Source organism: Chiloscyllium punctatum, chromosome 3 (genome assembly GCF_047496795.1).
Source record: "Chiloscyllium punctatum isolate Juve2018m chromosome 3, sChiPun1.3, whole genome shotgun sequence".
In the NCBI taxonomy this organism is placed as follows: Eukaryota; Metazoa; Chordata; class Chondrichthyes; order Orectolobiformes; family Hemiscylliidae; genus Chiloscyllium; species Chiloscyllium punctatum.
In genome coordinates, this window is record NC_092741.1 from 153,151,246 (window position 1) to 153,439,603 (window position 288,358).

Genomic DNA, 288,358 nt, shown 5'->3' on the forward strand with positions numbered 1-288,358 from the left:
CCAGGCAGTATATTCCAGATTCCCACTACCTAATGAGTTAAATTTTCTTTCTCAAATCCCTGCTCTTACCCTAAAACTCTGCCCTCTCATGATTGACCCCTCAACCAAGGGGAACAGCTGCTCTCTACTCACCCTGTCCATACTCCTCATTCACCACCTCAACCTTCGCTGCTCTAAATAAAACAATCCAAGCGTATCAAGTATCTGCTTTTATACCTCAGTTTCTCCATCCCAGGCAACATCCTGGTGAACCTTCTCTGTACCTCCTCCAATACTATCATATCCTTCCTGTAGTGACGCAATCAGAACTGCACGCAGTACTCTAGTTGTGGCCTAACTAATGCTCCGTACAACTCCAACATTACCTCCTTGCTTTTATACTCTGTCCCACGATTGATGAAAGCAAATGTCCAATTTTCCACCTTAACTATCCTGTTCATGTGCTCTGCTGGCTTCAGGGATTGAACAATTACCCTAAGGTGTCTCCTCTTCGAAGCTACTCGGTATCCCGCCATCATTTAAATACTCCCTCATTTTGTTTCTTCTTCCAAAGTGCATCACCTTGTGCTTATCAGGGTTTAAATGCAATCTGTCCACCTGACAAACCTACTGCCTTCCTGTAACCTACAATGATCTTCACTAATAGACTACCAGTTTTGGTGGTGTCAGCAAATTTGCTTAACATTTCCCCCACATTTTCATCTATCCTGTTTATATACATGACAAATAATGGGTTCCGAGTACCAATCCTTATGGTGCACCGCAGGACAGCAGCCTCCATCACTTAAAGAAGCCTTCTACCACTACTGTGTCCTATTATTAAGCCAGTTTCTGATCCATCTCACCAAGTTTGTCACTTCCGTGGGCTTTAACCTTCTCAATCTGTCTTCCATTTAGAACCTTGTCAAAAGCTTCATTAAAAGTCACATTAACTACATCAACTGAATTTCCCTCATACACTTGATCACATTTTTCAAAACATTGTAGCAAATTTGTTTGGCCTGACGTCCGTCTGACAAAGCCATATTGACTATCCCTACTTAATATCCATTTGGAAAGGCATAGGTTAATTCATTCCTTCAGAATTTTCTCCACTGACATGAGTCTCACCAGTCAGAAATTCTGTGCTCATTTTTACCACCTTTAAAAAGTGAAACAGCACTTGCCATCCTGCAGTCCTCAGACACTTATCTCACAGCCAGAAGGGAATTAAAATGTGTCAGAACCCCTGCAATTTCCTGCCACTCCTCCCACAGCAGGCTGGGATGTAATACATCCAGGCCAAGGGATTTCTGTTTTAAGCCTGATAGAGCCTCCAATATTTCCCCATTTCCTTTGATAAACTGCAAGTTCCTCATAGTCCCTTTTCCTGAATTCTGTATCTACAGTCTCCTTTTCCACAGTGAAGACTGAAGAGAAGTATTCATTCAACGCCCTTACAAAGTTCTGCAGCTTTACACACAAATTGTCCCACTGGGCCCTATTCTTTCCCTAGTTAACCTCTTTCTTTTAATGTATTTATAAAATATCTTGGGATTTTTCCCTAAAGGACTAACTAAAAGGTTTATCATGCCCCTTTTTGCTCTTCAAATTGCTTTCTTAACTTAGCTATGCTGAGCTGTGTTTTCACTTATTAACAAAAATAGCCTTAAATTTATTTCCAGAATTTTTAGCCATTAGGGGTAGTATTCCCATAAATGTTTCTACAAATCTGACTGATTTAAAATAGAATGGATGGAAAATCATACAGTTCTGTTGGTCACCAACATTTTTTAAGTTCTACAAGTTGGCCAGTATTTATTGTCCATCCTGAATTGCAGTTGAGTTGTACATATTGTTATTGTATCATATTGTGTGTAGGCCAGATGAGGTAGGAACTGCAGATTTCCTTCCTTTAAAATACTTTAGGCATTTTACTGAATTCAATAATTTCACTATCTGCCCTAGTGGAATTCAAATCCAAGTCCCCAGAACGTTTTTCTGAGATTCTAGATTGCTAGTTGTTCTTTGGACAGCTGATCAAACACTTAATGAGAATTTCTTTCCTAGATTTTGAGGTCTAAGCAACTAATAATGAAGCAGAGAAATTGTTGAAGGCAAAAAAAAAGCCAGAATTGGAGTGGGGATTTCAGCAGGCTATATCCCTGGAGGAGGTAGCATAGGCCAGCATTGAAAACGTGGAGGGGTTTAAATTGGAGTGTTGGTAAATAAGTGTGAAATAAGAAATCTGTAGTTTTAACTCCAGTCTGAATAGATGGACGATCTTCTAGGCAACATTGCCACAGTTTCAAGGCTGTACAGGCAGGTACAATGGAGTTCAGAGAATAATATTGAACATTTGTGATCAGTAAAATGTTTGCTTCGATGGGAAATAATTCAATTATGGTTGTATAGGACATTCTACAATAGAATGAGGGTTGACTTTCATGTGTTAAGATTAATATTACTGATAAAACTTTAGTGTCAAACAACTTTTGGAGTGTGCAGGACACAATGTAGTCTGGGTGGGGTATTTTCTATGTCCATAACATCGTGACTTAATAACATTGCTGTTGACTGAATGGCTCAATCCTGAAAGGCATTGCTCTTGGACTGTGTGTTGACCAAGTCTTTAACCAATCTTGAAAAATGTGGTGCTGGAAAAACACAGCAGGCCAGGCAGCATCTGAAAAACAGGAGAATCGACGTTTTGGGCATAACCCCTTCTTCAGGAAAATGTTTGCTTCGATGGGAAATAATTCCATTATGGATTCCTGAAGAAGGGCTTATGCCCGAAACGTTGATTCTCCTGCCCCTCGGATGCTGCCTGGCCTGCTGTGTTTTTCCAGCACCACATTTTTCAACTCTGGTCTCCAGCATCTGCAGTCCTCACTTTCTCAGAGTTGATCTTTAACCAATCTACCCATCACAGAACATGTATCAGTGGCCATATTTGTGAGGATGACTATTGTACAGTCATCTGTCCATTGTGCTAAATTTGCCAAGTCTAGCGTTTCAAAGCTGACCATTCATGAGATGATATGACCCATCAGCAGCAGAATTAGATTTGACAACAATCTGTAACCTCAAGGCAGTACGTTCCACGTTACAATAAAGCTGGGAGATCAATGCTGGCTCAAAGAAGAGTGCAAAAGGCCTTGCTAGGAGCAGAACTAAAAATTGAACCCAGTGAAGCTACAGTTAGCATTACAATTTGGACTAGCATCATGCAATCATTACAACTAAGTCATCCTGCAAACAAGGAACAGCCATGAGCTCTGCAATGCCACCACATCTGGGCATTAATGGTGGTGGGCAATTAAACAGGAAAAACTTAGAAAGTACGAAGAAGAACCAACCATTTGGCACATTGAACCTCTTCTGCGATTCAGTGTGATCAAATCTGATCATCAGTGCCATAGTTGTGCTGTTTCTTCTAGTCTTTAATGTCTTTAGTATCTAGAAATCTATATTTCTTGAATATATTCAGTGACTCAGCCTCCACCGCTTTGTGGCAGAGGATTCCACAGCACCCTTCCCTTTGAAGTGAAGAAATGTTTCGTTTACCTGTACCCCAAGTCTGTGACCCCATTGTTTTGGAACCTCTCCCCTTCACAAAGTGGGGAGCATCATCCCTGTCTTTCTATAGAAAGTATATCTTTCTTTATGTAAGAACACTAAAACTGTACCCAATGCTCCAAGTATGGTCTTGTCATGGTCCAGCACAGCTGCAGTAAGATGTTATTATAGAGTCATAGAGGCGTACAGCACGGAAACAGACACTTCGGTCCAGCTCGTCCATGCTGACCAGATATTCCAACCCAATGGAGTCCCACCTGCTAGAACCTGGCCCATATACCCACACAGATGCCTCTTAAATATTGCAATTGTACTAGCCTCCACCACTTCCTCTATCAGCTCATTCCATACATGTACCACACTCTGCGTGAAAAAGTTGCCCCTTAGGTCTCTTTTATATCTTTTCCCTCTCACCCTAAACCTATGCCTTCTAGTTCTGGAATCCTCCACCCCAGGAAAAATACTTTGTCTATTTACCCTATCCATGCCCCTCATGATTTTGTAAACCTCTATAAGGTCACCCCTCAGCCTCCAACACTCCAGGGAAAACAGCCCTAGCCTATTCAACCTCTCCCTATAGGTCAAATCCTCCAACCCTAGCAACATTCTTGTAAATCTTTTCTGAACCATTTCAGGTTTCACAACATCTTTCCGATAGGAAGGAGACCAGAATTGCGCACAATATTCCAACAGTGGCCTAACCAATGTCCTGTACAGCTGCAACATGACCTCCCAACTCCTGTACTCAATACTCTGACCAATAAAAGAAAGCATACCAAACGCCTTCTTCACTAACCTATCTACCTGCGACTCCATTTTCAAGGAGCTATGAACCTGCACTCCAAGGTCTCTAGGACCTTACCATTAAGTGTATAAGTCACTCAAATCCAATCCCCTTCCAATGAAGGCAGCATACAATCTAGTTGCTTTCCTAACTGCATGTTGTACTTCCCTGTTTGTTTTCAGTGATCAGTGTACACTGGCACCCAGATCCCTACTCTGCCATTCTGCTTTTCCTACTGAAGTGGATAACATCACACTTATCCACATTATACTGCATCTGGCATGTATTTACCCACTTATTCACTTTGTCTCTTCCTCACCATTCCCAATTCCTTCTAGTTTTATCGTCAGCAAGCCTGAAAATAATACATTTAATCCCTTCATCCAAATTCACAGGAATTCTGAATACAGGGCAATCTCGATGGGCGGGGACTATTTTGTTCAGATAATCGATGTTCGGATAATGGAGGTTGTACTGTATCTGGTACCAAGCATTGATGATACCCCAGTGATTACTGCCTACCCACTCCAAAATAGATCCATTTATTTCTGCTCTGTTTCCTGTCTGCTACCAAATTTTCAATCCAATAAAAGCAACATACTGTGAATTTTGGAAATGGACACTGGATTTACAATCCATGCCAGTAAATTGCCCCTCTTGCAATCCCATGTGTTTTGATTTTGCAGGCTAATCTTTGTGTGAATTTACGAAAAATTTTCTGAAATCACAATACACCACATCTAGTGGTTCTCCCTCATCTATACAACTAGTTGTATCTTCAAAATAACTCCAGGTTTGTCAAACATGACTGATAAATCCATGTCAGCTATGGCTAATCTCATTAATATTTTCCAGTGTCTTATTATCACATCTGTTGTAAAAGGCTATAACATTTCACCTACTACTAATGTTTTACTGACCAATCAGCTATGGCTAATCTCATGAATATTTTCACACATCTTATATCTCATGCTTTGTAATAGGCTATAATATTTTACGTACTTCTAATGTTTTACTAACCAGTCTATAATTCTCTTTTTTCTTCCTGTTTTTACATGCTTCTAAACTGCCAGGACTCTTTCAGAATATGCGTAATTTTAGAAGATGGAAGCTTTTCAAATATCCCTATTCTCAACAATGGGGATCCCAGTATATCAGTGTAAAAATACATGGCTGAGGCATTTGCATCAATCTAAATCTACCCCCTAAATCTGCTTAGTTTGGGTTTTTGCCATAGCCACTTAAGTGCTGACCTCATTGCAGCTTTGATTCAAACGTGACAGAAGAGCTGAACTCCAGAGGTGAGGTGAAGTGACACTACCCTTAACATCAAAGCAGCTTTTCACCAGTTACGGTAGCAGGGAGCCCTAGCTCAATTGGACTCAATGGGAATTAAGAATCAGAAGGAGGGTGACTCAAAGAAACTCCAATGGCTGCAGTCATACCTGGTGCAAATAAGATGGTTGTGGTTGTTGTAGGTCAATCCATCTCACCTGCAGGACCTCTCTGCAGAAGTTGCTCAGAGATGTTTCCTAAGCTCAACCATCTTCAGCTCCTTCATCAATCATTTTCCTCCCATTATAAGGTCAGAAGTGGGGATGTTCACTGATGATTATGCAATTTTTGGCATCACGCTCAATTTCTCACATACTGAAGTTGGCCGTGTTCATATTCAGCAAGGTCTGGACAATATCTAGGCTCGAATCGAAAAGTGGCAAGTAACATTTGTGCCACTTAAGTGCCAAACAATTACCATCTCCAACAAGAGAGCGTCTAACCATCGCATCTTGACATTTAATGGCATTACCATTGCTGAATTTCCCCATGAGCATCCTTATCCAAAAGCTGAACAAAAGGAACAGGACAGAGGCAGGTGGTTCTGTGGCAAGTAGCTTATCTCCTGCCCCGCAATTTTTGTCTATCATCTTCAAAGCACTGGTCAAGAGTGTAATGGAATACTCTCTGCTTTGCTGGATGAGTTCAGCTGTACCACCCAAGAAGTATGACACCATCCAGGACAAAATAGCCAGCTTGTTTGGCATGCCATCTTCTACCTTCAACATTCATTTCCTGTACCACCAAGCAGTGTGTGTCATCTACAGGATGCAGTGTAGCCACTCATTAAACCTCCTTCGACACACCTTCCCAGACCACAATGTTCATCACCTAAAAGGACAAGGACAGTAGACAACATGGGAAATCACAGCTTACAAGTTCCCCTCCAGGCCACTCACCAGATCTGTGATGGGGTAGGATGAAGGTGTGATTAAACGTCAGAAGGATGATCATACAGAAAGTGAAGAATTGAACTGAATTGAATTAGCTTTATTGCCACATGTGCTCAAATGATTACAGTGAAAGGTTTAAGTCACCACTTGCAGTGCCATCTTAGATATAAAGATACCTCGGTATAGCTTCTTCGGTCAGAGATTACTTACAGCGTAAGAAAGTCAACAACACATTTTAGGCACACTGTACCTTGGTATAATCCTTAGTTACAGAATAGAGAAATGAAGAAAAGTAAATTACATTACAGCTATAGACAGTATAACTGAAGACTAGAAAAACTAGAAAGAATGTTAAAACAGCAAACATCGCAAGGGCTCTCTGAAGCAGACCAGCACATGGAGCCTCCATGTGGTCTGACTGTTGGCTGCTACTGTACCCTCACACTGAGCCGCTGTGGATCAGTAAATAGCAGCAGCAGAATTAGTACAGGCATTGCCACCCAAAGTGATCATAATCTGAAGGTCCCAAGTCTGTAGGGTGCTAACTGAAAAATGAGATGCTATTCCTCGAACTTTCTTAAAGCTGAAGTTCGTTAATAATAACTGAATGGGGGAGGGTTGTAGACAGGATTAGTGGTGCTGGAAGAGCACAGCAGTTCAGGCAGCATCCAAGGAGCTTCAAAATCGACGTTTCGGGCAAAAGCCCTTCATCAGGAATAAAGGCAGTGAGCCTGAAGCGTGGAGAAATAAGCTAGAGGAAGGTGGGGATGGGGAGAGAGTAGCATAGAGTACAATGGGTGAGTGGAGGAGGGGATGAAGGTGATAGGTCAGGGAGGAGAGGGTGGAGTGGATAGGTGGAAAAGGAGATAGGCAGGTAGGACAAGTCCGGACAAGTCATGGGGACAGTGCTGAGCTGGAAGTTTGGAACTAGGGTGGGGTGGGGGAAGGGGAAATGAGGAAACTGTTGAAGTCCACATTGATGCCCTGGGGTTAAAGTGTTCTGAGGCGGAAGATGAGGCATTCTTCCTCCAGGCGTCTGGTGGTGAGGGAGCGGCGGTGAAGGAGGCCCAGGACCTCCATGTCCTCGGCAGAGTGGGAGGGGGAGTTGGAATTTTGGGCCACGGGGCGGTGTGGTTGATTGGTGCGGGTGTCCCGGAGACAGTGTGACAGGTGGTGGATAACCTTTACAGTATAATAAAGAGACTTTAAAATCAGTTATAAATGGAACAGAACTAATAAAATACAGGTTGCAAAATTGTCTCTGAGTGTATTATGACGAATTCTAGGTCAGATCAAGTTCATGCCAGTGATTTGGTATCATCTATGAACAATGAGAGACTAGGGACCACATAAATTTAAATATTGTGCAGTCAGTACCAGTAAGGATAAGAGAATGCAAATTTAGAAGCTGAACTTCAAAGCAATAATAAATATATTAGATGGATATATAATAAATATATTCAACAGGGAAATATTGCTGAATAATGTGAAACAGATACAAGAATCTATAATTGAAACATAGGAATAGATAGGTTGGCACCTCTAGTTCTGCCACAATTCAATGAAATTATAGCTGACCAGGGAGCCAACTCCACATAACCCCTGATACCATTAGATAATAAGTAATTAGCATCAATTGCTCTTTGCAAAGATGATTTCCAAATTTCTGCCACTTTGTGCATGTGGATGTGTTTCCTAATTCCACTCCAGAAAGTTTTTCTCCAATGTTTATGCCAAGCCTAGACTCTGCAATCAATGAAAATTGTTTCACCATATCTGCCTGATCTGTTTCCAAAATGCCTTCAAACATTTGATCACATGTATGTTGTGAAGACGAAGTATGGAAGTTGCAGATGGATATAGATAGGTTGAGTGATTGGGTAAATAAAACCGGTAGATGGAGGATAATGTGCAAAAATGTGAAGTAGTCACTTCAGCAGGAAGAATGAAGATGCAGCATATTACTTAAACGGAGAATGAATGCACAATTTTGAGGCGCAGTGGGGTCGAGGAGTTCTGTTGCATGTGTTACAATGCAGGAATAGCATTAAGCAAGAAGGCTAATGGAATACAATCCTTTATTACAAGAGCAATTGAACATAAAATTAAGGATGTTATGCTTCAGTTATAAAGGACATTAGTGAGACCACATCTCAAATATTTTGTGCAGTTTTGGTCTACTTATATATAGAGGATACTGATGCATTGGAGGCAATTCAGAAGAAGATTACTAGATTGATGTTTGGAATGATCAGGTTGTCTTATGAGGAAAGATTGAGCAGGTTGGGCTCACTTCTACTAGAATTTAGAAGACTGAGAAGTGACTTGATTGAGGTGTATAAGGTCCTGCCGAACCTAGAAAGGATATTTGTTTTTGTGGGTCAGTCTAGAAGTGGATTACACTGTTTTAAAATTAGGGCTCATCCTTTCAGTCAGAGGTGGATATTTTCCTGTGAGGGAGGGGAATTCTGAATTATCGGGGGAGATAGCAAGTAGATTTGAAAAGCAAGCAGATTAACCACAATATTATTGAATAGTGGCAAAGACTGAGGAGGACAATTGGTCCAACTCTTCTGTATATTCTGTATATTCATGTGCACACACAAAGTCTAACTTAGAGTTTATTACTTGGCCTTTTATTCTGAATCAATCTGCTGCCTTAATATCCTCTGATCTATTATCAGTCCCAAAATTATTTAACTTTGGTATCACTTTGTAGAATTACATCCTAGTTCCCACACTTACCAACTCAGTTCAAATCCTATTAAATAGGACTAGTACATTTGCCTGTGGGAAAATTAATCCTGGTTCTGTTTATTTGAAACTGGTCTGGTCTGTGCAGGTTCCATTTTCCCCTGATCCCAATGTTCCAGTTATCTAAAGCCTTTTCTTCTGCACTATTTTTCCAATATTCATCAGCTATATCTTCTTATTTTTATACTCAGTTGCATGTGATACTGGACGTAATCACAAGATTACTACTTTCGGAGTTCTACTTGCTAATTTTTTGCTTAGTTCTTTAAATTTTGATTGCAGGACACCTGAATCTCTCTATACCCGCCATTGGTATCAATGTGAACCACAGCTGCCAGCTAGTAACCTGTTCCATTCAGAGTGCTCTCCTGTCACTCATGCCATCCTCAATCAATGTTTGCAGGCACAGGTTTTTTTCATTATTCATAGGATGTGAGTGTCTCTGGCTAAACCAATGTTTATTGCTCATCCCTAACTGTGGAGCAGATATTTCAGAGTCAACCATATTGCAGTGAGTCAGGAGTCACATGTAAGCCAGACTAGTAAAGGACAGCAGTTTCCTTCCCGAAATTGCTGAACCAGATGGGTTTTTTCAACATTAGCAATGGTTTCATGATTGTTGAATTCAATATCTATCATCAACCATGGTGAGATTCAAACAGTGTTCCTCAGAACATTACCTGGGTCTCTGGAATAATAGTCTGGCAATAATGCCACAAGGCCATCGCCTTCCCACATATGTCTATCTGTTACATGTGAATCGACTATCACTGTCACTCTTCTGATCTTCATTGTGCTAAGCTGCCTATAGTACCATCGACTTAGCTCTGGCTGTAGTCTCCAAATGAACATCACCTTCAACAGTATTCAAAACTAAATACTGGTCACAGAGTAAGATACTGGGTTAGTGGTGCTGGAAGAGTACAGCAGTTCAGGCAGCGTCCAACGAGCAGCGGAATCGATGTTGCGGGCAAAAGTCCTTCATCAAGAATAAAGGCAGTGAGCCTGAAGTGTGGAGAGATAAGCTAGAGGAGGGTGGGGGTGGGGAGAGAGTAGCATAGAGAAGATATTGTCAGGGTCTCCTGCACTATCTTCTTGAATGTCTGGTGTTCACCTCTTTCCCTGCGTACCATGAGGTGACCGTCAGCAAAAATGTGTTATCCAGAGAGTTCTCAACTTCACACGTGTTCGGTGACAACCAATGCTGCTTTAAGCTCCAAAACCTGAAACCTGAGCTGTTTAAATGATTAGACGTCCACATTTAATGATTATCCAGGACACAGGAAGTGTCCTGAAATTCTCACATGTACCCATTGTAATTCAAGGGTTAGAGAGGTCCTACCAAACATCCTTTTAATAGATAATAACATCATCCACACAAAAATAATATTCACTAATCACTCACTTCTCTTCTGCAGTCATGTAAATATGGGAAGGTGAATTGAAACACTTTATTTGATCTTCATGTATGTGATAGATATTTACTAACACGAGTGAAATTCACGGAAAATAATGGTTTTTGTTCTCAACATGTGTGAACATTGAGGGTGAATTTCCTCTGTTTATCTTGTTCATCTGCCACAATGTTGATGGAAAAGCCACTGGAAGATCATAGTCTGGAGTTTTCTTAAAATTCACTTCTGACATTTACTCTGGATGGAGGTGGATCAGAATTAAATAATGAATCAGAACATCTGAATGATGCTGTGGAGATCTAGATATTTTTAATATCATGAAATATTTATTTTTGAATTTCCTCTACTAAAGACACTCATTATTTTGCTCAAACACCAATTCTTCATATGTGATATTAGTTAGAAAGTGTTGGTTAGTTGTTATCCATTGAAAGGAATCATACTTAAACCCAAATTCTCTTGTATATGCTTTCCAGCTGAAAACAGTACACACTCCCAGACTTGAGGCTGAATTTTCTCATTGGTAAACTACTTCTTTCGAGTGAGAATTTATCCAACATGGCCTATGTTGACATTTCTCACCCAATTTTCTGCTTTTTAACCCATTGGTTATGCTGCTGGCCTGTCTGATGGAATTTTGTATTGGGAGAGGACAGTCGGGCTGTGAGCGAATCAGCCCTGACTGGCTGTGGTGGCATTTCGTGACTTATTGTCATCACACTTGACCCCATCACAGAGTCTTTCCTGTGGACTTTTTGACATGGTCATTAGGTTGAAGCACATGTGGTGTGTTTGTAGTGCAAGCTGTTGGCACATGTTGTAGCTATGGCACTGTACCATACAATGACATATCCATCCCTTTGACTGTTCAGTACTTTAACCCATGACAAGCTGCCTGCCTCTACCACTGTATTGCAGAACATGGAGCTGATAGGCTGTAACTTAACACTAGGGAGCCAATGAGTTGAAAAGCCATGTAAGCTCATAAAGGCTGGCAGACTCTAAGGTGATGTGAAGTGACTAAGCACCGATAAAGTAAACTAGAAAGCATAAAATGCACCTTGCATAGATGCATGAGGTGTATGTGTATCTCTGTGAATAAAGAGGCCTGACAGAAGTATGTAAGTCAGAAGTGTCCCTAACCTCCAAAGCAAAATCCCGAAGAACTGAAATCTTGTTTGAGTTAACCTGACACCAGGCATGATTATGCGCTAAGGCTGGTGATTTCGTAAAGCCCACTTAGAAGGGTAAAGGGTGGAAGAGGATGCTGTCCATGGACTATGCAGGAATATTGTAATGAACGCAGAGTTTTCCAAAGTCCTCAGAGAAATGAACAATGAGTTGCCACTGCTAGGAAATCGCTTGGACCTTCATGTCAGGAACTGACGCCATCTGGTGTCTCAGATGGATAATAGATCCTGCATAGGGATGAGACATGTGTGGCTTGTTATGAGCAGTAACTGGTTGGAAATAAGGTAGATCCCACACATTAATAAGATTCAGAACTCAACATCGACAATTTGAGTTTTCCATTTTTGTTGTATTTTCCCAACTTCCTTACCATTATCCATGGTACTCAAGGGAGTAGAAACTTCCACCCTGGGCATCAAACCTGGATCTGTCATGTCTCAAATACTCAATCACACATGAATAAACCAAATAAGCTAACAAGAATATCTGATTAACATAAGCTTCCTCTTCGGGAACTGAATGAATGAGGTTAAGCCCTTGATAATGTTTCACTCTATAGTACAGATGGCACAGTGGTTAGCCCAGCTGCCTCACAATGCCAGAGTCCCAGGTTTGATTCCCGCTTCGGGTGACTGTGTGGAGTTTGCACGTTCTCCCCGTGCCTGTGTGGGTTTCCTCCCACAGTCCAAAGATGTGCATGTCAGGTGAATTGGCCATGTTAAGTTGCCCATAGTATTAGGTACATTAGTCAGAGGGAGGTGGGTTACTCTTCGGAGGGTCAGTGTGGACTGGTTGGGCCAAAGTACCTGTTTCCACACTGTAAGAAATCTAATCTATATTAAAACTGTTTTGGAATATATCAGCAAAATACCAAGATGCTGCATTTCTTGCTATGATTTGCCAGCCAGCAATTTGGATATTTTTCTTTCCCTGTTGACAGTAACGATTACTTTGTTAGAACAAATCTCAAAACTACTAACCATTAAAAAACTCTTCTTGTTTCACAGGAAAACAAAGTCCATTCTTGCTCCAATGAAGCCAATAGATGGTGGGATCTCCTATGCAGTTTCATTGAGCCTTGAGGTAGTCTTGGATTTTGGTCTTCAGCATCCTTCCTCCAGTCTCTTTGAAGTCTCTTCTATTTCTGGCGCTTTAGGAGGAAGAATGCATTAAATAGACCTTTTTTTCACAATTGATTTGTCATCTTTTAATCTCTGAAATCATTTAATCCACAGATCTGTTTTTTCAATAAGAGCATACTGAGGGATTAAAATCTTTCCTCAAGGTTTAATTATTTAAAACCTGGAATGACCTTTGCTTTGGAGAAATTACTGGAGCTTTTGTTTTGCACATATAAAGGCAAACAATTGCAGATGCTGGACATCTGAAATAAAAACAAAAAGTACTGGATAAACTCAGCAGTTATTTCTCGTTTCTCTCTCCACATGTACTACCACACCTGCTGAGTTTCTCCAGATTTGTTTGCCTCAAATTAGTTTTTTCTTCCCCCGTCTGCGATCTGTTTGGTGGGAGGGAGGCATCTTGCAGCAGGGATAGGCAAATGTGGTTGGATAAGGGTCAGCCAGGGCACATGCGAGACTTATTTCTGGATCATTGAGTATTTGTGTATGTGGAACATGGATAGCTTGACATGACTGCATTATTTTTTCTCCAAGCAAGGGTGGCTTCATTGGTCAGTGCATTGAGTATAGGACTTGGGAGGTCATTTTGTGGCTGTATAGGACATTGATTAGGCCACTTTTAGTGTACAGCATTCAATTCTGGTCTCCCTGCTATAGGAAAGATGTTGTGAAACTTGAAAGGGCTCAGAAAAGATTTACAAGGATGTTGCCAAGGTTGGAAGGTTTGAGCTATAGGGAGAGGCTGAACAGGTTGGGGCTGTTTTCCCTGGACCATCAGAGGCTGAAGGGTGACCTTATAGAGGTGTATAAAATCATGAGGAGCATGGATAGGTTAAATAGACAAGGTCTTTTTCCTAGCATAGAGGAGTCCAAAACGAGAGTGCATAGGTTTAAGATTAGAAGGGAAAGATTCAAAAGAGACCTCAAGGGCAACCTTTTCACGTAGAAGGCAGTTTGTGTATGACACGAGCTGCCAGAGGAGGTGGTGGAGGCTGCTATAATTACAGCAGGAAAAGTTTAGAGTGATATGGGCCAGATGCTGGCAAATGGGACTAGATCAGTTTAGGATATCTGTTCAGTATGGACAAGTTGGACCAAAAGGTCTATTTCCATGGTGTAAAACTCTAAGTTTGATGACTAAGGCTGACCAACGTTCATCAGTGCTTCTTAATATCAGATTTACTATGGGAAGGATCTCAGCTACAAACCCATCTGTGTTACTGTGTTCACCACTTCCTTTATCTTTGGTGCAGGGACCAAATGAAACCAAAGCTTTTATGAGGATCACTTCATGTGTCTTTCAGAATGCTAATGGGTAATCTAGGTCTTAAAATCATGAAAGTATTTGGTAGTGTAGATAAAGTTAAAGTGTAGGAGGTCATGAACATAAGCTGGTCACAGATAAATCCAATATAGAATTCAGGAGAAACAGAAGAGTGATTGGAATGCAGATTTAACTACCACAAGGGGTAGGCGATAGTGAGTACTGCAGATGCTGGAGATCAGGAATCCTCCAGATGAAGGGTTTAGGCCCAAAATGTCGATTCTCCTGCTTCTCGGATGCTGCCTGACCTGCTGTGTTTTTCCAGCACCACACTCTTTACCACAAGAGGTAGCTGAGTAAATACAGGTATTTCAAAAGAAAGATAGATAAGTACACAAGGGAGAAATAGAAGGATATACAGATATGTTGAGGTGAAGTAGGATAGGAGGAGACTGATACAGTATGCTGGGTTGAAATTCACTGCTGTAATTTTTATTTTATTAGGCAAATACTCAATGGAGTGAATTGTATTAAAAAAACTTTGCATTTCTTCAGTATCTCCAACAACTTCTGTTCTTGCCCATTACGATCGTCATGTCCGTGCATTCAACCAAAAGACCATTAGAGAAACTTATTGGCATTTTGAACCTTTCAAACACGTATCTAGATTAGTCAGAGGCCATGTTATAAGTAAAGCTGTGCCAGGGATTTAATTATGCATTGCAAGCTTTATAACATCACAACCTAGAGAGAGATGTGAATGTAGTCATGTTAGAGCAGAAAGCCAGCATAGGCTCTCAATCCAATGTAATAGGTGGCTATTTCAGTATCACCTGCTCACATCATCATGTAAAGTTAAAATTCCACCAACCCCCTACCCTCTGCCTATGGCCCCTTGTGAACTGATTTGTCCTCCAAGTTGAGAGGTGCCAGTAAGAGGTTGGAAATTCCATGAGTAAACAAGATTCATTGGATTTTTTAGGAGTATTTTTGAACCATGACCTTTTGAGATATCCATGTCTCAAAGAGTGTCGGTAATATTTTGAGAATTTGATATGAGTGTTTATAGTCGGTACAAACTAAATTGAGGAATTCTGCTGCCTTCAGGTAGTCACTATTGATCACACGCCTACGTTTTCAAAACAGGAGTCATTTTTTACGTCAGTTGATCAAATCCTGCACTTTAATATCAGAGGTCTCTGTCTCCAGCCTTACAGCTAACCCAGTGGACTGAAGATTTAACAGAGAAATTAGACCTGCTTTTATAATGGATGTGGCAAACGTTATACAAAATATTCTCCTTCCAAATCAATAAGTGTTGAATAACATGCTTGGAACCGATTTGGAATCTGTTCTGCTCTGGTAGGTATCAAATCCACAATGTCCACACTTACCACAATTATGGTAAAAAGTTCAGCTCCTGGATATTTTTGAATGTCATTGTTCCTGTTACATTTCTGGTTGTTTTGCTGCCTTTCTACAAAAAGCTGCATCCTTAGACTACTCTCTTAGGTCAATCATAGCTCCCTAATGTCTGGAGGGTATCGCAGACTGATTTCAGGTAAGTTTTAAATCATGTACTCAAGATGCTTAGAGAAAAATCTTTCAGTTCACAGTTTACAGTTCACAATACTGGATCAATATTGTGAGTTCACAGGCATGTTCTTCCTTTCAAAAACTGTACAGCGTCAATACATCACACCTGGTTTTAATTTGTTAAACTATAGAGCAAACGTATTGATCAAAAGGTGAACATAAACTGTGAAAGTTTCAATAGAATGGACACATAATCGATATACTAACCCATTGGGTTCTTAACTGAGAGCTTGTACCTTCCTAGGGGTCTGTGAGAAACTTTCCACAGTTTTGCCTAAAACCACTTTTAGAGGAAAAAAAAACTATCTAAAAAAAGACAAAGCAAAAGCAGGTAAAAATGTGATCGATCAAGGCAAACAGGCTCATCCAGCTTTATTTCCCAACCCCTGAATTCTGTGTGATGGTGGTGGCTGTCACTGGTCCCAGAGTGCAAACCCTCAGGATTCAGCTCTCTGTTCTGCCTCCCATTTCCCCCAGTCTCCCCAGATGCTTTGCTGTAGTCATCGAGTCATACAGCATGGAAACAGACCCTTTGGTCCAACCAAACCAGGCCGGATGTAATCCCACCTAAACTAGTCCCACCTGCCTGTTCCTCGCCCATATCCTTCCAAACCTCCCTGATTCATGTACTTACCCAAATGTCTTTTAAACATAGTAACTGTGCCCGCATCCACCACTTCCCCAGGATGTTCATTCCGCATGTGAGCCACCCACTGTGTTAAAAACCTTGCCCCTCATGTCAGTTTTAAATCTCTCTCCTTTCATCTCAAACATATGCTCAAAGTCTTGAAATCCCCCACTCTCGGGAAAAGATGCTTACCATTAGCCCTATCTGTACCTTTCATGATTTTATAAACCTCTATAATGCCATTTTAGTTGTATTATTGTCCTCCCCTCCTTCGGTCTCATCTATGCAATTACACTTCTCCTGTCACCTGGTGGATTGAAGATTTAACAGAGAAATTAGACCTGCTTTTATAATGGATGTGGTTATTCTGTGATTCCTCCCATTATTGTGTGTCACCAGCACGAACTGCACTGAGGCAGTTCAAATGTCCTGTGACTTTTCAGATGGCACGTCAATCTCATGTTCCAATTCAAATTTTACAACCTAAGTTAATTTGGGTCCACAGGGGAAAGGATGCTTTTACAATTAATCTGTAAAAATGGACTGAGGAAGTAGAACATAGAACATAGAACATAGAACATAGAACAATACAGCACAGAACAGGCCCTTCGGCCCACGATGTTGTGCCGAACATTTGTCCTAGCTTAAGCACCCATCCATGTACCTATCCAATTGCCGCTTAAAGGTCGCCAATGATTCTGACTCTGCCACTCCCACAGGCAGCGCATTCCATGCCCCCACCACTCTCTGGGTAAAGAACCTACCCCTGACATCTCCCCCATACCTTCCACCCTTCACCTTAAATTTATGTCCCCTTTTAACACTCTGTTGTACCCGGGGGAAAAGTCTATGACTGTCTACTCTATCTATTCCCTTGATCATCTTAAAAACCTCTATCAAGTCACCCCTCATCCTTTGCCTTCCAATGAGAAAAGGCCTAGCACTCTCAACCTATCCTCGTACAACCTATTCTCCATTCCAGGCAACATCCTGGTAAATCTTCTCTGCACCCTCTCCAAAGCTTCCACATCTTTCCTAAAGTGAGGCGACCAGAACTGCACACAGTACTTCAAATGTGGCCTAACCAAGGTCCTGTACAGCTGCAACATCACTTCACGACTCTTGAATTCAATCCCTCTGCTAATGAACGCTAATACACCATAGGCCTTCTTACAAGCTCTATCCACCTGAGTGGCAATTTTCAAAGATCTACGAACATAGACCCCAAGATCCCTCTGCTCCTCCACCTGACTAAGAACCCTACCGTTAAGCCTGTATTCCGCATTCTTATTTGTCCTTCCAAATTGGATAACCTCACACTTGATAGGGTTGAACTCCATCTGCCACTCCTCAGCCCAGCTCTGCATCATGTCTAAGTCCCTTTGCAGCCGACAACAGCCCTCCTCACTATCCACAACTCCACCAATCTTCATATCATCTGCAAAGTGATTGAATAAAGTGATTGAATAAAGAAAGGGAACTAGTTCATTCCAAATCAGAAACACGTGTTAATTATGCCCCATCAAATTCATAAAGCTAATCAAAATAATTAAATTTTACTTCTACATTTTTGACTAATTAACCATCCTTCTTCTTAAATAAAAACAGAAATTGCTGGGAAAACTCAGGTGGTCTGGCAGCATCTGTGGAGAGAAAGCAGAGTTAATATTTTGGGTCCAGTGATCCTTCTTAGGTGGTCGCTTGAGTACTTGCGCCCACACTGATTCAATTTGAGGTTTCTCTTTAACTTATTCCATGCTTTACATTCCCCTCCATGCCTTTCCTATAGTGTTGATACTAGTTTCTGAAGAACTGAACCATTGACTCTGCTTTCTCTTCACAGATCCTGCCAGACCTGCTGAGTTTCTCCAGCAAATTTCATTTTTGATTCAGATTTCCAGCTTTCATGGTTCTTTGTTTTATTTTACTGTTGATACTGATGTTGTGCTGCACAATGATCTGATGTAAGTAATGGAGCTACATCCTTCTGAAGACAAACAAAGCTTTGGAAGAATGTTGGAAATGCAGGACCAATCTGAAACGAGAATTAGGAGGGATGAAAGGGGTCATGACATATCATTAGCGAGCAGTGTTAAGGAAAACCCAAAAGCCTTTCATTCAGATATAAGGAGCAAGAGGGTAACTTGGAAAAGGGTTGGCCCACACAAGGACAAAGAAGGAAAGTTATGCGTGGAATCAGAAAAATATGGGTGAGATTCTCAATGAGTACTTTGCATCGATATTCACCAAAAAGAGGGACATGGCGGATGTTGAGGTTAGCGGTAGATCTTTAATTACTTGAGGTCAAGTTGGCATAAGGAGGGAGGAAGTGTTGTGTATTCTAAAAGGTGAACAAGTCCCCAGGTCCAGATGGGATCTATCCCAGGTTACTGGGAGAAGTGAGAGAGGAAATAGCTAGGGCTATAACAGATATCTTTGCAGTATCCTTGAAAATAGGGGGGGCGGGGGTCCTGGAGGACTGGAGAATTGCTCATGTTGTCCCTTTATTTAAGAAGGGTAGCAGGGATAATTCAGGTAATTACAGATCTGTGTGACACAATGATTGGTGGAGGAACAGATAGTGAAGGGGACTGTCAGAGAATACAGCAGAATGTAGATAGATTGGAGAGTTGGGCAGTGAAATGGCAGATGGAGGTCAATCTGGACAAATGCAAGGGAGTACATTTTGGAAGATGTAATTGTAGAGCGATCTACATAATAAATGGAAAAGCCCTGGGGAAAATTGATGTACAGAGAGATCTGGGCGTTCAGGTTCATTGTTCCCTGAAGGTTGCAATGCAGGTCAGTAGACTGGTCCAGAAGGCTTACAGCATGCTTTTCTTCACCAGTCGGGGTATTGAGTACAAGAGTTGGACAGGTCACGTTACAGTTGTATAAGACTTCGGTTCGGCCACATTTGACATACTGCGTACAGTTCTGGTCACCACATTACCAAAAGGATGTGGATGCTTTGGAGAGGGTGCAGAGAAGGATCACCAGGATGTTGTCTGGTAAGAAGGGTGCTAGCTACGAAGAGAGGTTGAGTAGATTAGGATTATTTTCATTAGAAAGAAGGAGATTGGGGGGGACCTGATTGAGGCCTACAAAATCATGAGAGGTGTGGACAGGGTGGATAGCAAGAAACGTTTCCCAGACTGGGGGGACTCAATACTAGGGGCTACGAGTTCAAAATGAGAGGGGAAAGGTTTACAGGGGATATGTGTGGAAAGTTCTTCATGCAGAGGGTGGTGGGTACCTGGAACATGTTGCCAGTGGAGGTGGTAGGGGCAGGCACGATAGTGTCATTTAAGATACATCTAGACAGATACATGAATGGGCAGGGCACAGAGGGATACAAGCCTTGAGAAAATAGGTGACAGGTTTAGATAGAGGACCTGGATCGGTGCAGCCTTTGAGGGCCGAAGGGCCTGCTCCTGTGCTGTAATTGTTCTTTGTTCTCTTTGTTCCACAAGTGCTGCCTAAGAACAATATAGCTTCCAGCACTACCTTCTAAAAGAGCCTTGAATAAACCCTTTATTGCAAACTCAGAAAACAATTAGTTTATTTCTGTGAACGATGTGGAACTGAACTTACATTGTGTGTCATTTTGCTCTGTTCCTTTCTCAAGTATCTGTTTTTTTCATGAATGTAATGTTTTTTGCCGAATACCTTTAATTCAGCCAGCTCCCCAATCTCTGCTCTGCGTTATCCATTATTTATTTCCTTGTGGAAAAATACATCTAGACTTCAGAATTCCAGGATTTGTAAACTGTGGATAAACTGGCGCACTTGATTTAAACAAATTTCGACTTGTCTGTCAATAGCGCAACTGGTTGGTATAATTCCTCACCAGTTAATTATCATCCAGTTAGAATTAACTTCAGTAAAAAAAAACACAGGAGAGAAATGTATTGTGTGTTTATATCTGTCCCTGTTACTGGTGTATATCTGCACACGAATACACGCCTTGTGGTGCAGTTTCTGTTAAATGCTCGTCAATGGAACAAACACATCGTTCACAGAAGTCGCTTCCTCCACTGGGGGGAATGGTCGGTTTTAAAATGCATTCCAATCCACCAGCACGAAGTCATTTGGAGAGAGAAAAAAAACGGTTCACACCAATGCAAATGATTTAAAATTAATTTGTATCTGTACCCCGCGCATTTTACGCTCAAGTACAACTTCCAAACTGGACTTAGATGCAGATGTCTCGTCACGAAAGCACGCGAAAAGTATCCCAGTGTCTCCCGCCCACCCAGACAGTGAGTGTCCCAGTCTCTAACCCCCCCAGACAGTGAGTATCCCAGTCTCTAACCCACCCCCCAGACAGTGAGAATCCCAGTCTCTAACCCCACCCCCCCAGACAGTGAGAATCCCAGTCTCTATCCCTCCCAGGACAGTGAGTATCCCAGTGTCTAACCCCCCAGACAGTGAGTATCCCAGTCTCTAACCCCCAAGACAATGGGTATCCCAGTTTATATCCCCCCGAGACAGTGAGTATCCCAGTCTCTAACCCCACCCCACCCAGACAGTGAGTATCCCAGTCTCTAACCCCCCAGACAGTGAGTATTCCAGTCTCTATCCCTCCCAGGACAGTGAGTATCCCAGTCTCTAACCCCCCAGACAGTGAGTATCCCAGTCTCTATCCCTCCCAGGACAGTGAGTATCCCAGTCTCTAACCCCCCAGACAGTGAGAGTACCAGTCTCTATCCCACTCCCAGACAGTGAGTATCCCAGTCTCTAACCTCCCCCCCCCCCACCCCCGCCATGGACAGTGAGTATCACAGTCTCTAACCCCCCCCCCCCAAGACAGTGAGTATCCCAGTCTCTAACCCACCCCCCAGACAGTGAGTATCCCAGTCTCTAACCCCCCCCCCCCACCCCCCATGGACAGTGAGTATCGCAGTCTCTAACCCCCCCTCAGACAGTCAGTATCCCAGTCTCTAACCCCCCCACCCCCCATGGACAGTGAGTATCCCAGTCTCTAACCCCCTAGACAGAGAGTATCCCAGTCTCTAACACCGCCCCCCCCACCCCCCCACCATGGACAGTGAGTATCGCAGTCTCTAACACCCCCAGACCGTGGGTATCCCAGTCTTGATCCCCCGCAGACAGTGAGTATCCCAGTTTCGAACCCTCCCCCAGACAGTGAGTACCCCGGCCTCTATCCCACCACCAGACAGTGAGTCTCCCAGTCTCTATCCTACCCCCAGACAGTGAGTGTCCCAGTCTCTAACCCCCCCAGACAGTGAGTCTCCCAGTCTCGATCCCCCGCAGACAGTGAGTCTCCCAGTCTCTATACTCACCCCACACAGTGAGTATCCCAGTCTCTAACCCCCCCAGACAGTGAGTATCCCAGTCTCTAACCCCCCCAGACAGTGAGTATCCCAGTCTCTAACCCCCCCAGACAGTGAGTATCCCAGTCTCTAACCCCCCCAGACAGTGAGTATCCCAGTCTCTAACCCCCCCAGATAGTGAGTATACCAGTCTCTATCCCACCCCCAGACATTGAGTGTCCCAGTCTCTAACCCCCAAGACAGTGAGTATCCCAGTCTCTATCCCCCCCCACCCCCGCCCAGACAGTGAGTGTCCCAGTCTCTAACCCCCCCAGACAGTGAGTATCCCAGTCTCTAACCCCCCCAGACAGTGAGTATCCCAGTCTCTAACCCCCCCAGATAGTGAGTATACCAGTCTCTATCCCACCCCCAGACATTGAGTGTCCCAGTCTCTAACCCCCAAGACAGTGAGTATCCCAGTCTCAATCTCTCACCAGACAGTGAGCATCCCAATCTGTATTCCCACCCCAGAGAGTGAGTATCCCAGTCTCTATTCCCCACCCACAGACAGTGAATATCCCAGTCTCTAAACCACCCCCAGATAGTGAGTATCCCAGTCTCTATCACACCCGACAGTGAGTATCCTAGTCCCTATCCCTCCCACAGACAGTGTATCCCGTCTCTATCCCCCAAGACAGTGAGTATCCCAGTCTCTATCCCACCCCCAGACAGTGAGTATCCTAGTCTCTATCCCTCCCACAGACAGTGTATCCCAGTCTCTATCCCACCCGCAAACAGTGAGTGTCCCAGTCTCTAACCCCCAAGACAGTGAGTATCCCAGTCTCTATCCCCCCCCACCCCCGCCCAGACAGTGAGTGTCCCAGTCTCTAACCCCCAAGACAGTGAGTATCCCAGTCTCTATCCCCCCCCCACCCCCGCCCAGACAGTGAGTGTCCCAGTCTCTAACCTCTTGGACAGTGAGTATTGCAGTCTCTAGCTTCCCCAGACAGTGTGTATCCCAGTCTCTATCCCACCCCGACAGTGAGTGTCCCAGTCTCTACGCCCCCCAAACAGGGAGTATCTCAGTCTCTATCCCACCCCCAGACAGTGAGTATCCCAGTCTCTATCCTAACCCCAGATAGTGAGTATCCCAGTCTCTATCTCCCCCCAGACAGTGAGTATCCCAGTTTCTATACCCCCCAGATAATGAGTATCCCAGTCTCTAACCCCCCAGACAGTGGGTATCCCAGTTTATATCCCCCCGGGACAGTGAGTGTCCCAGTCTCTATCCCACCCCCAGACAGTGAGTATCCCAGTCTCTATCACACACTACACCCAGACCGTGGGTATCACAGTCTCGCTCCCCCACAGTGAGTTTCCCAGTTTCTATCCCTCCCCCAGACAGTAAGCATCCCAGTCTCTATCCCACCACCAGACAGTGAGTGTCCCAGTCTCTATCCCACCCAGACAGTGAGTATCCCAGTCTCTATCCCAACCCAGACTGTGTGTATCCCAGTCTCTATCCCCCCCCAGACAGTGAGTGTCCCAGGCTCTAACCCCTCGGACAGTGAGTATCCCAGTCTCTATCTCCCCCCCAGACAGTGAGTATCCCAGTCTCTATCCCCTCCAGACAGTGAGTATTACAGTCTCTATCCCACCCCAGACAGTGAGAGTACCAGTCTCTATCCCACCCAGATAGAGGTTTGGATACTCACTATCTGGCGTGGGATAGAGACTGGGACACTCACTGTCTGGTGGTGGGATAGAGACTGGGACACTCACTGTCTGGTGGTGGGATAGAGACTGGGAAACTCACTGTCTGGGGGAGGGATAGAAACTGGGAAATTCACTGTGGGGGAGCGAGACTGGGATACCCACAGTCTGGGTGTAGTGTGTGATAGAGACTGGGATACTCACTGTCTGGGGGTGGGATAGTATCCCAGTCTCTATCCCACACTACCCCCAGACCGTGGGTATCCCAGTCTCGATCCCCCGCAGACAGTGAGTTTCCCAGTTTATATCCCTCCCCCAGACAGTGAGCATCCCAGTCTCTATTCCACCACCAGACAGTGAGTATCCCAGTCTCTATCCCCTCCAGACAGTGAGTATTCCAGTCTCTATCCCACCCCAGACAGTGAGAGTACCAGTCTCTATTCCACCCAGACAGTGAGTATCCCAGTCTCTATCCCACCCCCAGACAGTGAGTATCCCAGTCTCTATCCCACACTACCCCCAGACCGTGGGTATCCCAGTATCTATCCGCCCCCCACCACCCCCCCCCCCCCAGATAGTGAGTATCCCAGTCTCTATTCCTCCCCCCCACAGACAGAGTATCCCAGTCTCTATCCCACCCCCAGATAGTGAGTATCCCAGTCTCAATCACACCCGACAGTGAGTATCCCAATCTCTATCCCACCCCGACAGTGAGTGTCCCAGTCTCTATCTCCCCCCAGACAGTGAGTGTCCCAGTTTCTATCCCCCCCAGATAATGAGTATCCCAGTCTCTAACCCCCCAGACAGTGAGTATCCCAGTTTATATCCCCCCCCAGACAGTGAGTGTCCCAGTCTCTATCCCACCCCCAGACAGTGAGTATCCCAGTCTCTATCACACACTACCCCCAGACAGTGAGTATCCAAATCTCTATCCCCCCCACCCCCGCCGAGACAGTGAGTGTCCCAGTCTCTAACCCCTCGGACAGTGAGTATCGCAGTCTCTAGCTTCCCCCGACAGTGAGTATCCCAGTCTCTATCCCACCCCGACAGTGAGTATCCCAGTCTCTATCTCCCCCCAACCAGTGAGTATCTCAGTCTCTATCCCACCCCCAGACAGTGAGTATCCCAGTCTCTATACTAACCCCAGATAGTGAGTATCCCAGTCTCTATCCCCACCCCAGACAGTGAGTATCCCAGTTTCTATCCCCCCCAGATAATGGGTATCCCAGTCTCTAATCCTCCAGACAGTGAGTATCCCAGTTTATATCCCCCCGGGACAGTGAGTGTCCCAGTCTCTATCCCAACCCAGACAGTGTGTATCCCAGTCTCTATCCCCCCCCAGACAGTGAGTGTCCCAGTCTCTATCCCACCCCCAGACAGTGAGTATCCCAGTCTCTATCACACACTACCCCCAGACCGTGGGTATCCAAGTCTCGATCCCCCACAGACAGTGAGTTTCCCAATTTCTATCCCAACCCAGACAGTGAGTATCCCAGTCTCTATCCCCTCCAGACAGTGAGTATTCCAGTCTCTATCGCACCCCAAACAGTGAGAGTACCAGTCTCTATCCCACCCAGACAGTGAGTATCCCAGTCTCTATCCCACCCCCAGACAGTGAGTATCCCAGTCTCTATCCCACACTATCCCCAGACCGTGGGTATCCCAGTCTCTATCCCCCCCCCCTCACATAGTGAGTATCCCAGTCTCTATTCCTTCCCCCCCCACAGACAGAGTATCCCAGTCTCTATCCCACCCCCAGATAGTGAGTATCCCAGTCTCTATCCCCCAAGACAGTGAGTATCCCAGTTTCTATCTCCCCCCAGTGAGTATCCCAGTCTCTCTCCAACCCAGACAGTGAGTATCCCAGCGTCTATCCCACTCCCAGACAGTGAGTGTCCAAGTCTCTAACCTCCAAGACAGTGTATCCCAGTCTGTATCCCCCCCAGACAGTGAGTATCCCAATCTCTATCCCACCCCCAGACAGTGAGTATCCCAGTCTCTATCCCACCCCCAGACAGTGTGCATACCAGTCTCTATCCCACCCCCAGACAGTGAGTATCCCAGTCTCTATCCCACCCCCAGATAGTGAGTATCCCAGTCTCAATCACACCCGACAGTGAGTATCCCAGTCTCTATCCCACCCGACAGTGAGTGTCCCAGTCTCTATCCCACCCGACAGTGAGTGTCCCAGTCTCTATCTCCCCCCAGACAGTGAGTATCCCAGTTTCTATCCCCCCAGATAATGAGTATCCCAGTCTCTAACCCCCCAGACAGTGAGTATCCCAGTTTATATCCCCCCCCCAGACAGTGAGTGTCCCAGTCTCTATCCCACCCCCAGACAGTGAGTATCCCAGTCTCTATCACACACTACCTCCAGACAGTGAGTAACCAAATCTCTATCCCCCCCACCCCCGCCGAGACAGTGAGTGTCCCAGTCTCTAACCCCTCGGACAGTGAGTATCGCAGTCTCTAGCTTCCCCAGACAGTGAGTATCCCAGTCTCTATCCCACCCCAACAGTGTGTATCCCAGTCTCTATCTCCCCCCAAACAGTGAGTATCCCAGTCTCTACACCCCCAAACAGTGAGTATCTCAGTCTCTATCCCACCCCCAGACAGTGAGTATCCCAGTCTCTATACTAACCCCAGATAGTGAGTATCCCAGTCTCTATCCCCACCCCAGACAGTGAGTATCCCAGTTTCTATCCCCCCCAGATAATGAGTATCCCAGTCTCTAATCCTCCAGACAGTGTATCCCAGTTTATATCCCCCCGGGACAGTGAGTGTCCCAGTCTCTATCCCAACCCAGACAGTGTGTATCCCAGTCTCTATCCCCCCCCAGACAGTGAGTGTCCCAGTCTCTATCCCACCCCCAGACAGTGAGTATCCCAGTCTCTACCGCACACTACCCCCAGACCGTAGGTATCCCAGTCTCGATCCCCCGCAGACAGTGAGTTTCGCAATTTCTATCCCCCCCAGACAGTGAGTATCCCAGTCTCTATCCCCTCCAGACAGTGAGTATTCCAGTCTCTATCGCACCCCAGACAGTGAGAGTACCAGTCTCTATCCCACCCAGACAGTGAGTATCCCAGTCTCTATCCCACCCCCAGACAGTGTGTATCCCAGTCTCTATCCCCTCCAGACAGTGAGTATTCCAGTCTCTATCCCACCCCAGACAGTGAGAGTACCAGTCTCTATTCCACCCAGACAGTGAGTATCCCAGTCTCTATCCCACCCCCAGACAGTGTGTATACCAGTCTCTATCCCACCCCCAGACAGTGAGTATCCCAGTCTCTATCCCACACTACCCCCAGACCGTGGGTATCCCAGTACCTATCCGCCCCCCCCCCCCCGCCCCAGATAGTGAGTATCCCAGTCTCTATTCCTCCCCCCCACAGAGTATCCCAGTCTCTATCCCACCCCCAGATAGTGAGTATCCCAGTCTCAATCACACCCGACAGTGAGTATCCCAGTCTCTATCCCACCTGACAGTGAGTGTCCCAGTCTCTATCTCCCCCCAGACACTGAGTATCCCAGTTTCTATCCCCCCAGATAATGAGTATCCCAGTCTCTAACCCCCCAGACAGTGAGTATCCCAGTTTATATCCCCCCCCAGACAGCGAGTGTCCCAGTCTCTATCCCACCCCCAGACAGTGAGTATCCCAGTCTCTATCACACACTACCCCCAGACAGTGGGTATCCAAATCTCTATCCCCCCCACCCCCGCCGAGACAGTGAGTGTCCCAGTCTCTAACCCCTCGGACAGTGAGTATCGCAGTCTCTAGCTTCCCCAGACAGTGAGTATCCCAGTCTCTATCCCACCCCGACAGTGAGTATCCCAGTCTCTATCTCCCCCCCAGACAGTGAGTATCCCAGTCTCTATCCCCTCCAGACAGTGAGTATTCCAGTCTCTATCCCACCCCAGACAGTGAGAGTACCAGTCTCTATTCCACCCAGACAGTGTGTATACCAGTCTCTATCCCACCCCCAGACAGTGAGTATCCCAGTCTCTATCCCACACTACCCCCAGACCGTGGGTATCCCAGTACCTATCCGCCCCCCCCCCCGCCCCAGATAGTGAGTATCCCAGTCTCTATTCCTCCCCCCCACAGACAGAGTATCCCAGTCTCTATCCCACCCCCCAGATAGTGAGTATCCCAGTCTCAATCACACCCGACAGTGAGTATCCCAGTCTCTATCCCACCCGACAGTGAGTATCCCAGTCTCTATCCCCTCCAGACAGTGAGTATTCCAGTCTCTATCCCACCCCAGACAGTGAGAGTACCAGTCTCTATTCCACCCAGACAGTGTGTATACCAGTCTCTATCCCACCCCCAGACAGTGAGTATCCTAGTCTCTATCCCACACTACCCCCAGACCGTGGGTATCCCAGTACCTATCCGCCCCCCCCCCCCGCCCCAGATAGTGAGTATCCCAGTCTCTATTCCTCCCCCCCCACAGACAGAGTATCCCAGTCTCTATCCCACCCCCAGATAGTGAGTATCCCAGTCTCAATCACACCCGACAGTGAGTATCCCAGTCTCTATCCCACCCGACAGTGAGTGTCCCAGTCTCTATCCCACCCGACAGTGAGTGTCCCAGTCTCTATCTCCCCCCAGACAGTGAGTATCCCAGTTTCTATCCCCCCAGATAATGAGTATCCCAGTCTCTAACCCCCCAGACAGTGAGTATCCCAGTTTATATCCCCCCCCCAGACAGTGAGTGTCCCAGTCTCTATCCCACCCCCAGACAGTGAGTATCCCAGTCTCTATCACACACTACCTCCAGACAGTGAGTAACCAAATCTCTATCCCCCCCACCCCCGCCGAGACAGTGAGTGTCCCAGTCTCTAACCCCTCGGACAGTGAGTATCGCAGTCTCTAGCTTCCCCAGACAGTGAGTATCCCAGTCTCTATCCCACCCCGACAGTGAGTATCCCAGTCTCTATCTCCCCCCAAACAGTGAGTATCCCAGTCTCTACCCCCCCAAACAGTGAGTATCTCAGTCTCTATCCCACCCCCAGACAGTGAGTATCCCAGTCTCTATCCTAACCCCAGATAGTGAGTATCCCAGTCTCTATCCCCACCCCAGACAGTGAGTATCCCAGTTTCTATCCCCCCCAGATAATGAGTATCCCAGTCTCTAATCCTCCAGACAGTGAGTATCCCAGTTTATATCCCCCCGGGACAGTGAGTGTCCCAGTCTCTATCCCAACCCAGACAGTGTGTATCCCAGTCTCTATCCCCCCCCGGGACAGTGAGTGTCCCAGTCTCTATCCCACACTACCCCCAGACCGTGGGTATCCAAGTCTCGATCCCCCGCAGACAGTGAGTTTCCCAATTTCTATCCCCCCCAGACAGTGAGTATCCCAGTCTCTATCCCCTCCAGACAGTGAGTATTCCAGTCTCTATCCCACCCCCAGACAGTGAGTATCCCAGTCTCTATCCCCTCCAGACCGTGGGTATCCCAGTCTCTATCGCCCCCCCCCCCCCCTCACATAGTGAGTATCCCAGTGTCTATTCCTCCCCCCCCCACAGACAGAGTATCCCAGTTTCTATCTCCCCCCAGTGAGTATCCCAGTCTCTATCCCACCCAGACAGTGAGTATCCCAGTTTCTATCTCCCCCCAGTGAGTATCCCAGTCTCTATCCCACCCAGACAGTGAGTATCCCAGTTTCTATCTCCTCCCAGACATTGAGTATCCCAGTCTCTATCCCACCCCCCAGACAGTGAGTATCTCAGTCTCTCTCCAACCCAGACAGTGAGTATCCCAGTCTCTATCCCCCCCAACAGTGAGTATCCCAGTCTTATCACCCCCGACAGTGAGTATCCCAGTCTCTATCCCACTCAGACAGTGAGTACCCCGGTCTCTATCTCCCCCCAGTGAGTATCCCAGTCTCTCTCCAACCCAGACAGTGAGTATCCCAGTGTCTATCCCACTCCCAGACAGTGAGTGTCCAAGTCTCTAACCCCCAAGACAGTGTATCCCAGTCTCTATCCCCCCCCCCAGACAGTGAGTATCCCAGTCACTATCCCACCCCAAACAGTGAGTGCCCCAGCCTCTAACCCCCAAGACAGTGACTATCCCAGTCTCTATCCCACACTACCACAGATCATGGGTATCCCAGTCTCTATCCCCCCCAGACAGTGAGTATCCCAGTCTCTATCCCACCCCCAGATAGTGAGTATCCCAGTCTCTATCCCTCCCACAGTGTATCCAAGTCTCTATCCCCCCAGACAGTGAGTATCCCAATTTCTATCCCCCCCAGACAGTGAGTGTCCCAGTCTCTATCCCACCCCAGACAGTGAGTATCCCAGTCTCTATCCCCCCAAGACAGTGAGTGTCCCAGTTTCTATCTCCCCCCGATAATGAGTATCCCGGTCTCTAATCCCCCAGACAGTGAGTATCCCAGTTTATATCCCCCCAGGGACAGTGAGTGTCCCAGTCTCTATCCCACCCCCAGACCGTGGGTATCCCAGTCTCTATCCCCCCCCCCCAGATAGTGAGTATCCCAGTCTCTATTCCTCCCCCTCACAGACAGAGTATCCCAGTAACTATCCCACCCCAGATAGTGAGTATCCCAGTCTCTATCCCCCCCGACAGTGAGTATCCCAGTTTCTATCTCCCCCCAGTGAGTATCCCAGCCTCTATCCCACCCAGACAGTGAGTATTCCAGTTTCTATCTCCTCCCAGACATTAAGTATCCCAGTCTCTATCCCACCCCCAGACAGTGAGTATCCCAGTCACTATCCCACCCAGACAGTGAGTATCCCAGTCTCTATCCCACCCCCAGACAGTGAGTATCCCAGTCTCTATCCCCCCCTGACAGTGAGTATCCCAGTCTCTATCTCCCCCCAGTGAGTATCCCTGTCTCTATCCCACCCAGACAGTGAGTATCCCAGTCTCTATCCCATCCAGACAGTGAGTATCCCAGTCTCTATCCCCCCTGACAGCGAGTATCCCAGTCTCTATCTCCCCCCAGTGAGTATCCCAGTCTCTATCCCACCCAGACAGTGAGTATCCCAGTCTCTATCTCCCCCCAGTGAGTATCCCAGTCTCTCTCCAACCCAGACAGTGAGTATCCCAGTGTCTATCCCACTCCCAGACAGTGAGTATCCCAGTCTCTATCACACACTACCCCCAGACAGTGGGTATCCAAATCTCTATCCCCCCCACCCCCGCCGAGACAGTGAGTGTCCCAGTCTCTAACCCCTCGGACAGTGAGTATCGCAGTCTCTAGCTTCCCCAGACAGTGAGTATCCCAGTCTCTATCCCACCCCGACAGTGAGTATCCCAGTCTCTATCTCCCCCCCAGATAGTGAGTATCCCAGTCTCTATTCCTCCCCCCCCACAGACAGAGTATCCCAGTCTCTATCCCACCCCCAGATAGTGAGTATCCCAGTCTCAATCACACCCGACAGTGAGTATCCCAGTCTCTATCCCACCCGACAGTGAGTATCCCAGTCTCTATCCCCTCCAGACAGTGAGTATTCCAGTCTCTATCCCACCCCAGACAGTGAGAGTACCAGTCTCTATTCCACCCAGACAGTGTGTATACCAGTCTCTATCCCACCCCCAGACAGTGAGTATCCTAGTCTCTATCCCACACTACCCCCAGACCGTGGGTATCCCAGTACCTATCCGCCCCCCCCCCGCCCCAGATAGTGAGTATCCCAGTCTCTATTCCTCCCCCCCACAGACAGAGTATCCCAGTCTCTATCCCACCCCCCAGATAGTGAGTATCCCAGTCTCAATCACACCCGACAGTGAGTATCCCAGTCTCTATCCCACCCGACAGTGAGTGTCCCAGTCTCTATCCCACCCGACAGTGAGTGTCCCAGTCTCTATCTCCCCCCAGACAGTGAGTATCCCAGTTTCTATCCCCCCAGATAATGAGTATCCCAGTCTCTAACCCCCCAGACAGTGAGTATCCCAGTTTATATCCCCCCCCCAGACAGTGAGTGTCCCAGTCTCTATCCCACCCCCAGACAGTGAGTATCCCAGTCTCTATCACACACTACCTCCAGACAGTGAGTAACCAAATCTCTATCCCCCCCACCCCCGCCGAGACAGTGAGTGTCCCAGTCTCTAACCCCTCGGACAGTGAGTATCGCAGTCTCTAGCTTCCCCAGACAGTGAGTATCCCAGTCTCTATCCCACCCCGACAGTGAGTATCCCAGTCTCTATCTCCCCCCAAACAGTGAGTATCCCAGTCTCTACCCCCCCAAACAGTGAGTATCTCAGTCTCTATCCCACCCCCAGACAGTGAGTATCCCAGTCTCTATCCTAACCCCAGACAGTGAGTATCCCAGTTTCTATCCCCCCCAGATAATGAGTATCCCAGTCTCTAATCCTCCAGACAGTGAGTATCCCAGTTTATATCCCCCCGGGACAGTGAGTGTCCCAGTCTCTATCCCACCCCGACAGTGAGTATCCCAGTCTCTACCCCCCCAAACAGTGAGTATCTCAGTCTCTATCCCACCCCCAGACAGTGAGTATCCCAGTCTCTATCCTAACCCCAGATAGTGAGTATCCCAGTCTCTATCCCCACCCCAGACAGTGAGTATCCCAGTTTCTATCCCCCCCAGATAATGAGTATCCCAGTCTCTAATCCTCCAGACAGTGAGTATCCCAGTTTATATCCCCCCGGGACAGTGAGTGTCCCAGTCTCTATCCCAACCCAGACAGTGTGTATCCCAGTCTCTAGCCCCCCCCGGGACAGTGAGTGTCCCAGTCTCTATCCCACACTACCCCCAGACCGTGGGTATCCAAGTCTCGATCCCCCGCAGACAGTGAGTTTCCCAATTTCTATCCCCCCCAGACAGTGAGTATCCCAGTCTCTATCCCCTCCAGACAGTGAGTATTCCAGTCTCTATCCCACCCCCAGACAGTGAGTATCCCAGTCTCTATCCCCTCCAGACCGTGGGTATCCCAGTCTCTATCGCCCCCCCCCCCTCACATAGTGAGTATCCCAGTGTCTATTCCTCCCCCCCCCACAGACAGAGTATCCCAGTTTCTATCTCCCCCCAGTGAGTATCCCAGTCTCTATCCCACCCAGACAGTGAGTATCCCAGTTTCTATCTCCCCCCAGTGAGTATCCCAGTCTCTATCCCACCCAGACAGTGAGTATCCCAGTTTCTATCTCCTCCCAGACACTGAGTATCCCAGTCTCTATCCCACCCCCAGACAGTGAGTATCTCAGTCTCTCTCCAACCCAGACAGTGAGTATCCCAGTCTCTATCCCCCCCAACAGTGAGTATCCCAGTCTTATCACCCCCGACAGTGAGTATCCCAGTCTCTATCCCACCCAGACAGTGAGTATCCCAGTCTCTATCTCCCCCCAGTGAGTATCCCAGTCTCTCTCCAACCCAGACAGTGAGTATCCCAGTGTCTATCCCACTCCCAGACAGTGAGTATCCCAGTCTCTATCACACACTACCCCCAGACAGTGGGTATCCAAATCTCTATCCCCCCCACCCCCGCCGAGACAGTGAGTGTCCCAGTCTCTAACCCCTCGGACAGTGAGTATCGCAGTCGCTAGCTTCCCCAGACAGTGAGTATCCCAGTCTCTATCCCACCCCGACAGTGAGTATCCCAGTCTCTATCTCCCCCCCAGACAGTAAGTATCCCAGTCTCTATCCCCTCCAGACAGTGAGTATTCCAGTCTCTATCCCACCCCAGACAGTGAGAGTACCAGTCTCTATTCCACCCAGACAGTGTGTATACCAGTCTCTATCCCACCCCCAGACAGTGAGTATCCCAGTCTCTATCCCACACTACCCCCAGACCGTGGGTATCCCAGTACCTATCCGCACCCCCCCCCCCGCCCCAGATAGTGAGTATCCCAGTCTCTATTCCTCCCCCCCACAGACAGAGTATCCCAGTCTCTATCCCACCCCCAAATAGTGAGTATCCCAGTCTCAATCACACCCGACAGTGAGTATCCCAGTCTCTATCCCACCCGACAGTGAGTATCCCAGTCTCTATCCCCTCCAGACAGTGAGTATTCCAGTCTCTATCCCACCCCAGACAGTGAGAGTACCAGTCTCTATTCCACCCAGACAGTGTGTATACCAGTCTCTATCCCACCCCCAGACAGTGAGTATCCTAGTCTCTATCCCACACTACCCCCAGACCGTGGGTATCCCAGTACCTATCCGCCCCCCCCCGCCCCAGATAGTGAGTATCCCAGTCTCTATTCCTCCCCCCCACAGACAGAGTATCCCAGTCTCTATCCCACCCCCAGATAGTGAGTATCCCAGTCTCAATCACACCCGACAGTGAGTGTCCCAGTCTCTATCCCACCCGACAGTGAGTGTCCCAGTCTCTATCCCACCCGACAGTGAGTGTCCCAGTCTCTATCTCCCCCCAGACAGTGAGTATCCCAGTTTCTATCCCCCCAGATAATGAGTATCCCAGTCTCTAACCCCCCAGACAGTGAGTATCCCAGTTTATATCCCCCCCCCAGACAGTGAGTGTCCCAGTCTCTATCCCACCCCCAGACAGTGAGTATCCCAGTCTCTATCACACACTACCTCCAGACAGTGAGTAACCAAATCTCTATCCCCCCCACCCCCGCCGAGACAGTGAGTGTCCCAGTCTCTAACCCCTCGGACAGTGAGTATCGCAGTCTCTAGCTTCCCCAGACAGTGAGTATCCCAGTCTCTATCCCACCCCGACAGTGAGTATCCCAGTCTCTATCTCCCCCCAAACAGTGAGTATCCCAGTCTCTACCCCCCCAAACAGTGAGTATCTCAGTCTCTATCCCACCCCCAGACAGTGAGTATCCCAGTCTCTATCCTAACCCCAGATAGTGAGTATCCCAGTCTCTATCCCCACCCCAGACAGTGAGTATCCCAGTTTCTATCCCCCCCAGATAATGAGTATCCCAGTCTCTAATCCTCCAGACAGTGAGTATCCCAGTTTATATCCCCCCGGGACAGTGAGTGTCCCAGTCTCTATCCCAACCCAGACAGTGTGTATCCCAGTCTCTAGCCCCCCCCGGGACAGTGAGTGTCCCAGTCTCTATCCCACACTACCCCCAGACCGTGGGTATCCAAGTCTCGATCCCCCGCAGACAGTGAGTTTCCCAATTTCTATCCCCCCCAGACAGTGAGTATCCCAGTCTCTATCCCCTCCAGACAGTGAGTATTCCAGTCTCTATCCCACCCCCAGACAGTGAGTATCCCAGTCTCTATCCCCTCCAGACCGTGGGTATCCCAGTCTCTATCGCCCCCCCCCCCCCTCACATAGTGAGTATCCCAGTCTCTATTCCTCCCCCCCCCCACAGACAGAGTATCCCAGTTTCTATCTCCCCCCAGTGAGTATCCCAGTCTCTATCCCACCCAGACAGTGAGTATCCCAGTTTCTATCTCCCCCCAGTGAGTATCCCAGTCTCTATCCCACCCAGACAGTGAGTATCCCAGTTTCTATCTCCTCCCAGACACTGAGTATCCCAGTCTCTATCCCACCCCCAGACAGTGAGTATCTCAGTCTCTCTCCAACCCAGACAGTGAGTATCCCAGTCTCTATCCCCCCCAACAGTGAGTATCCCAGTCTTATCACCCCCGACAGTGAGTATCCCAGTCTCTATCCCACTCAGACAGTGAGTACCCCGGTCTCTATCTCCCCCCAGTGAGTATCCCAGTCTCTCTCCAACCCAGACAGTGAGTATCCCAGTGTCTATCCCACTCCCAGACAGTGAGTGTCCAAGTCTCTAACCCCCAAGACAGTGTATCCCAGTCTCTATCCCCCCCCCCAGACAGTGAGTATCCCAGTCACTATCCCACCCCAAACAGTGAGTGCCCCAGCCTCTAACCCCCAAGACAGTGACTATCCCAGTCTCTATCCCACACTACCACAGATCATGGGTATCCCAGTCTCTATCCCCCCCAGACAGTGAGTATCCCAGTCTCTATCCCACCCCCAGATAGTGAGTATCCCAGTCTCTATCCCTCCCACAGTGTATCCAAGTCTCTATCCCCCCAGACAGTGAGTATCCCAATTTCTATCCCCCCCAGACAGTGAGTGTCCCAGTCTCTATCCCACCCCAGACAGTGAGTATCCCAGTCTCTATCCCCCCAAGACAGTGAGTGTCCCAGTTTCTATCTCCCCCCGATAATGAGTATCCCGGTCTCTAATCCCCCAGACAGTGAGTATCCCAGTTTATATCCCCCCAGGGACAGTGAGTGTCCCAGTCTCTATCCCACCCCCAGACCGTGGGTATCCCAGTCTCTATCCCCCCCCCCCAGATAGTGAGTATCCCAGTCTCTATTCCTCCCCCCCACAGACAGAGTATCCCAGTAACTATCCCACCCCAGATAGTGAGTATCCCAGTCTCTATCCCCCCCGACAGTGAGTATCCCAGTTTCTATCTCCCCCCAGTGAGTATCCCAGCCTCTATCCCACCCAGACAGTGAGTATTCCAGTTTCTATCTCCTCCCAGACATTAAGTATCCCAGTCTCTATCCCACCCCCAGACAGTGAGTATCCCAGTCACTATCCCACCCAGACAGTGAGTATCCCAGTCTCTATCCCACCCCCAGACAGTGAGTATCCCAGTCTCTATCCCCCCTGACAGTGAGTATCCCAGTCTCTATCTCCCCCCAGTGAGTATCCCAGTCTCTATCCCACCCAGACAGTGAGTATCCCAGTCTCTATCCCATCCAGACAGTGAGTATCCCAGTCTCTATCCCCCCTGACAGCGAGTATCCCAGTCTCTATCTCCCCCCAGTGAGTATCCCAGTCTCTATCCCACCCAGACAGTGAGTATCCCAGTCTCTATCTCCCCCCAGTGAGTATCCCAGTCTCTCTCCAACCCAGACAGTGAGTATCCCAGGGTCTATCCCACTCCCAGACAGTGAGTGTCCAAGTCTCTAACCCCCAAGACAGTATATCCCAGTCTCTATCCCCCCCCCAGACAGTGAGTATCCCAGTGTCTATCCCACTCCCAGACAGTGAGTGTCCAAGTCTCTAACCCCCAAGACAGTGTATCCCAGTCTCTATCCCACCCCCAGACAGTGACTATCCCAGTCTCTATCACACCCGACAGTGAGTATCCTAGTCTCTATCCCTCCCACAGTGTATCCAAGTCTCTATCCCCCCAGATAGTGAGTATCCCAGTCTCTATTCCCCCCAGACAGTGAGTGTCCCAGTCTCTATCCCACCCCCAGACAGTGAGTATCCCAGTCTCTATCCCACACTACCCCCAGACCGTGGGTATCCCAGTCTCTATCCCCCCCCAGATAGTGAGTATCCCACTCTCTATTCCTCCCCCCCACAGATAGAGTATCCCAGTCTCTATCCCACCCCCAGATAGTGAGTATCCCAGTCTCTATCTCCCCCCAGTGAGTATCCCAGTCTCTCTCCAACCCAGACAGTGAGTATCCCAGTGTCTATCCCACTCCCAGACAGTGAGTGTCCAAGTCTCTAACCCCCAAGACAGTGTATCCCAGTCTCTATCCCATCCCCAGACAGTGACTATCCCAGTCTCTATCACACCCGACAGTGAGTATCCTAGTCTCTATCCCTCCCACAGTGTATCCAAGTCTCTATCCCCCCAGATAGTGAGTATCCCAGTCTCTATTCCCCCCAGACAGTGAGTGTCCCCGTCTCTATCCCACCCCCAGACAGTGAGTATCCCAGTCTCTATCCCACACTACCCCCAGACCGTGGGTATCCCAGTCTCTATCCCCCACCCAGATAGTGAGTATCCCACTCTCTAGTCTTCCCCCCCACAGAAAGAGTATCCCAGTCTCTATCCCACCCCCAGATGAGTATCCCAGTCTCAATCACATCCGACAGTGAGTATCCTAGTCTCTATCCCTCCCACAGACAGTGTGTCCCAGTCTCTATCCCCGAAGACAGTGAGTATCCCAGTCTCTATCCCCCCCGACAGTGAGTATCCCAGTTTCTATCTCCCCCCAGTGAGTATCCCAGTCTCTATCCCCCCCGACAGTGAGTATCCCAGTCTCTATCTCCCCCCAGTGAGTATCCCAGTCTCTCTCCAACCCAGACAGTGAGTATCCCAGTGTCTATCCCACTCCCAGACAGTGAGTGTCCAAGTCTCTAACCCCCAAGACAGTGTATCCCAGTCTCTATCCCCCCCAGACAGTGAGTATCCCAGTCTCTAACCCCCCCCCCCACCCCAGACAGTGACTATCCCAGTCACTGTCCCACCCCGAGACAGTGACTATCCCAGTCTCTATCCCACACTACCCCAGACCGTGGGTATCCCAGTCTGTATCCCCCCCAGACAGTGAGTATCCCAGTCTCTATCCCACCCCCAGATAGTGAATATCCCAGTCTCTATCCCACCCCCAGACAGTGTGTATCCCAGTCTCTATCCCCCCCCCCCAGACAGTGAGTATCCCAGTCTCTATCACACACTACCCCCAGACCGTGGGTATCCCAGTCTCGATCCCCCGCAGACAGTGAGTTTCCCAGTTTCTAACGCCCCCAGACAGTGAGTATCCCAGTCTCTATCCCACACCAGACAGTGAGTATCCCAGTCTCTCTCCCCCCAAGACAGTAAGTGTCCCAGTTTCTATCCCCCCCAGATAATGAGTATCCCAGTCTCTAATCCCTCAGACAGTGAGTATCCCAGTTTATATCCCCCCGGGACAGTGAGTGTCCCAGTCTCTATCCCACCCCCAGACAGTGAGTATCCCAGTCTCTATCCCACACTACCCCCAGATAGTGAGTATCCCAGTCTCTATCCCCCAAGACAGTGAGTATCCCAGTTTCTATCTCCCCCCAGTGAGTATCCCAGTCTCTATCCCACCCAGACAGTGAGTATCCCAGTTTCTATCTCCTCCCAGTGAGTATCCCAGTCTCTCTCCAACCCAGACAGTGAGTATCCCAGCGTCTATCCCACCCAGACAGTGAGTATCCCAATCTCTAACCCCCCCGACAGTGAGTATCCCAGTCTCTATCTCCCTCCAGTGAGTATCCCAGTCTCTATCCCACCCAGACAGTGAGTATCCCAGTTTCTATCTCCTCCCAGTGAGTATCCCAGTCTCTCTCCAACCCAGACAGTGAGTATCCCAGCGTCTATCCCACCCAGACAGTGAGTATCCCAATCTCTAACCCCCCCGACAGTGAGTATCCCAGTCTCTATCTCCCTCCAGTGAGTATCCCAATCTCTATCCCACCAAGACAGTGAGTATCCCAGTCTCTATCTCCCCCCAGTGAGTATCCCAGTCTATCTCCAACCCAGACAGTGAGTATCTCAGTGTCTATCCCACTCCCAGACAGTGAGTGTCCAAGTCTCTAACCTCCAAGACAGTGTATCCCAGTCTCTATCCCCCCCAGACAGTGAGTATCCCAGTGTCTATCCCACTCCCAGACAGTGAGTATCCCAGTCTCTAACCCCCCCCCAGACAGTGACTATCCCAGTCTCTATCCCCCCTGAGACAGTGAGTATCCCAGTCACTATCCCACCCCGAGACAGTGACTATCCCAGTCTCTATCCCACACTACCCCACACAGTGAGTATCCCAGTCTCTATCCCCCCCAGACAGTGAGTATCCCAGTCTCTATCCCACCCCCAGATAGTGAATATCCCAGTCTCTATCCCACCCCCAGATAGTGAATATCCCAGTCTCTATCCCACCCCCAGATAGTGAGTATCCCAGTCTCTATCACACCCGACAGTGAGTATCCCAGTCTCTATCCCTCCCACAGTGTATCCAAGTCTCTATCCCCCCTAGACAGTGAGTGTCCCAGTCTCTATCCCCCGCATCAGACAGTGAGTATCTCAGTCTCTATCCCTCCCACAGTGTATACAAGTCTCTATCCCCCCTAGACAGTGAGTGTCCCAGTCTCTATCCCCTCCAGACAGTGAGTATCGCGGTCTGTATCTCCCCCAGACAGTGAGTATCCCAGTTTCTATCCCTCCCACAGACAGTGTATCACAGTCTCTATCCCACCCCCAGACAGTGAGTATCCCAGTCTCTATCCCCCCCAGACAGTGAGTATCACGGTCTCTATTTCCCCCAGACAGTGTGCATCCCGGTCTCTATCCCCCACAGACAGTGAGTGTCCCAGTCTCTATCACCCCACAGACAGAGAGTATCCCGGTCTCTATCCCACCCCTAGACAGTGAGTATCCCAGTCTCTATCCCCTCAGACAGTGAATATCCGAGTCTGTATCCCACCCAGACTGAGTGTATCCCAGTCTCTATCCCCCCCCCCCAGACAGTGAGTATCCCAGTCTCTATCCCCCCCCCCCCCCCCAGACAGTGAGTATCCCAGTCTCTATCCCCCAGAGTGTCCCTGTCTCTATCCCCCCAGACAGAGTGTCCCAGTCTCTATCCCACCCTCACCCCCGACCGTGAGAAACCTTTGGTTTTAGTGGTGCATTACCTGATGTCTCAGTTGAGAGAGTGATGCTGGAAAAGCACAGCAGGTCAGACAGCATCCGAGGAGCAGGAGAATTGACGTTTCGGGCAAGACCCTTCATCGGGAATGATGCTGGGAGCCTCGCGGGTGGGGTGATAAATGGGAGGGGGGGTGTGTGGGGCTGGGGTAAGGCAGCTGGAGCTGGGGGTAATGGTGATAGGTCGAAGAGGAGTGTGACTCAGTACCAGCTCAGCTTCAACCCCACTGACCCCGACCGTGCTCCCTGTCTCTGTAAGATTTCTTGGCGATTGGTTCAGTATTTCCCACGTGGCTAAGGCTGGGATTTTATTCAGGAGACTGCTGGGTGAGCTGTAAAACACAGGGGCAGGAGGCAGTGTGTGTGTGAGAGAGAGAGAGAGACAGAGAAGGACGGCGGAAGCTGTAGACACCATGAAGGAGACCTGGAGTGGAGTTCTCTGCTGTTTCCTTGTGTTCATCGCCCAAGTTCAGGGACTCAAGTATCGCTCTCACAGAGTCCGGACCCAGAGAGCACGGCTCCCAGCGACGGTTCGATACACCCAGGCAGCACTCCCACAGCGCAGTAATGTTATACAAGGTACAGAAAACTTCGCTCTGTCACCAAAGCCTGATCTTATTAACCATGTCCTTGACTTAGGGGAGAGAGAACAGGCAGCTAGGGTCTTATTGCGATGCTTATCATTCGAATCACAAGTAATTTAAAGTGAGTAGTTTAAACATTTAGAATCAGAATTATACAGTGCAGCAGCACTGCCCCTTGTAAAATATTTTTCAGATGTATCTACAGAGAACGGTGAGCGGCTGTTTGAAAATAAACGGACAACGAGGTAATATTTTCCTGAAATACTCTTAAATTAACGAACCCCTAGAGTTGATTTTAATCAAAGGAAGGTGTAAGTTGTTTAATTTCCCTTAGCTAAAAACAAGGACTGCAGATGCTGGAAACCAGTGTAGATTAGAGTGGTGCTGGAAAAGCACAGCAGGTCAGGCAGATTTTCCTGCTCCTCGGATGCTGCCTGAACTACTATTTAATTTCTCTTGTTTGGTCGCAAACAGCACTTTCCCTGGAAATCTGAGTTCAGCCCCACACTGAGACAGGTTCGTTAGAATGATTGTGAATTTCACTCGATAGTTCCTAAGTTTTAAAACTGTCATTCAACACAATCGGCTTCCATTTGCATGATATCGTGGGTTATAACTGTATTAGCTATTGCTGACAGGACCCACCAGGGTACAGAGACCGGGGTGGAGTGCTGAGTTGGTGCAATTTGATGGACATTTGTGTCATTAAACACTGGAGGCGAAAATGTCTGAGTGCAACATTGTCCAGTCCGGTTTCTGCTTCTCTCTGCTGTTTCCTTCGCCCGGATTCATTATTAGCATTCCCACCTTCTAAGATGTCCTTTGTGCCACATCATTTTTGGATTCGTTTCCGTCAAAGTCTGCCCTTAAGTAAGCGAGAATTGAATCAAAGAATTGCAGTGTGTTGGAAAGCTGACTGTAAAAGCAGAAATTGCTGGAGAAATTCCGCAGTTCCAGCAGCACCTCTGGGGAGAAACCGCTAATCTTTCGGGTCTCGTGAGTGTCCTTCAGAACCAGTTCACAGTCCAGCTTTGTCTCCACACCAGGCGAGAGTTGTTCGTTATAGTTAGAGATCTGAAAGTTCTCCAGGTTTTGCTGATTGGTTCTTGATTTCTAAACCCAGCCTTTTCCCTAATTCGATTGATTAAATCGGTGAGCTTAATTTTTAAAGTTTAATGTTTTAACCATTGGGTGATCCCCCATGTGGAGAGATGATTTTATGAACAAAGTCTGAACCGGTTGGGACTCTCCCCACTGGAGTTTAGAAGATTGGGGGTGGTTGGGGAGGGAGGATCTGACTGAAACATGTCGGAGTTGTAAGGGTTATGACAGGGTGAATGCTGAGAGGCTGTTTCTCGCCATGGAGAGATGGGGATCAGAGGGCACAGTCTCAGAGTAAAGGGGCACTGATTGAAGACTGAGGTGAGGGGGGATTTCTTTCTCGGAGGGTTGTGAGTCTTTGGAACTCCTTGCCACAGAGACAGCTGTGTATATTTAAAACGGAGATAGATTCTTGATCAGTCAGGGAATTGAGGTTACGAAGAAATGCAGGAAAGTGGACGTAAAGAATGTTGAACGGTGGAGCAGGCTCAATGGGCCGAACAGCCTCCTCCTGTTCCTGTTTCTTATGGCCTATGGCTAATGTTACTTTTGCTAAGTTATTTCTTACATGACGATATAGATACGTTAATACAGTAATCCTTGCAAATTTCTGATGTCAATGTGAGTAATTATTCTTCCCAAAACCTGCAGCTACAGGCTGGAGAGACAGCGAGTGTGAATTGCAGGAAGGCTGTCGCTTCCCCAACAGCCAAAGTGGTCCAAGTTCGAGAGCATGTTTTGGTGGCTGTGCACTGCAGCAGTGGGAAGCTGTTTCCAATTGTTGGGGAACCTGCAACCCTCTTGTTTGGAAGGCAGTGCAACCAAACAACTGCTCCACTGTCACTACCTTCAGTTTTAAACGTGGTTTACAAAGGATTATGCTTTGTCTAAACTTTGGCTGGAAAACAGAAATAAATGCCAACACCCCGCACTTGTTCAGCACCTGTGGAGAGAGAGAACAGAAAGACCATGGCCAAGTGACGGAAAATGGGATTGGAATACTTAGGTGGATGTTTCTGACCGGCGCAGACTCAGTGAAGAGCCTTTTTATTCTGTGCTGTAGTCCTCTATGACTGTAAACATAGAAACGTAACAGTCTCAAGTCAGTACAAGAGGAAAGAACAGCAACAAACACGAAGGGAAATTATGATAGGGTGGAGGGCAGGAGATATTATCTTGGAGAAGTTGTAATGGGTAAGGTAAATAAAGTCAAGATCACCCGAGACGTGATTGGTTATAGCAACCACCCGAGTGCAACATGAAGGGTTAGGAAAGTAAGAAGCCAACAGCAAAAAAAAGGCAGATTTTATATTCTAAAGATTTGCATCTGTGATCCAGGTTCCACTGCTCCGTCTTAATTCTGATTATCCAAACACTGTGTGCTCTCCTTATTCATGAAGTCTATAATTTTTTAAATTGACCATTTTGGCATGGCCATAGTTGTAGGCAAATTGATGCTAATTCCGGGGATGACTCTGGGCGTTACTGACAGAAAAGAGGCAACATTTCACCACGTGGCTGGCGGGCAGTAAGAGCTTGAATGGCCAAAAGTAAAGGTTTTGCAACTCAACCGACTCGTACCTTGCCCCAAAGACTAAACATTTCATTTCTACTTTCCTCTGTAAGCCACAGTGTCGAGGTAGAGTGGAAACAAATGACCTATTACAGGCGGTTCTACTATAACGCGATTGAGTGAGTGGGCAACAGCTGTCAGAGTGTGTTGTCTATAACGCGATTGGTTATAACGCGATCAGATGCTAAACACTAAATGTCTGTATTGCGCGATTTTGCGGGTCTCATAGGAACTCAGTTATCACGTTCTGGAAGAACTGCTAACATTTAGGACAAATTCTAAGGCTTATTAAAATCAACAAGGAACTGTGTGGAGTGAATAATAATATTTTCTTTTCTTGATTTGTGTATCACTAGTTTTTCCGATGTCTTTGGTTGCTTTGCTTTGTGTGACAGCTAACTTGCTTCCTTTCGCTCAATGAGAACATTTTTCTGTCAACACCATTCCACCAGATCCTTTGATTGGCTCAGTTGGCTGGGTGGTCATCTGTGATGCACAATGATCTCAACAGTGTGGGTTTAATTCCTGCACCAGCTGAGGGACTCTCTCCTTTCACCTGAGGTGGGGATACACTTAGGTTAAACCACCACCAGCCTCTCTCTGATGAGAGAGCAACAATGTCAGACAATGGTGACTTTACTTTGACATTTGAGAACCTTTTTTATTTCTCTTCTTATCGTTCTGACTGCTCCTACTTTTCCTCTTGATTCGACAACCCATGACAGGAGGTCAGCACTGAAGTACAAGGAAAAATGCTGTGAAGCTAAATTTTGTATTTTTCATTTCAAACTTTTCATTCAAAACAAAATGGAAAAGATATCAGCCATCAATTTGTTAAAAAAAACTCCCTCATTAACACTGAACCAATGGAACCCTGCTAAATGAACATAGACACCTTTGACCTGCCAAAGAGTAGGAGCTATCATAAGGAAGGAAATTCGCCATTTACAAAAAAGCACCAGTGGTTGTACTAGAGCTGCCGATTTTTGGCAAAAGTCTGTGGATTCCAATTGAGATGAGCCCTCCCTGTGTGTGGAATTCTGCGGTTATTCTTTAGTTTGAGCTCTGTACCCTCAAACCAAATAGGCCAGTAAAATGATGCATGAACTTTTGGTGGATCTGATTTTTTTCTGTTAGCTGGAAAAGAAGGGTCCTCAACATTGGAGGAAAATAAGGTATTTTTCCCAAGGTGGGGGAGTCTAAAACTAGAGAGCATAAGTTCAAGGTGAGAGGGGAAAGATGTAAAAGGGACCTAAGAGCCGAGTTTTTCACACAGAGGGTGATGTGTGTATGGAATGAGCTGCCAGAGGAAGTGGTGGAGGCTGGTACAATTACAATATTTAAAAGACACCTGGAAGGGTATATGAATAGGAAGAGTTTAAAAGGAGATGGGTCAAATGCTGGAAAATGAGACTAGATTGGGTTAGGATATCTGGTCAGCATGGATGCGTTGGACGATGCTGTAGATCTCTATGAGTTTCAGTGGTAACATTTGCAAATTATGTACATACTCCCGTTTTCTCTATCTCCAGCAACATCCCCTCACACTCTCTCAGAGTTGTCCTACACACCACAACCCCATTTCCCCACCCCAGATCCAATTCATTCTTTGGATCATTCTTAAGAAATCTTTTCCCTTCCTGTCAGACATTGTGAATGATGATTGGTTATCACTTGCTGTCTACAATGAACAACACAGTAAAACACAGTTGAAAGCTTCAACCTTCACCACAATCTGGTACCAATTTGAATCGTTTAAAAATAAAAGGGTATAGCTGTAAGAGAGTCCATCTTCAGTCTCTGCCAGTAGTTCTGAGCCCTGACTTAGTTCACCAAAAACAATTGTGCCACTGCCCCTCTGCTGCTGGAGGTGCCACCTTCTTATCACTGGGCCCACATCACCAATGAGTCGCCAATGCCAGATCCCATGCTAGACCCACACTCGTCCAGTAACCAGGAAAATCCAGCTCTGCTGTTGCCGCTGCCTTGCTGATTACCAGGAGTCCATGGTTCTGGGCCCACCACAACCAGGAGTCCCTGTCTCCACTGCCAGGCTAGGCCATCATCTCACCAAGAGTCCTGCTCCGGTTGCACACCTCCACGATGCCATCTGCTCCCCCACCAACAGGAAGAAGATGAAGATGAAGAAAAAGAAAGCAGACAAAGAGGGTAAGGAAAGAAGGGAGGAAATGGCAGATCTGGAGCAGATGGGCCCAGGAACCTAAATGCTGCCTACCTTGCTGATGCCACCGTCTTGAAGCGCCATCCTTAAGAAACACAAGATGCAATAACTCAGAGGTACCCATACCCCTCTGGAACCTTCCCTCTGACTCAAACACTTCCGCGCCCCACCTTCTTGCCAACTATTTCCCATGTCCATGCTGAACATCTGTACTCAGCAAAGGATTTAGCTTTATCCCTTTATGCCCCACCTCAACAAAGTTTGGAAATGGCATGATGTCAAACACTTCTTACCTCGCCTCCATCTCTTTAGAAAAGAATCCTCCCCCCGTCCCACAGACCCCCTCAACTCCAACGCTCTTCCTTCACCTGGACCCCTCCCTCCAGCCATTTATCTGGACTCAGTCTATTCATCACAAACTGTCAACGTTTCATTGGTCACCTTGATTTTTCTGCTCCCCTCACCCATTCCAACCTATCTCCCTGACTGCACTCCATGCTCTCAGATTCAACCCTGCCTTTGTCATCAAGCCTGCCTACAAGGCCGGTGCTATTGTCATCTGGCATACTGACCTCTACGTTGCAGAGGTTCAACTGTCTGCATCCTCCACCACTCTCCTTGGCCTGGCTGAGCTCATCCTCACTTTGAACAACTTCACCTTTAACTCCTCTGACTTTCTTCAGATCAAAGGTGTGGCTATGGATACCTGCATGGGCCCCAGTGATACCTCTCTGTTTATGGTAGGACATGGAGCATTGCTTGTCCCAGTCCTATTCTAGCCCCACACACAACTCTTTCTCCAGTGCTTTGGTGACATCTTTGGTGCTGCTTCCCTCTCTTGTCCAGAATTGGAAAAAAATGACCTATTTCACTTCCAATTTCCACCCAGCTCTCATCTTCACTTGGTCCATCTCTGACTTCTCTCAGTCCCTTCCTCAGCATCTCTGTTTCCATTTCTGGGGATAGGTTGGACACCAATGTCCACTACAAGCCCACTGACTCCCACAGTTAACTTGACCATACATCCTCTCACCCTGCTTCCTGTAAACACTCTATTCCATGGTTCTAGTTCCTTCATCTCTATCACATCTGTGCTAATGATGCCAACCTCCACAGGGGGAGGGGGGGGGGGGGGGGGGGGGGAGGGCTCAGAAATGCCCAACTTTTTCTTTTACCAAGGATTCCCCAGCACCATGGTTGACAGGGCCCTTAGCTGTGTTTGACCCATCTCTTGCGTTTCAGTCCTCACTCCTTCCTCTTCCCTCCCACAGCAGTGATAGGGTCCCCTAGTCCTCACCTACCATCCCACCAGCATCCACATCCACAGGATCAATAGCCACTATCTCCATCACTTCAAGCGGGATGCCACTGCCAGACACATATTCCCCCTCCCTTCTCTTGTTGGTTTTCAGCAAGAATCATTCCCTCTGGGATGCCTACTCCACTCCTCCTTCACTCCCAATAACTTCCCCAAGTCTCCACTGTACCTTCCCCTGCAACTGCAGAGAGTATAACTCCTGCTCATTTATCTCCTCTCTCCTCACTATTCAAGGATCTACACATACCTTTGAGGTAAGGCACTGATTTGCCTACACTTCATTCAATCTAGTCTATTGTGTTGGCTGGTCATAATGTGGTCTCCCCTACACTGAGAAGAGAAAAGCACATTATGTGACCATTTTGTAGAGCACCTATGCCCTGACCGTAATAATAATTCCTTGCTTCCAGTTCCCCTCCGCTTCAACACATCCCTATGTTTCCTGACCAGCATTCCTGTCTCAGGCTTGCTGCAGTGCTCCAGAAAGGATCAACACAAGCTGAAGAACAACACCCCATTGTCCACCTGGGTACCTTTCAGTCTTCAGGATGCTGCATTAAGTTTAACAACTTCTGCACATGAACACCCTCCTCCTTGTTTGTTCCTTACCCCCATGCCACTGGTGGCTGTTTTGTATGGGTTGTTTCCAGCACAGCTAATCAATTTTCAATCACTTACACTTCTCATTAGCACCCCACCCAGCATTTATCCCTCTCGGCTATGATCAGCAACCCCTTTGTTTGTCTATCCTTTATTTTCTCTTTCTCTATCTCTCTAGACACTGTCTCCATGTACTGTATTCAGATTCTGGAGAAGCAGATGATCATTGACTCCAATGTTTGAACTTCCATTCATATAACTCTAGATTTTGCTATCAGATTTCGCCAGCAATGAAACTCTCAGTGAGATTATTTCAGCAAGATCCAGGCGACAAATCAGATTGGAAATATATGTAAAAATCATAATAAAAATTTTGAAATATGAGGGGAAGAGAGAGCAGTGACATACACAGAAACATGTAATACATTATTTCGTACTTTCAGTGTCAAATTCCAAACTGTCCCTACCTTGTATTCAGTTCTACAGCATGTCCCTGTCCATCACCCTGGCTTTACCAACTTTTACAACTATCTATTGAAGCATTCTGATATACAAACCTTCTTCTGTATTTACCATATCTATTCCTTTTCCCTTCTATGGTTTCTTTCCTTATTGACCATCTCTCAATGGATTTATGAAAAAAAATTGGTCCTCTTATTTGAGGAAAGACGTAGTGACATTGGAGGCAGTTCAGAGGAGCTTCACTAGATTGATCCCATAGATGAGGGGTTTGTTGTGTGAAGAGAGATTGAACAGTCTATACTCCGGAATTTAGAAGACTAAGGGGAGATCAAATTGAGGTATTTAAGTTGATAAAAGGTGTGGATAAAATAGACATGGAGCAGATGTTTCCTCTTGTGGGGCATTCTAGGATGAGAGGTCGTGGTCTTAGAGTAAGTGGCAGCAAATTTAAAACAGAGTTGAGAAACTACTTCTCCCAAAGGGTTGTGAATCTGTGGAATTTGTGACCTCAATGTGCAGTGGATGTTGGGACAGTGAGTAAATTTAAGGAGGAGTTAGACAGATTTTTAACTGGTAATGGGTTGAAGGGTTATGGAGAGACAGCAGAAAAATGGGGGCGAGGAGCATATCAGCCATGATCAAATGGTGGAACAGACTCAATGGGCTGAATGGCCTAAATCTGCTCCTATATCTTGTGAACTTACGACTTCTAATAAACTTATTAAAAGTTCTGTTTGAGCACAGTGCTTAAAAGTTACTCACAAAAGCAAAAACATTTATAGAGCAAACTATGTACAATTACCAGGAACAATAAGCAATTTGTTATCTCACTATCGGACTGTGGCATGTTATAAATTTGCAATTTGATTTCCTTTTATTTTAAGAAACTGTCTGGTTCTTGATGTCATCATTGCCATAAAAGTTGGGAGATGATGGGATAGATCAAGAAGGAGCTATGTGGTGATAGTAAGTTTGGATGCCTGTACAGTCAAAGAAAATGAATTAGAAAGAATGACTGATATGGCTCAAAAGGGATCTGGGTTTGATTCCAGCCTCGGGCAACTGTGTAGAGTTTGCACATTATGTGTATTTCCTCCCACAATGCAAAGGTGTGCAGGTTAGATGCCTTGGTCAGGGGGGAATGAGTCTGGTTGGGTTACTCTTTGGAGGGTCGGTGTGGACTTGTTGCAGCTATGGCCCTGTTTCCACACTGTAGGGAATCGAAAAGTCATTAGATTAGATTACTTACAGTGTGGAAACAGGCCCTTCGGCCCAACAAGTCCACACAGACCCGCCGAAGCGCAACCCACCCAGACCCATTCCCCTACATTTACCCCTTCACCTAACACTACGGGCAATTTAGCATGGCCAATTCACCTGACCTGCACATCTTTGGACTGTGGGAGGAAACCGGAGCACCCGGAGGAAACCCACGCAGACACGGGGAGAATGTGCAAACTCCACACAGTCAGTCGCCCGAGTCGGGAATTGAATCCGGGTCTCCGGCGCTGCGAGGCTGCAGTGCTAACCACTGTGATACCGTGCTGCCCATAAAATTAATTGGGCACTTTTGCCCAAGTCATGAAATGCGGGCTCTTTGGTTTTCAAAATTTGCTTCTGGAATGTGCTCCAAGTCTTACTTCGTGCCACTAAGATTTTTGTTAACTTCTCTGTCAATGTTTACCACTGCGAGATGTTACTAATTTTATTTTTGGTGTTCAATGTGATTTGGACGAATATATCAATGTAGTTGCAGATTCTGGCCAGGAGGTGGTCTTGATGAGTGAGGTTCTAAAGTCTCTCACAAACTTTTTACCACCTTGTACATCAAAAGAATTAAAGGAACAACATACTAGTTTGAAGTAAGTATATTTTATTTCAACAAATGTATGTATTTTTTAAAAAAAACATTTGTTCCTTTCACAGAAGCACAATGTAAAAGTCAGCCGCAAGATTTGGTTTTTATCATCGATAGCTCCCGCAGTGTTCGACCCCAGGAGTTTGAAAAGGTGAGAGTCTTTCTGGCTAAGATGATTGACACATTGGATGTTGGACCTGATAGGACCCGAGTGGCTATTATCAACTATGCAAGCAGTGTGAAGGAGGAGTTCATGTTCAAAACCTACAACAACAAGAAAGACATGAAGAAAGCAGTTTATCAAATCGAACCCCTTTCAACCGGTACTATGACAGGTTTGGCCATTGACAGTGCAATGAGGAAGACATTTACGAAACCTGCAGGAGCAAGATCAGAGGAACTTGGTATCGCTAAAGTAGCCATCATTGTGACGGATGGCAGGCCACAGGACCAAGTGGCAGAAATATCTGCAAGTGCTCGAGCTTCCGGTATTGAAATCTATGCTGTTGGTGTAGACAGGGCTGACATGCAGTCACTGAGACTAATGGCCAGTGAACCATTGGATGACCATGTCTTCTATGTGGAAACATATGGTGTGATAGAGATGCTGACTTCTAAGTTCATGGAGACTCTTTGTGGTAAGCTGTTTCTGAAACCACTATAATATGGATTTTCATGTTACATGAACAAAATTGCAAGTTAATACTGTATTGTGCAAATTTCGGACCCCATGAATTTCCATGGTAGTTAGAAATGTTTGCTGTCTACAATATGTGGATCAAGTAGGTTGAACAAAAGAAAGGGTTGAAGTCTGGTTTCAAAGAAAATGAGTTCTTCAGAAATATAATGAATAATTTGAAAATCCTGGTGCAGAGGAAGATGGTTGTGTTTGTTGGAGTTCAGTTGTCTCAGCTCCAGGACATCTCTGTGAGAGTTCATCAGAGGAGTACCATCTTCAGCTGCCTCATTCAGCAGAACTTCACTGCATCACAAGGTCAGATGTGGAGATTGCACAGCGTTCAGTCCCATTTGCAACTCCTCAGACACTGAAGCAGTCCATGTTAAAATACACTAAGACCTGGACAATATCAGGTTTGGGCTGACAAGTGGCATATATAATTTAGGCTACTCAACTGCCAGCCAATGACAATTTTCAACAAGAGAGAATTTAACCATCATACCTTGACATTCAATAACGTTCCCACCACTGAATCTCCCATTATCAAACTGGGGGTTACAATTGACCAGAAACTCAACTGGATTGGCTATAAAAATGCAATGGGTACAGGAGCAGGTCAGAAACTAAGAATTCTGCAGCAAATAGCTCACCTCCTGACTCCCCATAGCTTGCCCACCATCTGCGAGTCACAAGTCAGGAGTGTGATGGAATATTCCCCACTTGCCTGGATGGGTGTAGCTGTAACAAAACTCAAGAAGCTCGACACCATCCAGGAAAAACCAGTTGCTTTATTGGCATCACATCCACAGACATTCGCTTCCTCCACCACTCTGACTCAGTAGCAGCAGTGTGTACCATCTACAAGGTGCACTGCAGAAATTCACCAAGGCACCTGAGTCAACCCCACGACCACAATCATCTCAAAGTATAAGGTCCAACAAATACATGGGAACACGGCCACTTGCAGGTTTCCCCTGTGAAGTACTCACCATCCTGACTTAGAAATCCTGGAATTCCTTCCCTAAAGGCAAATGGATTACATCGGTCCAAGAAAGTAACTCACCACCACCTTGTCTTGTACAACTAGAGATAGTAGCCCAACCATCGATGCCCACATCCCATGAATGAATAATAAAAAAACAGGAGGGTTGATGGAGCAAATAGGGAGAAAACTTTCATTTGGGAAATGGATTAGTAACCAGAGGACATAGATTGAATATACTTGATGAAAATAACTAACAGTGAAATTGAGGTAAATATCTTCACAATAAGGGTTGTTGAGATTTGGCAAGCTCTATGCAAAAGGACAGTGGAAGCAAATTTAGTGGGAACGTTCAAAAGGCAAAATTGCAGGAGCCTCAGTCTTTGCAATGATCCAACAGGTTTGAGATTATTTCAGTTTGTCTGGATGAGAGTGAAGGCTCATGGGAGATGAGGTAAGTGACCATGGCACAGCAGTACAGGAATTACTCAGGAAGTGTGAGTGAGAATGCAGGTTGCAGTAGTAGGGGAGAGTATAGTAAGGGGATTGTTACTTTCCCCTGCACCAAACAACATGAGCCCAGGTGGCTGTATTGTCTGCCAGGTGCCAGGGCTCAGGACATCTGCACAGGGTTAGGCGGGAACATAAGAATGGAAGGGCAAGGATCCAATCATCATGTCCAAGTGGGTACCAGTGATATGGGCAGGACAATTAAGGAAGTTCTGCATTGTCAGTTTGAGGAATCAGGCATTAAATTAAGGAGCAGACCCTCAACAGTCATACTTTCTGCATTATTACCCAAACCACTTGCAAATATTTGGAAAGCTAGTGTGCTTCCAATTAAACCTGTTGGACTATAACCTGGTGTTGTGTGATTTTTAACACTTGCAAATGTTATAGTATAGGGCAAATCAGATTAGAGAGATGAATGTGTAGCTCAAATATTGGAGTGGGAGAAGTGGGGTTCTGGTTTGTGGGGCAATCAGACAAGAATTGATGAAGGTGGGATCTGGGCCGGTGCCGGTAGCTCAGTGACTAGCACTGCTGCCTCACAGCGCCAGGGACCTGGGTTCAATTCCAGCTTTGAGCAACTGTCTGTGTGGAGTTGCATATTCTCCCCGTGTCTGCATGGGTTTCCTCTGGGTGCTCCAGTTTCCTCCCACAATCTAAAGACGCGCAGGTTAGGTGAATTGGCCAGGCTAAATTGCCCGTAGTGTCCAGGGATGTGTAGGTTAGGTGCATGAGTCAGGGGTAAATGTCGGGGAATGGGTCTGGGTGGGATACTCTTCGGAGGGTCAGTGTGGAATCGTTGGGCTGAAGGACCTGTTTCCATACTGTAGGGAATCTAATCTAAATCTAAAACCTACATGACTATGGAAGTAGAGAGGATTTTAAACTGAATAATGGGGACAAGGGATCAAATTTGGGAAGAACAAATCAAAGCCTGGTCTTGGATAGAGGAAATGTATTAGTGTAGGAAATGATATACTGACCATAACAGGAAGTGATAAGAGTATGAATCTAAGAGTCAACCAATAGATAGGAATAGAATTTACAAATAGTGAAAAAGGATTCAGCTAAAACCTCGCTGTGTGACTGCAGGTAGTGAGAATGCAAATAGAAATGAATAAGGATGAGCTGGTAGTTATTCCAAAGGCATAGCTGTAGGATGATGTGAATTAGGGCCTGAATCTTGAAGGGTAAAGGACATTTAGGAAAGTAGAAAAGCTGGCTAGACGACTTTGCTCGTTAATTAGTTAATAGCACAAAAGAGTGGGATGACAAAAGTTTAGGAAACCATGCTGTGGTCGAAAGGAGAAATGATAAAGGCAAAAAGTCACTTTTGGGAGTGGTGTACAGTCTCCCAACAATAACCACGTAATAGGGGGAGGTGTACAGTCGCCCTAACAGTAACCACACAATAGGGTGAGGTGTACAGTCGCCCTAACAGTAACCACACAATAGGGGGAGGTGTACAGTCACCCTAACAGTAACCACACAATAGGGTGAGGTGTACAGTCGCCCTAACAGTAACCACACAATAGGGTGAGGTGTACAGTTGCCCTAACAGTAACCATGCAATAAGGTGAGGTGTATAGTTGCCCTAACAGTAACCACGCAATAGAGTGAGGTGTATAGGCTCCTTAATAGTAACCATAAGGTAGAGTGAGGTGTTAAGGAAGAAATAATGAGAACTAATCAGAAAGGTATGGTGATAACCATTCAAGATTTTAACGGGATGAATTAAATATATATGTTTCATTAGTCTGCACAATGCATGAGCCAAGTAATATTCCAGGACAATAATAAATCAGGAGGTGGAAGGGAAGGAGGATCTCAATAAAATCGCAATCAGCAGAGACATGGTACTGAGTTAATTATTGGAGCTGTAAACTAACAGGCGCCTTGGTTCAGATGGACTTCATTCTAAGGTTTTAAAAGAATTGACGCAACAGTTTTGCTTTTCTAAAACTCCCTTAATTTGGGACCGTCCCATTAGATTCAAATACATTAACTAAATTACAGGTCAGTTAGCTTAATGTCTGTCATAGGGAGAAGCTATTGTTAAAGACATCATAGTAGGGCTGAGGTAAATTCAAGAAAGTCAGGCAGAGTCAACATGGTTTGTGAAAGGGAAATTATGTTTAACCAATCTATTGGGGTTCTTTGAAGAATTAACTTGTGTTGTAGATAAAGGGAAACCAATGATGTAAAGTACTTGGGTCTCCAGAAGGCATTTGATAAGGTGCCACATCAAACTTTATTGTAGAAAATAAAAGCTGATGGCCTAGGTGGGTAGTATATCCTAGCGGAAGGATAATACACTGGCGTGCAAATAGGAAGCAGAGAACATGTGTAAGTGGGTCTTTGTCAAGTGGGCAAGATGTAACTAGTGGTGTGTCACAAGGATCAATGTTGGGACTTGAACTAAATAAAGCCCAAAAGAACTGCGAATGCTGTAAATCAGAAACAAAAACAGAAATTGCGGGAAAAGCTTAACAGATCGGGCAGCATCTGTGGAGAGAAATGAGACCCTTCTAAAGGATCACTCCACCCGAAATGTTGAACTCTGCTTTCTCTCCACAGATGCTGCCAGACCCGTTGAGATTTTCCAGCAACTTCTATTTTTGTTTGGGTCTTGTTTACTATCCAAATAAATGATTAGATGAAGGGATGGAAGGTACGGTTACCAAATTTGCTGATGACACAAAAAAAGGTAGGAAGCCAAGTTAGGACACAAAGGAGGTTATGAAAATATATTGACAATTTAAGTGAGTGGGCCAAGATGCTACAAATGGAGCATAATATGGGGAAATGTGAACTTGCCCATTTTAAAAGGAAGGATAAAAAAGGAGCATCTTCCCTAAAAGGTAAGAGATTGCAATGCTGTGAGCTACTGAGAGATCAGGATGTCCCAGTGCACCAAACACAATAGGGAGTTAGATGGACGTACGGCAAGGAATTATTAAAGTCAAGAGTGGAAAAGCACAGCAGGTCAGGCAGCATCCGAGGAGCAGGAGAGTAGATGTTTTGGGCAAAAGCCCTTCATCAGGAATGAGGCTGTGAGCTGAGGGGGTGGAAAGATAAAGGTGATAGGTTGGAGGGGAGGTTGGAGTGGATAGGTGCCAGGGGTTGCAGGGTCCGGAGGTGGAAGATGAGGCGTTCCTCTCCAGCTGTCGGATGGTGAGGGAGTGGCAGTGGAGGAGGCCCAGGACCTGCATGTCCTTGGTGGAATGGAAGGTGGAGTTGAAGCGTTTGGCCACGGGGCGGTGGGGTTAGTTGGTGCGCAAGTCCCAGAGATGTTGGGACTAGTAAACAATCCGTAAGTAGGCCTCCTGTCTCCCCAATATAGACGAGACTGCATCGGGAACAACGGATACAGTAAATAACGTGTTGAAGTGCAGGTGAAAGTTTGATGGATGTGGAAGGCTCCTTTGGGGCCTTGAATGGAGGTGAGGGAGGAGGTGTGGGCGCAGGTTTTGCAATTCCTGCGGTGGCAGGGGAAGGTGCTGGGAGGGGAGGGTGGGTTGGTAGGGGGCATGGACCTGACGAGGGAGTTGCGGAGGGAACGGTCTTTATGGAAAACAGATAGAGGTGGGGAGGGAAATATATCTTTGTCCATTTGTAGATAATGGAAATGGTGGAGGATGATGCGATGTATACAGAGCTTGGTAGGGTGTAAGATGAGGACCAGGGGGTTTCTGTCCTTGTTGCGGTTAGAGGGGGGGGCGGTCTGAGGGCGGAGGTGGAGGAAGTGGATGAGATGTGTTGGAAAGCATCATCAACCACATGGGAAGGGAAATTGCGGTCTTTAAAGAAGGAGGCCATCTGGTGTGTTCTGTGCTGGAACTGGTCCTCCTGGGTGCAGATATGGTGGAGGCAGAAGAATTTAAGATAATAGAATGTTATCATTTACTGAGGGGAATTGAATAAAATGTGAAGGAGGGGGTTATGCTTCAATTATATAGTGACACTGTATCTGTAAGTACGAAACACAGTATTGTAGTTAAGGAAAGATGTAAGCAAGTGGTGGGTGGCAGATTGGGGGAAGTTTCCCAGAATAATACCGAGAATGAGCTGGCTGTCCTATAAGGAAAGATTGGGCAGACTAGGCTTGTACCTGCGGGGATTTAGAAGAGTAAGGCACAACTTATTGAAACAGTATAAAAACTTGAGGAGTGTTGAAAAGGCAGAAGGGGAGAGGATGTTTCCCCTGATTGTAAAAAGGTGAAAACAATAACTGCAGATGCTGGAAACCAGATTCTGGATGAGTGGTGCTGGAAGAGCACAGCAGTTCAGGCAGCATCCAAGTAGCTTTGAAATTGACGTTTCGGGCAAAAGCCCTTCATCAGGAATAAAGGCAGTGAGCCTGAAGCGTGGAGAGATAAACTAGAGGAGGGTGGGGGTGGGGAGAGAGTAGCATAGAGTACAATGAGTGAGTGGGGGAAGGGATGAAGGTGATAGGTCAAGGAGGAGAGGGTGGAGTGGATAGGTGGAAAAGAAGGTAGGCAGGTAGGACAAGTCCGGACAAGTCATGGGGACAATTACTGAGCTGGAAGTTTGGAACTAGGGTGAGGTGGGGGAAGGGGAAATGAGGAAACTGTTGAAGTCCACATTGATGCCCTGGGGTTAAAGTGTTCCGAGGTGGAAGATGAGGCGTTCTTCCTCCAGGCATCTGGTGGTGAGGGAGCGGCGATGAAGGAGGCCCAGGACCTCCATGTCCTCGGCAGAGTGGGAGGGGGAGTTGAAATGTTGGGCCACGGGGCGGTGTGGTTGATTGGTGCGGGTGTCCCGGAGATGTTCCCTAAAGCGCTCTGCTAGGAGGCGCCCAGTGTCCCCAATGTAGAGGAGACCGCATCGGGAGCAACGGATACAATAAATGATATTAGTGGATGTGCAAGTAAAACTTTGATGGATGTGGAAGGCTCCTTTAGGGCCTTGGATAGAGGTGAGGGAGGAGGTGTGGGTGCAGGTTTTACAGTTCCTGCAGTGGCAGGGCCAAGTGCCAGGATTGGAGAGTGGGTTGTTTGGGGGCGTGGACCTGACCAGGTAGTCATGGAGGGAACGGTCTTTGCGGAAGGCGGAAAGGGGTGGGGAGGGAAATATATCCCTGGTAGTGGGGTCTGTTTGGAGTTGGCGGAAATGTCGGCGGATGATTTGGTTTATGCTTCCCCTGATTGGCAAATCTAGAACGAGGGTCATTTTCTTTAAGATCTGGGGTCACCATTTCAAACTAGATTAGGCCAACTAGATTGAGAGAGTCGAGAGCCTTTGAAATATAAACTTAGAAGCATAGGAAGGGGAATTCTCTTCCTGAAAAGATGGTGGAAGCAGAGTTCTTAGAGAGTTGACAGGTTGTCAGGGGGATGTGGGAGTGTGGATTTGAAGTCAGAGTAAGATGGCAGACTGGGAGGCTAAGTGTCCTACACATGCTCCTCATTCATTTGTACATAGCTGTATTTGAAGAGGTCTAACTTGCAGGTTGGTGGGCAGTAAACTGGGGGATGCAATTGGACTGCTTTTTCAAAGAATCAGCACAAACTAGATAGACAGATTGTCTCCTATTGCTGGAGGATGTATGATTTTACTATCGGAAATTAAACTACAATGAGATTTGTGTTACACTTCCACTGGCAGCTTTTCCAAGGGATTTTGAGGCCATAACATATTTTAAAGTGGATTTTCATTGGGCCTACATTATTAAAATGCTAAATATTATGTAATAATGGCAATATCATAGATCTTTAAAAGGTTTATGTGAAGCAATTTTACCTTTGTGGTGGAGATAGGGGAATGTAAATTGTGTGTAAATGCTCAAGTTGACTTTAAGAAATAAGAGCTCCTTTCTTTCACTTCTCTTTACTCTGATGTCAAGTTGATCAATCACCAGATTTAAATGCCAGATTTCAAATACTAATACATTTCATACTAAATTTGCAAATGCCTACTCAAAAATAAAAATTTAAAAAGGACGGCATGGTGGTTAGCACTGCTGCCTGACAGCTCCAGGGACCCGGTTCAATTCCAGCCTTGGGTGACTGTCTGTGTGGAGTTTGCATGTTCTCCCTGTGTCTGTGTGGGTTTCCTCCGGGTGCTCTGGTTTCCTCCCACAGTCCAAATATGTGCAGGTCAGGTAAATTAGCCATGGGAAATGGGTTACTGGAATAGAGTAGGGAACTGGGTCTGGGTGGGATGCTATTTGGAGGGTCAGTCCAGACTCGATGGGCCGACTGTTCTCTTTCTGCACTGTGAGGATTCTATGATTCTATTTCATTCCATGTCAGTACCATATAGTTAGCTCCAAGTATTCTAACTTCCAAAGAAGATCATTTGTAATGACATTGATCCAGCAAGTTAATTACGCTGGTAATCATAGGAATGGACAAGGAGCTCACCATAACGCCCATCGGTAGCTGATGACCCACAGTACACATATTCACAAAGAAACAGATCAAGTCTCCCTGCACTAGAAACAAGGGACAAAAGACATCCCTTAAGGGAAGTGAAATCAATGTCAGAATATGGACAATCCCTTAAAATATGGGATGGTTGGTCACATGATCAGAAAAAGTAGCTAAATCACTTTTGCAATCCACAAAATGGAGCAGAATGGCAGAGTGTTAGGGCTTCATCACATTGCAGACTTCTTAGGACTCAAGTTGTCTATGATTTCAGTCATGTTGGCTGTAATCCTGTATCTACCCTGTGGCAGGTTTGATGTTGGGAAGCCTGCCACCTTCTACCTCCAGCAATTAGGGCTGGGCAACCAATGTTGGCCACGCATGTGATATTCACACGCCACATACAAGTAAAAGACAATAAAAGGAGAAAGAACAAAGGTTGTTAAATTATAATCATTAAATGTAAATTCCAAATAATCTTGCAAAATATTGAATGGGCAATGTAAATAAGTGAAAACTGATATTTGCCATTATAGCATTTTTAAAAATACTGTTCCCACTAAGTGTCCATAAAAATATTGAAAAGTTATGACACAGAGAGAGGCAATTCAGTGCATCATGTCTATGACATCTGTATCACTTTCTGCTAAATTATTGTTGAGTGGTTTGTCCAAATAAGGACGAAGTGATGAGATTACATTATCGCTTATTTATTTATGGCAACCCCAAATGAAGGGGCTTGCAGGAATAATAATTCAAGTACACAGCGGTTAATACAACTTATTGCTGTAAGGGTCCTGGTTAAAACACTTAAGATTAAGATTCATTAGAATAGGTTACTTAACACCTGGTTTCATAAGTTTCATTGCTTGTTGATATGCCAATGAAAAATTATGTTATGCCATTTTTGTTCTTAATAAATGTTCCATTTCCATCTAAAGTAACTATCATGGCCTTTTTTAAAAAAAGAACGTGTTTCAGGTTCAGATTTCTGTGCCCTGGGAAACCACGACTGCCAGCAAATATGTGTGAGTACAGCGAGATCACATTACTGCAGGTGTCATCCAGGCTTTACATTGAACGAAGATCGGAAAACCTGCTCACGTAAGTTATCAACTATCAGAAGTTTGCCTGTTAGAAAGGACAGGGTGATTCTGTGAGTTTGGACCTGGCTGAAGGTGGTAGGAAATGGCCTTAGCCCTTAAGATGTGGAAAATAATGATAAAACATTCTTCCACAGTTCTTGCAAGGTTTTTGAACTTCCTTGTTCTTGCACTATGAGTGTAGATACTGGTAATAGATTAATCTTCTGAGAGGTTACACATTAAAAAGATATTGAATGGATTGCCCAAGGAAGGAAAATGGTCTGAACTTTCCATGCCCATTGATGACAGCCTGGTTGATGGCATGGCTGGCAAAGCAATAGCGATAGTATCAGGAGGAGGGAACAACATCTTCTTGCTGATGTGCCATATTGCCAGAAAATTGGTGACTAAGAGGCTAATTGAACTATATCAGAGGCTCATTAAGGGTCCCTCCTGCTCTGCGGTGATTTCCAGATAAATCATGGTGACTCCCAGAGTTTATAAATGGGACACTATCAGTATTACACATCTTTAATCGGCACATTATACTTCATAGAGGTACCTCCTCTGGCACCAATGGCTGTCTGCACTGCAGTGATACCACCTCAGCTTAATGAGCACTCCAACGGCTTTCCCCATTAGGTCTCACCTTTCTCCAAACAGACATACTTATCTTTGATGGCAACATTACCATCTCCTTGGTTAGGCTGCCTCAGCAGGGGTCATCAGCCCAGCCCGATCGGGGTCATCAGCTCAGCCCGATCGGGGTCAACAGCCCAGCCCGATCGGGGTCATCAGCCCAGCCCGATCGGGGTCAACAGCCCAGCCCGATCGGGGTCATCAGCCCAGCCCGATCGGGGTCATCAGCTCAGCCCGATCGGGGTCAACAGCCCAGCCCGATCGGGGTCATCAGCCCAGCCCGATCGGGGTCAGCCCCCACTTTCAGTTCAATGGTAGGACTTCAGCATCACTGATACAAGTCAGACCAGTGTATTTTTAGATCGATCCTTTAAGTTAATTAATGCTCCAAAATAGGGATGAAGTCACAAGATATGAAACATAAGATTTGCTTTCATGCTAATGTAAATGTAACAGATTCCACTTTTCTACTCAGGCTCCTTGAATGGTTTCTTTGCTGTTTGGTTATTCTAGTGTTGTTCAATAATATTCAAAAAGTTTATCACCATTTTCACAGTGCTCCATGTTTGATCACATTATCCCTTTAAAATATTTTTAATAAAACAGTAAGCTGTTTATTTATTATTATTGCCATCATTAGGGTACATGAATGAATGTTAAATTGTTTATGAATAAGATACATTAACTTTAATGAAATATTTCAGGTGCGAATATATGTGCCACTGGAAACCATGACTGTGAGCAAATCTGTGTAAACACCCCAATGGGCTATCACTGCAAGTGTCATCCAGGTTTTATATTGAATGAGGACCAGAAAACCTGCTCACGTAAGTCCCAAAACAGTCCTGAAACTCGTGGGGTTTGCTATATTCTGATGGACATGGTTTACCTGTAAGAACATAGTTGGTTGTAGGTGGCATGAGCCAAAATATTCAGTTTTCGGGTGAAGAATGTATTCATATAGTGCTACTTCTAGCACTGCTAGATAGGCCTTTCCTGTTTCGCTCGGGACAGCTAGTGCCTTGGTTTGCTAGCTATAGATTGCACTTCAATGGTTTGGTTTCAGGTTGCTGCATTTACCATTACATGGCCCAACCTGCTCATGTGAGATTAGATATCCCAACTTTGGACAAGTCAGGTTCTGGTAACATCTGCATTGTCCAGTCCTGAAAGAAGATGCAAGAAACAGCAAAATAATTGAGAGTCAGGCACCCTGGTTGGAGGTGAGCTAAATATTTGGACATTCTTTCCATGAGAATTTATCTGGAAGTACTCTGGACTGTTTGGGGAATTTTACTATATTTTGCACACTATTGGATATCAGAGGAACAGGCAATCTGTCCACACAGGGCCTCCAACAGGTACTTAGACAACCTCTGAGTCTTCAGCCTAACACAGAGCTGGCTCAGAGGCTGTAGAGAGGGCAGGTTTTACACCATGCTCTCTACCATATTGGAGCAGGTCTGCTTCATGCCTCTTCGCAGGCTACACAATGTATCCAACATCTGGATGTGCATGTTCTCCAGCAATATCCTGTATTGCAGCCTCATTGACTCCCTCATCTGATGTCTCTCTTACCCTCTGGTGAATGGGTAAACAAGCAAATGTTTCATAAAAGCAAAATACTGTGGATGATGGAGATCTGAAAGAAAAACAGGAAGTCCTGGAGAAACTTAGCAGATCCAACAATCTCCATGGACGGAGAGAAGAAGAGTTCTGTTTCAAGTGCAATATGAGCTGACATTTCATTCCGCCCTGGTTGTAGCCCACTCGTGCCATGACCTGCCATGAGCTTATCCCTCTCACATCCAATGTAAGTGCAGTACCATAGGCTGATGCAGCAATGGAGGAAGTGACTGGACCTCTGCATTACTGCTGTGTTATTGCTCTGTCTCCTTCCTCTGGGTGTACTATGTTTGGGCAGATGACCATTCTTTGGCATCTGAAAGTATGAATTCAAAAGAGGAAGATGGACTGGTTTAGGGGTGAGAAGCAAGTGTCACACTGTCAGCAGTTTGCCTATTTTACTGGAAAGCAGGACGAGGATGTGCTGGCAGTTAAAAAGAACATAATGCTTGCAAGATGCAATCATTATGCTCATAGTTCTCAGTGACATTAGATGCTGTGAGCACCATCACAACAGGTTCGACAATGCTGGGAGTCATCTGTGTTTAAGAGATGCAAATGTCCTTGCCCTCCACTTGCTCTGCTCCGGCTCCCTTTTATTGCCTTATCCTGCAAGAGAAAGGGTAGAATGACCTTGTATTTGGATGGTATGGCCACCAAGAGCTGGAACCATGTGGCTGCCGTAAGAGGTGGTGTGAAGCTAGCAATGTTATTACGTTTCTGAGAATATCGGGATATTAGGCCTGAGAATTGAGTTCCAGGGACTGGTGACAGGGACGTGGTGCACTGAGCAGCATGAGAGACTGTAGTTAATAAGTAACATGTAACCTGACTAATTCACATGAGAGCATTAGACCTAGAATCCTAACAGTGTGGAAGCAGGCAGTTCAGCCTATCACATCCACACTGACCCACGAAGGGCATCCCAACCAGCTATCCTGTCCATATAACCCTGCATTTCCTATGGCTAACCCACCTAGCTTGCACACGACAGACAATTTAACATGGCCAATCCACCTAACCTGCACATCTTTGGACTGTGGGAGGAAACCAGAGCACCTGGAGGTAACCCATGCAGAGAGAGTGTACAAACTCCACACAGACAGTCACCCAAGGTGGAATCACACCTAGGTCCCTAGTGTTGTGAGGCAGCAGTGCTAACCACTAAGCCATCATGATGTTTATCTAACTTCCAGATCCTTAGCTCCAACCTCCTGTAGTTAACATTCCTGGCTAACTGCTGTCACTCCTCTCTAAGAACATCCCTGTGGGTTGCTGAGTTTCTGAGATGGGCTCTTCTCCTGCCCACTTATGGCACCAGCACTGTACCTGCCCTTGTGTTAAATCCACAAGAATTTTAATTGCTGCAATCATTTTTTTTCCCAGCTTAATTGCAGACTAAGGCCTTAGATTAGATTCCCTACGGTCTAGAAACAGGCCCTTTAGGGCAACAAGTCCACACTGACCCTCTGAAAAGTAAACCACCCAGACCTATTGCCCTATTCTATATTTATCCCTGACTAATGCACCTAATACTATGGGCAATTCAGCATGGACAATTCACCTGACCTACACATCTTTGGACTGTGGGAGGAAACCAGAGCAAACCCATACAGACACAGAGAGAATGTGCAAACTCCACATAGACAGTCATCTGAGATGGGAATCGAACCTGAGTCCCTGTGCTGTGAGGCAACAGTGCTAACCACTGAGCCACTGTGCCTTCTTTAAGAGGAGCAGGTTGCCTGTTGCACCTTGTGTGTAGCAATATGCCTGTATTTCCTGTCACTGGCAGCAGCTTGGTGACATGGGAACCATGCAGAAATTGTTTCGATGAGGTGGGAAGACAAATATTGATTCTTATCCACATCAATTAGAATTAATATGGTCACAAATCACATACACCTTGCCCTAAAATATGGACAAGTGGCCTGCTTCCATGCTGTAGGGATTCTCTTCTATGAAATAGTGACTCAATTGGAAGAGATCAGTTCTAGGTATCATTATGAGGTTCACATGCTCAGCATAGTACTCATACATAGCCACAACCTATATTTCCATAGCCACTGTAACATTATAAAATGTCATAACATACTTCACATGAGCATTAACAAAGTTTACCAAGCTACATGAGGGGATATTTTGCATAGTCGATCAGAAACTAGATTGTACAACTTTTGGAGGAGAAGAGAGTGATATGGAACTTCAGTTAAATCAGGTTAACAACTACATGTAACTACCCTCTGAAACAGCAAAGCGAGTAGCTCAGTTTTACAGCTAATCTCTTATGAAGATCCGTCATCACTTTCTCAGGAAAATAACTGTAGCCTTGCTCATATCACCCACGTGAAATATTACTTACAGGACATTTTCTTCTCCTGGGCAATGTTTACATTGACGTTGCCAGTTTATTTTCCTGTAAAAAATGTTAGGTTGTTTTCTTTTCACTAATTTTTATGGATAAGATATTTTATTGAAATATTTCAGTTGAGGATATGTGTGCCGATGGAGACCATGACTGTGAGCACATGTGTGTGAGCACAGCAACATCGTATTACTGCCGGTGTCGTCCAGGGTTTACATTGAATGAGGATCAGAAAACCTGCTCACGTAAGTAATATATCATTAATGTGTTCCTTCCAATCTTTCAAAGGTATCTCACTTGAACACACCCACAAATACTAACAAGTCCATGTGCAGAATCTAATAGGTAGACAGCTGATTGATGTGAGTAACAGGTGGTAGATTCAGGCACCAATGCCCCTATCACCTTTGGGACAGATTCATGCCATCGTTTACGCACATCATATGTGGCATGGCTAGATCCTCGCTAGTCTGCAATGAGTTGCTAATTGATGGGGATCATTGCTTGTTAAATGTCTTGTTAACACGCCAATTTACCTCATTAATATTCAGCTTCCCATCTTACCAAACTTGTCAAACAAATCCACTGTTGAGGAAAACACGACAAGGAAATCGGAGCAGCTTCCTGGCTGCTTCAGCTGGCTGCTTGCTGTAAATTACCTCCATGTTGGAAACTAGGCACCAACATCTCAGCACACCTTCCATGGTCTCCAGGCACATGCACCTCATGTCCATAGAGATGTGCCAACCTCTCAGAACCCTCACGGCCCCTCTCTAATCAACTTACGAGATGCTCTCTACTATAACACTGCACCTTGAGCTGCCAGAACAACTCACATTGTAATGTTGCCATAATGACAGTGTGAATTCAGAGATACACACCCAGCCCAGATTGTATCTCGGGGATTTTTGCCTCCGATCAGAGAGCACAATGACTCTGAACTTACCGGCGTGCTCTCAATACCCCTGAGTCATTGGCCTTCCCTTGCTTTTTCCACATTGTCCCCTTAGCCAAACTTTCTAGACTTAAATTATTGCTGCCTTGTCGATTCACATAGTGCAGACTCAAAAACTGGGAAGCTTGTCATCGTTCTGAAGACAGATCATCGGACCTGGAACAGTTTCTTTCTGCACAGATGCTGCCAGATCTGCTGAGTTTCTCCAGCAATTTCTGTTTTTGTTTTGAATTTCCAGCACCTGCAATTTATTGCTTCTTTTGTTTTGTTCAGCTTGTCACAGTCGTCAGTAATCTTCAATTAAGTCAAGGACGATAGCCTCCATTCAGGGTTTCCTAGCACAGTAAATCGGGGTAACCTTTGATATCAGCCCTAGGCCCAGCTCAGAAGATGGGTCACTCAATCTGTAACATCAACTCTGTTTCTCTGCACAGATGCTGACAGACCTGCTGAGCTTCTCCAGCAATTTCTATTTTTGTCTCTGATGTGTGGCATCTACAGTTCTTCTGTTTTTAATTTGGTCAGAGTTAGGATCTTCATAAAGGGGCGAGGAGCTGGAAGATGGGCAGACTACCATCATCTTGACTGTTTTGGCCCTAATGTTGCTGCTTTTCTCCTGCAATGAGAGAGAGAGAGAGAGAGAGAGAGAGAGAGACGGGCTGTATTACAGCAGATGAAAGTGGGAGGCATTGGGAAAGTGGGGGAAAGTTGGTTCAGTTGGGGTGATGTCCTGAATGAGTGAGAAGGCAGTGCTGAGGCCAATGTGTTGGCTGGGTGAGAGTGAATGGGAACGGTGTTGCAGGCATTAGTGAGAGTGGTAGAACTTGAACCTTGATGGCAAGTGAGTACAGTGGCAGAGTTAGAGGGAATGTGGAATATCAGAAAGAAGATGGTGGAACTTACCCTAGCAGAGTTGTGATGGAGACTGACCTTCTTCCTACAATGCTGTAGGAGACTGCTTTAACCCAGATCGCAACATTGGACCAGGCTGGCATGGTCTGACGTTGTGAGTTCCACAGCTGGTCCTGGTGGAGGAGGAAGTCCCATGTCATTACCAACCTGTCCCCCAGGACTTCCAGGACCCTGCCCACAAACTAGGGCAGTCATTTCCCCCTGAGTGCAATGTCCAGGGCAAATGTCAGGAGCCAAGCAGGGTAGCATTGGCCTAACCGTTAGTCTGGGGTGCAAGATGGTTTGGTGAACGGGATGTCGGTGAATTCAGGATAGCCACTGAGAAAAGAGGTGTGGTAAGATGGGATGGGAAATCAAATGTTAGAGACACCAAAGATTTGTGGTAGGTCATTATTGAAGCACGTTTGGTCAGATACAACCAGAGACATTGCTGGGCCTTGCAATGACAAAACTCTGAATAAAAACACAATGCAATTCAAGCTTAGCCAAAAAAGAAGGTAAGGTTCAGCCCTGTGTGTTCTGAATGGCTGCATTACTCTGGATATTGGAATCAACTAATTCAGAGATTCAAACTAATGTCAGAACCACTATTCTCAATTTTAATTAAAAAGGTGCTTCTATTTATGGATTAACTTAATTATGGATGTTAGTCAGAAGTTTCAGAACCTATTTTCTCTGATAGTTTGCTGTCCAGGTAACTTATGTTCAAGCTCATTATTTTATTAACTTTTACTTAAATATTGAATATCAAAACAGATAATAAATCACACATGGGTACACAAGTCCAATGAAGGGTGTTCTCTTTCAATATTATTTCAGTGAAAATCACAATTGTCTTTTAGTCCAAAACTGGAAACAATGATACAAATCCTTCAACATAAAAATAAACATTTTAAGATGATATTAGAGGAAGTTAACAGGTCTAGCATGTTATCCATTTTTATTAATAGCAAGCTGCATTTATATTAATTAAATGGGAGCATTGTCAAACTAACTTGTTATTGAGACAAAAGAGAATGTGTGGTTGGTGATTAAAAACTTGGTCAAAAAGTTATGAATAAAGGAGGAGACCAAGATAGAGCTGTAATACATTCTAATCTAACAGTACATGGTTGATTATAAAAATGTAATTAACAATCTACATTGCTAGCTCTGGTTTCCCCCACTGCTTCCAGCTCATTTATACAAATAGCCCTAATGATACCCACCTAGATGTCAGCACATTAACTGTAGATTTTCTCAGGAAAACTACAATAATTATTTGTAATAGTTTTACATGAAAAATCTTGATTGTGATTATTGCTACTATCAAAATACAGCAATTAATTTTATATTTATATCCCTCACCAATTTTTGTGGACAAGATATATTAAATTTAATGAAATATTTCAGGTGAGGATATGTGCGCAGTTGGAAACCATGACTGTCAGCACATCTGTGTGAGCACAGCAACATCGTATTACTGCCGGTGTCGTCCAGGGTTTACATTGAATGAGGATCAGAAAACCTGCTCACGTAAGTAATATATCATTAATGTGTTCCTTCCAATCTTTCAAAGGTATCTCACTTGAACACACCCACAAATACTAACAAGGCCATGTGCAGAATCTAATAGGTAGGTAGCTGATTGGTGTGAGTAACAGGTGGTAGACTCAGGCACCAATGTCCCTATCACCTTTGGGACAGATTCATGCCATCGTATACGCACATCATATGTGGCATGGCTAGATCCTCGCTAGGCAGCAATGAGTTGCTAATTGATGAGGATCATTGCTTGTTAAATGTCTTGTTAACACGCCAATTTACCTCATTAATATTCAGCTTCCCATCTTACCAAACTTGTCAAACAAGTCCACCGTTGAGGAAAACACGACAAGGAAATCGGAGCAGCTTCCTGGCTGCTTCAGCTAGCTGCTTGCTGTAAATTACCTCCATGTTGGAAACTAGGCACCAGCATCTCAGCACACCTTCCATGGTCTCCAGGCACATGCACCTCATGTCCATAGAAATGTGCCAACCTCTCAGAACCCTCACGGCCCCTCTCTAATTAATTTACGAGATGCTCTCTAATATAACACTGCACCTTGAGCTGCCAGAACAACTCACATTGTAATGTTGCAGCAATGACAGTGTGAATTCAGAGATACACACCCAGCTCAGGGATTAGCCCAGATTGTATCTCAGGGCTTTTTGCCTCCAATCATAGAGCACAATGACTCTGAACTTACCGGCGTGCTCTCAGTACACCTGAGTCATTGGCCTTCCCTTGCTTTTTCCACATTGTCCCCTTAGCCAAACTTTCTAGACTTAAATTATTGCTGCCTTGTCGATTCACATAGTGCAGACTCAAAAACTGGGAAGCTTGTCATCGTTCTGAAGACAGATCATCGGACCTGGAACAGTTTCTTTCTGCACAGATGCTGCCAGATCTGCTGAGTTTCTCCAGTAATTTCTGTTTTTGTTTTGGATTTCCAGCACCTGCAATTTATTGCTTCTTTTGTTTTGTTCAGCTTGTCACAGTCGTCAGTAATCTCCAATTAAGTCAAGGACGATAGCCTCCATTCAGGGTTTCCTAGCACAGTAAATCGGGGTAACCTTTGATATCAGCCCTAGGCCCAGCTCAGAAGATGGGTCACTCAATCTGTAACATCAACTCTGTTTCTCTGCACAGATGCTGACAGACCTGCTGAGCTTCTCCAGCAATTTCTATTTTTGTCTCTGATGTGTGGCATCTACAGTTCTTCTGTTTTTAATTTGGTCAGAGTTAGGATCTTCATAAAGGGGCGAGGAGCTGGAAGATGGGCAGACTACCATCATCTTGACTGTTTTGGCCCTAATGTTGCTGCTTTTCTCCTGCAATGAGAGAGAGAGAGAGAGAGAGAGAGAGAGACGGGCTGTATTACAGCAGATGAAAGTGGGAGGCATTGGGAAAGTGGGGGAAAGTTGGTTCAGTTGGGGTGATGTCCTGAATGAGTGAGAAGGCAGTGCTGAGGCCAATGTGTTGGCTGGGTGAGAGTGAATGGGAACGGTGTTGCAGGCATTAGTGAGAGTGGTAGAACTTGAACCTTGATGGCAAGTGAGTACAGTGGCAGAGTTAGAGGGAATGTGGAATATCAGAAAGAAGATGGTGGAACTTACCCTAGCAGAGTTGTGATGGAGACTGACCTTCTTCCTACAATGCTGTAGGAGACTGCTTTAACCCAGATCGCAACATTGGACCAGGCTGGCATGGTCTGACGTTGTGAGTTCCACAGCTGGTCCTGGTGGAGGAGGAAGTCCCATGTCATTACCAACCTGTCCCCCAGGACTTCCAGGACCCTGCCCACAAACTAGGACAGCCATTTCCCCCTGAGTGCAATGTCCAGGGCAAATGTCAGGAGCCAAGCAGGGTAGCATTGGCCTAACCGTTAGTCTGGGGTGCAAGATGGTTTGGTGAACGGGATGTCGGTGAATTCAGGATAGCCACTGAGAAAAGAGGTGTGGTAAGATGGGATGGGAAATCAAATGTTAGAGACACCAAAGAGTTGTGGTAGGTCATTATTGAAGCACGTTTGGTCAGATACAACCAGAGACATTGCTGGGCCTTGCAATGACAAAACTCTGAATAAAAACACAATGCAATTCAAGCTTAGCCAAAAAAGAAGGTAAGGTTCAGCCCTGTGTGTTCTGAATGGCTGCATTACTCTGGATATTGGAATCAACTAATTCAGAGATTCAAACTAATGTCAGAACCACTATTCTCAATTTTAATTAAAAAGGTGCTTCTATTTATGGATTAACTTAATTATGGATGTTAGTCAGAAGTTTCAGAACCTATTTTCTCTGATAGTTTGCTGTCCAGGTAACTTATGTTCAAGCTCATTATTTTATTAACTTTTACTTAAATATTGAATATCAAAACAGATAATAAATCACACATGGGTACACAAGTCCAATGAAGGGTGTTCTCTTTCAATATTATTTCAGTGAAAATCACAATTGTCTTTTAGTCCAAAACTGGAAACAATGATACAAATCCTTCAACATAAAAATAAACATTTTAAGATGATATTAGAGGAAGTTAACAGGTCTAGCATGTTATCCATTTTTATTAATAGCAAGCTGCATTTATATTAATTAGATGGGAGCATTGTCAAACTAACTTGTTATTGAGACAAAAGAGAATGTGTGGTTGGTGATTAAAAACTTGGTCAAAAAGTTATGAATAAAGGAGGAGACCAAGATAGAGCTGTAATACATTCTAATCTAACAGTACATGGTTGATTATAAAAATGTAATTAACAATCTACATTGCTAGCTCTGGTTTCCCCCACTGCTTCCAGCTCATTTATACAAATAGCCCTAATGATACCCACCTAGATGTCAGCACATTAACTGTAGATTTTCTCAGGAAAACTACAATAATTATTTGTAATAGTTTTACATGAAAAATCTTGATTGTGATTATTGCTACTATCAAAATACAGCAATTAATTTTATATTTATATCCCTCACCAATTTTTGTGGACAAGATATATTAAATTTAATGAAATATTTCAGGTGAGGATATGTGCGCAGTTGGAAACCATGACTGTCAGCACATCTGTGTGAGCACAGCAACATCGTATTACTGCCGGTGTCATCCAGGTTTTACATTGAATGACGATCAGAAAACCTGCTCACGTAAGTCTCCCACCATTAGCCTGTTTTTACCCACACTGTTCGTGTTGTAAACAAATGAAATTAATTCATAGAATTGTTCATAAATCTCTCATGGGTAGGTAATGCCATAACTATGGTATTTAATTCAGTAAGATGAGGTCTGGTAATGCAACTGGTCCATCTGAAAGTGTATGTTACGACAGAAACTCAGACATCCTGAATGATCAGTAGAGTCATAGAGTCTTAGAGATGTACAGCATGGAAAGAGATCCTTCAGTCCAACCTATCCATGCCGACCAGATATCTCAACCCAATCTAGTCCCACCTGCCAGCACCCAGCCCATATCCCTCCAAAGCCTTCTTATTCATATACCCATCCAAATGTCTCTTAAATGTTGCAATTGTACCAGCCTCCACCACTTTCTCTGGCAGCTCATTCCATACCCATACCATCTCTGTATGAAAAAGTTGCCCCTTAGGTCTCTTTTATATCTTTCCACTCTCACCCTAAACCTATGCCCTCTAGTTCTGGACTCCACAACCCTAGGGAAAAGACTTTGCCTATTTACCCTATCCATGTCTCTCAAAATTTTGTAAACCTCTATAAGGTCACCCTTCAGCCTCTGACGTTCCAGGGAAAACAGCCCCAGCCTGTTGAGCCTCTTCCTATAGCTCAACATCCTTGTAAATAGTTTCTGAACCCTTTCAAGTTTCACAATATCTTTCCGTTGGGAAGGAGACCAGAATTGCAAGCAGTATTCCAACAATGGCCTAACCAATGTCCTGTACAGCCGCAACATGACCTCCCAAATCCTGTACTCAATACTCTGACCAATAAAAGAAAGCATACCAAACGCCTTCTTCATTATCCTATCTACCTGCGACTCCACTTTCAAGGAACTATGAACCTGCACTCCAAGGTCTCTTTGATCAGCAACACTCCCTAGGACCTTACCATTAAGTGTATAAGTCCTGCTAAGATTTGCTTTCCCAAAATGCAGCACGTCATATTTATCTGAATTAATCTCCATCTGCCACTTCTCAGTCCATTGGCCTTCTGGTCAAGATCCTGCTGTCCACTGCACCTCCAATTTGGTGTCATCTGTAAACTTACTAACTGTACCTCTTATGCTCGCATCCAAATCATTTATGTAAATGACAAAAAGTAGAGGACCCAGCACCGATCCTTGTGGCACTCCACTGGTCACAGGCCTCCAGTCTGAAAAACAACCCTCCACCACAATCCTCTGGCTTCTACCTTTGAGCTAATTCTGTATCCACATGGTTCTCCCTGTATTCCATGAGATCTAACCTTGCTAATCAGTCTCCCATGGGGAACCTTGTCGACCACAAACACCATTTCACCCAGATATCTCGATGACAGTCTGCTAATGTCACTTCGGTGCTTGGCAGGAAATCAGATGCATGTTGGGTTGCAAATGTCCTCTAATACAGTCTGACAGGCAGTCAGCCATACCAATGATTTCTGACAAGCCCCATACCACTTTTTTTGATTAATAATTGTACATTTGCTTATGTATTTGACATAAATAAAATGTTTTTGTGGGCAATGTTTTAGTTTATGATATTTGCTCCTGTTAAAACACAACAATGAATACTAAGGTGTTTTTCTTCATTAAAAACTTTTGTGGTTAAGATAAAATTAATGTAATGAAATATTTCAGGTGAGGATATGTGTGCTATTGGAAACCATGACTGTGAGCACATCTGTGTGAGCACAGCAACATCGTATCACTGCCGATGTCGTCCAGGTTTTACATTGAATGAGGATCAGAAAACCTGCTCACGTAAGTGACTTAGCAATATCATGTTGTTTATCTAAACTTCCACAGATCACTCAATAATCCCAGCAAATATTAATATTAACATGTTTTGCTCAAAGTTTTATTGTTAATGTTGAAAATGAACTAAGATGATTTCTAAAAATGTTAATCTATCACTCCAAAGTACATACGTGCATATTAGGGTAAGTATTTCATTAGGAGTTCTCATTATAAGTCTTAACTGCACTAAGTATGAGAGGAAATCATTAAAACCATGCATCAAGTTGGGAAAGAGGTATTTCTGAGTGATATTATGAAGTTCATCTATCGAGCTTAAGACCTACATTGAACCATAACAGCAACTGGCATTAATATAGCACATGTTACACACTAATATAATCCAAGGCACTTCTCAGGAGCATTGTCAAACAAAATGTCTCATTGAGTCATGTGAGGACAGGTAAGAAACTGATGAGTTAAAAAGGAACAGCTTGATGGAGGAGACAAAGGTGGACAGCTTAATTTAACTCTGTCTGAACACTGCCTGATTCGTTCTGATATCCTCTGATGTGTCCTCACAAGCAACTCGATCCACAAATAATCTCCAAGATCACCTATCAGCAAGACAAATCGTAGGTTTTCTTACATTCCTCACTGAAATACTTCTAATAACACATTTATATTTACAATATTAATGTTTTGATTTTGGCTACAATTAAGTTGTAACAATGAATGCCAGATTGTATCCTTCATCAATTTTTGTAGATGCAATCCAATTATTTAACGGATTATTTCAGGTGAGGATATGTGTGCTATTGGAAACCATGACTGTGAGCACATCTGTGTGAGCACAGCAACATCATATTACTGCCGATGTCGTCCAGGTTTTACATTGAATGAAGATCAGAAAACCTGCTCACGTAAGTGACTTAGTAATATCACGTTGTTTATCTAAACTTCCACTCAATAATCCCAGCAAATATTAATATTAATATGTTCCATTCTATGGTTCTTTTTAATGTTGAATATCAACTGAAGTGATTTCTAAAAATGTAAATCTATCACCCCAAGTTACAGCATGCATATCAGGATAATTATTTCATGAGGAGTTCTCATTATAAGTCTTAACTGCACTAAGTATGAGAGGAAATCATTAAAAAACAGGCATCCAGGTGGAAAGAGGTATTTCTGAGGGATATTATGAAGTTCATGTATCCAGCTCAAGACTCACATTGAACCATAACAGCAACTTGCATTAATAAAACACCTGTTCCACACTAATATAATCCAGGGCACTTCTCATAGAGTCATAGAGATGTACAGCATGGAAACAGACCCTTCGGTCCAACCTCTCCATGCCGACCAGATATCCCAACCCAATCTAGTCCCACCTGCCAGCACCCGGCCCATATCCCTCCAAACCCTTCCTATTCATAAACCCATCCAAATGCCTCTTAAATGTTGCAGTTGTACCAGCCTCCACCACTTCCTCTGGCAGCTCATTCCATACACTTACCACCCTTTGCGTGAAAATGTTGTCCCTCAGGTCTCTTTTATATCTTTCCCCTCTCACCCTAAAGCTATGCCCTCTAGTTCTGGACTCCCTGACCCCAGGGAAAAGACTTTGTCTATTTATCCTATCCATGCCCCTCATAATTTTGTAAACCTCTATAAGGTCACCCCTCAGCCTCCGACGCTACAGGGAAAACAACCCCAGCCTGTTCAGCCTCACCCTGTAGCTCAGATCCTCCAACCCTGGCAACATCCTTGTAAATCTTTTCTGAACCCGTTCAAGTTTCACAACATCTTTCCGATATGAAGGAGACCAGAATTGCACGCAATATTCCAACGTGTCCTAACCAATGTCCTGTACAGCCGCAATATGTCCTCCCAAATCCTGTACTCAATACTCTGACCAATAAAGGAAAGCATACCAAATGCCTTCTTCACTATCCTATCTACCTGCGACTCCACTTTCAAGGAGCTATGAACCTGCACTCCAACGTCTCTTTGTTCAGCAACACTCCCTAGGGCCTTACCATTAAGTGTATAAGTCCTGCTAAGATTTGCTTTCCCAAAATGCAGCACCTCACATTTATCTAAATTAAACTCCACATTGTCAAACAAAATGTGCCATTGAGTCATGTGAGGACAGGTAAACAACAGATGATTCGAAAAGTAACAGTTGGATGGAGGAGACAAAAGTGAACAGTTTAATTTAACTCAAGCTGAACATTGTCTGATTGGTTCAGATATCTTCTGTGTCCTAGCAAGCAACTCAATCCATAAATAATCTCCAAGATCACCTATCAGCAATTTTTTGGAGCACCAGTTGTAGGTTTTCTTACCTGAAATACTTCTAATAACATATTTACATTTGCAATATTAATATTTTTAAATTTTACTACAATTAGGATGCAATGATGAATGCCAGATTGTATCCTTCATAATTTTTGTAGATGTAATTGAATTATTTAATGCATTATTTCAGGTGAGGATATGTGTGCAGCTGGAAACCATGATTGTGAGCACATCTGTGTGAGCACAGCAACATCATATTACTGCAGGTGTCGTCCAGGTTTTACGTTGAATGAAGATCAGAAAACCTGCTCACGTAAGTGACTTAGCAATATCATGTTGTTTATCTAAACTTCCACAGATCACTCAATAATCCCAGCAAATATTACTTTTCAAGTGTTTCACTCTATGTTTCATTGTTAATGTTGAAAATCAACGGAAGTATTTCATAAAAATGTTCATCTATCACTCCAAGGTACATACGTCCATATAGGCTATTTGTTTCAGTAGGAGTTCTCTTTATAAGTCCTAATAGCATGAATTTATGAGGGGAAATCATTAAAACCATGCATCAAGGTGGAAAGAGGTATTGCTGAGTGATATTGTGAAGTTCATATATCTAGCTCAAGACCCACATTGAACCATAACAGCAACGTGCATTAATATAGCACCTGTGACGCAAACCAAGGCACTTCTCAGGAGCATTGTCAAACAAACTGTGTCATTGAATCATGTGAGGACAGGTAAGCAACAGATGGGTCAAAAAGGAACATCTTGGAGGAGAAGATGAAGGTGTACAGCTTCATTTAACTCTGGCCGAGCATTGCCTGATTGGTTCAGATATCTTCTGATGTGTCCGAGCAAACAACTCAACCAAAGATAATCGCCAAGATCACCTATTAGCAATTTTGTAGCGCACCAATTGTAGGTTTTCTTGCATTCCACACCTGAAATACTTCTAATAGCACATTTCTATGTGCAATGTTAATATTTTTGTTTTGATTTTTGCTGTAATTGTAGTACAACAATGAATGCTAGATGGTATCCTTCATTAGTTTTTATAGTTTAAAGATGAGAGGAGAAGATTTAAAAGGAACCTAAGGGTCAACATTTCCACACAGAGGGTGGTACATGTATGGAATGAGTCGCTAGAGTGGTATACACTGGTATAATTACAACATTTAAAGGGAATCTAGATGTGTATATGAATAGGAAGGGTTTAGAGGGATATGGGCCAAATGCTCGTAAATGGGCCTAGATTAATCTAGGATAACCGTTCGTCATGGACGAGTTGGACCGGAGGGTCTATTTCCATGCGGTACAGCTCTATGACTCTGTGACTCCAAATATTTCAGGTGAGGATATGTGCGCAGTTGGAAACCATGACTGTGAGCACATCTGTGTGAGCACAGCAACATCGTATCACTGCCGGTGTCGTCCAGGTTTTATATTGAACGAGGATCAGAAAACCTGCTCACGTGAGTCTCTCACTGCTAACATGTTGTTCAACCACACTTGTAGTGTTGTAAAAGAAACTAAATTAATTCATAAATCTCTCATCCATAACTGTATTATTTAATTCAGTAAGATGAGATGTAGTAATGTAGCTGGTACATCTGACAGTGTAGGTTATGACACAAACTCAGACATCCTGAATGATCAGTAATACACAAACACCACTTCACCCAGATATCTCGATGACAGTCTGCTAATGTCACTTCGGTGCTTGGCAGGAAATCAGATGCATGTTGGGTTGCAAACGTCCTCTAATACAGTCTGACAGGCAGTCAGCCATACCAATGATTTCTGACAAGCCCCATACCACTTTTTTTGATTAATAATTGTACATTTGCTTATATATCTGACATAAACTAAAACATTGCCCATAAAAAATGTTTTATTTATGATATTTGCTCCTGTTAAAACACAACAATGAATACTAAGGTGTTTTTCTTCATTAAAAACTTTTGTGGTTAAGATAAAATTAATGTAATGAAATATTTCAGGTGAGGATATGTGTGCTATTGGAAACCATGACTGTGAGCACATCTGTGTGAGCACAGCAACATCGTATCACTGCCGGTGTCGTCCAGGTTTTACATTGAATGAGGATCAGAAAACCTGCTCACGTAAGTGACTTAGCAATATCATGTTTTTTTATCTAAACTTCCACAGATCACTCAATAATGCCAGCAAATATTAAGTGTTTTACTCTTTGCTGTGGTTGAAAATCAACTAGATTGGTTCATAAAAATTGAATGGACTAAATGCCTTAAATCAGAAACACAAACAGAAATGGTTGGAAAGGCTCAGCAGGTCTGGCAGCATCTGTGAAGAGAAATCAGAATTTAAGTTTTACATCTAGTGAGTCTGAGGAAGGGACACTGCACCTGAAATGTTACCTCTGATTTCTTTTCACTGGTGCCGCCATACCTGCTGAGCTTTTTCAGTAATTTTGTGTTTTGGTTCATCAAAATGTTGGTCTATCAAAAAAGGTACATACTTCAATATTAAGATATTTATCTCTATAGGAGTTGTGGTTGTAAGTCCTAATTACACTTGTGTATGGGAGGAAATCATTGAAACAATAGACCAAGGTGGAAATAGGTATATCTGAGTGATATTAGAAAGTTCACATATCCAGCACAGGAACCACATATACCCATAGCAACAATTTGTATTAATGTTGCACCTCTGATGCGTTAATACATTCAAGGTACTTCTCAGGAGCACTGCCAAACAAACTTTGTCACTAAGTTATGCGATGACAGGTAAGCAATAGCTGAGTCAAAAAGGGACATCTTGAATGATGAGACAAAATTAAAATGCAACAATGAATGCCAAGGTTTCTTCCTTCATCAATTTTTAGAGAAATTACTCATTTATTTAATGAAATATTTCAGGTGAGGATATGTGTGCAGTTGGAAACCATGACTGTGAGCATATCTGTGTGAGCACAGCAACATCATATTACTGCCGGTGTCATCCAGGTTTTACACTGAATGAGGATCAGAAAACCTGCTCACGTAAGTCTCTACTCAATGAGTTTATCCTGTGATGATGGCCGTGGATTATTCTGTGTGGTTATATCTTGTTGTATGAGCCTAAACATTACCTTTGTCCTTGTGATAACACAGAAGTGACCACCGCAGATTCTTTGACACATAAGCAGAGTAGAAATTTCCCATTTTCTGTTGAAGTATTATGTCGAGTGAGTTTAATGGCACTCAGTCTGCCATCATTTGGAGCAATTTTTCTCATGTAAACTTCCACTCTTCATCACATCAACTTTGGAATTGAGCTCTTTCATGCTCATCTCATGCAATCTCAGGAGGAGCAGAAGAGCTCACCATTGCTGGGATGTTCTGGCCTATTTCTGCTCATTGAAACCCAGCTACACACCACCATATGTGCTGTAACTGTCCCTCACATTATTACACAGACATAGTGCAGAGAGAAAATCTCATTCCCCTTTGCACAAAGGGACCTTGAGGTGCTCCCGATGTAGAGGAAGGCCATCTTTCTCCTAGATGGTCAAATGAAGTCACATCACCAGACACAACCAGCCTGGGCACAGACAGTGGCCTGCAACAGTCCTGTGTCTCAGAGAATGCCCAGCAGCACAGGAGAAAGGTTAAAAATCATCTCTGTTCCATAAGGGCAAGTGCCAACCACCTTCTCTCTGCTATCCCATGCTCACAAGACTGTCACTCTCTGAACACACATCTCACCAAGGCTCAAGGACTACAACTGTCCCTACTGCATGCATCATACCCCCACAACTGATCTCACACAGCTCATCATTCCAAACCACCAACCCTTCCTGCCCTTTGAATGTCCTAGATGCTTACCAAAGACACCTCACCATTTCTCCTGCTCCTACCAACACTAGCTGTCCTTCTGTCCACATTAATTTTACTCAACTCTGCCCTTTGTCTCATTGCAGAGAAAAAAAAACTATCCCACAACTAGGCGAGGAGGGCAAAGACCTTTTGAGGTGGGGGTGGGAGGCATCAGGATCCTCACTCCTTTCAAGGAGAAAATACTTGATTTGACTAGAGAGGAACAGAATTGCTCATAAGTGGTTGGAGAGACATTAGTGATGTAGCAATCGAGTAACCTTTGGGATGTTTGTTGTGCAAGAGCTTTTAGGAATCTGAAGCAACCTGATGATGTTGTCATGGAACTGTTTTCTACATGGTGTAAATAGCACAATGTAGGAGGAGTCAACTCTATTTGACTTGTATCCTCTTCAACAAGTGTCTAAAACCAAACTCTCAGGCATGGCGCTAAAACCCATGCAACAAATGAAGGTGGCAGTGACAGGGTCCACAGCCTAGAAAATTGTGGCAGACATGAAAGTCAAGAAACAGACCTGAAATCTACTGGAGAAGAGAAGAACTCAAAACGTCATTTTTCCAAAACACAATTGTTGGTTAAGCTTTAAGTCCAGTTAGCAACCAGATGAGACTCAAAGCAGAACAGCTGTTGTGACAGATAATCTCTGAACATTAAAATTCCGTAGATAAGTTCTCAAGACAACTGTAAATCAATGAGTGCTCTGTACATCCAGTAGTAGGGGATACAAAAGGATCTAAAGCGGGAAAAATAACAGAGCGCAATAACACTCTGTTTGTAACGAAGGAAATACATACAGATTCAACATCCATTAAAGCAGGCTGGTTACCAGAATTGATCAGTTGGGGAGAAAACATAAGGAAACTAGGTTGGAAAAAGAAAAACTAAGAATTTTGACAGTTATGCACAGCTTAAAAAGATTTTAAGCTTAAAAAGCAGATTAAAAAGATTTTTAAGTAACAATATTAAGGTACATTGATAAATTGGGAAAAAAAATGGTATGTGGCTTAATTAGTGAATCTATATCTACTACCTGAACTACACAAGTTACAACAAAAACTCATCTGTGGAAGAATCATTTTTGATCTCATAGATAAATCAGTTAACAAACTGCAAGACTGAACTCAGATAGGTGAATTAACGCAAGAATAATTATTGCAAATGCCCCAAGCAGAGTCTCAAATTCCAAATGTTCGACTCTGACCCTGAAGATAAAAAAGCAGTAACTTACTCCATTCACTTTACACCTAGTATTAGTCATTTTATGCAGATCCAAGCTGGTAAGGTTCCAGGTTTGCATTCTTGCTAGTTCCAGGCCACACCAGAGATGCAAGGAAATACATACAGATTCAACATCCATTAAAGCAGGCTGATTACCAGAATTGATCAGTTGGGGAGAAAACATAAGGAAACTAGGTTGGAAAAAGAAAAATTAAGAATTTTGACAGAATCCTCACATTCCCCTTTACATTGCTGTTTCTGTGGCCCCTATAATCTTTCAGCCATCCCTCATTTCTGTTGAGCCCTTTTAGATAACAAATAATGTCCCACTTCACCTTCTTTACAAATTTCAATGCCTTGCTTGCTTTACACCTTCCCAAGCTGGAGAGCAACTTAATAGTCTGCCCACACTTGGAAATGTTGAAGAGTTATTAATGATGAAAAATTTAAAAGGAGATCCTCAGGATTCAGTTTAATTTGCGATCTGTCATGAGAGACTTCATGACATAGAAGTTGGATATGAGTGTTTAGTGTAGATATTGATAATTATTCCATTTTCTGCTTGATTATAGTGTGCTGAACTGATAGCCACTTGAAGGAAATTTTATTTTTAGGTATATGCTGTAAGATATTTGTTGCCCTACTGTAAGCATCTGCCAGTCAGGGTAAACTATTAAGTTTGTTTTCACACCAATGCACAAAATTCAGCAGATTCCAATTCTCTGTTCAGGCCAATAGAAAGTGTTTATTTTTGTTTTATGAGTTTGGAGTTAACAGGGAATATAAAAATGATTTGAATATGTCCTTTACATGGATTCAAAGGAGAAGGTGAGTGAGGTAGATTAAATTTTACTTCTTCACATTTCGATCTTCCTGTGATAACATTCCATCACTATGGGTATAACCTTTTTTGGTTAATTTTGTCCAGATTTTATTTTTCTAACTCATTTGCTGTTTACATCTACAAACCACTCCAATTAACACGGCCACCAAAGATTAACAATGTCACCAAACCCATGTTCTCTGAATTCCTGAAAACTCCAGATTTACAAATTATAAGTGAATATTGTCTGGGGATCATCATTTCTGATAAATTAATGATTCCCCTTTATAAATCAATACAGCGTTCCTGATGAAGGCTTATGCCTGAAACGTTAATTCTCCTGCTCCTCAGATGCTGCCTGACCTACTGTGCTTTTCCAACACCACACTTTTCAACAGCATTCCTAATAAATGAAGATTGTAATGAAGTTTGAAATATTTTTGTAAACAGGCAACTCTACATATTCTTTTCAGATGCCTAAATTTATTCTTGAATTGATCTTTGCTCTTGCTGTCATGGTAAATGTTGAAAATGCATAATTTGAATTCATAGAACCTTTTAATGGATAATGTCATATTAAATCTAATGAAATATTTCAGAGTTGGATGCATGTGCTATTGGAAACCATGACTGTGAGCAAATCTGTGTGAGCACAGCAACATCCTATTACTGCAGATGTCGTCCAGGTTTTACATTGAATCAGGATCTGAAAACATGTTCACGTAAGTCATTAACTATTGGGTGTATGCCACATTATGATAGATGTGTACTAATTTGTGTGCTTATGATTGGTTGTGGTGTGAGCTTAAATGCTGCCTATATCCTTATGATATCAATAAATGATTATCATAGATTCTTTGACTTATGCACAGTTCTTTGGAAGAATTCTTTCAATTGATAATGTTGATAATTCATAATAATTATTAATACATTTGTTAATAAATAACTCTTAGATACTTTTATGTCATCTGCAGAGAAAGAAAATAAAATCAAGAGATTCAAACTTGTAGTTACTCGTTTACAAAAATGACAAGATTTTACATTTTAAAACTTTTATTGTAATAAATAATTTAATAACACTATTGACTAAACACTATCTTCTGTTTTGTAGCCAACTTATATTTTAAACTATAGAAAGGAACGTGCCCCTTTTGTATTTGTCATATAACATTTTTCACGGAATTACAGTCCTTATAGCAAATAGGCTGCAGGTTATGTTTATCAACATTTTGCTGAGTTAGTAATATTGAATCACCATTTCCAAGGTTTTGGAGAGTTTCTCAAATCACTGCCAGCGGTGAAGCCAGGCTATCCCAGGACAGATCGCCAGGGATCCTGAGGGTGCTGTAGAATTTGTGTCTTTGAATAGAGACTGTCTTCTTTACACATCGGGCTTTGTTGCTTGCAGAGTCAAGCAGCCTTCTCTGTCTGTGAAGCATACAGAACTGTGACAGTCTGTGATGGTCACTGACTTGAAAGGAAGCCTGCAACTGGATCTCACGATTGGTTTTCCCTGCCCCTCTTCCACAGCAGCATTAAAAACATGAACACATTCAGGTAGAAGTGCTGGTTATCTACTTTTGATGCCAACTCTCTTTCATTTTGAAAAATGAACAGTTTGCTGCACAACTGTTAGAATCCAATGCCTAGAACACCTTTCTGGGCTATTTGTAGCCATTCCCTCAGTGACCTAGCCCAATTAATCCCCACCCCAGTCTTGAGCTTTCCACTTCCTCCCGCACCTTATGGACTGGCTTCTGATAAACTCCCTGAATTTTAATACCATTGTCCTCAGGATTAACCTTGGCCCAGCACCTGGACTGCCTTAGCAGGACAGCCTGACTGAATGTAACCCAGCCCCTGGGCTAATGGCTCCACCACAATCTGACTGATCTATCTGAAATTCCCAGACTGGTTGCATTTGACCTGCAGGACTAACTGTGGCCCAATCTCCATCTGCAAGGGCACAGATCTCTGGGATCTGACAGGACCAAATGCATAACTGACCATTGCCATCCCCCTGGACTGTGTTGTGGTACCCCTTGACTGACTGCAGACCCCATGAAGGACTGGTCCCTTTTGCTTTTCAGACAGAGTCATTTACTTTAAATATAGACGGTGTGCTTGCCATATTAACTGCTAGCACATGCTGTAGGTGTGACATTGACATAGCATCATGTCTGTCCGCCTAACTGTTCAGCACTCTGAACTGTGACACCACTCTGACAAGAAAAATCCATTGACTAAAGCACAGCTTATCTTTGGTGTGAACAATGAAATAGATCATTTATTTCTTTCGACGTCCTGTATCAAACCTCTTCTATTTACCACATTCTCTAGAGAGAAATGCACATCTTTTGTTAATAGCAAACTTTGAGCCAACCCCCTCTCCCTGAGTCTATCTCTCTGGTGGTTCCTTTATTAAGCAAGAATGAAATCTTGAATCAATCTCAAATAAAAAGTTTCCTTAATCTTTTACAGTCCAATTTGCAACCATTCTAATTACATTGGATGGCCTCACTTTGTCAAAAACTTCATTCAATGGTGTGGAATTCTCTGGAGAAACTTCAGCGGACCCTTAAAAGTTGCTCTCTTGGATTTTACCTTCCAGCAGCTGGCTTCCACATTCTCTACTTTACAGCAAAAATGCCACTTTTCTTCAATCATTTTTATGTCCCAATTTCATTGAAAGTGCTAATTGAAGCCTCTGCCGTTTTAATTTGACCAGCCTTTCAGTAAAATTTGTATCCTGATTATTAACAATTCATTTTTCTCTCCAACTTCTGTGTGATTAGATTAGATTACTTACAGTGTGGAAGCAGGCCCTTCGGCCCAACAAGTCCACTCCGACCCGCCGAAGCACATTCCCATTCCCCTACGTTTATCCCTGCACCTAACGCTACGGACAATTTAGCATGGCCAATTCACCTAACCTGCACATTTTTGGACTGTGGGAGGAAACCAGAGCACCTGGAGGAAACCCATGCAGACACGGGGAGAACGTGCAAACTCCACACAGTCAGTGTGGGTTTGCAAATGATGATTTGCTGCCTCCTGTGTGCTTTGTGGGATGAATTGTAGCTATCGGCTAAAATGGCCACCTCCCTTATAGTAGAAACGTTACAGCTGTCTAGGTACGATTTGACTCCTCGAGCAGTTTTTAAATTCCTTCATTAAAACACTGCTGAAGATTTCAAAATCATGCTTGAGCTTCATGCACTAACACCAGTTCTTTTTTCTACCATATTCCAAAGGTGTCTAGTTGTATCAGTTCTTTAGTTTGTAAATGTTTGTGCATAAGCTTCCGGAACAAGTTCATTTGCATTAAGCGCAGTCTTACCTGTATCATAATGTGTGGACTGTTCATCGGAGGAGGTTAAATAAACCTTCAAAGCACTTGGTAAGAAGATTTCAAAATGTCTTGTCACTGTAATTTCATAGCAATTTTCTCAAAGAGCATAAAATATATTTCACCTCCTTCCTCACAGACACTGAATTTAGGCAATAGGCAAACATTTCTTGCCAAATCAAAACTAGGAATGAAATCTGATCCCTCATCAACATGTCTGTTACTCTTTGTTCTTGAAATCAAAGATTTTCTCTGTCCAGGTCAAATTTTCATGCTTCCCTTTTTTTGATTCTCTTTTTCTTCCTAATTTAGATTTTTGCATTTTTCCTTATTTGGAATCATAGAATCCCTACATAATGGAAGCAGGCCATTCAGCCCATCAAATCCACATCAACCCAATCACTGTAACCCTGCAAATCCCATGGCCAATCCACCTAACCTGCTTTGGGAGGAAACGAGAGCACTCAGAGGAGGTCCACACAGACAAGGGGAGAACGTGCAAACATCACATAGACAGTCGCCCAAAGGTGGAATTGAACCTGGGTCTCGAGAGCTAAGAGGCAGCAGTGCTAACCACTGAATCACCATGTTATTTCTCAAACTCAAATCTTTGCTTTTTTTTCTATTTGTTTTGAGATCAAGTATTTTTCATTTCTGTTTTATTTTCCCTGCCTTTCAAGTTCATTAATAACCTAAATCCTCACCAACTCAGTCTGGGTGGTATCTGGATTAACATTTTTCATTCTCAAGGTGCATAGGTTGAGCCAATTATTTCTTACGTCCCAATACCTACTTTCAAATCATTTTCTAAGGTTTTTGCCATCACTTTTTAATTACCTTTTTCAAGTGTAACAAATTCTCTCTTTCACAAAAGGGAAACATTTTTCAGCATCCAATACAGCAAACATCACTGTGGCATCTTGTTCTTCTAAACTTTAGCAAATCAGAGAGCACTCATTTCAGGATTTAAATAAAAAGCTGCCAATTTTGTTATGAGCTCTGTGGAGACTGATAACTTGAAAAGAGATGCAAAATCCCACTTACTAATTCAAAGAATGACGTAATGTGATTTCATGGGCTTCCCAACTGTAAAACTGTTGAAGGCAGATCTTTAAAGTTGGCACATTACCAAGTTCCTAGGGTAACAATTATAGATTTGCTCATTTACCCACAGTCTATATTATAGCAAAACATTTTACACTGAGATGTTAATGTTTGTGTGCAATTACTATTATAACTAAATACAATAATGGATGGGGTATATTAAATGTAATCTTTGATTTCAGGTTTGAATATGTGTACTGCTGGAAACCATGACTGTGAGCAAATATGTGTAAACACTACAACAGGGTATAACTGCAGATGTCGTCCAGGTTTCATATTGAATGAGGACCAGAAAACCTGCTCACGTAAGTCACCTTCCACCCAGGATTTGTAAAGTTACAATATTCCTGTGCTGCTCTGGAAAATCACATTTGATGTAACTGATATAAGCCTGATGATAATAATTGTGTATTCTTCCAGTCTCACACAGTTCTTGTAAAGTTTAGGGCTGCGCTTTGCCATCCTAAATTGGGCCAGAAGGGATACCAGCAGGAGAAAATGACAGCTGATGACTTGTGTTCCCTCTACAAATGGCTTTCATGGCATGGACGTTGAGAATGAAATCACAACATTCCTAAGGGCAAAGTAAAAGACATTTTTTTCAGACTGTCTGAGACTTTGCAGGGGTAGGCTTTGAAGCCCTTGGTGAACAGACTTGGTAAGTGCAGGTAAGTAGCAGGTCAGCAAGAACATTTTCTTTTAGTGGCAGGCCAACTAACATGGAAAAGTGCTCATTCCCTGAAATGAATAATAGGAGAAGCACATTGATGTACAGTGAAAGAAACAGAACATTATCACTTAATTGTTTGTCATCTACCTGGCATCACTTGGGCAATGGATGACTGATCAAGGCTGTCAAGTCTTCATCAAGCCAACATGGAAGGATGCAGACTGAAATGGGCACAGGACTCAGAAATAGGATCAAATGAAGCTGCAGAGTAGAAGTGTACAGATGACTGAAGGTGCCCTGGGCATCAGAAGGCCAGAAGAGAAGAGCAGTCACCAAGAAGGAGATACTACCCTCAGCTACTTGGACAGTTGGAAATTCATTGCTGAAGGAGAATGCAATACTCCAGGCAAATGCATCCTCAGTGAAGAGCTCACTCCTTAATCCACTGACAGCCGTGCCTTGCCAGTCACGGTAATCAGACCCATGAAATTCTTCTTTAGATCCTGCCAAGGCCCAGCCTTTGGATCTCTGTGGAATTTCAGAGTTGAGTGCTCATCACCAGAACATCCAGGTGACACATCCCATTTTTCCAAGGCTGGAAACTCAATCAGATTTCCACTGATGGAGCTTTGTCAGCTTACAGAGCACTGGGCCTCACTGCCGTTTTCTATTGCTCCAAACTGCAGACAATAATTCATTGTCATATTGCCATCAAGGCACCCACTAGCCACCCAGAAATGTTCACTAATAGGATGGATTGGCTCTTCCTGAATCTGCAGCTCATCTGCGACCACAAGGAGTTCTTCCTCCATACGTATCTATGGTAACTGTGAGACATTATTCTTCATCAGCCAGGCGTTCCTAGCTATTCGATCTCACTTCCCAAGCCCATGGATAGATTTTTGGGGAGTTATTCTCTGGGAAGGTAGTTCCTCATCATTCTATAACAATAATGACTCGAGCCCATCTGCTCACTAGAACCTTCACAGGTTAAGATGTTAAAGATGTACTTTTGCAGTCTACTATTTGAGTGGTGTCCCACAATACACCATGTTCAAAGGTTTCTTAAATGGTTGCAGTTTGCTCTGTCCTTCATAAAATCACAAGGATGCGGAAACAATTGAAGGACTGAGCTCATCTGTGAAACAGAAGCAGCATCAGGTGAAGGAAAGTCTGTAACACCAGATTATGGTCCAAAGGTTTTATTTAAAATCACAAGCTTTCAGAGCGCTGCTCATTTGTCAGGTGAAGTAATTTCTGGACTGTAGCCTGGTGTTGTGTGACTTCTGACCTTGTCCGCCCCAGTCCAACACTGGCACCTCCACATCATGAGAGAAAGTAGGACAGGAGACGATAGGGGGACTGACTGCTGAGCGAGCTGGTCCAGTTGAACTTGAAGGTGTTCGGACCAGGGTTTTAGAACAAGATCTTTGTGGAAAGCACAATTTTGAAGGATTATCTGATCCAGGGAAAGCTCATCTAATATAATTCAAGGTCGTGGGACTGATACATGTGTATGAATTCTTTAAGCCCATGCTTTGACAAGGAAGGACAATTATTCCTTAGGACTGTGACATCCTATCTTCATGGAGGCTTGAATTATTGCCTGGAGTCTTCACTGTTACCAGTGAGAAGCTACTATTTTGTTTACACATTATTATTCCTGTTTTGTACTATTTTTCGCAACGTTGCACATCGCGTTGCAAAGGGGTTTTCTTTGAAATCTTGATCCGTCAAGGCAGACTTTCGAATGTGTTTTAAATAAAGGCAATAAAGAGACAGCAGAACAATTTTTAATCACATTCCACACACTTGCCAACAATTCAAGCAGAACATGAAGCAGCAGTCACAACAAAGTCTAGCGAAATGAGCCTTTTATGAATCCATTCTGGGGTGAGCCCACCTCCAATGCTGGCTCCTGTCTGCTTCCTCAGGTTGCAGCTCCACCAATAAAGTCAGGATGGAACAAACATCTCTCTGAGTGATAGTATGAAGTTCCCATATCCAGCAAATTACCCATATTCAACAACAACATACATTTATCAAGCATCTTAATTTAGTAATATATCAGAAGGCACTGGACAGGAAAATCACCAAATACAATGTTCGTACAGGTGACCAAAGCTTCAGTAGTGTTTTGAAAGAGAGAGAGTAGGAGAGTTTTGTTTAACTTTAGTCAAACACTACAGGGTTGAATTTGAATATCCCATGATGTGGCTCAACTCTGTTGTATGAGTAATTTTAAGGAGGTCCACTCCTCAGGGTACAGAACTTTGCTTATATTTCCTGTGCACATATTTTTGTGGAACATGTTAACTTTCTGCTTTTGATTATTGCAGCATTGAATTTAGGTTGAATTTCAGCTCTTTTTTTTCCTGGATTAGAGGCACTAAATTGAATTAAAACTTTCAGGTGTGGATTTGTGCGCCATTGGAAACCATGACTGTGAACAAATATGTGTAAGCACAACAACGGGCTATCACTGCAAGTGCCGTACAGGTTTTATATTGAATGTGGACCAAAAAACCTGTGCAAGTAAGCTACTTACCTCTAACAAAATTTGACACTTTAGAACACTTTTCCAAAAATTTAATACCGTTATTTAATAAATTAACAAGCAATTGATTCTGATATCCTGAGGCCTAACTCAATTTATTGCTGGCAATACATCTCATGCTAATTTATTTACAATAATTAAAGTTAATCTTGAGGTGGAATCCTCTGGATATTTGACCTACTTTTTTGAATTACCTTTCCTGACACTTGCCTGTTTTTCTTTGAAAACATTATTATCAAAGCATTTTTTTTTAACTGGAATGAGATATTATTTCAATAAAAGACATTTAATCTGGCATTTTTGCATGGGTGGTTTTCATTTTAAAAAAACATTGAACTATTTTCTGTGCCATTTTACAAATGCAGTTAAATTATTAGTCTGTCATTACAAACAAAATCTGCACAGTAACCATGTCTGTAATCACAGAATAGAATTTTACTTTGCAGAAGAAGCTCAGAGAAAAATCACTATTGAAGATCCCTGCAAGTGTGAAGCTTTGCTTGATTTTCAAAGGGACGTCCAGTCCAATTTCCAAGCACTGGCTAGTAAAAATATCCTTTTTAATAATTAGTTTTGAATCTCCATCCAGATGTCTTTTGTTCCAGGTTGCATAATGAATTTTGTAACGAGACTACTATGCTTCTATAGATCTAAATGAAGTTAAAACAGTTGTTGAAGCAACAATATAATAAGGTGAATGAAAAATGTCTTTTTACTGGTACTTCTGGTCATTTGTAACTGTACAAACATTACATTTTGAGCTTCCTGATATATAGCAGATACACTTACAAGTGTGGTCAGGGTCATATTTAGCAAGCAGATATTACTAACATTTGGCTGGCAACAGTGAAGAAGTTTAGCTAGTATTATTACACGTTAACAGAAAGGTTCAGCACAGATTCATATCCTTCCATTATATCGATGACACAGATTGATGAAGGGCTTTTGCTCGAAACATCAATTTTCCTGTTTCTGACCTGCTGTGCTTTTCCAGCACCACTCTAATCTTGACTCTAATCTCCAGCATCTGCAGTACCCACTTCTGCCACAGATAAATATAGATTGATTACATCGATTACCTTGACATCATGCCTGTAGGAAAGGATTAAACAGGTCATGAAAATTAGAATTGATTGAAAGGAATAAAATGAAGTGTGATTTTCATAGCCTTTTCATTGCGAATGATAATGCTTGATTTGGTCAGTAATATACAGTTTATAACTATTGTAAGGTCATATTTACCAACCTTATGTAGTAATCCTTAACTATTTCATACTAAATCAAGTAACCAAAAAAATACGAGCATTTGAAAACCAGCTGCATCGATTCTGAACATTATGTGAGCACTCTGTTTGAAGAGTACATCTTATTTGTCATTTCTTTTTGGCTAACTGACCATTTTATTGAGCACAGTTCTTTGCAAGCTTCCATTATAATCTTGATCAGACTAGTTACTTTTATTGCTGTGCTGCAGCTATAGATTTAAAAACAAAGCAGAGAATAATAAGAGATGCCATGAAGAAAACTGAAGCCATTCATTCAGGAGTTACTATATATTGGCTCAGTTGTTGAAAGTATTGATTTTACTACTGTGACATATTGCATAAGTGATATATATCAATATTAGTCTTAACTGTATACACTTTACAAAAGAAATTAGGAGTAAAGGAATGCTTAAATATATCATGTACAAAATATACTACCTGATTGATCTGTTTTGTTGTCATAAATACCATGTTTTGAACGTAAATAACCATTAATTCTTGTCACTATGGATGCTGTGGACAAGAATACGCATAATGTATATTTGAATTCAACTCTAATGTATTCTATTTTCATACCCAGTAAAATGTATATTTGACAGTAAAGAAGTTAAATAAATCGCTTGGTTTTCTGATGTTTGTGTTCGTAATTCAACTATTATTGTAGCTTATATAAATGAATGGAAGATTGTGAAAATGCACCAAATGGCTAGTTTTCTATTCATTCAATCCCATCAACATGCATTAGAATTTATCTTTGATTTAATTAAACTTTGTTTATTTTCAATTACTTTACCTTTGTATATTAACATACACCATCTCTTGATCCGATACTTATATTTACTTGAAGGTATTAAACAAAACATTACTCCAATGCCCTTAAAGATTTGGGGGCACAGTGGTTATCACTACACACTCACAGTGCCAGAGACCCAGGTTCAATTCCCGCCTCAGGTGACTGTGCGGAGTTTGCACATTCTCCCTATGTCTGCGTGGGTTTCCTCCCACAGTCCAAAAATGTGCAGGTTAGGTGAACTGGCATGGTAAATTGCCTGTAGTGTTAGGTGTAGGGGAATGGTTCTGGGTGGGTTGCTCTTCAGAGGGTCGGTGTGGACTTGTTGGGCTGAAGGGCCTGTTTCCACACTGTAAGTAATCTAATCATAATTAAAAATCAAAGTCCAATTATTTGAGACATTTTGTTACAAAAAAAAAGTAAACTCTGACAAAATCTGCTGCTTTTCCTAACTGATTTTTCCTGTCATATATCTCTGTGTACCAGCTAGCATCATCACATTGAGGATAATTCTTCTTGCAGAAGGCTGGGTTTAAATATCAGCGTTGCATATGAGTTCATAGATGTCTTATGAAACTCGTCTTAGTCTAATAGCTTCTCCCATAATGAGGATATCATTTTATGGCAAACAGAGGTGGCAATCGACTTTTGGCTTGAACAGCTGCCTTTGCTTTGTGTCTCAATCTTCACTCTCAGGTGTGACACTTGTTTATTACAAGATCTTGACCCTAATTTTAATAATAACTTGCTATTTTGATTGTGATTGGGCATCTACTTCCGACAATTTCATGTTAATTGCATGGATGTTCATGGAGGTTTTGATTCTTTCAAACATTTCCTTTCTATTCTCTCCTCATGTAATTGTTGAGTTTCCTTTGAAAGATATTCAAACTATTTGCCTATGGTAACAAAGTTCCATACTGTAATCACTGTTTGAGTAAACAAAATTCTACTTATTTCCCAATTGGATTTACCAGGAATACCTAATTTTTAATGACTCCTTGTTTAGACCCTGTGTAAGTCAACTCTGTCCACTCCATTCATAATTTTAAAGACTTCTATCAGGTATTTTCAGAGTCTTCTCCTACCTAAAGGAAAGAATTTCAATCAGTTGAAGCTTTCCCGATGACTCAGACATAGAGTCTCTAAGTTCCAGTGTCCTTTTTGTCTATCATTTCCTCACTTTAAAAAAATATAGAAAGTAGAACTGTATATACGTGTGGCTTGGCCACGATCTTCTACAAGTTTAACATAACTTCATTATTTTTAAATGTTATACCCCTAGAAATAGGTCCCTGTAGTTTTTTAAAAGCATTTTTAAAATTACTTTGTTTACCTGCCAAGTTGATTTTAATTTACCTCTCTCCCCAAGTTGCTATGAACGTCATCAACACTAAATTTTACATTTTCTTGCTGGCAATGATACATGTTTTTCCCCCCGTAAATGTATATCACTTCATTTTTAACTATGTTACATTTGTAACTTTTAGCTGCCCAGTTTGAAATCTTTTCATAAAAACCAAAGCTGGAAATCAGAAACTAATAGAAATTGCCAGAAAATCTCCACCGGCATTTGTATAGATAAAGCTAAATTAATATTCGGGTCCAGTAACCCTTCTTCAGAACTGGAAAATTTTCCACTGTCTTTTCATATTACGTCATGTTGTTCCTTAGTCTTAGTTCAATATGCACTATCCTTCACAAGTTCATTTATTCCTAGGTCTGAATCATGAATCCAAACGATGAATAATTGTAGTCCCAGGATGGTTTTTCCTTCTTCATTCACAAGACGTAAACGTCATTGATCAGGCCAGTATTTATTGCCCATCCCTAATTGCCCAGAGGGCAGTTACTAGTCAACCACATTGCCGTGAGTCTGAAATCACATGCAGACAAGACCGGGTAAGGACAGCAAATTTCCTTCCCTAATGGACATTAGTTAAGCCGATGCGTTTTTCCAACAATCGTCAATGGTTGATTCTTGTGCTAGTCTTTCTACTTTCCTCCAATTATGTTTTACCCCCCCAACATGCCTGCAGCTCCTTTGCGTGCTTGTGCATGTATATGAATTTCCTGATTGCTGACACCATAGGAACCTCTCCTGTCTGTGGCTAAACAGATACCCAGTCGTCAGCAATCCCGTGACTGGCAGCAACTTGGGATGCTTCTTCCTTGGTCTTCAGGTGCTTTCAAATCTAATCTAGCCAATATATCCACTGAAATGGTATTGGTGGGGCGGGGGGAGGGGAGAATGGTAGTGACAGTAGTGATGGTGGTGGAGGCAGCCTTCCGGTATTATCCCTGAGGCATCCGAGTACTTTCTTCCTCGGAGGTCTGGAGGGGACGTTTTGCCAGTGATACCCTCTTGCCTGAGGGGATTGTGGACCTGACTGTACTATCTGCAAGACATAAATAAAGGACTGAAGGTATCGCACACAGGGCGATTTGTGGTAGGTGGAAATTATAATGGCAGTTGCATTACAAGGAATCAGTGTGTGCATTGCATTACAAGGAATCTTGCTGCTTCCTCAATTAACAGGACATGGATATTTCAACATTACTGCAGGAGCTGTTCTGGACCTCTCTGGCCTATGCCAGTATCCTGTATTTGTAGGGGATGAGCAAGCAGATGACCTTGTTGTCTGTCCTGGCTTTTTTGGTCCCATTAAGTGCTGTTTTCTTCTGCATAGAGAGAGGGGGGTTGAGTGTAGAACATGGCTGCCCAGCTGTTAATGTTGGTGCATATCAAGGCTGTAGTGACCAGAGAGAATGGGTAGGAACTGGAGAAGCTATGCAGGGTTAGTAGGTGGTGCTGTTGGGCGAGAGCGAGTGAGAAATGTGACAAGTAATACCGAGAGTGGTAAAGATGAGTGTTGGTGGGAGGTAGGTGCTGTAGCAGAGATAGTGAAAATGAAGTAGCTATGGGAGGATGTTGGCACTTAGCCTGGCAGGGCAGAGAAATTCACTAACCTTCATGCAACATTGCAGGGCTTCTCACCAGATGGTTGAGAATGCACTGAGCAGGTAAGCATATTCAGTGCAGCCTGGCAGGGTCTGGTGTTGTGGCCTCTACTAGTGTTCCCAGGGTGAGAAGCTGGCCCTCCTCTCTAATACCTTGCTCATCAGGATGTTAAGGTCACATCAGCCAATCACACCATGCCCTCTGAGTGTGTGCAGTTGTGCAGGGCAGCTTCAGAACAGTGTTTTTCCTGTGTGCAACACTGTTTTAAAGATAGTGCCGGTTCCAGGGATGCTATCTATTCTAGGATATGAGAGTTGTGCGTTCTTTTGGCTGAATAAAGTGTTGAATCCAGCTGCTAGTGAACGAAAAGGCTACCATAGAGGTAAGATAGGTAATAGTTCCTGAGGTGTGTTTGGGATGATATTTTCAGAAAACCTCAATGAAACTTGATGAAAGTGCTCCTTTGTCGAAATATGGCAAGATTCAGTCTAGAGAATCTGGCGTTTTGTAACATCATTGTTTATAGGAATTCATTGTATGCAAATTGAATGCTGCATTTCCTACATGATAAAATGACTGCAATTCGAAGATATTTCACTGATTAAAAACACTTTGAGATATCTCGTGGTTATGAAAGGCAGTATTGAAGTAAATATTAGAGAGGAGACAGTATTAATTTGAGAAGGGATGGCAGAGAATTAAATCTTTTAGTGTGATGACATTCCTTTAAAATTGGAAATAATGTCTTGGAAATTATAATTTGGAGATGCCAGTGTTGGACTGAGATGTACAAAGTTAAAAATCACACAAAACCAGGTTATAGTCCAACAGGTTTAATTGGAAGCACTAGCTTTCAGAGCGCACTCCAAAAGCTAGTGCTTCCAATTAAACCTGTTGGACTATAACCTGGTGTTGTGTGATTGTTAACTTTGGAAACTATAGGTTTCGTAACTTGATATTTCCAATGGGAAAATCCTTGCGGCTTGTTATAACGGAAATAGTCTACAGACATCTAGGAAAATCAAAGGCAATAAATCCAAGTCAATATAAGATATTAAAGGCAGGTATTATTTACTGGATTTTTGCAAAAAATTCCAGATACCACATTTTAAGATGTCACTTTAAGCAGTCTGCAGTTGAAGTACGTAACAAATAGAAGGCTCAATTCAAACGCTGCCAACACAGTTTGCATGCCAATCAAAATTTTTTTAGTTGTTAAATATTCTTGACCATATTGATGTGATGTATGTGAGAACACTGAACATAATTCACTTGAATAAGAAGGATATCCTTTCTGTTTCAAATAAATGGTTTAAAAATGTTCCACTGTCTGCCTGGACTGGGCAGTACATCTACACTTTACATTCCCTACTGATTGAGTCAGTTGTATATGGGAATTTCTGAGAATGAAGAACCTTTTTAGTTTAGGACAGGAGATGTTGTTGAATGAAATTTCATATACCATTTTGTTCCCTTCATTTAATGTCTTAGCTACTTTTCCATAAACTACCTGGTTCATTAGGGTCAAGAAATAAAAGTGATTTAAAAAACTAAAGAAATTAGAGAAGTTTATAAAATCTTGAGGGGTATGGATAGGATGAATAATCAAGGTCTTTTCACCAGGGTAGTGGAGTCCAAACCTAGAGGGCACAGGTTTAACGTGAGAGGTGAAAGATTTAAAAGGGACTTAAGGGGCAACTTTTTCATACAGAGGGTGGTGCTTAGATGGAATGAGCCGCCAGAGGAGGTAGAGGAGGTGGGTAGAATTAAAATGTTTAAAAAGCAACTGGATGGGTATATGAATAGGAAAGGTTTAGAGGGATATGGGCCGAATGGGACTAGATTAATTTAGGATATCTGGTTGGCATGGATGAGTTTGACTAAAAGATCTGTTTCCGTGCTGTACAACTCTATGACTGTATGACTGTGGATGCTGGAAACTGGAAACGAAAACATAAATTGCTGGAAAAACTCAGGTCTGGCATGAATATTGATTAAAATTTCAGAAATGTTTTAGACAAAGGATTTGCAGAGATATTGATGTACAAGACCAGATTACAACCATATGCGTTTTGAATTAGTTAAAATCTCACTCATAGAATAGAATCATCAAAAGACTCAGCAGAAGGAGATCATTTGGCCTATCATACCTCTGCCACCATTTTGAAAGACTGATTCAATTTATTTTACTGTTTAATTCTTTCATCATAATCAGGCACATTGTTTCTTTTCAATTACATATGCTATTTTGAAAGTAATTGTTGAATCTGCTTCTTCCATTCTGTCAAACAATGCATTCAAATCAATAATAAATCACCACATTAAAAAGTTTCACCTTATTACCTCTGGTTTCTTTTATCAGTTCCCCTTCAAGCCATTCACTATCCTGACTTGGAAATATGTCATCATTCCTTCACTGTTGTTGGAACAAAAGACTGGAAATCCCCTCCTTACAGCATAAATTGCACTTAATCATGGCAACCACCACCATCACCAATACACTTCCCTCCCAGCTTCTCAAGGACAATTAAGAATTGGCATTACATGCTGCCCTAACTAGCAACACCCATACCCTATAAACACAAAGAAAGTGCTTAGATCTCTGTCCTCTGCTTACAGACCTTTCTGCAATTGAGAAGTTTGTCCTTATTTACACTGTCGAAGGGCTTCAGGATTTTGAAGACTTCTACCAGATTTTCTAATCTTCATTTATGTGCTATGCTCAGAGAAAAGTAATCCCACTTTTTCCAGAGATCCCATATAACTGAAGTGTTTCATAACTAGTACCATTCTGGCAAATTCATCTGCGCCATAAGGTCTTATTTTTCTGGAGTTGCTGTACAGAATTGGCCACAATACTCTAACTGCAGCCTAGACAACATTTCATAAGGATTAACATAAACTCTATGCTCTTATCAAAAAAGTCATGGGACATGTCTTTCTTTTTGATATTTGCAATATTTGTTATTTCTGCCAAGACTCTGAAAGAGTAAGGTAATTGAGTGAATGAAAAAGGATGCTTGCCTATGCTTCTGCAATTGGGAGGGTCCTGTATATGGATTGTTATTTCCCACTTCCAAGTACTGTAAATTGCCATCTAACTCCTTCATGTATTGCACGAATAAATTCTAGATTGTTGGTTTGATTTTGATAGTTTGTTGAAGAAAGCAAATGGAGTCCAAAGATGTGGAGCTTAGGTGAACTAGCCATGCTAAATTCCCCATGGTGTCCAGGGATATGCAGGTTGGGTGAATAAGCCATGTGAAATGTGGGTTGCAGGGATGTGGTGGGTGAGATGCGGTGGGTGAGATGCATCTGGTTGGGGTGCTCTATGGAGACTCAATGGGCTGAATGGCCTGCTTCCACAGTGTAGGGATTCAATGATTATATATGATCTATGAATCAGACAGTGAGTGCAAAAGATGACTTTCAATGGCACTCTGAAAGGTGATATAGTCCCAAGTCCATAGCATTTTGTTGTTTATTCTCATGGGAAGATGTTTACAAGATAACATGATAATGACAATTGTATCCAAACTTAGCTGGAAAATAAAGTGAGTGAGTGATAAAGTGTAATTTAGCGAAATAAGACAATAAATATCTTTGTGCCACCGATACATTACACTGGAAGACACTGGATGGAACTTTCCGAAGCACTAAATAATGTGAGAATCAGTGAGAAATTTGGGAAACTAGGGGGAGACGGCCAGTGAGGGGCTTCGTAATGTTGACAATAAAAAGTTACATTTTCCAATCAAGTGTTGACAGACCTATTTGGATGTAGTAGCATGTATTAACATTAATACCTAATCATTAAGATCATATGAACAGGAGTAGACCATTCTGCCCATCAAACCTGCTGCATTATTTAATACAATCATGGCTGATCAAACAGTTCAATGCCTTTTACCCATACTATCCCCATAACCCCTTATGCCATCAATAATCAAAAATTTATCAACTTCTACTTCAAAGATAACCAAATACTATAGAGCTTTGAGGTAGAGAATTCCAAGGATTTACCACTGTAACAATTTCTTCTCAGCTCAGACCGAAATAGGATCCCTAGTTTTAAATTGTGCCTCCTGATTCCAGACTCAACTAATGGAAGCATTTTACCTTCATCCACCCTGCAAATCCCATTAAACGTTTTGAAGGTATCAATGAAATCACCTCTCATTCTTTGCAAGTCCGGAGAATACTGCCTAATTCAACAGTTCCATTATTTTGGGAACAAGTCTGGTGAACCTTCTTGTACTCCCTCTATAGTAACAATATTTTACCTCCGAAAGCTAGTGTGCTTCCAATTAAACCTGTTGGACTATAACCTGGTGTTATGATTTTTAATATTTTACCTGATATTACAATATATTCTTGATATGTAGTTCCCATTCTCCTACCACCAGATTAAAACTAGATGGAGACAATTCCTGACAATGAAAACAAGAGCAGTTACTTTACTCCAGCCCCTTACTTGCTCCTCCAGCTCGCCACCTTGGATTCCAGTCACCTAAGTTTTAGGGCATACTCCATAGGTAGTGACTACAAGCACTCCCATCCATGGACCTTGTTATCTGACATGTGCCTGTGTACCAGTCTCACCACACCCTCATGGCACATCCCCGGTAATTTACAAGATGAGTCTACACTTCCAACACTTCACTCTGGAGTGCACTGGCCCCTCTCTTTGCAATGTTACTGCAAGGACACTTGTTGCATCAGCAACAATCTCATGCAGCTCAGGGCTCTGAACTTACTCCCTTAACACTTACTCAGATGCCCACTTGGGTGTTTACAGCATCCCTAACTTGCTCTGCCTTGTCTTTTTGTACTTCCCCACACTAGCCAAAGCTTAAATGATTCACAGTACTTCTGCCTTATCTTGCCTTTTAGCGCAGATACAAAGCCAGTTGCACTCTCATAATTGCCAGCAGTGATCAGTCAAGGAGATAGATATATTGTTGTACCTCATTGTACAATGTCATTTCTCACACATGCAGCTTGTGTCAGCTATGTGACAACACATGTTGCATATGCATCAACCTAATGGCTATGACTCACAGTCTAAGGGGAGTAGTCCTCAGTCAGGTCAAGGGAGACAGACTTTAGTTGGGGGTTCCATCACAGCAAGTCAAGGTAGCTCTGATATTAGTCCAAGGGCTAATGGGGCTAATAACTGCTCTTGTTTTCAAGAGCTAATAGGGCTAATAACTGCTCTTGTTTTCATAGTCCAAGGGCTAGACCACTGTGAGCTTGCAGTGGTCAGGGATAGGAGTCTGTATCTCTACAGTCCAGTGTGCATGTCACAATCAGCTCTGTGGTTCCAGTGCAACCAGTAAGTTGTTCAAGGAGCTGCACACAAATCAGTCAGGGCTGTCCAACCAAGTGAGTGGTCCATAGTCAGTTCTGGGGTCTATCCACTATAGGTGAAGGACAGTTGCTGTGAATGAGAAGCTGGGGAACTTAATTATTGAAATTGGAGGTAACATGTTGGGATGCAGAGGGGATAACAAATGCAAAAGGGCAACTCAACATATAATAGTGGGAATCTACTGAGAACAAGATGCAAAATCTTGACATCCCAAAAACTTTTAAATTGTATAATATCTTGATTTAATCTCAATAACAGAATGAATTCAGTAATTGTTATCTTCCAAATTCCTTCCATTTTGCAAAGGTCCCGGTGGATTGGAAAACTGAAAACGTTACACATGCATTCTGAAGCCTCTCGCTCAAGAGCAATAGATAACAGGTTTATTTCTACTTTTACTTTTGAAATGTAAAGAAATTTTTATTTCAAAAAATAATCCAAAATATCCAGAGTATCAAGTAAAACAATACTTCTAAAAGATGTATCGCTCTTTTTTTCTCCTTCAGTTGCCTCTCCACCTGATGAAGGAGCGTCGCTCCGAAAGCTAGTGCTACCAAATAAACCTGTTGGACTATAACCTGGTGTTGCATGATTTTTAACTTTGTTCTTCCATAAAGGCAGGTCCCACTGAAAGAAGACATATCAACTTGAAATCTTGACAGTTAACAATTTCAGTTCTTGTTGGATGCTCACTCTTGAGGTTATTCATGAATGTTGTAACATACCAAGATACAAAATTTAGAGATTTCTTCTTGTTTGTTTTTAGAAGCTGGAGATCTTGGTAAATGTGATTCCCAAGACAAAAAAACTGGGACAGACTATTTTTATGGCAGGGTTTCCAGCTTGTTCCATTTGGAGTGAATCAAGGGTATCTGAAGGAGGCCTGCACAGTAAAAGATGCTGCTATTGCTGCACACAGCAGATTAACACCTTCATGCATTTTAATTAAAGCAAAATGCTGTAGATGCTGGAAATCTGAAATGTAAACAGGGAGTGCTGAAGGAACTCAAGTCTGGAAGGAACTGTGGAGAGATCTTTAGAAAATAGGCAGCAGGTTTTGAAAGAGGATCTGGATTGGTGCAGGCATGGAAGGCTGAAGGGCCTATGCCTGTGCTGTAATTTTCTTTGTTCTAAGAGGACCAGAGCTACATTTTGAATTCAAAGTGACCTTGGAACTGAAGGGAGAGGTGGAAAAGTGACAGGTATCATGCTGTAGAAAAAAAAAAGAATGGTGAAAAGTAAGTGGAAATGAAGTTAGGTCAGGGGAAGTTTAGAGCATGAGCAAGATTAGAAATCACTAGTATCATGGAATAAAAAAACCAAATGATTGTAGAAAAAAAAAGATCCAGAGCAGATATTAATAGTAGGTGTCAATGGCAGAACATATGTCAATTCTGCTGAAAGTGAAACCAAGAATATCAGATACTGGAGCAGCAGGGAAGACTAAATAGGAGAACAGAGTTTGTGCTGAGATGTTTTTTAACTCAACATTGAGTCCAAAAGGCTAAGTGCCTAAAGATAAGGAGATTCCGTTCCTCCATCTTCCATTGGACTTCACGGGAAAACCTTAGCAGAACAAAGACAAGAATTTGAGCCATGAGTGCAAGATGGTGTATTAAATTAATTAGCAACTGGAAGGTTAAGGTCTTGATTGTTGACTGAACAGAGGCATTCTGCAAGGTAGTCACTCAAACTCTATTATTTGGTCTTCCCATTATCTCAGCAACTGTATTGAGAGCAGTGAATACAGTCGATTTGATAGAAAGAATTCCAGGACAGCTGGAGAAAAGGATTTCTGTGAGGCAGAAGGATGTAAAAAGGAAGGTGTTACATTTGATGAAATTTCACAGGCAAGTGTCATAGGTGGGGAATGAGCTGTTGGGGGTGATAGAGTCATGGAGTCAGAGAGCACAGAAATAGGCCCTTGGGCCCAACTCGTCTATACTGATCAGCTTTCCTAAACTGAACTGTCCAGTTTGCCTCTTTGCACCCCATATTCCTTGAAACCGTTCTTATCCATGTACATGTCCAAATGTCTTTAGATGTTATAATTGTACCCACCTCTGGCAGCTTGTTCCACATACACACCACACTCTGTGAAATCATCATCCCCAGGTCCCTTTCAAATCTTCTCCCATTCTCCTTAAACCTATGCCCTCTAGTTTTGGGCTCCCCTACCCTGGGAAAAGACTATGGCTATTTGCACAATTCATGCCCTCATGATATAATAAACCTCTCTAGGGTCACTCCTCAGCCTCATATTTTCCAAGGGAGAAAGAAAGTCCCAGTCTACCTTTATAACTCAAACTCGCCAGTCCCGGTAACATCCTTCATTTTTTTTGCAGTCTTTCCAGTTTAATATCTTGTAATGTTATTATACATTTCTGGACTTAAACCTGAGTCTGCTGGCTCAGAGGGAGGGACACTACCATTACATCACTACATTCCTATGTAACTTCTTACACATAGCTCTCTAATTCTTTGTCAAAGACCGCCTCCAACTCTTCAGATGGTGAGGGAAAGGGAGTATTTTTCTTCCCTTAAGTTTAAATTGCACATGATCCTATTTGATCTTTCTACCTTCCTATAGCAGGAAGACGGGTCACCAGAGCCTGAAATATTAACCCCGATTTCTCTCCATACATAGAAACATATGCAATGTTTGTAGCTCAGGTTGAGGTTTAGGGTGTAGGTTTGCTCACTGAGCTGTAGGTTTGATATCCAGACATTTCATTACCTGGCTAGGTAACATCATCAGTGGCAACCTCCAAGTGAAGTGAAGTTGTTGTCTCCTGCTTTCTATTTATACCTTTCGGCTGGATGGGGTTCCTGGGGTTTGTGACCTCACCACCTACTTCACCTTCAACAACATAAATCTACAAAACAAACCAACGGCACAATCATGGGATCTCCGCTATCAGGATTCATAGCAGAAGCGGTAATGCAAAGAATAGAACAAACAGCCCTACCAACCATCAAACCAAAAATCTGGATCCGCTATGTAGATGACACCTTTGTCATCACAAAACGAAACAAGATACAAGAGACATTTATCATCATCAACAACACCCTCACAGGCATAAAGTTCACCAAGGAGGAAGAAACCAACAACTAACTCGCATTCCTGGACGTCACAGTCGAAAGAAAGGACAACGGAGAACTACAAACCTGCGTATACAGAAAACCGACAAAAACTGATTAAATACTTAACTACACCAGCAACCATCCCAACACACACAAACGAAGCTGTATCAGAAGACTATTCCAACGAGCCACCACACACTGCAGCGCAGACGAACTTCGGATAACAGAGTTGAACCACCTATACAACATATTCAAGAACAGATACTCACAAAACACAGTCTGCAGATTCCTCAAGAACAAACCATGACAAGCAGACCAAACACAGCCAGAAGCCCTAACCACCTTACCATACATCAAAGAAGTTTCAGAAATGACAGCCAGACTACTCAGGTCCCTCGGAATCCTAGTAGCACACAAACCCACCAACACTCAAACAAAAACTTACAAACGTAAGACCCAGTACAACCCATGGACAAAACCAATATCATCTACAAAATTCCATGCAAGGACTGCCACAAACACTACGTAGGACAAACAAGAAGAAAGTTAGCCACCAGGATACACAAACACCAGCTAGCCACAAAAAGACATGATACTCTCTCCCTTGTAGCCCTACACACGGATGAAAAAAACCCCACCAATTTGACTGGGACAACACATATATCCTGGGACAGGCTAAGCAAAGACATGCCAGAGAATTCCTAGAGGCCTGGCACTCCAACCACAATGCCATAAGCAAACACATAGATCTAGATACCATTTATCAACCCCTCAGAAAACAAACAGGAAATGACATCACCACAAACCTCAAGAACCCCATCCAGGGCAAACATAAATAGAAAGCAGGAGACAACAGCTTTGCTTCACTTGGAGGTTGCCACTGACAATGTTACCTAGCCAGGTAATGAAACGTCTGGATATCAAACCTACAGCTCAGTGAGCAAACCTACACCCTATAGAAACAGACTCTTTGGTCCAACTCATCCATGCCAAGCAGATATCCTAAACTAATCTAGTCCCATTTGCCAGCACATGGTCTATATCCCTCTAAACCCTTCCTGTTCATGCACTCATCCTGATGCCTTTTAAACATTGTAATCGTACCAGCCTTCACCAATTCTTCTGACAGCTCATTTCATGCACACACCACCCTTTGCATAGAAATGTTGCCTCCTTAGATCCCTTTTAAACAGTTCCCCTCTCACCATAAACCCATGCTCTCTACTTCTGGACTCCCCCACCCCCAGAAACAGACCTTGTCTATTCACCCTAAGCACACTTTATAAAAGGTCACCCTCAGCCTCTGACACTCCAGGGAAAACAGCACCAGTCTATTCAGCCTCTGCCTAGAGCTCAAACCCTCCAAGGAGAAAGCAAGGACTGCAGATGCGGGAGAGCAGAGTTAAATAGTGTGGTACTGGATAAAGCACAGCAGGTCAGGCAGCATTCCGAGGAGCAGGAGAATGAACATTTCAGGTAGAAGCCCATCATCAGGGATTCTCAAAACATAGGCTCTCCTGCTCCTCAGATGCTGCCTTACCCTCTGTACATTCCCAGTGCCACATTTATCAATCCTCCAATACCTTGTAAGTCTTTACTGAACCATTTCATGTTATACAACATCCTTCCTATAGCAGGGAGTCTAGAATTACACACACTGCTCCAGAGGCGGCCTAACCAGTGCTGCCAGGCCTGCTGAGGTTTACCCAATCACTCCCACACTCTGTTACCTCTAGTCTCCACGTCCACCTGCTGAAGCTGGTGACCCCGGACCGCCGCGGGCTATTGGCTGAAACCCCAGCCCCCCCCACAATGCAGCGCTCCGCCACTCCCACTCGCCGATTGGCTGAGGCCCGCCGGTCCGACCTCTCCACCCGGATTGGCTGAACCGACGGGTTAGCCGATTGGTTGAGTAGGGGGGGCCTCGCACCCCCGCGGTCAGTGATTGGTGGGAGGTCCGCTGTTGGCGGGGTGGGGCCTGGTTGCCTTGGAGACGCGGCCTGGTTGCGGCTGCGGGATCGTAAACGTTTGTTTATCCCAGTCCCCATCCTCCCTCCCTGCCTCCCCGCCGCTGGCCGTGCGGTCAACCATGTTCATCTATTTGAGCAAGAAGGTGAGACGGCGGTTGGGCCCGCCCGGATGTTTTTCTTTTCAAATAGCAGCGGCCGTTGCTGTGCTCTCGCGCTGTCCCCTGGGTCACAGGGTCCTGTCTGCAGGAGCTGCACCTTGTCGTTCAAGAGGTTGGGGCTGGGGGCTGGGGGCTGGGGGCTGGGGGCTGGGCCTGGGGGCTGGGGGCTGGGGGCTGGGCCTGGGGGCTGGGGGCTGGGCCTGGGGGCTGGGGCTGGGGCTGGGGCCTGGGGCTGGGGCTGGGGCTGGGGCTGGGGCTGGGGGGTGCTTCTGGTGCAAAATAAATCCCACTCCAATATCTTGGTTTGTTTGTGTTATGGCCTTACTTGCACCAGGCCGTTCCACGCCTGGGACAGGTCTCTCCTTCTCCCAACATATATAATCCCTACGGTGTGGAAACAGGCCATTCGGCCCATCAAGTCCACACCGACCCTCCGAAGAGTAACCCACCCACACCCATTCCCCTACCCTATTACTCTACATTTACCCCTGACTAATGCACCCAATCTGCATAACCCTGAAGACCACAGGCACGGCCAATTCATCTAACCAACACGTCTTTGGACTTGTGGTAGGCAACCAGTGCAAACCCACACAGACACTGGGAGAATGTAGGCGAAAGTGAGGACTGCAGATGCTGGAGATCAGAGTCTAGGTCAGAGTGGCGCTGGAAAAAGCACAGCAGGTCAGGCAGCATCCAAGGAGCAGGAAAATTCATCAGGAATCAGGATTTTCCTGCTCCTCGGATGCTGCCAGACCTGCTGTGCTTTTGCAGCACCATTATAATCTATTGGCAGTCACCCGAGGCTGGAATCGAATCCGGGTCCCTGGTGCTGTGAGGCAGCAGTGCTAACCACCGAGCCACTGTGCCACCCTATCCTTTGGGGACTTGTCAATGAAAAGCTTCCACCTTTTAATCTGAGAGAGTTTTGTCCATTTTTTTGCCAAGCCAAAGAGATTCAAGTGATGTGAGCCAAAAGGTATATGGAAAATCAAAAACCCACAGATGCTGGAAGTCAGAAGTACAAACAGAAATTGCTGGAAAAACTCAATACAAGTCACTTCTATAATGCGACGGCTGCCCTTCTTGGTGCAACCCTCAAATGTTTTAGAAATAGCATTTAAAGTGTTGGCTAGAGACAAAAACAAACTTCAGCTGCTGGAATCCCAAGTAGACAAACAGGAGGCTGGAAGAACATAGCAAGTCAGGCAGCATCAGGAGGTGGTGAAGTCAATGTTTTGGGTATAAACCCTTAGAACAATTTTAGACTTTAAAGGGTTAACATCCAAAACATTGACTTCTCCATCTTCTGATGCTAACTGGCTTGCTGTGTTCTTTAGGCCTCCTGTTTGTCTACTTTAAAGTTTTGGCAATGTAATCACCAGCACACCTTTTCAAATATTTGCACTTTAGAAACTGTGTCCCCAATTCATCAATCGCGTTACAGTGAATTCACATTAATGAAACGTGCAATATAGCAGAACGACCTGTAGGCTTGGTAACATCTGTGGAGAGAAATCAGAGTTTAACTTTTTGTGTCCAGTGCCCTTTCTTCAGAAATGATCCTGCTTTCTCTCTCCACAGATGCAGACAGACCTGCTGAGTTTTTTTTCCAGCAATTTCTACTTTTGGCCACAAATCAGCCATGATTTCAGTGAATAATCAAACAGGCTCAAGGGGGTTGAATGACCTACTCTTCATGTTTTTAAACTTTTTAATATGCTATTAGATATCTCTGGACTTGAACCTGGGTCTGCTGGCTCAGAGGTAGGGACATTACTATTACGTTCCTATGTAACTTACCCAAAACTCTCTAACTCTCTGTCAAAACAGATCCCAGCTCTTCAGGTGGAGAGGGGAGGGGAGTGTTTTTCTTCCTTGAAGTTGAAATGTGCATGATCTTACTTGATCCAGCAGATATTTTGCCAACAGAATAATCCAGTACAGCTCAGTGCTGAATGGATGATAAACAGATTAAACAGTGATCAACGGACTAAAGAACTAAGCAAGCAAATGTGGTCTGTGGAGTGGAGAAAGTGTTGGATGAGAAGTGGGGGAAGCATGGTTATAGTTCTGATAGGATCTATGAAATTAATTCATCCTATTGAATTTAATCTCAGAATTGATAGAGCACAGAAGGTGACCACATGCCCATTGCACTTCATTGTCATTTCCTCCTTTCTGTAACCCTGCACTTCCTTCTTTTCAGGTAATAGTTCAATTCCCACCTGAGTGCCTTGATTAAACGTGCCTCCACTACTCATTCAGGCAGTACATTGCAGATTTTAACCACTCGCTGTGTGAAAATGTTTCTTCTCAAGTCTGTTGCTACGTTTGCCAATTATTTTAAAATTGTCCTCCTGTAATATTTTCAAAAGGAATGTACAAACTTGAAGCAAATACATGGTAAAAATCTGTTTACAAATATTTGTACTTTGTGTTTGTTCTGCCAATTTCAGAATCAGCAACAGTTTGCATTTATATTTTACATTTGGGGAAATAAAGGAAACTGATGCTTAACTTTTCAGATGATTTAGAGGAAAGTGAAAGTTTACTTGAAAAGAGATTTCAGAATGTTTTTCAAGGTGTTGAGGGAAAGTTGAGTGATGGTGGCATTTACTGTTCAAGAGGACTTAGATATTTGAAGGTACTGCTACTGATGATATGGAATTGGAGTGCTAATGTCTGCAAATCTGGACATGACAACAACTTATTTGCAAATTTAACTGTATGAAATGCTCTCAAATCATCTCACAGCAGTATTTTAATGTAAAATATAAAATCAAACCACATTTGGAGTAAGTAAGGCAGATGACCGCATGGTGGCTCAGTGGTTAGCACTGCTGCCTCACAGCAACAGGGCCACAGGTTCGATTCCAGCTTTGGGCAACTGTCTTTGTGGAGTTTACACATTCTCCCCGTGTCTGTGTGGGTTTCCTCCGGGAGCTCTAGTTTCCTCCCACAGTCCAAAGATGTGCAGGTGTGCAGGTCAGGTGAATTGGCCACGCTATATTGTCCATAGTGATAGATGCATTAGTCTGAGGGTCTAGGTGTGTTACTCCTCGGAGGGTCGGTGTGGACTTGTTGGGTCGAAGGGCCTGTTTTCACACTGTAGGGGACCTAATCTAATCTAAAAGCTTGATCAAGAGCTTTTAAGACGTGCCTTAGGAGAAAAATAAGTTAAGAGCCAGAGGTTTCTAGAAAAGATAATTCAGAGACATAACATCTGATACCACCTCCAGCCATGGTGAATTGATTAAAACTAGAGGTGCTGAAGAGGCTAGAATTATTGAAGCTTAAATATCTCTAAAGGTTGTGAAGCTGGGAGAGGCTACTGGAATAGGCAGCATCTAGGCCATGTAAAAATTTAAAATCAGCTTCCGAAATGAAGATGATGCTTAACCAATGCCAGTGTAAGGTGAGCACACACAGAGTGTGGAATCTGGAGTTGGTGCAAGTTAAGATGCAGGCAATAAGCTTAGAGGGTATAAATGTAGGAGAGCAGCCAAGAGTGCACTGGTATAGACAGGTCTAATGGCAACAAAAGCATTGCCACAAAGGGTGTATAGTTTGTATCTATAACAGTTTGTTTTTAACTGCAACCCAGGATTTACCCCTAAGAAAATATATAAAAGTTTATTTTTAATGCTATATAAAAAATACATTTATTTGGTCTTCCACTCACCAACTGTCAGTGTAACACCTGTGACTGCACATTGTCAGCCAGTGCCTTGAAATTTAGGCTGCTTGTCATGTACAGTCCATCACATAGTTTTGAGAGGCAGTTGGACACAATTATCTTCATTTGTGAGTACGCTGCTTCACAATGGTATGTAAGAGCATGTAGGTGGCACTGCGTTCATTGAGCAAGCATTTAAACCAGCTGTGCTGAAGGACAATTGCTCTAATAGTGTTTACAATCTTCACAACTTTCATTACATGGGACAAGTCTATAAATTTACTTGCTAATGCTTTTTGTGGATGATACATGGGTAAAAGAAGAGAAATTGGGATCAATTATGCAAAATGCAATGAAGCCTGCATTTGCATCAACCGTGGTTGGTGCACCAACAGTTGTGATAAGCACGTAAGAACAATGAGTGTAATAGGCAACTCAGCTCCTCAAACCTGCTTTGCCAGTCTGTATGATCAAGACTGATCTCACATTGGCTTCAACTCCACTTTCCTGCCCCGTCTCCATAACCCTTCAATCAGTTACTAATCTTGTCTATCTCCCCCTTAAATTGACTCAACGTCCCAGCATCCATCACACTCTGGGGTAATAAGTTCTACAGATTCACAATTTTTTGAGAGAAGTAACTTCTCCTCATCGCTGTTTTAATCTGCTCCCCTTATCCTAAAACTGTGATCTCTCATTTTAGATGACCCCACAAGAGAAAACATCATTATCTTTGTCAATCTCCTTTCGCAACCTATAAACCTTAATTATATCTCCTGCATTCTTCTAAACTCTAGACAGTATAGGCCTAAACTGCTTGATCTCTTTTCATAACACAGACCCAATATCTCTGGAATCAATCTTGAGAATCTCCTCATTTCTGCCTCCAGTGCAACTACATCCCTCCTAAAATGAGGGGACCAAGACTGTCCACAGTACTTCAGGTGGGGGTCACTAATGCCTTGTACAGTTGCAGCTACACTTCCCTTATTTCATACTCCATTTAGCAATAAATGTCAAAATTCAATTTGCCTTCCTTCCTACAAAGTAGTTTTCTGTGATTCAAGCATGAGGAAACCCACATCTCCCTTCACCAAAGTACTCTGAAGTTTCTCTCCATCTAGATGGGTTGTTTTTCTATTCTTAATTACCAAAATGACTAACCTCACACTTATCCATGTTAAATTCCATTTGGCAAATTTTGGCCCATTTGCCTAAGCTATTTCTATCTGTTTGAAATTTCTTATTTCTTTGTTGCAACTTACTTTCCCACTTACTTTAATGTCATTTGAAAATTTGGCTATCATATCTTCTATCCCTGCATCCAAGTCATTAATAAAGTTTGTAAATAGTTGGAGGCCAAGATCCGAACTCTATGCCATCCCACTAGTTAAATCTTGCCAAGCAGAAAAAGACCAGTTTATTCCGATCCTCTGCTTTTTGTTGGTTAGCCAATCTTCTTTCCAAGCGAATAAATTACCTTGACCCAACGTGATCTTACCCTAAGTACAGCACCTTATCAAATTATTTCCGAAAGTCCACATGTGCTACATCTACTAGTTTCCAGGAAATCAGTTTCATGATTGAAATGTTTTTCTCAAGTACATAAGTTTTGAATTTGTTGTTAATATCCTCAACCCTTCTCTCTTTAAGGGGCAAAAAGGTGAGAAGATAATCTTCAGTTGTTATGGCCTTAAAAGCCATGCGCATAAAATCAGTCATGTTGATGGATTCATGGAACTTTAGTGAGAAGTTTTCAGCCCTTCAAATCCTGTTGTAATTGCTGAAAAAAGTCTTCAGATGAAGATTTCCGTCATCTTATTAGTATGGAAGCACCATGTACTCTTGCCATTGTTACTGTTTCTTCATTCTTAAAGTCTTTAACTAAAGGGTCAGTGGCCACGGTCAATGTTTCTTTAATTTCTTCGCCATCTGTGAAGGATTTTTTTGTGTTCTTCCAGAAGATGGCAAATGCAAAATGATTCTTCAGTAAAAGCATCAGTAAAACCACCACAAAAAGTGGTTTATTGATTCAAAACACTGAATATGTTCAAGAAGGTGTTTGCTATGGTTCTTAGAGCTAAAGGAATTAAAGGGTAGAGAAAGGAGGAACAGGGTACTGAGTTAAATGGTCAGCCATGATCATATTTGCAGCAGACTTGAAGGACCAAATAGCCTACTCCTGATTCTATTTTAAATGTACATAAAATGTACATCTTGCTGATGGTTTAGAAAAAAATTAAAATGTTGAACTTTCAAAATTTTCTTCAGCCTGATAACTTCTTTGATCGAAACATGATGTTCAAGGGATAGCTATCCTTGAATTCACTGTGTTGCTGCTGTTGTAGCAAATTCACCTTTTAACTCATCAATACACTTCAGTGACATATAAAGCAAATGCTGTTATTTTGCACAGTTGTGAACAGAAATTCATTTTCCCATTCTGCATGGAAGTCTGATGGAAGACATGAGCTTAGAGGAGATGGTAATGAAATTAGAGAAAGATGGAAGTTCAGTATTAGGATGGGGAAGCGCTAGAGGAAGTTTGACTGGGTAAGCTGATATATGCCAGTGACATAGATGAAGCAGTTGTTCAGTGGTCTCAATCTTTGTGACAAGGAAGTTGAGGAGCTCGTCACTGGAATAAGTGGCAGAAAGTGGTTGTTGTGTAACATTTTGGTGTTCCATTTTGTTTTGTAATTGACTTGACTGCCTCTCTCTATTCAGTTTACTGTTCTTGATTAGTTACAAATCCAATTTTAGGTGCAAGTATGTTTTCACAAGTTTCACAGTTAATTAAGTTGATCATAGCAAATAAAAAAAAATGATGGTTAGGAAGTGGGCTCAGCTGATTCACAGATATTTGATTTACAGTGAATACAGGCTCACAACTTTCAACAGACTGAGGTGCTGTCTCTTCCTATATTCTATTGACTGGCGTTCTCTTTCAGTGTTCTACACACTGTACCATTGAGAACCAGGATTTGTTGATCCTTAGTAGCCATTAATCCCTGGGCATGATCAGAGACATCCTGAACTCTAATTGGCTTGTAAGTGCATGAACAGTACATAAATAGTTTCTAGTTAATTTCCAATTGCCAGTTTCTAATTGATTTCTTTAAAAATAATACTCATCTAATTTACATCACTTCTCACTTTTTGCTAATTGTTTCAGTAAGACGTCAAGTTTTTATGATTCTGTCCTCCTCATGGTATGTGTTTTTTTTTATTTTTCACTAAGATAGTATGACTTCCACAATACTTTCTTTACTCATTAGTACAAGTTAGGAGGATGCACGTTGTCTCGTTCTTATGATTGATGCCATGAGAACCTTGTTGTAACGTTACTTAATTGCTGAGAGTTCCCCTATACTATACATCTTTAGAGGCCATCTGCTCGGATATATGTTTTTACTAGTGGCTGTTGAAGAGTTATCTTGTTCTGAACAAATGTAAAATTGCATATACTATTTAAAAAAAAATAAATTTAAAACAGAAGATTACAAATGCAATAGTACTTAAAAACTAGCCTGTGTGCATCAAATCTAAGAAGTTGGTTCTGCTATAACATGTGTTTCTTCAATGCAAACTGGCTTTAATGTGATTGAAGAATTTGACCGTTATTTGCAGAATATGAACTTGCTTTACATATTGACTATAAGGCGATTCTGGCCCCATTCGTTTAAATGGCTCGAGTATTGTGTGGTTATAACACGAAATCGCACAAGAGCCAAGCTATCGCATTGTATCTGAACTGACTGTAGAGCATCATTGTTTATATTTAGTTGGTACATTGTTTATATTCAGTTGATAACTAATGAAAGTCAATAAAGGATTATGTATTTACAGAACTAATCATGCACTATTACAGGAGTTAATTCAAATTCAAGTAATATATTTAGCAATGTGATTGCTTCCTTATCAAACAATATAAGTTAAAACCAACTCAAAGCAGAACACATCTATTATTTTGAAGTTTCTTCTCTTTGCACACAAAGTCTTTTTAACTTTTCTCTGATAATTACAATATGAGATATTTGATAAGAATTTAATGTTGTGAAAGGATGTAAGTTTGTCTGTGCAAACTTAAGAGCGCAAGTTGTCATTTGAAAATAATGTAGCAAGGGGCCACTATTTGAAGGAAGATTGGGTTATAAACTAAGCCAATGAAATGGGGTATAAATAATTGACTTCAGTACAACAGAATTTACTTTTACTTCCTTTCTAGTTTAGTAAAGTCTAAATTATTAATTGTTGAAAATTAACTCAACCCTACAGTGATAGAAATATGAGGATGAGGACAAGTGCATTATGGTGGGAAACAGCCTTTATTTGAAACTCCACCTTCAAGTTAAACAAAAACAAACCTTCCACTTAACCATTTCTTTTCCTGGTATATGATTCTTCCAATAGAAGATTATGTAGCTATTAACAGTGGGTGATCATATGTTCTTTTCTGGAATGTAAAGAAGGTTCTTCAATAAATTTGGAATCACTAAATTATGATACACACTATTTAGTTGTTGTACTGGTTTGAAGTTGCAGTGTTACTTTTTGATACATGTTTTCATTACTTATATATTTACAAGTTATGGTGCATGTTTCTTAACCGAATTTTAGTTTGTATTTATGCACAATATTTTATTTTGAATTTCATTTCAGATTGCTATTCCTAATAATAATCAATTGAGATGTGTTTCGTGGAATAAAGACCAAGGATTTATTGCGTGTGGAGGGGAAGACGGCCTTTTAAAAGTGCTGAAACTTGAAACACAAACAGGTAAGGAAAAATAGCCATAATGTATTGTTCAATTTCCAAAATACATGTGGCAGATTCACAGTTTCATTGTCAAAATGACCCTGTAGATAGTGAACTGTTCTCTTTTCTGTGAGATGGTGGGGTAAAGAAATTGTATATGTATGGAAGCGAGCAGCCAGTCTACTTAGAGTGATAGCTATAAAGCTATAAAGACTTGACTGTTCAATCTTGAAAAGAAAAAAAGGCTTATATACTGGCATGCCAAATGTTATAGAAGTATGTGCAATAGTTAATGAGAGCTTCCCAAACTATCTCCAACAGTGATCCGACTTTAAGGCTTACCAAATTACCAACTTTAAAATTGTCATCTCCTTTATGGAGAACTACGAGTGCTGGGGTGGGAGTGGCTATTGAGAGCATGGGGTGGGATGGGGGTTGGGGAGTGAGGGATGAACAGTGTGGAATGCGGAGTGAGATCCTGTGAGAGCATGAGGCCTGTAGTGCCAGAACATAGCTGCTGTAACTCAGTTGAAGCTCCATGGTGGCCATTGCTACTTGGAACTTGTGACCCCAGAACTTTAGCCTGCAATCTCATTTGGAGTTCTGACTGCTCACTTTGAGGATGATCTGGGTTAGAGGAAGTATATATTTCTCCAGAGGAATGTATTGGTCAAGTAAGAAGGCCAGGTCACACAAGGAAAATAATTGGGGATTTATATCAGATTGGATTGGCTTAAGAAGTAGCAAAATGTTGTCCTGTTGTGAAAGCAAAATATGGCAGATCCTGGAAATTTGAAACAAACACTGAGATTGCTGGAGATACTCAGCATTCTAGCAGCAGCTGTGGCTAGAGAAACAGTTAACATTTCAAGTCTGATATGGTTCTTCTTCAGAATCAGCATGGAGATCGGGGTGAAGAGAGCTGTGGAGAGCACAAATGGAGACGAAGGGGGCGAGGGTTTCCTATATCCTGCTCCCCCCTTGCGCCTCCCCACCAGGGTCTGAGTGCTCCTTGTCAACTCCAATTCTGACTTTTTGACCTACTTCCCTTCTCACTCTGTGGATTTCGTGCCTGGCCACTGGCATCCCTTATCCCTCTCCCCACCACTGAAGTCCAGTTCAAAATCGGGTATGTTTCCCTGCATTTGTGCAGGAGTGAATTTCCACATGGTGTCACACGTAAAATCTATGTTTGGTACCATGCATTCCCCAATGAACAATGAACTGCGTGCGTTGGTGCCCGCAGTTGTTGTTATTAGCAAATGTTGCTAAAGTGAAAAGGAAGTCTGTTTTCCCCTAAGATTTCAACGGTTAGATGAAAATCTTGGTAGTAAGTGGCAAGGGCCCTAATTGCATGCATTAACAACTCAATGTTCACTAATCCCACCTCATTTACATGCAGACTGCTATTCTTCCAGATGCTGATGAGAAAGTAGACGGCACCAATTCCTGAATTGAAAGTCAGAGCAGCTACTTAGTTTCTTGAGCTTGCCATCATCTTCTCCCAACTTCTGTGTTGACCATTGTTTCCCACCATCTTAGGGTATTCTCATGGACAGTGACCAACTCCGTCCATAGAATTCAGCATTGGCAAAACACCAGCATCATGGCCCATCCTGGAGTGACATAGACAGTTCAGCACTTCACTACCACACTTTGGAGCTCACCTGCACCTGATACTGCATACTTCTACCAGACACTCTGCATGTAGACTCATTTACTTTGCATTTACTTGGATGTGCGCAGAATCCCTGTCTTGCCTTGTCTTTTAGCAGACTGAAAGCCAAGCAGCTTGTCATGCTTGCCAGCACTGAATATCAAGGGATTGGACATGTTGCTCTTTGTTAACATGCTGTGTCTGTGTCATGCCCATAGCATGTGCCAGCAATCTATGTGACAAACACATTGAATGTGCTTCAGTTCGATGGTCATGATTGAAAATCGAAGAGTGCAGTCCTTAGTTGAGTCAAGAGGGACTCTGGTCAGTCAGGAGATAGTGCCATATTCAGTTAAGGGAATTACCTAATTCCAGTGTGGGGGTTTGGCCATGGTTATTCAGGTGTTTAGATTGATTACAGTCTTCCTTGTGAGCTCAAGGATTCTCTTCTGTAGGAGCTTTGAATGTGAGCCACCCCGCCAACCATCTTGGCCCTTTCATCCCTATTGTGGGCTGTTTTTTTCTGTGCTGAGGCAAAAGAAGGATTGAGTGAGATGAAATTGACTAACAGCTATTAGTGATGGTATAGGAGGAGAAAAGGTGTCCCACGTAAGTGAATGGGAAGCACAGAGAGCAGGAAGGCTTAGTTATGTGGGAATTTAGGTTGGTGAGAGTCATTGAGGGAAGATGCTGCATGCATTACTGGGAGTGGTATGAGCTGTGGTTGGAGGTGTGTGCAGTAGCAAAATTAGCATGTTGCACTTACCATTGAACTTGTATCATTGTGACATATTACTTGAAACTGCAGACACTGCATCCGGATGGCTACCTCAGACCAGTCTAATGTTATAGTCTCCATTGGTGATCCTGAGGAAAGAGGATGGCCCTTCACTCCACCAACCCGTCCACCAAGATCCCCTGGTCCCTATCAGTGAACTGGGTTGCCAGCTTCCCTTGGTGAGCCATCTTCTTTGGATTAGTAATGGAGCAACACAGCATTCAGAACATTTCCTGGCTTGCATTGTTCGAGCTAATGTGCAACTGAGATTTTGATATGGCACCCGTGTGAACATCAACAAATCCTGCATATAAACACTTACCTCTGCTAATGCAATACATTAGTAATGAGATGAATCGTGGAGACTTGTGTGAGAAAAGTCATCAGCATTCATGGAGGGAAACTCTCTGTGGAACTCTCTGAAATTGACACTTGCCAAAAATGTGTGGGAACATTCCACCCAATGTCCCTAATACAGCATTGATTCTGTCTGAGAAGAGAGTGCTGATTGGTTTGCGAATAGACTCTGGTTGGTCAAGATTAAAGTGATGCTGGAAAAGCACAGTGGGTCAGGCAGTATCAGAGGAGCAGGAAAATCAATGTTTCGGGCAAAAGCCCTTCATTGGGAATGAGGCTGGGAGACTCAGGGGTGGAGAGATAATTGGGAGAGGGGGTGAGGCTGAGGAGAAGGTAGCTGAGAGTGCAATAGGTGGATGGAGGCGGGGGTGAAGGTGATAGGTTTGAGAGGAGGGTGGAGTGGGTAGATGGGAAAGAAGATTGACAGGTGGGACAGGTCATGAGGAAGGTGCTGAGCTGGAAGGTTGGAACTGGGCTAAGATGGGGTGGGGGGTGGTGGGGGGGAGCAGGGAAATGAGGAAACTGGTGAAGTCCACAATGATGCCATGGCGTTGAAGGCTCCCAAGGTGGAAGATGAGGCATTCTTTCTCCAGCCGTCAGGTGGTGAGGGAGTGGCGATGGAGGAGACCCAGGACCTGCATGTTATCGTCAGAGTGGAAGGGGGAGTTGAAATGTTTGGCCACGGGGCAGTGGTGTAGATTGGTCAAATCAATCCCCTGAGAAATGAACCTGAGAATGTCTGTCATCTGTTTGTTGAGTTGAAGCAGATGTAGGTTTTCTTTCTATCTGAAAAGAATGGAGACCAGTATATTCGTACTTTAGTTAATAATATTGTAGTTAAATGGATTGAATTGTTTCTTTTCATTATGATGATGAAATATGTGGTGAGATTTTCCTTAGCTTTTTATAATTTCCACTGATTTCCATAATTTTATTTTTGACACATCAAATGCTGTTCCCCATGAATTGTTTGTCTTGTTACCACCAGAATGAACCCTAAAATAAGTGTATTTTCAGGTAGAATTTCCAGTCTGCTCCCATTGACAGAATTAATTATAGACCACTGTTTTTAAGAGAAGAGGATGTTAGTTTAGAAAACAATACTGGCACATTTGGTTTTTTTGGGGTCTTTAAGATTTTTTTCATACCTGATAGCTACTTTTGGTTTCATTCATTTTTTTCAAATTTGTATCTGTATTTAAAGCGTCAATAGATACTATCATGACATAGTATTTTATCTTAAGTTCTAATTAGTCATTGTGGATTTCTGTAGATGATACGAGATTAAAGGGACTGGCTGCACCCAGTAACCTTTCCATGAATCAAACACTGGAAGGACACAGCGGTAAGTTTTTTTACTTTTATTCTTTCTTTGTGTTTAACTATGAATGCTCTGTGCAGCTACTCTAGGTGTTAGCTGTTGGATGCAAATTAAAATGACTGATCCCTTTGCTATGGTTGCTAAATTGTTCAGATAGCAGATTAAATATATAACCAGAATTTATTGATCTGCCTAAACTGAAGTAAATTTTAACCAGTTCCTTTTGATGTAATAGACTCAGCTCCTTGATTGGATTGATAGGCATTCTGTGTAAAGATGCAGCATGTCATTGTGATTGCAGGGGTGAGGGGGTGTGATTGTTAATAAATTCAAAGCAAAATCGTTAAACTTTTAAGATTTTTATCTAATAAATCATCTTATTAGTTACCACCCAAAATTTCATGGAGATAAATTATATGCCAAAAGTTTATAGGAAACAATCTGAGATGCTGACCAAAATTTACTTGCGATGTTGTTGATTGAGTACAAAAACAGAAGTTGCTGGGAAAGCTCAGCAGGTCTGGCAGCATCTGTGGAGAGAAATCAGAGTTAACGTTTTGGTTCCGGTTCTGATTTTGCTTCACCGATGCCCAAGACTGCTGAGCTTTCCTAGTAACTTCTGTTTTTGTTTCTGATTTACAGCATCTGCAATTCTTTTGGTTTTTATTGAGTTTTCACCTGTAAGAAATTAATGAGTCTCATAAGCTCCTCCAGATGAGTTTTTTTTACGCTTTTTAAAAATAATTATTGTTTTGTTATCTCAGCAGGATTAGTGGGCTTTCTGATTCTTACTATAGCAGCTATGAACCCACCTGCTAGGAGATGTACAACATGTAGCCTGGGAAACGTTTCCCCCAACTGTGCTTTTATGAAAGGTTTTCTTTCATTAACTGGTTAATTCCTCTTCCCTGCCTCACCTAAGAAAATATATCAGTCCAATTATTCCTGACAAATGAGTGTGGTAACCACCCTGTTTGGTGGATTTGTCTGTTTAAGAAACTATGGGTGTTTTTATTCAACCTGTTCAGACATGTTATGACACTGCTCTGGAACAGGTGAGCCTTGAATCTGTGACTTCTAGCCTAGAGGTAGGGACAGTACTACTCTAGCACAAGAACTGTCATTATGAAGTATATATTTGGCATGTGATCACGTGACTGCTATAGCTAGTATATTAACCTATGTACTAGTTTGTCAATCTTAATCACCCAAAGTAGCAAGGTAACTGCTTGAGTTGACTTAACTTTTCTGCCTGATTTTAATTTTTGGAATTTGTTTTCCCAAATTGGAAAGAAAATCTATAATATAGAGTGTACACTTTTAAATAATATTAATGTACAGCCATATGTGTCCCCATATATATGCAGTTAATATGATAAAGTACCCATCAAATTCTACTACACATGACTCTTCGTCTTCCTAATAACCTGATGAAGAAGTGGAAAAAAACAGGTGATCTGTTCAATCCCTGGTTATAATATTATTACCTGCATTACCATTCACTGCCAAACTATTACTTTTTTGCTTAAGATTCTTTCGTTGATTATAATTAATGCTTAATTATTCCATGAATTATAATTTTTTCAAAATGCAATAATTCCCTTTTCTCTTGCCTGTATATCTTTATCATTCCTGTGGTAATGTATAATTATTAATGGGTGCAATGTTTGCAAAAGTTTAATGTGATACAAGTTATAAATTACTTATGGCATGAATAATACAGAGACTAGGTTAAAAATGATTTTCTGTTGTACAGTTATCTTCATTAATCTGTTTGTCCAGGTGCTGTACAAGTGGTGACTTGGAATGAGCAGTACCAGAAGTTGACAACTAGTGACCAGAATGGTCTCATTATTGTGTGGATGTTGTACAAAGGTCAGTTAACACTTTTTGTGGTATATAACAAAATTGATTATGATGTGAACAATATGCTTATTGTGAAATGACTTATTAGACACTTACATTACATAGATGCATCGCATCAAAAATGTAACACAGAAATAGACCATTCGACTCAACCAGTGTTTGCTGGTATTTATATTTCGTTCAAATCACTTCCCATTTTTTTTCTTGGTCAAAAACCTTGTCCAACCAGTTCCAACACCAGCACCTCCACATTTTTTTCTCAGCTAAATCTACCATCACATCCATCTGTTTTTGTTATTCATTTGTGGGAAATGGGATCCCTGGTTGGCCAACATTTATTGCCTATCCTAAGCTGCCCATTGCAATTGAGAGTCAACCACATTGCTGTGGGTTTGGAGTCACATATTGGTCAGACCTGGTGAGGATGGCAGCTTTCTTCCCTAAAGGGTATTAGTGACCTCAGTGGGTTTTTCCTACAATTGGCATTGATTTCATGGTTATTAGTTGGCTCTTAATTCCAGATTATTTATTGAACTCACATTCTGCCATCTGCCATGGTGGGATTTGAACCACGGACCCCAGAACATTAGCTGGAGTTCAGAAGAACGAAGGTAATCTCTTTGAGATGTGTAAGATGTTAAAGGATCGATAAGGTGAACATTGAACAGGTCTTCCCCCTTGAGGGACGGTCATAGATATAGAGTGAAAGGAGGTAGGTTCAAAATTGTGATGAGGAGAAACTACTTCTATCAGAGGGTTAGGAATCTATGGAACTCATTGCCACAGAGTGCTTTGGAGGCAGAATTAATCAACAGATTCAAGAAAGAAATAGGTATGTTTCTGATGAAAAGAGGGATAAAGGGATGTGGGAGTAGGCAGGGGAGTGGTGTTGATCAGCCATAATCATGTTAAATGGCGGAGCAGGCTGGAAGGGCTGAATTGCCCACTCCTGCTCCTAGTTACCTGTGTTTCTGGATTATTAGTCCAGTGATAATACCATTTGATCATCACCTCCTTTTTCCCTTAAATGTTTGTCTGTCTTCCCTTTAACTGCCTCTACACTATTCACTTTAAACATTCCTGTGGTTAGCCAACTCTGAATGTCCTTATCACGCTGTGTAAAGAAACTTCTGAATTCCTGTTTGAATTTCTTGGTGACTATCTTATATGGATTTGCGATGCATAGTAATACCAACGACATAAATTTGATTCCTGCACCAATTAAGTGCATGAAGAGCCTGCATTCTCAATCTCACTCCTTGCCTGAAGCTTGGTGACCTTTGCAATAAACTCACCACCACTTTTCTCTCTCATGAGAGAGCAGCCCTCTGACTCTCTGGTGACTTTACCTTAAACAACTTATCTTTACTTAATATCCTTTCTTATTTTGGACAGCACTATTTAAAAATAGAAGATGTTTATACTGCAATTAAGATAAGTAAATCTGACCTGATATGCATATTAATACACATCTTTCACTTCTACATATATCATAAGAATAGGGCATGGAAATTGATGAGAGAGAGCCTATCAGGTTGAGTAGTTGGAGGCACAGTCTTATTACAGTTATAGCTGAAAGAAACATTAATAAATTGAAAAACTTCAAGGGAAAGATGAAAAGCAAAAATTACATTGGGAGTAAAATTAGAGCAAGTGGTAAATTATAAGATCATTTATTCTTGGAATTTTTGTGTGTTTAGGGAATACAAATTTAACAGAAAATACAACTGTGAAGATGTTATAGTTATGCACTTGTGGGGCTATTGTATCAATGCATTAGAAATTATTTAGGAAAAATAACAAAATATAATATTCCCATGCATTATAATTGAAGATGCTCACTGTAGCAGTTTTCTAGTTCCTCTTTGAACAAGATTGGAACAGCTACTTAATAGCTTTTGATTTTTTAAAATTAAACACAATGTTTGTGAATTGATTACAGGGTCTTGGTATGAGGAAATGATTAATAACAGAAACAAATCTGTGGTTCGCAGTATGAGCTGGAATGCTGATGGCCAGAAAATCTGTATTGTGTATGAAGATGGTGCTGTCATTGTGGGTTCAGTGGATGGTAATGTATTTCAGACTGAAAAGTTTTAACATGAATTAAGTTCTGGCATTCAGAGATCTGGATGTAAGTTTGCTGACTGAGCTGGAAGGTTCATTTTCAGACATTTCGTCACCAGTCAATACATCCAGAACCTCAACCTGACCTACAAATCTTCTCAAAACTCACTAGAACTTACATGGATTATTCAGTTTAATAAAATTCCTTGTCACTTCCAAAAAAAAATGCTCTAAACATTTATGACATCATTGTCCATTGAAATTAATTTCATAGCTATACTGCTGTTTAGTAACGAATGATCTATTTTAATCTAATTATGTATGTTAACATTTTTGAAAAAAATGTGTTTCTACTTTAAAACCTGTAACTGCCAATTAATATTAACTTCTTGATGGTTAACATTTTCTTTAATTGTCTCATGTTTTCTGTATTTTATCAGGTAATCGTATTTGGGGTAAGGAATTGAAGGGCCTCCAATTAACTCAAGTTGCATGGTCACCAGACAGCAAGATTCTTATATTTGGCATGGCAAATGGAGAAATACACATATATGATAGCCAAGGAAATTTTATTGTAAGCTTATAGTTTTTTCATTATGTTTTTTGCTGTTCTTATGGAACTTTTACATTAACTTGCAAATTTATCAAGGCTCCTTTTAAAACATATCCTAAGTATACTATTAAAAAGAATGCCAGTAATTTTTAAAAAATGCAACGTTTGAGACAATTCAGTGTTGGCTGAGATTTGAAGGATTGATACTGTTGTATTCAGTTTGAATGAAGTGAAAGTGTATACTTATGAAAATTATCTATTGTGAAAGCCTCTTGAGAAAAAATTAATATTAAAATTGTAATTCCCTTACTTCATCTACTGAAACAATGATCTTATTAGACTAAATTAATTGGTAGCAACTTTGAAAACAGAATTGTGTACAAAGTGCACAATTTTTAATGTCATTTTAATACTGTAGTAACAATTTAACAGCTGTTTGACACATAACAAGGGGAGGCAGTGGTCATGTGATGATCTCAATGGACAAGTAAATCAGAGCTCCAGGCTAATTTTCTGGAGATATGGATTCAAATCCCACCATGGCAAATGGTGAAACTTGATTTCATCAAAAATCTGGAATTAAAAATCAAATTTATTGTCATTAAAATTCCACCTGGTTTACTAATGCCCTTTGCGTAAGGAGATACTGTCTGATCTGGCCTCCATTTGAATGTAGACTCACAGCAATGTGGTTAACTTTTGACAGCCTCTGCATATTAGAGATGGACAATAAATACTGGCATATTGAATAAATGTAATAAAAGGGCATATCTGTCATTTAACTGAAATATGTATTCAGTATGTCTTTGTATTTTCTTTAGGTAAAGCTGGTGCTGCAGTGTCTTGCCAATGTGACTGGTGCAGTCAGCATTGTTGGTATCCATTGGTACTCAGGAACTGAGGGATATGTTGAACCAGACTGTCCCTGCTTAGCTATCTGCTTAGACAATGGTCGATGTCAAATAATGCGTCATGAGCATGATGAAAGTGAGCATTATCATTGTGTAAATTGGCCATAGAATATTTTTGAGGAATTTTGTTATCTTTTTTAGTTTATTCACGATTGCATACCCATATCTGAAACTAGTGCAATATTTTACAAATGTTGTATGAATATTGTCAGTATTAGTGTCAGCAGTAGCTTAGTTACTAGTACTCAAACTTCATTCTGACACCATCAGAATAGTGCTGGAGGGATGAGATACAGATGGAAGTGTTACCTTTTGGATGAGACTTTAAACCAAGGCCTTGTTTGATCCCTCAGGTGCAACCTTCTTAATTTCTCTTAACAGATGCTGTCTTGATTGATACTGGTATAAATGTGGTTGGCATTCAGTGGAACTACTGTGGTAGTGTATTGGCTGTTGCTGGTTCCCAAGTATCAGTTGGACAGGACAAGCAGATCAATGTTGTGCAATTCTACACTCCATTTGGTGAGGTGAGTTTTTTCTGCTTTTGATAGGTCGAATTTTAAGTTAATTATGTAGCCTATTTCATAAAGCCTCAGTTTTTTTTAAGAAAAGGGTTATGCTTGTTTGAATTACAGAGCTTCAATAATTGAGATAATATTCTAAACATCTGAATTAAGTAATCTAGTAGCATTGCAAAGCAAACTAAATTGTTTCTATAATCAGGTTGTCTGCCATGGTTGCTGACAAAACATGACCATGCCTCAAAGTAATTGGCTGTGTAATGATTTAGGATGTTCTCAGGAAATAAATTATTCTATCCAAATGCAAATTTTTTTTTTGTTTCTTTATCAAAAGTGTTTGAAGAATTATAATTGTACTTAGTGTAAAGGTTTTAAGTCAGAATATTCAAGCTGAAATATCTAAAATTATCTGGAGCAACATCAATTTGAGACAGAAGATGCAATTGCTAAATTTGAAGTACATTGCGATGTTGTATATTACACTTTTGGTATTTTGAGAGTCACGATATGTGTTTTCTCCACTATGCTAATTTCTCAAGCATTTGCGCACATTAAAAGTGTCTGGCAAGCAGATGTATGCAGTGTCATGGGAAGGAGGAGGGCTGAGAATTGCACTTGCTGTTGATTCTTTTATTTATTTTGCCAACATCAGACCGGATTACAAGGTAAAACCAGTGGCATCCCTAAATATTTTTGCATGTTCTAAAGTTATACAGTTATGCATTTCTTCACATAAAGCGTTTACATTTGTAGTTAAGAATTATATGACGTACTTAACAGAAAAACCTATATGTTTATTATTTTTGAAGATAATTCCTAAAATCCAAGTACTGAAGAAATATCTCAGCTCACATAATCAACCATGATAATGAGTGTATTTTAATGCCCCTCAACACCTTTCCCACCAAAACCTCTCATCGACAACTTTAATTCAAGGCTTGACTATTCCAACACGTTCCTGGCCTTCTATCCTGCACCATCTATAATTTAGTCTGGTCTAAAATTTTGCTTCCTTTTTCATAATTTGTATCAATTCCTGTTTACCCTTCTCTTTCGAGCTTGCAGATATACATTGGCTCCCAGCCTGGCAACAGCATAGTTTCAAAATTCTTATAACTGTTTTCCAATCTCTCTGTAATCTTGCCTCTCTACATCACTGAAACCTCCTTCAGGTCTGTAAGTCATGTCTGTGTTCCCTAGTCCTGACGTCATCTCTGATTGCTATCACAATATTGCAAATTAATGCTATACTTTGAACTTTAATAGATCTAAGCTCTGCAATTCCTTCTCTAAACCTCTCTCTGTCTATCTTTAGTACACTACTTAAAATGCGTTTGTGCTTTTGGTCAACAGTCGCAAATGATGGCAGGACTCCTCAGTCATTCCCCTAATTTTGGGTTCACTCATGAGAGGAACCATCCACTCAGCATCTACCCTTTCATTTTGCCTCAGGATCCTTCTCTTTTTCTATAACATCACCTCTCATTTTTCTGTAGTCCCATCTTTTTCTCACAGGAAATTTCTTCAACACAGAAGTCAGTCAAACGAATGCTCTGTGAATTATCTCCAATGTAAATCGATAATCCTTTTAATAAGGAGATGAAAATGAGATTCATTTCTCCAGATGTGGTCTCAGTAACACTTTAAACATTTTTAGTAAGACCTCTCTATACTCTACCTTTCCCTTGCTAATGATTTACTGTAATTGCATGCTAACGCAATATGGTCTGTCATTTTAGTGACTTGTGGGATAAAGAACCTTTTTTTAAATGAAACAATAACTATTTTTTTCCACTGAGCAAACATGCTGATCTAATTTTTAACCTTTTGGCAGTGGGGTTATTGCTCTAACACAGTAGTGTATGCATATACCAGACCAGATCGACTGGAATACTGTGTAGTCTTTTGGGACACCAAGAACAATGAAAAGTATGTAAAGTACGTAAGGAGTCTGATTTCAATAACGACATGTGGAGACTTTTGCATTTTAGCAACCAAAGCTGATGACAGTTCTCCGCAGGTAAGAGATTATTTCCACAATTTACTAAATTTCACAATAATATTGTAACTGAAATATTTAGTTATTCAGCATTTATCGCAAAATTGATATGAATAAAATGCTTGCAAGAATGGGATCAACTTATCTTTGCTCTGTAATTGATATACAACAATGACAAATAGTTGACTTGAAGTTCAAACACAGATCAAATGCCTTGAAGTTTAAGCATAGATTGGGCATGATGTAATTGAATGGTAGTGCAGGCTTGAGAGTTTCAATGGTGTACTTTTCAGTCTAACTTTGCCCTAATCTACTATCAAGGAAACATACAGTGAGATATAGAGAAGAGCAAAAGTGTAATTTTTTTTTAGATTACTTACAGTGTGGAAACAAGCCCTTCGGCCCAACAAATCCACACCGTCCCGCCGAAGCGCAACCCACCCAGACCCATTCCCCTACGCTTACCCCTTCACCTAACACTATGGGCAATTTAGCATGGCCAATTCACCTAATCTGCATATTTTTGGATTGTGGGAAGAAACCGGAGCACCCTGAGGAAACCCATGCAGACACAGGAAGAATGTGCGAACTCCACACAGTCAGTCGCCTGAGGTGGGAATTGAACCCAGGTCTCTGGTGCTTTGAGGCAGCAGTGCTAACCACTGTGCCACCGTGCCATCCAAGGATAAGAAAGCACAGTTGCCAAAAAATGGTCACAAATAATAAAATATTTGCAACCAAAGCACACTGCTCCAGTTCAAGGCCCCAGATCATTAGAATTTCCTGTCCTAAATTTTAACTGCATATTAGACCTCAGACATCAGACATCTTTTGCTATTGATGAAAATGGATAACCAGAAAATTTAAACTCCATTTAATCCTGTGGAGATGAGTGGGTGGTATGTATTCCTGCAATTTAATAAGAGCTTTATTTCAATTACTTGGCTTGACTTTATAATTCCCATGGATATCCTGCAGGACTGAGAAGCTATTCAGAGCAACATGTTCTCTGGATTTTCCTGCACCCAAGCAGCCAGTCAGTGAATGATCTGGAAATGGAGGTGGGGTGGTGAGAACATCTAACTTTCATTCCTTGTTTTAGATCTTCACTCCTTTTATCTGACCTCCCTGTTTGGAGAGGAAAGAATCTGGAAAATTGGCCCAGATTCCTCCTTTTCTCATCAACTATTTCCTACTTCTGTAATTCACCAATAATATTTGTTTGTTACTTTCCTCCCTAATTTTAGTATTCTTCCCAATTACATTCCTTTAAAATCGTAATCCAGCAAGTCAAAATTTTGGAAGATTCCAATGTTAATTTCCTCCATTATAAAACATAAAATTAATGTTTTTTTTAAATTGCAAAGAAAATCCAAGAGGTTAATCATGAATAAGCTATTCCCCTATTCACAAGTAGCAATTGTCCCTGTTTTGAATTTGATTTGATTGAGCTGGTTTTGGACTGTGGTGGACAAAGTTAAAAATCAAAGAACGTCAGGTTACAGTCCAACAGGTTTATTTGGAAGCACTAGCTTTCGAAGTGATGCTTCTTCATAAGGTGGTTGTGAAGCAGGATCATAAGATGCAGAATTTATAGCAAAAGATTAAGTGATAAAATGATACATTGAATAAACCTAGATCGTTAAGTGTGTAAAAGATGAAAGACTTAATAATCATATCCAAATGTCTTTAAATGTTGTAATTGTACCAGCCTCCACCGCTTACTTTGGCACCTCATTCCATACAATCAACACCCTTTGTGTGAAAAACTTAGATCTTCAGATCCTTTTTAAATCTATCCCTTCTCACCTTAAGCCTGCGCCTTCCAGTTTTGGACATCTCTACCCTAGGAGAAAAATAATCCTTGGCTATTCACCCTATCCATGCCCCTCATGATTTTACAAACCTCTGTAAGGTCACCCCTCAGCCTTCATGACTCCAGGAAAAGAAGCCTCAGCCTATTCAGCCTGTCCCTATAATTTAAACCACCACCCCCCAAAAATATAGTCCTGGCAACATCCTTCCTAGGGCATGTACTTACATTTGCGGATGGGGAGGGTTTAATTTAAAATGGAAAATGGGTGGGACTCTCAAGGGAGATTATGAAATAAGGACTAAAACAAAAGACTGTGTGTTCTGTGTTAGGTATGTCCTTACATAAAAAGCAAGACAAATCTAATTCTGCCAATTACTGCCCCATTAGCCTAGTCTTGATTATCACTAAAGTGATGGAAGGTGTGATCAACAGTGTTGTAAAGCAGCACTTGCTCAGCAATAACCTGCTTAGTGATGCCCAGTTTGGGTTTCACCAGGGCCACTCAGCTCCTGACCTCATTACAGACTTGGACAAGCATGGACAAAAGAGCTGAGCACTGGAAGTGAACAGTGACAGCTCTTGACATAAAGGCTGCATTCGCTCAATTGTTGCATCAAGGAGTCCTAGCAAAATTGAAATCGATGTGTATCAGTAGACAAACTCCGCTGATTAGAGGCATATTTGATACCTAGAAAGATGGTTGTGGATGTTGGGCGTCAGTCATTTTAGCTCCAGGACACCTCTGTAGGAGTTCCTCAGGATCGTGTCCTAGGCCCACCATCTCCAGTTGCTTCATCAATCAGCTTCCCTTCACCATAAGGTCAGAAGTGGAGATGTTTGCTGATGATTGCACAATGTTCAGCACCATTTACAACTCCTCAGATACTGAAGGAATCCGTGTTCAAATGCAAGAAGATCTGAACAATATCCAGGTTTAAACTAACAAGCTGCAAGTAACATTTGCTCTACACAAATGCCAAGCTATGACCATCACCGATAGGAGACAATCTGATCGCCATCCCTTGACATTCAATGGTGTTACCATCACTAAATACCCTAATATCAACATCCTGGGGGTTATCATTGACCAGAAACTCAACTGGATTTGCCACATAAACATAGTAGCTGCAAGACCTGGTCAGAGGCTAGGAAATACTGTAGTGAATAACTCATCTCCTGACTCCCCAGAGCCTGTCCATTATCTATAAGGTACAAATCAGGAGTGAGATGCAATACTCACCATGTGACAGGCTGAGTGCAGCTCCAAGTAACACTCAAGAAACTTGACACCATCCAGGACAAAGCAGCCACTTGATTGGCATTACATCCACAAGCATCCACTCTCTCCACCACTGATGCACAGTAGCAGCTGCGTGTACTACCTACAAGATGCACAGCTGAAATTCAGCGAAGATTCCAGACAGCACCTTCCAAACCTACAACCACTTCCATGTAAAAGGACAAGGGCAGCAGATACATGAGAACACCACCACCTTCAAGTTCCCCTCCAAGCCACTCACCATCCTGACTTGGAAATATATCAGCTTTCTTTTACTGTTGCTGTGTCAAAATCCTGGAATTCCCTACCTAATGGCATTGTGGGTCAAACCACAGCAGGTGGACTGCAGTGGTTCAAGAAGGCACCACCTTCTTAGGGGCAACTAGGGCTGGGCAATAAATGCTGGGCCCAGCCAGCGACGCCCACATCCCCCAAATGAATTTTAAAAAAGGGAGGCGGGAGAAAACAGTGAATTGTAGACTTAATGTTGGTAATGGGAAAAATGATAAAGTTCATTATAAAAAAATGTAACAGCAGAGCACTTGAAAGATAGTATAAGATTCGACAGACAGAGCTTAGATTTGCAAAGGGGAAGTCATGCATGACAAATCTCTTGGTTTTTTTAATGGATGTAACTAGTACAGGGGATAAAGGAAAGCAGTAGATGTGTTTTACTTGGATTTTCAGAAGGTTTTCAATGAAGCCCCAATTAAGAAATTAGTATGCAAAATTAAAGTGTATGGGATTAGAAGGTGTGTACTGAAGTGGATTGAGAACTAGTTGGCAGACAGGAAACAGACTAAGAATAAAAAGATATGTTTCCGAGTGGCAGGGTACTAATTGCAGGGATTAGGGCTTGGACCCTAGCTATTCACAATATATATTAATGATCTGGATGAGGAAACTATGTTCCATATGTCTAAGCTGGATGGGAGGGTTTACTTTGAGGTGGGTGCACTGAAGTTTCAGTGTGATTTGGACAAGTTAAGTGTGCAAATTCATGGTAGATGCTGTATAACATTGACATAAGGCTATTCACTTTTATAGCAAAACAGGCAGACAGGGTATTATCTGAATAGCAATAGATTGGGGAAGGTAACAAGACCTGGGTGTCATTGTACACTAGTCCCTGAAAGTAAGCATTGTAGTGCAGCAGGTGGTGAAGAAAGCAAATGACACGTTGACCTTCATAGCAAAACAATTCGAGTACAGGAGCTGGAACATCTTGCTGCAACTTTATAGGGCCATACCTGGAGTATTGGGTGTAGTTTTGTTCTCCTTTTCTGAGGAAGGGTGTTCTGGCTACTGAGGGAGTGCAAAGAAGTTTACCAGTCTGATTCCTGGTATGACTGGACTGGACTGACATACCAGGAGAGATTGCATCAGTTAGGACTGCATTCATTAGAGTTGAGAAATTTGGGGGTCAGGGAGAGGTGAGATGGTCTTCTAGAAACCTAATTCTAACAAGATTAGAAATATATATGCAGGAAGGATGTTCTTGATGAACAGGGCTTGTGTAGGCAGAGGTCACAATCAAAGGATGAAGGGTAGGCCTTTTAGGACAGAGATGAAGATAAATTTTTCAGCCAGAGAGTGGTGAGCCTGTGGAATTTTCTGCCACAGAAAGTGGTTGAGACCAAAACATTGTGTTTTCAAGTAAGAGATACAAATATTTCTTCGGGCTAAATGGATCAAAGAATATGGGAAGAAAGTAGAATCAGGATACTACATGAATGATCAGCAATGATCATATTGAATGGCAGAGCAGGCTTGAAGGGCCAATTGGCTTACTCCTGTTCATATGTTTCTATGTTTCCATGCTTCCCTCAATGCACATCCTTCAACAAAATCATTTTGCAATTATCATATATGTGTCCAGAACTTTATTTCCTAGAAATTATTTTGGCTTTTAGTAGAGAAAATCCCAAGCATCACCCACTAAACAAGTACTATTACAAAAGCAAAAGGTTGCTAGTGCTAGAAATTTTGATCAAAATATTGAAAACACTCAGCAGGTCCAGTAGCATTGTGGAAAGAACAATTTCACCACACTTCAGTCTGCATTCAGATGATCATTCTCCAATATTTCTACCATGTTCAACATGATGCAATAACCAAATCCATCTTCCCTTTCTCTTTCAACATTGTGAAGTACAGTTGACCAGCTTTCTGGAATTGAAATAATGATGCTCGTGTGAAGAAATAGCTAAATGGCAAATTTCAAAGTCAGCTAATAGAATTCACATCTGGGAAACTGATAATTAAAGTAGGTCTGAGATCAGTCAAAAGAGATCAGCCCATAGGTCAAATAACTGTTCTCTTTTTATGATTTTTTATAATTTATGCTGTTACCATGAGGGACTGCAGTGGAAAATATGTTTCACCAACAGAATTAATAAAATAATGACTATGTTACTATGTAAAATCCACAGGTCTAGACTAACAATCCAGCTAAAATCCCATTGTGGCAGCTAAGGAATTTAAACTAAATTGGAATAAAAGTCTAGGATCTGTAGTGGTGAACAACATTGTCTGACTAATATGTGATTCTAGCCTCAAAACAGTGTGATATATTGTTAAACTGCCTCTGATATGACTTAGTAAACAAAACCCTGAGGATACAATGAATGTAAGCTCCATCTTTACCTTATTACTTACTGTTACTTACTAATTTTGAGCAACTGTAAGATATTGTCAATTTATTCTGTTGTGTCACTTACTTGTTTTTCTGTTTATGCACTGCACTTGAAAGGATGAGAGTGAGATGGAGTCTATAGTTGCTATGGTAACAATTTCCATAATTTATTTCCATGCTATTGGGGGGAATTTTACAAGGTACATTTTGTTGGGTTTAGAGACAAGAATGAGAAAAATAGTGTTGTACATGAACGCTTCCTCCCTTTTTGTCTAGGAGCAATTGTTGCGCATTTACTTTTAGGGGGAAATTGTGGTGTAGCGTCACTGGACTAGTAATTCAGAGGCCAAGCTAATGCTCTGGGGATGTGAGTTCACATCCCACCATAACAGTTGATCAAATTTCAATTCAATTAATAAATCTGGAATCTATAATAGTTTTGTAATGTGGCCATGAAGCTATCGTTGGTCGATATAAAATCCCAGCTCATTCACAACTAATGACTTTAGCTGGTCTAGTTTCCAAGTGATTCTAGCAATGTTATTGACACTTAATTGCCATCTGAAATGGCCTAGCAAGCCACTCAATTCAAGGGTGGTTGGTTTTGGGCAACAATTGCTTGTCTTGCCAGTGACATCCACATCCCGTGATGAAAGAACAGATAAATAAAAAACTTGCCTAGTGTATGCAGGAAGCCAAATGAGATTGTTATTCAAACGATGTTTGAGAATTCAAACAATTCAAACAATGTTTTGAGAATTTGACTAGTAATGCAAGGATTCTAGACCTGCTTCTTAGGTCATCACTGGGAGGTTAGAGCTTCATGAAATTAGAATGTACTCTGCACATTAAAGGTGCACATTACAAAATCCAAGGCTGTCAAAAGGCAGAGGCTTTCAATTTCATGATTATGTCCAGCATCTGTTATGCTGGATAATGCTGGTGGTGAAGAGGCTGCCGTCTTCTCTTGTCCCATCCAACTCAGCGTCATTGTCTTGGTGAACAGTGTGAATGCTGCTGGCCAGCCTTGCACCAGCATATGCTGAATTGCCTTTCTAAGTCCTCCATCCACCTGCTAAATAATGAATTTGATTCATGATCCCAGAGGCACCATTTACATTTAACACATTGTACCAGCAGTGCTGCTGATTGGGCATACAACCCAAAACAGTTCAATTGTCTGGAAAAAAAAACTAAGGACAGAAAGTTCAGTTCAAAATGTCAGTAATGTCATTGTGTGCATCTGTAAGAACAATAACAGTGGGCTAATTAAACTGTAAGCAACTGATTTTCATTAAACACAAGGTAAAATCAATTTCACAACATTTGATTTTCTTCTGTTTTAGTATGTTCTAGTATTGTGTAATTCCATTGGAACACCCTTGGATTCAAAATATATTGACATTGGTAAGTGTATAAATTTGATTTGATGAAAGTATAAAAATTCAGGTAGTGCTTTGCATTCAAAATGTGAATAAGAGTTGTTACTGTTTGATTTGGTCAGTTCCTTCATGTACAACTGTTTCAAATTCCTTTACATTTGGACCAAATTTAATACTACAAAACTATCTTTTGAAAAAGGAATTGGGCAAAAAAACCATTGCCAAGGTAGCAGAGGAGGTTTAAAATTGGCAGGAATGGTGGAGTGAGCCGTTCACATTGTCTTCCCACCACTGTTGCAGATTTACCAGTGGCCGTATCAGTGGTGGATGTCCAGCCTATCCTTCAGCCAATTGGGGGTTTAAGTGGCCAATATGATTGGAATCTTATCAGACTGGATGACTGTCAAGGATATCCTGATGGACTGAGAAAAATAAGGGAATCCCTTCCTGGTCAGCCATCCACTGGCTTGGGGACTCCCCTTCAGTGGCCACTGTTTCTAGTGACACTGCTATGAAGAGCTAGTAACCATCTGATTGATTGGCATCGCCTGCTCATCCTCTCTTAAAGGGGTGAAAGTTATATCTGTTGGCATGATCAATTCAAAACTCAGTTAAGGCTTCCATTGCAACGGAAATGGAGTTGACCCTGAAATTAGGCCTGATGGGTGGGACCACTTTGTTACTATTCAAGTGATATATGCACTCCAAAGGTTAAATTACAAGGTTTACAGAGACATATTAATTGAAATTTAGAAGAATGAGAAATGACTTGATAGAAAATTTTCAAGATCTTCAAACAGGTCATAGATTGGAAGGAGCTATTTTTGTTAGTTGAGCTGTTTAGGACTAGGCATCATTGTTCAAAATATGAAGCCAGACCTTTCGGGATTAGGAAACACTGTTTCATCCAATGAGTGGTAGAAGTTTGGGACAGACTTTCATCGATGGCAGTTAGTATTAGATCTTGGATGTTAATGAATATTAGCACAGTGGAGTCCACTAGTAACTAGTCAATTTTGCTCATTTTAGGGGAGGCCGTACTCAAAACTGGAATGCTTAATCATAACACCAAACAGGCCCCAATGAATGTGCAGGTGTAATCCATGATGTGTTGGGTCCACAACTTTTTGTCATTTATATAAATGAATAGGATGTGAGCTTAAGAGGTATAGTTAGTGAGTTTGCAGATGATACTAAAATTGGAGGTATAGTGGACAGCGAAGAAGGTTACCTCAGATTACAATGGGATCTTGATCAGATGAGCCAATGGGCTGAGAAGTGGCAGATGGAGTTTAATTTAGATAAATTCGAGGTGCTTCATTTTGTGAAAGCACATCTTAGCAGAACTTATACACTTAATGGTATAGTCGTAAGGACTGTTGCTGAACAAAGGATCTTGGAGTGCAGGTTCATAGCTCCTTGAAAGTAGAGTCACAGGTAGATAGGATAGTGAAGAAGGCGTTCAGTATGCCTGGGAGGTTATGTTGCGGCTGTACAGGACATTGGTTAGGCTACTTTTGGAATATTGCGTGCAAAATTCTTGTCTCCTTCCTATCGGAAGGATGTTGTGAAACTTGAAAGGGTTCAGAAAAGATTTACAAGGATGTTGCCAGGGTTGGAGGATTTGAGCAATAGGGAGAGGTTGAATAGACTGGGGCTGTATTCCCTAGAGCGTCGGAAGCTGAGGGATGATCTTATAGAGGTTTATAAAATCATGAGGGGCATGGATAGGGTAAATAGACAAAGTATTTTCCCTGGGGTGGAGGAGTCCAGAACTACAGGGCATAGGTTTAGGGTGAGAGGGAAAAGATATAAAAGAGACCTAAGGGGCAACTTTTTCACATGTGGTGTGTGTGTGGAATGAGCTGCCTGAGGAAGTGGTGGAGGCTAGTACAATTGTGACATTTAAAAGGCACCTGGAAAAGGACTGGAAAGGTTTGGGGGGGATATGGACCAGGTGCTGGCAGGTGGGTCTAGATTGAGTTGGGCTATCTGGTCAGCATGGACGAGTTGGACCGAAGGGTCTGTTTCCATGCTGTATATCTCTATAACTCTATGATGGCTGCAGGAAACACTGTTGAGCTCAGCATGCTACATTGATGTTTTTGTGTCGCCGATATCACGGTGCTGGGGTTGAGGGGGCCAGGGAGTCTGGGAGCAAGGCAAAGATAATGGCTGGGCCTGATGAAGCAGACCCTGCCTTCCCCAGTGGTGTCTGTAAAGTTAGATCCTTTAGCTGCCACTCGTTTGCCAGTCTCTGCCATGTCGCCTGGCCCTTTTCAGAGGAGGTTTACAACAATGATCGCAGGGTGAAGGCTTGTCACAAAAGGAGCAGTTGAGGACCTTGGCTCTGTGCTTTGATAGAGTTTAGAAGGATGAGGGGTAATCTCATTGAAGCTTACAGAATACTTAGAAACCTGGATGGAGTGGATGTGGAGATGTTTCTGCTAATACGAGAGACTAGGACCTTGGGGCATAGCCTCGAAGAGATGAATGATCCTTGAGAACTGAGATGAGGAGGAATTTCTTCAGCTAGAAGGTGCTGAGTCTGGAACTCACTGCCAGACAGAGCTATGGAGGCTAAGTTATTGAAGGCATTTAAGACGCAGCTTGATAGGTTTTTGATTGGTAAGGGATCAACGTAACAGGGAAAAGGCATGAGAGTGGGGTTGAGAAACATATCAGCCATGATCGAATAGTGGAGCAGGCTTGATGGGTCAAATGGCCTAACACTGTTCTTATATCTTATGGCTTTATGGTCTTCAGCTGTCCTGGAACTGAAAGATCATACCAAGTATCTGGGGCTACTGCTCTGCTTGTTTCATCGACAGCTCGTATTTCTATTGCTACTGAAGTGGGATACCTTGCATGGTTTGCAATAGCATATTGCACATGTTCCAGAGACCACTGTGTGCTTGTGCCAGTTACAACACTGCGGTGCTCCTGTGCAGTAAGTTTCTGTCATGTGGATAGGGCAGTTATACACACTTCTGTCGCTTTCAAATGACATAGGCTTTCTCTTTGGGATATCTGGTCGGCGTGGACAGGTTGGACCGAAGGGTCTGTTTCCATGCTGTGCATCCCTATGACTATGACTCTCTGACTCTTCGTACAGCTCACATCCTCCAACCTGGCAACATCTATGTACTGTAAATCTTTTCTGAACCCTTTCAAGTTTCACAACATCTTTCTGATACAAAGGATAGGAAGGAGGAAAGGCTGAAAGAATCCAAGATGGAGGACAGGGAGATTTTCTGGCTGTAACAGCTGCTCCTGTTTTAGGGTATTTTCAGTGTTGGAGGTGATTTCCTTGAATTCCAGGAGCAGCAATTATTGTTTTATATGCTGTTGTTTTGTTTTGGAACTTTGGAAAAAAAAGGGAGAGGAGCAAACAAAGGTAGCACATGGTCAGGCAGTGCAGGAGAGAGAGAGAGGGAGAGAAAGAAACCCACATTGCTAACTGGCACAGCAGTGAACCTGCGCAGTTATTGCCTTTGCTATTTGAATTCAGGTATCGCTGGACATTGGAGTGTATCTGGGAAAATTCACAAACAGGTGAAATTCACAACTGATCTTGGAGTAACCTGTTTGGGAGAGGTCACAGCACAGAAACAGAAGTTTTTTTGTAGAATTTGTTCACCTTTATAACCTACTAGAAAATGGTAAAATTATCAGTGAACTATTAATATCTGATATTTTATTTGGTTCAAGTCACAATTAAAAACCTTGATAGGAAAGTAGCTAAAAGGTTACTTGAACTGCTTATACATATAAAGCAACAGAAATCTCACAACTGAGTGTTTTTTCAATTGGAGATTTGTTTTCTATAGTGTGATGGCTGTGCATTACCATGAAAAAGTAGATGACTAAAATAAAGGTTCAGTTAACATGTTAAAAATGGTTCTAGAATGTTTTGTGTTCTGAAAACCTGTCTGCTAATCCTGTAATTCCCAGCGTGGAAGGATGTGGAAAGAAATTATTTTCCTAATTTATACAAAGTGAAGAGTTTTTAGGTATTTAGTATGACAGTAATTAGACTGACACTATTTTCCTTTGCGTGTTATGTATCTATTATTCCTAATCATGTATATTTGAGAATATTAAGGATTTGAACGTTTAGATTTGACCGAGAGAAATTAAACAATGCATTGATACTTATGTATTATTACCATCTTATTGTCTGTCACATACTTAATTTCACTGTTTCATTGACCTTGCAAGGCAGTTGGGTCTTTGTTTGGTGCTAGTCATTACTGTCATTTATCCAAAGCACTACTTAGGTATAGATATTTCAGTAATGAATACCTTTAACTTGATTGAAGAGTAAATATGTAGGTTGAGGTTTTTAGTCTTGCTTCTGAATGAGTTATGTCGTCTCGCTAGCCTGTTTTAACAGTGAAACCTTTCATCAGAAGAAGCCAAGTATTCTTCTCTTTTTCTGTCTCAGTGACATCCTGCAAAATTCTTTTTCAGTGTGGTAAACCTTCCATACACAAGAGCAGTAGGATGTTGAGAAAATTTAATGTGTTTAGCTGACATAATGCTGGAAATAAAATGGTGTTAGAGTTTGGAGTTCTCATCCTCTGTGCTTTGAAGTCTAGCCAGCTTCTCCATTCAGACATACTTGGTGTCCAGAAAGCTGGAAAGTATCTCAATAATTTTTTTTAAAGTTCACAGGCACTCTATATTAATTGGCAAGAAAACTTTATTATGTGATGACAGATTTAAAATATCTGAATGTAAACCCAAAAGTATTAACAGTCTGACTTTATTATTCATTTGCTATTTTATTATGGTGAAAGAATTGGCCATAAATAATGTTCTTTATGTTTAGATTATTACACCTTTAATTTCATAAATTCATAAAACGATTTTAACTTTTTATGTAGGTTTAATATTTTGAATTACATTTTGGATTTGCCCCAAAAAAGTATAGATTATTATGTAAAAGTTAAAATGATTAATTTTAATTTGTAATATTGAAAACCACGTTCATAAGAAACTTAAAAATGTCAATTAACTCTTGAACAAATGACAAATGCCAACATTTAAAACAGCTTATAAAGCACACAGACAGCAATTTCTCCCAACCCTGAATTTCCTAAAGAACTGAATGACTAAAGAATAAAATGACTCAAATCTAGAGACTTTTCTTTGAATTTAACTTCTCACACAAACTTTCTATTCAATTTGTTACTAACTTATTCATTACTTTTACAAAAATTGAAAGAATTTTGTAACCTATTTGTAGTAGTATTTCTAAGTTTTCAGCATCTCCGTGTGGATCTGTGGGCCTTGAAGAGCTCTCTATTTATGGTTTGGTCTTTGTAGTGATGGATTGAATTGGGATCTTTTGTAAGTTTTGAATTTTTGCAGCATTAATTAAATATTGTTTTCAAACTTAATTCAGTGCAAAAACAAAATTTACAAAGGTTTTTTGAAATTTGTTTTGATGTTTACATGATGTCTCAATGTTTAATACGTTCTCGAGCTATAAATGTCTTTCACATCCTTCATCACACTTTAAATATTTAATGTCTGGCTCTGAACTTGCTTTGCTGCAGTGAGTGTGTAACTGTGATGAATATGTTATATCACATGTTTGATGGAGAATGTAATTCAGATTCCACCTGAAACATATATTGGCACCTGTGAGAGCTGACCTTGAGATCTAGTTTGTGATTCAGGAAAGATGTTAGACTTCATTATTAAAATGTCAACATTTGTAGATGTTGAAAAATATAGAGCTGAATGTACCCCTTTTGAGCTGATTTTTTTTTTGTTGAAGGAACTTAATAACGCCCATCTACCATGGCTTGGAGTGATCTTTCTCAAGCAGTCTTGACACACTTTATCTAATCAATTATGCAACCAGGCTCTCTAATGCGCTTCTCGAGTAGTTGTCCAGAATGAGAGGTGGAATTGTTAATACTGCTGCTTCCATACTTAAAAACACTGCTGCACACCATTTCAAACACTGTAAGCCAGGAACTGTTCATCACGTTGTGGTGCTCCACTGTTATTGCTGAAGACTGACTCAGAAACCAATGCTGTGTCCCTATTTCATGGACAGGGTCTTGTAGATGCTGGTGGTGAAATGGTGGGCAAGAGGGTCATTCTTTTACCTGCTGACTGCTGTAGAAAGGCCATGGTACCAGACGGAGCCAGACTGAATAGTGGCCATGGTTAGTGGTTTGCCCTGGGTTTACATGAACACCTAGCAGTGCAGGAAGACAGTTAAGTATTTTCATACGGACTGAGAAAGGTGGTGGCAGACACCTGCCTCTTAACTCCCTGTGAAGAGAAAATTCTCGAACTGGTGGAGAACTTCACGACTTGCTCATGTCGGCATGGGAAAATCTCAATGTCCAACCAACCCAATAAGCATTCTTGTACTGTGCTGTTGTCCCATTAACACTGATATTCACAACCTTTTTATCCCACCAGCCCTTTCACTTCTGAGGAGAAAGTCACTGAACCCTCTATGAATATAGAGGTTTATAAAATCTTGAGGGGCATAGATAAAGTGAATAGCCAAGGGCTTTTTCCAAGGTTAGGGGAGTCCAAAATAAAAGAGTGAACGGTTTAAGGTGAGAGGGGAAAGATTTAAAAGGGACTGAAGGATCAACTTCTTCACACAGAGGGTGGTGCATGTATGGAATGAACTGCCAAATTGGACTTGCTCAGTTTAGGTTACTTGATTGGCATGGACGACTTGGACCAAAGGGTTTATTTCTGTGCTGTATGACTCTTTGACTCTATGACAAAGTGAGGACTGCAGATATTGGAGAGTCAGAGTCGAAAGGCGTGGTATTGGAAAAGCACAGCAGGTCAGGCAGCATCCGAGGAGCAGCAGAGTCAACGTTTCTGGCATAAGCCCTTCTGACTCTATGACTTGACCTGCACTCATCACCAGCTCAGAGACTTCCACCTCAGTGGGTACTCTATATAGATTAGACACGGGAAGACTATGGTGAGCACATCACTGACACATGTCTACGAGTGTCTGTGGCATTTGGAAAACTGCTGGAGACCAGGCACCTGCTCATTTCCAGGCAGAAGACAATCTCATGGTTTTCACCCATTAATTTCTTTGTTTAAATACACACATAAGCACATAATAACATGCTGGTTTGTCCCAGGCAGTTGATAAACTGGATTGAAGGATGGCGAAGTCTACCAATGGTAACAGTACAGTACTGGCTCCAGCATTTCTGCATCTGGCTGTCTCCATGGAGAGGTTGGTGACTGCCATAGTAATTGAGGTCCGGCACACTAAGTATCTGCTGAATATGCATGTAGATTTGAACTTGATTGCTTGGCCATTGAAACTCTGCAATAATGCCAAGACAAAAGGGGCCAGGGACTTCAACCTTATTCCAGGTGGCTCCTCGTCTCAGCGAGACAGATTGCTGCTCATAGGGAGGAGGAACCGCATGCAGAACCTCCTTAGAAGCTTCTTCTCAGAACTGTCCAGAAGTATCCCCCTTCTTGTGATCGCAGAGCCTTCAGAATTTCCTACTTCGGCTGGTCAGCCTTTATATGAACAGGCACTTCCAGTAGACCTGGGTCATTTCGGCCAACATTCTGTTGGGGATGACTGCCCAAGTCTTCTAGGTCAACAGGGCCAACCAGTGCATGAGCAGATGATCCCTGGGAAATGTCACAAAGAGAACTTCATTTCATTCAAGGTACTCCTGAGCACTGACATCAATCATAACGAAGTGTCGTGTCATGTAATAGGGTATAGGTTTGCTCGCTGAGCTGTAGATTTGATATCCAGACATTTCATTACCTTGCTAGGTAACATCATCAGCGGTGACCTCCAAGTGAAGCGAAGCTGTTGTCTCCTGCTTTCTATTTATATCTTTCTCCTGGATGGGGTTCCTCGGGTTTGTGGTGATGTCATTTCCTGTTCGTTTTCTGAGGGGTTGATAAATGGTATCTAGATCTGTGCGTTTGTTTATGGCGTTGTGGTTGGAGTGCCAGGCCTCTAGGAATTCTCTGGCATGTCTTTGCTTAGCCTCTCCCAGGATAGATGTGTTGTCCCAGTCGAAATGGTGTTTTTTTTCATCCGTGTGTAGGGCTACGAGGGAGAGAGTCATGTCTTTTTGTGGCTAGCTGGTGTTCCTGTATCCTGGTGGCTAACTTTCTTCCTGTTTGTCCTACATAATGTTTGTGGCAGTCCTTGCATGGAATTTTGTAGATGACGTTGGTTTTGTCCATGGGTTGTACTGGGTCTTTTAAGTTTGTTAGTTTTTGTTTGAGAGTGTTGGTGTGTTTGTGTGCTACTAGGATTCCAAGGGGTCTTAGTAGTCTGGCTGTCATTTCTGAAACTTCTTTGATGTATGGTAAGGTGGTTAGGGCTTCTGGTTGTATTTGGTCTGCTTGTCGTGGTTTATTCTTGAGGAATCTGCACACTGTGTTTTTTAAGTATCCGTTCTTCTTGAATACGTCGTATAGGTGGTTCTCCTCTGTTTTGCGTAACTTGTCTGTGCTGCAGTGTGAGGTGGCTCGTTGGAATAGTGTTCTGATACAACTTCGTTTGTGTGTGTTGGGATGGTTGCTGGTGTAGTTGAGTATTTGGTCAGTGTTTGTCAGTTTTCTGTACACGCAGGTTTGTAGTTCTCCATTGTCCTTTCTTTCTATTGTAATATCCAGAAACGCAAGTTTGTTGTCGGTTTCTTCCTCCTTGGTGAACTTTATGCCTGTGAGGATGTTGTTGATGATGTTAAATGTCTCCTTTATCTTGTTTCCTGTCATGTAATGCTTTAAGACAATGTAACGTGGTCTTCCTAGGGAGGTTCATTTCAGTACTTCTTACTAATTCATGGGAAATGGGCTTTATTGGATGGGTCAGCATTTATTGGAGAGGGAATGAATGTTTTGTGTGGCTATTATACAGTTGATTTTGGACATAAGATGGCAAGGTTTCAACTTTATGTTCTTGTGAGTGATATGCACCTCAGGCGGCGACTGCAGGATTGTTTCCTTTGCGCTGCTGTTCTTGTGGTTTCTGTGACCTTTCAGGCACCCCAGTTCCATTGCTGCAACTGTTCTTCATCATCATTAGTGTTCCCAAGTTATTCTTGGAGCCTATGGCTTTGTGAATTCCCATGGCCTTGTTGACCCTACACACCCACCCTATAGAGAGGCCAGAGCATTAGTGACCTTTGAGACATTCTCACCTCTCCTCTGTTCTCTGTTGCTTCCTCCTCACTCCTCACCCCCTTCCCCTGGACTCCAAGAAATGAAAGGAAAATTGGAAGTAGCATGGAAATGAGGCTAATTGAGAGTTTGCTAGGATACAATTATATGGAAATAAGGAAGTCATACTCAATAGCGAGATTCTAAAGTTATTGTTTAGAGCTTATAGGAAAAAAATGGATTTTTTTTTCCCTATGTCAGGATTCTAATTTTTTTTCATTCTTGCTAAATTTTTCCAACATTTTGTCCATTGCCCATGCAATGCCAGGGAGGTGAAAATTCCATCCATTGTACGAAGTAAATCTCACATGCAATATTTTGAGTATTTATGGAAATAATAGCACTAAGCTTGAATGCTGGATTATTTAGTAACATGCAAGTCCAGTTCAGTGGAAAGGTGACACATTGTCAAGTATGGCCATGTCTTTAAAAAAACCTGAAAGCATGCATGCATCACTGAGATGCCTTCTTTTCAGCAGAATTTCAAGAGCCTGAGGCAGTTCTTTGTATAGGCCTTATATACAAAATTCTGGTCTCTGATCCTAGGAATCTTTCATTAACATCGTTGTCAGTGTTTTACCTGCTACTGTCAGGAATCAGCACTGAGAAGCATGAGAATAGGCAGGAAAGGGACAGCACTTATCAAAAGGATAAGCCCTTGTTACCAAAAATTATCAGATGTATTTTTTATTGATGAACCTTTTTGTTTATCATTCATTTATAGGATTGGGTATCGTTGCCTGTGCCAGTCAATCCAAGAAGTAAATCGTACAATTTTTCTTTGGTTTATAAGATCAAAACACGAATGCTGGCATTCAATAGACATTGATGGGTGGGGGTGGAGGGGGATGATTTTGTTAGATTACAAAGAATAAGAATGATGGTGGCAATTACTAAACTGGGAAAGCTGGTGGGTGCTCAGAAAATGCTTCATTGATCCAACTTTCATTTGCCTTTGGTTATGGTAATTCTTGTGAGTTAATCTGATGAATGCAAGGTGAGAAACTTTGACAAAAATGTATTTTTTCAGCAATAATCTTCAATTCTACCCCTCTACAAATAAAGCCTAGTGCTTTTTTTCTGATATATTTGTACTGAGCCCCATTGTTCCTTTGTGGGAGATTTCAATACCCATCACCAAAATTGGCTTGATGCATCACTAATGACTAATCTGGTTGATTCTTGAAAGACATAGATTCCAGACAAACTTCTGACAGGTAGTGAGGGAACCAACACCAGAGAAAAAATACTCATTAGTTTAACCAATTTATCTCTTGTTGAAGCCATAATACCATAAGACATAGGAGCAGAAGTGAGGCCAATCAGCCAGTCGTGTCTACTCCACCATTCAATCATGGCTGATAAGTTTCTCAACCCCATTTTCCCACCTTCTCCCTGTAACCCCTGATTCCTGTGATAGTCAAGACTTAAATATACTCAATGACCTTGCCTCCACAGTCTTTTGTGGCAATGAATTCCATAATTTCATCACTCTCTGGCTGAAGAAGCTTCTCCTTATCTCTGTTCTACAAGGTCTTCCCTTTACTCAAAGGCTGTGTCCTCGGGTCCTAGTCTCTCCTACCAATGGAAACGTGTTCTCAACATCTACTCTGTCCAGACCATTCAGTATTCTGTATGTTTCAAAAGATCCTGTCTCAGAGAATCACCACGCAAAACTCGAAATGAAATACCAACCTAGTGAAGCTTCAACACATGGCTACATTAATATAAACAAGCGGAAGCAGAATCCTATGGACAGAACTAGGCAATCAACAACCAACACAGTAACGTTCTACAGCATGCAGCACCTAATTGTGAATGGTGATGGACAAATAAGCAACCAATTAGAGGAAGTAAAAAGCCATATTGACTATCCCTAATCAGTCCTGATGAAGGCCTTATATCCGAAACATCAATTCTCCTGTTCCTCTGATGCTGCCTGACCTGCTGTGCTTTCCCAGCACCATACTCTCAACACTATCCCTAATCAGTCCTTGCCTTTCCAAATGCATGTAAATCCTGTAGCTCAGAATCCTTTCCAATAACTTACCCACCAGTCTATAGTTCCCTGGCTTTTTCTTAAATAATGGCACCACATTAGCCAACCTCCAGTCTTCCAGCACCTCACCCATGGCTGTCAATAATACAAATATCTCACAAAAGGCCCACCAATCTCTTCCTTAACTTCCCACAAAGTTCTGGGGAACACCTGATCACTTCCTGGGGATTTATCTACCTTGATACATTTTAAGACCTTCAGCACCCCCGTTCTGTAATATGTACTCTCTTATAGATATTGCTATTTATTTCTCCAAGCTCCCTAGCTTCCATATCCTTCTGCACAATAAATACTGATCTGAATATTTGTTTAGTATCTCACCCATCTTCTGTGGTTCCACACGTAAATGGCCACATTGATATTTAAGGACCCTATTCTCTCCCTAGTTACTCTTTTGCCCTTAATGTACTCATAGAATCTCTTTGCATTTTCCTGAACTCCTTGCCAGAGCTATCTCATGACCCCTTTTGCCCTCTTGATTTCCCTCTTAAGTATACTTCTGTTGCTGTTATACTCCTCTAGGGATTCATAGAACATAGAACAGTACAGCACAGAACAGGCTCTTCAGCCCACGATGTTGTGCCGACCACTGATCCTCATGTATGCACCCTCAAATTTCTGTGACCATATGTATGTCGAGGAGTCTCTTAAATGTCCCCAATGACCCTGCCTCCACAAATTCGTTCGGTCCCAGCTGTCTTTTCCTGACATATACCTCCTTCTTTTGCTTAACCAGAGCCTGAATTTCTGTAGTCATCCAGCACTTTCTACGCCTACCAGCTTTGCCCTTCACACTAACGGGAACATACTGTCTCTGAAATCTCATTCTCTCATATTTAAAGGCCTCCCACTTGCTAACTGTCCTCTTACCTGTGAATAGCCTCCCTCAATCAATTTTTGAAAATTCCTATTACTGTCAAAATTGGCCTTTCTCCAATTTAGAGCTTTAAGTTTTTCATCAGTTCTATCCTTTTCCTTAACTATTTTAAAACTAATAGAATTATGATCACTTGCCCCAAAGTACTCCCCCGCTGACACCTCAGACAATTGCCCAGCCTTATTTCCTAACAGAAGGTCAATTGTTGCCCTTTCTCTAATAAGTATATCTACATAAGAAAGTTTTCTTGTACATACGTAACAAATTCCTCCCCAATCAAACCCTTAACACTATGACAATCCCAGTCTATGTTTGGAAAGTTAAACTCCCCTACCATTACAGCCCTGTTTTTCTTACAGATATCTGAGATGTCCTTACATATTTGCTTCTCAATTTCCCTTTGACTATTGGGGGGCTTATAATACAGTCCCAACAAGATAATCATCCTTTTCTTATTTCTCCGTTCTGCCCATATAACTTCACTTGACGATCTCTCAAAAATATCCTCTCTACAATTGTAAGTTGTCCCTAACCAAAAGCACCACTCCCTGTCTTCAGTTTCCTTCCTTTCTATCCTTCCTATAGCACCTATACTCCCGAACGTTGAGCTGTCAGTCCTGTCCATCCCTGAGCCATCTTTCTGTAATAGCTATGAAATGATAATTTTTAAATTTAATGTTGCTTTCACTATCTGTGAACCTTCTTTGCAGGTATCTTGTCTCTGTCCTATTACTCTATGCATTTTGTATGGTATGATCTACTTGTACTGCATACAAAGCAAAACTTTTCACTGTACCTAGGTACATGTGACAATAATAAATCAAATCCTAGTCCCATATTCCCAACCATGCCCTAAGTTCATCTGCCTTACCTGTCAGGCTTCTTGCATTGCAGTAAATGCAGTTTAATTATCAGTCTTGCTTTGTTCTCTGCCAAGCTCTTGTCTGCCTTGACTATTTGACTTGTTCCCCTTATCTACTGTACCGTATTTTTTGGAGCAGGATTGTTGACCAGACACTGTCAGACACTCTGATACTTAAATTGTTCTCATGGATACGTAGAGTGGAACCTTCTAACAATGCAGTATCTCTCAGTTTAGAATTTATGTTCTAGTTCTGACATATTGTTGGATCGTTCCAAACCAAGAATGCAGACAACTAAGTCAAGCTGATGTATAATAGGAACAAAACTTTAATTCATGATTAATAAAGAGCAGCCATTATTTCATTATGTTAAGTGATTCTTGTTCAAGAAAAAATGATCCAAATGTGACTTTGTTTGGTATTGTATTGGAATGTATCATGAGCGTATTTTTTCATTAATTTATTTTTTCTCATTGTTATGACTGACTTAGGGACAGAATTGAATCCTTGTTCCACTCTTCCATTATTCACCACAAAGTTTGAATTTTTAAAATGGAGATAATGAGTGCATTTCAGACATATATAAAATGGAGCATCAGAAACTAGTCAACTAGGTTCTTTAAGTAACATCTAATGAGCTAGTTTATTGCAAAGATGTAAAGATTGTTTATAGAAGGTATGAACTGTACAGAGATATGAAACTAATCTTCATGAAAGTAATACACACGCACACACACACACACACCTTGCAAGTATAAATCTTCAAACAAAAATTTGTTAATGATTTTTTAACTACACAAAATTCAACAAACATAAGGCACAGTGAAAGACAATGGTGCTAGCTACATTGGATTTATAATGGTATTATTGCCAAAGTTAATTTCTAATTGACTTTTAAACTGTCTTATAATAACACTATTATTTTTGCTTTAGATCCACTGTTTATAGCCATGACAAAAACACATGTAATTGTGGCCTCTAAGGAAGCATTTTACATCTGGCAATATCGTGTCGCCAAGAAACTCACAGCAATGGAAATCAACCAGGTAGCACGAACAAGGAAGGAGGGGCGGGAAAGGTTAGTGTTATCAATTTTTAGCGATACAACAAAGTTAGCTTTACAGAAGGATGTGTCAGACAATGTTAGCATCAGCCACAGTTCCTTTTCTTGATTGCTGGCTGGTGCCTCTGTATGCAAATAAATGTTGATTAAGGGCAGGCTGTCATAAATCTCCCTATGATTGATTTCTGTGCTGGCATTCACTATATAGACTCATGCACAAAGAAGCACCTCTTGGAGGATTGACGACTCCTGTGAAAATGTAACATGAGTTGATGCCTTTAGTAGAACAGTTACTTTCTTTTCAAAATTCACTTTAATGTCTTGTGCAAAATGCTTTAATTAAAGAATTATGATCCTACTATGCAGGTAGCCACTGTTCTTTGTTGTCTTTACAGCAATGAAGACAAGCTTCAAAGTGAATTTTTAATTCCATTTATTTGGATGAAATGTGTAAAATTATCTGATGTAAGATAGGTATTTTCCTTTTCTGTTTCTTCCTACTGTCTGATGTGCCAACATGTACATGGTCTCATCACTGTCTCCCTCATTGTGTGATGTAGAGAATTGTACTTTGTATTTGGAGGTTAGTTTTCAATAAAAGTCTGAATTTATCATGTGAAATGGAATTTGACAACGGCTTTTAGGATGATGTCTTAATATTTTGTCTCATTGGAATCTTAATAGATTATGACAAAATCATTCGTGTGTTAATTCTCTTTAAATTTAATTGTAGAACAATGCTTATGTTTTTTGTTGTTTATAAACTAATATTTGCACTCTGGATACTCTGGCATCCTTAATTTTTGAAAGAAAATTTCTAACAAAGAAACTTAATTTTTTCTTTCTCATACAAACAGAATTTATCACGTTGATGATGAATCATCAGTTGCAGGAGACAGTACTGTGGATTTCAGCAAAACTTTGTCGGTAATTGTTGCTTTTGTATTTGATGAAATAACTACACCTTGTTTGTGTTGCTGACTTGTTTCTGGGAGAATGCTAGAATGTCATTGAGAGATTGAGAATGTTTGTAAAACACGTAAGTAATATGTCTATTTGCCACTCATACTTTTACTTAATGTTCCTATGACCCATTTCTGTCATGGGAAGGTACTTTATTGTCATAGTTAAACTGGACTTTTGCAGTACATTTGGGACCCTTGTTTAAATTTTGACAGCTTGTAAATCTGACAGCTAATTGAGAATGAGCAAAGCCAGCTGTTGAAGATCAGTGCATTTTTAAAGGCAGGAAAGTGGAATTGAGGATTATAAGATAGAAATTGAATGGTGGAACAGATTCAGTGGGCCAAATGGCCGACTACACCTCCGACTTCTTATGGTCTTATGGGTTAAGGATCTTAAATTGAGTAATCCCCTTGACATCATGTGCTTGCATAACTGTTATGTATGTTCTGCTCATAAGGACATAGAAAAAAACATATATGTCAGATTGGAGATCTGTATTTTCAAAATTCTGTATCCAGGAGTCACCTTATGAGAGCATATAGTTGGAGTACTTTGTGTTGGTTGAATACTTCAAAAATGAAATTCATTTGCCTGGTTTTTGAACATGAGGATTGAATTTCCATGAGTTTGGACTCTAAGAAATGAGGTGGCTTGCTGAAGGTGATTAGTATTTGAGAGCTTGAGTTCCACAGAGGAAGAACAATGAATGGTTTATGTTTAGTTTGTATCCCTATATTGGGTTTATGAGGAAGGGAAAGATATGCTTTTAGTTTCATTTTTGAGTTCTGTGATTGTTGGATTGTTTGGAGGTTTACTTATGTGCACGTAAGTTAGATTTCTAAAACCTTGAGTGAATAGTTCAGAAACGAGTAGAAGAGTGAGGTGCTGAACTAGATATGTTCGTTCAAGATGTGTGATGATGTGGTGAGGCTAGTGTTTTGCTGATGCCAACTCCTAGTGACAGAAGGTAGAAGTTGTCACTACTCATGGATCATGTCCTGACGTATTGGGAGGTGATGTCCTTGTACACAAAGTGGCCTGGCAGAGCATTGTGATGTAATGTGCCACTGTGCAGTATTAACATTTTTGTAGTGAGACGTTTTCAGACAGTTATTGAGCATCATAACATAGCTTGTTTTATTTTCTTTGTGTGTAATAAATGTTGTTCTTTGTTAAAATTACATTGGTAGTCTTTCATGAATATGTTAAGCGCACAATGGTAAACAAATAGCTAAGGTCAAACTTAGGGGCTATCACAACAGGTTTCACTTTGGGAATCTGACTTGCCCAATATTATTGCCAGCTTTTATATATCTATCTATATATACAATACACACAACTCAAATATTTCCCTGATCGGCAAAGGCCACATTGACTCCATTACACTGCCACCATCCTCCGCACACTGCCGGGGTGAGTAGTGTTGTGAAGAAACCATGCCTTCCTTTTTGAAAGACACTGTTCCTATAAAGAGGGAGTTGCAAGCTTTTTTTCAATGGTGTGTTGAAGGGGGAATGTTCGTGGCTCCTTCTCCTTTTAGTGGCACTGAACTGGACACACTGGAGAAGTAAAGTCAGGAAGAACATCATGTTTCTATCACTGGGAGGCAGGAAGCTTGCCAGACTGAGCCTCAGAGAGAATTGGATTATTTGACAAGGTAATTTGTATTGAGTCTGGCTTCCTGATCCTGGCAGTCATTCTGTTAAAGATTTAATGACCTCACTCAAATGGTCAAGGTGAGTGAATGCATCCGTACTTTATAAAAGTGGGCTGGCATGTCAGGGAACCATTTAATTGGCTGGGAATAGTACTTTGCTGAAATTGATTGCATCTGCTCTCTAACACATGGATTAATTTTGTTTAATCTTGTATTAGAAATCATCTGACTCTGAGATAGTTCTGTGTATTGGGGATGGGGAAAGCATTGGATTGAAGACATGACATTAACTGTTCTTGTTGAATTTTTATGTAATGTTTAATTTAGAATGGGACAACATTGGGATTCAAGCCTAATTTTATACTCTTGTATTTGTTTTCCCTTAGACAACAAAGGATGCTATCTGCTGTATCACTGCTTCTGACAAAATATTGATTGTGGTAAGACCATTTTCCATTTAATTTAGAAGTACCTGTTTAATATACGATGGTTTTAATAAATATTTTGCTTTAAAACAGTTTTTTTACTTTACTAATATATTTTCATGTTCACTAGCTTCATAACTGAGTTGTTAGATGAGGCATTTGGATGGTTGAATCCTATTTCTCGGGAGCTAACTAACCTGCTGAAACTCCAATATGACCAGTAGGATGAACACAGACATTTCTGGCTGGAGCTATGTGGTTCAGTAAAAAAGGAAAAGAGATTATGCTGGCAGTAGCATGGCCATATTGATGACACTACAATGCTGGCATCCTCTGCACAATGCCAGGGTGTGAGTAGCATTGTGAAGAAACCATGTGTTCCTGGCGTTCGTCCTTTTAACACAAAAGCACAGTTTTTATTAACAGGGAGTTGCAAGCCTTTTGCTGCTGAGGGAGAAGGAGATGGCATACCAGGGAATATGGTATAGAAAACAAACTGACGGCATTTAAAAGTGATAAAGGAGTTAAGTAAATTATGGTCTTCCACTGTTTCAGGGTCTCATTACAGATTACCTCAAAGCCTCACTTGCCAAGTGCTAAACTCAGCATGATATGAGTTTGACCAGTAGGTAGGATGGTGCTGGAAAAGCACAGCAGGTCAGGCAGCATTCAAGGAGAAGGAAAATCGATGCTTCAGGCAAAAGACCTTCATCAGGAAATGCTTTTGCCTGAAATGTAGATTTTCCTTCTTCTCAAATGCTGCCTAACCTGCTGTGCTTTTCCAGCACCACTCTAATCTTGACTGTGATCTCCAGCATCTGCAGTCCTCACTTTCACCTAGTAGGTAGGCTGCTCTGCTTAACTAAATGGGGAGTCAGCATGCTATGATTGATGCTGCGTTAGATTTTTGTTTAACAGCATTGAGATATGTACCCAGCTCACAGCGTTCCAGTAGGTCTGGCTCAATTTTGGTGATGTTTGAAGTTTTCAACTTGGTGCCTACAGCGATATGGCAAGCCAACATATTTTTACCGAGCTTGAACTGGGCAGAATCCTTCCAGCAATTTCAGATTTATCATGGCAGATGTATGTTTTTTTGCCCATCACAAGACTCACCGTCTGCATGCCAAATCCTGCTAGATTAACATCTAATTGGTGTGTGCAGGATGCTAAATTAAGTGAGATTCTCTACATGTGGGGTTGTCTTCATTTTTGGAAAATAAGGTGACTTTCACACACACAATTTCCTGTCCTCTCTGGCCTTGCATTTTAGTCTGTTAACCTCTTTATATTATTACTTGCTGGAATCTCACATCATGCGCAAGGTGGGATTCCTATTTAGGTTGGCACTATTGCTGTGTTTTTGAGATCTTGTATAATTCTTTCACAGAAATTGTCTTATGGATCTACACAAGTTCTTTTTTAAATGATAATGTGGAATTAGATGGCCAGTTAAAAAAAATCAATGGCTTAAGCTTGTATCCTTGAAGAAACAGATTTTTGAGATGTCTTGGCAAATGAAGAACACCTCAAACTATCTGCTACACTTTTAACACTGAATAAGAGGAAGATTAATAAAGGAGGCCGGGATATACAGAGGCAGTGAGATCAAGAAAATTTTACAACAGCGTTGGAATACCAAAGTTAAAAGTTATTTTGTTCAAATCAAGATTAACTACTGGTGTGGAGAACTGAAGTTTGGTCATTGTGACAGATAGTTGTGCTGATTGAATAAAGTAAATCTCACCTGTATGTTTGAAAAAGAGATGTAAATTTAAGCCGTTTTCATAACATCCAGATTTCCCGATGCTCTGTGCAGTCAATTATCTGCTTTTAATTTGTAGTCACTTGTAGTATAGCTGCTGCACTAGAATGGAAACTTGTTGGACTCAAGACTGAAGTGGGATACAACTTCTGATTTAGAGATAAAAGTGTTATCAGCTGAGCAATGGCTGATACAGTTCACTTGCTACTGAATAAAACAGTTCAATGCTTCTTAGGTGGGTTTGTTTAAATGTATGTTTAAGGGTTTAGTCAGTCTACCTTTAAAGAGATTGAAGAAATGCATGTAAAAAAGGCAGAAATATCAAGTTGAGCTAACTGGAGTCATGCTGGCTTTTGGTTTGATATTAAATAGTATGTACAGAACCGTAAGTGTGAAATGCTACAACTACTTATTGAAATAACGCCATATGTTGTACCCAAGCGAATATCTAAGACAAGATCCTTAACTTATCTGCTAGATGGTTATTGTATCAAATGTCTTACAATGATGTAGTCTTGTCTCATGCAGCTTCTGCCTATTTCCACCTCTGTGACTTCACCCAATTTCACACTGTCTGAATTAACCTGCTGCTGAAACCCTCATTCATGCTTTTTGGACTTCAACTATTCCAACCCAATCCCCTCTGTACGCTAATGGTCATCTAAAGCTTAGCTGCAAATATCTTGACTCACCATAAGCTCTATTTCCTGTTAGCTTTGTGCTCACTGATCTACATTGATGTCAAAATGGGCATTTTGTTCTCATCCTTGTTTTGAAATCCCTTCATAGTCTTGCTCCTGTCTATCTCTCTAAGCTCCTCCCTATCTCTCTAAGCTTCTCCAGCCCTGCAACACGCTGGGATATATGCCTCTAATTCTAATTATATATCCTCTAATTCTAGCCTGTCACATTCCCAATTATAATTATTCCAGTATTCGCGGCCCCTGAACTGGAAGTCCCTTCCTACACCTCTCTGCTGTCCTACCTTTTCTTCATTAAAACACTTCATAAAACCTACCTGTTTGACCAACCTTTTGTAATTTAAATTAATTAATATCTCCTCATGTTCCATTGTATCATACATCATTTTACAATGTTATCGAGAATCACTTTGGAATATTTCATTTACTAATCCAGTACCTTAATGTACTCGAACAGAGTGCGGCTTAGTCTAACTCCAGCAATAAATGAAGGATACTTGATACTTGAGGACTGAAGAAGAGCTGATCAAAACTTGATTTTGTTTTATGTGTTTTCATTAAATGCACCTCTTGTCTGATTATTTAAATTGTAGAAATAAACAAACATCCTGCAGCTGTCCAGCTTTTCTGGTTATGTGGCTGGGTGAGAAGATTGGTAGCAAGGTTGTGTTTAGGAAATATAATTCATAATACCAGGCCTGATAGTTAGAATACTGAAGAGAAAATACTTCTACAAATATTTTGACCAGTTATGTGCGCATAATTAGTTACAATGCTTTGTATTTTGCAGGGTCGTGAATCAGGGAAAATTCAGAAATATAGTTTACCAAATGTTAGTCTGTTACAAAAGTATTTGTTCAACTACAGAAGTTATCAATTATCACTGAACTCTAATTCCAGGTGAGTCTTTTTCATAAAGAAATAATGGAATTGATTTTTTAAAGTCTTTTCCTGTAAGTAGTTACACATTGCATCCTACTTGGTTGTAGATCATCATATGTAAAGCTGCCATTGCACAGTGTGGGGGGGGGGGTGGTTATATGCAGTAGAACCTACAAATGATGTTGACCCCTTGTCCAACACCAGCCTGTGTGATAAAAGTCACCATCAGCTACATGTGGTTTCCTGAAGAAGGGCTTATGCCCGAAACGTCGATTCTCCTGCTTCTTTGATGCTACCTGACCTGCTGCGCTTTTCCAGTAACACATTTTTCAGCTCTACGTGTGGTGTGGGCCTTCTTCAGTTGTATATAATGTGTGATAAGGGTGGGAGCAATTAATTGTCTATTTAAGGGCCTGAATAGACCCAAAGGTAAGGGGTTACTTGTTGCCTGTACTGGCCCCTGTAAAATTGGAGTCAGGTAGAGTTGGAGGCATGTGAGACATGTGCTGTGTTTGATGAGTACCTTGCCCTCAAACAGGTAAGGAATCAAATCATTTCAACTGAGGTCTTATTCTTGAAGGCTGCAGATCTCGGGAATGATCTGCCATCAAAATATCAGCTTCCTGAGCCTTTGGTGCTCATCAATGTTGTGGAAGCTAATTCTCTGTGTTGGGGAGGAATGGGTGTTCTTCTCCTTGGAGCTGGATGCTTATTTTAATCCCCTGTGCCCAGCAAAGAGGTAGTGAGTGCGGAAATGGCAGCCGATACTGTTGTTGCTTAAACAGCTACTATTTATTGTATATTGCTGTTGGTGCTCTTCTTGTTCTTCATGAAATGTTCAAGGTTGAGCTGCATAATCTTTTTCCATACCAAGGTGAGATCTACCAGCTAGGAAGTGTAGCTAAAGATGACTGAAATGCAAGACAGGTGAAGAATCTTCAAAGAAATTGCCATCTACCAGTTAAGCACTGTATACTCTCTGAGGAGTACTGTGAGCAGTAGCCTTTAATTTGGCAATGGCTGCTGCTCTTCAGTTTCACAGTTTACTGGTTTCCAAGCCTGTCAGTTTCACTGAAGAAGCATTTCTTGATATGCACTCACCTCAAAATATCTTGGTGAGTTGTTGGTAGCTCAAGGAATAGACTTGCAAACTTTAAAGCCAGAATACTTGATTTAAGCAGCATCTAATTATCCAGCAGTTCTATGAGAATTTCTTGGTTCTGAAGGAGGATCACTGGACCTGAACATTAACTCTGCTTTTCCTCCACAGATCTGTTGAGCTTTTCCAGCAGTTTCTGTGTTTGTTTCAGATTTCCAGCATCCACATATCTTTCTGTTTCTTGTGTGGGAATTCCTCACTCCTTCAAACCCACTGGGTGAAATCTGGAAGAATACAACTTACTTTGGGTCAAAACAATGCAAAAATAAGTAATGGGTTTATCAAATAATTTTATCAATTCAGTTGATGTTTCCATTCATCCATTTGAACTATTCTTGCAGGTTTGGCAAGAAGTTACTATGTTGTAAACTAGATTCTAGTTCCAGCACCCTAAATGTGGTCGCCCAGTTGTCAAGAATAGCTGAAAGTAATATTTTGTACTTTACTTCATTACAAAAGCAAATACAACGTAGCACAACAAATCCTTTTTAATACAGCTCACAAAAGAAGAGCATGGCCACTGTAGTATTGTATTAGTATTTAATAAGGTTGTTGGCACATCTAAACATAAACACTTGTCACGTTTTCCAGAAATACCTAAGTCCAAACACCCACAGAGGTTTTAAAGACTGAAATCACTAAATTAATTTCTGTGTAATTTTCACACCACTGTAAAAGTCCATATAAAAAAATGTTAAATACATGGTTTGGCAAAGATTAAAATATCGATGAAGAAGTCTTAAATGTCAAAATCCCCATATATTGATTTAGATGTTCATTTATTTCATTTAATTCAATTTAATTTAATTTAACTGGGACAGCTATCATTGGAGAAGGTAAAACTGAGATTGAGACATGAGAATTTTATTCCCCTGTTTCATATTTTCATTAGTTATTCATTTAAATGGACTTCATTGGATATAATGGCAATTTTATGAATGCTAGAAAAATATCCAGTGATTTAGGGTGTAGGTTTGCTCGCTGAGCTGTAGGTTTGATATCCAGATGTTTCATTACCTCGCTAGGTAACATCATCAGTGGCGACCTCCAAGCGAAATGAAGCTGTTGTCTCCTGCTTTCTATTTATATGTTTGTCCTGGATGGGGTTCCTGGGGTTTGTGGTGATGTCATTTCCTGTTCGTTTTCTGAGGGATTGATAGATGGTATCTAGATCTATGTGTTTGTTTATGGCATTGTGGTTGGAGTACCAGGCCTCTAGGAATTCTCTAGCGTGTCTTTGCTTAGCCTGTCCCAGGATAGATGTGTTGTCCCAGTCAAAATGGTGGTTTTTCTTTCCTCCGTGTGTAGGGCTACGAAGGAGAGAGGGTCGTGTCTTTTTGTGGCTATCTGGTGTTCGTGTATCCTGCTGGCTAACTTTCTTCCTGTTTGTCCTATGTAGTGTTTGTGGCAGTCCTTGCATGGAATATCCAGTGATAATCATTTATTTTAATAGAAACTGGAAACTGCTTATGGCCATTACTTGAACTTGAAAAAGTACTTTAAAAATTTGAGCAAATAATGGTGGACATGCAGTAACTTTGCAGCGACAAAGAAAAGTAACATTTCTGTTTGATAACCATTTTTCAGAACTGGAAGAAGTCAGAAATCTAATGTTTTTTTTAAGCAAGTGCAAAGGCAAGAAAAAAACAAGAGAAAGTCTGTTACAAAGTGGCCGACAGAATAAATTAAATGATAAAAGAGATTATGGTTTAAAAACAAAAGACTGGGGCAAGTCTGAAATATGAACAGAAAATTCTGGAAAGTTTCAGCAAGTCTGCAGCATCTGAGGAGAGAAAGAGTTAATATTTCAAGTTTGTAATGAGTGTTCCTGTCCCCGCAAGCTTCCAACTGCCTGTGCAACAACACACTACGTGATCAACCAAGTAACCAAGTGGGGATTTGTCTTCTCTGCAATCAGTGGGGAGGGGAGGGAATGCAATTGGTCAGGGATCGTGGTAAAACTATGAGAAATAAAAACAGGTGTAGGCTGTTTGGCCCTTCAAGCTTATTCTGCTGATCAGTAGAATCATAGCTGATCTGATATTTCTCACGTCCCCTTGTCTGCCCTTTTCCCGTATCCCTTGATTGCGTGGACACAAGCCAGGAGCTTTTCCGCATTCGTTGTCGGTTGGGATGCTAATGTTCAGGCGAAATGTTTGACTACTTTCTGGGGATTGGGCAACAGTCAGTCTTGTAGGGCCTGCATCTGCAGTCGGGGAAATGCGTACCTTCCAAACCCACGACCACTCACGTCAAGAAGGACAAAGGCAGCAGATACATGGGAACACTCCCATGTTCAAGTTCCCCTCCAAGCCACTCACCATCCAGACTTGGAATTATATCGCTGTTCCTTCACCGTCGGTGGGTCAAAATCCTGGAATTCCCTCCCTAATGGCATTGTGGGTTAACCCACAGCAGGTGGACTGCAGCAGTTCAAAAAAGCAGCTCACCACCACCTTCTCAAGGACGACGAGGGGCGAGCAATAAATGCTGGCCGGCCAGCAATGCCCACATCCCACAAATGAATACATTTTTAAAAATCGTCAGTCAGGGAGCTGCAAATACAGAGGTCTGAGACAAATAAACTGCAGATGCTGAAATCCAAAGTAGACAGGCAGGAGGCTGGAAGAACACAGCAAGCCTGGCAGCATCAGGAGGTGAAGAAGTCGATATTCTGGGTGTAACTCTTCTTCGGGTCTGGTCAGTCATGTCTAGGAACTATACTGAAGTTGTTCAGAGGTCTTGGATGAATACTGTCCTAGTAGTCTGTCTGTTATTCATGAAGAAGGTGCAAGGGGGGCCTTTAGAGGCAGCAGGTGGGGGGAATTACTGCCAAAAGAGGTGGTGGTCTTGAGGCTTGGTGGGGGGAAACAGCAAAAGCAATTGTAGAGGTTGGAATGACAACAGTGATTGAGAGCAATTCCAGGTTTCTAGGAAGCTTGCAGATTGGCATTGGAAAGCATGATAGGCTACAGGAGGATATTATTGTGCCTGTGACTGTAACCATGGCCTCTGTAGCAGTGGGGCTCATTAAGGTGAAATATCAGGGTTCAGGAGCAGAGAGGACAGTTGGAAGCGAAGTTCCTCCACATGGAGGGGATGGCTGGAAATGGACTGTTGGTGTCAAGTGAGGTAAAGGTTGTGTGGGTGGTTGTGGAACCCTGGACCTAGCAACCAGATGGAGCCCAATACTGATGGTGTTCACCATGAGCTGCATTCCCTGACATCACTTGCCATTCTCTAAATGTGAAAGACGTGAAATGCAACTGGAAGATGATTGGGTAGTCCTCAGGTGGGCAGAATAGATAAAAGTAAGGGATCCTTGTCAGCTGGATGCTAGGAAATTGCAGGGGCAAAACCCGAAGATATACCTTTGCAAACTCCAGCTATATTTCATTTGCAATCCTGTATCTGTCCACTTGCAACTTGTGTCATGTAAATACGCTTAGGTGTCAAACGCTGGTCAAAAGCAGCATATATACCATATCATTGCTCTTGCAAATCACACATTGCTATCTGAATGGCTCATAAGTTAAGCGAATGACTTAACAGGAGACAAATGTTGGTCAAGCTGTCCCATCACTTGTGGAACCTCTAAGGGTGCTATGGGATGAGGGGAACATCACTTCATCATGTAAGTATAAGGATAGACTCTAATGAATTCAACGATAAGTTTCATATTTGATGTGGATCTGAGATGGTGTGATCAGTGGATGGAGATGTTGGGGCTTCTGAAAATGCAATTCCACTGCTTGAAACAGTCTGGGGGACCTTCCACTATAGTCTGAACAGAGCATGTTGTAGCATCTGCTGCACAACTGAAGCAGGTAACAAGGTGATGTGATAGATGCTGAGGAACCAGAGGAATGGCAGCATTTCAGAGGACAAGGATGAGGACATTGAGCTGGTGAAAATTTGTTTTTGTGCATGACAGAGCTCAGCTATGTTGGGCATTACTAGCTAGATAGAACCTGATTGACACTGGGGTTCCAGCAGATGAGAGCTGCATACAGAAGACTATCATGAAGTGCAAAATTGTCATTTGTCATTATGTCAACATTTTGTTGACATTTGGCATTGTGGGGGCGAACTTCAGCTTCTTTTGGTTTTTCTGTGTTTGCTTTTGCAGGTTGTATGTTCAGAATTGTTGGATTGCTTGTTTGTATGTGATATTCCCCTACTGGACAATTTACAGGAGCTGGGTCTCAAGTGGGCAATTGGCGGCAGATAGTTGTAACTTAGGAAGGCTGTTTAGATAGAGTGAGGTTAATAATAGTTAAATTGTAAGGCCTGGTAGTTAAACAATGATGAGGGTGAAAAAATGTGCAAGGAACTGTCAGCCATTTGACCATGAGCATCATGGTTTGTGACTGCTGTGCTATTATGTTGTCAGTGAGGGGCAAGATTAGCATGTCAATCTGATCCAGGTGCGTAGCAGCCTTTTAAAGATTGTGAGAGGTCTTTCGGTAGATGTGGCAATGAATGGTGAATTGTTCTGGGAATGATGTGCGATAAGATGGGGGTTAGGTGAATGTGAGAGACACCAAAGGAGTGAAGTAGGTGTAGAAGTAATGATGCGAGAAATCTTGCTGTGCCTGACACTGAAATTCCCTTCAAAACTCTTGACACAGCTTGCATTTATTCAAAGAAAATGTGAAAGTCAACCCTCTGTTTCTATCTCCACAGATGTCCACCATATACGTGGAGCTGCAAGACATAAATCTTAAAATCAGTCCATGAGTTAGAAACAAAGTAATTACTGATATTGTTTTTGCAAAAAAAAAGTTTCCTTATATAATCTGCAGTTGCTGCATTATTGAGTATTTCCAGCATCATCTATTTTATTTAAGGTTTATATCATTCTCAGTATTTTACTTCTGCGCACACAATTTTTTTTAGAATCACTTAAGACATTTATAGTAAGGAATATAGAGACATTGAACTAAATTCAGTGGAAATACTAATGGTGTAACTCTTTCTGTTATTGTCTAGCCGCCTTGCCATCATTGATATTGCAGGTGTTCTGACATTTTTTGACCTTGAGACAAGAACAGTGGACAGTACAGGGCAGCAAGTAGTGGGCGAACAGCTAAAATTTGAGCGTAAAGATGTGTGGGATATGAAGTGGGCAAATGACAACCCAGATTTGTTTGCTATGATGGAGAAGACCAGAATGTATGTGTTTCGAAACTTGGATCCTGAGGTGAGATTTTGAACATATTGTTATGTATATTTCTTGAACTTAAACTTATGTGATATTTCAAGAAATAGAAACAGAAAATGTTGGAAACAATCATTAGCTCAGGCAGCATGTGAATAAACAATGGAAACGTTCATATTTTCAGGTTGTGTTAAAACCCTGTGTTAAACCTAAATGATTACAGATCAATAATATTTTTAAAAGATGTGAAGTACATGGGAATATCTGAGGGAACATGAGATGAGACAAACAGAAATTGGAGAATGAAAAGCTTTTATAAACCAGCATGCCATGGCAGCTAAGAATCTTGAGGGAAGCAAAATCAGGTTTACACAAAGCGTTCAGAATTATCCATCCAAAACTGCAATACTTTCATTTCTCCCCATGCTAAATAGCTCCAAACCAGGTGGTGAAGTATGAAACAGTCTTTACGTACTGTATGTAAAATCTTACCACCCTGTTCAGAATGTTGTGACACACATCCTTGGTAACTGTGACTTGAACATGGACGTTCTGAGCTAGGCTATAAGACTCCTTTGCTAACTGCCTTTACAGATTTTATAAATCAAGCTTTTCATTTATGGCCTAGTGGTGTTATCACTAGACTGTAAATCCAGAGACCCAGGTATGTTCCGAGGATCTAAGATTGAATCCCACTGTGGCAGATGGTGGAATTTGAGATCAATTAAAAAATATGGAAATAAGAGTCTCATGATGACCACGAAACCATTGTCAATTGTTTGAAAAAACCCATCTGGTTCACTAATATCCTTTAGAAAAGAAAATGTGCCATCCTTACCTGGGTCTGGCCTATATGTGACTCCAGACCCACAGCAATATGCTTGAATCTCAACTGTCCTCTGGGCAATTAGGGATGGGAAATAAATGCTGGCCTCGTCAGTGATGCTCTCATCCTGTGAATGAATAAAAAAAACCTTTGTGGCAAATGGGACTTGAACCTGGCCTTCTGATCCTAAGGTAGAGCCATGACCACTATGCCAAAGACCCCTTTCCTGACTCTTTATCTGAGATGCCACACCATAAGCAATGCACATCATCTTTGTAACTTCATAATACTCCTCCCCACGCCAGTGTTCCCATCTCTGGAAAGACTAGCACATTCAATTCTACACTGCCAGCCTTAATGCTGCAGAGAATATTTAATTTAAAGCCATATTTAGTCCTGAGGACTGAAACCTCCTCAAGCTGTTCCAGGTGTCTATTAAACTTTGAGAAGGTCCAGATGGCTAAACACAGATATGTCGGAGTGGTTATGGAATGGAAAACTGGAATGGTGAGTGTTATGGAACCTGGAATCAAATTTGTGGAGAAAGTATTCAGGACAAGGAAAGTTCCCCTTTAGAAGAATCAGCAGTAAATATGTATATTTGGAAGAACCCATCTTCTACCTCACCTGGAAATAGCATGCAGAATCTTGTAGTATACCGGTGAGTGAGAAGCAAAGTGGGTAGGTGAGAAGTTATTGCATGAGAGGCTAAAAATCAGACTGCAGAAGTGTGGGTTTTCAGTTAAGTTCTTGGAGCTTCTAAAGTCTGATCAAGCTTCCTCATGGCAAATGTCAGGAAGTCTTTTTGTGTGCACTTGCATCTCATACATGGTCACTAAAAAACCAGCTGGTCGGAATTAAATTCCCATTTCCAATTAAATTCTCCATAAGCAAGCAAAATGAAAGTGGAGTTGCAAGTAGATAGGATAGTGAAGAAGGTGTTTGGTATGCTTGCCTTTATTGGTCAGTGCATTGAGTACAGGAGTTGGGAGGCCATGTTGCGGCTGTATAGGACATTGGTTAGGTTACTTTTGGAATACTGCATGCAATTCTAGTCTCTCTGTTATAGGAAGGATGTTGTGAAACTTGAAATGGTTCAGAAAAGATTTACAAGAATGTTGCCAAAGTTGGAGGGTTTGACCTACAGGGAGAGGCTTAATAGGCTGGGGCTATTTTCCCTGGCGCGTTGGAGGCTGAGGGGTGATCTTATAAAGGTTTATAAGACCTCTATAACAAAAACAAAAACAAACAGAGGATAACAAAGAGAGAAATAAGGAAGGAAAGGATCAAATATGAATGTAGGCTAGCCAGTAATATTAGAAATGATGGTAAAAGTTTCTTTCAATACATAAGAAACAAACGACAGGCAAAAATAGACATTGGGCCACTTCAAACTGATGCTGAAAGCCTAGTGATGGGAGATAAGGAAATAGCTGGAGAACTTAATAAGGACTTTGCATCAGTCTTCACAGTGGAAGACATGAGTAATATCCCAACAATTAAAGGGAGTCAGGGGGCTGAGTTGAGTATGGTTGCCATTACAAAAGAGAAAGTGCTAGAAAAGCTAAAAGGTCTTACTTAAAATTGATAAATCTCCTGGCGCCATGGGCTACATCCTAGAGTTCTGAGGGAGGTGGCTGAGGAAATAGCGGAGGCATTGGTTGAGATCTTTCAAAAGTCACTGGAGTCAGGGAAAGTCCCGGATGATTGAAAGATTGCTGTTGTAACCCCCTTGTTCAAGAAAGGATCAAGACAAAAGATGGAAAATTATAGGCCAATTAGCCTAACCTCAGTTGTTGGCAAAATTCTAGAATCCATCATTAAGGATGAGGTTTCTAAATTCTTGGAAGAGCAAAGTTGGATTAGAACAAGTCAACATAGATTTAGTAAGGGGAGGTCATGCCTGACAAACCTGTTGGAATTCTTTGAAGAGGTGACAAGTAGGTTAGACCAGGGAAACCCAGTGGATGTGGTCTATCTAGACTTCCAAAAGGCCTTTGATAAGGTGCCACACGGGAGGCTGCTGAGCAAGGTGAGGGCCCATGATGTTCGAGGTGAGCTACTGACATGGATTGAGGATTGGCTGTCTGACAGAAAGCAGAGAGTTGGGATAAGAGGTTCTTTTTCGGAATGGCAGCCGGTGACAAGCGGTGTCCCACAGGGTTCAGTGTTGGGGCCGCAGCTGTTCACATTTTATATTAATGATCTGGATAAAGGGACTTGGGGGCATTCTAGCGAAGTTTGCCGATGATACGAAGTTAGTTGGACAGGCAAGTCGTACTGAGGTGGGGAGGCTGCAGAAGGATCTAGACAGTCTGGGAGAGTGGTCCAGGAAAATGGCTGATGGAATTCAATGTGAGCAAATGCGAGGTCTTGCACTTTGGAAAAAAGAATACAAGCATGGACTACTTTCTAAACGATAAGAAAATTCATAAAGCCAAAGTACAAAGGGATCTGGGAGTGCTAGTCGAGGATTCTCTAAAGGTAAACATGCAGGTTGAGTCTGTGATTAAGAAAGCGAATGCAATGTTGTCCTTTATCTCAAGAGGGTTGGAATATAAGAGCACCGTTGTGCTACTGAGATTTTATAAAGCTCTGGTTAGGCCCCATTTGGAGTACTGTGTCCAGTTTTGGTCCCCACACCTCAGGAAGGACATACTGGCACTGGAGCGTGTCCAGCGGAGATTCACACGGATGATCCCTGGAATGGTGTGTCAAACATACGAGGAACGGCTGAGGATCCTGGGATTATATTGGAGTTTAGAAGATTAAGGGGAGATCTAATAGAAACTTACAAGATAATACATGGCTTGGAAAGGGTGGATGCTAGGAAATTGTTTCCGTTAGGCGAGGAGACTAGGACCCGTGGACACAGCCTTAGAATTAGAGGGGGTAAATTCTGAACAGAAATGCGGAGATATTTCTTCAGCCAGAGAGTGGTGGGCCTGTGGAATTCATTGCCGCAGATTGCAGTGGAGGCCAGGACGCTAAATGTCTTCAAGGCAGAGATTGATAAATTCTTGATGTCATAAGGAATTAAGGGCTATGGGGAGAATGCAGGTAAGTGGAGTTGAAATGCCCATCAGCCATAATTGAATGGCGGAGTGGACACGATGGGCCAAATGGCCTTACTTCCGCTCCTCTGTCTTATGGTCTTATGGTCTTATAAAATCATGAGGGGATAGGGTATATAGTCAAGGCCTTTTCCCCGGGGTCGGGGGAGTCCAGAACTACAGGCCATAGGTTTAAGCTGAGAAGGAAAAGATATAAAAGGTACCTAAGGGGTAATTTTTTCATGCAGAGGGAGGGTAATTTTTTCATGCAGAGGGAGGTGCATGTTTGGAATGAGCTGCCAGAGGAAGTGGTGGAGGCTGGTACAATTACAACATTTAAAAGGTATTTGAATGGGTATATGATTAGTAAGGGTTTAGAGGGATAGGGGCCAAAGTGCTGGCAAATGGGACTAGATATATTTAGGATATCTGCTCGGCATGGACAGGTTGTATCAAAGAGTCTCTTGCCGTGCTGTACATCTCTATGACTCTATGTGCTTTATAGATCATAGAATGTTACAACACAGCAACAGGTCTTTTGAGCCAATCTGTCTGTGGCGACCATGATGCCATTCTAATTGAATCCCATCTGCCTGCCTTCTGATTGTATGTAGCAGACAAGACATTGTACTTGTTGAGCATTTGAGCGAGTAGCTACTGCTTTGTCCTTTTTGGGGAGCTTTCACCTTGCCATACCATCATTGACATTGGGTGATGATTGTCAAAGTTGCCCTAGCAATTGACCAAAGGAGAAAGGCAGGGCTGTAATTGCCATGCATCACAGAGGCTTTCCAGAGTAGATGCATGTGGCCGTGGATGAAAGTCTGTCTAGTTAGTTGACCCAAGTTGGCCACAGAATGCTATTAGCCCATGATGTCTAGCTGTAGGCATCATCTCTAACAACCCAAATGATGCTCCTGGCTTGCAGGGCATAAATGTTTGGCTGGTTGTCTTTAAAATATGGTGCCAGGGACATTTCTTGCTCCATCCCACCAAAAGATTTGCCGTACTGCTACTCCATAACAGAACATTCTGCCTACTATTTGTGGCCCTGGTCTGTAGTGTGAGCATTATACAGCTTTAAATTAACAGGTAAATGGTCAAAGGATAAAAAATATAGGTGATAGGTTTGTAAAATAGTAAATAAGGGTATCCCAGAAGGAATGACAATTGTAACTACTTTCCATTCTTGAGCTCTGACCTTTAATGTCTAATCAAATTAGGCAGTGGCCTGTATGCTGGTTAATTCTTCTTCCAAACAACATCTCTTTCCTGACATCATCTAAAGGCCCCATCTGTATGTAATGTTAAAGGGGGTGATGCTGCTATCGTTCTCAAGTTCCACTTCGTCAAATCAAATTATTGGTAATGGCACTCATAATAAACTAGGAGCTTAAGGGGTTTTATAAGAAAAAACAATCACAAAAGTATAGTTTGGCAGACTCCCTGCTAGCTAGAATGTTTGCTTGTACTATTTGAATACGGGTTTATTCGGAAAGCCTGACATATGTTTTAGTTTTATGGTATTTGCCACAAGTTGTGTTTTTTTAGCGGTAAATTTTTCTTGGTCTGTTTTGGAACATGATGTATTTTTGGAGTTTGTACTTCTATTCATTTGTAACAAAGGTAGTGTTGAGCACCATTCATTAGGTAAGTAAGATATTGAAACTAATTTTGTGCAACAGCAGATTTTCTTCTTGGTGAATTTAATATTAGACTGTTCAATTATTTTTATAGGAACCAATTCAAACATCTGGGTATATATGCAGTTTTGAAAATTTGGAAATCAAATCTGTACTTTTGGATGAAGTTTTGAAGGTAATGTTTTAATGCAGTATTCATCATATATAAAATGTAAATCATTGGAAGGCTACTTGTACAGTTAATGTTGGCAACGATCATTAATCATGTGCACTTTTTTCTAATTTAATTACTTATTTTCTACTGCTTATCCATGAAGAAACTATTTGCTGTTTTGAAGTGCCTCTGTGTAATTGGTCCAACTGTTTTTAAACACTCAACCCCAATATTCTCAAGGAATCATGGAGGCTGTTTGTGAATATGGTAACAATTCTAAAACCTCAGTCATCAGACCCAGGACAATGTCACAGCCCAGCATTTTAAAAATATTTTATTATTTAACATGTTCTATTTAATGGGATGTGGCCAATGCTGGTTGAGCCCAAGTTGCCTTGGGTCAAAGGACCATCTTTGGATTGTGGGAGGAAACTGGAGCACCCAACGGAAACCCACGCAGACACAGGGACAAAATGCAAACTCGACACAGTCACCCAAGGGTGGAATTGAACCTGGATCCCTGAGCTGTGAGGTAGCAGTGATAACCACTGAACCACTGTCCCAGCAACATTATACAGGAACTTGTCACTTATCAATTTATGAGAAAGATGTTGTTGATTATTTATTCTGTGGACTTACTTTAGTAAAGGTGGTCTCTATTGATTTTTCTCTTAGGAGCCAAGCCAGCCCAACAAGGACTACATCATTAATTTTGAAATTCGTTCTCTACGTGATAGCCGAAGTCTTATAGAAACTGTCGGAATTGAAGATGCCTGTGCGTTCATTGAAGAAAACCCTCACCCAAGACTTTGGTAAGGAGTCTGAATATCAAATGTTTTACTTCTGGTGTTTTGTTGTCAACAGTATCACATGGCCCCAGCTTTTCAGACACTTGGCAAAATCTGAGTGTTTCCTGTTCCATTAGTTTTCCTCACATGCGACTGAACATTGCAGTCATCCCATTGAGGAGAATATGTGTTTTTTGTGTTTCAAGTATCTGTCTGTTCCAGCAATACACAAAGACTGATTGATTCATTGTCAGTTGGATTCTAAGATGTTTTCTATATTTCCATTGCCACAGAAGTGTGAATTAATTTTGATGGTTTTTCTTGAGCGTACGATTTTCAATTTTTAGATTAGATTAGATTCCCTACAGTATGGAAACAGGCCCTTCGGCCCAACAAGTCCACACTGACCCTCTGAGACCCACCCAGACCGAGTCCCCTACCCTACATTTACCCCTGACTAATACACCTAACACTATGGGCAATTTTAGCATGGCCAATTCACTTGACCTGCACATCTTTGGACTGTGGGAGGAAACCCACGCAAACACCGGGAGAACATGCAAACTCCACACAGACAGTTGCCTGAGGCGGGAATCAAACCCGGGTGCCTGGTGCTGTGAGGCAGCAGAGTTATCCACTGAGCCACCTTGCAGCCCCAATTCTTATCTGCAGGTTTGTAACCCAAAAGTTCTGTCAAAGTTCCATTGGGTTTCTCCAATTTTCTTTGGTAATTTTAGTCTACAGTATTTTTCTACAGGAGTGGGGCCATTTGGCCCTTCGAGCCTGCATCATCATTCAATATGATCATGGCTGATCGTGCAATCTCAGTATCCCAGTTCCACCCTCTCCCCATAACCTCTTAATCACTTTAGCCGCTCTCTCTTGAATACATCTAATTAATTGGCTCCAACATCTTCCTGTGGGAGAGAATTCCACAGTTCACAACTCTGAAGAAATTCTTCCTCATCTCAGACCTGAATGGCTGACCCCTTATTCTTAGATTGTGACCCCTTGTTCTGGATTTCCCCAACATCGGGAACATTCTTCCCACATCTAGCCTGTCCAGTTTCATCAGGATCTTACATGTTTCTATGAGATTGCCCCCTCATTTTTCTAAATTCGAGTGAATGCAAGCCCAGTCGATCCAGTCTTTCCTCATATGTCAGTCCTGCCATCCCGGGAATCAGTCTGGTGAACCTTCGCTGGATTCTCTCAATAGCAAGAATGTCATTTCTCAGACTAGGAGACCAAAACTGCACACAATACTCACCAAGGCCCTGTATAACTGTAGCAAGACATCCTTACTCCGATATTCCAGTCCTCTCGCTATGAAGGCCAGCTTGCCATTAGCTTTCCTCAGCTCCTGCTGCACCTGCATGCTAATCTACAGCAACTGTTCCACCATGACACCCAGGTCTTGTTGCACCTCATCTTTTCCTAAACTGCTACTGTCCAGATAACAATCTGCCTTCCTGTTTTTGCGACCAAAGTGGATAACCTCACATTTATTGACATTATATTGCATTTGCCAAGTATTTGCCCTCTTAGCTAGTCTGTTCAAGTCACCCTGCAGCCTCTTAGTATCCTCCTCATATCACACACTGCCACCCAGCTTAGTGCCATTTGCATATTTGGAGATATGGCATTCAAATCCCTTGTCCAAATCATTAATGTATGTCATGAACAGCTGAGGTCCCAGCACTGAACCCTGCGATACCCCACTTGTCATTGCCTGCCACTCTGAAAAGGGCCCATTTATTCCAACTCTTTGCTTCCTGTCTGCCAACCAGTTCTGTATCCATGTTAATACGTTACCTCCAATATCATGAGCTTTAATTTTCCTGACTAATCTTGTGAGTGGAACCTTGTCAAACGCAAGTACACAACACCTACTGATTCACCATCGTCTACTGGTCACATGCTCAAAAAAAATTCTGGAAGATCTGTCAAGCATGATTTCCCTTTAATGAATCCATGCTGACGAGGACCGATTCTGTCACTGCTTTCCAAATGTTTAGTTATTACATCCTTAATGATTGGTTGTGGGGAAAATGCTGGAGTCAATGTCAGGCTAAACGGCCTATAATCCCCATTTTATCTCTCCCTCATTTTTTAAAGAATGGGGTTACACTAGATACCATCCAGTCCATTAGAACTCTTCAAGAGTCTACAGAATACTGGAAAATGATCACCATTGCATCCGCTATTTTTAGGGCCACTTCCTTAAGTACTCTGGGCTGTTGAGCATCAGGCCCTGGGGACTTTTCGAGTTTTAGTCCCATCAGTTTCCCCAGTACCATTTCCTCACTAATAAAGATTTCCTTCAGTTCCTCCCTCATGCTTGACCCTCTGTCCCGTAGCATTTCCTGAAGATTATTTGAGTCTTCCTTAGTGAAGACAGATCCAAAGTATTTGTCCAACTGGTGTGCCCTCTCTTTGTTGTGCATTATGAATTCACCTGATTCTAACTGCAAGGGACCTACATTTGTCTTCACCAGTCTTTTTCTCCTCACATATCTATAGAAGCTTTTGCAGTCAGTTTTTATGTTTTTCGCATGCGTACATTCATATTTTATTTCCCTTTCTAAATTAAACCCTTTGTCCTCCTCTGCTGACTTTCAAATTTCCCTCAGTCCTCAGGTTTGCTCCTTTTTCTGGCCAATTTATCTGCATCCTCTTTTGCTTTAACACTGTTTCTGATTTCCCTTGTTAGCCATGGTTGAGCCACCTCCTGTTTTCCTCTTAAGCCAGACAGGTATGCACAATTGTTGAAGTTCATCTATATGTTCTTTAAATGTCTGCCATTGCCTGTCCACCTTAAATATTCTTGGCCAGTTTATCCTAGTCAAAGAAAAGAGTTTTAGTTTTTAGAACAATTTATTCTTTAAAAGGATAATATTATAAAATTTAAAAAGAAACTTTTACATTTAATTTTGTGTTGAAAGAGCATAAAAGGTACTTTTAGGTACTTTGGTACCAAAATAAATGGATTCTGTGACTGTTGGAGCTAAAGGTAAAGGGAACACAGAGGTATTTTTGACTTGAGTCTTGCAGCAGTTCATCAGTCTGTGACACAGGAGTTTGGGTACCTGAGATCAACATTTATTGAGTGGAAACTGAGAATATGTTAAAGCTTGTAGATTACATTTGATATCTAAGCAGGATTGCTTTACGTAATGCTTGTATAGCCGTATAATAACTCTGGAGCTATATACTAACTGGGAGCCATGAAACTACATTTTTCGTCATCCCAGATTGAAAATGTCTGCACTAGTCTTTATTCCGTGTCCTTTATTTTGAAACTGATTATGTAAACCTTGAAATATAATACTTTTTCATATTCAGAGGGTACTCATAATACAAGGGCCTAAATACTAAATTAACCCTAAATTAGTCACTAACTTCTGGGAATCTTTTCAAACTTGCTGAGAGTCTACTGCGTCTGCTTAACATCCAGATCTGGTGGCTATATAGTAGAGTGCATGAAACAGACCTGAAAAATATACAAATTTACTTTGGGTCCAAGTAAGGAAGCATAAGAACCTTGTTTTTTAAACAAAGGACTATTTAGAACTGATGTATTTTAAGTTAAAATAGCTTGCTGTCAAAGATAGTTCAACCTCTGGCACTTTTCTAAGGATGCTTAAATGATGTCAGAAGCTTTTAATAGCCATTTTACTCTTTCGTTGTGTCAACAGATATCTCACCTACTGGAGAATTTAGCCTTTGATTTTTCATGCATCTGTTTCTCTCGGGCTCCCTGATATCATACCCTGTTGAATGTTGCCTCTTTTAAGTCAAATGTGTTAATCTTTAGATCCTGTCTATGTTTTCTGCTTGAACTTTGTTATTCTGAATAAATCCATTCTGAGGGGATTGTTAGTAATTTAATGGTACTTGGTGGCATCAGTAAAAGTCCCAACCTTCAATTTACTAATGGTTGGGAGGAGGCTGGTTTATTCTTTTTGTAGATATGACAAAGCTGGGCAAACTCCTGTAATCTGGATTAGTGGTGCTGGAAGAGCACAGCAGTTCAGGCAGCATCCAAGTAGCTTCGAAATCGACATTTTGGGCAAAAGCCCTTTTTACCTCGTTGATTCAAACTCCTGTAATGTTGAGCCAAAAGCCAGTTTTATATTTTATCAAAATAATTTGGCCATGGTGGGAGACAAACTTTAAATATTTGACTTAGCTGGGATCCTGGTAGAATCCATTGTCGTCTCCACTGTTAAGACATGTGGACTCCAGTCCTGTTGCTGGGTGTTGACATCAATGATTTTGGAGATCTTAAAAGGATATCATGTGTGAGTATTTCCTCATCACTTTATGCTTTAAATGCAGGTAAATGCTCTGTTTTCTCACTTGCACTTTCATGGTCGTCTGCACTTTGTTTGTGAAAGGAACATAGGTACAAGAGTAGTTCATTAATCCTGTGAATCTCCTCTGCCATTCAGTGTGATCTTGACTGATCAAACCCTTCATTGACGTTTAGCCACCTCTTCCCCATAATCCTGTATGCCACTGGTAATCAGAGATCTATCAATTTCTACGATGTACATAGTCAAAGACTGATCTTTCACGGCCCTTTGTGGCAGAGAATTTCAAATGTTCAGGACATCCTGAGTAAAAACATTTTTCCTCAACTTGGACCCTCTTTTTAGAATCCCCAACCAGGCAAACATCTTACATGGATCTATCCTATCTATCTCTTTATGTATTTTGTAAGTTTAAGTGAGGAAACTCATTCTTCAAATTTTCTAAAGAATACAGGCTTAGATTGCCCAAAAACAGGAATTGCTGAAGAAACTCAGCAGGTCTGGCAACATTAGTGCAGAGAATTAGTGTGTCGAGTCTGGTGTCCCTTCTTCAGAATTCACACATCTCTCAATCTCTCTCAATCTCTTCATAGGACTGTCCTGCCATTCCATGAACAGGTCTGGTGAACACTCACTGCACTCTCTCTGTGGCTAATTATTTTTCCTGAGATAAGGAGACCAAAACTGCACACAGTGCTGCAGGCACAGCCTAACTAAGCTTCTTTACAATTGAAACAAGTCTTCACTCCTGTTGTACTCAAATCCTCTTGCAATAACAGAAACATTCCATTAGTCTTCCTAATGGCTTGCTACACCTTGCTGCATGTTAGCCTTCAGTAGCTTTTCAATGTCTACACCTAGGTCCTTATGTACATTTACACTTTTCAACTTCATTTAAGCAAACCTTGCACATCTGTTTCTCCTATCACTGTGGATAATCCTCACATTTTTTTCCACATTATATTCCATTTGCTATGTTCTTGTCCATTCTGTAAGCCCAGCCAAATCCTCCTGAAGCTGTTTTGCAACTTTTTCACAACACATATTCCCACTTAGTTTTGTGCCATTCACAAATTTGGAAATATGACGTTTAGTCCACAGTCTAAACAATTGATTTTTATTGTGAACGATGGTTAAGGAGCCAATTTCTCATAATCACTTGGCTTTCAATCAGCATTGTTGGGTATTGTAGATCTGGTGAGCCTTCTGAGTCTTTAATTGTAGCTCTCAGCATGATTGTGGTGCCTTTCTCTAGTCTTAACCTTACTTTTTGGGGTTTCATTTTTGGATCACCAGGTTGTGCTACTTCACATACGTCTGTGAGGCTCATGATGTTGCATGTCATGTCAGTGTCTAACTCTTTATGTTCACAAGAATGCAAATAGGATATTATTTTACAAGAGAAGTCTTTGTGCATTATATTTCACAAGTGAAAATGCAGACTTTGTGGGCTTAAAGAGGTTGAAAGATAGTATAGGGAAAATATAGAGGGAAAATAGGATAGTATAGGGAAAATAGCATGGAATTTAAATAGATTAATTTTGATAGTCAAAATTAGAAATGGCTGTGGGGATCTTGATGTCAGATTAATTTGTATCTATTGCTTCTGATCTAGGCAGTGTAACAACTTTACTTTGCCTGCATTGCTACAGCCAGAACTAACACTCTGTTATTTAACTGCCATATCAGCAGTGGACTCAAAGTTGTGAGAAGTTAGCACAATATGCTTAATAATTAAAATATTAATCTAGATTTTCCTTCACATTAAGAAAGACAATTTCTGTGAATACAATGTCAGAAATTAAGAAAGGAATAAAAGTCATTGATACCAAAACTTTAGTGACCAGTGGTGTTATTAGCATAGACATTTTACAGCACTAAAGGTGCTAAATCAATAGAATTTTTTGTTGTTCATCAATAAATCAGAGGACAAATTGCTTTTTATGAGAATTCCCTCCCCCATTGTTTTATGACTTTTATTGTTTTGTGTTCGCTGCCCATACATGTATTTTGATGTTACCGTCATTAAAGATTGTAGGATAATCGCACCTTTAAATACACAACTGTGACTATGCTGGTGAGTTGTTTAATTTGGTCCTTTTACTTTTAAAATGGACTAAAAATGATTGACTTTTTAAAACAAATATGATCCAGGATGAACTTTTCCTAGGATTATGCATTTATTATTTTAATTATGTCAGTTTCTTTTTTAGGAAACTTCTTTTGCATTTATTTCAGCTAATATCTGGTTTCCTCACAGTAAGCTACATTTATGCTGCCGGTTACTGATGTCAGAATGGTGTCTCCTGTCTGTCATACACTATTGGCAGAATCTTATCTCATTGAAAGCGGTGTTACAGGTAGACCGGGTGAAGAAGAAGGCATTTAGCATGCTGGCCTTCGGTTGAGGCATTGAGTATAGGAGTTGGGATGTTATGTTACAGTTGTATAAGTTGCTGAGGAGGCTGTACTGGAGTATTGGGTACAGTTTTGGTCAACCTGTTATAGGAAAGACACACTTAAACTGGAAAGAATGAAAAGAAGATTTATGAGGATGTTGCCAGTACTAGTAGGCCTGAGTTATAGGGAAGAGGTTGACCAGGATAGGATTTTCTTGTGACCTTATTGAGGTACATAAAATCATGCGGGGCATAGATAGGATGAATGCATATAGTCTTTTTCCCAGGGATGTGGAATTGAAAACTAGAGGGCATAGTTTCAGGTGAGAGGGTAAAGATTTAAGAACACCTTGACGGACAGCTTTTTCACGCAGGGAGTGGTGCATGTATGGAATGGACTGCCAGAGAAAGTGGTTGAGACAAGCATAATAGCAACATTTAAAAAACATTTGGATAGGTACATGGATGGGAAGGGTTTAGAGGGAGATGGACCAAATTTCGGCAATTGGAACTAGCAACATGGACTAGTTTGGGCTGAAGGGCCTATTTCCATGCTGTATTACTCTATGACTCTATAACATTGTGATCCCCAACTAAATAAAATCAAGCTATAACAGAGCTATATGCTTATATGTGGTTTCATGCATTCGTGGTGGTGGTGATTAATTTTTAATAATAGGAGAAAGTTTGAAATTGCAGAAGTTTATTGAAGCTTCAACAAAAAGTGTGTCATCAATGTGTGGCTCTAGACTGAGCTAGAATTACATTGTGATGCAGATTTGTACAGCTAGATTGCACCATTACTCAGCATAACTCCAATTAAGGCATGCAAAACTTAAACTGACATTTTATTTATGCCACTGTGTTGTCTTCAAAACATGAAACACTATTTTCTTAGAATAAAATGAAATATAGCTAATTGAATTCTTACTTTGTATTTTAGGCGCTTACTTGCGGAAGCTGCTCTACAGAGACTTGACCTTAAAACGGCAGAACAGGCATTTGTCCGTTGTAAGGATTACCAGGGGATTGAGTTTGTAAAACGTCTAGGAAATCTTCAAAGTGAATCCATGAAACAAGCGGAAGTTGCAGCATATTTTGGAAGATTTGAGGAAGCTGAGAGAATGTATCTAAACATGGATAGAAGGTGTGCATGATACTTATGGAAATAGTTACACTGCTTTAGACCAAAAGCTCCTAAAGGTGTTGTGTAGCTTTCCTTATGAAATGTTTATCATTTGGAAGTGTTTTGAAATTTTTATGAATTTCAGTCTTTTGACATTGCAGGTCTGACCTGACTGAAATTTAAGTTTCAATGAGATGTTATAATGGGAGAAGAGTATGGAGTGGAGAGCAAAGACATAAAGGATGGAAATTCAAAAGCAGAGGGGCACCAAAAAAACTGTTGACATTATGACAATGGCCATTTTGTGAACTTAATTTGCTTTCCCTCTGCTGTAAAATACACAACACAAATGGAGTTATTTAATGTTGATTACTGTATACTGTTGAAAGATTTCGGTTTGGTAGGGCTTGGATTTGTACAAGTTGTTTTTGGACTTTTCAACTCACTTCACATACTGACTGTCTTGAGTAATTGGTGCTGCTGCTGCAAGATCATATTGGCTACTAGGTGGATTCTGTTCAAGTTAGTGATTCTGCTGAACCTTTGACTCCTGTTTATGTCATACTGGAATGGCTATTTGGCACTATTGTTCATGTTCTGCTAATTAGTTCCAGTAAAACTCAGTACAATCCAGCTGATGACAAACTAAAGGAGTAATATTGTTACGTATAGACAAGTCATCCTCATGGTGTGACACAGGTACCTGGGATGGCCCTTTATCTGAACAAAGAGGAAATTTTCTGATTTTATTCTTAAGGAATCATTTAGTGCTTTTGTAGTAGTTTTTGTCCTTTCCTAATTCTAGAATTTGGAGCTCTTAGCTTAGAGACTTATAAAGCTTAGGTTCTTCATTAACAGAATGTTTATTGACCTAAATCTTAATCAAGGCATTTCAGTCTGATTTTGTTGATTTAAGAATGTTATTTGATATAGAGTACAGAATGACGAGTTGAAATCATTCTGGTGTACCAGAAGTTCGAAGCAGTGTTCAGGTTGATTTTAATGCCCCGATCTGAAAGGAATGGTGTAGGCAAGCGTAAAATGTTGAGATTGTCTTAAAAGCAACAGCATATTCCTACCCATTCCACACCACTAGTTTTATTTATATTAATTTGGGCACCAGAAGAGCATTGATCCCTGCAAACCAGCCAACTGACATTGAAAAGTCTTGATGATGATATAATCAGTAATGGCATTTTAACATCTGTAGTCATGGGTGACCAAAAAAAGCCAAAGTAAAGTTTAGAATTATCAATTAGACTCCATGAAGAGTTTTTCAGTTTTTCAGTCCCAGCATTGTTTATCCTTCCCAGTATTGGTAATGGGATTCAAATAATCTGCTTGTACTTATTTGATTAGAATGGGGAGCATTGTCTTTGACCCCACTTTCCTCAGACTCCAATATGATGTTTACTTCTGCCACCAGCTATGACATCACTACGGGTAGGAGGTTGCCCTGGCGTACTTAAACATGGCCTGGGAGCCAGGTTTCTCATAATGCTCCCCATGGGGTTTCCCATTTGCTCAGCAACCATAGCTGCCTTGAAAGTGTTACCTGTTTAAGTTAATGCCTTTGCTTTAGATATCCACCAACCTGTAGGTGCAGTTGCCCAAGAAGAGCAGTTGAAGTTGAAATGACAAACTTCTTTTGAAAGTTGATCCTTAAATATTTGGCTTGGAGTAGAATTCCTGCAGGACTAGGATTTTCATAGGAATCATAGGTTGGCAGAGGGATGGGTGGCCATTGGTAGAATGTCATCAGGCTAGAGATTAATGACAGGATTATAAAAGTGTTTGAAATTTGTCAGTTATCCAATTGTGTTCTGAGAAAGAGTCACTGGATCCAAAAGGTTAACTCTGATTTCTCTCCACAGATGCTACCAAACCTGCCGAATTTTTCCAACAATTTCTGCTTTTGTTTCTGATTTACAGCATCTGCAGTTCTTTCAGTTTTTATTCAGTTGGTTTTGGGAGTAGCACGCAGTATTTATGCATATGTACTCATATGAGGGCAGTAAATTCTAAAATTTGTAGATGATGCAAATGACATATTTTGGTTTTATGATGGGTTTAACTTCTGCATAGTCAGAATTTCATTTTTATTTTATTCTGCTAATAGAGATCTGGCTATTGATCTAAGGATCAAGTTGGGAGATTGGTTTCGAGTTTTGCAATTGTTAAAAACTGGTTCTGGTGATGCTGATGATGCTCTACTTGAGCAAGCCTATAATGCCATTGGAGACTATTTTGCCGATCGTCAAAAGTGGTAAGTAACAGCGTTGTTATCCAACTAGACAGTGGGAGGTCTTGAAGTTCTGTGAACATTCTCACAGTTTCTTGTCATAAATTGAATGAAAGTTGATTAATATGTCAGAGAAATAGTAAAAATTAGCCATTTAAATTCTGCAATTCTGCCAGTGGAGATGAGAATACCAGTGAAATTTCAGGAACACAGATGTTTTGGCAACAAAGAACGATTGGACCATTTAGCCTCTCCTTTCCATTTCCTTATTATCTGAGAAACATGAGGCCCTTCAAACATGAATAATTGTTCATAATGGTGGCCTCAGAAGGACTTCATCCCCATTCTTCTATTACATTTGGATGCAGTCCTGGTGTCCACACCTGTGGGGAAGGTAGTCTACCCTACAGTGACCCTTATAGGTTTGGTCAGTTGTCTCTAGTGGTATTTTTGATCAGAGGATCCAGATACGTTGAGTGTGAACTTGCCAGAGGCAAATGCCTTGCCAGTGCTTCCTCTGAGGCATCTGTGCTCTCATCCTCTGAGGTAAAGGTGATAATCTCCTGCTGTGTGGCCCTCTTGACCATGGCCACCATGGACTTACAGCTTGTATCTGCATGACACAAAAGAGATGTTGCAAACAAGTGCTAGATATTGTGGCATGTTAAAATGAAATACATATTGTGGGTAATGGGGATGTAGCACAGCAATGGACATGGAATTCTCAGCACCTTCACAGAAGCAATCCTGACCTTCCCTGGCGAGGCCCAAGATTCTCTCCTTCTAGTGGATAAGGAACTGAATATTGGATACCCCAACAGCCATCCCCTTCAGCACTGTTACAGGCATTTTCTCCTTAAAAGAGAGAAGTTGGGGTGAGGGCAGGGAATGAGTGAGATGAATGTGGGTGACATAGCTGTTGTAGAAGAAGCAGTCAGTTGTTCCAAGTGAGTGAGTAGTCAAGATTGTGGTGCTGGAAATGCACAGCAGGTCAGGCAGCATCCAAGGAGCAAGAAAATCGACATTTCGGGCATAAACCCTTCATCAGGAATGGAAGGACTTTTGCCCGAAACGTCGATTTTCCTGCTCCTCAGATGCTGCCTGACCTGCTGTGCTTTTCCAGCTGCCACTCTTGAGTCTAATCTCCAGCATCTGCAGTCCTCACTTTTGCCAAGTGAGTGCGTAGTCAAGGCTGAGGACGTGCAAGCTTAGCAGTTTGGGATAGATTAACAGCAAGTAAGGGAAGACTTTACATGCAAAATAGAGAGCAGCAGTCAATGAGATTCTGGACTGCCATTACTGCACTGAACGGGGGGGGTAATCTTCGACCAAGCTGGCTGCCCTGGTGTTGAAGCCTCCTCTTGTTATCCTGGGTGAAAAGGACATCCCACCTTTGTTTCAGGTCCAAGTCCCCGAAGCGGGCAACCACTTTCCTTTTACCTGCCGTGCCTGAGGTGATTAAGTTGAATCTTGCAGGACAGCTCCTTGAGCTGTGCTTGACTAGCATGCAAAATAAATGTGCCACCGGTGTCAGGAATGTCGGTCTATCCTGGAATATCTGGCCAGCAGCAAGTACTTCTAGCTACGGGAAGTGGTAAAATTGGGCTAGCATCATATGAGAGTGAGAGCTTTTGTGTTTGGTCGGTAGTAAATGAGGCGAGTTTAGAAAGGTGGCTTGAGGTAACTTGCTAGTCCTCAGAAAGAGAAGCCCTTTATGAAACTTAAAAATGACACTTAGCTTAAAAACGGTAAGTTTCCTCCCAAAGAGATCTAGTACCAAAAAGAAATGGCTGCAAAGTGGTAAGAGTTGTGCACAATAGTGAAAGCTGAAAATTTATGGCGTACAATTTAGGCAGTTCAAGTTCTTGAGCCCACAGCTCAAGGAGCTTCGTTAGGAGAATGGCAGAAGCAGGCCTATTTGGGTAATTGAGCTAAATTATTTGAACAACTGCGTAATGCCTTTACCCAAGTATAGGAGAGTAGAGCTGAGTGTTCAGCAATAGCTGAAAATACATATTCTGTGCTGTGCTACTTCCCCATTACCTACAATATGTATTTCATCTTAACATGCCACAATGTCTAGTACTTGGTTGCAACATCTCTTTTGTGTCATGCAGACACGAATTGTAAGTTCATGGTGGCTGTGATCAGGAGGGCCAAACAGCAAGAGATTATCACCTTTATCTCAGAGGAAGAGAGCACGGATGCCTCAGAGGAAGCACCGGCAAGGCATTTGCCTCTGGCAAGTTCACACCCAAAGTACCTGGATCCTGTAAGCGAAAATGTATTTAGGTTTTAAATGAGTGAACCAACTAAACATTCAGAAGTACTTACCTCTATTCAGAATGGGAGGATGGAAAACTGGTTGAGCTTTTAAATTTATTGTACATATGCAATTTACTTTCACTATTGAATTATTGTACTAGTTTGATACAAATTTGTTAGAAAGTGATTCTTACCTGTTCTGATATATTGACAAGTAGAAAAGAATGATAGGGGTATTTTTACTGTTCCTGCTCAGTGTCCTCTGACATGGATTAGTTAAGGAAAAATAACATTGTACTGATAATTGCTCAAGCTGATAAATCAAACAAATCACTGGATGCACAGAATTGATCATTTACATTAAGGATTCAGATTAACAAATGTATTTCTGCTGAATCCTAGCTTCAGAATTTGTACCCAGCTATTCGGTTTTTAGATGAGAAAGTGTATTCGGATTTATATGATCATGTTGATAATTTTGTCCAATTACTAATTGGCTATTGTGTGAAAATCTTTAATTAACAAAAACATTCCAAACAGCTGTGACTTCAAATCTCCTTTCCACTTGCAGGATGAATGCTGTTCAGTACTATGTTCAAGGCCGGAATCAGGAGCGGCTGGCAGAGTGTTATTACATGCTTGAGGATTATGAAGGTTTGGAAAAACTGGCAAATGCCCTACCAGAAAATAACAAACTGCTTCCTGTAAGTATTAGGAATGATGTATTGTCATTGGAGTGAAATGTTGGGGTTTATCTCCCTTTACAAGTAGGATAAAGTGGACCTTCATTGTGAATTCTGTTTAAATTGAACTATAAATTGAAAAGGATTTGTGAAAAGAATAAAATTTAACCCTGATAACTAGTGTACCAAATGAATTCATTCCCATCAATTGAAGCAATCAATTAGGTTAAATGATTAATCTTTTAGTATGTATTTGAATCAAGCAACTTTTAATTTAAAACCTTAGTTCTGTATTGATCCAAAGGGAATTTTGAGAAAGTCTGAATTTGGATGGCATGTCAACTTTTGATAAATAGTGATGATTAATCAAAATTAATCAAACTGATTGATAAATATATAGGTTGATTAATTAATAATTGCCGTTTGTTTATTAAATTAATCACATTGGTTGCGTTAGCTGGCATTCACTCCTATGCACTATAGAACTAGTGATGCTTTTAGCTTTGAAAAATGTGTTGCTGGAAAAGCGCAGCAGGTCAGGCAGCATCAAAGGAGCAGGAGAATCGACGTTTCGGGCATAAGCCACTCACCAATTGTACTCTATGCTACTTTCTCCCCACCCCCACCCTCCTCTCACTTATCTCTCCACCCTTCAGGCTCTCTGCCTGTATTCCTGATGAAGGGCGTTTGCCTGAAACGTCGATTTTACTGCTCCTCGGATGCTGCCTGAACTGCTGTGCTTTTCCAGCACCACTCTAATCTAGACCGAGATCCATTGTACGTAAGGTATGATTCCAGGAAAATGTTCTTGACACCATCACCAGAGTGTGTCAATCTCATGAATATGGGAGAAAGTGAGGACTACAGATGATGGAGTTCAGAGTCAAAAAGTATGGTGCTGAAACAGTACAACAGGTCAGGCAGCATCAGAGGGGCAGGAGAATCAATGTTGCGAGCATAAGCGCTTTATCAGGAATGTGGGCTGGAGGGGGAAGGGGACTGAGAGATACATGGGGGAGGGGGGTTCAGGGTGGGGCTGGGGAAAGGTAGCTGTGAAGGGTATAAGTAGATGCAGGTGGGGAGTGATGGTGATAGGTTAGAGTAGACAGTGGAGCAGATAGGTGGGAACGAAGACCTTTCAAGAGGGTGGTGCTGGGTTGGAGGGTTGGATCTGGGATGAGGTGTGGGGGAGGGGAGATGAGGAAACTGATGAAATCGACATTGATGCCATGTGTTTGGAGGGTCCCAAGTTGGAAGATGAGGCGTTCTTCCTCCAGTCATCACGTGGCTTGGATTTGGTGGTGGAGTAGGCCCAAGACTTGCATATCCTTGGTGGAGTGGGAGAGGGAGCTGAAGTGGTTGGCCACAGGGTGATGGGGTTGTTTGGTACATGACCCCCAGAGATGTTCCCTGAAATGTTCTGCGACTTGGTGTCCTGTCTCCTCAATATAGAGGAGACCACATCGAGAGCAACAGACACAATCTCATGAGTGTGCAGGACAGACCCACCTGGGCTGATGGCACAGCAGTATACAGTCAGTGGGAGTTACCCTGAAAGACTTCAAGGTTGCCTCTGGACTCCTTGAAATCAATTCAGAAATAAACAAGGAAATTAATTACTGCTAATTACCTTCTCCAGCATCCTTCCAGATGATGATCAGTTCATAAAAGGGCATTCATTAAGGAACATAAGGCTGTTCAGGAAGATAAGAGTCTATGGTGATGAGAATGGTATATTAGCATAGACAGAGAATTTGTTAACTAATAGAAGAGAAAGGGAAGATAAGTTGGAATAAGAGGAATTTTCAGGATGGCAAGCTGTAACTAGTGGAGTGCCACAGGGATCAGTGCTGGGGCCACAATGATATTAACAAGTTGAAGTGAATCTACTATTGCTAGGTTTGCAGATAACACTAAAATAGGCGGGAAGGGAAGCATTGAGGGTGACACGGAGTCTACTGAGAGATATAGATAAATTATGTGAGTGGCAGATGGAATATAAAGTGGGAAAATGCACCGTCACAGGAAGGATAGAGAAGCTAAATATTACTGAAACAGGGAAAGAATGCAGGAAGCTGCAGTACAGGTACATCACTAAAAGCTAGCATATATGTTTAGTGGATAATAAGGAAGACCAGTAGAATGGTGGCCTTTAATTCTAAAAGAATGGAATATAAAAGTAGTAAGATTAGATTAGATTTCCTACAGTGTGGAAACAAGCCCTTCGGCCCAACTAGTTCACACACCCCCTCCAAAGAGTAAGGTTTTGCTAAAACTATACAAGGCACTAATCAGACTACAGCTAGAATACTGCAAACAATTTTGCTCTCCTTTATCTAAGAGAAAAATATTGGAGACAGCTTGGAGAACGTTCACATAGTTATGAAGAGAGGTTGAGTAGGTTGAGCCTGTACTCATTGGAATTTAGAAGAATGAGAGGTAACATTATTGAAATATTAAAGATTCTTGTGGATTGGGGTGGGGGGGAGCTTTGCATGGTGGATGTGGATAGGTTGTTTCCACTTGTGGGAGAGTCTCAAACCAGAGGGCATAATCTCAGAGTGGAGGGTCAACTCGTTTTGAGACCGAGTTGAGAAAGAATGCCTTTTGTCAGAGACTAGTGAATCTTTGGAATTCTTAACCACAGAGTGCTTTTAAAGATGAGTTCTTAAGAATATTCAATGTTGAGATGGAGAGAATTTGAATTAAGGTAATCAGGAGTTATGGGGAAAAGGCAGGAAAGTGATGTTGAGGATTATCAGATAAGACATGATCTCATTTAATAGTGGAACAGACCCAATGGGCAGAGTGACTGACTTCTGCTCCTATGCCTTATTGTCAGGGAGTCATAAAATGGAATAATGTATTTGGCCTTGTCCTTACCAATCTATCTGCAATGTATGCATCTGTCCATGATGGTATTAATAGGAGTGACCATCGTGTTTTCACTTTGTGGGTACCCTCCATAACGTTACGTGGTACTACCAGTTTGCTAAATGAGACAGACATCAAACATATCTAGCAACTCAAGGCTGGGCATCCATGCAGGTGTGTGGGCCTTCAGCAGCATTTCCCACACTGACGTGCAACTGGTATTATGGAAAATTGACCAGAATACTCTGTCCAGAAAAAGCAGGACAAATCCAACCTGGCTAATTACCACCCCTTCAGTTAATGTCAGTCATCCACAAAGAGTTAGGTATTATCGAAAATCTGTCATCCAGCACCAACTGGACATTAATCTGCTCACTAAGCTCTGGATCTCATTTCAGCTCTTTTGTCTGTGTTTGGACCAGCACAGTATATGAGAGGATGTGATGCCACTTCCTTTTACATCAATTGCAGCATTTGATTGATGTCACACTCAAGGAGCCCTAGCAAAATTGGAGTCAATGGGAATGAAGAGAAAACTTTCATTTAGTTGGAGGCAGGCCTAGCACAAAGGGAGATGGATGTAGTTGTTGAGGTCAATCACCAAAGCCACAAGGCATCATAAAGAGGAGTTCCTTATGTATTGTCCTGACTCGCCTGTCTTCAGCTGCTTTAATAATGACCTTCCTGCCAGCATAAGGTTGTAAGTGGGCATGGTTGCGAATGATTGCTCTATGTTCATCACCATTTATGACACCCTAAGTGGCAAGTAACATCTGTGCTGCACAATGACCAGCTATGTCATTACCATCACTAAAACCCCTGTGCTCAATATACTGGTATAGCCATTTATCAAAATCTGAAGTGAACCAGCTATATAAATATCATGGCTACAAATACAGGTTGGAGGCTGTTAATTTTGCAGTGAGTAACACATCTCCTGGCAACCATCTACAAAATCAAGTCAGTAGCGTGATGGAACAGTCTCCATTTGTCTGTATGTGTGTAACTCCCAACAACACTCAAGAGCTCAACACCATCCAGAAAAATGCAGCCTGTTTGATTGGTTCCGGTCTAACTCATTCAACATTCATTTCCTCCACAACCAATGTACAGTGGCACCAGTGTGCACCATCAGCAAGATGCACTGCATCAACTCACCAAGGCTCCTTAGATAGCACCTTGCAAAACCTCTACCTGTACCATCCAGAAGATAAGGGCAGCAGATACATGGGAACACCACCATCTGCAAGTACTCCTCCATCCTGACTTTATATAATGGGGGGAAAAAAGGTCCTGGAACTCCTTCCCTAACAGCATTATGGGTGTACAAATGTATTTGGACTTTAATGGTTAGAGAAGGCATCTCACCATCCTCCACCTTCTTAAGAACAATTGGGGATGGTCAATAAATGATGGACTGTTCAATGATGCACACATCCTGTCAATAAATAAAAAGTAAATTACATCAGCTATAAGATATTTATTCCTGCTAAAGAATATATTTTTAAGTCATGACACTGGTTCAGAATCATCCCACTAATAATTTCAAGCAGAATTAAGTTGAACTATTGTAAACTGAGCTTTGAAACTAAAGTTCACTTATTCCAAAAATAAAGCAAATATCTGGAATTTTTTTATTGGCAGGTGAACAAAACAAGGCTTTCAGAGTGAAAGATTTTTCTTTGTCTCCCTTTCCACCCAGAATTCCTCCAGCACTTGGATGTCAGAAGGAATTTTCTTCAGTTATTTAGATCTATAGTAGTTCTTTTGTACAGTTAAGACTTTTTGACAACAAAATTTTGAATACTTTGACTTTTTTTGTATAGGATATAGCCCACATGTTTGTTACTGTGGGTATGTGTGAGCAAGCTGTAGCTGCATTCCTCAAATGTAACCAAGCTAAAGCTGCAGTTGAGACCTGTATACATCTGAATCAGGTAGGATATTAAAAAGAAAAGAATATAATTTAATGCAGTACCTTTTTAGTGCGTTTCTTCATTTTATTTATAAATTCTGAAACAATGGAATGAGAACATATTGTGACATGGCTAAATGTTCTGGAATTGAATCTTACATGGTGGCAAGCAACGTGCATTTGAAACATAACCAAATAGATTGACTACAAACCTGTAAATTCTTCTAGCACATACCAATGGCAGGCAGTAAGAGTAGGGGAGATTCCTAGCCAGTTATGCAATGGTAAGAAATTTAGAGTCTCTACCATCACCATCCATAGCTCCAGATGACAACATGCATGGAAAATTGCATGTTGCTACAACATATTGAGCTTCCTACATGAACTGTAAAACACCACCATTACTAAAATACAGATTACATTATGGTCAAGCATGATGAAATGTAGAATTATTTGACAAAAAGAGACCATTCAGCCTATCATACCTGTTCTGGTTGTTTGGAAGAAGTGCTCGGCAGCTAGCAAATTATTTTGTTCTTTTTCAAGTATTTATCCAGTTCTCTTTTGTATGTTACATTTGAATCTGCCTTCATCACATAGTAGACAGTGCATTCCCTACTATAACAACTCAATGCTTTTGCAAATATTTTCTCATGTTACTTCAGGTTCATTTGTCATTTACCTGATTGCCTACCCCTCTAATTTCTCGGTAAACCCTTTAAGATTTTAAACACCTATCTCAAAGCTCCTCTTAACTGCGTTAGGGAGAGCAACTTCATTTTCTCAAGTCTTTTGTCCTTGGTGCAATTTTATTAAACCTCTTCTATAGTCTCTCTCTAAACTTTAGACATCTTCCTAAAGTGTGGTGCCTGAATTGGCCACATTACTTCAGCTGGAGTCTCACCAAGGTTCTATAAAGATCAGTATTTTGTCTTTTAGACTCTATACATATATTTACAAAATAAAGAATTCTGTACAACCTTTAACAGTTTTATTTAAACTTACTTTGCCACAGTTAAAGACTTGTGAACATGGCCTACTTACTATTGATCATGTGCCCCTTTTAAAAATGGATCATTTAAATATTATTACTACTTCTCACCAATATTAATGCAATCACTAATTTTGACTATTTTCTCAAAAAAATTCCAGTGGAATAAAGCTGTTGAATTGGCCAAGAATCACAATATGAAAGAAATTGGATCCCTTTTGGCTAAGTATGCATCTCATTTGTTGGAGAAGAATAAAACTTTGGAAGCAATTGAACTTTACCGAAAGGCCCATCATTTCCTTGATGCTGCAAAGCTCATGTTTAAGGTACAGTAGTACTCTCTCCATAATTGGGGATATCTTTGGATTTCTTAGAGGCATGTAAAGCATTTTACATCTGTCTGCATATTTGCATATCTGTTCTTAGAAATTTATGAAAACTACTATTCAGATTTAAAAGCAGAAGTACAAGTTGTTCTGCTATAACATGTGTTTTTGTTAATGAAAATTCACTGTAATATGGTTGATGAATTAGGGACAGTATTTCTAAAGCATGAACTTTTAAAGCATGTATTGGTTATAACTTGATCCCGACCCCATTAGTTTATATGGTGCTGCTATTATGTGATTTGCTTATAACATGGGATTGCATGAGAACAGAACTACTCTGTTATAGCAGAACCAACTGTATAGCAGCAGGTGATTTTCTACAGTTGGTTTTGCAACTTCTATCCAATATTTTAATTATCTAGTTAAATTTTGGAGAGATACATACATTATCTTTATTTCCTGGCATTTAGAAGGAGAGGTGAACCTCAAAAAAAAAATTTGAATAGACAGGATAATTGTTCCTGATGACTGGGGAGTTAAGAACTAGGGGCCACAGTCTAAGAATGCAGGGTAGGCCATTTGGGATTGAGATGACGAGAGATCTCTTCACCCAGAGGATTGTGAGCCTGTAGAATTGAAAGCAGTTGAGGCCAAAACATTGAATGTGCACTAGAAAATGCATGATATGGTTCTTTGCGTTAAAGTCATCAAAGGCTATGGGTGAAAGTTGCAATAGGGTGTTGGATGATCAGCTATGAGCATATTGAATGGCAGAGCAGGCTTGAAGGGCCGAATGACTTACTCCTCAGCCTATTTTTTATGTTTCTATCTTTGGGAAGGATTTAATAATGGAGCATCTTATAATACAACAGATATAAATTAGTTGTGCATTATAAACAGCTAACTGACCAGCTATTTGATTTGATTTATTATTGTCGCATTATATTTTCATCGAAGTACAGTGAAAAGTTTTGTTTTGCATGCAGTATAAGCAAATCATACCATGTAAAGTACATTAGGATAGCTATTGTACAATCAAAGATTTTTTTTGTTTATTCCTGTTCTACTTTCCAATGATCAGATGCCCATTCATTAACAATTTGTAATAATGTCATAAGTATAGATTAACTAATTCAGCCATGCATTTCCAATTGAAAAATAAGTCTATCTGCAAAGTTATCATTTGTTAGTTCAGTATGAACTTAATGATTTAGAGAGATAGGTATTTCTTTCATCTGAACTGCAGTGGTGGAGTAGATCATCAGATTGAAACACAAGATTCTGTTATTCCCCAACACTGCTAAAAGATTATATTTTATGAATATAACGGCCCAGATTTTGCTTTTATTACTCACTGCTATGGAGTAAATTGGACAGCAACTCATAAAGTCTGCACACAGGCAGTAAAATATGAAAATAAGCAAATTGCTGCCTAAATTGCTGTTGTCCTCTGGAAACCTCACTACTCTGGTACACTGCTAGAAATTTGACATTCACGTTAATGAAGGCTGTGAAATTTGGCTACTTTCCTAATACATATACCCAAAAAAATTGAGGGTTGTCTGTTCAAGTGTACATGATTTCTGTGTTATGTCTTGATTATTCTCAAACAATCGGTCATTGAAAATTAGCTCATGTAGCTGTGGAGTCTCATTGGTTCTGATTTTCATTATCGTTAAAGACTTTTAAAATAAACTTTATTTCTTTCTGTCTCTTTGATTTTATATTGTCATTTTTTTATTTTCTACATCTCCCTTTGTATATTATTTTTCTTTGAATTAAATATTCCAACCTACCCTTTCTAGTCATATTTTGGGGGAAAGAATGAGAATGGAGTGACTGCTCCCAACGCAAATATGGCTGCTATGATCCATCTGCACGTACAGATTTTTGTTGTTCATCAATAAATCAGAGGGCAGGTTACTTTTTATGAGAATTTCCTCCCCCATTGTTTTTTGACATTTCTTGTTTTCTGTGCACTACCCATACCTATATCTTGATGTCACTATCTTTAAGGGTTGTGGGATGATTGAATCTTATTTAAATACACAACTGTGACTCTGCTGGTGAGTTGTTTATTTTGGTCGTTTTACTTTTAAAATAGACTAAAAATGATTGATTTTTTAAAAAACAAAATGATCCAGGATGAACATTTCCTCGGATTGTACACTTATTTTTTTAATTATCTTAGTTTCTTTTTCAGGAAACTTATTTTGCATTTATTTTAGCTATTATCTGGTTTCCTGATAGTAAGCTATATTTATTCTGCCAGTTACTGATGTCAGAGTGGTGCCTCCTGACCTCGTACACTGTTGGCAGAATCTTATCTCATTGAAAGTGGCATCACAGGTAGACCGGGTGGTGAATTAAGGTATTTAGCATGCTGGCCTTCATCAATCTAGGCATTGAGTATAAGAGTTGGGACAGTATGTTACAGTTTTATAAGTCACTGATGAGGCCACACTTGGAATATTGGGTACAGTTTTGGTCACCCCGTTATAGGAAAGACATAATCAAACTGGAAAGAGTGCAAAGAAGATTTATGAGGATGTTGCCAGGACTAGTAGGCCTGAGTTATAGGGAGAGGTTGGCCAGGATAGGACTTTATTCTTTGGAATGTAGGAGAATGGGAGGTGACCTTATGGAGGTGTATAAAATCATGAGCGGCATAGGTAGGATGAATGCATATACTCTTTTTCCCAGGGATGTGGAATTGAAAACTAGAAGGCATAGTTTAAAGTGAGAGGAGAAAGATTTAAGAATGATCTGAGGGGCAACCTCTTCACGCAGAGAGTGTGGCATGTATGGAATAGACTGCCAGAGAAAATGGTTGAAACAGGTACAATAGCGACACTTTAAAAAAAAAGAATTGGATGGGAAGGGTTTAGAGGGAAATGGATCAAATGTGGGCTATTGGAACTAGCTTAGTGTGCACCATGGTCAGAATGGACCAGTTGGGCCAAAGGACCTGTTTCCATGCTGCATGACTCTGTGCCCAGTTGTGTGTGACATCACATGCAAGCCCAATTGCACTATCAGCTGATAGGATTTGGAGTTGCATGATGTGAGAACTCACTTGATTCATGTTCTCCTTCCTCCCCGTCAATCTCTGACATTCTTTCGGTTAATGTCTCCTGTAAAGGGTACGGATGAAAATGTTTTATTTCTTTTTAAATTCACTAGCAACCTTTTAATATTGTGTGACTTGTGACACAGTATATTATGCTTTACTGCAAATATCTGGCCATCGTTCATTCCCAAAAATGTTTTTAAGTGTTGATTTCAGAGTTTGCTTCTGAATATTTCGTGACTGATTTGACTGACAATGGGAGATGTTGATGAGTTAACTTATACCATTTACACTATTTGATTGCAACATAAATACAGCTGGATGAAATCAGATACTGTGCTAATAAAATAATACCTGTTTGAAGTCTAGTTTTGGTTCGCACTTTGGTGCTAATTGCTGAATACTAGAAATTGAATTTGCCTGGGAACATTTAAAGAGCATCTGTATTTTTAACATTTAGGTTCTGATATGTAGAATTTTCATTGAGTAATGCATATGTCTCCACACACCATAGTTACTGTAGGGTGTGCTGGCTGGCACAAAGAGGCAGGTTTCTGAATAGTAAGGGACAAAGAAGAAAATGTTTTTAATTCAGTACTTCATCTACTGGAGGAGAAGGTTTAGCTGAGGAGAGATATTCTGTTTCTGCAGTTGAGAGATGGCATTCACGTTCTCTAGCAACTGGTGCAGTTTTACTGTTTTGCCTGATTTTGTATCCTCCACCTATTCCTTCTGCAGATTAAGGAGAACCTTTAGGAAGATATCCATGATGTCTTCTCTCCTGGTGGTTATGTAAGGTATCCAGTGAGTTACAGTAGCATTTTGTTGAGGTGAAGTCTGCAGATAATTTCCAGAATAAATGTTAAAGATTGGTAAATCTTGACAAAGTATCCTACAAAGTGTCCCAATTAATTTTAAATGTTCTCTCTATTCTTCGAGCAAGTGAAAAGTAAAATGTGATAATATCTTTAAGTAGTGCTTGAAATTTTGAGCAATGCCCTGTGATCCAGAATTTACTAATGTCTGTTGGGATAGGCTATTGGGTCAGCACTACCCATCAAAATATGCGTGAGTGACTGCCAGTAGGTAATTGAGGTGGTATTAGATCTCTTAATTTTCTCCAAGCAATTATATCAAAATAAGCTTCAGTTGCTTTATTATAATGTCATGTGGTATTAAACATGAACAAACCACCATAACAACTCAAGACCCCATCTTTACAGAAGCTTTTCAGCATTTGAAAGAGCAGTCAAAAGTTGCCTCATGCTTGTTTCAGTAAAGATTCTTCAAACTGCTAGGTTTGTCCTGTTCACACAAGGGTCAGATCCCTTGTACAGGGTGCCTTACTGTTTCTGCTTTCTAATTACCACAGGCACAGTTCATAAAGCCACAGGAAGCTTGTAGACAAATGTTAGTCAAAGTAGTAGCAAGTTAGAATTGCTCACCATTTATTATTTGCGATTTTGTCTTAAATAATTCATAGGGTATTTCTTTCCTTATTTCTAAAAATGAGTTAGATGTCAAAGTTGATTAAAAGTTTTTGGAATATTATCTATTCTACAGGGTTTTTGAATATTCTTTTCTTGAAATCAGCTATTTTGTCATTTTATTTAGATTGCTGAAGAAGAAGCAAAAAAGAGAACCAAGCCCTTACGTGTTAAGAAACTTTACGTGCTGGCAGCACTGCTTGTGGAAGATTATCATGAACAGATAAAGAACACTCAGAGAGCAAAATTGAAAGGCAGACGATCAGAGGTATTGCATATAAAAAAAGCTGACGTTTAACTCTGATCAAGTGTTCCAATTTCACCAATGTAAGTTAAAATATACAGCTGTAACTGTTAAAAATTGATATGTTTTAGTTTACTCATGATGTGGAGGAGCCAGTATTGGATTGGTGTGGATTAGTTAAACATCACACAACACCAGGTTATAGTCAGGTTTATTTGGAAGGAATTGCTTTCAGAGCACTGCTCCTTCACCTTCTCAAGATAATTTAAGATTTTATAACAAAAGGTGACATCTCAGCTCAGACTATGCATTAAAGGTGTGAGGTCAGAGTCTGTCTGTATCCATTCTTGAGTCAGACTGGTTCTATTTCCAAAATAGAATTTATAAAATATTACCTGTATTGACTGCCTGCAGATTGTGCTTTTTTGAGCAAAATAGAATGTATCTGCAAATATAATTCTGCAACTACAAATTCATCCCATAGACATGTGTGTGTGTGTGTGTGTGTGTGTGTGTGTGTGTGTGTGTGTGTTTGAGAGAATGTGTGTATGAGAGAGTGTCTGCACGACTGTGTAAGTGTGTGTGAGAGAGTGTATAGTGTAATGGGATCACCCTAACATTTCAGTGGTCAGGGACATTTGGCCTCAGATCTTCAGGTTACTGTCCTCCAAGCAGAGTTCAGGATAGGCAACAGCGCAAAGTGGCATAGCAGAGTTTGGTACCCATGAGGACGGCCTCACTTGGGATTTTGGGTTCATGTTACACTACAGGTGACCTCACTACATTGTACACTCTCTCTCACTCTCTAACACTCACTCACAAACACACACACAGTCACACTCTTACGTACTCACACAGACTCCCTTTCATACACACTCAAGCAGACATTCTCTCTCTCTCTCCAACACACACACACAGACCTATGCACACACCCTCTCACAGGCTCATTCTCCATCATACTCACACGCTCACTTTACCAAGCTTTCACACACACAAACACACACTCTCTCACATGCACTCACACTCACATGCACACTCTCTCTCTGTCTCTCCTGCACACACATATAAGTCTATTGAATGAATTTGTATTTGCATATACATTCCAATTTAGTCAAAAAAAGCACAATCTGCAAGCAGTCAATCCATATAATATTTTGTAGATTCCACTTTGGAAATAGAACCAGTCTGACTCAAGATTGGGATACAGATTCTAACCTCACACCTTTAATGCATTGTCTGAACTGAGGTGTCACCTTTTCTTATAAAACCTCAAGTTATCTCAAGAATGTGACTTAAAAGAAGTTCTGAGATTTACATATTAATGAATTGAAACCTGCAACCTATTCTAAAAGATGAAAGGTTTAACAATAATCCAGGTTTGTTCATCATTCAGACACATGACACTGTATTCTTTTGCTATAAATTATGTGTCTTATGGTCTTATGCTCCACAACCACCTGATGAAGGAACAGCGCTCTGAAAGCTAGTGCTTCCAAATAAACCTGTTGGACTATAATCTGGTGTAGTGTGATTTTTCACTTGGTTTTCTCAGTAAAGAGCATTGATATTTTTACTGCGTACTATGCCTCCTATTCAGTTAGAGATAGTGAGATGCATACAATAGCCATACAATATCATGGCTATTGGCCTCAGTGTGCCTCAAGGAATATTCTTTATATTTGAGCACACAGATTAGGAGCGTATTTTAACTCAATTGCCTCGGGTAGAAATTGAGTAGTCAGGTAATTAAAATTACCCTTGGGATTTTGCTATACCTTTTTTTAATCTTCACCTACTGTTCTGCAGAAAGCTGGAAGCTCGTGGGCTCCTTTAAGTATGAAGGTCAGGGTCCGACTGCAATTATAACTGCATGGAGAGTCATTTTAGCTACGTGCCAACCTAGTGGAAAGAGGAGTCAAGGTCTAGAGGGCAGCCAGAGGTTTTTTATTAAGTTTTTGAAGAACCAGGTTGAGCAGGATACCCTGTTCTGAGCTCAGCACTCTCCCAAGCACATAATAAATGCCTCAGGTCATCCTTTCAGCATGCCATTAGATAATTATTATGGGTGGGAATCATCTCTCCCATTTTACACAATCTAACTAAGCCAGTTCAGTGTAGGTACAGTGTATAGTTCACTTAAAAACTGACACATTGGTGAAGTAAATACGTGTAATTCAAAAATAAAACTCGCATGTTAGAAATTTAGATGTAAGAATGATCCCTTAAAAATCTATAATGTTTAATATTCTAAAGATGTGCTTAGGTATTTATCATTGGTTTGTTTCCAGGCCACATTCCAATTCCTAAAATGAATTGACAGATTTTATCATAAATCCAAAATATTGGAAATTTCCAGCGCATCAACTTGCACCCAAGAGAAAATTGAAGGATACTGTGCAATATTGTGTGCTATATTTCTTGTGTGTTGTTTCAGGCTACAACAGCTCTAGCTGGGTTACTTGAAGAAGATGCTTCTTTGTCAGATAATCGTATTATTGACAATGCTTGGCGTGGGGCTGAGGCATATCACTTCTTCCTGCTCGCACAGCGTCAGCTTTATGAAGGCTACGTAGATGCTGCAATGAAAACTGGTGGGTATTCTTTGAACAAAATAAGTTAGCCTAGACAGTCTTCTCTGTTTTTGACATGAAGTTAGAATTATTTCTGGTGGGCAGATAATTTGGCAGATAAAGAGAGAGATTCGGAGGACAGAACTAAGTCCCACTGAGTTTAAGTGGACCTAAACTCAGCATTGAGGAAATAAAACTGTATAACTGCTCATGTGAAGCAAGCAATGTATGGATAAGCCTGGTGAAGAGCTTCGACACTGACTGTAATGATAAATTATTGCATTTACAGTATATGTAGTGTCTTCTCACGGAGCATCTCAGACTAATTGGGCGCTATGTCGACTCCACCTTGGAGACAGTGATAAGTGGACTTGAAAGGGGTTATTAATGGACATTGCCATCAATATTAACTGGTTTTAGTTTTTTTATTTACGTTGCAGTTCTCTGGGTAATAACAAGGACTATTATAGAATAGCTTTCTAAACTTTTCAGAAGAATCTAAGTCTGTGTAAATGTTGTTCTACCAACTGATAATAAAGATTTAGTGATAAGTGGATTGAAGTGTAGATGGGGGCAGGACTTTAAAGTCCTGTCAGAAAATTTCTGACAGAGACTTAAAATGCCAACTCTGTTTCTCCAGCAATTTTTTTTCCTTCTCATCCTGACTTCTTCATTTTCTATCATTGACCATAAAACCTCCTTCAACACCTCTCCATTGTCACTCAACTTCATTAGCCAGGTTTCATTTTTATCCATCCAGTCAGAGAACCATCTACAATCTCTTTTCATTCCAGTGGTATTTGCTGTAATGCACTAAAGGATCTGTCTCTCTATTTCTCATCTATATGTCCAAAGCGGCATCATCTGAAAATGTCAGTTTTCACATGTAGACTGATGACACACAGATATACTTAATCACTAACTCTAATCTAGACACCATCATGGACTTCAAATTGTCAGGTTGCTCTTTTCACTTTGGGTTTAGGATGAAAGAATTTTCCCATAACTAAATATTGAGATAACCAAAGCCATTTTTCCCATCCCTCAAGTTGTTCTCTACTCACTGGCCATCCCTCCTTGTCAAGTGTCGGAGCTGATCTGAAAACGACCTCCAATCACATGTCCACCACACCATCTCTAACATCACCTGGCTCTACTCTTCCCTCAACTCATCATCTACTGAAGTCCTTATCTATTCATTTTGTACCTCTAGACTTGACTGTTTCAACGCATGCCAGGCCCACCAGATTCAAAAACCCCTCCCCATAAATGAGGCAATCCAAGATTCCACCTCCTGTGTCTTAACTCTCAACAAGTCCTTTTAACCATCATTCCTGTACTCAGTGACCAGTTATTGATAACTGAATTAAGGTGTGTCTCAAGTTTAAAATTCTCCTCCTTGTTTTTAAATCCATCTATGGCTCCTGCCTCACTTAACTTTAAATTTTCTCATACCCTGCAAAGTTTTGGTGAGATCAGTGTTCCACCAGTTCTTTGATTTTAATGGCTTAACTATTTTCAGACCTGTCCTTACTAAGTTCTGGAGTTCTCTCTCCAAGCCGCCCTGCCTCTTTGCTCTTCTTTCTACCTTTAAGGTTCTCCTCAAAGCTACCTTTTTCAATAAGCCTTTGGTCATCTGTACTTGGTACTTGGTCACCTGGCTCATTGCGAAATTTTACTTGATGACTCCCCTTTGAATTGCTTAGAGATGTTTTCTCCATAGGAAATTCTACAAAATACAAGCTGTTGGTCTTTATTTTCCGAAAGGAATTGATTATACTTTTTAATTTTGATCAAATCTTTGGTCATCACTTAAGATGACAATTAATATTTTAGACCAGTCAATGCCATCCATGATAATGCCCATCATCTTGAACAACTACATTCCAATATCTCTAATGATAAGAAAGTTAGCATTAAGGCACTTTACCTGAATGCTCGTAGCATTCGTAACAAAGCAGATGAACTAATGGCACAGATCATCGTGAATGATTATCATGTGGTAGGCATCACAGAGACGTGGTTACATGGGGGTCAGGACTGGCAGTTAAATATCCAAGGATTTTCAACTTAACGAAAAGACAGGGAGGTGGGCAGAGGGGGCGGGGTTGCCTTGTTAGTTAAGAACAAAATTAAATCTATGGCACTGAATGACATAGCGTTGGATGATGTGGAGTCTGTGTAGGTGGAATTGAGGAACCACAAAGGCAAAAAAACCATAGTGGGAGTTATGTATAGACCTCCTAACAGTGGTCAGGACCAGGGATGCAACATGTACCGGGAAATAGAGAAGGCATGTCAGAAAGGCAAGGTCACAGTGATCATGGGGGACTTCAATATGCAGATGGAGTAGGTAAATAATGTTGCCAATGGATCCAAAGAAAGGGAATTCATGGAATGCTTACAGGATGGCTTTTTGGAACAGCTTGTCATGGAGCCCACAAGGGAGCAGGCTATTCTGGACCTAGTGCTATGTAATGAACCAGACTTTATAAAAAATCTTAAAGTAAGGGAACACTTAGGAAGCAGCGATCATAATATGGTAGAGTTCAGTCTGCAGTTTGAAAGAGAGAAGGCAAAATCGAATGTTATGGTGTTACAGTTAAATAAAGGTAATTATGAGGGCATGAGAGAGGAACTGACGAAAATAGACTGGAAGCAGAAGCTAGCAGGCAAGACAGTAGAGCAAAAATGGCAGGAGTTTGTGGGTATAATTGAGGCCACTGTACAGAGGTTCATCCCCAAGAAAAGAAAGATTATCCGGGGGGAGATTAGAAGCCATGGCTGACAAACGAAGTCAGGAAATGTATTAAAGAAAAAGAGAGATCCTATAAAGTGGCCAAGAGCACTGGGAAATCAGAAGATTGGGAAGGCTACAAAAACAAACAGAGGATAACAAAGAGAGAAATAAGGAAGGAAAGGATCAAATATGAAGGTAGGCTAGCCAGTAATATTAGAAATGATAGTAAAAGTTTCTTTGAATACATAAGAAACAAAAGACAGGCAAAAGTAGACATTGGGCCACTTCAAACTGATGCTGGAAGGCTAGTGATGGGAGAAAAGGAAATAGCAGGAGAACTTAATAAGTACTTTGCGTCAGTCTTCACAGTGGAAGACATGAGTAATATCCCAACAATTAAAGGGAGTCAGGGGGCTGAGTTGAGTATGGTTGCCATTACAAAAGAGAAAGTGCTAGAAAAGCTAAAAGGTCTTAAAATTGATAAATCTCTTGGCCCCGATGGGCTACATCCTAGAGTTCTGAGGGAGGTGGCTGAGGAAATAGCGGAGGCGTTGGTTGAGATCTTTCAAAAGTCACTGGAGTCAGGGAAAGTCCCGGATGATTGGAAGATCGCTGTTGTAACCCCATTGTTCAAGAAAGGATCAAGACAAAAGATGGAAAATTATAGGCCAATTAGCCTAACCTCGGTTGTTAGTAAAATTCTAGAATCCATCATTAAGGATGAGGTTTCTAAATCCTTGGAAGAGCAGGGTCGGATTAGAACAAGTCAACATGGATTTAGTAAGGGGAGGTCATGCTTGACAAACCTGTTGGAATTCTTTGAAGAGGTAACAAGTAGGTTAGACCAGGGAAACCCAATGGATGTGGTCTATCTAGACTTCCAAAAGGCCTTTGATAAGGTGCTACACGGGAGGCTGCTGAGCAAGGTGAGGGCCCATGGTGTTCGAGGTGAGCTACTGGTATGGATTTGAAGATTGGCTGAGTGACAAAAGGCAGAGAGTTGGGATAAGAGGTTATTTTTTGGAATGGCAGCCAGTGACAAGCGGTGTCCCGCAGGGTTCAGTGTTGGGGCCGCAGCTGTTCACATTATATATTAATGATCTGCATCAAGGGACTGCGGGCATTCTAGTGAAGTTTGCCGATGATACGAAGTCAGGTGGTCAGGCAGGTAGTACTAAGGAAGTGGGGAGGCTGCAGAAGGATCTAGACAGTATGGGAGAGTGGTCCAGGAAATGGCTGATGGAATTCAATATGAGCAAATGCGAGGTCTTGCACTTTGGAAAAAAGAATACAAGCATGGACTACTTTCTAAACGATGAGAAAATTCATAAAGCCAAAGTACAAAGGGATCTGGGAGTGCTAGTCGAGGATTCTCTAGAGGTAAACATGCAGGTTGAGTCCGTGATTAAGAAAGCAAATGCAATGTTGTCATTTATCTCAAGAGGGTTGGAATATAAGAGCACCGTTGTGCTACTGAGACATTATAAAGCTCTGGTTAGGCCCCATTTGGAGTACTGTGTCCAGTTTTGGTCCCCACACCTCAGGAAGGACATACTGGCACTGGAGCGTGTTTAGCGGAGATTCACACAGATGATCCCTGGAATGGTAGGTCAAACATACGAGGAACAGCTGAGGATCCTGGGATTGTATTCATTGGAGTTTAGAAGATTAAGGGGAGATCTAATAGAAACTTACAAGATAATACATGGCTTGGAAAGGGTGGACGCTAGGAAATTGTTTCCGTTAGGCGAGGAGACTAGGACCCGTGGACACAGCCTTAGAATTAGAGGGGGTAAATTCTGAACAGAAATGCAGAGACATTTCTTCAGCCAGAGAGTGGTGGGCCTGTGGAATTCATTGCCACAGAGTGCAGGAGGCTGGGACGTTGAATGTTTTCAAGGCAGAGATTGATGAATTCTTGATGTCACAAGGAGTTAAGGGCTACAGGGAGAATGCGGGTAAGTGGAGTTGAAATGCCCATCAGCCATGATTGAATGGCGGAGTGGACTCGATGGGCTGAATGGCCTTACTTCCGCTCTTATGTCTTATGGTCTTAATCTGTTTATGGGTAGTTGTTTGCTAACTTTTCAGCTGCTTCACGACATTTCATGTGTTCTAGCTTAAGCTGATTTTGCTGTCAAATGTATAAACACATCTCTGTAATTTCTAATTGGATTAGCTTTTATTGGGAAAGGAAGCAATGCACTTTGAATTGCTGATCTTGCACTTCTGGCTGAACAAGATTGTGTTGAGTTCTCCTTAGAATACATTCAGATCAGGTTGACTCTGCTTGACAGAAACATTAAGTGGGGTGTTCTGTATGAGAGTGGTCAGGAAACGACAGTATTTTAAATTTGTTTCATTGTATTTCCCTTCTTAAATGCAAGTATGTACAGTACATGAGTGACACAGTGATGCATGGATGGGTGAGCTTTTTTAAAATGTTTCAGTCATTTCCAAAATATTCAGTGGTATTTGTATCTGAAAGAGTTTTTCTCAGCTGAGCTGTCATACTTGGTTAGCAATATTCCTTTTCTGCTTTCAGTAAATTCTACAGTACTGTCATGCCGTTAATCTTATGCAGCGGTACCACAGTGGAATGTCTAGTGCATCTTCCATCAACTGTTCTATTTTACTCTGGTAAACCGTCATGGAGACACTGATTTATTTTATTAAGCAGTCTGTTATATTTTATGTTGCTACAACACTGCCTTTTCTTGTAAAATAGTTTGCAGCACCACTTTGAACATTGAAACATCTGGTTTTAGTTTAAATATTTATTGATCGTAAATGCTTGAATGTCATCCACTTGCATTTATTTTGTGCCTTTCATGAGCTTAGGATATCCCAAATTGAAGATGCTACGAATAATTAGTTTTTATTTCCTAAAAGTATGCAATGTCTGCCAGAATTAACAGTTCTCAATGTATCTTTATGCAATTATCAAAAACAGAATTTGAGAGGATGGCCGCAAAAAGTACAAACTTTCATATTACAGACGAACGTTTATTGTTTCTTTGCAGCTTGTCAGCGAAAACAAGGCTTCTATTTCAAAATCTTTGAGATGTTGAGCTGTTTTAAAATCTGTTTTGGTTAACCTTTGGAAATATATATTTAAACTACAGTATATTATTGAAGTTAGGATATTTGCCTTTATACATTTTGTTCACAGGAGTTAAATTATACAGGTTCACAGCAGAACTGTATAGTAGAATAAGCAGATAATAACTATCTCATATGTTCAGAAAATTGCTCTGCATGTTCACATTTCAGTTAGTTAATTCTAGGGCAGAGTTGTTATAGGGTCAGTAGCATCATGGTAATATCACTGAACTGATTATCCTTCGGTCTTGACTAATGCTTCGGCATGATCACAGCAGTTGGTGAAATTTCAGTACAATTAACTAATAAATTTGGAATTGAAAGCTAGACTTTGTAATCATGCCATGAGACAATTGTCATTTATATTAAAAAAAAACGAATCTCTAATGTCTTTTAGGGAAGGAAATCGGCCATCTTGTTTATTTTGACCTACACGTAATTCCAGACCCGCTTTGATTGTCTCTGAACTACTCTCTGAAATGGCCTAACAAACAGCAGATGAACTGCAGCAGTTGACAGATGGTGGCTTAGCATCTTGCTCTAAACTGCAATTAGGGAAGGCCAACAAATATCGAGTTTACTAGTGATTTCCATGTCTGATGAAAACATAAAACATGACTAATGAAGATTACATTATATAGAATATCACTGTGGCATGTAATTGTTTGGTGAACAACTGATGGTTTTGCCCTTTTAATTTTCCTTAGTATAATTATTTAATGAATAAAAAACATTTACTAATTTACGTTAATTACCTTTGGTTCTACTTTATTGGCTAACAAAGTAATAATCTTTGTATGAGCTGAAAAATGTGTTGCTGGAAAAGCGCAACAGGTCAGGCAGCATCCAAGGAGCAGGAGAATCAACGTTTCGGGCATAAGCCCTTCTTCAGGAAGCCCTTCCGGCTTCCTGAAGAAGGGCTTATGCCCAAAACGTCGATTCTCCTGCTCCTTGGATGCTGCCTGACCTGCTGTGCTTTTCCAGCACCACATTTTCAGCTCTGATCTCCAGCATCTGCAGTCCTCACTTTCTCCTAATAATCTTTTTATACCTTGTATATGGTTCAGTTGGCTGGACGTCAACAGTGTGGGTTCACTTCCTGCACTGGCTGAGGTTACCATGAAGGACTCTCCTTCTCACCTGCTTCTGAGATTTGATGACCTTCAGGTTAAACCACCACCATTCATGTCTGTCTTCAATAAGAGAACAGCGCTTTGGTAAAACTACTGTGACTTTAGCTTATTTACTATATCTGTTGATCTTTCTGGATTAAGTATTTAACATTTGTTACCTCATACACAGCTACTCAGCAAAACGTTTTGATCCATAATTATTATTCTTCATATTTTTGTACATTTAAACTCTAGTCCAATTCTGATTTGTTAATTATATACTTATAGTCACACTTGGTTTTTGTATTGTGTCTTTCCAAGCCCAAAATGAGCCAAAGGGTTTTATTTTTAAACGATGAAATATTTTTCAAGTATAGCTACTTGTCATGGCACAATTTTTTTCATTTCTGTATAATACTCTACATTTATAATTATCAAATTCCATTTCCCATAGGTCTGTCAGTTGCATAACCTCTTTACAAATTTTGGTTGTCAGTACGTCAGTGCAAATTCATAGTGTCATAGAGATGTACAGCATGGAAACAGACCCTTCAGTCCAATCCGTCCTTGCCAACCAGATAGCCGAACCCAATCTAGTCCCACCTGCCAGCACTCGGCCCATATCCCTCCAAACCCTTTCTATTCATATACCCATCCAAATGCCTCTTAAATGTTGCAATTGTACCAGCCTCCACCACTTCCTCTGACAGCTCATTCCCTATGTGAAAAAGTAGGTCTCTTTTATATCTTTCCCCTCTCACCCTAAACCTATGCCCTCTAGTTTTGGACTCCCTGACCCCAGGGAAAAGACTTTGTCTATTTATCCTATCCACGCTCCTCATGCCCCTCATAACATTGTAAACCTCGATAAGGTCACCCCTCAGCATCCAACGCTCCAAGGAAAACAGCCCCACCCTGTTCAACCTCTCCATGTATCTCAGATCCGCCAACCCTGGCAACATCCTTATAAATCTTTCTGAACCCTTTCAAGTTTCACAACATCTTTCCGATAGGAAGGAGACCAGAATTGCATGCAATATTCCAACAGTGGCCTAACCAATGTCCTGTACAGCCGCAACATGACCTCCCAACTCAATACCCTGACCAATAAAGGAAAGCATACCAAACGCCTTCTTCACTATCCTATCTATCTGCGACTCCACTTTCAAGGAGCTATGAACCTGCACTCTAAGGTCTGTTTGTTCAGCAACACTCCCTACGACCTTACCATTAAGTGTATAAGTCCTACTAAGATGTGCTTTCCCAAAATGCAGCACCTTGCATTTATCTGAATTAAACTCCATCTGCCACTTCTCAGCCCATTGGCCCATCTGGTCCAGATCCTGTTGTAATCTGAGGTAACCCTCTTCGCTGTCCATTACACCTCCAATTTTGGTGTCATCTGCAAACTTACTAACACTACCTCTTATTCTTGCATCCAAATCATTTGTGTAAATGACAAAACGTAGAGAGCCCAGCACCGATCCTTGTGGTACTCCACTGGTCACAGGCCTCCAGTCTGAAAAACAACCCTCCACCACCACCCTCTGTCTTCTACCTTTGAGCCAGTTCTGTATCCAAATGACTAGTTCTCCCTGTATTCCATGAGATCTAACCTTGCTAATCAGTCTCCCATGGGGAACCTTGTCCAATGCCTTACTGTAGTCCATATAGATCACATCTACCGCTCTGCCCTCATCAATCCTCTTTGTTACTTCATCAAAAAAACTCAATAAAGTTTGTGAGACATGATTTCCCATGCACAAAGCCATGTTAACTATCCAGAATCAGTCCTTGCCTTTCCAAGTACATGTACATCCTGTACCTCAGGATTCCCTCCAACAACTTGCCCACCACCGAGGTCAGGCTCACCGGTCTATAGTTCCCTAGCTTGTCTTTACCGCCCTTCTTAAACAATGGCACCACATTTACCAACCTCCAGTCTTCCGGCACCTCACCTGTGACTATCGATGATACAAATATCTCAGCAAGAGGTCCAACAATCACTTCTCTAGCTTCCCACAGAGTTCTCGGGTACACCTGATCAGGTCCTGGGGATTTATCCATCTTTAACCGTTTCAAGACATCCAGTACTTCCTCCTCTGTAATCTGGACATTTTGCATTATGTCACCATCTATTTCCCTACAGTCTATATCTTCCATATCCTTTTCCACAGTAAATACTGATGCAAAATATTCATTTAGTATCTCCCCCATTTTCTGAGGCTCCACACAAAGGCCGCCTTGCTGATCTTTGAGGGGCCCTATTCTGTCCCTAGTTACCCTTTTGTCCTTAATATATTTGTAAAAGCCCTTTGGATTCTCCTTAATTCTATTTGCCAAAGCTATCTCATGTCCCCTTTTTGCCCTCCTGATTTCCCTCTTAAGTATACTCCTACTTTCTTTATATTCTTCTAAGGATTCACTCGATCTCTCCTGTCTATCTATACCTGACATATGCTTCCTTCTTTTTCTTAACCAAGTCCTCAATTTCTTTAGTCATCTGGCATTCCCTGAACCACCAGCCTTCCCTTTCACCCTGACAGGAATATACTTTCTCTGGATTCTTGTTATCTCATTTTTGAAGGCTTCCCATTTTCCAGCCATTCCTTTACCTGCGAACATCTGCTTCCAATCAGCTTTCAAAAGTTCTTGCCTAATACCGTCAAAATTGGCTTTTCTCCAATTTAGAATTTCAACTTTTAGATCTGGTCTATCCTTTTCCATCACTATTTTAAAACGAATAGAATTATGGTCGCTGGCCCCAAAATGACACCTCAGTCACCTGCCCTGCCTTATTTCCCAAGAGTCGGTCAAGTTATGCACCTTCTCTAGTAGGTACATCCACATACTGAATAAGAAAATTGTCTTGTACACACTTAAGAAATTCCTTTCCATCTAAACCTTTAACACTATGGCAATCCCAGTCGATGTTTAGAAAGTTAAAATCCCCTACCATAACTACCCTATTATTCTTACAGATAGCTGAGATCTCCTTACAAGTTTCTTTCTCAGTTTCCCTCTGACTATTGGGGGTCTATAATACAATCCCAATAAGGTGATCATCCCTTTCTTATTTCTCAGTTCCACTCAATAAACTTCCCTGGATGTATTTCCGGGAATATCCTCCCTTCGCACAACTGTAATGCTATCCCTTATCAATAATGCCACTCCCCCTCCTCTCTTGCCTCCCTTTCTATCCTCCCTGTAGCATTTGTAACCTGGAACACTAAGCTGCCAGTCCTGCCCATCCCTGAGCCATGTTTCTGTAATTGCTATGATATCCCAGTCCCATGTTCCTAACCATGCCCTGAGTTCATCTGCCTTCCCTGTTAGGTCCCTTACATTGAAATAAATGCAATTTAATTTATTAGTCCTACCTTGTCCCTGCCTGCCCTGACTGTTTGACTCACTTCTGTTCTCAGCTGTACCCGTGTCAGATCAATCTCTTTCCTCACTATCACCTTGGTTCCACCCCCCCCCCCCCCCCCCCCCCACCTTACTAGTTTAAATCCTCCCAAGCAGTTCTAGCAAATTTCCCTGCCAGTATATTAGTCCCCTTCCAATTTAGGTGCAATCCGTCCTTCTTGTACAGGTCACTTCTACCCCAAAAGAGATTCCAATGATCCAAAAATGTGAATCCTTCTCCCATACACCAGCTCCTCAGCCATGCACTCATCTGCTCTATCCTCCTATTCCTGCCCTCACTAGCTCGTAGCACTGGGAGTAATCCAGGTATTACTACCCTTGAGGACCTCCTTTTTAAATTTCTGCCTAACTCTCTGTAATCTCCCTTCAGAATCTCAATCTTTTTTCATTTTAGAATTGAAAATAATGCCCTGTGAAGGCTCTGTTGAACTTACTGTCTGTATCTCTTTCCATCTGTCTATCCGTCTCTTAGCAGTAGTTCGTTTTTTTTGTCGATTTTTGATGCAAGTTTGATTTATGCCAATCACTTTTCTCAAGCAGTGGTTTTCACTTCTTTCTGAATTAGGAACCATTTAATATTGTCATTTGTGCAAGATCCTCCTGCATACATTGATGAGGCTATCTTGTTAATTGCTGAAAAGTATCTCTACCCAAAAGAGATAGTTGTGTTAGTGAAAGTAACATGTTCATAAATCAACAAATTCAGAAAATTAGAAATAAACATGTTCACTGCAAAGACATTACATGAATTAGTTCACACACCTCCAGGATTTAGAGCTTCCTGTGTCTCTAAGGGAATTCACTTTTTATTTTGCTTATCTAATTGTGAATGGAATTCTACATTCTGTCCTTACATTAGAATTCTACATTAGTATAGATATCTGTATTATAAACCCCCATTTAAGTGATTGCTTTAGGTCAAGGCAGAATACCAGACTATGCTATTCCCCAAGTCCAATCTTAATCCAGAAGGCCAGTTCATAAGAGGATCCCCTGAGCCACATGAGTGAGATTCAAAACATATGGATCAGAACGATCAAAGCAAATACATGTGCATTCTAATATCCTTCAATACAGTTTAATTTTGAGTCATTAGTTTGGAGGTGGTCCTTTGATTAAGATGAGTCTTTTGATTGTATGTGTTTATTGCAGCTAGTTTGTCATGAAGCCAAACAATTTTGTGTTGTAAATTTGCAGCACTTCATCTGCGGGACTATGAAGACATAATTCCCTCAGTGGAGATTTACTCTTTATTGGCCCTCGCTGCCTGTGCAAATCGGGCTTTTGGGACGTGTTCAAAAGCTTTTATCAAGCTTGAATCTTTAGACATGCTGACTTCAGAACAGAGGCAACAATATGAAGACCTTGCCCTTGAGATCTTCATCAAGCACAGTCCTAAAGATGGCAAGAAATCCGATTTGGACAGTCTCCCAGAAGGGTTGGTGTAAATTGTTTGTTTTTTTAAAAAAAATTATTGCAATAGAAGCCTTAATATGGCAAAGCTTTCCGAGGTGCTTCAATGAGAAAATGGACATTATTAAATAGTAGAAAGGTTAGGAAAGTGACTAAATGCATAGCCTACAGATGCGAAGAAACGTTTTGCTAGTGGGATAGGAAGAAAGAAGAGCTTATGAGAAGCATTTTTGTGTACAGTTTGAGATCAAGGTGCTGAATGCTGTGCCACCAAATCGGAGTTGAAGGACAATGCTCATGTTGACACATGTTGAAAGGTTCTTCAGAGGAGGAAAGAAATAATGAAGGTATATAAAACTTTGTAGGTTGAGAATTTGGAATCCAGTAAACTGGAAAATTTGAAACAAAGTTAATGGGGCTAGGAGTACAGGAGAGTAGGGCATTGTTTGGGATATAATGTGAGAAGTTAAAGTTTAAATAGAGTGGTATTCATCCAAAGACAGCAAGGGGTGACCTTATAGAGGTTTACAAAATTGTGAGGGGCATGGATAGGATAAATAGACAAAGTCTTTTCCATGGGATTGGGGAGTCCAGAACTAGAGGGCATAGGTTTATGGTGAGAGGGGAAAGATATAAAAGCGACCTAAGGGGCAACTTTTTCACGCAGAGGGTGGTATGTGTATGGAATGAGCTGCCAGACGATGTGGTGGAGGCTGGTGCAATTAAGAGGCATTTGGATGGGTATATGAATAGGAAGGGTTTGGAGGGATATAGGCCGGCTGCTGGCAGGTGGGACTAGATTGGGTTGGGATATCTGTTCGGCGTGGACAGGTTGGACCCAAGAGTCTGTTTCCATGCTGTACATCTCTATGACTCTATGTGAACAGCATGGATAAAAGTTTTGACGGGTGAAGGAGAAAAAGCCAGTGGCAGATATTGGCTTTGAAATGTAAAAGGCGACCTTGACAATGTATGAGATATGTTTTTATGATTTTGTGTATCAAACTGGAACCAAGAATACTTAAAGGTCCATTGTAGCCTGCATAAGCAGATGGAGAAAGGGTTGAAAATTGGGCAAAATGTAGAGTTTTTTTTATTGGGGTCTCTATAATCAGAAAAAATATAGCCATCCATTTAAATTAGAGAAACATTTTGGCTGATGTTGAGTAGTGAAAGAGGTCAGTGGGGATTATAAACTCAGGAATGAAAGAAGGTAAGGTTCAGCTCCTCAGCATCTACAAGGAAATCAGTTCAATAGCTAAGCATATTCTGCTATGAGCTGTAGCCAAGATGAGAAAAAAGATAGGCCATGGATGAAATCTCAGTGCTATTAGAGTGGCCCTGTGGATGGACAGGAAATATTGCCAAGCCTTTTCCACAGTACTTGTTAATTAATTCCCAGTAGAAACTAACATTCTGCAGCTAACATAAACCTGAAAGAATTTCAGTGAGTCAAAATTGGACTGAACTGTGCAAGAATGCTCTTCCATGTTTTGATTTATACAGAAGGATAGCCATGACATTTGCTGACAAAAGCAATTGAAGTTTAAATCGTAATTAAATATACAATGTATGTTGACATACTTGTTGGAATTTTGAGATAAAATATGTCTTTTGCTTCAAAAGCTATCCTGTGGTGGCGTGCTGTCACACAAATTTTGAGTATTAATAATGTGAATCATTTCAATTGGAAGTTGAAATCAGACACTAACCCTGGTATCAGGTGCTTTGTATAAATAAAGACATCTCAGCCATTCTTAAGCTAGCGGCTTGGGTCAATGAGCTGGATGGCTGGTTTGCAATGTAGAGTGTCACCAACAGCGTGGGTTCAATTTCCACTATTGGCTGGAGGTTACTGTGAAAGATTCTCCTTCTCAACCTCTCTACTCGCCCTTGGGTAAAACCATCATCAGTCATCCCACTCTAATGAGAAACCAGCACGATGATCCTGTAAAACTATGGTGTCTTGTCTTAATTTTGAATGGGTCAGTTGACAAGTTGAAGAGCTGGTTTTAAAATACTTTGATTTTGCCTTTTTGGTGGATGACAACAATGTAATCTTATAATTATTGCAAAGCATTTATTGTAAACTTTGTGTTAATGAAACTACAAAATTTCTCATTTCTTTCCTGCAGAGGAGAAGGGAAACTTCCAACTTGTGTTGTGACAGGTCGGCCAATTGCAGACTACCAGTTCTGGATGTGCGGTGTCTGTAAACATTGTGCTCATGAACAGGATATAAGCAACCATAATTTTTGTCCCCTGTGTCATAATCCTGTAGGATAGATCAGCAAAGGCTAAAGTAAACTTTATTTTAAAAAGCAGTATTGGTTTAGAAATGCCTGCTCAGATTTATTATGGCATTCAAATAGTTGTTTGAAAAATTGTCTGTATTTTTGTAATTTTCAGCCCCCTCCAAAGTCTCATTGAACTAATATCACAAGGGATGTTTGCATTATTTTCCATTTCAGAAACATACAGATATCAAACATTCCCAGGTCATTCAAAGTGTACTTAAGCAACATGAAATTTCTTTTACACCAGACTGAAAGATGGCTGATATACGTATTAACTAGCATCAAATTTATACTTTTTTATTGCTATGCGTCCATTCGCTTTCACCAAGAATATTAATAACTTGCAGTTAGGAGATATTCATCTTGTTAGTCTGGTTTGAATTAAAGTCTAACTCTGAGATAAAAACCAAATGTAATTTGTCTTGTTTTATATTGCTGCAGCATCTCTACATCTCTGTTCCCCCATTCAAATTTTATAGCTTGAAAAGCCTTTTCATATTGATCCCTATCTGGCTTCCAAAAGTCTAAGTTCTGTAAACTACAGTGTATCTCATACATGATTGGTTTAGTCGTCATCCCCAGACGTGGTGAGTCACAAAGCTCCAGCAAAGATCTTCTGCCACCAAGTAATCCTGGAAAGCCTTTTCTCTTCATCTTTACTTTTTTTCTTAATCATCAAATACATTATGAAATCTCTATCTTGCTTCTTTATCTTCATTAAGAATTATTGCCTGTGTTGTCACAAACGATGTAAATCTTGAAGTTATCTGCTGCTTCCCTCCTCTTAGCTATCAACTCAGTTCTGACTAGTTTCTTTCCTATTACCTCAACAACAGTGCTGCTTCAACTGCAGGCCAACCAACTTCTTGAGTCTCATACGAACATTGATGACTGCCTTCTCTCATTCACTTGCTCCCTTTCAAAATCATCAACATCACACCTACTAAAGATAAAACTCACGCACCTGAGTTCATTGCTCCCTCATGTTTAACTTTCCTTTTTTCTCACATTGTTGAGCACATTACCCAAAGCCATGCCCATCATTTCCTCAGATCCAGGTTTGAATGGCTTTAAGCGGGTTTAAGCATCATTTATAGCCCATTATAATTGCTATAACCAAAAATCACACAACTGTGACTACCTATGTCTGAAAGAATTATAAAATTTTACAGAAAGAGGTTATTTAGTGCCTTTGCTGACTCTTAGACAAAACGGTTGTAATTAGGACCATAGTTCTGCTTTGTTTTTTCCTGTAACCATGTAATTCCCATCACTGTCTGCCCAAACTATGCTTTAAAAAATATAGGAAATTAGATGGAGTGCTCCAAATTCTACTGTTTGTGAAAAAAAAAATCTTCACCCACCTCTACATTTTCTTTGGAAACAATTTGAAAGCAATGACCTGTGATCATTGACTGCTCACAAGGCAATAGTTTTACTCCAGCTACTCTACCTTGAAACCTCTAGGTAACATTATAACCTCCTCTGTTCCAAGTTAACAGTCTGATCTTTCCCAGCATATCCTCATAATTCAACTCACTTTTCTGTGGTAGCATTGTGATAAATCTTTTCTGTATCCTTTTTATAGAGTCACTGAAAGACAAGAGGTGTTCAGCTCAATGACTTTGTGCCTCTCAGTAGAGTAATCAAATCAGTCCCATTTCCTCACCTATCCCCTTTCTCAGGCCTTTACATCTTTTCTGAAAGGCATGCCCAGAATTGTCCACAATACTCTGATTAAGACTGAAAACAGATTTATAAAATCAGAGCATGGATGCTTTGCTTTTATATTCTACCCAAGTAGCTGTTAACTTTTAAACTTATCAACTTGCTGTGCCACTTTTAAGGATTTACATTTATGCACACCAACTTGTCTCTTCATTTACAGTTTTTAGAATCCTGACATTTTATTGTTCCTATCTTTCTGTATTAGTCCAAAGTGAATTACTTGGTAATTTTCCACATTGAACTCCATCAGCTATACTTTAATCCATTTCAGTACTGTCTGTCTCATCATGAAGCCCGTAATCATGTGTCATCACTGACTCCTTAGCCAAGTTTTATATCATCTGCAAAACTTGTGACATTGTTCCCTGCACTCAAGTTTAGGCCATTTACAAAAATTGCAAAACATAATAAACCCAAAAGTGCCCTTTGGAGAACACCAGTCATTGCAAACATGCATCCACTACCCCCATCCTTTGTTCTCACTGCGTCAATTTCTTATCCAAATCGCTGATTTTCCTTTAACATCTTGGGCTCCTGGCTTCTTAATAAGCTTCCTGTATCAAACTTTAAGGCATTCAGCAAAGCTATTTTGTACATATTCTGCACTATGAATGTCTTTTGTTACCTCATCAAGTTAATAAGGCATGTTTTGCCTTGAACAAAACCATGTTGGTTCTCCTTGATTAATTTACGTCTTTCCAACTAAAATTATATTTGTCCCTCTAAGTTTTTCAATAACTTCCTTAATTAGATTTATTAGTCAGTCATTTCCTGGTTTATCCTTCTCTTTTACTTGAACTGAATACTGGTAAATGTTAGCAATCCTCAGGTCCTCCATACTTTTATCTCTATTGCGTTGCCCACCTCCTCACATAACTCAGCTCATCCTACAGCTGAAATTTTCACCTCAGCCTTTAGAAAAGGCATCAGGAAAAATGCTGTAAATTTTAGTCATTTTAAAACTTTAATTTCTGTGTCATCTCGATTGGTATCCTGGAATAGCCCAGAACTGGGATTCTCAAGTCTCTCTAAATGTCCTCTCTTCCTTTTAGGGCCCATCTTCAATCCACTACCTTTTGACTTGGGCCCATATTTTACACATTTCTCCACATTAAAAGATGCTACATAAAACAATAGCATTTTATAACAGCTTAGTCAATTCACGTAACATTTGATGAATTTCCCTCATAGCTTTTCGAAAGAGAATTACATTAATGAATTTTGAACAAAGCTGAAACTTATGCGCATGACTTTTCTATTACAAGTAATTTATAGCAACTCAACTATAGGCAGAGAAATTGATTAGTTGATCAAATTATTCACAACAGTAGTTGGACAGAAAAATCACAAAACTGATTATATCTAGAAATATCCTTAACTATAAATATTAGCAGTTCACTTTATTAGAGGGTACTTGTACATCAATTCAATTGAGATTATTGACACTTGTTTTCTACAAAATCGAGTAGTGAGATCATAAACATTTGTGATTTTTTTCCTCCTGTCAATAGTCATTGATCAGGAGAATGTAAAAAAATGTGTACATTAACCTTTCATTTATCTTCTATAATCTGTACAATTTATTCTATACATAGTGCAGTCTGAATCTTTAGACAATTTTTGTATGAATCATATTATTTGGTACTTTGCCTTCCTTGTGTATTTCAATAAAACAATGAATTTACACTTGCATAAATGGATTGTTTTTTAAATTATTTAGACGTGGATCAAGGGAGAGGCTGAATAGGCAGGGGCTATTTTCCCTGGAGTGTCAGAGGCCAAGGGGTGACCTTTATAGAGGTTTATAAATCATGAGAGGCATGGATAAGGTAAACAAACAAGGTATTTTCCCTGGGGTGGGGAGTCCAGAACTAGAGGAATAGGTGAGAGGGGAAAGATTTAAAAGAGACCTAAGGGACAACCTTTTCACATTGAAGGTGATGCGTGTGTGGAATGAGCTGCCAGAGGAAGTGTTGGAGGCTGGTACAATTACAGCATTTAAAAAGGCAAGGGGATGGGTATATCAGTGGGACGAGTTAAGAGGAACATGGGTTAAATGGGACTAGGTCAGATTGAAATGGCTGGTCAGCACAAATGAGTTGGATTGAAGGGTCTGTTTCTGTGTCCTATGACTCAGACTGTAACTTCACCTTTTTGAACAGAAGGCCACAGGGATCCTGGTAAAGGATTCCAAAGTTATGTAGTTTTGAAGGTTTGGAGGGACATGGGCCAGGATCAGGCAGGTGGGACTAGTTTAGTTTGCAATTATGTTCAGCATGGACTGATTGGACCAAAGGGTCTGTTTCTGTGCTATATGACTCTACGAATCCATGATTTTTAGTATAGAAAAAAAAATCACTTAGCAGTCAGCTCAGAATTACTGACCTTTCCTGAGTATACTGGATCAAGCATACAACAATGTGCGTTACAGTCCCTTGAGTGGATTTAAGACCATAAGACCATAAGACATAGGAGTGGAAGTAAGGCTATTCGGCCCATCGAGTCCACTCCGCCATTCAATCATGGCTGATGCGCATTTCAGCTCCACTTGCCAGCGTTCTCCCCGTAGCCCTTAATTCCTCTAGACAACAAGAACCTATCAATCTCGGCCTTGAAGACATTTAGCGTCCCGGCTTCCACTGCACTCCGTGGCAATGAATTCCACAGGCCCACCACTCTCTGGCTGAAGAAATGTCTCCGCATTTCCGTTCTGAAATGACCCCCTCTAATTCTAAGGCTGTGTCCACGGGTCCTAGTCTCCTCGCCTAACAGAAACAATTTTCTAGCATTCACCTTTTCAAAGCCATGTATTATTTTGTACGTCTCTATTAGATCTCCCCTTAATCTTCTAAACTCCAACGAATACAACCCCAGTATCCTCAGCCGTTCCTCATATGCTAGACCTGTCATTCCAGGGATCATCCGTGTGAATCTCCGCTGGACACGTTCCAGTGCCAGTATGTCCTTCCTGAGGTGTGGGGACCAAAACTGGACACAGTACTCCAAATGGGGCCTAACCAGAGCTTTATAAAGTCTTAGTAGTACATCTCTGCTTTTATATTCCAACCCTCTTGAGATAAGAGACAAATTCACAAAATCTGTTGTGCAAGGTAACTAAGTTTAAGAAAACCTCTGAACAAATTAAGTTGACTGAAGTTTCCTCACTGATCTTTATGGACAACTTGTAAGAGCTTCAGATGTATGAACTAGGTTTCTTAGTCATGTTTTGTGGTTGATTGATTGAAATCTCAAAATCATGTTGAATCACTATATTGTAAACATGATAATAAAATGCTGTTTGGAATTAATCAAAATAGTAAGAGCTTCAGCTGTATGTTTTATTTTCCATATGCACATTATTTTATGGAATCTCTGGATATTTCTAGACATAATTTGAGCTTGCTCATTTATTCTTCGTCAAAACGTGAAGATCTGATTTTGCATGAGCTGATTATGACCTACAGGAACACAATCCTTTAACCGAAAAGCTCCACGATCCGAAGTTTTTCTCATGAAGTTTCTTTCTCCAGAGCAAGGTTGTTTGGTGTGCAAACTGTTAACCCAACTCCACATTCACTCGACCCACATCACTCAGATGTGACGTGGCGGTGTGGCCCAGCACTGCAGGCATCTGTTCTGTCTCAGGTACTCACAGGTGCATCTGCTGTAAGTTTTGTTTATTTTACCATGGAACTGTCACTTATTCGGAAAACCAGCTGGCTCCAAGAGTTTCGGATAAAGGATTGTGCACCTATACACTTAATTTTTCCTCGGAACTTCATTCTTCAACCTGGCAAGACAAATGTGTCACCAAATGTTAATAGTTTGAAGGTCAACATGCTCCACAGACAACACTTTTAAATTTCACTGGAAAAGCTTTTGAAATTTGACATAATTGCTTATGCCTAAAAGTTCTAATTCCAAATAGAAGATGGCATCACTATGATATCGCAATTAAAAAACTTGTCAAATGTCAAATAACATTTGTGTCACACAAGTGCCCAGCAGAGAAAGGAGTAAATGATAGGTGGAGATGGAGCCCAGAGAGACAGAACAGCATTGGGCTGACAAAGGGGTGGTTAATGGTGAGGTGGAGAGAAAGAAAAGCTCCCACTGGGGACCATTAATAGGTAAAAATAGGTTGGTTGTGATGACACGGTGGCACATGTCTGCGTGGGTTTCCTCCGGGTGCTCCGGTTTCCTCCCACAGTCCAAAAATTGTGCAGGTTAGGTGAATTGGACAAGTTAAATTGCCCGTAGTGTTAGGTGAATGGGGTAAATGTAGGGGAATGGGTCTGGGTGGGTCGCGCTTCGGCAGGTCGGTGTGGACTTGTTGGGCCGAAGGGCCTGTTTCCACACTGTAAGTAATCTAATCTAATCTAATCTAAAAACAAGGCCTGGGCATTGGGACTGGATAAAAGAGCATGAATGAAAGAGTTCAGACTCTAAAAATATTGAACTCTATAAGAGTTCTGAAGGTTGCATGGTCTCCAAGCAGAAAATGATGTGCTTTTCTTCCAGAAACAAAATCAGACATTGCTGGAAAAACTCAGCAGGTCTGGCAGCACCTGTGAACAGAAATCAAAGAGTTAGCGTTTCTGGTTTGGTGACCCTTCCTCAAGAGTTGTTCTTCCAGCTTGCACTGAGTCTCACCGGAGCACTTCACTAGGCCCGAGTCAGAAATGTTGGCCAAGGAACACAGTAGTGCACTGAAGTGTTAGGCAACCAAAAGCTCAGGTCACTTCCACAGACAGAACATTAGGTGTTCTACAAAGCAGTTGCCTGCAAGGAACAAGTCAGGAGTGTGATAGATTCCATGTGCCCAAATGGGTTTCACTCCAACAACACTTAAGAAGCTTGAGTCCATCCTGGTCAAAGCAGCCCACTCATCCACCACCTTCAACATTCGCTTGCGCTGACGCAGTAGGTATTACTGCAAGATCCACTGCAGTGATTCACCACAGTTCCTTTAGTATTTTCTAAACCTGTGACCTCTGTCACCATAAGGCAGCAGATGTAGAGTCATAGAGTCAGGGATGTACAGCACGAAAACAGACCCTTCGATTCAACTCGTCCATGCTGACCAGATATCCCAACGTAATCTAGTCCCATTTGCCAGCACATTGACCATATCCCTTTAAACCCTTCCCATTCATATAGCCATTCACATACTTTTTAAATGCTGTAATTGTACCAACCTCTTCCACTTCCTCTGGTATATTGAGAATTTTCAGGTACTGATGTTCCCCCAAGGTTGTGACTTGGAATGATATCACCTCTCCTTCAGTCACTGGCTCAAAACCATGGAAACTCTCTTCTTAACCAACTTATGGTACCCCTATGGCCCAAGTACTGCAGTAATTTAAGGTTCTTCATTTGAAGGGATATGGGTCAGGAGCAGGCAGGTGGGACTGCAGTTCAGTTTGGGTTTATGTTCTGCACGGGCTGGTTGGTTTGAAGGGTGTGTTTTCGAGCTGTTTTGACTCAATGATATTAACTCTAATTAGGGATTGGAGAAACCGCAAATATTTCCAACACTGCACACGTAAAGCAAGCAAGTACTGCTACAAACGGGATGTCCTAAAAGACGATATATAAATAATATAAATAAAATCTTAACTGCTTATGCAGTTTACCAACAGTTTAACAGTTAGCAGCGCCGAGTTCAGAATGCACATGGAAATTCATTTCTTATTTTAGTGTTTTGTGGAATTAAAATCTTAAATCCTTGCTAATATTTACCAACCAGAAAGGATCTGGGGGGGTCCTCTCGTATTGGTACAAACTGCACTTTAAATACAATCAATTAATGACGATATTTTGAAATAAAAATGCAAGGTTTCGCTTTCTCCTTCAGCCTCGCCTTCACAACAAGATTTGCTTGCGTTGCTTTATGCGGTCACCAACAGAGAGTTACAGTGGATCAAGGCACAGAGCCGGAGTTAGCAACAAAAAAGTATTAGGTAATCCCGGAAGAAAGGCTATCTATTACAGGAAGGGAGAATATGGACTGTCGAGCTGCTCTGAGAGAAGCAGAATCCCAGTTCCAGAAACAGAACTTCGGGACTGCAGAAGAGCTTTATACCCGGCTCATTCTATACTGCTCAGACGGTGAATGGAAAGAGTGAGTGAGTCTTAACCCTTCAGGCACAGGAGATTGGTAACAGAGACTTACTGTATCGTGGAATCTTCCTCTGTACAGCTGTAAAAGGAACAAAACTGTAACTTCAGTGAAACTAGTAAACTGCAGTTCAGATTTAGGTATTTTGCAAATAACCAAGTTAAAGATATTATTAGCGACCTCTGGAGTAGGTGAAGTTAAACCTGTTTTTTTTAATTTCAAAAGATGGGCTTTTTCATAGAATCCCCACAGCGTGAAAACAGGCCAATACGTCCACACCTACCCTCCAAAGAGCATCCCATCCAGACCCAAGCCCCTAACTTATTCCCATGCTTCACCCACCTAACCTGCACATCCCTGGACACTATGGGGTAATTTAGCATAGCCAATCCACCCTTACCTGCACTTCTTTGGACTGTGGGAGGACACCGGAGCACCCATAGGAAACCTACTCAGACACGGGGAGAATGTGCAAACTCCACACACAGTCACCCGAGGCTGGAATCGAACCAAAATCCCTGGCGCTGAGGTAGCTGTGCTAACCACGGAGCCACCATGCCACCCTGCAATTTTCTTCATAAAAAAACTTTGTATATATACAGTCACAAATACAGGTCAGTTCTGCAATGTAATATGTCAAAGGAGCAAACAAATATTGGCGTTTGACTCTATCCAAACAAACCAAAAACATTTCTTAAACAGTCAAGACTCTATTTACATGCATTGAGGCATAGGGTGTTCAACAACTGAATGGACCCCTATTTAAATTCAACATGAAGACCTCAGATGGTGGTCTTTCCCCACTGTGCTTAGTCAGTAGCTGCCCCAAGTATTAGTGAGTCCCTCAGTACATAGTCCTGGATTATGTCAATCTTAAACCCAGCACTCTTGGTCAAGGGTAATGAAACTACCACTGCGCCATAAGATTGAAGACCAGACTTCTACTTTATAGAATCACTCCTCTGTACTCATTATTAGTGATCCTGGTTATTCTCTCTCAATGCACCCCTTTATGTTATTCGCCTTTTTTGACAGATTCCCTTCAATTTGGAAATAGGCCATTTGGCCCAACAAATCCACACCGAGCCTCCAAAGAATAACCCACCCAGACTCATTCCCCTACTCTATATTTTTCCCCTGACGAATGCACCTAACCTACACATCCCTGAACATTATGAGCAATTTAGCATGGCCAAATCACCTGACCTGCACATCTTTGGACTGTGGGAGGAAACTGGAGCACCCGGAGGAAAGCCATGCAGCCAGGGGGAGAATGTACAAACTCCACACAGACAGTCGCCTGAGGCTGGTGCTGAGACAACAGTGCTAACCACAGAGCCACAGTGCCACTGTGTAAATGTACAGAGTAAATTGCCGTTATTTGTACCACTTTCAATTTCAGATACTGTATTTACTGCCAATGATTCAATTTCCTCTGCACTGGAGGGACCTAAAGGCTGATGGACCGATTGTTTTAGTTTGAACATCTCCATTCAGAGGCAAGTGGGTCCATGAGCCTCTGAACATTTCAAATGCATGAATCCACACCCACTGACTGCTCTCTGTCTCCTGCTGTAATAGAGCTGGAAAGAAGCAGAAGGAATAGAATCATAGAGTCCCAGCGGTGTGGAAGCAGGCCATTCAGCCCATCAAGTTCTCACCGACCATCTGAAGACCATCCCACCTCCCTGCCCAATCCCTGTTACCCTGGATTTCCCCAAGGATAATCCAGCTAACCTGCACATCTTGGACATTAGGTGGATGCTAAAATGCCCATAATCTGCACATCTTTAAATAGTACACTCTGTCTTTTGATAATAGTTGTTTTAAAATTTTAGATTGAGCAACAAGATCGACAATTGAGATCACAACCACTACTCTCATTTTGTTCAGGCATACTGCCTGGTAATAATTTAGTTGTCTCCTTCACTAGACCAATTTTTTGTTTCGTTTATTGCTCTGTCCATTTTCCCTCAAAACTTCATCTTTTGACAATTAATTCCCCCTACCTTCAACCTGTTCTAAACTTTACACTTTATTCTCCCCTGCACCATCCTACAACTCATTTTCCTCCATCTCTTCCTCATATTTTTATCAACTTAGTACCTATTTACAGAGGAACCTCAATTATCTGGCATCCGATTATCTGAATTTCAGATTATTTGGCAAGATATCAAGGTCCCGGTGCTTGGCTACACTGTGTTGTCCAGCATTCGATTAACTGAACATTTGATTATCTGACAAAATACTCCCTGCCCATGTCGTTTAGATAATCGAGGTTCCTCTGTATCTTTTCCAGTTCTGACAAAAACGTCACAGACCTTTAAATGTTATATATCATTCTCTCTGCTCAGAACTGCCCGATGTTTCCAGCATTTTCTGTTTTTATTATATATTGACTTTATCTTTGTTCCTCTACTTTCTAAACTGAATGGTAAAATATTCTGAGGGACACAATTTCCATATGGAGAGGCAAGGATTGATCAAGGATAGTCAGTCTGTCTCTGTAAGGGGCGATCATATCTCGCAGGTTTGATGATGGAATTTAAGGAGATGATTACATGGGTGGATAGTGCAGTGAATGCAGTCTACATGGACTTTGTTAAAGATTTTACCATGATGTCATGGGAGAGGGTAATGGTCAAAGTTTATCTTTGCGACTAGAAACCAGTGTCTAGTAGCACACTGCAGCATTCTGTTCCACGTCCCTTAATGTTTGTAGGGCACATTAATAATTCAACATGAATGTAGGGGTTGGTTCAGCAAGTTCACACATGACGTCAAAAATTGGTGATGTGGTAAATGCAAGGGAGGAATGCCTTAGACTATGGGACAACATAGATGGGTTTGTCAGATATGCATAATAATGAAAAATGGAATTTACTTCTGAAAAGAGAGTGACTTGAGAAAATTAACAAGAGGTGTATATGATGAGGAGTGGTAGTATCCCAGAAGATACAGAGAACCTTTGTGGTGCACGTACATACATCCTTGAAGGCAGCAGGGCAGGTCTATAAAGGTAGATAAGAAATCAGCTGGGATACTTATATTCAATGCCCTTTACTAATAAAGGCAGGAAGGTTATGGTGGAGCTGTAGAAGACATTGGTTAGGTCACAGCTGGAGCAAGGTGTGCTGTTCTGGTCATCATGTAATGTTAAATGGGATTCTCTCTCTCTGGACATTAATGTAATATTAAAGAGTTAAACTGCACTGACTGAACATTCTGGAAGTGGGTGGGGATGACATTCATGCAGGAATGCGGATGACCCTCACTCCGTTTAGACAGTCATTTGCTACTACTCCCCCTACTATTATCAAATTAAACTGCCAATCATTCAATCTCTTCCATTCAGAGGTGCAGTCATAGCCATCCCCAGGAGCTAGGTATGCCACACCTGCATTGTCTTCGGGAATCACTGAGTCAGGAAATCGTTTGCATAACGATTCCCCAGGAATAGGGCATTTACATTTACAATATCTCTGAGGATGATCTCATCCAAGCATTATACCTAGGGTAATGTGACTGTGAGGGAGTGGCTGGGGGCTGTCTTAAGTGGCCTGTGACTGTGAGGGAGTGGTCAGAGTATCTGTGAGCATGACCCAACTGAACTGTATAAAGGGGATCTGTTTCCTTTGTTCAGGGCCTCACTTTGACTCGACTTTGCACACCTGCGAAGAGGGTCAAAGGGGGTCACTGAGCTTGTACAGGCTTTAATAAACTTTAACTGTTTGCAGTAGTTGGTGTGTGCAAATTGCATCTCGTGTGTGAAACCTCAGGAAAAGAACCTAACAATCATACCAGAGGAAGGATGCGATTGCACTGTGGAGGGTGGAGAGGAGATTCACTTGGAATGTGCCTGGGCTGGAGTATTTCAGCCAAGAAGTGAGATAAGTTATGGGTTGTGTTCGTTAGAGCAGCGTAGAACAAAGACAACAAAGAACAAAGAATGTTTACAGCCCAGGAACAGGCCCTTCGGCCCTTCAAGCCTGAGCCGATCCAAATTTACTGTCTAAACCTGTCGGTCAATTCCTAAGCATCTGTATCCCTCTGCTCCTCACCTACTCGTGTATCTGTCCAGACGCATCTTAAGTTAATCTACCGTGCCTGCCTCTACCACCTCTGCTGGCAACACGTTCCAAACGCCCACCACCCTCTGTGTGAAGTACTTGCCACGTGTATCCCCCTTAAACTTTCCACCTCTCACCTTGAAAACGTGACGTCTCGTTATTGAATCCCTCACCCTGGGAAAAAGCTTGTCTCTATCTACCCTGTCTATACCCTTCATGATTTTGGAAACCTCAATCAGGTCCCCCCTCAATCTCCTTTTCTCTAATGAAAATAAACCTAACCTACTCAATCTCTCCTCATAGCCTAGCACCTTCCATACCAGGCAACATCCTCGTAAACCTTCTCTGCACCCTCTCCAAAGCGTCCACATCCTTTTGGTAATGTGGCAACCAGAACTGTACACAGTATTCTAAATGCAGCTGAACCAATGTCTTGTATAATTTTAACATGACTTGCCAGCTCTTATACTCAATACCCCGTGCAACGAAGGCAAGCAAACCATATGCCTTCTTGACCACTCTATCTACCTGTGCAACAACCTTCAGGGTACAATGGACCTGCACTCCCAGATCTCTCTGTCCATCAACTTTTCCCAAGGCTCTTCCGTTCATTGTATAATTCACTCTAGAATTAGTCTTGCCTAAATGCATCACCTCATATTTGTCTGGATTGAAATCCATCTGCCACTTTTTTGCCCAACTCTCCAGTCTATCTATATCCTCCTGTATTCTCTGACAGTCCCTTATGATTTCTGCTACTCCACCAATCGTTGTGTCATCTGCAAACATGCTGATCATACCAACAGTGCCCTCTTCCAGATCATTGATATATTACAAACAACAGTGGCCCCAATACTGATCCCTATGGAACACCACTGGTCACCATTTTGATAAACTCCCTTCAACTACTACTCTCTGTCTCCTGTTGCTCAACCAGCTTTTTATCCACCTAGCTAGAACACCCTACACACCATATGACTTCACTTTCTCCATTAGTCTACCATGGGGAACCTTATCAAACGCCTTACTAAAGTCCATGTATATGACATCAACAGCCCTTTCTTCATCTATCAACTTGGTCACTTCCTCAAAGAACTCTATTAATTTGGGTAGGCACGATCTTCCCCGCACAAAACCATGTTGCCTATCACTGATAAGCCCATTTTTTTCTAAATATAAATAGTTCCTATCCCTCAGTACCCTCTCCAACAACTTTCCCACCACCGACATCAGGCTCACTGATCTGTAGTTACCCAGAATATCCCTACTTGTACAGGGGGACAACATGAGCAACTTTCCAGTCCTCCGGCACTTCACCTGCATTTAAGGATGCCACAAAGATACCTGTCAGGGCCCCAGCTATTTCCTTTCTCACCTCCCTCAGCAACCTGAGATAGATCCCATCCGGTCCTGGGGATTTGTCCACCTTAATAACCTCTGGCCTATCCAACACATCGTTCCTGATCCAGACTAATCCAAATTTCTACCTTTAATCTCAAGATTCATCATGTTCCTCTAGTCAGTGAACACTGATGCAAAGTAATGATTCAGAATCTGAACCATTCTCTCAGGTTCGGCACACAGACTTCCTTCATTATCCTTTAGTGGATCAATCCTTTCCCTAGTTACCTGCTTGCTTATTATGTAAGAATAAAATGCTTTGGTGTTCTCCTTAATTCCACTCGCTAAAGCTATTTCATAACCCCTTTTTGTCCGCTTGATTCCTCATTTAAGACTTGTCCTACTCTTCCAATATTCCACAAGAGCCTATTCTGTTCTTAGCTGCCTCGACCTTATGTACGGTTCCCTTTTCTTCTTGGCTAGTCCAATTTCTCCTGTCATCCACGGTTCACGAATCTTGCCCTTCCTATCCTTTGCCTTCAACGGGACATGCCTACCCTGCACTATCTTTGAAAGCCTCCCACATCTCAAATGTGGACTTCCCTTTAAATAGCAGTGTCCAATCCACATTTCCGAGCTCCTGCCTAATTTTCATATAATTGGCCTTGGCCCAGTTTAGTACTCTTCCCTTAGGACCACTCTCATCTTTATCTATGACTATTCTAAAACTGACAGAATTGTGGTCACTGTTCCCACAGAAATCCCCCACCACAACTTCTACCACCTGTCCTGGCTCATTCCCCAATACCAGGTCCAATATGGCCGCTTTCCTTGTCGGACTATTGACATACTGCTCTAGAAAACTCTCCTGGACATTTCTTACAAATTCTACCCCATCCAGACCTCTTATGCTAAGTGTATCCCAGTCAATGTTGGGAAAATTAAAATCTCCCATTACCACTACCCTATTGCCTCTACATGTTTCCATAATCTGTTTACCTATTTGTTCTTCTACCTCATGCTCACTGTTGGGGGGTCTGTAATACAGCCCCAACAATGTGACTGTACCCTACTTATTTCTCAGCTCCACCCATAATGCCTCACTACTCAAGCCCTCCATAGTGTCCTCCATTAGCACAGCCGTGATATCATCCCTGTCGGTAAAAACAATGACTGCAGATGCTGGAAACCAGATTCTGGATTAGTGGTGCTGGAAGAGCACAGCAGTTCAGGCAGCATCCAAGTAGCTTTGAAATCGATATTTCGGGCAAATGTCCTTCATCAAGAATAAAGGCAGTGAGCCTGAAGTGTGGAGCGATAAGCTAGAGGGGGGTGGGGAGAAAGTAGCATAGAGTACAATGGGTGAGTGGGGGAGGGGATGAAGGTGATAGGTCAGGGAGGAGAGGGTGGAGTGGATAGGTGGAAAAGAAGATAGGCAGGTAGGACAAGTCCGGACAAGTTATGGGGACAATTACTGAGCTGGAAGTTTAGAACTAGGGTGAGGTGGGGGAAGGGGAAATGAGGAAACTGTTGAAGTCCACATTGATGCCCTGGGGTTGAAGTGTTCCGAGGCGGAAGATGAGGCGTTCTTCCTCCAGGCGTCTGATGGTGAGGGAGCGGTGGTGAAGGAGGCCCAGGATCTCCATGTCCTCGGCAGAGTGGGAGGGGGAGTTGAAATGTTGGGCCACGGGGCGGTGATATCACCAGCAATGCAACTCCACCCCCACCTTTTATTTCCCTCCCTGTCCTATCTGAAGCATCTATATCCTGGAACATTGAATTTCCAATCATCATGCCCTTCCTTCAACCAAGTCTCTGTGATTGCAATAACATCATACTCCCAGGCACCAATCCAAGCCCTAAGTTCATCTGCCTTACACACAATACTCCTTGCATTAAACTAGATGCATTTCAGGCCACCAATTCTTTTGCGCTCACCTGCTCTCTACCTACTCTTCCCTTTATTAATGCTATCTCCATAATTCTTACAGTCTCCAGTCTCCATCTCGCTGCCTACTTGTTTTCTCTTCTGGTTCCCAGTCCCCTGCCACATTAGTTTAAAACCTCCCCAACAGCAATAGCAAAAACTCCCCCAAGGACATTGGTTCCAGTCTGGTTCACTTGTAGACCGTCCATTTTGTAATAGTCCCACCTTCCCCAAAACCGGTCGCAATGTCCAACAAATCTGAACCCCTCCCTCCTACAGCATCTCTCCAGCTACGTGTTCATTCCGTCTATTTTTTCATTTCTACCCTGGCTAGTACGTGGCACTGGTAGTAATCCCGAGATCAATACCTTTGAGGTCCTCCCCTTTAACTTCTCTCCTAGCTCCCTGAATTCTTATTTCAGGACCTCATCTCATTTTCTACTTATATTGTTGGTGCCTATATGTACCAAGATAACTGGCGGTTCACCCTCCCCTTTTAGAATGCTCTGCAGCCAATCGGTGATATCCCTGACCCGAGCACCTGGGAGGCAACATACATGCGGGAGTCACGTTTTCTGTCACAGAACTGCCTATCTACTCCCCTCACAATAGAATCCCCTATGACTATGGCCCTACGAGTCTTTTTCCCGCCCTTCTGAACAGCAGTGTCCACCACGGTGCCATGATCTTGACAACTGCTGCCCTCCCCTGGTGAGCCATCTCCCCCAACAGTATCCAAAACAGTATACCTGTTTTGGAGGGAGATGACCGCAGGGGACACCTGCACTGCCTTCCTATTCTTTTTCTGTCTTTTGATCACCCATTCACTGTCTCCCTCAGCAATTCTAACCTGGGGTGTGACCAGTTCACTAAATGTGCTATCCACAACCTCCTCAGCATTGCGGATGCTCCCCATTTTCCTGCTCCTTGACGTTGCCTGACCTGCTGTGCTTTTCCAGCACCACTCTAATCTAGCCTCTGGTTTCCAGCATCTGCAGTCCTTGTTTTTACCTGCTCCACACCTGTGAGTCCATCCACAGCCCCAGAGCCGACATGCAGTCAAACAAGAGCTGCAGCTGGGCACACTTCTCGCAAGTGTAAGAGTCAGCAACGTCAACCACGTCCCTGAGCTTCCACATCAAGCAAGAGTCACATGCCATGGGTCTGAGGTCCCCTGCCATTTTAAGCCTAGCTTTGTATGAACAAACTAAACCCAAACAATGCACTTAACTATATGAAAAAGAAAGATAAAGAAAAAAATAAATAAAAGCCTTACCTTACAGAGTTTTTTAGAGGAGGGGGGGCGGAAGAGAGATACTACACGTGTAGTATCTCGGGTTTAGCCACTGCCCAAATAAAAATTAAGCCCTAACCTTCCCAGCAGCCCTCGCTTCACTCCTCCTTTTCTCCTCACCACTCTTTCAAAATGGAGGCTGAGGGAGACATGATTGAACTGTGAGAAATTACAAGGGGCAGATTTAGGAAGAAATTATTTTCCCCTTGGTAGAGGGACTAATAACTGGGGGAGGGGCACAGATTTAAGGTAAAAGGCAGGAAAGTAAGAAAGGATTTAATAAAAATGTTTCCACTCAGCGAGTAGTCCAAATCTGGATTTAAGAAGTATTTAGAGGATCATATGTTGCAGCAGTAGTGTTCCTACCTCTGAGCCAGAAGTCCCACCTGAACAAGTGGAATATCATAACACATCTCTGATCATTAAAAATATCTGCTGGACGGTGGGCCTAGTGGTGGAAAATGGGACTAGAGTAGATAGGTGCTTGATAACAGACTCAGTCACAATAGACTAAAAGGCCTCCTTTGTAATGTAAAACAATATTTCCCAAACAAACAGTTGTTCATCTTGAGGTTCTGTTGAATATTCATTGAGCAAACTGATTTTTTTTAAATGAGTAAACCAATAAGAATCACATTTAACTTCTGCTTTCAGTCTCTATCTGAACAAAAGATGATTAGACGTTTCCTAATCCCAATCACTAGGATTCAGTTTCTTAAATTCTACCTAGGTCTACCTCATAAGAAAGCACACAATACATTTGATCCAGAGACAAGGTGATAAGTTTCTGAGTTGGCTCATCTACCAAACTACACACTTGAAGTTTGGCTGCACATGGCATGATTTTCCAACTATTTAATAGTCAGAAAATTACAACAACAACATTTAAGATTGATGCTAGTAAAGGTGTCTTACTAACTAATATTGCTGTTTCTCTTGTTCAGTAAATGCTGTGCCGAGGACCTGGCTAATGCATACAACAACAGAGGACAAATCAAGTACTTAAGAGTAGATTTTTACGAAGCTATGGATGATTACACATTAGCAATTCAAACCAAAGAAGATTTTGAAGTTCCTTATTATAATCGAGGATTGATATGTTACAGACTAGGTAACATTTCACGTTTACAGTGTTTCCTCAGTAGAGTATTGAAACTAATTGTTAGATTAGATTGTTAATCATATATTTTTTACATCGACTGTTTTAAAATTGCCTTTAACTTCCATTTCACGTTACATGTGGGATAGGTCATTGGACCTGACTCTGACTTCTCTCCACAGATGCTACCAGACCTACTGAGCTTTTCCAGCAATCTTGAGTTTTGTTGACATTGGAAAAGATGGTTTTGCCTTCCACCTGTGCCCTGTGCTGTAATAGCATTGGTTCTGACCAAATGTCATTCAGAGCCTGTTTTTGTATGGATGCCCCAGAAAGCACCTCCAGTTGATCACATGAACTCATTAATACCAACTCTCATTTCTGCAAAGAATGAACCTTTGTAATGTTTTTTTCCAAGAAATTTCTAAATAAACATCCTATTTATCTGAAACTTTCAATTCCAACCCATGGTTGTATTGTTAAAATAGTGACTGCCTCTTCAGTCACCAATATCCTAGACCCATCACCAGCTGAAACAGCATCATTCCATTGAACCTTGAGCTTAATACACAGGGTCCAAAAGGAGCAGAGAACAACACTGATGTCATCCAGTGGCTCTTCCATTTCAACCACGTCACTTGAGCTAAGTGGTTACTTCAGAGAAACTTTCCATCTTCTTTAAAGAGGGACAGACAAGAAAAAGTTACAACTAAAATAAAACATTCACACATCAGCTTGAGACTTAGAAGTCATGAATATGAACATAATTCAGCTCATTTTTAAAGAAATGTTCAAATTCAGAAGAAATCCAGAGATCTCCAGGAATAGTCGAAGATACTGGCATTAATCTTCTAGGTAGTTTTACTGGTCGTATTATTTGCAGAGTGGAGTTTGAATTATTGCCAGGGAAGCCTCAGCAAAAATGATTTGATGTCACCAGTAGATCACCTCCGGTCCTTGGAGTCCAAGTATCTTTCTCTTGTTTTATGCATAAGTATACCCAATGGAAATCACAGTAAATTGTTGAGATGTGGAAACTGGTAAGGTCAATTAGCCAGTGGATGGAGTGTGAATGTTAGAGTGTAGACCAGAAAAACGTGAATGAGGACTCCAGACAGCCTATGCAACAACTTGATCCAAAATTAGGAGATCTGTTCAGAAACAAAGTGTTTCCTATCTTGTCTTTTCCATTCTAGATCATAACTTGATCAGAGAAGGGTGAAGACATTGAAAAATGTACCATTTCTTACTTTTAATTGCTCTGTCCTTATTTTTAATTAATCAGTTGTTTGCTTTGGCAAAAAAGTTAGAAGAATAGAAATTTACTATCACGTGTACTTTTCCCCAAAAAGTCTGACAAGTCGTCCCACCATGGCACCTAAAATTAACAGCAAGCTGAGTAGGATTGCAAGGTGCAGAGGTATCTAAGTACAGCAAGTAATTAAAAAAGGTTAATGGAACGCTATAGTTTATTGCAAGGGGAATGGAGTACAAAAGTAAGGGGATTATGCGTCAGAGCAATAGTGCAATCACATCTTATTTATGGGAGGATGTAAATGTGTTAGAGATGGTTTTTGGGGGTTTATGGAATTGGAATAAGCGGCTTGTTTTATGAGGAAATGTTAGAGAGACTGAAGTCATTTTCACTGGAGTTCAGCAAAGTGTGAAGTGATTTGTTTGAAGTTTATCAAATCCAGAGTAGACTTGACAAAAGGGGTCACTTTTTAAAGACTCACAGTTGTCCTTTTAGAAGAGAGATCAAAGAATTGTTTTCCCATCGAGGGTTGAGAGACTTTGGAAACCAGCCTCAGAGGGCAACAGAGGTAAAGTCACTGAATATTTTAAGGAAGATGCATTCCTGTTCGACAAGACAATCAAAATCTGAGGTAAATGGGAATGTAGAATTCAAAGCACAAACAATTCCACCTGATTTTATGGAATGTTAGATGTTGGCCCAGGGATCCAAGTGGCCTAACTTCCAACTCACATTTGTGTAAAATTCTGAATTTTTCAATTGCTAACTCTAACTTCTATGTCTCTTCACTGAACCTGCCTCCAGAATATTATGACCTCTCATTTTTCCAAATTCTTCTTTCCTTTTGACAGCTCTGAATTCTTCCAAGGCCTGATCACCTAAAACTCAACACATTGGTCCCATATTTTGGGAGGAATCTTCCTACATCTTCTACTTCTGAACAGATCAAAGCTAAAAAAAATGGTTTCATGAGCAATTGTCCATCCAATTCTACCCTCCAACCTTTCACAATACGTTTTTCTCTAACTTGTTGATTTTCTAAAAATCCGAACTGCTCTGAATATGTGTTCCATTCCTTTACAATCTAAAACATATTGTCCTGAATGTTCTCTTCCTTCCTATATTTCCAGTGTGCTGATATCTTTTACACACTCTTGCATTTTGTAGCTCACTTCTCTGTCCACATTTATTTTCACTTGTTTCTCTTTTATTAAACTGGGAGGTTCCAAACTGGCATTTCCTGATTTACTGTTTTTTTCCCTTCAACTTTGATTATGACCTATGCTAGTATTCCTGATGTCTTGTTCCTTATTGAGCAGCTAAGCTCTACAAAGACTACAATACTACAACTTTGGTGCTTCATTTGATTGAAACAGTTAATATTTGTTGGGAGTGACCACTGCATTGTTTTTGTGGAGCTGCAACATTCTGTCCTCACGTTAATGTTACTTTCCGCTGTGTTATGTGGCACTACTATCTTCTTAATGGGAAATTTTGAACTGGTCTAGCAATTGAAGACTGTGTATCCGTGAGGCACTGCATCCATCAGCAGCAGCAACAGATTGTGCTCCAATAGAATCTGAAACCTCATGGCCTGGTATATTCCCACTCCATCATTACCATCAAGTCAGGGGATCGACCCTGTTTTAATGAAGACCACAGAAGTGGACTCAGGAGTAGCAAAAGGAATACCCAAAATGATGATGTCCATCTGGTGAAGTTATCAAACAGGACCATGTGTATACCAAACTGCAAAAGTAGCAAGTGATACACATAACTGAGCAAATCCACAACAAATGGATCAAATCCAAACTCTGCAGTACTGCCACATACGATCGTGAAAGCTGTTGGATAACGAAACAACTCACTGGAGATATTTGTAAAGTCTCCTCCTCCCAAAGATGGGGAAGCCCAGCAAATTATTGCAAAATAGAAACTGGAGAAGTAGTCGCAGCCTTCAGCCAGAACTGCCAAGTGGGTGATCCACGTCAGCCTCTTCCTCTGGAGGTCCCCAACATCACACATCTCAGTATTCAGCCAATTTGTTTCACTCTACAGGATATTGCAAGGATTATGGGTCCTAATAACATTCCGGTCAAAGACTTGCCGCTCCCCTAGCCAAGCTCTCCCAACATGATTACCAATGCTGACATCTACCTGACGATGTGAAAAATTGCCCAAGTATGTCCATTACGCAAAAATCCAGTCTGGCTAATTACTGGATTACCCTATCAGTCTACTCTTAATCATCAATAAAGTGACGGAAGGTGTTATCAACAGTCTTATCAAGCAGCACCTGCTCAGTGATGCCCAGTTTGGGTTCTGCCGGAGCCAGCCAGCTCCTTACTGGATTGGTCCATGTTCAAACCAAGGCTGCGAAGAGCTGAATTCCAAAGGTGAGGGGTGAGAGTGACAGCCCTTATATCAAAGCCACATTTACCAGAGTGTGACATCAAGGGGACTGAGCAAAACACAAGGCATTGTGATTCAGTAGGAATGCTCTCCGTTGGTTGGAGTCATACTTGGCCATTAGGAAGATGGTTGTGGTTGTTGGAGGTCAGTCATCTCCACTCCATTACGTCTCTGCAGGAGCTCCCCAGGATAATGTTCTAGGCCCAATTATCTTTAACTGTTTCATCAATGACCTTCCCTCCATCATAAGGTCAGAAGTGGGAATGTTCATTGATGATTACCCATGTTCAGCACCATTCACGACTCCTCAATCAATGTCTAATTCCAGCAAACATAGTCAATATCTAAGCTTGGGTGACAAGTGGAAAGTAAAACTCATGCCACATGAATGCTAGGTAATGAGAATATAACATTACTCCTTGATAATTAGTGGCATTGCCAACATTGAATCTCTACTATCAACATTGTGGGCATTACCATTGATTAGAAACTGAACAGGTCTTAGAAAGTCAGAGATTAAGGTTCCTGCAGTGAGTAACTCACCTCAAGAAATCTGACACCATCTAGTTCAAAATAGCGTGCTCGATTGAGAACACATCCACAAGCATTCACTCCTTCCACCTGGCTCAGTATGTACCATCTACAAAATGTATTGTAGAAATTCACCATGGCTGTTTAGATAATACCTTCCAAACCAGGCTCACTAGCTTCTAGAAGGACAAGGACAGCAGATACATGGGAACACCCCCATCTGCAAGTTCCCGTCAGAGCCACTCACCATCCTAACTTGGAAATATATTGCTGTTCCTTCAGTGTTGCTGGATCAAACATTTTGGAACTTGCTCCCCAATAGCATTGTGGGTTTACCTAGACCAAATGGACTGTATTGGTTTAAGGCAGGAGCACACTGCGACTTTCCTAAGGACATTTGAGGATAAGCAACAAATGCTGACGCAGCCAACAGTGCCCAATATTAAAAAAAAGTAATGTTCAGTGTCAGCTTCTGTATATTAAAACTGCTTTTGGCAGTCCTGAGAGAGTACAGTCTACCATCTAGTGGTTAGGCAGAGGTTTGTTATGTCATTAACCCTGTGTGCAAAGGAGTTAGAATGGGCATGGAGTTCACTTTGATTAAAGCAACTGTGCATTTGTTTACAGATATTTCTGCTTGAAATATATTGAGTTGAAAATGCAGTTTGTTTCTTGCCATTTCACTGCAAAAAAAGTCAAATACGATTCATTAAAATTAACATATGCAAAATGTATGCAAAAGCTTTCTGTAGCATCTTGCCATTTTCACTCAATAATACCTCTGAGTCCCCTTTTCAAGGCACACATGGTGCCTAGTTTGGCTATATAATTGTCCCTTGGTGTTGAGAACCCTGGGATTCCTTAATTATTTGGGAATACCATTGCAGCAAGTCAAGGAAATAATCCTCTGCACCCTTCTCAGAATGACTAGACATAAACCATGAATTAAGTCATACTGTGTCAGTAACATTCCACATTCAAATTTTTTTTTTAAAAGACTTGTGTATTAACCTTTCATGCTTATTTTTAACAATAGGATTTTTAATTAAGAGTCTTCATTAAACATAACTTTCACATTTTCTGTGACAAAACTGCTGGAAACCTTAGAAGTTAGCATTTGTGAAAAAACATTATTCAGACATTACGTCAATCAAAAAACAAAATGATTTGCTATTTTTTCCTTTGTAGGACTTTTTGACCAGGCATTGGAAGACTTCAGGAAAACACTGACTTTGAATCCAGATTTTAAAGATGCCAGATTGAGTCTTGAACAGACACTAATAGATAAGAATGAAAAAGCCAGCAGAGGATACTAGAGCTATGGTAGTTGGATTACAAACTGGGTAGTTGGGTGTGTGTTACTTTTAACTTGTGTGTTTTATTTTTAAATTGTGTTCCTAAATAATCCTTAAGTTTAAAGTTTATGAATGTACATTTAATGCAAGCATTGCTGAGGAATATCGAGATTTTATTATTAAATCCCACAGAAAATCTCACAGCTGGTCATTTTTATTTTTGAATCTGATGCTATTGCCTGTGAATCAATCCCAAACATGTTTCTGTTTCAGGAAGTGAATTGTATCTTTGGATTTGGAGGAGCCGGTGTTGGACTGGGGTGGACAAAGTTAAAAATCACACAACACCAGGTTGTAGTCCAACAGGTTTATTTAGAAGCTAGTGCTTCCAAATAAACCTGTTGGACTATAACCTGGTATTGAATGATTTTTAACTGTATCTTTGGAGGTAGCCTGCATGTGTGTTGAACTTTGAGTGTAATCTACTGTCCAAGCTGGATACTAGGACACCAGAATATCATGTCCCAAAATGATGTATATTCAGATGCACCCAGATTGTTTGTCACCACATTGTTGCAAGCCCAGACGAGACAGCTATATTTATTTTGTAATCTGGCTAGGGACCATTAAACTTTATTTTTAAAATAAACAGTGATCCAGGGGGCTTATGATGAGACTATAGCGTCATGATACCACTTATTAGAACAGACACCAATAAATTTTAAAACACAATGTTAGAACAGTAATACAACCTACAAAACATATACAACTTGGATCCCACCATGCAGAATTAATGTTATAAAATGGGTATGATCAAAGACCCCACTGCACATCAAAATGGAAATATGATCAAGACAGATGTTGCGAATTTCTCAGCAATTCCACCCAACATTAATGAAACAATCGGTCATTAATTCTCAGCAACCTTCACAAAAAATTACACTTCTTCAAATTTCCTTCCTTCCTCTCTCCCACAAGAACTAATCCATCATGGATTGCCTCAATGTTCTAGATGATCTCCCTCCTTTCCTGAGTCTCTACTCCCTTGGACTCCAGCACTCATGAGTATATCTACATGAGCCAGTGCTGCCTGAGGATCCTCCCAGAGTTCCAATCTTGCTCAAGCTTTCCGATCCAACTGTGTTCTGACCACACCCCCACACCTTTCAGCTGCACTGAACTATTAATGCTTACTTCACACAGCTTCCACACCATAGTGCCAGCAACCCTTTCACTTGGTCAGATGCCCTGAATTTCAGGTTCTTGACTCTAATACTTAGCTACCTATTAATCCTGAGCACAGAGCTATCCAACTATTCTTGAGTCCTCACCTAATCCTCTATACAGAATCTGTCCTTTAGTATAACAAATGGCAATTCTTCTGAAGTGAAGTTTGGTTATTTTCTTGTTTGTCTCCCATATTCCATTTTCTCCAACGATGACTTTAAACTCCTCTTCAGTGACGCCAAACTGCCCTTGGTGACTGTGACGATACAATGGCCTTAAGTGGTCAGTTTTGTCGTAATTTTCTTCAAAGAAATGTTTAAGGACACAGGTATTGATATGTCAATTGAAAACTCGTAAAGTAAACAGCTTGAGGGATCTTGGTTTTTTTTGAATAAAAAGGTTGGGACAATAGAAGCAGCTTGGATGGTTATGGTCAATCTTCCACAGAACCAGGATTTTTAGTTTCTTAGTTTCAGTAGCAGTTATTGCTGGGTCTGCAGTACATCTCTCCCTGCTACACTCTGTGTTCTCTTGATGTTTTTCCTTCTGGGCTGCCAGAGTTGCATGTCATAGAGTCATAGAGATGTACAGCACAAATCAGACCCTTCCGTCCAACTAATCCAGGCCGACCAGATATCCCAACCCAATCTAGTCCCATTTGCCAGTACCCGGCCCATATCCCTCTAAACCCTTCCTATTCATATACCCACACAGATGCCCTTTAAATGTTGCAATTGTACCAGCCTCAATCACTTCCTCTGGCAGCTCTTTCCATACATATACCATCGTCTGAGTGAAAAAGTTGTCCCTTAGGCCCCTTTTATATCTTTACCCTCTCACCCTAAACCTGTGGCCTCTAGTTCTGGACTCCCCCACCCCAGGGAAGAGACTTTGTCTATTTATACTATCCATGCCCATCATGATTTTAAAGACATCTATGAGATCACCCCTTAGCCTTCGCGCTCCAGGGAAAACAGCCCCAGGCTGTTCAGCCTCTCCCTATAGCTCAAATCCTCCAATCCTGGCAACATCCTTGTAAATCTTTTCTGATCCCTTTCAAGTTTCACAACAGCCTTCTGATAGGAAGGAGACTAGAATTGCAGGCAATATTCCAAAAGTGGCCTAACCAATGACCTGTACAGCCACAACATGACCTCCCAACTCCTATGCTCAATACTCTGACCAATAAAAGGAAAGTATACCAAACACCTTCTTCACTATCTATCTACCTGTGACCCTACTTTCAAGGAGCTATGAACTTGTACTCCAAGGTCTCTTTGTTCAGCAACACTCCCTAGGACCTAATCATTAAGTGTATAAGTCCTGATAAGATTTGATTTCCCAAAATGCATTTTTTATCCAAATTAAACTTTATCTGCCACTCTTCAGCCCATTGACCCATCTGATCAAGATCCCGTTGTAATCTGAGGTAACCTTCTTCGCTGTCCATTACACATCTAATTTTGGTGTCATCTGCAAACTATCCTGAATCAGTCCTTGCCTTTCCAAGTACATGTACATCCTGTCCCTCAGGATTCCCTCCAACAACTTGCCCACCACCAACATCAGGCTCACTAGTCTATAGTTCCCTGGTTTGTCCTTACCACCCTTCTTAAACAGTGGCACCACGTTTGCCAACCTCCAGTCTTCCGGCACCTCACCTGTGACTATCGATGCTACAAATATCTCAGTAAGAGGCCCAGCAATCACTTCCTTAGCTTCCCACAGAGTTCTAGGGTACACCTGATCATGTCCTGAGGATTTATCCACTTTTATGCGTTTCAAGACATCCAGCACTTCCTCCTCTGTAATGTGGACATTTTTCAAGATGTCACCATCTATTTCCCTGCATTCTATATCTTCCATGTCCTTTTCCACAGTAAACACTGATGCAAAATACTTGTTTAGTATCTGCCCCATCTCCTGCGGCTCCACACAAAGGCCGCCTTGCTGATCTTTGAGGGGCCCTGTTTTCTCCCTAGTTCCCCTTTTGTCCTTAATGTGTTTGTATAAACCCTCTGGATTCTCCTTAACTCTATTTGCCAAAGCTATCTCATGTCCCCTTTTAGCCCTGCTGATTTCCCTCTTAAGATTACTGCCTTTATACGCTAAGGATTCACTCGATCTCTCCTGTTTGTCTATACCTGACATATGCTTCCTTATTCTTAACCTAAACCAGAATTCCTGTAGTCATCCAGTATTCCCTACCCCTACCAGCCTTACCTTTCACCCTAACGGGAATGTACTGGTTCTGAACTCTCGTTATCTCATTTATAGGGTCATAGAGTCATAGAGATGTACAGCATGGAAACAGACCCTTCGGTCCAACCCGTTCATGCCGACCAGATATCCCAACCCAATCTAGTCCCACCTGCCAGCACCCGGCCTATATCCCTCCAAACCCTTCCTATTCATATCCCCATCCAAATGCCTCTTAAATGTTGCAATTGTACCAGCCTCCACCACATTCTCTGGCAGCTCATTCTATACACGTACCACCCTCTGGGTGAAAAAGTTGCCCCGTAGGTCTCTTTTATATCTTTCCCCTCTCACCCTAAACCTGTGCCCTCTAGTTCTGGACTACCCCACCCCAGGGAAAAAACTTTGTCTATTTATCCTATCCATGCCCCTCATGATTTTATATACAGCTGCAACATGACCTCCCAAATCCTGTAATTAATACTCTGACCAATAAAAGGATAGTATACCAAACACCTTCTTCACTATCCTATCTACCTGTGACTCCACTTTCAAGGAGCTATGAACCTGCACTCCAAGGTCTCTTTGTTCAGTAACACTCCCTAGGACCTTACCATTAAGTGTATAAGTCCTACTAAGATTTGCTTTCCCAAAATACAGCACCTCACACTTATCTGAATTAAACTCCATCTGCCACTTCTCAGCCCATTGGCCTCTGAAGGCTTCTCATTTTCCAGCTATCCCTTTACCTGCGGACATCTGTCCCCAATCAGGTTTTGAAAGTTCTCGCACAATACCATCAAAATTAGCCTTCTTCCAATTTAAAACTTCAACTGTTAGATCTAGTCTATCCTTTTCCATCACTATTTTAAAACGAATAGAATTATGGTCGCTGGCCCCAAAGTGTCCCCTCACTGACACCTCAGTCACCTGCCCTGCCTTATTTCCTCAGAATAGGTCAAGGTTTGCACCTTCTCTAGTAGGTACACGTAAGACAATTAAGACAATCTGTTTCCTGACTTTGCCTTTGCCAAAGGTGTGTTTGTGGGATGTTACTATGTTGGAACAGTTACCATTTAGTAGCTAACTAATCTATTATTCTTTAAGTTTTCCAATAGTGTTATAGCTAAGCCAACTCTTTTCTTTATTCTTTTGTTGTATTTTAGTTAGAGTGTGCGGATAATGTGTATTTTGTTTCACAGCTGGCTGTTTGTCCAATCAAATTACATCTGGAATGCAACATCTTACACTTACCTTTAAAATGGAAAAAAGTTAGGGTCTAGTCTACTCTCTTAATATAATATGAGGGAGTCTGGTTTGATCCATAACATGGTCTGATGAAAACCCTGCACACCTCCTCCCACCGTTGAATGGAGACACCTAGCAACACATGGAACAGTGTGCTCTAAATGTTACAATTCTCACGTCACTAGCATCCACTCATAAATGCTTATTTTAAAAGAAGATTCATCACACAGGACAGTTGATTTCACTCAGCAGTTATTTTCTTTCAGTTGTTTTTCATATTTGGGCTCTGTGTGAAACTTTATAAACCAGTTAATAGTCTATGAGCTTGCAACACAAATATTTATGCTCATCTTACAAATAAGTCTCTTTGCATGTTGTACATGCCCGCGAAATAACCCGCTGCATTTGCAGTTCAAAGCTCATTATCAGAAAGGGACAGCATGCCACAATAAATTCAACTTCAAATGTTCCTTTTTGTGCTATTTTGGGCCCATTTGAGTAAAAAAAAACAAAAAGGGCAAGATTTAAAATTATGTGACCTCACAGATGACAAACTGTTCTTACAACGCCCAAGTCATTTCTATGTAATTACTTTGAATTTGATGTGAGCATCTTCCTCCCTAGTTTCGACTGAATCCTTTCTTGGATTTATTAATAACTACCTCATAATTGTATTCATACATTTTGGACAGCTCCTTCAGTTGGAAACATATTTTTTCCAATTATCTTTCACAGTCACGAACAGGTTTAAAAATGTCTGTCTGATCAGCCCTAGCCATTCCCCTTTCTAGAGAGAGTGCCCACTTTTGTCTGTTAGTTCAGAGTTCTTGATTCTATTATCACCCGTCTCCTTTGTCATCCAGAGAGCTCTAGATTGGTTTATCTGAGCATTTCCTTTTGAGGGACAACATCCTGACTTTATCCAAACCATCTCCTCTTGAAAGTAGCCTGTCATTCAGCTCCTGTTGTTCCCATGAGCCTTTGGTTCCAGCCTCTTTGGCCCAGCTTCATTCTTGACCTGTGGAGGTTGGTTGACCTCCAGTTGATTATTTGGATTGACTCATAATGTTTACTACTGTCACCTCAAATCTTATGACCCCCCCTGCCAAATGTTCCTCCACTGTCACTTGATGTACCCCATTCACAAGAACCATATCTAGCAGTACCACCCTTCTTGCTCGATTGGACACATGAGAAATTCTCCTGAATACACAATCTAGGAATGCCTATCCCTTGCAGCCACTACCCTACCATTTATCTCAGTGTGTATGTGTAATATAATGTGTAGATAAATATCCCCATTCGAACTGCTCCCTAATTCCCTTGCAGACTTGTTCTTCTGCATTTCTCCTGCTAACTGGTCTGTAAATTACACTGAGCAAAATAGTTGCATCTTTCTTATTACTTAGCTTTAGCAAAGTCTATCTGCCCTCCAGCTCTCTGAAACATCATCTTCGTGCAATACTCTTAACATGCCATCTTTTTGCCTTTCCTATCTTTTCTGAAGCTGAAAATGTGTTGCTGGAAAAGCGCAGCAGGTCAGGCAACATCCAAGGAGCAGGAGAATCGACGTTTCAGGCATGAGCCCTTCTTCAGGAATCTTTTCTGAAGGTCTTGAATGAGTCAGGTCTCCATTATCACAATCCCACATGGCAGTAGGAACTGGGAGCAGGAGTAGGCCATCTGGCCTTTCGAGCCTGCTCCACCATTCAATAAGATCATGGCTGATCTCAGCTTCACTTACCTGTGTTCTCACTGTACCCTTAATTCCTTTATTCTTCCAAATAAAAACTATCTTACCTTTAAAAACGTTCACTGAAGTAGCAATAACTACTTCCCTGGGCAGGAAGTTCCATAGATTAACAACCCCCTGGGTGAAGAAGTTCCTTCTCAATTCAGTCCTAAATCTATTCCCCCTAATCTTGAGGCTTCACTCTCTTGTCCTAGTTTCACCTGCCAATGGAAACATCCTCTCTATGTCTATCTTATCTATTCCCTCCATAATTTTGTGCTTCTGTAAGATCCCCCCCCCACCCCCCCACCATTCTTCCAAATTCCAATGAATATAATCTCAGTTTGCTCAGTCTCTCCTCATAAATCAACCCCCTCTAGTCTATCACCCTAGTGAACTTCCTCTGCACCCTCTTCAGTGCCAGTACATCCTTTCTCAAGTAAAGAAACCAAATCTGCACACAGTACCCCAGGTGTGGCCTCACCAGCATCCTATACAGTTGTAACATAACGTCCCTGCTTTTAAATTCAATCCCTTTAGCAATGAAGGGCAAAATTCCAATTGCCTTCCTAATTACGTGTTGTACCTGTTCCAACCATGGTTCCCATATTCAGGTTAAAACCTCCCAAGAGCACTAACAAAATACCAGCAAGTAACTCAGTCCCGGCTCTGTTCAGATATCACTCATCTGGTTTTTATAGCTGCTATCTTCTCCAGAGCCAGTCCCAGTATCCCAGGAATCCAATGCCCCACTTCCTGCACCAGCTTTGCAGTCAGTCAAACACATATCTATTTTATGTCCATTTCTGTCCTCACTTGCATGTGGGAGTAATCCGAGATTACTAATGCTCCCTAAATTCCTGTTCTGATGGCAGGACCATATTCCCTCTTCTGATTTTGGATATTAGCACCAAATTAGCTCTTGGCCCTCCCCAGAAGAACATCCTGCCACCGATAAAGTCTGGAATTAAGAATCTACTGATGACCACGAAATCATTATTGATTGTTGGAAGAACCCATCTGGTTCACTAATGGCCTTTAGGCAAAGAAACTGCCACCCTCACCTGGTCTGGCCTACATGTGACTCCAGACCCACAGCAATGTGGTTGACTCTCAACTGCCTCTGGAATGGCCTACCAAGCCATTCAGTTGTACCAATCGCTACAAAGTCTCATAGAAATGAAACCCAATGGACCTGGCATCAACCTGGGCACCAGAAAAGACAATGGCAGAAACAGCCCTGTCAACTCGCAAGGTCCTTCTCACTAATATTTTGGGAGATTAGTGCCAAAATTGGAAGAGCTGTCTCACAGACTAGTCAAGCAACAGCCTTATATAGACATACTCACAGAATCATACCTTACAGACAATGTCCCCGACACCACCATCACCATCCCTGATATATCTTGGCCCACTTGCAGGACAGACCCAGGAGTGTTGGCGGCCCAGTGGGATACAGTTGGGAGGCAGTTCTCCTGGGAGTCCTCAACATGGAGTCTGGACCCCATGAAGTCTTGTGGCATTAGGTTAAACCAGATTACCTAACCCAATGGAGTCCCACCTGCCAGTACCCGGCGCATAACCCTCCAAGCCCTTCCTATTCATATACCCATCCACCCATGTCACTTTTGCAGCTTTCTTTCTGTCTTTGCCCTGCTTATTTTTCCTGGTGTCCACCCTCCTCTCCCCCTACTGATTACCATGTACCGTTCTCCCTCAGCTGATGAATTGGTACCCCTCCATGTTGAACTGCACTTGGAGGAAGTGCTAAAAATAAACCTTGAAATAAGTAGAAATAAATTCTTTGCCCATACTCTCAAATCAGCTCCCTCGAGCTATAAATTCTTACTTACCTTAGTTTAGGAATTTACTTTTATTTTTAAAATTATTGATTTAAAACAGTCCCTGACAGCAGCTGCTCAACAACAAACCAACATGGCTTTTCTGTAATGTCACTTTTGCAGCTTTCTTTCTGTCCCTGCCCTGCTTATTTTTCCTGGTGTCAGCCCTCCTCTCCCCCTCTCTTTAGATGATGGTCATAACCTCAGAACTGTCTTCTTCTACTTTGCGCTGCATTCATAGTGTGCTCTTTAAGAACACTACTTTTCATCATTTAAATAAATGATTTGGATGTGAGTATAAGAGGTACAGTTAGTAAGTTTGCAGATGACACCAAAATTGGAGGTGTAGTGGACAGCGAAGAAGGTTACCTCAGATTACAACAGGATCTTGATCAGATGGGCCAATGGGCTGAGAAGTGGCAGATAGAGTTTAATTTCGATAAATGTGAGGTGCTGCATTTTGAGAAAGCAAATCTTAGCAGGACTTATACACTTAATGGTAAGGTCCTGGGGAGTGTTGCTGAACAAAGAGACCTTGAAGTGCAGGTTCATAGCTCCTTGAAAGTGGAGTCACAGGTAGATAGGATAGTGAAGAAGGTGTTTGGTATGCTTTCCTTTATTGGTCAGAGTATTGAGTACAGGAGTTGGGAGGTCATGTTGCAGCTGTACAGGACATTGGTTAGGCCACAGTTGGAATATTGCATGCAGTTCTGGTCTCCTTCCTATTGGAAAGATGTGAAACGTGAAAGGGTTCGGAAAAGATTTACAAGGATGGTGCCAGGGTTGTAAGATTTGAGCTATAGGGAGAGGGTGAATAGGCTGGGGCTGTTTTCCCTGGAGCGTCGGAGGCTGAGGGGTGACCTTATAGAGGTTTATAAAATCACGAGAGGCATGGATAGGATAAATAGACAAAATCATTGCCCTGGGGTCGGGGAGTCCAGAACTAGAGGGCATAGCTTTAGGGTGAGAGGGGAAAGATATAAGAGAGACCTAAGGGGCAACTTTTTCACTCAGAGGGTGGTACGAGTATGGATTGAGCTGCCAGAGGATGTGGTGGAGGCTGGTACAATTACAACATTTATGACCATCGTCTAAAGAGAAGGGGAGAGGAGGGTGGACACCAGGAAAAATAAGCAGGGCAAGGACAGAAAGAAAGCTGCAAAAGTGTCATGGGTGGATGGGTATATGAATAGGAAGGGCTTGGAGGGATATGCGCCGGGTGCTGGCAGGTGGGACTCCATTGGGTTAGGTAATCTGGTCGGCACGGATGGGTTGGACCGAAAGGTCTGTTTCCATGCTGTACATCTCTATGACTCTATGACTGATGAACAGTTACTGAGTTAACATTGAGGGCGCTGTGGATTCAGGTTTAAGTATTTGGTCTGCTCATTCATATATGAAAAATTATGCAATTTGTTAAAACTAACACCTGAATAACCCGCATTACACTAATGCATTGTTAATGAACTAACTTGTTTCCAGGTTAAAAATCACACAACACCAGGCTATAGTCCAACAGGTTTAATTGGAAGCACATTAGCCTGTTGGACTATAACCTGGTGTTGTGTGATTTTTAACTTTGTACACCCCAGTCCAACACCGGCATCTCCAAATCATAACCTGTTTCCAGATATTCATTTATCAGGGCCACAAATCTCCTTATACAGTTCGAAAGTGGGAGGATCTGGGTTCAAATCTTAAAGTTTCTCATTTGATCCAGAGGTGGCTGTAATAATGTCTGAGCAGGTGGATTCGATAATACCCACACAAATCTAAGTGATTCTTCAATGAAGGATCAAATTGTAGGTCTTTTTCCCTAACTGAAGGTGGCCGTCAGTTTTATTGTTGCTAATCGTGACTGAGTAGGACATTCTGAATTACCTCAGCAGCTGTAGGTTGTAGGAACGCACGTATTTATTTTAAATTCATCTAAGTTTAATGAGTATTAGTCCGAAGTTGGGAACCTTTTGGCAGTCTGAAATATCTCTGAGGTAAAAACAATGACTGCAGATGCTGGAAACCAGATTCTGGATTAGTGGTGCTGGAAGAGCACAGCAGTTCAGGCAGCATCCAAGAAGCAGCGAAATCGACGTTTCGGGCAAAAGTCCTTCATCAGGAATAAAGGCCGTGAGCCTGAAGCATGGAGAGATAAGCTAGAGGAGGGTGGGGGTGGGGAGAAAGTAGCATAGAGTACAATAGGTGAGTGGGGGAGGGGATGAAGGTGATAGGTCAGGGAGGAGAGGGTGGAGTTGATAGGTGGAAAAGGAGATAGGCAGGTAGGACAAGTCCAGACAAGTCATGGGGACAGTGGTGAGCTGGACATTGATGCCCTGGGGTTGAAGTGTTCCGAGGTGGAAGATGAGGCGTTCTTCCTCCAGGCGTCTGGTGGTGAGGGAGCGGCGGTGAAGGAGGCCCAGGACCTCCATGTCCTCGGCAGAGTGGGAGGGGGAGTTGAAATGTTGGGCCACAGGGCGGTGTGGTTGATTGGTGTGGGTGTCCCGGAGATGTTCCCTAAAGCGCTCTGCTAGGAGGCACCCAGTCTCCCCAATGTAGAGGGGACTGCATCGGGAGCAACGGATACAATAAATGATATTAGTGGACGTGCAAGTAAAACTTTGATGGATGTGGAAGGCTTTAGGGCCTTGGATAGAGGTGAGGGAGGAGGTGTGGGCGCAGGTTTTACAGTTCCTGCGGTGGCAGGGGAAAGTGCCAGGATTGGAGGGTGGGTTGTAGGGGGTTGTGGACCTGACCAGGTAGTCACAGAGGGAACGGTCTTTGCAGAAGGTGGAAAGGGGTGGGGAGGGAAATATATCCCTGGTGGTGGGGTCTGTTTGGAGGTGGCGGAAATGTCGACGGATGATTTGGTTTATGCGAAGGTTGGTAGGGTGGAAGATGAGTTCCAGGGGCATTCTGTCCTTGTTACGGTTGGAGGGGTGGGGTCTGAGGGCGGAGGTGACGGATGTGGACGAGATGCGTTGGAGGGCATCTTTAACCACGTGGGAAGGGAAATTGCGGTCTCTAAAGAAGGAGGCCATCTGGTGTGTTCTGTGGTGGAACTGGTCCTCCTGGGAGCAGATACGGCGGAGGTGGAGGAATTGGGAATACGGGATGGCATTTTTGCAAGAGGTAGGGTGGGAAGAGGTGTAATCCAGGTAGCTGTGGGAGTCGGTGGGTTTGTAAAAAATGTCAGTGTCACATCGGTCGTCATTAATGGAGATGGAGAGGTCCAGGAAGGGGAGGGAGGTGTCAGAAATGGTCCAGGTAAATTTAATATCTCTGCCCCACACTGCTGTTTTCTTTACAAACATAATGAGAGATCTTGGAAAATGAAACAAATAGCTGAAACACGGAGGAAATTGCATCAAAACTACCTTCCACTTGAACTTCTGACTTTAAACTACGTTCTGAAAAAGAGGTGTTCTCAGTATGTAAACGATAAACCAATTAGAAAACCAAAAAATAATGAAAACCAGCTTGTCATTAAAGAATAAACTTGCTTCTCCGTGAAAAAGCTTTATTAAAGAAAGCACTCTCCCACGGAATGTAAGGGGAAATGTGAAGTTGCAGCGTTGATTGGTGTGTCCGGGTGGTGACTGTGTTGTTGGATACAAACTGACCTTCAGTGCACTGGCTGCTCATTCCGTCTCTCCCCATCCTGAGAGAGGACGTTGTTACAGACCTATCCGATCGCACAGTGACCACAGGCTTCCAGGAGCAACTTTACATCGTTCCCCCTGGGGAAGCGTCCCGATTCTTCTCGTCAATATCCCGGTTTGTTGTCGTCTTTATTCGAAGGCGTCATCTTCTTGTCGATAACATGACAACCTTTTTGAACGAGTAATGTATTCTAAAGGACTTAACCAATCTCCCCAGCTCAGCTCATTTCGGGAAGGGATATTCTGATTTATTAACAGGCGTCTCTCTCTCTCTCTCTCTCTGCGTTACATTGTTAAGTAATTTGTGTTTCTGAATCAAAAGGGGAGCATCAAAGAATGTCAATAATACTTACAAATAATGACCTTTTCTTTTTCAATCTCGTTTTGCTTTCCTTTTTTTGGGAGTTGTGATTAAGTGTATTTTTGCAAATATGAAAATAGGGTTTATTGTGGTGTGCTCCGAGCGCAGGATTCGCCCCATTAATTGTTGGATACGTCTGGAATGGGAACCCTCTGAAGTTCTTTCCGAGACTTTCCTGTCTTTAAATCCTGAATTTGCCCTGGAAGAGGAGGGACCTCTCCCCAAATCCCACACCGCACAGTCACTAGAATGTTTCACATTTCTATGACTGTTTACCTGGGGTCTGGAATTCACCAAAGATCCTCAGGAAACACCTTCCAAATCCACCACCACTTTCACCTAGAAGGACAAGGGAAGCAGATACATGGGGATACCATCCCCTGTAAGTTCCCCTCTAAGCCACTTACCATCCTGACTTGGAAATATATCACTGCTTCTCCACTGTTGCTGGGTTAAAATCCTGGAAATTCCCCTTTAAGGGCATTATGGGTTAACACACAGCACATGCACTGCAGCGGTTCCGAATGCAGCTCACCACCTTCCTTAAGTAACAGGCAATATATGCTGGTCAGCTCACAATGTCTACATCCCATGAGTGAACATAACATTCTGTTGCACAGGAGTAAGAAGTTACTGTTACTGCTAACATGGATGGATTTGAAATTCATATCTTTTAGGCGTGAAAGAATGTGAACATGTAAGTCTCTAACTTCATCTTTCAGCCTCATAAATGCAAAGTTATCAAAAAAACTTTTTAAAAAATCACACTATAAGAAGGTGAACAACCACAATATTGTAGTAAAATATTATTGTCTGATGGCAGAAACTAGCTGATGGGTTTCCACAAAATTAAAATACAAAACCACATTCTTTAACAGGAGAGATTTTACTCAGGGTCTAAATTATGTTTAAACAAAATATAAATATTGAAAGATTGAAGATTTCACCACAATATCATTGAATGCAACTGAAACAAATAGATCACAGTGCTAGGCTAAAGCAAGAATGGTTTAATTATACTGTGTTGAATCTTTATTTTAATATGAGGTTACTATGGATATCACGGATCTACACAAGGAACATCAATAAAACATGTATGCCTATAACAAAATTAATTCGTAGATGACCTTGATAAATTTTGCAAACATATTAAAATTACAGATATTGAACTGGCTCCTTCTGGACTTTATGAACCTTTTTGATTCAGTTATCACCTCATGGTCATAGGATCAGAGTACACTTAGTGAACTCATCTGTTTGCAGATAGAGGTAAAAACAATGACTGCAGATGCTGGAAACCAGATTCTGGATTAGTTGTGCTGGAAGAGCACAGCAGTTCAGGCAGCATCCAGATAGAGGTCACACGGCTAAGAGGTTCAAGTGAAGTATTGATATTCTGGTGTTGCTGATACGTATCACGTACTGAAGAAAGATCTTGCATTTATATGGTGACTTTCTGAATAAAGCTAAATGCTGTTTGTACTAACTCTCAGGCTTGTCAGCAGCATGGAACATTGGTGCAGATGCCATTATCTGAACGAAGAAACAATTAATCTCTTAAAACATCGTGGCCTTTCAACACTTGAAAGCATAAAGAACATGACGAAAAATGACATTGACAACCTTAACTTAAGTATGGGTCAGAAAGCAGCACTGCGACATGCATTGCGCTCAGAAAATGCACAAACATGGATACAGGAAATGAAGTAGGTTTTGTGTTATTACTGGTTATATTGTGGTGAAATTAGTTTCAGCTTCACTCTCCTGCAATAACAGAATGATAAAAATTCAGTTTTAACTGATAATTAAAAGAACATGAGGAGTTTTGACATTCATTTATTTCAGCCAGCAGATGAGAAAAGAAACTAAACAAAATTATGTCGAGCTGGTTGAAACATAATAACTAAGCACACGGTGAGGAACAGACCTGAAGTTTGTTGTACAGCAGGTTTAGTCTTTATTGACTCATTTGGATTGATTTCTTCAGCATGAAAGCACCTAGGTAATACAAGGAATAATGAGGAAACAATTCCAGAAAATAAAATAAACTCAGTTGAATTGAAGTGAAATGACAGAAGTGTAAGTGGCCAAGTGAAGACAAAGATAAATTGTCTCTGGTTGGACAAAAATAAAAAACAAAAAAAAAATCACAAAACAAGATAAGCTTGTTGAAAAAAATTGAGACCCTCATTAAATCAACTGCAGAACTAGCAATTGTTCTTTAATTATCTTAAATTTTTAAATTTTAAAATTGAAAAAGCAAATTGGATGCCTCCTTCAAACTCATCCTCTGGTACCAGCATTGGCATCTGTCGGTCCCTCACCTCTGTTCCCTCTTGAACATGTGGTTGGGACACGTGAATGAAAATTCAACCTGTGGAATGTGCCTCTTAAGTACAAGGCGAAAGTGAGGACTGCAGATGCTGGAGATCAGAGTCTAGATTAGAGCACTGCTGGAAAAGCACAGCAGGTCAGGCAGCATCAGAGGAGCAGGAAAATCGACGTTTCGAGCAAAATCCCTTCATCAGGAATGAGCCTTATTCATGATGAAGGACTTTTGCCCGAAATGTCTTTTCTTCTTTAGTACAAGTTTTGCCTGCAACTGTACTGTCTGGGACATTTACTAATAAACCTGAAATAGTAAAAGATTTTCTGTCAGCTACCTAGTGGGGAAATAGACGTGTTTATGCAACTATCAGATTTAAATGGTGAAAAATGAACTCTTTGGAATATCAGTAGATAAATAAGTTTGGAGAGTTATTGCACTGAATTGTCTTATAAGATCTTTGAAATATTTTCAGTTTAACATCACAAATTAACCGGGAAGAAAGAATATTTTAAGGGTGTCATCATGATCAGCTGCAAATAATTGAAAAGTGATTCACTCTGAATCTTTACAATTTTAACCCATTCTTAAAGTGTATAAATGTGGGGCAAAAATCCACGTTGTATTAAAGATATTTTATTCAAATTGGAATAATGTATCTCACTTTTTATATATTTCAGCATTCCAGAAACAGAGGGTATTGATTTTGGATGGATACAATACATTACAGAACTCTTTATTTTGTAAATATTGGTAACTTACTATTTTTCCAGGTTATGTGATTTTGTACACAAATATCGAATCATTGATGGAGTTGCAAATCAAACTACCTTTACAGACATTTATGAAAGGACAAATAGTTTCTGTGAATGTTACAAGTTTAAGGTCATGCCTCAGATACAGTACTCAGAATTGAGTATTGCAGGGCTCATCCTTTCTGTAAAATGGTCTGGACACTGTATAATCAGCTCAATGTTGCTATCTGGTGATTGGTCCTCTTGTGTAGCTCTATGGTGGTGGGGCAAATGGAATCCAATGTAAACAAGTGGACTTTATGATTTATTGTATTCATAATTTCATGCCTGTGGTGTATTTGATGGTGTGGGAAGGCAGGGTATTTAATCATGTGAAGGTGATGGATACAGACCACACTGTCTTTCTACCTTGACCTGAACTAAGTCCATGAGAGAGAAGCTTGTTGTCAGCTCTCCTGTCCTATCACCAACTGAGACCCTTAAAGTGGCCCAAACACTTGTGGGCATATTCTGAGCTGCTCAGATTTACCCAACAGACACTGAGATCTCACCATGTGAGAAGCCTGAAAAGCTGGGTTTGCTAATAAACTCTCAGGCAAATCCTTCATCTGGTGCCTGGTCAAGGGACTGGCATTGAGGGGGTGTTGAGGGTGAGTTGGGGAGTTAGGGACTGGCATTGGGGAGAGGAGCTGGGGTCTTGTTAAGATCCACCCCATTCTATGATCTGCATCCCGTCCTCACTTGGTGATAACTCTCGGCCTCGTGAGGATAGCCCTGGTGGTCAGGTATTTAATATAGTTTCTGATTGTCCGGCAACTTACAGCAAGTTGGACTTCCATCCCAGGATCTTAATTCTAGAGAAGACTCACTGCTGTATCATGTTTGAATCATAAAATCTCTACAGTGTGGAAGCTGGCCATTTGGCCCATCGAGCCAACAGTGACTCTCTGAAGAGCATCTCAACCACACCCATCCTTCTATCCTATCCTTGCATTCCCTATGGCTAATCCACTTAGCCCGCACATCCCAGGACACTATGGGGCAATTTACCATGGCCACTCCACCTGACCTACGCATCTTTGGAGGAAACCCATGCAGACACAGGGAGAATGTGCAAACTTCACACAGACAGTCACCCAAGGATGGAATTGAACATGGGTCCCTGGTGCTCTGAGGCAGAAGTCCTAACCACTGAGCCACCGTGCTGCCCATTTGAGTACGATTGTGCTGAATGAGAGCTTGGAATACAGCAATGGGATTAAGTTGCTTGGTTGCGGTAGCTGTCTGGTTTTGCAAAGCTGCCTCTGGCTTTAGGATGATAAACCCAAACCATCCAAGTCCCTGTTTGGTAGGATCACATGCTCCTTACCACTGACAGACACCCTTTGCATTTGTAGCACCAACGTCGTGGTACTTAGAGTCAATAGAATTGAGTGAATAGAATTATTTTTAGCTTGTTTCTACTTCAGAGGTAAGCGATACTTAGAAAATAGGAACTTGTTGATATTTATAATGTTTTCATGATCAGTTTCTTGAACAAGTAAGTTATAATTTTTACTTAATTACTGGCTGTAGTTTCTTACAATAGTATAACCTTTACAGTGAATCACATTCTCAAAAGAATTTATAATGTAACCAGTATAGCTCAATATAAAATCTAACAGCACTCTTTTTCCTGTCATCTAAAAAGGTGCGATGGTTGTGGAACAGACCCAATTGTAGGGACCAGATTTGTTTGCACTCAGTGTGATAACTTTGATTATTGCACCATGTGCTTCTATACAAGAAGTCACAAAGACCACTTCTTTAACAGAATTGACAGTCCAGGTATGGTCCTTCTGGTTATGTGTACATCATTTTATATTCAGTACACCTTGATACGTGCTCAGATTTCAAACATATGGAAGGAGTTGGTCAAAGGGGATGTGAAGGGCAAGTTTGTTTTTTTTAAAAACTCAGAGTGGTTGGAATCCGCTGCCAGGGGAGTTATGGAGACAGATATGATAGGGGCGTTTAAGGGATTTTTAGATAAACACATGAATATATACGGAATAGAGGGATATGGACCAAGGGCAGACAGAAGGAATTAGTTTAATTTGTCATCGTGTTTGGTACAACGTCGTGGGCCAAAGGGCCCGTTTCTCTGCTGTACTGCTGGATGTTCTTTAAATATGACAGGGAAGATCTTCTAAATGCTGAAACATTCAAAACATTGAGATGTAAACAAAAGAAGGATATTTGCTTTAATACCTCAATATCCTATTTTAAATGGGTTTGGGAGGGATGGGAAAGCAAGTTGAAATCATAGAATCCCTACAGTGTGGAAACAGGCCTTTCCGCCCAACACCGACTCTCTTAAGGGCATCCCACCCAGACCCATCCCCCTGCATTTCCCATGGCTAACCCAACATGGGCAATTTCCCATGGCCAATCTACCCTAACCCACACAGGTTTGGATTGTGGGAGGAAACCAGAGCACCTGGAAGAAACCCATGCAGACACCGGGAGAATGTGCAAACTCCACACAGACAGTCACCTGTGGATGGAATTGAACCCATGTCCCTGGCGCTGTGAGGCAGCAATGCTAACCACTGAGCCATCGGTTTATCATCTGAACACAATCTAATTATTGGTCAATCTAACCCCACATTTAAAATTTGCCTTCCCCTCTGCAAAAAAAAATTACTTGTTTCTTTTTACACTGGCTCTGTACCAATTACAGATCGATAAACTATACATGAAAGTAAAAAAAATGTCAGCTCACACATTGTTTTGGAGTGGTGTTAAAATTAAACTTTGGTCTGGACAGTGCCCAGACCTATTTTTGGGGCACATTTGCAACTCGAACATATATTCTTAAAGGCTTCTACCTTAAATCTTGTACCAGAAATAAAATGAGTGCGTTTGCTGCCTCAAAGCAAAAACTGCGAGTTGCCTTTAAAACTCACCACAATCCTACTCTGTCATCTTTAGATTGGGTCACAGGGACAGCTAAAATCTTCTGCCCAACTAATTATTGCCAGCTCTTTGCAAATGTAACTCTGCCTTTTTTTTTCCAGAAATCCTACAATTCTTTTCTGTTGAGTTAATTTTCCAATTCCATCTTGAAAGCCATTATGCAATCTGCTGCCACCACACCTTTAAGCAGTGCGATCTTGATCCTAACTCTTTGCTGCCTGGAAAGCTTTCAATATCTCTGCTGGGACTATTATGGTGATTGGCTTGAAACCCAAAACTGAGGACCTCAGTTCTGTGAGGAGATTGAAGTGGCTGGACTTTCCTGCTTACAGCAGTAAAAGCTTTGATCAGACTAATTTGGAGAATCTATTTCCAATGCTACAAGAGTTGGCAACAAGGGGACACAGACTTTATATAGAGTCATACAGTATAGAAGCAGACCCTTTGGTTCAACCAGTCCATGCCAAACATAATACCAAACTAAACTAGTCCCATTTGCCTGTTTCTGGTCCACATCCCTACAAACCTTTTCTATTCATGTACATGTTTGGAAAATGCCTCAATGGTGACATGTTACTCAGCAGATAAGAATTGAAACATAGCAAAGGAGCAAAGGGAATTGGCAGTGCATATACACAAATCACTAAGAAGAGAAACATTGGTTAACAAAGCCCACATCAAAGCAAAGGCACCAGGGTTTACATATATATTTGAGAGAGAAGATTGAAAATAAAGTTATACTAAAATGTAAACTGTACCTTGGTTATGCTACACCTGCAGTGCTACAGACAGAACAGTGTGAGCGTACCCTATCTGGAGGTGACTGAACACACTGGGTTCCTTTTGTGAAGAGAAGGCTGGAGGTTAACTACTGAAGTTTCATTTTACAATTATGAAAGATAGCGATAAAGTATATGCAGTGAATAACAGCATGACTAAATATTCCCCAGACAAGATAGATAGTTACTAATTCAATAGAGAATTCAGAAGACATATCTTTACCATTGTGTGTTGAGAATGTCTAACTTGCCATCTCAGGGAATTGTGCAAATGAATGGAGAACGTGCATTTAAAAGATTTCATAATCACAAATGGGAACAGACTAGAGGGTGTTATTTTTAAATAAATTGACAATGTGTGAGTGTCTCTAGCTAGGCCAGTATTATTTGCCCATCCCTAATTGCCCTCAGATTGGCTTATGAGATCATTTCAAAGGACACTTAAGAAACCACCACATTGATGTCTGGAGTCACGTGTAGGCCAGACAGGAGATTGACTTCCCAACAGGACGTGCACAAGATGTGTTCTCATCACCATCTGGTGAGTTGGGATTTGAACTCATGACTCCAGAACATTGGCCTGAGGTTCCATGACATTATGACTACATCACCACCTCCCCAGAGTCAAGGCGGTGCTGATAGATGAGGAAAGGCACAAGGTAGCTCAAGTGGAACATAAACTAATGGCCCAAAGGGTCTACATTTACACATTTGGCTACTGTTTCTGAAATTCAGTATTAATATTCAAGATGATTCATTGTTTGTACAGTGCTGCAGCCTTTGAGGCAATGAACTGTATACAAATCCATGTTTTCACCCATTCAATTTAAAGGCTTTTAAAAAAGAAATCTGTCTTTCTCCCTCAGGCACCGCACCGATTTATGCAGGAAAATCAGGGAAAGGAAGATTAACTGAAAATGAAAGATTTTACTAAAATACCAGGAATGTTGATCAAGAGGAACATCTATTGCAAGAGTTTGCTGGAAGCAGTTTCATCTAAATATGAATGATTTCCAGGAAACCTTTAATTATTTGCCACACTGTTTAAACAAACTGGTTCAGGTATACAATGTGAAACCTTGGTGTGTTTACTGCGGTAGTACATCACCACTGATTGGCCTCATTTCTGATGAAGGGCTTTTGCCCGAAATGTTGATTGATTCTCCCTCTCCTCGGATGCTACCCAACCTGCTGTGTTTTTCTAGCACCACACTCTCGACTCTAATCTCCAGCATCTGCAGTCCTCACTTTCGTCTAGTTGATCATCATTACCTGATGGTCGAGGAAAGGACTTCATACATTTGATTTTTGGATTAATTTTCAAGATAGAAATTTCTATACTCTTTGAAATATTAGAATTACTCTCTTTACCGATTGTCAGTGAGTTATAGACTTCAGAAGTGAAGATGCCAGAGGCAAGATTTGAAGGAAGAGAAAGTGAGGAAAAATAAGAGCGAGTTAAGGAGTGTCAGACATCCTAGCTTATAGCATCATATGCAACTGCCTTCTGAATGCTGTAAAGATATGAAAATATATCCATCCGATGTAGACTATAAAGGAAACACCAATGAGAATGAGGTTGAAGTACACTATAATAGGAAGGAGCAAACAGGGAAAGTGGAAAGGTAACCAAAATCTGAAGCTGTTTCACTCAGTATAATAATTGATACTAGTTTTTAAAAAGGTTGGTTGGAATAATGAACAGGGCAAAGAAAGAATTGAAGGCTAAATGGACCATTTACATAGATTGATTCAAAGCCTCCTCTGTTCTGTCATGTAATCCAGGTTGAAAATGTCACCCAGATATAAAAGAATTATATTAAGAACTGCTAACACCAGAAACTTAGGCAGAAAATTGTTTGTTTGGGAAGGAGAGAACAGTCTTTTGTTTAGTGCAAAGAATTAGGCATTCTGCAGAATACCTCACCAGTACAAATGCATTCTATATCGAGAGTATTTGATATCTTAAATAGGTGTTGCACAATACTCAGGATACACAATAGTCAGGAACGTACATGTGCTACAAGCAATAATTGTCAACTGCAGTCTCTGTTTCCTTCTAGCTTTGTGTCATGGCAATAGCATTATGGAATGGCAGGTAAAAATAACTACCTTCAGATTTTTCACTGGGGCTCTTCCAGTAACTGGCTAATCTCAGCGTTTACTAAACTTCACAAACACCTTTCCAACCATTCTGCAAGAGACTCTATTTCATCACTCTTCTTAAAGTTCTACTGCACTGTAGCGCATTGGAACGTATGCAAGAAATCTATAATATCAACTGACTCAAAATTAAATACTATCAACAATTTGTAGAAATTCAGCTAGCCATTCTGAACTTGGCTGTAGAGATGATTTTGGCTGGCTAATAAAGGTAAGCAGGAGGAGAAATAATGGAGTGCTATGTTTGAATTTTTCTTTGGTTAGTGGGATGCTGTGGAAACTAGAGAAGATAGAATATGAAAATAACAGGAGAGAATATAGTCAATTGTAATAATTGTTGAACTAAAGTTATTTATTTCATAGACTAGAAATACTATCATGGAAGAGTTGAGAGTTGACATGGACTCTGCTCACTGGAGTTTAGAAAAATGAGAGGTGATCTCATTGAAATATATAGTATTCTTAAGGGGTTTGACAGGGTATATGTTGCGAGGATGTTTCCCTGCAAGGGAGAGTTTGGCACCAGAGGGCTAAGTCTCAGACTGAAGAGGTGCCAATCTAAGACTGAGATAGGGAGGAATGTCTTCTCTCAGATAGTGGAGTGTATTTGGAACTCCTTGCCAGAGAGCTGAGGGGGCAGAGTCAGAGTCATTGTGTATATGAAAAGGCTGCGATAGATTCTTGATCAAGAGAGAGGAATCAAGGCTTATGGGGAAATTGCAGGAAAGTGGATATGAGAAATGTCAGATCACTTGTGATCCCATTGAAGGAAAGACGAGGCTCGAGGGGTCAAATGGCCTCCTCTTGTTCCTATCACTTATGGAGTTTACAGCAATTCGATCTGATAGATTATCATCCGATGATTAACATGGAATGGTGCCAGAGCGCCATCTACTGGCACAGGAATTGTCAAAATAGATTTGGAAATTTGTTTGCAGAGGACTGTCTAAATATTTTATTCTAAATATTAATCTTATTTCTATTTGTGGCATCATGCAATACAGCGGTTCGGTTTTACTGCACTAAAATAAATCTGTTCAAAAATGAAAAGCGTATTTTCACTGCCCCACACCAGTTGTACCAACTCATACCACTTCATGTATCTAACACTTCATACTCTCCATGCCAACCCATGATGTTCTGGCTATCCATCCACACCTTGTTGGATCAATGCTAACTTAGAGCAAACCCATACCCCACCCACCATACTTTACTGTTACACCTATCAGGCTAACTTGTTTCAACAATGCCTCATCTTCCTCAGGAGGCTAAATGAATGTCCGCAAGGACTCTCACCAAATTTTACAGATGCACCATGGCTTGGTATGACAACTGCTCTGCCCAGGGCCATAAGAAACTACAGAAAGTTGTGAACACAGCCCAGATCATCACACAAGCCAACCTCCCACTGACTGACTCCATCTACACTTCCAGTTGCCTCAGAAAGGCAGCCATCATCATTGAAGACACTTCCCACTCCAGTTATAATGTTTTCAAAACTCTTTTGTCAGGCAGAAATAAAAGAGCTTAAAACACATGTACTAACAGGTTCAAGAACAGCTTCTGAATGGACCTCTCAAATTTCAAGTCTACTGTTAATCTTGTTTTTGTGCACCTCCTGCGCAGCCATAACTTTGTGTTCCTCGCTCTGTTCAATCACACTGTGACCTTTGTATGCTATGATCTGCCTGAAATGCATGCAAAACAAAAGCTTCACTGTACTTAGGTACGTGACAATAATCAATCTAATTATTATCCAATATGGCAGACATCATGCAGAAATGAAATAAGTACATATATAGATTTCACTATATTCATTTCATTAAACTTATTTACTGCACATACTCTTTCAATTATAGAATGCCTTTAAACGTATGACTCTATGAAATGGTGATACATTTAAATGTATAATTCCTTAGAACATATATCAGAATTGCCTAAGTTTGAACTTCTATGACAATATGAATCTATCAGGCATTGTCCTGTGCCATGTCAACAACAGAGTGAAGTACCAATCATTGATTTTATTTCTAAAAACTCTCAGCTAGACAATGTATCAACAATTATAGTGGCTACCATGGTTCAACTTGGAAATGACACAATTAACAAAATTCAGAAACTCTAAACTTTAGATCCAAATTTTGTCTTCAAAGTACTGAGAAAGGGAACTTGTGTCAGGGCAAGTAGACTACAGGTCTGTGGAGATTCACTCCTTAGAAGCAAAATCAATGTTGAACTACATAATTACTTCGTGCAAGATAAAATTGTGAATCACATGATGTGATAAATCATCCTGTTGCAGAGTGGGACAATTATTATTCACGAACAGGTGGCGATAATCATGTACTCATTGTGGAATTACCAGCATTTGATCAACAACTAGAAGCTACGACTTCACCCAGATCTCAATAGCTACCACCATCTAGTTCTCCTCTTCAAATTTCAGTAGGAGTTTACTGAACTTTCCACTGAACCAGAAGTTTTCTTTCTATTCACCTCATAGAAAGAAGTGTTTGTTAAACATTCACCAAAATTTGACACTTCAGTCTTTATTTCAACATGTTGGATAAAGAGTTCTCAAGATAAAGCTTATCAGTTCAACTTGTGCTTCAGCACAATAATAACCATTTCATAGAGTCATACAGCATGGAAGCAGACCCTTCGATCCAATCAGTCTATGCCGATCATGTTCTCAAACTAAACTAGTCCCACCTGTCTGCATTTGCCCCATATCCCTCTAAACATTTCCTATTCGTGTACCTGTCCAAATGTCTTTTAAATATTGTAACTGTACCTGCATTTACCGTTTCCTCTGGCACACACGAACAACTCTCTGTGTAAAACTGTTGCCCCTTGTGTCCTTTTTAAATCTTTCTCCTCTCACCTTAAAAATATACTCAATCGTTTTGAACTCCCCCATTCTAGGGAAACCGCCCTTGTCATTCACCTTATCTATGCTCCTCATGATTTTATAAACCTCTAGAAGGTCATCCATCAACCTGCTACGCTCCAGTGAAAATGGTCCCAGTCCTTCCAGTCTATTTTTATTTCTCAAACACTTTATTCTCAGCAACATCCTGGTAAATCTTTTCTGAACCATTTCCAGTTTAATAATATCTTTCTTATACTTCAAAGTGACCAAACAAACTTGGGGTCTTAGTAACTACTGTTTCTGTTTCATTGCTAATTTAAATCATCACACCCTTATTTCCACATCATGGGAAAGGTATGACCATGAGTCAGGTGAAGTCAAAAATGATAGTTTCTGGTCGCACCTGTATATTTATAGGACACAAATGAGGAAAGCAAAAGAGATCCAACATAAAGATTAGACAACTCACTTCACCTCTTGCCTCATATTTTCAATTTTCTCAAAGGGAACATCCAATACACAGGTCTTAGTGTTGTTGATTCCTGATGAAGGGCTTATGCCCAAAACATCAACTCTCCTGTCCCTTGGATGCTACCTGGCCGGCTGTGCTTTACCAGCACCACACTCGACTCTAATCTCCAGCATCTGCAGTCCTCACCTTTTCCTTAGTATTGTCAGGCAATGTAGATTCATTAGAAATTTCAAATGCAATATTTTCCTGCCTGATCTCCTGTGATCATCTACACTTCAACAGTTAAAATTACAAGCTCTCCAGCAGGACAGAAGTTTCCGATGTTGGAAATGAACAATTTGATTGCTTGAAGTGGAGGTGTCGATGTTGGACTGGGGTGGACAAAGTTAAAAATCACACAACACAAGATTATAGTCTAACAGGCTTATTTGGAAACATTAGCTTTTGGAGTGTTGCTCCTTCATCAGGTCTTCATTGGATCCTGCTCCACTAGCTACCTGATGGAAGAGTAGCCCTCCAAAAGCTATTACTTCCAAATAAACCTGTTGGAGTATAATCTGGTGTTGTGTGATGTTTAAATCTTATCACAGGAAGTGTAACAAAAGAAAGTAAATAGAAGCATTTGCAATTAAAAAGGAAGCAGGTATCATTCATTTTACTCACTATTAATCACAATCAGATATTGAGGTATGAAGACATCTGGATTAATCATTGTATACTTCTACATGGTTAATTTCTACTGATGTTACACAGATAACGATATGCAATGCTGCACTGTCCATGAGCTGTATAGTTCTGAAACACAATTTATTAAGCAGACTGCTGCAGCTGAAGTTAAATATTTCACAGAATTTTGTTACTGGCAACACCATTACACTGCTATAATAATTACCCTCCCATTCAAAGAATGTATTATCCACATCAGTATTAACATTCATCCGAAATTTTAGTCGATATGCAAAAGTGAACAGATGCAAATTCATAAACCTTACTATTCATCCACAGCTGCTGCCAGACCTGCAGATTTTCTCCAGCAATTTCTGTTTTTGTCTCTGATTTCCAACATCTGCAGTTCATTGTTTTATTCCTCCACAGGGTCTGGAGAAGCAAAATGAATTTCTGTTTTGTCCTAAATTAGTGGTCAGGCCCAATATTGAACTTCAACATACCATTATAATCATTGTGAGTCTTTTAGAGCCTTGGGCGTTCCTCAATGATACATTATTTACTGAGGAATCAATGGGGGTAGAGATTTTCTGTTTTCAGTTAACATTTTGTGAAGTGACATCATTGTCTAACATGGCTTAGAATTAAACTATTTATATGATCTTCCACTTCTCACCTCAGTCATTAGACCAAAGTTGTGCATGTTGGGTGGATTGGCCATGCCATCGTAGGTTAGATAGATTAGCCATGGGAAATGCAGGGTTTTTGGGTAAGGGTGTAGTCTGGGTCTGGTTGGGATGCTGCTCAGAGGGTTGATACTGATCAATGGGCTGAATGGCCTCTAGCTGCACTGTAGGGGTTCTATGGTTCTCTGAATCTAATTATGAAAGCTGAGCACTGAAGGAGGCCACACCACTACACCTAGCCTATCAGAGCAGAGACTGTAGCCTCAGTCAGTGCTATCTCCAAGATGGTGCAGAAAGAAGGTTTATCAGTTGAGATATGGATTATAAAAGCAGGGAGGTTATGTTGGAGCCCAATATTGAACTTTGGTTAGTCTGTAGCTGATTACTGAGATGGCATAAAGGAGATTCCTCAGGATATTGCCTGGGATGGACTATTTCAGCACTGAAGGGAGGCTGGATAAGGTCAGGAAATTTTCTTTGGAACAGAGAGGTTTGAGATTGGGTACCTGTTTGAGATGTATAAGGTTATGAGGGTCAAGGACAGGGTGAATGGAAAGTGGGTTGCTCCACTTAGTCAGATGGGTCAAGACAAGCAGGCACACCTTTAATGTGAAATGCAGAACGTTTAGAGAAGATTTGAGGATTTTCTTTTAACCCAAAGCATGGCAGGAATCTGGGATACACTGCCTTGGAGGCTAGCGGAGGCAAGAACCTTCACCACCTTTAAAAAGTACTTGAAACATGATAACATTTAAGGCTAATGGTCTAGTGTGGGAAACTGGGACTAGTTTAGGTAGTAATGTACTACAGACCCGATGGGCTGAAGGGCCTCTTCTACACTTTATGATTCTTCAATTCTAAAGTTAATGATCTTCTGTCCTCCACAAGTTTAGGGATCACTATCTTGTCTCTGCTATCTCACACTCTCAGGACCAGCACCATCTCTAATTCTGCCACTAAAGACTCATCTCAGCAAGGCTCATTGTCTACAAATCCCAGTATTGCATGTACCATGTCCATTGAAGAGCTCCTAACAACTCTTCGGAAGCGATGAACTCTTGCTGCCCTCTGCACTTTCCACACACTCGCTGGTGTCATCTCACGACCTTCCCTGGTCAGGAGTCATCAACATCTTCTAGGCTCTTTGAGGCCTCCCTTCATCTCACAGCAGGAAAAACTGGACTACACCCAGACTGATGACTCAACAGCACCTTGACTGAACTACCTGTAATCCTTGCTTACATTTGACCTGCACACTGCTGGTGACCCAGACTTGGACAGCAAGGGCGTAGATCCTTGATACTGGTGGAACCAAGCATCTGATTTTTTTCCCAACATCAGGAAAATTCTCCCCACATCAAGCCATCCAGTCCCTATTGAGGAAGGTGTATCCTGTGCAGATGTACAAGAGATGGGCATTTGTGCTTCCCTGCAAAGCAACCCAGCAGAATCATGCAAATCATAGGTGTCCCGAAGCTCCAAAGGTAAAGTGTTGAAAGACTGAAGTGGTATATGAACTGATCTGCATCCAGGCATGATAATGTGTTGAGGTTGGTTGTTTGATGATGCTAAGTTGTGTGAAGGAAGGTTGAGTAGTACACTGGTCACAGAGTACGCAGTGGGAATTGTTTTGAAGAAGCATTTGTACACAATTAGGTAAAAACGATGACTGCAGATGCTGGAAACCAGATTCTGGATTAGTGGTGCTGGAAGAGCACAGCAGTTCAGGCAGCATCCAAGGAGCTTCGAAATCGACGTTTCGGACAAAAGTCCTTCCTCAGGAATAAAGGCAGTGAGCCTGAAGCATGGAGAGATAAGCTAGAGGAGGGTGGGGGTGGGGAGAAAGTAGCATAGAGTACAATGGGTGAGTGGGGGAGGGGATGAAGGTGATAGGTCAGGGAGGAGAGGGTGGATTGGATAGGTGGAAAAGGAGATAGGCAGGTAGGACAAGTCCGGACAAGTAATGGGGACAGCTGAGCTGGAAGCTTAGAACTAGGGTGAGGTGGGGGAAGGGGAAATGAGGAAACTGTTGAAGTCCACATTGATGCCCTGAGGTTGAAGTGTTCTGAGGCGGAAGATGAGGCGTTCTTCCTCCAGGCGTCTTGTGGTGAGGGAGCGGCGGCGAAGGAGGCCCAGGACCTCCATGTCCTCGGCAGAGTGGGAGGGGGAGTTGAAATGTTGGGCCAGGGAGCAGTGTGGTTGATTGGTGCGGGTGTCCCGGAGATGTTCCCTAAAGCGCTCTGCTAGGAGGCGCCCAGTCTCCCCAATGTAGAGGAGACCACATCGGGAGCAATGGATGCAATAAATGATATTAGTGGATGTGCAAGTAAAACTTTGATGGATGTGGAAGGCTCCTTTAGGGCCTTGGATAGAGGTGAGGGAGGAGGTGTGGGCACAGGTTTTACAGTTCCTGCGGTGGCAGGGAAAAGTGCCAGGATTGGAGGGTGGGTTGTAGGGGGGCATGGACCTGACCAGGTAGTCACGGAGGGAACGGTCTTTGCGAAAGGTGGAAAGGGGTGGGGAGGGAAATATATCCCTGGTGGTGGGGTCTTTTTGGAGGTGGCGGAAATGTCAGTGGATGATTTGGTTTATGCGAAGGTTGGTAGGGTGGAAGGTGAGCACCAGGGGCGTTCTGTCCTTGTTACGGTTGGAGGGGTGGGGTCTGAGGGCGGAGGTGCGGGATGTAGACGAGATGCGTTGGAGGGCATCTTTAACCACGTGGGAAGGGAAATTGCGGTCTCTAAAGAAGGAGGCCATCTAGTGTGTTCTGTGGTGGAACCGATCCTCCTGGGAACAGATCCGGCGGAGACGGAGGAATTGGGAATACAGGATGGCATTTTTGCAAGAGGTATGGTGGGAAGAGGTGTAATCCAGGTAGCTGTGGGAGTCGGTGGGTTTGTAAAAAATGTCAGTGTCAAGTCGATTGTCATTAATGGAGATGGAGAGGTCCAGGAAGGGGAAGGAGGTGTCAGAGATGGTCCAGGTAAATTTAATGTCAGGGTGGAATGTGTTGGTGAAGTTGATGAATTGCTCAACCTCCTCGCAGGAGCACGAGGTGGCGCTAATGCAGTCATCAATGTAGCGGAGGAAGAGGTGGGGTGTGGTGCCGGTGTAATTACGGAAGATCAACTGCTCTACGTAGCCAACAAAGAGACAGGCATAGCTGGGGCCCATACGTGTGCCCATGGCTACCCCTTTGGTCTGGAGGAAGTGGGAGGATTCAAAAGAGAAATTGTTAAGGGTGAGGACCAGTTCGGCCAAACGAATGAGAATGTTGGTGGAAGGGTACTGCTGGGGACGTCTGGAGAGGAAAAAATAGAGGGCTCGAAGGCCCTGGTCATGGCGAATGGAGGTGTAGAGGGATTGGATATCCATGGTGAAGATGAGGTATTGAGGGCCGGGGGAACTGAAGTCTTGGAGGAGGTGGAGGGCGTGGGTGGTGTCTCGAACGTATGTGGGGAGCTCCTGGACTAGGAGGGATAGGACAGTGTAGAGGTAGGTAGAGATGAGTTCAGTGGGGTAGGAGCATGCTGAGACAATGGGTCGGCCAGGGTGGTCAGGCTTGTGGATCTTGGGAAGGAGGTAGAACCGGGCAGTGCGGGGTTCCTGGACTATGAGGTTGGAAGCTGTGGGTGGGAGATCCCCTGAGGTGGTGAGGTTCTGTAAGGTCTGGGAGATGATGGCTTGGTGATGGGGGGTGGGGTCATGGTCGAGGGGGCAGTAGGAAGAGGTGTCCTCGAGTTGACGTTTGGCTTCAGCAGTGTAGAGGTCAGTGCGCCAGACTACCACTGCGTCCCCTTTATCCGCTGGCTTGATGGTGAGGTTGGGATTGGAGCAGAGGGATTGGAGGGCTGCACGTTGTGAGGGTGAGAGGTTGGATTGGGGGAGGGGGGTAGACAGTTTGAGGCGGTTAATGTCCCGGCAGCAGTTGGAAATGAAGAGGTCGAGGGCAGGTAATAGGCCAGCGTGGGGTGTCCAGGTGGATGCAGTGTGTTGGAAGTGGGCGAGGGGGTCCTCGGAAGGTGGGCGGGAGTCCTGATTGTGAAAGCAAGTTCGGAGGCGGAGGCGACGGAAGAATTGTTCGACGTCACGGCGTGTATTACACAATTGTCAGCCCAAGCCTTCAGCGTGTTGTAGGCAGCTGGAACCTGCTGTGATTTACGTTTCAGGAATTTGCACCATCCGGGTGGGTTGGGGAGGGGGGGGGGGGGTGGGGGGTGGAGAGGAAAGTTAGAAGTTGCATACAACTGATGCAAATTGAGGTTTTATTGAGATGCAAATGCACAGAAGTAAGGTAGTTGCTGTTCAGGAATCTGAATTAGCTACTTCACGTTTGTGGGGAAATTGGTAAAAGAAATTCTCCACATTTGAGAATTGGATATTTCCATTTGCTTTATTTTCCCACCTTTCTCAGCATTATTTGTGATAGCAGGAGGGGACACTTCGGTCCATTGAAATTAAATAGGTGATGAAATAAACTTTAACCCATCATGTGAAGGTGGTTTCTTAATCCTGATCTTACCTACTATGAAGAAAGTAGCACTATATATTTGTCTAGATACATATGACATCTTATGAAGTGACTCAGCGGAAGAGTTACATTAGATTAAATAGACAAGGTAGATTTGTAGGAAAAAATAATTTTTTGATAACTGCAGTGTTAAAGAATGTATTAACTGGTCAAACAAACTAGTGCATTTTAATAGCTCGAGTTGAATAAAATGTTAATCAACAAATCCATTATGCTCCCTACGAGGATAGGTGACTGCTGTGTCAATAAGATCATCCATTCTTCAATACAAGACGCTACATTTTTAAACACGTATTACCCAGAAAAGTGCATTAAGATATCAATACTAATTTTGCAAAATTAGCCATTAGGTTTAAGCATTTCTCAGTGCTCACTATTAATTGCTCAACTTCTGTCGCATTACAGAGAGCTCTCACAGAGCAGCAAATCTGTCATGTCAATTCCGTAATGTGCCTCCAAAGTATCATTCACTGGTTTGGTTTTAGTCCCAACAGGAGCATGAAACACTTACCAAACTGTGCTTTTAGCATCCTGTGCCTAAAACATACAATATTTAAATATCAAGTAATGCAGTCAGCTGGTGAGTGAACAAAAACAAGGGGTAGGCAACATGCTAATGTAATAGTTTCATGATGGTCACTTTCAATTCCCATGTTATTCTTTGTACTGAAACTTATCCTATAATCAGGAAAAGTAAAATACACATCTTCCTTATAGAACGTTAAAGTAAAAAGGCAAATAATTATACATTTCATTCTCAATTTTGCACAAGTTAGTAGTAAATTGTAATATTTCCAGCCACTAACAAAATTCCAAATATTGGTTTTGCAAATATCAGTTGTAGATAAGCATGATGACAAGATTTAAAATTCAGATATGCACCTTAAATATTTTCTAATCAACTTGATTCAGAGATGGCAGTATCCATGTCTGGAGCAGGTGGGATTTGAATCTGGCCTCCGGGCTTGGAGCTTGATATTTTAATATTAATGTTGGAGGCACAGGATGCTAAAAGCACAGTTTGGTAAGTGTTTCATGCTCCCGTTGGAACTAAAACCACACCAGTAAATGATACTTTGGAGGCACATTAATGGAGTAGAGGTTGAGAGGGTCGAGAGCGTCAAGGTCCTAGGAGTGACGATAACCTGTCTGGACTTCCCATGTAGATGTGACGGTCAAGAAGGCACAACAATGCCTCTTCCTCCTCAGGCAGTTCAGGAAAATCAGCATGTCCATAAGGACCCTCACCAACTTCTACAGATGCCCCATAGAAAGCATTCTGTCCAGGTGTACAAAAGTCTGGTACGGCAACTGCTCTGCCCAGGACTATAAGAAACTACAGGTGGTGGTGTGCACAACCCAGATCACCACAGAAGCCAACCTTCCGTCCATGGACTGAGTTTACACAGCTCACTGCAGCAGAAAGGCTACCAACATCAAAGACCCCTCCGACCCCAGTATGCTCTCTTCCAACCTCTTCCATCAGTCAGAACATACAGAAGCTTGAACACATGCAACAACAGATTCAAGGATAGCTTGTGCCCTGCTGTTAGCAGACTGATGAATGGACTTCTCCAACTTCAAACATTGAATCTTGCCTCATATACATCTTGCATGTGTACATATACATCTGTCCAAGTGTTTTTTCACTCCATGATCTGTATGTCTTTGATCTGCCTGTACTGCTTGCAAGCAAAGCTTTTCACTGTATACAGATACGTGACAACAAATCAAATTATATTGATGAATAGGCAAGAGCTAAAGTATTCTTATCTCTACATACTGTTGATAAATTCTGGTTTAAAAGGTCTAGTCTTCTGGTAAGAAGATAGTCATTGCAGCAGCAATATAGGCAGGAGTTGAACTTCAGGGCTATGCAGTTGACTGGACACTGAAATGTTTGGTGGGCAATTAACTAACTCCTGGCAGCCTCCACATAACTGGATTAGTGGTGCTGGAAGAGCACAGCAGTTCAGGCAGCATCTGAGGAGCACATACCAAACTCTAAGTTAGAAGCAGAGGGTTCCAGCTTAACCTGCTGAAGGGATTAAAACCTGCTTTAACTCCTGGGTTAACTCTTTAACTCTCATTGTCAACTCTAAATGGATACCCAACAACTATTCCCCTCACCTTGATCAGACCCCAACTTCCTCTTCAGAACACAATGTTTTCCACTGAATTCTCCATACTCCCAGAGGTGACCCACCCAAACCTAACTGCCCATCTACTGGAGTCCTGACCCAATCCCTGCCTCCATGCTTCCCTATATACCCCATGGACAATTCTCAACTCTGTCAGAGTTCAACCCCATTCTCCTGACCAGCCTGTCCACCACCACTGACAGGGCTCATTCAATCTGACCCCATCTTCACTTACCAGACCTCCCTGAACACTGAAATACTTACACACTGCACTACTGTCCCTAACCAACTAGCACCTGTATTCCCTGCACCCACCTGGCACCCCACCTACTTAAGCTCTTATCACCCAAGTCCCCTCAATCAATAATCATCAGGGACCCTTCTCCTGTCCATCTTGATTGAATGCTTACCTTTTCTCCAACCTGTCAAAGTGACTTCAAGAGTATTGATCATGCGTCAGATTGCTGGTGTCGGGAAAAAGGAGCACAGTTCCAAAGCAGGTCTGCTTCATTACCAGTCACGTAGATGCCTGGCCTAGACTAGATCACTTCAGCTGACAAAACTCCTCACTCAAAAATTCACATTGAGAACTCCTCTAAAAGTAAGCGTATATTTGTTGTTGGACCAGTTTCAAAAATAATTTTTATTTGTTAAATTGGAAATAAATAATTTTAATGAAAGAATAATCCTTGTTAACCAAACATTGTACCCATGAGAACTATAGCTCACTACAAATCAACCATTGATCTCAGATATTTAATAAAAGTGTCAACCTACAGCTACAAGGGAGCCTTGACTCATCGTTTTTACTATCGGAGGGACCATTGAAGTTGAAACGATGGCACTTTTTGTCTGCAATCAAAGTTAATTTAATAGTCTTATGGTAATACAGAACTTGAGTGTTGCTGAGAAAAAGACACATTTTGTTGACTTTTTTCATCTTGCACTCCTCAGGACATTTCAGAAGAATACTAATCGAAGGGGAAGACCAAAATGGAAATTGCTGGAGAAACGCAGATCGGGCAGCATGTGTGAACAGAAAGCACAGTCACTATTTTAAACCAGGATCACTGGACTCAAAAATGTTAACACTGCTTTCTCTGTACAATATCTCCAGCAATTTCCGTTTTTGTTTCCGATTTCCTGCATTTGCAGATCTTTGTTTTATTTAGATGAGCCTGGCTGTTAACCATCAATCATTATTAATGGGTGCATTGTCTATAGCAATATCTCTACCAGCCAGAGTCCACTTGAGAACTAATCAGCACTTCCTTTCTTGCAGTTTAAATGTTGGTTTTTCCCTTGAATTATAGTCTTGCGAAATGTCCTGGTAAGGTTACTGCTTTGGTGGTTACATTTACCTGAGATGACAGCACAGCTTTTTTTTTTAGTGCTCACTAAGCAAGTCCCAAAAATATTAATCTAAAATACAGCTCCATATTTTGACATATAATAAAAAATAAAACTGTGGCAAAGCTTTCAGTTACAATTAGAATAATTGACATCTATCAAGATTTATTTGAAAATTTGAACGAACCTTCCAGCACAGCGAGCAAACCTACAGCAAAAATTACTGAAACGCAAGTCTGAAAAAGGTATTAAAGTTATATTGTTCCTGGCCTTTTCTGCTCAGCTGAAACATAAGTTTCGTTCCCACTGGATCACTTGCCAGCCAAGGGGAATAGGAACTAGTCATTGCATGGGAGTGAGGTGATGTATTGAAGGTTATGGGTCAAAGGCAAGTGTATGGAGTTAGGCCACAGAGCAGCCATGATCTCACTGAATGGTGCAATAGCTCATGGGGCTAGATGACTCACTCCTGTCGCTAATGCACTTTCCACTAGATCTTTATAATTGCAACATTTAAGAGGCAGTTGGATGGGTATATGAACAGGAAGGGTGCTGGCAGGTGAGACTAGATTGGGTTGGGATATTTGGTTGGCTCTGTTTCCCTGCTGTATATCTCTATGACTCTAATTACTGCAATTCACATTTGTACAGTTAACCTAAACATCATCACCTGGCATGTGGCAGGAGGTTGGGTCTTCAAAGATCGCACTTGAAAAATCAGTCATTCCTGTGTTCAATAAATCCACTAGATTCAAAGAAGTTTTGATTTTTATTGCTGCAGTGGAGATGAAAAACACTTTTTAAAAAAAAACTATATAACCTTTCATCAGAAGCAAAATGGTTGGTTAAACTGGAAGAGCAGTTTTAAAACAATCCTGTTTCATTGGTGTGGTTCTGTTCGCCGAGCTGGGAATTTGTGTTGCAGATGTTTCGTCCCCTGTCTAGGTGACATCCTCAGTGCTTGGGAGCCTCCTGTGAAGCGCTTCTGTGATCTTTCCTCCGGCATTTGTAGAGGTTTGAATCTGCCGCTTCCGGTTGTCAGTTCCAGCTGTCCGCTGTAGTGGCCGGTATATTGAGTCCAGGTCGATGTGCTTATTGATTGAATAAGCACATTACAGGACAACACTACTATTATAAGACAAGCCAAACAGAAAACAGCCAGGGAATTCCTAGAGGCATGGTACTCATCCATAGTTTCAATCAATAAGCACATCGACCTAGACCCAATATACCGGCCACTGCAGCAGACAGCTGTAACTGACAACCAGAAGCGGCAGAGACAATCTACTATAAATGCCAGAGGAAACATCACAAACGTTTCACAGGAAGCTCCCAAGCACTGAGGATGTCACCTAGACAGGGGACGAAACGTCTACAACACAAATTCCCAGCTCGGCGAACACAAGCACCCGAGCTACAAATCTTCTCACAAACTTTGAATCCGGTTTCAACTGAGGAAAGAACAAAAATGTCATTGTGTTGCCAGCCTGAATTTTTTTGCCTCACATCAGCTATCACTGCCCCAATGTCAGTGCTGCATGTAATACTGTTCACAATTGTAAATGTCAACCAATTAAAAGCAATGGCCAATATGTTGCAGTTGTAACAGCCAGCATTCAGTCATTACTAAGAAACTGACTGCAACTGTGTGTGCGCAAAGTGCAGAGATCTAGAAGATGGAAGTCAGTGATTTTCCAGCTCCTCCAAAGTGGACACTAATTTCCAACTACAAGGACTTCACTTGCAGCAAAGGAGACAGCTATTCAGTTAGCAAAGTCTGACTCATGCTGGTTCTCTGCATGACAATCCAGAGACCTCCACTCATTTGGTCAATCCTCATAGGCCTATTTCCTTCTAATACATTCATTAAGTCAAGCAAGGTGTGTGGTTATATTAATATTGAAGTGAAAATAAATTTGTTTTTAGAAGTTATTAAGCTGGAAACTAATTACGTTTAGGTTTGATTTAGAACTTCCTTTGAGGCAAATCTCTGCTGACTGTAATTACAATAGTAGCTGGTGGGAACTGAGAAGCAGCTCTGATTTTTTTAAAAAACTGAACACTACTGTCAGATGTAAAGAGGAACAACAGCACAAAGACAATTCTAGCTGCTGAGTCAGTATTTCATATTGCTAAGAAGAATTGTTAAGAGATAAAATTGAAAGTGATATAATCCTACAAGGCAACCAGAAGAATAAGCTAAGGTGACTCAAGAGAGAATTAGAAAAGGAGACAAGTGACCCAACACATTGGAGTACATATACATTTTCACTTTAACATGGTTAGAAAGTTTCATGTCAACACCATTTAGTGCAGGATAAAAAAAAAACACAAACACTTTCTTTCAAACATTCTCCTAGGTGTTTTGGCCAAAGTCCCATCCAAATTCTTTCTGCCTCACTATGGGCTGTTCTCCTCCTGGAAAGAGGAAGAGGCAAGTACGAGAGTGGGTGACATAGCTATTCCTGTTGGTGCAGGTAGAGTGTTTATCTGAGAAAGTGAGTAGGTAGCACAGAGCAATCAGTGAAAGGTGTGAGAGAGAGAGAGAGAGAGAGAGAGAGAGAGAGAGAGAGAGAGAGAGAGAGAGAGAGAGAGAGAGAGATCTTTATGGGACCTGGGTAAAATAGCAGAGCTAGAAAGAGATGGTGCCACTTATGCTGGCAGTGAGAGGCATTGACCTTTAGCCTACATTGCACTGACGCAGGTGGCATCCTCAGATCAGTCTGGTATGGTACAGAGTCGTGGACTTCAATGCTGGAACAGGGTGAAGATGTCTCAACCCATGAAGTTGAGTGCCAATTTTCCCCCCTGACATATCCAGGGCAAATGTTAGGAACCATACTGGGCAACTCCAAAATCAGAGCACAGCCTTTTAAAGAAGTGTTGGTAGCATAACTGCAGTCCATTCAGCACTATCCAACAATTGAAGTTGTTCCCGATACTAGTGAATAGTACAACAGGGCCAGCTAAGATTGGTACCGTAGAGCGAGGAAGGGTTTGTTTAAGAGGTGATTTTGAAAATATGTAACAATTAAATTCTGAGTAAATCCTTCAAGTAACTTGACAAAGTTACCACTTGGTCAACAAAAACAAGACTCACCCCAACATTTCCCTCCTTTCACTTCCCATAGCTTTGTTAACTAAAGCTAGTGTATTGCTACTTTCAGCATCAATACATGTGAAGCCCATGAATTCCTCTTCCTGCACTCAGAGCTCTGCTATTAAGTGTCAATTGCCTCCCCCTATTCTCTTATATAAGAGCATCATTTCTCATCATTAAACCAATGAGCTTATGCCACTATTCATGCTCTGGGTGATTTTTCACTCTGCAGTTACTCCAAGTTTGAACACAGCACAATTTCAAAATTTACCAAAAACTCAAGATGATTAATTTATAGACAGTTTTAAAAAGGAAAAACCTCCAGTTTATGTATTGATACTGCACCAAGAACCTGACATGCCCAACAGGTAGTCATTAGATTATTTAGCACATGAAGCCCCCCATTTGGTATGACTCCAGGTATAATTTGCCAAATTTCAGTCAAATTTGTAAGAGGTCAGATAAACAGGAAAGAGGAAGAAACCCCAATGAATCTCTATGGATTACTGTTGGAGCCTTAGAATCCCTACAGTGTGGAAATAGGCCCTTCAGCCCAACAAGTCTGTTGTGGCCATAACAGAGACATGGGTTTCCCAGGGGCAGGAATGGTTGCTGGATGTTCCAGGGTTTAGAGCATTTAAGAATAGGGAGGGGGGGGGGGGGGGGGGGGGGAAAGAGGGGTTGCAGCATTACTAATCAGAGAGGGTATCACAGCTACAAAAGCTTCCATTGTCGAGGAAGATCTGCCTACCGAGTCAGTATGGGTGGAAGTTAGGAACAGCAAGGGAGCAGTCACCTTGTTAGGGGTTTACTACAGGCCCCCCAATAGCAGCAGGGTGATGGAAGAAAGCATAGGTCGGCAGATTTTGGAAAAGTGTGGACATAGTAGGGTTGTTGTAATGGGTGACTAACTTTCCCAATATTGATTGGAACCTCCTTCGAGCAGAAGATTTGAATGGAGTTGTTTTTGTAAGGTGTGTTTAGGAGGGTTTCCTAACTCAGTATGTTGACAGTCCGACGAGGGGAGAGGCCATTCTAGACTTGGTGCTCAGCCATGAGCCGGGACAGGTATCAGATCTTGTGGTGGGAGAGCATTTGTGATAGTGACCACAACTGCCTCACATTCTACATAGCTATGGAGAAGGAGAGGATTAGGCAAAATGGGAGGATATTTAAATTGGGGAAGAGGAAACTATGATGCAACTAGACAGGAGTTAGGAAGCATGGATTGGGAGCAATTGTTCCATGGTAAAGGCACTATAGACAGGTGGAGACTATTTAAGGAACAATTGTTGCAAGTGATGAATAAATATGTCCCTCAGACAGGCAAGAAGTGTTAAGATAAAGGAACCTTGGATGACGAGAGCAGTGGAGCTTCTAGTCAAAAGGAAAAAGGTAGCTTATGTTTAAAAAAGGGTAGTGGAAGCTAGGGTCAAGCTCAGCTCTAGAGGATTACAGGCAGGCGAGGAAGGAGCTTAAAAATGGTCTGAGGAGAGCCAGGAGGGGGCACGAGAAAGGCTTGGCAGAACAGATTAGGGAGAACACAAAGGCATTTTACACTTATGAGGAATAAGAGAATAGTCAAAGAAAGAGTAGGGCTGATCAGGGATAGCTTAGGGAATGTGTGTGTGTGTGTGTGTGCGCGCGCGCGCGCGCGCGCACACGCGGAGTCGAGGAGTTTTTTGCTTCTGTCTTTACAAAAGAAACAAACTTTGTAGTGAATGAAACCTTTGAAGAGCAGGTGTGCATGCTGGAATGGATAGAGATAGAGGAAGCTGATGTGCTGAAAATTTTGTCAAACATTAAGATTGACAAGTCGCCAGGCCTGGACCAGATTTGTCCTCGGATGCTTTGGGAAACGAGAAATGCAATTGCTTCACCACTTGCGAAGATCTTTGCATCCTCTCTCCCCACTGGAGTTGTACCTGAGGACTGGAGAGAGGCAAATGTAATTCCTCTCTTCAAGAAAGGAAATGGGGAAATCCGGGCAGTTACAGACCAGTAAGTCTCACGTCTGTCTTCTGCAAGGTGTTAGAAAGGATTCTGGGGGATAGGACTTATGACCATCTGGAAGAGCATTGATTGATTAAATGCAGTCAACACAGCTTTGAGGGGGACAGGTCATGCCTCACAAACCTAATAGAGTTCTTTGAGGATGTGACTAGAAAAGTTGATGAGGGTCGAGCTGTGGATGTAGTGTATGTGGACTTCAGCAAGGCATTGGATAAGGTTTGGCCCTGGTAGGCTCATTCAGAAGGTCAGGAGGAATGGGATACAGGGGAACTTAGCTATCTGGATACAGAATTGGCTGGCCAACAGAAGACAGCAAGTGGTAGAAGGAAAATATTCTGCCTTGAAGTCTGGTGAGTGGTGTTCCACAGGGCTGTCCTTGGGCCTCTCTATTGTTTGTAATTTTTATTAATGACTTGGATGAGGGGATTGAAGGATGGGTCAGCAAGTTTGCAGATGACAAAAGGTTGGAGGTGTCGTTGACAGTATAGAGGGCTGTTGTAGGCTGCAGTGGGACATTGACAGGATGCAGAGATGGCAAATGAAGTTCAACCTGTATAAATGTGAGGTGATGCATTTTGGAAGGTCGAATTTGAAAGCTGAGTACAGGATTAAGGATAGGATTCTTGGTAGTGTGGAGGAACAGAGGGATCTTGGGGTGCAGGTACATAGATCCCTTAAAATGGCCACCCAAGTGGACAGGGTTGTTAAGAAAGCAGATGTTGTTTTGGCTTTCATTAACAGGGGTATTGAGTTTAAGAGTCGTGAGATCTTGTTGCGTCTCTATAAAACTTTGGTTAGACCGCACTTGGAATACTGCGTCCTGTTCTGGTCACTCTATTATTGGAAAGGGGTAGATGCTTTGGAGAGGTTTACGAGGATGCTGCCTGGACTGGAGGGATTATCTTTGAGGAGAGGTTGACTGAGCTTGGACTTTTTTCATTAGTGAAAAAAAAGAGGAGGAGGAGAGGGGACCTAATTGAGGTATACAAAAAGATAAATGAGAGGCATAGTCAGTCTCTGGTTATTGACTCCTTCCCAGGGCAGAAATGACCAACACAAGGGGTCATAGTTTTAAGCTGGTTAGAGGAAAAATAGAGGGGATGTCAGAGGTGGGTTCTTTACACAGTTGAGAGAGCAAGAAATGCATTGCCAGCAGCAGTTGTGGAAGCAAGGTCATTTAGGGGACATTTAAGAGACTCCTGGACATGCATATGGTCACAAATTTGAGGGTGCCTACATGAGGATCAGTGGTTGGTACAAATTTGTGGGCTGAACAGCCTGTTCTGTGCTGTACTGTTCTATGTTCTAAGTCCACACCAACCCTCTAAAAAGTAACCCATTCTCCTGCCCTATAACTTTACATTTACTCACGCACCTAACCTACACATCCCTGAACACTTTACAGGTTAAGTGAATTGGTGATGCTAAATTGCCCACGTCTTTAGACTGCAGGAGGAAACCCACAGACAGTTGCCAGAGGCTGGAATCAAACCCAGGTCCCTGGCACTGAGGTAGCAGTGCCAACCATTGACCTCTACCTTGCAGAGGCAGAGTGCCAACTCTGATTCCTCCTACCTCCCCCTGGAGCACGACCACACCACTGAGCATCAAGCCATTGTCTCCAACACTGACTGACCTCATTTCCTCCAGATGCCTCCTCCCTCCCCCAGCTTCCAACCTCAGTCTCCCAACTGCAGACAGCCTGTTTCTACCTACTCCAAGGACTATCCCAGAACTTTGACCAAAAAAAAAAAAAAGGGTCAGTTGACTCAAAACATCAGCTCTTTTCTCTTTACAGATGCTGCCAGACCTGCTGAGATTTTCCAGCATTGAGCTGCTGCGCTCCCCTAGGAGGCCATTCAGCTCAAAGTCCACACTTCCCCCCCCCTCCTGAAGAGCATCCCATGCAGACCCACCCTTTCATTTCCCATGGAGATTTCTGGACACTGAGCAGGTCTTTGGGCTGAGGGGAAATCTACAGAGACAAAAAAAAGGTGCAAATGCCACACAGATAGACAGTCACCTAAAGCTGGGATAGAACCTGGGTCCTTTATGCTGTAAAGGCATTAGTGTTAACCACAGCTACCTTGCCTGTTGAGTTTGGATGGTCCAGGCTGCTGGTTGGCTGTTAACTGTGCATGGTATTAGTTATCTCCTTTTTGGAGAGAATGAAGAGAGACACACAAGATCTTGTGTAGAACTTGAAAAAAAGTGTGAAACCTTTCGTAACTTTTTTGATAAGTGGGTGACATCTTTTGCAAAGGCTTTTCCTCATGCTCTTAAAATAATCAAGTTAGAATTGTCAGTCACTCAAAACTCAGGTTGGCTCTCAAAGCTTTAAGAATTTTCTCAAACACTGCTTATTCATGTTTCCTTCATCAGGTTATACAAAAGAGATCAGTCACATTCCTCCCAGCTGTTTTGGGCCAAAGCTCAAATTCTTATCTATTTGACAACTCCTTACATATTAAATGCCTAAAGAGGTCTTTTCCTAAATTTACTTTAACCTTCTGGCTTTAAGTGACTTGGAGCAAGTCAGAGCCTCCTGTTCAGTTTGTTTTAAAAACCTGTTGTTAGATCAAAAAGAATTTTAATGAGTACATTTAAGTTATGTTGAGTGAGACACTTGAAAACACTGCTATTTAGCATCTTTCTATTAAAAGTTTGACTAATAGGCCTACCCATAACCAATAGTTACAGGTCAGATAATCTTTGGATTTTCCCTTGGAACTACACAAGTTAACTGTCATAGTGATATGACAAACACTAGACTAGTGCCTGAGGGTAGTGAAAGGGGCAGTTCAGAAACAAAGGATTTACATATGGAAATAGGTACTAGAAGATTACTAGAGAGAAAGTCTAGCATTTTTAACTCCACAGATGCAGACAGACTGTTTTTTCCCCCCTAGGAAATCTGGAAAAAAAGCAGAAATTACAACACCTTCAGCTCTTTAGCTTTGTGGAAATCCAATATATAGCAACAAAAAGGTGCCTAGTTAATATTTAGTTAGAGGACTACAAAACTGCATACATTGTTAATTTTAGAAGAGGGCAAGGATAACCCCAGTAGTTAAAGAATTAGTTTGACCTCAGTCAATTATGAAGCAATTCATAATTGAAATTTGCCCAGTGACTAGTCAAGTAGATCCACAACTGGATTTGAGGGGGATGGGAAGGGAGACAAAAAAGTTACTTTAAAAAAGCAGCTAAACAAGGGTGTAAGTGGGCTTCCAAAAAAAAAGCAAAACAGCTGACCACTGATATTTTAGCAAGTTGATGCAATAAGTAGCAGCAACAAGCTGACAAAAGTGTAATGTTCAATGGAATTTTTGGAAATGTCAGATTGCAGTAGAGTTCTTCAGATATTAGGATTGCTCTCAATATTGGCCCTTTATTGCAAGGGGAAAAATGGAGGGTATGGAAGCCTTATTGCAATCGCATGAAAGATACCAGGAACATTGTTAGCAATTTTGATCTCCTGTTTTAAAGGAAGGATCTTGTTGCATTAGAGGCAGTTCAGAAAAAAATCATTTGTGTGATCTGGTATGCAGAGGCTAAAAACCAGATTGGGATTTACTCAAGAGTTCAAAAGAATGAGGGGTGATCACATTGAAACAGGGGGATCTTGACAGACAAATGCTAAGATTGTCAAGAGGATCTGCCCTGCCTGGGAGAGTCTAGGACCGGAGTGCATAGCCTCAGAATAAAGATGGGCACCAATTTTAGATTAGGGAATTTCTTGAGGGATGTCTTTTGAATTCTTTGCTGTAGAGCCACAGGGGAAGAACCCTTGTGTATATTTAAATCAGATTCTATGATAGATGTGGAAAGAAGAACCTGAATGGAGTTATATTGCATCAGCCATGGTAGGATACTGCTCCACCGTTCAACAGGTTAGAGGACTACACCTATTTCTTGGGTCAAAGTTAGGATTTGTTCATTGAAACAAATGTGTGAACATCTGGATTGCCAAAACTGTTGAATTTACTGTTAGCTCCATGAAATTCATCCAAGGAAGAGACTTTATTTGAATGAGCATTTTTAATTAAAGCCTAGTCCAATTTTTTCATTTGGCACTTACAACTGATGACACCAAGCACCATTAAAGTAACAATTATTGCTGAGCCTCCAAACAGGACTGCCCTGGAAGAGGACAGGTTATTGTCACCTAAAAGAGAAAATAAAACTGGATTAGTTAATTGTCAGTTTGGTAAATTGTTTCAAAGCCATTCCAAAACAATTTTTCACCTTGCTCCATCTGGTTCTCTCCTGTAGGGAATTCTGTAGAAATCAGAACAGCCCCTGATGACACATATCCCTGCACATGGTGGGTTCTGTCAGCACTTCGCCCTGTAGTAATTACACAGCTGGTCAGTACAGGATTACAGGCAAACAGCACAGGTTTGGTGCCCCATCTTCAAGCATTACCTATTCGTTGTTTCCTTGGTACACATTGACCTGGACACAGGAATCTATTTACTGGATCCTTCCTGCACAAGGCTACACTGCAATGGAAATACACCTGGGGAGACAGAAAAAAGGAGGAAGGAGATAACAATAGCTGAATACAAACATACTGCTAAAAAACCACTATTGGACCAATCCTCACCTGTTCCTCAGTATAATTGCCCAAGGTGAAAGTAAACATCTGGACTTCAAACCTTTTGAAGTGAGCAGGATATTGAACCCTCTCACTCTCAGCTACTGGGTGGAAGGTGGTTCTATACAAGTCCGCTTTGTTCTCACAGCTGTAAAACAAAGATAGTCACTTGCCACCCAAAGGCAGATGTCAATACTGTTCCACCTTTACAAAGCAGCAGCTCCTACTTGCCTGTGGATAATTAGAGGCCACTGTGGAATGCTGCGTCTGTCCGGTGACGCAGTCGCCCAACAGTCTTGCAGGAACAATTCAATTTGTGGATCTTCATTGTGTAGCAGTTGCACTTCAACATAGACAGGATCAGTCAGATACTTCACGACTGGATAGTCACCTTCCTCATACAGGGCAGAATAGGACACATCTGCAAACCAACATCCAACAAAGCAGAGAGGTCCAATAAAATTAGGGGTGGAAAGGAAAAAAATCCTCATTCCAATTCTGAATTAAAAATAGCTGCAATCAAGTCAGATGGGATCTCAAAATGTATCCCTCTGACGGAAGTGTTAAATATCAAGCCACTGTAGGTGCTGATTTACCTTTGGCAAGTTGCATCATCAAGATGAGAGGTCCATATCCAGGTACAACAGTTGGCTGAGGATTCACTTGGTGTTCAAACTGAAGATGCAGAGTGTCATTTACATGGTAATGACAGGATACCGCAAGCCTAGGTACATAGATGGTCACTTCGTATTTCCATATGCTCACAGAAGGGAAAGCAAAACATTAAAATCAAGCTCTTGCTCCAGAATCTTACCGATACAGTGGATCACTAGCTGGTGCTGATTTTTTGAAGAAAGCCACTTCATTCTCATAGATCATGTAGTCCTCCTCAAACTACCACAGGAAACACAATTAGTCCATTATGAGATCATGTTTAACATGAATTGTCCCAGAGGCAGTTTAGTTTCAATAGAAGCCAGTTGTTGCTTACCCTTCTACTCGTTCCACATGTATTTGCAGAAAAATCAAATGTGACCTTGAAGGCACTCCTCTCCTTTGGTCTACAGGTTTTATCTTTCAGCATCATTTTCCCATCCACTCCCAATAATGCTTCCAGCTTCAGAACAGTGATGACAATTCTTCCACTTGGGAAACATGCTATATTAAGGCAAAAGAAAAAAACGTTATAGTGATGCCAAGACTAAGCAAGGAGGTGATGCTTACAGCAAGCAAAGTCAGGAACTTACTTATCAAGTCACTTATTGAAAAGCTGCAAGAAACAGAAAAGTTGACCAGAACTTCCAGGGTTTCATTATCCCGGAATTTGAACTCAAACCTGTTGTGAAGACCTTGCTCATTTATTGCCTGGAATGAAGCCACAATTAGTTGGGATCCACACAAACTAAGACAAATGGAGATTTGAGTTAAATAGTTACTACCTCATGAACAACTTCAGCTGCATCACGGGGAATGGTTATTACTGAGTGTGTACCATTCTCTGTCAGGTGATAACCTCTCTGTGCAGCAGAGTCAGGGGTGAGCTGCACGTTTCCAATGAAAGGAATCCAGTACCGATCTGACGTTCCATGTGTCACCATCAAGGTCATGTTCTCTTCATCACAAAAGCCATCCGCCACAGGAAGTACTAGCAAAAGGCACATTTCATATTACTTCAAAAAGCATTTTCATGGATCAGTTTGCAGTCTACAGCAGGGCAAAAACCACCTACCTATTGTGTGCTGATGTATTAAGTGAGCTGGATGTGTGAATGTTAGATTTTCTGGAACCACAGTCATCGTGTAGATGACATCAAGGGTATATTGTTCAACGCCGTCACCTATATACTGGAAGGAGGAAGCCACAAGTCAGCACCATCTCCCAATGTGGAAGCCATTCACCCAGACATCCCATTACCTTTCTGTCTACAACTGGTGACTCCATGGGAACTTCCAGGATGAAGATTCTATTTAAGGTGGTCTCATTTGGGTTAGTCCCAGTGTACACATTAAATATCAGGGTTTCTTCATCCACAGGGAAGGACTGTGTGCCCAGAGTGAGCTTGGTAAGTTCTACATCCGGAAGGAAGTTGCCCAATGAGACATTGAATAGCCATTGCTCAGGAATGGTATCTGGAAGAAAAATTGGCATCTGTGTAACCAACTCATCCAAACCACCAAGTACAGATATTTGAACAGCTTTTCCTTTGTCCCATTTGTAGGCTTAATGACCATTTATAATGGAGGAAGCAAGTTTACAAAAAAAAAAAGGGGTAAAATATATTGTTTGGGTTTAGAGAACTGAAGGGTAACTTTGAACAAGTGCCAAGTAGTGAGTTTAAAAACAGTATTCCCAATAAGTTAGAGTTAACCCAAACTTTTAGATGAGCCACATTCATTAAACCTGGAATGTTCACTGTGGGTCATTTGGGATTTCCAAGAAAGACCATCAACAGAAGCATGTTCTTAAAAAAAGCAGCATCAATAGGTGCTGTTCAGCATCCTATAGAAAGGAATTTAAACATTAAATCTCTTAAATGTAGAAAGCAAGGAAGTTAGCCTGTATTCTGAAGAACACATCTGCCTTGAGACCCTCCAATCAGAGGATGAATGCCTATTTCACCAGTTCCCTGGTCTTCCAACCCCAAATCAGCACCACCCTTTTGAGCTGTTCATCTTCCTTCCCATCCATCTGCTCTACTCTAGATTATCACCATCACCCCCACTTAATCTACCAACTGCATTCCCAGCTATCTTCCCCAGCCCCACTATTTCTCTCAGCCCCCTTGTGTAACCCTTCCCTTAACATTCTTGAAGATCTTTGCTTGAAATAACTCTTGCTCCTTGGGTGCTGCCTGATCAGCTGTCTTTTTCCAACACCACATGACTGATCTGCAGTTTTCATGTAAGTTAAGCAGACATAATTCTGTGGGAAGAACAAAGTTATGTTGAGGATGCTTCATTGATTAGTTTATCCTACAATGGACCTCATTCTAAAAGTGGTAGTATATTCAACTAAAATGTGGAAGTTACCTCAAGATAGATAAATCTGGAACTCATTACCCTTACATGCAGTGGGTGTTGCAACATTAGTGTCTCAAATTTAGAGGGTTGAAGGCTTATGGAGAGAGTGAGCAAAAATGAAATAACTAAGTCTTTGGTGACTAAAACTTTAGTAGTTCTGAGAGTACCCATTGCTAATTACATGTGGCAAAAGTGGTGAGGAAATAAAGTCAATCTTATTTATCTAGTACACAAGCCCTTTGGCTCAAATATGTACCAAACATCACTACACACAGCCCTTTGTTTTGAGAATATTATGACAGTGTTCAAACAAGTACTTTTGCTTAAAAAAGGTTTCCTGTCTACTTTCCCAGGCAGTGCATTCCAGACCACCACAACCTTCTGGTGAAAGGAGTCTTCTGCACACTGCCCCCCCCCACCCCCAACCAAACCCTCCTGCTTGACTCTGGGCAGATTCAAAAGGTAGTTGCAGGGAACACAAACCTCTTCAAACTCACAAAGTCTAATTTAAGAAGTTGGACATGCACATTCCTATTGCAAGGAGACTGGACATACTAAACCAGTTATTGGAAGCTCAAGACCTATTATTCAGTTGTATTTTCACTGCAATCTTCAGAAAGCATTAGGAAAGGGATAGAAACTTTGCATTTTGGTAGAGCAGGTTTCCTCAGCCTGCCAGAGATGAGGGGAGAAAAACTAAAAAACAAAAACAAACAAAACTAAAGCAAATCAGAACACTAGAAAAAGAGTTTTATTTCAAACATTAACTCATTCTGAAGGAGGCAGGCCAATAGAATTGTTACACTGAAGCAAGTCAGTCATTGCTATTGGCTGATTACTGCCTTCTAGAGGCAAGGCAGACAGGACAAAGTTAGCAGTAGATGTATGGAGATGTCATTCAATTAATGGGACTAGTTTGTAAAGTGAGCGATTGTAGCATTGATAGAGTGCAGTCATCTAATAAAGAGTCACTTTAGGAGCAATTGCTTAAAGTATGGAAGAATCAGACCGAGTTCAGAAATAGCCTGAGGGTCATTGACAAGAGCACTGTATGACTAAGTTTATCAAAACAGATTACAGGAGGAATATCCAAGAGTTTTCTGGCTGTAATTAGAACATAGCTAGAAATAAGAGGCTTTGTACAAGATTCTTTGTGTGCAGTTATGAGAGGTCTTCAAAAACTAAAAAAGTGCATAACTCACATTGAATAGAAAAGAAACAAATCCACAGTTGAGGTAGCCCAACAAGCAAGATGCACCATGCATCTGTATCAGAAATAATTATTTGCTCTTTAATTCTAATAAGAGGAGTTTTGGAATATTCAGCAGGTTAAGTCATGCAAGTCTTCCCAGAGAGAAAAAAAAAAGGCAAACTGCAGCATTTTCCAGTGAAATATTCAGATTGGAATAAAATTCATTCCTTCAGCTCATCCATAGGTTTAAAAAAATTGTATAAACTGGACCAAAAACTTGGTCAGAATGTCATGATTTGACAAATTCATGTTACTGTTTGCCATAAGGAATGCACCTAACAAAATCCATTGTCAAAAGGCCCAAAGATGTGAAGAGAAAAAAATCCTTGTACAAATAAACTCATAAGCCAACTGAAAGACAATGAGTTGTCAAGCACAAAAAAAATTGACTTTAACCTTAAAGACAGTCACCTTGGAATGGTGACAAATTTTAGTTCAACAGGGTTGATTTAAATTAGAAATTTCAAATTTCTACTCTATTCTTTTGACAACTTTGGCAAAGGCAAGAAATTTGAGTGGGCAAAGCAGAGTGCCTGGACAACCTGAAAGTCAGTGATTACTGAGAGTTTTAGCAGCAGTAAACTCTAATCCATTTAGTTATTCCAGGGATATGTTGGCATAGAACGGAGGAAAAGGAACCAGTTATTTTTCCTGTTAAGTTGAATTTGTTCCAGAAATATTCAGTAGTGAAGAAAGTCACTTAACTGAAGTCTACCACATTTTGAAGTCTGCATTCCTGACACCAGTGATTTGTGGATTTATCATCCTCATTTGAAATTACTCATTAACACTACAGCAAAAGTCTGGATTTGTGTTAAACTTTAACCATTTTAGATTGGAATATCATTTGTGACAAGAGACAGATGCTTGGTCTAGATTAAACGTGAAGGAAATAAAGTTAAAAATGAATTTTTAGAATGTTTAAAAATATTCTTGATTAGAATAGAAACTACTTCAGTTTGAGGGAGCATGAATATTTTGGAATGGCATTATATTGTAGATGAAACTGGTTTAGTTTCAGTTCTGTGAAGACTTAACAGCCAGAAAATTAGTGGGTCAAAACATCTGTAATGTGACCAAAGCTAGCTGATTGGACATGCTACTTGCAATTTACAGAATAGCATACTTTTTTTAAAAACACTTGCACCAGTCTCAGCAGAAAAATCTGTAATGAATTCAATAACTTTCTACATAAAATTGGAAGACTCAACCTTAACTCTTCAATTTATCTAACTGAAGAGACAAATACTTCACTCAGGTGTCATAAACCTATTGCTGAAAAAGGAGAGGGCTAAATCCTGTTGTTCATAGAGATCTCTCCAAATACTATTTTCCCCCCTTGTAAAAAAGGTTTGGCAGCCTTGAATGTTCACTGACTTGTGACTGTGGTAACAATTGATCACTTCTAGGGTGGAAGCTGAATTGGAGGTCTTCCACATTGAACTAGTGGTTGGCTTGGGGTTCAATAGGCTGTTAACATTCTCAAGCCATAAATTTGTAAGTTAGAACAGTCATATTTGGCTTGGATTTAAAAATAGTAAGCCCTTCATTTGAAGATATTAAAGGAAATACTAACTGGAGTTCACTCCAGTTAGTATTCTCCCTTTCTCTCCCAGCTACCAAACCAATAGTGCAAGACAAGGGACAAGTGTCCCCAAAGCCCAGTGTGGAAAAAACAGCCATTAGATACATTTTGTACAATAATGACAATCATTTAAAACAGCCTAAAATCAAGTTATTCCTTATATTAATAAACATTTTTCCTGAGAGAATTGGAATGGAGAGGAATCCCACTTTAAGTTAGTTCTGCCATCTTAGAAAAGTTGGCATGTACATACCATCAATGAGAACCAAGGGCTGAGGAATAAAGGGTGTAGTAACTGGATGGATCACGTTGATTTTATTCAGTCCCCATGCCTCATCTTCCCACAGGTGCTCCAAGAACAAATTGATGCTGTACTTTATACCATACTGTCCATCCACCACAAGGCTCTGTGGAAGTAGTAGTGAGGTAAGAAATGAGTAGGCAGTTTGGTAAATTGGTAATTTTAGTGGTAAAGTCCATCAACATAATCTAAATTCATATGTTTACCACACTTTATTTGGATATGGTCTTCATCAGGATATTAATAGTACATAGAAATATAATTTGTTCACATATGAAACTATTCAAGGTGTAGAGGCACTGAACTTTCTGGCAAGAACCTGTCAACTATGGTTGATGATCAGAGTCCATTTCAAACACTGCAGTGAATCAGGAAAAGGTCATTTTATTGGACTGGTTTGGTTCCACAAGTTTGTCACAAGCTAGAAATTTCAAATATGTTTGAGGGAGTGGTTGAGAGAATGTGGTAGGAAGGAGACCTAGATCCTTTAGAGGCTCCAATACTCTGCCCAACAGATTTGAAATTTGAAGTTTGACAACAAGCAGGCTACAGGATTTTGATTTGGGAGACAAGGCAGGGGGAATAACAGGGAATCTAATAGCAAGGACAGGTTAATCCTCAATGCTGAGGGGGATTGGGGCAAGGATCCAACTGTGACAGCTTGTCTGCACAAGACTACAGAGAGGGCAGATTTGTACATAGGTGGGGGTCTGGAAAACTCAAGTCAAGGACATTGTATCAAGTTCAAATGCAGGCAATGATAAAAATAAAAAAACCAATGCAACTGGGAGGGACAGCATACACTAAATTGCAGTAAGACAGGTAAAACCATTAAGGCTCACTAGTGTACAACATTTATAGCCACATGGTTAAATTGACAGCAAAGTAAAAAAGCAATACAGAATATTCATAGATAGGACTGGATTTCTATCAGGTAAGGGATGTGATGTGCGCAACTCTGCTGCAGCAAGAAAGGCACAGTTGTCAAGTTAAAAGGGTCTTAAAGACTACGAGAAAGGGAGGACTGCAGATGCTGGAGAGTCAAAAAGTATGCGTTGGAAGGGTTTATGCCCAAAACAGACTCTTGCTCCTCAGTCTGCTGAGTTTTTCTAGTGCCACACTGGCAAATAAGGACCCATCTGAGAGTGGATAGTTAGGCAATTTTGGAAGATTGTAAAAGATTACATCTGCAGTTCTACAAATTGAAGGTTAGATAAAGCAGGAAGCTGCAGGCTATTTCAAATCTAATTAGTTATTTGGGATAGCTAGCATGAGGTACCGACAGGATATTTTAATCACACAGCAAGGTTTTCCCTTCATAAGGGTTGGAATTGAGCACTTAAAATTAGTATTGATAACAAGGAAAAGATCATGCACCTGGAACTTCACAAAGACATTTAACAAGATACCACAAAAAAAAAAAGGGTAGTTACGGAACTTGAAAGATGACTGACCAGTAGGAAACAAAATAGTCTGGATAAATTGCTAGCTGGTGAAATACTGGCATGGTTCTGGCATTGAATTAAAAACCAATGATGATGGTGTTTCTTATTTTGCATAATAAATTTGGCAAGTTGAGAAGTTACAAATAAACTGAGGGGTACAAGATAAGGGTGAAAAGCAGGTAGAGTGCAATGTGGAGAAATGTCAACTCCTCCATTGAGAGAATAGAAAGCTAGATCGTTTACAAAGAGACTGGAATGCTGGAGAGGAATCAGATGTCCTAGTTCATAGAGAGCACAACTGTTAGCATGAAGGCAAACTAATTAGGATGAATAGAATGTTAGTCTTTTCTGTAGTGTGGGAAATGCGTTCAGAAGTCCTCCTACAACTGTACAGAACATTGTGGAGGTCAATCTGGAGCATTGTGCACTGTTTAGTTTCTTTACCAAAAGGTGGAGACACTTGCATTGGAAGCAGTCTAGAGGAAGTTTCCAAGACTCTAATGACTAACTGTAGTCTTGGAGAAAGCAAGTTGAGCAGGTTGGACTTGCACACCTAAAGTTAAGAATGTGGGGTGATTTTTTTAGATAAAAATGAAGGGACTAGTTAGATTAGATCTGGAGAGCATCTGCAGTGCAGGATGCTAGAGGAAAGACAACTCTAGAATGATTTTTTTCATTAATGAGAAATCTAATCAAAATCTTAACTTCTGAGCAAAGCACTGAAGACATCATTGAGATTCAAGGTCATTTTACATTTCTAGTTAACTAAAATCTGAGTCAGTGAGCTGGTACAGGAGTAGAAGTACATATCAGAGCAACCAGAGATTTGTGGAGCAGGTTTGACAAATTGAATGGCCTTCTGCTCTTATGAAATACAGAAGATAGGTGGAGTTAGCTGCTTTTATCCTTTCATTTGAAAGGCAAAATCCAAAATCCAACCTTGTAATATCCATCCTGTGCTCCAATGGGGACCCTTATAGCAAGGGCTGTATCATTCTTATCAATGGTATAGTTTCTTTCTCCCATTGTTGTGGAATTCAACTTGATCCCATTTACTCCCATGGAGGTGTTGTCCTGATGAACTGCACTGGTGACAAGTGGAGTGAAGATTCTTGGTACTGTCCAGATGATTAGGTCATCAGTGAATGAAGTACCATCTGAGGGATAACAAGTAGTAGGTTTAGAATTGCTAAAAATAGAGTTAGAATTAGCTGTACAGCATGGAAACAGAGCCTACAGTCCAACTTGTCCATGCCAACCAGATATCTTAAAATTAATCTAGTTCCATATCCTCTAAACCCTTCTTATTCATACACATCCAGGTGCCTTGAAATGTTGCAATTCTATGAACCTCCACACTTCCTTTGAAGGCTCATTCCATATGTGCACCACCCTCTGCATGAGAAAGTTGGCTATTAGGTTTAGGGTGAGGGAAAGACAAAAAGGGACCTATGCCCTCCAGTTCTGGACTCCATCAGGGATAGACTTGTCTATTCACCATATCAAGCCCCTTGATTTTTAAATCCTCTATAAAAGTGGTTATCCTCAGCCTCTGTAGGTTAGAAGGAAATAGTCCCAGCCTATTCAGGCTTCCTTTTTGCTCAAACCCTGGCAACATCTTGTAAATCTTTGAGCCCTTTCAAGTTTCACAACATCCTGTCTACAGAGGGAGACTAGAATTGCATGCAGTATTCCAAAATTAGCCTAACTAATTTAGTCCTAAATATCTCAACTTACTCCATAGAAGAGGAAGCACCTCCCCAAGGGTCATGAAGAGTACTCAGCCCTCACTCCACTGCTTAGACCAGAACGTAATGTTTCAAATGAAACATGGAATATTAAAAAGAGGTGAGTAATTAGGCTTCAATGAAGCCTACAATTGTGCTTAAAATTTGAAAGATGCAAGATTAGCAATCTTACCAAGAGGACAAGCCACAGCAGTGTCAACAACAAGAATCATCCAGTGCTGTTTATAAAAAGTACTTGATCGTATTACTGACAAGAGCACACCATGGACCTAATTATAAAAAAAAAAGTGTCAGTTACTGCATTTACATGCAATCTAAAAAGGCTCAGGAAAGCCAGAGTAGGATTAATGAACTTACCAAAACAGTTTGAGCCTCATTTGTATGATATGGAGCACGAAGCAATATACGAGACATTGTACTATTGATTCCATAATTCATCTGATGTGCTTCTTTGACAGTCATAGTCCTTTTGTCACCAGATATATGGAATACCACTTGCCATATTCCACTTTCTGCACTACTTGCCTAGATCAGCAGTAAAGACAATTAAAACTCCACTGAAGCTGCAACAAGCACTGTCATAATTTCTGAAAATACTGGAGGTCACCTTCAACATGAAGTTCATGTACAATGCCATAAAAGGAAAACCAAAGAGACACCAGTGTCCCTGACTTGAAACTTGCCTATCTCTATTAGAAGTGTGAAGCTGCAAGCAAAATGGAAATTTCACAAGACAATTTGATATAAAAACCAATGCTGTGACAATTTGTCAGAAAAAAAAAAAGGGCCTGTTGACATGTTCTGTGGCTCAAAAAAGTTAAACATTTTTTAAAAATCACAATTCTAAAATTAACATTTTGGCCCAATGATCCATAACTTTACTCATGTTTTGATTAGACACTTAGGAAAGCTCAAGTTAACAAGCCAAACAGGTTAAAAGACAGTACACAGCAATTTCTTCAAACAGTGTTGGAAAAAGAAAAAAAAACCAAATACATTGGGCCTACTTTTGCCATATTCAGTCTACAGCCATGGTTGCATCCATTAGAATGAAGCATTGCAAATTAAAACAAATCATGAAGAATAGGACACCATTGAAAATTTAATCCATGACATCTTACTTCTGGAAGAATTAAAGACCAGTCCTGAGAATCCTGTGCATAATCATCTTCAATTGGTGGTATCTTTCTTTGCACTGAAACCTGCATAAGATTTAAAAAATTACTGGTCATTAACAGCAGCCCCAGCTGCATACATAATTAGTGCCAAGTCAATGTTAGATGGCAGTCTGAGCTACTGACTAGACAAAGGATGATTAAAGTTAATTATGAGCTCAGATTCTACAATTTGTTGTTAGGAACCTAATTTGTGTTTTAGATATTACTAGTCTTCCATAACAGCTTAGAATTGCTACTAACTGTAGAAAATAGTCAAACCAGTATTTGGCATTAGCAGTTTACCTGCATATAGTTTTCTTCACAGAAGATTTCCCTTGCAGCCCACGGTGAGTACATACATGAAAGTGTTTGAACATATGTTGAAGCCATTATCCTGTTAGTTCCTACATGTATTTGTACAGTGAGGTTGAACTGTTCATCATTCTGTAGACAAAATAAAAAAAAAGTATGATTCAATGACAAGGGTCACCATCTTGACATGGTCTTCATACACATGCTTTCACTTTATCCTACAAAGGACCCAAATATTTATTCAATTTATAGTGCCTATAGGTTCAAAATCCTCTCCATCAGGATGTCGAAATGTTATAAAACAAAACCACCAAAAGGCAGGCTATGCAGTAAAGATGAATTCAGTGACTCCGTAAAAGGAAAGTTACAAAACCAGAAAACCACCAAGATTGAGATTTGGATTAATTTGCATTAGGAGTTGGTTGAACCAAAAAGAAAATTTCAAACATAACATCCAGGATTTAAGAAATAAAAAAAAAAATTGTAAAAACTTATAAAGGTAATGAAATGGAGAGAGGGGTAAACAGGCACAGAAACCAAATTACACTTCAGGATTTTTGCACAATATTTTTGTTTGACTTTCTGTATGGAGGTACTAACCATTTGCAGTTACTCAATAGTAATCACAAAAATCTGACTAGCTGCATGGTTTGTCTCTTCCTCCCCCTACCACTCCACATCATCCAGCCCCCTCCCTTAGAAGAAATACATGGAGCCTTTTATTCCTAGAAGAATTCTCACTGGTCTTTCCTTCATCCATCAGCCCACCTTAAAGTAGGTCAACTCATTCTCAGGGGCACTTAAACATTTCTTGCATTTTCTTTGGTTCTGTCTACACAGACTGAAGATAGGAAAAACACCTAGATCTGAAACTTAGGTCTTCATATCTTACCACAATATGTACACAGCAGCTGAGGACAGAGGCACGGAATTCAACATTATTCCACAAATCCACTGTAATGGTGTAGCCACATTGTGAAGCAAATCTTGGTGTAACAAGATAGATTTTACCAGCAGGATCTAGAAGTTAAAAAAACCTAGAGTTAGCTTCAAAAATCATGAACTGTCTGCACACACTGCAAACAAATTTGCTTCAATTGGCAGGAATACCTATACAGGTGCATATGGAAGTTTGCTGCTTATTCACCAGAAAGAACAATTAGATTTCTGAATTATTTCTTAAAGGATCAAAGCAATGTCACTTTCCCAAATTAAAATAGTAAGTACTGATTTAATAGTGTAACTGAACACAGTTAAGATTAATGATCTGTTCTGTTCCACATCCATTCTAATTGATTCTCAAGAGTGATTCTGAAAATAGATTTTTAGTGTAGTCATTCAAAACCTGGAAATGCCTGCTAGAATCATGACGACTTAAACCTAGGTTACATGTGATTTATAAAGAGTAGAGATCCTTATTAATGGAAGCAATGACTTAATTTAATAATCAACAAGACTAAAAATATTGTTGACCAAGACAAAAGGGAACAGTAATGTAGATTCACTCATTTGGAAGTGACAAGATAACTTGTTGCATTGTTAGGTACAAGTCTTCATTAACCATAGTGTTCAAGTTATGAAAATCCATAATTAAATGGAAATCACTTTTCAGAATCTGATTTTTACTAACAGTAAAACAAAACATCCAAATATCACACAGCTTGGACTTTAAGCTCAGTGTTGGTAGTTTTCTTAAGTGTTAAAAGAAATTAACTAAGAATTAGACACAGTCATTCCAGGCCAGTAGTTGAACAGCCTGTTTAAGGAGAGCCTAGAATGATAATGCAATGATTATCCAAGAATCATCTAATACCAGAGAAGTATGGCAAGAGTGTGGTGTGGTGGTGAATTAAAATGGCAGGAGGCAACACTGTGCCTTTGAAGAGCTGGTGCAGTCAATCATTTTCTGCTGCACTTGTGAAATCCAGCTCATTAGGATGAGTGGAGAGCAAGCATTTGTTTGAACAGAATTCAGACCATCACCCTTACAAAAACAAAAAAAAGTGCAAACTTATTGCAAGTAGCCCATGAAACTTTATATTAGGAAAGATGGGCTTGATTGAGCGTCAAAATTCAATCCTTTTATCACTCCAGTATTTAACAGTATCAAGACACTGAAAACACAGTTGTAAATGGAGGCGAAGTGAAAAAAGAAAAGCATACAATTCAGATTAGTCTTCAGATGACATACAACGGATGGGTCCATCAGACTAACATTGGGAGCAGAGATCTGTTACACACCGATTCCAAGGTAAAGCAGCAACACTCACCAACAATGCTAATCTGCCAGAACTTCCCGGCAAGAAAATCCTTATTTAGCCCAACCCAAAAGACACTGTCGCGGCATTCAGTCTTCAGCAAACCTACAACAATGGATTAAAGAAAGTTCTTCAACATTAAAGACACCAGCTCAGAGTCAGAGCACAAAACAAACACTATCTTTGGACAGAACACTGACCTGGAGGAGCACTTTGCATCCAGACTTCAGGAGCTGTTGCAGACACCGATAATATCAAACTGTTAAAGAGAGGGAGAAGCAATTAGCAAAAACATGGGAGCGTCCATCCCGTTTCCAACTTTCTCCCCATCGCACAGACTCACCCAAAGAGCAGGATCGATGCCATGATCCACAATCTAGCCCCTGGCTGAGCAGTAACTGCTGTCCCAGCTCCCATTGTAATAGTGACAGAGAGGGGGAGGAGGCGCGCACCATTTAACCCGGGCCCCGGGTCACGCGCTCATCAGCAGCAGCCCCTCCCCCTCCCCCACACCTGTCCCTCTCCTCCCACACACCTGTCCCTCCCATCCCCCTCCCCACACCTGTCCCTCCCCCTCCCCATACCTGTCCCTCATCCACATCTACCACTCCCCTCCCCTCCCCACATCTGTCCCTCCCCGTCCCCACACCTGTCCCTCCCATCCCCCTCCCCACATCTCTCCCTCCTCCACACCTGCCACTCCCCTCCCCTCTACACACCTGTCCATCCCATCCCCCTCCCCATACCTGTCCCTCCTCCACACATACCACTCCCCTCCCCTCTACACACCTGTCCCTCCCATCCCCCTCCCCATACCGTCCCTCCTCCACACATACCACTCCCCTCCCCTCTACACACCTGTCCCTCCCATCCCCCTCCCCATACCCGTCCCTCCTCCACACATACCACTCCCCTCCCCTCTACACACCTGTCCCTCCCATCCCCCTCCCTATACCTGTCCCTCCTCCACACTTACCACTCCCCTCCTCTCTGCACACCTGTCCCCCCTCCACGCCTACCACTCCCGTCCCCTCTGCACACTTGTCCCTCCCCGTCCCCACACCTGTCCCTCCCATCCCCCTCCCCATACCTGTCCGTTCTCCACACCTACCACTCCCCTCCCCTCTGCACACCTGTCCCTCTCCTTACCCACACCTGTTACAGCTGAACCCACTCTCCCCTCCCACCCCACTCCTCTCCAGTTGACACTCCTGCCAATTATCTGTTTGCTGAGTCTCTGGTAACTGGTAAAGGTCTTTTCTGATCTTAAATGTTAACATGGTGTACAATTTGGTGGTAAAGTCAACAGAATATTTAAAATGGTAACAGAGTTCCATGGAGTTGTACAGTAAGGAAACAGAACCTTTGGTCCAACTTGTCCATGCTGATCGAAAAACCTACATGAATCTGATCCCATTTGCCAGCCTTTGGCCCATATCTCTCTAAACCCTTCCTATTCATTTACCCATCCAGATGTCTTTTAAATGTTGCAATTGTACCAGCCTCCACCACTTCCTCTGGCTACTCATTCCATATACGCACCACCCTCTGAGTGAAAAAGGTGCCCCTTAGGTCCCTTTTAATTTTTTCCCCTCTCACCTTAAACCTATGCTGTCTAATTCTGGAATCCTGGCATAAGTAAGTGAATAAAAAAAGTAAGTAATCAAAACTCATTAAGGGTGACAGTTCAGGTGATGTGTCAGGACTGCAGTAAGTTGGATTTCTAGATCCTATTGTGATCCAGGGCAAAGACACCTAAATTTATGAGCTGGAGGGTGAACTACAGACACTGCCTCAGGGAGAGGGAAAGCTACTTGGATATTTTGTACCACAGGCAGTCACATCATTTTGGATAGGGTTTTCTGATTAGCCCAGTGGCCAGGGACAGGAGAGTGTGACCGTATGTAAGACAGGTAACAGGGTCCAGAGAGCAGGGGTGTCTGCTCCTTCAGTTCTGCAGTAGGTTTGAGGTTCTCCCAAACTGTTTGAATGAGAGTAATGCTGCTTGATGGATGTACAAACTGACAATGGAAGGAAGCCATTCAAGTGAGGGAAACAACAAGGAATGTATTAATATGTGATAGTATAGTGATTGGGTTTGAAACTGTTCGTTGTAGCAAAGAGTGAGAGTCTGATGCCAGGGTTTTGGACATCTATTTAGGACTGGAATGAAACTTGCAGTGGGAGAGAGATCTAGAATCATAGAATCCCTACAGTATGGAAACAGGCCCTTTGGCCCAACAACTCACACCGACTCCCCAAAGATTAACCCACCCGGACTCATTCCCTTATCCTGACTATATAGTTACCCCCGACTAATGCACCTAACCTACACGTTCCTGAACACTATCGGTAATTTAGCATGGCCAATTCACCTAACTTGCACACCTTTGAATTGTTGGAGGAAACCGGAGCACCAGGAGGAAACCCACACAGAAACAGGGGAGAATGTGCAAACTCCACACAGACAATCACCCGAGTTTGGAATCGAACCCGAGTCCCTGGCGCTGTGAGGCAGCAGTGCTCACCACTGAGCCACCGTGCCACCCTATCTACTGGTCATGGTCCATGAGGATACCCATTCCACAAGTAGGATTAGGAAAGAGGCTCTGCACAGTGAGTAGAAAGAACTAGGCACTAAATTGAAATGCAGAACCTCAAATACCTTATAATTTCTGCAATATTACCTGAACTATTTGCAAATTGGCATAGATGCATAAATTAGAGAGATGAATCTGTACCTCAACAACTGGAGTGGGAGAAGTAGGCTTGTGACTCATTGACATCAATACTGGTAAAGTAAGGGCTGTTTCATTTGGACAATCTACCCTTGAACCACATAACTAGGAAGAAGGAACATAGGAAGCTAGGACTGGAAGGGTAGCACTCTTAATCAAGTATGGTAGGAGAGTGATGGTGGTGGAGTAGTCTCCTAAGCCAGAGATTGTTCACTCCATCTATTTCCTTTCATTTTCATTTGTTTGTTTCTTCTTCTCTTTCATTTTTTTTTCTCTATTTACCTCCATTCCTCAGATGGCATCAGTGGTGCGGAATTGCGCCAGCATAGATTTGAAGGACTCCCAGCCTCAGTGAAACCCAACACGGACTCCCAGCCTCAGTGAAACCCAACACGGACTCCCAGCCTCAGTGAAACCCAACACGGACCCCAACCTCAGTGAAATCCAACACGGACTCCCAGCCTCAGTGGAATCCAACACGGACTCCCAGCCTCAGTGAAACCCAACACGGACTCCCAACCACACTGAAACCCAACTTGGACTCCCAGCCTCAGTGGAATCCAACACGGACTCCCAGCCTCAGTGAAACCCAACACGGACTCCCAACCTCAGTGAAACCCAACACGGACTCCCAGCCTCAGTGGAATCCAACACGGACTCCCAGCCTCAGTGAAACCCAACACGGACTCCCAGCCTCAGTGAAATCCA

At 41.7% G+C, this 288,358-nt stretch overlaps 4 protein-coding genes and 1 long non-coding RNA gene across 10 annotated transcripts; 3 read left to right on the forward strand and 2 right to left on the reverse strand.

The window, feature by feature from the left end:
* Window positions 1–40,250: 40,250 nt before the first annotated feature.
* On the forward strand, window positions 40,251–90,070 carry LOC140466848 (uncharacterized). 3 transcript variants are annotated; one of them, XM_072562576.1, is made up of 18 exons: window positions 40,251–40,503; window positions 49,671–50,240; window positions 59,135–59,269; window positions 60,594–60,716; window positions 64,003–64,125; window positions 67,140–67,262; window positions 70,287–70,409; window positions 72,074–72,196; window positions 72,970–73,092; window positions 74,664–74,786; window positions 75,826–75,948; window positions 76,477–76,599; window positions 77,374–77,496; window positions 80,972–81,094; window positions 85,008–85,130; window positions 87,908–88,030; window positions 88,499–88,603; window positions 89,329–90,070. In XM_072562576.1, the coding sequence occupies exons 1-18, from the start codon at window positions 40,338–40,340 to the stop codon at window positions 89,382–89,384; spliced, it is 2,631 nt and encodes an 876-aa protein (XP_072418677.1). In that variant the 5' UTR covers window positions 40,251–40,337; the 3' UTR covers window positions 89,385–90,070. The 3 variants fall into 3 exon arrangements, with proteins under 3 accessions (XP_072418677.1, XP_072418685.1, XP_072418694.1); XM_072562584.1 differs by having other exon boundaries at window positions 59,147–59,269; XM_072562593.1 differs by lacking the exon at window positions 87,908–88,030.
* On the reverse strand, window positions 87,273–103,327 carry LOC140466861 (uncharacterized). Its single transcript, XR_011955299.1, has 3 exons — window positions 103,255–103,327; window positions 89,756–89,830; window positions 87,273–89,144 (listed from the first exon to the last, which is right to left on the reverse strand). It is a non-coding gene; the product is annotated as an uncharacterized lncRNA (long non-coding RNA).
* A 178-nt stretch (window positions 103,328–103,505) lies between these two features.
* On the forward strand, window positions 103,506–209,254 carry wdr35 (WD repeat domain 35). Of its 4 annotated transcripts, XM_072562613.1 has the most exons (28): window positions 103,506–103,637; window positions 111,994–112,111; window positions 116,156–116,227; window positions 117,986–118,078; window positions 120,012–120,140; window positions 120,577–120,710; window positions 121,511–121,676; window positions 121,982–122,127; window positions 122,661–122,786; window positions 123,956–124,141; window positions 129,968–130,000; window positions 131,197–131,257; window positions 145,172–145,316; window positions 146,159–146,228; window positions 148,311–148,364; window positions 151,606–151,715; window positions 157,849–158,059; window positions 163,634–163,714; window positions 164,369–164,505; window positions 172,140–172,343; window positions 174,442–174,588; window positions 177,401–177,533; window positions 182,213–182,323; window positions 183,454–183,618; window positions 188,306–188,446; window positions 190,857–191,013; window positions 202,573–202,813; window positions 204,924–209,254. In XM_072562613.1, exons 1-28 carry the CDS (start codon window positions 103,614–103,616, stop codon window positions 205,072–205,074), a joined length of 3,546 nt encoding a protein of 1,181 aa, XP_072418714.1. In that variant the 5' UTR covers window positions 103,506–103,613; the 3' UTR covers window positions 205,075–209,254. The 4 variants fall into 4 exon arrangements, with proteins under 4 accessions (XP_072418714.1, XP_072418724.1, XP_072418742.1 ...); XM_072562623.1 differs by lacking the exon at window positions 129,968–130,000; XM_072562630.1 differs by lacking the exons at window positions 103,506–103,637; window positions 111,994–112,111 and adding an exon at window positions 114,609–114,704.
* A 3,435-nt stretch (window positions 209,255–212,689) lies between these two features.
* On the forward strand, window positions 212,690–228,359 carry ttc32 (tetratricopeptide repeat domain 32). Its single transcript, XM_072562655.1, has 3 exons — window positions 212,690–212,937; window positions 222,511–222,677; window positions 228,052–228,359. The coding sequence occupies exons 1-3, from the start codon at window positions 212,819–212,821 to the stop codon at window positions 228,177–228,179; spliced, it is 414 nt and encodes a 137-aa protein (XP_072418756.1). The 5' UTR covers window positions 212,690–212,818; the 3' UTR covers window positions 228,180–228,359.
* Window positions 228,360–271,286: 42,927 nt separating this feature from the next.
* On the reverse strand, window positions 271,287–285,289 carry LOC140454453 (uncharacterized). Its single transcript, XM_072549207.1, has 22 exons — window positions 285,256–285,289; window positions 285,113–285,171; window positions 284,925–285,017; window positions 283,547–283,674; window positions 282,646–282,786; window positions 282,307–282,387; window positions 281,543–281,710; window positions 281,358–281,454; window positions 280,377–280,594; window positions 277,945–278,098; window positions 273,749–273,963; window positions 273,564–273,678; window positions 273,274–273,479; window positions 273,082–273,199; window positions 272,826–272,992; window positions 272,649–272,728; window positions 272,431–272,558; window positions 272,066–272,255; window positions 271,844–271,982; window positions 271,663–271,756; window positions 271,483–271,584; window positions 271,287–271,402 (listed from the first exon to the last, which is right to left on the reverse strand). Exons 1-22 carry the CDS (start codon window positions 285,276–285,278, stop codon window positions 271,287–271,289), a joined length of 2,832 nt encoding a protein of 943 aa, XP_072405308.1. The 5' UTR covers window positions 285,279–285,289.
* Window positions 285,290–288,358: the final 3,069 nt, after the last annotated feature.

Bases quoted from the DNA above. Each gene is read 5' to 3' on its own strand.
- LOC140466848 (XM_072562576.1), top strand. From the start codon at position 40,338: ATGAAGGAGACCTGGAGTGGAGTTCTCTGCTGTTTCCTTGTGTTCATC. The intron at 40,504-49,670 runs GTACAGAAAACT...TTCCTTTCACAG, and splicing joins GCGCAGTAATGTTATACAAG to AAGCACAATGTAAAAGTCAG. The intron at 72,197-72,969 runs GTAAGTGACTTA...GGATTATTTCAG, and splicing joins GGATCAGAAAACCTGCTCAC to GTGAGGATATGTGTGCTATT.
- wdr35 (XM_072562613.1), top strand. From the start codon at position 103,614: ATGTTCATCTATTTGAGCAAGAAG. The intron at 120,711-121,510 runs GTAAGCTTATAG...TATTTTCTTTAG, and splicing joins ATAGCCAAGGAAATTTTATT to GTAAAGCTGGTGCTGCAGTG. The intron at 174,589-177,400 runs GTAAGTAACAGC...TTCCACTTGCAG, and splicing joins TTTGCCGATCGTCAAAAGTG to GATGAATGCTGTTCAGTACT.
- ttc32 (XM_072562655.1), top strand. From the start codon at position 212,819: ATGGACTGTCGAGCTGCTCTGAGAGAAGCAGAATCCCAGTTCCAGAAA. The intron at 212,938-222,510 runs GTGAGTGAGTCT...TCTCTTGTTCAG, and splicing joins TCAGACGGTGAATGGAAAGA to TAAATGCTGTGCCGAGGACC. The intron at 222,678-228,051 runs GTAACATTTCAC...TTTCCTTTGTAG, and splicing joins ATTGATATGTTACAGACTAG to GACTTTTTGACCAGGCATTG.
- LOC140454453 (XM_072549207.1), bottom strand. From the start codon at position 285,278: ATGGCATCGATCCTGCTCTTTGG. The intron at 281,711-282,306 runs GTAAGATGTCAT...CTGCTGATCTAG, and splicing joins GGTCTTTAATTCTTCCAGAA to GCAAGTAGTGCAGAAAGTGG. The intron at 271,983-272,065 runs GCAAGTAGGAGC...TTTGTTTTACAG, and splicing joins TGGCCTCTAATTATCCACAG to CTGTGAGAACAAAGCGGACT.